Raw genomic sequence first — 288,358 nt, 5'->3', positions numbered from 1 at the left:
TCATACAGCCCTACACTTGCTACCCATGACTGACTTCGGCGGAGCAAAAAAGCTAGCCCACTTAGGCAACCATTCAGCTTATCCAGAAGTCTGATGACTGCAAAAACAGACACCAGATCGCCCCCCTCAAAACTAAACCAGCCATGCCACCTCAGGAACTATCTACATGTAAGAAGCTTATACAATTGGTGAGGAGTAGGCTAACAAACCAGTTCTCGGATCAAAATAGTACTAGCAGATAAGCTAAGCAGCCAAACAAAACTTTTAGGAAATGGTGTCAAAGCTACCCAAAATATTTCAACTGAAGGCTGACTTGACGCTACTGATTGGGAGTACGAGGCCTGTCAACTTAGGGCCTGGATTCAGCTGGCTATATTATTGAATTTTGATCTGTAGAATAACAATCCTAATGGGAGAGCTTGTGGTAGGAGTCTGTCGACCCTATAATCAGGCCACCAACTCATTTTGTCTCAACTCACGTCGGCACCCGTCTTGAAATCGAGTCAGAAGCGAGGGGGAGCCTACACCGCCCTGGGGCTATGTTAAGGTTACTTCTTTCTTAAATAATGTTTTTAAAAATAGCTAATCATTCTTTTTTATAATTATTCCAACCTTTTTAATTATTTTGTTGTTGTTTGTTACTCTCAGCATTTTTATTACTAGTTATTGAGCCAAATTGAAACCAAATTAGATCAAAAATACACTGTATTATAAATTAAGCTGTAATTGGCAGATAACAGCCCTAAAAGCTTTAATTAGTGTTATTAGTGTAAGATGTGAACATACCACTTAGACCATCAGATCTGTTTATTAAATGCTCCTAGGCTCCTCATTGTGACATAATAACCCAGTAAAGGTATTTGGGAAGTTCTCACTTACCACCGAGACCTTTATCGGAAGAGCTGGCTGGAAACTTTAGCGCACCATGAGGTTGACACATAGTGGCTCCACCGGTCAAATTGCAGGTTATCTCCAGCTCATCGTAGTAGGACTCTGTAGACAGTTGTAGTGAAACATTAAGATGGCTTGAAGCGTTTCCTTTGCTTTCGAATTGACTTGTAATTTTTAAAATCTGTGGAGGCTTCGGAGCTAAAAACATAGCAAAAATATCATCAGCTTTTATCCAAATTTAAAATACTGAAATGTTCGGTCATTTTCAGAAGACAAGTAGCAGTTAATGTTAATTATTTGTTCTTTATAATTATTATAATGAAGTATTATAATAAGTATTATAAATTATATATGTTACTTAAATATTTTCAAGGTATATGTTTTATATATGTTGTTATTGTGTACGTTGTATATATTTTTATTATATATGTTATATATATGTTGTCGCTACATATGTTATATATGTTGTTGTTGTATATGTTATATATATGTTGTTATTGTATATGTTATATATATGTTGTTATTGTATATTTTATATAAATGTTAATGTATATGTTGTATATATGCTGTTATTGTGTATGTTATGTATATGTAAGTTTTTCTATTATATATGTTGCTATTGTTATTATATGTTTTACAAAATTTTCTGGTTTTCTAGAAGTGAGATTTAGGCAGCAACTGCAGGTCAAATTTTATAAAAACACTTCTCTTTTACGTGTTGAGGCTGCTTGTACTACTAATTGCTACTAATATATATTGTTTGCTAACTTTCTTGCTTGCTGAATGATGATGCTAAAGTTGCCTGAGTCTTTTGTAAATTTTTTTCAGTTTTCACAATTTTAGTTCTCCTATTTTTATCGTTTTTTTGTTTTTCTTGTGAAGGGTTGCCATCAGAAATGGTGTTTCTATTGCTAAAGGGTTCATTAGAACTATTTGCTGATTATTTCTAATCTGGAGAAAGTCTGGTTAGATAGACTTCCTTACATCCCCAATGATCCTTGGGTGAGTCAAACAACAAACCTTTTGTTCATCATAATATTATTTCTATAGTTATAAATAATTTGTTGGCCTTTCAAGTTTTCTTCAAGTTGTCTAGTAATACAATGTTTTTGGCAATATTATGCTGAATTAATTTGATGTAAAACTACTTTTTATATCTGACTACATGAAGTATGGTTGACGACAGTCACAAGATTTTTTTATCTATACAATATGCACACCCCTTTTTCTGTACCAGAGTGGTAAAAACTTCTGATAAGCAAGTTTTTAATAAATTTGTCTACATCTTTATTAACCTTTTGCTGGCCATTTTTTCATTTCTCCAAAATGTACAACGGCTCAGACTCGACGAAACTTAGCAGCCATTGAATAAGCATAATATGCTTACAAAATATTTACAAAGGTAATTATACACACAGTATATATTTGTTTAGATTGTCAATAAATCAGTTGTAGACCATAATGACAATTATTTTATTAATAGTGGTAAAAGAAATGGATAATGGTAATATAGCACCCATTTAATTGCAATGTTTAAAAACTTTTCAAGTATTTATTAACACTTTTTCAACTTTGTAACAGTTTTCATAACCGAGTTTTCAACACAAAATACAACTATATAAAATATTATAAGAAAACTCTATAATGCCGGTAATTGTTTTTCTGTCTAATAGAACAAGGTGTTTTAGAAAAATCAAAGAAAACTCAAAACAAAATCTGAAACCGTTCACGACTATTGTAAGAGCTGTCAGGATGGTAAGGCTAACCGGATGTGACATGCGGGATAAGCGGAACATTCATTGGGTGTTAAGGCACTCGTTTACACTGCTTTCAATTTATCTTAACACTTCTAGCATCAATATAAGATGACTAGAATTTATGCAATACAAACTGAAACTCAGAAAGTTGTAGTTTTATTCAAAAAACAAGTTTTTTGCATTTGTCATAATCTGGTTTGCTATAAAACCACCAAAAAGTGGTATTTTTAAACATTTTCTGTTGTTGAAAAGTTATATTGACACATTCTTAATTTTGGCAAATAGATCACGTGATGAAAGCAAAATCCAAAACAATATTTTGTGTTTTTGAATAAAAATAAGGTGATTATGTAGTGTTTGGGGCAACAAGTAATATGCCTGCTCGCATTTGTGTGCTCATGCGTGAAGGACGCCGGCCGCCTTACAGCCCAGTCTAACAGCCATCAGCACTGAGACCGACCTCAGCCTTACCCTGTCAGCAACAGACGGTGTGGCTTAGTCAGGTCAAAATCGAAGTGGCTCCTCGCTGCTTCGAAGTGGCTCCTCGCTCGAGCAAGTGAACGAACGATCTTTTAAATAACCTCTTGCAAGCTATATAATTTAGAATGAAAGCCCAAGCATTGCCAGCCTTGATGCTAGTGAAGAACGGAAATGAACATTTCTATGAACATATATAAATATATGAACATATTTTCTGAACATGTCATGTACACACATTTGCTTGCTATAGTTTCATGATGAAGAAGCACACTTATGTCTAGCCTTTGTCACTTTATTAAATCAATTTATATAATATAGATTTTATTAGCAACTTTATTGAGCAATCATTACCAAACTTTTAATTATTCTGTTAATCAAATAAAATGTACTAGATAAATCTACACTTTTGCAAACTGAAAACTATGTCGAAAAGCATTGATATGTCTTACTTCTCATAATATTTTGAGCAGCAGACGTGTGCGTAGATGAGATTCGTTTTCCAAGCAATGACAGTCTAGATTGAATCTGGTAGGTTGCTCCAAATGGTATGTTAACTGGACAATGAACTACAAACTTGTGATTAACAAATCGCACTTCAGTTTCTCCTACAACATACATCGTGTCAAATTTAATATTAGTAATGCGTTCAACATAAATTTGTGATTTTAAAGTAGCATACAATTTCTTTGACATGTAATACATTCTTTCGTCAACAAGTATATAAAACAAATAATAATAATTAAATGATAAAGTACATGCTTTTTGATGTACTTGTTTTTTCTTTAATGTTGAAAGCTGTCTTTGATATCAAATGAAATCTTGTAGTAGTTTTATTTATTGTATTACATATGTTTTGCTGTCAGTGCATAGGTTTCTGCTTGTTTTGAGCTCACCTTATTTATTCTAGGCAAAAATGACCACACTATAAAATTTAAGCTGATGAACGCATCATATCATTGGCCTTGACTTTCGAATCAAACTAGGGAAATGAAACAAAGTAGGAAGTTTTTCATTTTCATCAATCTTAATATTTACCTTTCAGTGAATACAAACGTGTTTATTGAATGTGTGAGTCATATCATGGTTAAACCACAAAAGCTCAGTTATGTCTTATGGTACCACAAACATTCAGTTTTTCAAGAACTTATAATTCAACTGGAATTATTTTAGTTTGAGTGGGAATGAATGGTGAAACTAGAGATAGTGTTTCTAATGAATTGTGAATGACTGTTGTGTGGTTTTGAGACATTCAACAGAGTGAATTGTATAGCCTGGCGAGTGTTTTGCATCTTATAAGTAGTGGGAACTCGAGTGTTTTGGATAATATTAAACCTTATCACTTTAGTGCTTATCCCTCAGAAGCTAAAAGCATTGCTGTGCTTTCAGCATCTTTTTTCGCTGAATAATATTCAAAAGTTTTTGTTTTATTGTTTTGGTGGCTACAGAAAAACTTCTTTAGACATCACAATGAACAAAAGAACAATGTGGTTTGAAAAGAAGAGTAAAACAGTTTCTTGTTTGAACTAATATACATTGCTTTGTTTTTTTTTGTATGGGACGGAAAGTCGCTCTGTACATCTACTGCCAAGTTAAGTGATTAATGTTACACTCAGAAAGTAATAAAATAAGGATAAATTCTGTTTCAAAAAGAAAAAGTGTGTTACTAATGGCTTAAAGAAAGCGCTTTGGGCAATTTGCAGGACCCTGATTGGGCATGACTACAATGAGTAGGTAAATACTGCCGGTAAATGTTATGGTAAAAAGTTTGAAGTATCAACTGAATAAAAAATGAGTGTTCATGGTTTTCCCTGTATATTGGTCTTATGAGCTTTTTGGTGTAGGAGGTGTATTATCACTCAATTCTAACTAACTTAAAGAAAAATGGGACTTGTTTTATATGTAGGCATCCCTCGCCCACCTATGTTTTAGGAACTTTGGCTAAGGACACCAAATTGGCTTTAGCAAGCAACGCCCCTTACGCAGGCCTATTATGTAGTTTTTCTAGCTTATTGAGTCCCCAAGTATACATATACTAGTGTGAATTGGAGAGCATTATTCTTTCTGCTTCTAGTCAGTGAAGACGTGGTTAGAGAATACATAGGTTTTGATAAACACAATACAGGCATTCTTGCAAAATTGTTAAAAAGCAACACTAAGTCTTCAAACTTGCACTGAGAAAAATACTTTTTATTCAAATATATAGAGTATTCACATGCACCTAAAGCCACGCACAGTATACATGTAAAAGCTCTCTATTATGAGAGCTAAAATATTAAATTGTAAAGTTTTGTGTTCCGGCAAGTACTTGGTAATGAAAATGTTTTTGGCACACACCAAGACTCGTATGCCTCTTAGCGATATAAATAAATATTTATTAAATATAAAAAGGAACTAATAATTAATTAATGACTGTCTGTTTGACCTAACTGTAATTGATAGAATTCTTGATCAAGCCTACCAGATATAAGACGCTAAACTCAAGTAATGGAAAATGTGATGTAAGTCAATATAATTCCTCTTATTCTGACTTTGACCTTACTATCAGGCATATGACAGAGAAAGTATTAGAAGCCCGTCATCTTCAACTCTGTTAATATTTACCTATTAGTAAATACACACTGTTTTATGTTGTATAAACTGCAATTGGTACAAATTTTACAGCGTTTGTGGAACTTTTTCTTGTGTCAATGGGATGTGAGTAAATTGACTAGTCACTTAGAAGTTATCAGCCCTTTGAAGTGTTGTGAATTTTGCCACTAAAATATTTACCTTATAATAAAACGTATGCTTTAAGTGAATCAAGATTGATAAATGTGAACTTAATATACTGCAAAGTCTAAGAAAACTACAGCTGTAAAAGCTTGAAAAGTTCATCGAAATATTAACAAATATTCCTTCAAGTTTTGAAAAAAAAACATCATTTTCTTTAGACTTATGTTAATCTATATATATTTTTTTTTCGATGTTGATATGTGTATTCGTCGGTTTGAATGTCTATATTTAGCTATTATTTTATCATTGTGCCCACACGTTATGAATCCCCAGTTAAGAAATTTCAATCTAAGGCGTTATCATAGTTGATATATCGTAACCACACGCTAATGATTTTAGCAAAGCGCCCAAACGTTACAAAGCCCTGGCTAAGAAATATTTTGGGACCCATGTATATGCAGCATGATGCTTCTTCGTCTTTATTTTGTTAGAGCCAATTTATCTGCAAACTGAAAATTTTGAAGATTTCTGTAGGCTTACTGATTATATACTTGTTATTAGGAGACATCAGTCGCCATGCCCTGTTCAGCATTTTAAGTTACGGTAAAACGGTTTCGCAGATATAAAATCGTGTAATGATAAGATTTCAGCTAACTGTCATATTTATTGATACAATGAGCCCATGATTTACTACGCCCTTATAAAACATGATGCTTTCCACCAAACCGTATTAACAAACAGTTCTCTCGAAATAAATAATTGGTGACTGTTGTAGCGCTTTTAATTTATTATAACAATTTTCATTTTGTATTGATTGTGTCACTACTAAATAAACTGTTTCGTAGTTTAAATAATCATTATTTATTTTACATCTACATTTAGTTCTCAATTTACTCATTCCAGCTGCTCAGAATACTTTTTCCCAGCTACACTGTTTCCTTGAATCTCATTTGGTACTTTGTGTTCCACATTCATCATTTTATTTATTTACGGCTTTCACGTTATTTCTTTTAGCTCTGTTTAAAGCATTTTTGATTAGATGAATATTTTTTCAATTTGTTATTTAATGTTTATTTTAATAGCAATGTAATATATAAACAAGCGCAATTTCCTTTCCTCAACAGATGAATAGTGAGTTGTTACACACGTGTTTCACAAAAGTTGCTATCAGTGCTCGCATTTTGTTTCAACTTACACATCTCTCCATTTAAACCTAGCCAATTAGTAATTCATGATTAATTTCGCATTTTAAGGCCAACATTTGTAAAATAACTACAAGATTATATGTTAGATTATCTGCAAGATTTACTGGACTATCATGTAAGATTAGAAGTATCAGTTGTTCCTCCCTCTCTTATATTTACATTTATATATACAGATTTACATTCTTTTATTACATGCACAAATACTACTATGAGAATATATTGAGTACAAGGAATACTATGAGAAGATTTTTAAAGTTTGTTTTGCCATTGTTATTAATTCAATTTGCAGTTTTCAAACATAAGTTTAATATTGTGTTTTAAGTTTGAACATTATCCGTTTTCCTATCACATTTTACAATAGATATCTGTAAGGTTACCTGTAAAATTTACTGGACTATCATGTAAGATTAGAAGTAGCAGTTGTTCTTCAATCTTTGATATTTACATTTATATACACAGAGTAGCGTGCTACTCGGTGTTTCTCGGGTAATAAACAAGTTTTTGGTCAAAAAATTGATTTGTTTGTAAGATATAACAACATTTGCCATTCTAACTTTTAGACTTCATATCATGAGGAAAATGTTTCGCGCAGGTCAAATAAATTAAAAAAAATAAAATGACTATAAAAATGTTTAGATGTAAGTGTGAAATAATTAGCAAGTTATAACTAAATCAAGTTGGTTTTTACACGATTACAATAAAAGATGATTTGGTAATGATACAATTAATACAAATTGAAAAAACAAGATAATAATGTTGAATATTTTGAATTAATAACAACAATTCTTGCATAGAAGTGTGTGTGTATAAAGAAGGTTAATGTTCTATCAGAGACTATTCATCAAACATTTTCTCATGATATGCAGTTTGAAAGTTAGAATGGCAAATTTTTCTATATGTTAATTACAAATCAATTTTATGACCATATACTTTTTTGATTACCCGGGAAATCTCTGGTAGCACAGCTAGTTCATCAGTATTTGTGATTTCTAATATCATTGGGTTTTGTGAACAACCAACAAACAACCAACCAAGGGTTACTCGAAGAGTATAATTCTTTTCCATCATTTGTTATTTTGTTTGTTGTTTTTGATGATCTGACTGCCAGGATGTTTAAGATTAAAATTGGCAAAACTTGATCGCAGTTAAAATGCTCAGATGAACAACACTTCTCTAAAAACGACTTCTGAGTCAATCGTCACGCTTCCTGTTTGTTCCTCTCATTATGCCATCAATTGATGCTTTTAAACTTTGTGCTATGCATTTTTATTGGCATTTATTATACTTGTAATTTGCTCATAATTGCTGAAATAACACTTTAAATGCATCTTCAGATACATTGCTATACAATGACAGGTGTTTGAAATGATTTAAAAATATAATAATTAGAAACAGTTTTATTGTTTTTCCGTAAACGCTGCATAAACATAAAAGTACCAGATGCTGAATAGACTATATGTTTATCATTTATACACAATATGCATAACTACAGGCGTGAATTTTTTAGAGTCCTATCATCTTTTTTCCAAGACCTGCCTCAGAACCAAGTTTTGTCGCTTAATTTGGAAACATCCTGGCTGTCAAACGCTTAAAACAACACAAATATATTAAATGATAAAAAATGTCTATAAGCTTAGAAAATTCTTTGTAAATGAAGTGCAAGTGACCCTTTGAGTCTCATTCTACATTTTTAAAAAACTGCTAAAATTTTTGCTACTCACCGTAGATCATCACTTCTTCTAACGAAACTCTAACAAAAGAATTTCCAGCAATTCTGACATGTCTAAACTTTATTGATGGCTTAAAATCTTCTAATGCAGGATTCCTGTTTGGTTCAGTACTTCTTCTAACTAGACTCCAGCTGTTTATACTATCAAAAAGTCGATCCAGTGGGTAATTTTGCAAGCTTGTGAGATACAAAAATTGGACAGCGGCGTTACCTAAAAAACCAATAGTGGGCACAAAGATTATTTGTTCTGATAAATTAGAGTTCCTAAAAGTAACAGAATATGATTAACAGGCTAAATTACTTTTAACCAACACCACTGGTCCTAGATTATTGATGAGTCATTCTACATATATACTGTACGTATATACACATACATATGCAGATATAATATACATGTACATATATACACATACTAGCTGTACTACCCAGCATTTCAATGAACAATAAAGAGTCTTTGGAAAGGTTTATTTGTATTTAACATATATCAATATTTGCCATTCTAACTTTTAAACTTTATATCATGAGATAAGTGTTTTGTGTAGTTGAAATAAATTAAAATAGAAAATAAACAACTGCAAAGGTTTTCAAACTTTGTCAAACAACTGTAACTTTTAAACTTCGTATCATGGAGTAAATATATATATATATATATATATATATATATATATATATATATATATATATATATATATTTACATATTTACATATTTATATATATGTAAATATATATATATTTACATATATATATATATTTATATATATAACATAACATATATATATTTATTTATATATATATTATAATTATATATATTTTATTTTTTATATATATAAATATATATATATACATATATATATTTTACTTTTTATGTATATAAATATATATATGTATATATATACATATATACATTGAAATGTATATATATGTAATATATGTATAAAATGTACTATGTAATGTAATAACATGTAGCTTATGTGTAATACCTGTAATATATAAACGTATATATATAAATAATATATATATATGTAACTACACATATATATATATATATTTATATATATGTATATATATTTATATATATATGTAACTATACATATATATACTTTTTTATGTATGATTTTTGTATATATATATTTATGTATATACAAGTACATGAAATACGTCAAAATGTATAGCTCATATATGAAATGTTTTCCTATCGTGAAAATAGTTCAAAATATACCTTTGATTGGATTATAGTAGATTTTCAATCTCCGAACGTTGTGCGTTGCTAAAAGATCAACTTGCCACCAACTGCCAGTATCTAACTTTATCAACCCTGAGTCACAATGGTCCGATGTTATGCCATCTGTGAGATCTCTAAATTGAAATTCATCATCTCTTTGGTAAGATGGCTTTCCCATGGCAATGTTGGAAAAACCTACAAATGTCGTCACAATTATTGCTTGTAGCAGCTGTCTGATTATAAACATTAATATACAAATACATTAGATCTTCGCTCAACCTGATATGCATTTGTCTAATAACTCAATAAAAATATTCATAGTTGATACTTCAGATGAAACTTCGATTTGAGCACTTCCATCTAATTGAACGCCACCTCTATTTGCCACCACTTTTCTACTTTTTTGATTATTTTGAACCCTTTATATCAGTGGTCAGTAGAACTCTGTTCACAAAATGGCACTAATTAGTGATGCGGTTACACCAATAAAAATCAATTCTTTCATTGCTGTTGTACTAGTTGCCATTATTTTAGTGACAGTGTACTTGAGAAGATCAATCGTCACAATCAGTTTGTGTATTACCCTCTGATTCAATGTCACCTAGGTTGAAATGCAACCTGCTTGAGTCTGAGCGTTTCAAAAAATATCCCATTCAAATGCTTATATCTCTGTATAGGGCTAATCTACAATAAAAAATTACATTAAATTAATTTAAATTATAGCTAATGTTTTAGCCTTACATTGGTTTTAAATCTATTTGACTTCAATGGTGCAATCCCATTTTAAGATGAAAAATAAATAGTAAAGTTTTGTGCGAACCGATTTACTGCGAGTCTGCTTTATGTTACAAGCTGACAAAAGTTAATTTTATCTATTATTAGTTTTATGCTACAAACTTTATGGTAAAAAATAAAAAAAAATTGTTATTTTCAATGAATTATTTTATTTTTTGACATTTAAGCTAATAAGTTAATATATCTAATATTGGTTTAATTTTTATAACTGAACAATTCTAATTGACTCACGGCATGAAATGTTCATCACTTTTTGGTACTCAATACTTCTCAATGTTATTTCAACAGACTCGTAGTCAAGCTCACTTCCTGTGATATTAATAACAACAACAGGTCTGTCTTTAACAAGGACTAGTGCAGTGTACAAGGATCTGCTCAGATCTGAAACAAAGAATATTTAGAGACCATAGAATCATTGTAAAAGTAATAACCCTTTGGTGTCATAGTCAACTCCCCAAACACCTATTATTAATAATATTAGTATTATCTTTATCAGTTTTATGATACTCAAGCTGATGTTATTTCCTGTCATTGACCTATTTCTATTAAGCTGGGATGAACAGAACCTCTCTGAAGATGTTATGCTATCCTGAAACCCTGTCTGTTGCACCAATGAGTATTTCTTAGCATCAACTCTCAGTATTACCATTTGATCAGCAACCTGATGATTGGCGACCAAAACTCCTACTAGGAGAATAGCTTTGGCTGTTGTTACCCCTTAAGTTACCTCCAGTACCAGAACATGATGTTTTGTAAAATTTTTCGTTCTTTTGCTGTTACTCAAAAATCATCAAAAACAGCAATATCAACAGTAGGTGCTTTGGACATTAGTTTATCTATGACTACGTTGTCAGAGTTCCAAAGGCTTATGGCCCCCAGGATTGTATTGTAATGTTGCAATCATTTTCTAGCACTCATTTATTCCGATTGTCAAAGGAGTTTTTATTTTCTTGAAATTCATGGGTATCAAACAGTTGTCTATTAATATTTTATATTCTCTCTGTACTTCTTATATTTACTGAGCAGGTGCACTATCATCTCATTCTGCTTAACAGACATCCTTCACTTTTTGATGCCGGTTTCCTTTATGATCTTCAGCCTAAAATTTATAATTTTATCTATTTTTATTATTCCTATTATAATTATTAAAAGCACAGAAAATTATATTTATTGTACATGTATGGTGAAGATTCAAGTGTGTTTGTAGAAGCTTGATGCACTGAATTTGCAGTATGCAACCTTACACTCTACTTTTGGTGTGGTGTAATAACCAGCAAGATTAGAAAGAAAAACATTCCTAGTTCTAAATTGCTACTTCACTCAGAAAACTCTATAAAGTATACCAGAATGCATGTCCACGTATTTATTATAGTAAGTTTAAATGATAATATAATTTATCTAGTGAAACAACTGTGCTTCATTAGCTCAAACACTGAATTACTACCATGGGCCAGTGGTTTTGTTCATACAAAAAGCACTGATGGCAATAAGAAGAGCTTTCAACAATGATTGATTTTGTTCTACATCTGTCCAAAGTCTGTAGGCCCACTTTACAAGTCTCCAGTACCTGTTTCAGATATGCATCACACTTTAAACTTTGCCACGAGCTTACATAGATGTACCTGTTATACTCTATGCCAGGTCTTATCTATTTCAAATCAGGTCTATTTTAGATCACCTGTGGTTTTCATTTACTACCAACTTCTGGCAATCATATTCATTTCCCAATAAAGTATTGGGTTATCAATATAAAGCACCAAAACTAGATTTCAACTTTTTAGAACTAATGTTCTTGTTTCTTACCGCACAATTACTTCCTACAGGTGTTTGAAGTCTCATTAATTTAAATACTACACTACAGGGGTGCTTGCAATTAAAATACAGCTTATAAAACATGTTGTCTCTCATTACCTTAAAGTGTGTCAAGTGTTTATCAAATGTATTATGCCATTATAAGCTACATTACACTACATTACAATACAATGGTTACAGCAAATATATGACATCAGACAATAAACCCAGCATTTGGTACTAATTCATTATCAAAACTAATGAATCAATTGTATATTCATAGAATTATTAGTGTAATTCACTAACCTCATATTCTTTATGCAACAAAACTTGTTTTTATCAGCCTGATTTGTGTTAGCCACCTTGCAAAACTTGACAAACTACCAATTTTATAACAAAAGTAAGAAATGTGTAGTATCAACTGAAATTTTAACATCAAACTGCTAATTTTTTGTACTTGAAATTCTGCAACAAGCTGAATTATTATAACAATCAGAACATACTGGTTAAGTTATCATTTCTGCAGATGTGTGATATCTGTGGGTGTGGCAATGGTATTTCATGATCTTCATGACATTCAGAGCTTAGACCTGAGCTGTTGAGTCTTTGAGTTTGCCAAGCAACCTAAAGAGGCATAGAAGGTTTTATGATTGGTCAAAAACTGAACTATGAAAATCTAAGTGTGATTTAAAAGTAAACTCGATAAGTTACAAAAATTTGAAAAATAAACTAGTTAATAGATGCCAAAAAATCACCCGAAATGAGTATGATAGGGGGTAGCAAAAATATTGGTAACAATTAATATTTTTTGCAAGATGTTAGGCACAAACATATGTGGTTAAGAGAAAGAGGCCTAAACATGCAAATAACATTAAAGATAATGCGTGTAAGTTGGGTTCAGCAGTTTTTGAAACTGTCTAAGCAACTATAATCATTGCTATCTGAACATCCTTCTTGCTGTGCAACTTATTCTAGTAACTTCTGTTGCTGTCAGTCAGCCATCTGTACAATTGGTGTTATGTTTATACCCTTGATGTTTCATTTATAAGTATCAGTTTTTGGTTATTTTTGTTAGTCAATCAAGTATTCTTGAGTAAAATTACTATCATAATCGGGTTACCAAATCCTTAATATGCATTTACAACCATGAACATGGCATCTTAAGTTAAAAGCTGAAAGGCTTGTTATTATGTCTCATTGTCTGATACTAGATCGGCAGAATAACAATGCCCTTACGATATAACGCACAATGGTAGGAGGAGTTTATTACTTATGCTGGATATATAAAGACTAGCTAATCAACCCAAAAGCTTTTTACACTGGTGGCAGTAGTGGGATTTGCTCAATACCTGTTCTCACACTAATCCAGGTGCCCTTTGCATAAACTTCCCTGTTCTGCTTTAATAAGAGCAGTCAGAAAAAAGCCAAAGAAATAAAGTACGCATGACCTGAGGTTCCACCGTCCAGTGGTTGTGTAATAGCTGAGCCATGGTGTCTGCCAAACTAAACAGCATGATACCACAAATTGTTGGTAATTTTTTGCACAGCCTTCTCCAATAGTGGCACCTGTTAGTGGTACTCACAAAACCTTTATCCAATAAAACTATTACTTTGTGTTCTACCACCAAATAAAAAGCCATGTTTTTCTAAAAACTATTTTTTAAAAACAGTTTAAAAGCAAATTTGTCTTTTGATTTAAAAAATAATGGATACGTTGTCAAAGTAGCTCTATCAAAACCGATTCAGCTAATATATTGAGGTTATTGACAAATGAATACTTGTCATGTCATACTTCATAACAAGGCAGTGTGGTTTTTCCCAAAACCTTTGTAGCATTTCCTCCAGATGAAGGTTGACAAGTATTGTAGAGATAGCGGAAAGTAAATATCATAAAAGGAGGGCTAGTCATATACTCATCTAATCTGGTTTCACAATAGACTCCTGTCTTGTGGCAGTTTCTCATAGCTCCTGCGATCTCATTCCAAGCTTCCGAATTGTTTCGCCTGTTTTGCTGATTGAAGGCAGCAAAACTGTAACGAATAAATCATCTTTTGATTCCTTTATATCAATTGAGAAAAGTTTAAAGTGTGTGCGTGTGCGTGCGTGTGTGTGCTGCACGCGCGCATTGGATCCGATGTGAAACCGCAATATACATCTGTGGAAAATAGTGGCAATTTTAAAATATATTTTCAAACCGCTCTTTAGGTTGATTGTGTCTTACATGTTTTTAGGGAAGCTCTATGTAACAGAATAAATAAAAAGGCTACAAACTCTATAAACATGGTATCAGATAAAAACTATATATTTTAGTAATTTTGCCTTGCAAATGTTTATTGCGTTATTTAGGCATAAAACCTGAATTTATATGTGAAAGTGGATTTTGTAGTATAACTGTTTTAGTTCATTGAGCAGTCAGCCTAATCTATTGAATTTAAAATATAAATAGTTTTCGGTAGTTTCAGTTGCTAGTCAAAGCAGTGCTAAGATTTTAGTTGGGTTTAATTATTAGTTACAGTGATGTTAGATAAACTGTTTCAAGCTTTTATGCAGTGAAAGTTTGCTGAGGAATGTCACACAGAAGTCAGAGCACACTATTAATAGTGCAAGTTTGATGCATTAAAAACCTGAATTATAAGTCAGCTACATGTATATAAAGCAGTGAGATACAGACTGTAGGCTATAAAGATCTTGCAACTGAACTATACATCATTTCAAATTTTATAAATTCTTGAGTTTCAATACTTAGAAAAACAAAAGCTTCCCATTATTTCCAATAAAAGTTAGCTATGCAGATCCATAGAATGCCAAAACATCGATTATGTGTCACCAACAGGTTGGCAAAGAGCCAGATCACTAAAAACAAACTGATACTTAACTAGATATACATGTAGAATCAACACATACTGCATGTTAATGGCTGCAATAATGGAATTTATAATCTCAATTCAATTTTATTCATTTTCAATGGGTACTACAAGTTGTTGCGTTTAAAATTAATGCTTGAATGATCAAAGCAATAGCGCATCACATAACAACTATATATACATCGTATATGTATCTATACATGAGAATAATCCTACGAGTAACCAATATATGAAAATCATTAGTATAAATTTGACACATGTATAAGACATTTCTAATAACTGCTTTTGGTAATTAAGGTAAAACTTGTATATTTCTATAGTTAGATTTATTTCATGAATCTCAAGTATTCTTGTACTTGTCGTTTATTGTTAATGTATGGTATTTCTCTTTGAGCAAAATATATTCCAACATATAGCTGCTCAAGCAATATCACTATGAAAAATTGTTGATAAATATTTCAAAACAAATATTGTGACCATAATTCACTAGTATTTCTGGAAAATCTAGCACATGTCATGGTATCATTTTCTAGTGCAATCGCCTGTAGCCAGGCTTCAAGTCAATTATTTTATCAGGCTTTTTGACAATTCTCCTTTTACTTGCATTGTCTTTTCCATTCATGTTTAGCTACAGGTTTAATGCTTTTAATAATTACCACAAAAAATGGTTATTTTTTCCCCTTTTTTTTCCTACACAGTAATCGACTAAACGCCAAAAAGCTTAAAGTTGGGAGCCTTATTAGTCTTGTAAAGCTTCCATTAACTTCTACAACATTGCTTTGGTTTGCCAGCTGCTAAAATTGGTTTTAGTGTGTCTTTATAACTATGAAAGTATAGACTTACATGTAGTTGCAGTGAGAAGTATTATTCTGAATAGAAACACCAGCTGAGATAGAAAGGATTAGAAACATACATATGTAACTGAATCTAGTGCATCCACCATCCATGTTTTTTATACCAAAATTACTGTTAGCATTTGAAATGCTGAATATGCTTGGAATGTAAATGGTAAACAATGTAGTTTTATATCATTGAACACATTCAGCATGCATTTTATTTATGTACGTGCAGGTGAACAAAAAATTTTTTCACTTTTTTATAACTGGAATTTTCATAGAATTCTTTTGAGCACAATTTATTCCTATTCTGTTTTATTTATCACTTTTCTTAGAAGTTATGAGACAGCTCCTACTATAGGTATTGCCTTTCACTTTTAAATGATTGGACAAACTAATATACATATATATATATATATATGTTTATATATATAAATATATATACATATATATATATGTATATATATATATATAAATATATATATATAAATATATAAATATATTGATTGCGAAGTTTGCATACTAGGTCAGCCTGTTGTGGTTCAATGAATCTTTCAATTTGAGTCATATAGATATCCACTTCCAGTACTCGGTTCAATAATGCAGTGACAACATCCATCTGATGTATACTCATTTTGCGCTGTAGAGCATATGCCAACAGCGTATGTATAGATGTGAATTTGACAACTGGTGCAAATGTTTCTTCATTATCTATTTCAGCTTTTTGTGCATATCATTGGACGACTAAACGCCCCTTAAACTTATCTACAGTCCCATCAGCAGCAAGTTTGGCTTTAAACACCCATTTAGAACCCATTGGCTTTCTACCTGGAGGTAATGGTACAACGTCCCATGTATCATTTTCTATTAGAGATTGGTATTCAGAATTAGCAGCAGATAGCCACTCCTTAGCCTCAGAACTCCCTCTTGCTTGTTCAAATGTTTGTGGTTTAATAATTTGATAAGCTTGATATGTGGTATGAGAAATTTGTGATGTTTGATCCGCATATTCGTCTATGCCGTAACGTACAGGGGTTCTTCGTACACAATTAGTTTGCCTCGGCTCTTCAACGATTTCATATATAGTGTCCTTGTTAGCTTCTTGGAGTGAAGGCACAACAAAGTCTCCAGGGGCTATTGGTACATTACTTGATGATATCTTTATCTGACTCCCAAAGTCTGACTCATTAAATACGACATCACATCTAACGATAACCTTTCTAGTTTGCTCGTTGAACAATTTATCAGTTTTCGATGGGATACTGTATCCAATAAAGCGTAATTTCTCCGCTTTAATATCTAACTTTTGCCTCTTTTGATCTGGGATATGGGCATAGGCTGCACATCCAAACACTCATAAACGCCTAACATCTGGTTTCCGTCCATATCATTTTTTGTAAAGAGTTATGTTGTCATTGTGTAATCTAATGGGAAAACGATTCCTAACATATACCGCTGTAGCAGCTGCTTCAGCCCAATATTCTTTTGAAAGTTTTGCATGAGACATCATAGTTCGATCAGATTCATCAAGTGTATGATTGAGCCTTTCTGACACACTATTTTGTTCTGGAGAGTAAGCTGAAGTTACTTCGTGACGATTTCTTAGTGTCTTTAAATAGCTATTGAACTCGTTTGACATATACTCGCCCCCACCATCAGACCTAGGAGTACCTATCTTTTCCCCTGAAAAGTTTCTAACTAGAACTTCAAATTCCTTAAATTTGTCAAGCACTTCAGACTTATAACGTAAAAAACACACTGCAGAATATCAACAAAAATCATCAATGAATGATACAAAATATTTACTGCCACCAATCGATTCAGTTTCAAAAGAGCACACATCTGAATGAATTAATTCTAATCTACGTTTAGACCGGATACCTCTAACTGAGTGAAATGGTTTTTGAGTCATTTTTCCTTCCACACAGCTCTCACAGAAAGAAATACTGCCACTTGGAATTTTGGTCCTCATTAACACATTGTTATAATTCAACCTAACTAGAGTTGTTTCACTTGCATGAGCAAAGCGTTTATGCCAGGTGCCGATAGCTGTGGCTGCAATTTCGTCTGCATTTCTGCATACTGGCCCACAATCCAGATAATAAAGTTTCTTCCTCATAGTACCCATAGCGCGTACTCCTTTCTGTTCATTCTTTAACCAACATCTACCTTTACCAAACTGGAATATTTTTTCCTTATTCGGTGGCTGTTCTTACTGAAAATAAGCTTCCAGTTAAACTTGGCACGTGTAAGGTGTCATAGATAATATCCGTCCTACGAACTCTGTGCCCTAGGTTGAGCATTACATGAACATTACCAACACCTATGGCGTCAACTAAGTGCCCATCACCCAGGCTGACTTTCCCTGAGGTATCCAAGGTATGGTACTCACGAAACAACTCGCGGTGAGGTGTCATGTGACAAGATGCACTTGAGTCTATAATCCATGGTGAATTTTGTGTTGATGTAGAGTTTTTTACAACGAATGCAAAGTCATTGTTACTATTATCCGTTAATACTTGATTTGCTGTGGCTGCTGTAATTTATCTTGATTGTCTGGACAGTAACGACAAATATGTGTTCGCTTTTGGCAGCAAAAACATACCACAGGCTGTTTTGGTCTGCTGTAATGTTTTTTTTGTGTGACCAGAGCAGCATCCGGTGGGTATTTTAAATTGATTCCATCATTTTGCCTTTTAGTCATTTTTGCTCTTCATTTTACAAGGATTGTTGTACAAATTCTAAGTTTAAATCATCTTTTCGAGCCTCAAGCGCTGTTACTATATTACTATAGCTGTCAGGAAGGCTGTCTAGCAGTGTGACCACTTGATCCTCTTTATCAACAGCTGCATTGATTGCTGCAAGTCTATCAGTTAAGTCCTTCATATGTTTAAGGTGATGTTCTATATGGCTACCTTCTTTTATGAAACTTCGAAAAGATTGCTTTTTTAAAAAACAGTTTGTTCGCCAAGGTATTTCGCTCAAAATGTGCTTGCAATTTATCTCATGCAGATATTGCATCTGCACATTCTGTTATAAGATACAGTACATTGTCATGAACCATTAAACGGGTTCATGTGCTAGTAAGTTCGTCATCATAACTGCGAAGCTAAAGATGATCAGAGCAGCCAATTGAAATTTAGCTATCAACTGATCTGTGGTGACCATGGAGGCTTTATAGGCTTTATTGTTTTGTTCTTCCTTTTTCCCTGTCTGCTGTACACTTTTGAGTCCCCTACCTCCATCTTTCCTATCGAGATACAATCTAGTAGTATCAGACTTTGGGTGGAGTGCTCCATGCATGGTCGGCAGTTTCCGAGTTGCTATATCTGTTCCTTTGATGGCTTCCTCAGTCCACTTTATTATGCCTGCTGGATATCTTATTACTAGAAGTGCGTAGGTATTTATTGCCATGACTTGATTCCTGGCATAGAGCTGGCTCCGTAGGCCCTGCCGAACGCGTTCTTGTATTCAGTAATATGCTTGGTGACATAGTTTGGCATTGTGGTTGTTGTTGCTTTGCATAATCCCCAAGTACTTGTAGCCTTCTTCTATACATACATTTGATGGTACCTGTTCCTGTACTCTGTACAATTCATTCTGGTGGGGTAGTTGACCAGGAGATCATGCAGAAGTCAGACATCTTCCCCCTAGCATCGATGAGTTTGGCGTCTCTCCAGTGCTTTGATGTGGGGTCGCCCATATAGCCCGTATGATTTGGAGCACTAGATGATCTCATTTCTGATGTTTTTATTCAGCCAGCATAGCCCTCAAGGCATTTCTCAACGTCTGGTTTAATTTCTACACCATCGAATTTCTCCGTGAATGATAGGGAGAGCAACGAGTTTTCTTGCAGTTCCACAGTTCAAACAAGGCCCTGAATAGAGCCAACTCAATCTGTGTCTCTCGGTTCGCGTGTATTATTTCAGGGATCCAAAAGTAGCTGAACACTCGCTCATGTAGAACCTTAGCTACTGTTGAAGCCTGCCCATCGCGGATTGGAATGTCGTCATACCATATGGTGAAGTGGTATGCTAAGACCAAAATCTGGGTGTTACCTTCAGTAGTTTCTGGCAAGAGTCTACATAAATCTACTGCTATAACCTGCCATGGTCTTCCAACCCCCAGTTTGTTTTGAGAACCAGAGTGTCGGTGGTGTGCTGGATTTGCTTTCTGACAGGCAACACTCCCATTCACCCACTTCTTGACATAACTCACCTTGCCAGGCCAAAATCAATTTTGGCGCATTATGGCCAGGATGTTATCAAAACCAAGATGGGCAGCTTTGTGCGCGGTCTGTGCTACCTCTTTTTGCTTAACACGGGGCATATTACCCTTGAGACTCGTCTACCTTGATAAGGCAACCCCATGTACAACACACCAAATTCACCTATTTAAAGGTGCCTCCATAATTTAATCAGCTTTTCTGCCTGCCATCTTAGGTACTGGCCTGAAGGAGGTTTCTGTTCCCGGGCCCTTTGATACACATCATACACATCTCTAATGTGCTCATCCAATTCCTGAGCCTTGGCCATCTCAATTTTGCATCCCGCTGGATGAGTGGATACCGCATCTATGCATACTGGCTACACTTGAGATGCTTCGGAAGCAAGGTAGCGTTGGCATTGCTTGCAATCTTGGCAGATCTGCCGACTTAGTCCGTCTGCATTGTTATGTTTCAGCTCTTTGCGGCGCTTCAAGGTAAATTCAAACTCTGAAAGTATTTCGAACTATCGGGCTAGCTGAGCTGATGGAATTGAAGCTAGGAGTAACCACGGCAAGCTGGCATGGTCGGTGCATATCCCAAATTTCTGTCCATATAGTTGTGGGCAGAAATGTTTTAGGGCCTTCATGATAGCCATTAGCTCAAGCCGCATCACGCAATAGCTCGCTTCTTCCGGTGAGTGCAGCTTAGACTAGTACGCAATCACGCTCTCTCTTGGCCATCTTGTTCTTGTGACAAGACTGCTCCGGAAGCCACTTGGCTAGCGCCTGTATCTAGAATGAAAGGTTTTGAGTAGTCCAGATGGGCCAGCACTGGCGCAGTTATCAGATAACTTTTACAAGTCTGAAAGGCATTCTGACACTTGTTGTCCCAGCAGAATCCAGCACAGGTTGAGCACAACTGGCTGAGAGGCCGAGACTGTTCAGCATAGTTTGCAATGAACCTGCGGTAATACCCACAAGTGCCCAAAGAGGCTCTGACATCAGAGTTATGCTTGGGCAAGGGCTATTCACTGACAGCTTTAACTTTGGTCGCATCTGTTTCCACCCCATCGGTGCTAACCACATGCCCCAGGTAATGCACCCTCTCCCCAAAAGGCGTGTTTTTAGATTGTATCAGCTTTAGTCCGGCCACCTTGAGTATTTAAAAGACTTCTTCTAAGCGTTCTAGGTAAATGTCAAAATAAGCAGAGAACACAATTATGTTGTCTAGGTAGATCAACAGTGTGTGCCAGTGCAAGCCCGTAGAACTGTTTCCATTAACCGTTTAAAGGTAGATGGTGCTGAGGTAAGGCCAAAATAAAGGACTTGCCACTCCCGAATGCCTGATCTGGTAGTAAAAGCGGCAGCTTCCTTGGCAGAATTTTCTAGCTCAACTTGCCAATAGCCACTGGCAAGATCTAGAGTACTGAACCACTTGCTACCATCTAAGGCATTCAAGCTATCATCAGTTTTAAAAAGGGGGTATACATCCTTGGGAGTGAGTTTGTTCAGCTTGCGGTAGCCTACACAGAAACGCCAGCTGCCGTCTATTTTTTTTCACCAACACAACTGGAGAGCTCCAAGCGTCATGGTCTTCCTTGACTAGGCCATGTTCCTTGAGCTTTTGCAGTTGCGTCTCTATTTTTGCCTCTTGAACAGGGCCATGCCGGCAAGGCCTTTGTTTGATGGGTCGTGCATCTCTAACCAAAATAATGGTATGCTGGACAACAGCTGTACTTCCAAGATCATATTTGCCTGTACTGAAAATTGACTGGTTTTTATGCAGTAACCCGTTGCCCTTTTTACATGGTCATTGTCCAACCTATGACACCAATGTCGAAAAGCATTCTCAAGGTTTTCCGGAAGTGTTCTGTTGGTCATCTCCATGTTTAGGTTATCTTCTACCGCCTCGACCGTGGAACAGCTTGCAATGACCTATCCCGACTTCAGCTCTAGTTCGGCATCTGAATAGTTTATTATGTGTATACAGACATCTTGATTTTTAGGTTGTTGTTTGGACGAGGCTACTACTAGCCCTGGCAACCCTCCAGTGTGTACTATACATGCTGCCCCATGCCTACAAGAGCGATTCAACCAAGCTTGAACTAGCTTCCTACTCTGGGGTGGCTTAGATGTAGTGTACTTGGCCTAGAGCTTGACCTGCAAGGGCTCTTCATTGGCACTACAGCAGTCGATCATCTATCCTTGGCAGACTAGTTGATTGTTCTTGAAATCAATCTGACAGTTAAAGTTCATGAAAAAATCAAAACCCAGCAGGATATGGTTCTCTATTTGGGCAATGATCAATTTCGTTACAAATACTCTATTGCCTATTTTCAATGTGACTTTCGTTGTCCCTTCTAATGGCATTCGTTGGCCATCTGCAAGCACAACCTGGCCTTCAACTGAGAGGGGTTGGGTGAAGGAAGATGGGGTAGCTGTTGTAGGACTTTTTAGGAATTATGGATCAGGAACAACCATTATCAAGAAGACGCGTAACTTTTGTCTTTCCTAACTGAGCTCGAACATAACATGATGTGGCCTCGAAACGTTGACAGAAACTAACTAGTAGGTAACCCCTTAAGGTTGGTTCAGTTCGTCCGGGTATGACTTCTGAACTGATTCGTTTGCCATCTTCTTTTGCTTGCAGTCACAAAAAATATGTCCTAAACTCTGGAAATTGTAGCAGCGTATGTCCTTGATGGTTCGAGGCTTTCTGTGGGCTGCCAGTCCATTTAACAGCTCACGCTGAGTGGTTGCCAACTGCTTTTGTGATTCCACCATTTTCTAGGTTATTTCCATTTGCATGGAAGTTAATTTATCCAGCATTTTCTTCTGAGAGTTGCGAAACTCTTTAGTCTGCAGCTCTATTTGCTTTTCCAGCTCTTGAATGTCCTCTGTTTTTAATCGGTGAATCCTTACACCCTCAGTCGTCATTGAGCAATATTTATGGATGAGATCTACTGCCTCTGCAAGAGAACTTAGTGGTGACAACCGAAAAGTTCATGCCAATTGTGACATTGTTGACACTGCACACGAAACTTCCTGTTTCGCTTGCTGATCCTGTTGATCGGTCGCTAAATTCGGGTATGCCTTTTTAACTAATGTCATTACTTTTTTCACAAATTTATGAATGCTTTCTTTAGGTTTTAATTTCAACTCCGCAAAAGAGTATTTGCCTTATCTGTAGCGAGTCCATATACTGCAATTGTATCTTATCGTACACTTTCTCACATGAGTTGCCAGTAGTTCCCATTGTAGCAGGGCCCTTTAGGGATACCCACAAACGTAGCCTTTTCTCAGCAAAACTCAATATGTTATGGTTAGCAATGGCTTCATAGCTAGTAATGAATGTGTCTACATTTTCCGCTCCATCAAATGTGGGTGCGGGGATGGGATGATGTGGTGGGACAGCTGCTTTAGTGTGCCGTGGCCATATTTCCTCCTCATCACCACTGTAGTTTTCTCGACACCCCCTTTCCTTTTCTTCCCTCTCTTTCTCTAACCTTTCTTTTATAACCTTGTCTGTCCTCGGGTGCGTGCAGAGAATCTGGGCTTGTCTAAATTGCTCAAGCAGAGACTATCCCACTGTTGCCACCAGAAAAGTAAATTTTACCAAACAAATATAAATGACTCCCCACTCAAGAGCGAGTTTACACAAACTTGATAAACAGACTCGTGGGTGAGCCAATAAACAGACTCAATGTTGAGCCGTTAAACAGACTCGGAGGCGAGCCGATGAACAGACTCGATAATGAGTCGATAAACAGACGCATTGGTGAGCCAATAAACAGACTCGAGGGTGAGCTGATAAACAGACTAAATGGTGAGCCGATAAACAGACTCATGGGTGAGCCGATAAACAGACTCATGGGTGAGCCAACAAACAGACTCGTGGGTGAGCCGATAAACTGACTCGAAGGTGATCTAATAAACAGACTCGATGGTGCCTTTTCCCAACCGTTACACCCTAGTAAGCCAATCACAATAATTCTTGACGTTTGATCAATAGCACTTATAGTGAATGCAGCTATGATACGCTGGCTAATGTCACAATGCTAAAGTCAGAAACAGTGACTGGGAAAACCAAGCAGAGCTATTGTTAAGAACGCAGTATCTTTATTGGTGTTATACATGTAACTCACAGTACCAAGCAGTAACACAACAGCAATGAAAAAACTGAAAGGTTATATAGCAAACCAAGGGAAAAATCTACAGATGATTGGCTGCACAATAATTAGGTCAACTTTTGCCAAAATAAAATATTCCGATTACAAAAACGATAATATTTGTCACTAACTAACCATGCTATATGAGTATTAATAATGTTCTGAGTATTTATATAGTAACATGCAAATCTTAAAACAATATGAGATTAAAGGGTTAACATAAAAATTTGCTAACATACAACATACATATAATATTATACTTCAACGAACATGTATTAAGCGAGTGGATTATAAATGGCTGATCAGATTTGAATAAACGACGATAAATTCAGAGAGCTCTATTACGCACGCTAGCAGTCTAAAAATATGAGTACTGACCGATAGTCACTTTATTAGTTCTCCTCTCCCATCTCAGCTCTCCTCGGGGCCACCATTATATTTAAAAAGCACTGTCCCACGATGACAGTAGTGGGAATTCCGTGTCATAATTACCGCCAACCTTTTTATTACAAATGTCTTGTATCCTCTATCAATTGTGGCCAAGTCACCCCTGAATTCGTTTTCACTTGGTGCCTTCTGTAATTAAGTATTTGTCCAATGCTTAATAATGTGCTAGGGTTGAGTCATCTCGTCAAAACATCAGCTAGCAGTACTGGGTGTTGACTCTTTGGTCCTCTCAGGTAAGCCACATATAATCATTTGGAATATATAAGAAGATTTCGGAAGATATATAATAATAATATATTCTTAGTTGTTCTTAGATATCTAGCTGTATATAAGCTATAACATCAAGCTGTAAAGTATATTCTTCTTTTTGTAACCTTTCATTATTATTTACTTTTCCTTTAATTTTCGTTGACATATGTATAGAGCTTAGCTCTTTAAGCTACTCCCGATCATACTGTGCCCCATCATCATAAATGTAATGTCATTCACTTCTTTATGGTAATGTCTCAGAGATCACACCTTCTGCTTGTCCTTGTCATATTTTCAAGTGAGTTTTCTTATCCATAACTTTTGCTTCCTGGTTGTATTCTGTTACGACATTTCAGATATATGACCACGCTTTAAATGGGTGCATTAAATTTAGGTATTGGGTTGAGAAAGTTTGGTCGCTATATTTCCTGCCCATATTTGGTCATGATATACAGCATCTACTTCCTATGTTGAATGTCATATCTGTTGCTCGCCAATTGTAATAATTATTGCCTATTTGTAGACTCAGCTGTTTTATCTCCTACATAGAGCCTTTAGATATGGAGCAACTTATCTCTTCAGGTAGGTTCAGTATTAAATGTGAATGCGATCTGGTGTGATCTGCTGTATAGCAGCGCATGGGTTGATCTGTATACTCATTAGCTTTTCCAATTAGGGTGTCAACCAAAATAATTATGGCTGCTAGAGCAAGCAGTTCTCTCTATGTTTCCATGACATGCACTAAGCACATCAGGTTTACAGTTGTCCGCAAGTTGCGTTGACGTGCCAATTAAGTTTTCTATGGATGTTCACATGGTGTGGATTGACTGCGGCGCATTGCTGTAAAAAGGTAAGGATTTGTACGACATAATTTAACAATTAGCGATGCAGTCAGCTATGCCCGTGTTAGCAATGCAAAAATGTGAAACTCGTTCGAGAAACAACCACGGAAGCATTGAAATGTTTAAAATTAAATAGCTGGTGCAGTATTTTAATGCGCATTATTTGCAAGTGTTGTTTCTATTATTCGCAAGCAAGATGAATTCCATAAAGTTTGGTGAGTCGCAAAACTCGCTTAGCTTGCGGATTTATGCCGTTTCCACGGTGCGGTTAACTTGCGGATTGGCTCAGATTTTCGAATCATGTACGTCATGGGAACATAGTGACTGTTGCTTCTATAGCGGTTGTGAGTCTTTCTGTCTTTTTTCAAATGCAAAATTGACTTTTGCTGTTGTGTGGCAACTATTGAAACTGAAAAGAACTGTTTTTATTGCTTGCTGGCGCTTTCTATGCTTGTTTTTTATTTGACTTGTTGTTTGCTGTACTGTTTCAATTTTTGTTGTGACAATTTTTTCAGTCTGGTTGCTCTAAATGTTGATGAGGATTTGTCTTCCCTTTTCCAGATGCTGCATTTATAGATCTTTCCTCTGAATGAGCTGTTGGTGTAAATAGGTCTTAGGTTGAAATGTTCACCATTCCGATCATATTGTGAATTCTTGTCTCTCACGCCAGTAGTGATCTTTTTGGGCTGTGAGTATCCGATTCTGTCACCATGATTGCTACCGAAGCACTCTTGAAATGTCAGTATTTCTATGGTTCTTCAAATCTATGACCTGAGGGATAATGTGCTTGGTTGTTTCTATAGCTGCCATAAAATGGTCTACCCATTGACCTGTTCCATTTTCCGTCTCTCCTGTTTGGGTTGGATGTCACATTGCTACTATAATTTCTAACTCATTGGAAGAAGTTACTACCATTATTATTATGCCCACGTCTGCTCTCAGCTACTACCTAAGCTTCTTCAACTTCAGATTTTCCAGACTCTGCTTTTTAAATTTCAGGCTTTCTTTTATTGCTTCCAGCTGGTCATCTTGTTTTATATCACAATTCACTATGCTAGCGTTTGCATATGCTGACTCATTAAGCAAAGTAGCATTTGTCTTTTCCATCTTCCGCGCTGGTTTGAAAGCGCTATCAGCTGTATAGATGCTAGGGTTGTTTAGCAAGCCCTTCTTGAAAGTCACTGGCTGACCTCAGACAAATAATGATAGGGGATATTTCGTCTAACGCATCAGCATTCATTGTGGGAAACAGTCTTTTAGTCATAGTGGTGATGCTTGCATAATATTTGCCAATACTTTCAGACTCTTGCTTTACTCCATTGTTTAGGTCTACTTAGTTTGCTGTTACATCTGTTACCACAAATTCCTCAGCGACTATAGTTATGAGCTTGCCATAATTCTCTTTGATGTTTAACTTCCTTCTTATTATATTATGATAAGTGATGAGGACGCATTCTGTAAGATACAATAAAAGTATTTTTTAACAAATTTTTTCATGGAATACTCAGGATTTGGCAGTTCAACTCATAACTGTCTGTTTACTCACTGAATGTGATTTCTGCTGAGGGTTCATTTGAGAACTTCTCTACCTTTGATAGTTTTTAGCTACATTTATTATGTTTGTAATTTGTTTGTCTGCCAACTCCATAGCATGCTTTGCAGGTAGTCTATGCATTCGTTTCGCAGGCAGTCTTTGTGTTTGTTTATCTCTGCCATAACCAAGGTCAGAGCTGTCAGATTCAAAATAAGACAACCATGGCTCTTTTAATGGCTAGCTGCTTTTCTATATTCTTTTCTAGTTTGATGTATTTTGCCAACGAGGTATTGATTTACGCATTTCTTTCCCCGGCTTAGCTTTTCTTCTCAGTTGCATCTGTGACTGGCCATGTTTGATTTGAATAGCTCAGTCCTTGTCTCATTTTTCACTTCTGGCCAATGCTGCAGCGTAATCTTTCCTCCTTCAACTCTTGCTGTCTTTGCTCTTTCAGCCGTGCTAACAACTCTCGCTAATTTTTTTCATATTTAGCTGTGTATAACTTAGGTAGGAATTGTCTCTCCTCTTGATCTGATTCTCTGTCATATTCTTTGTACTTTTCTGTTATGTGATATTGCCTTGCTTTGAGTGTGCCTTTCCTTGGTGTTATATTGCCTCGATAAATTGTATCACATTGCTGTATCTTTCTTGTATTCTGTGGAAGCTGTTCTTCTTCATATTGTTTTGCTTTCGCTTCTCTGTAATACTTGTTATTCATTGGTGGTTCTCAGTTGTGTGGTGTGTGAAATCATGTTCAGGATTATTTGTTCTGCTGCTCCATATTTCAAAATGGTTTTGTTGGGTGTTGTGCTCTTGCTTGCTAGGCTCTATGCTTCTGCCTGTTCAACTATCCTCGTCTTAGCTCTTCTCACTAACTATGGTCACATCCTCACTAAATGGTATATGAGTTGCTGGTTAGGTGGTTTGTTAGTGCTTTTCTTTTCTGTTATTTCGTAGCTCATTTTTAGCCTTTGCATTATACCTTGCCAAAATGTTTGTTGCCAAAGGTTTCTGCTTTGGTGGAAGTGTTAGCTCTATTTTCCTGTAGTTGGATACTAGGGACAATTCATGCCTTGCAACTGGTATTTCATCACCATATGTGTATATATGGAAAGGTGGTGAGAATAAGTGAGCATGATGCCCGAGCTCCAATGATTGATGTGTGTTTTGAAGCTATGATGTTTGGCTCCTTGATCTTCACCCTCCAGGGTATCACATGTCAATCTATTTAATCAGCCATTGTATCTTGCTCACGCTGGTGCCTTATTTATAGCTGTAGTGCCAAACTATGCTTGAATGATTGAGCCAAAATTGCTTGCTTTCTGCTTTTCTCATCACCATATTCATCACTATTTTCTGTGGCAGATGGTCTGGCAATAGGTGCCATTCGTAAGTTGAAGCAAAGGGATCTGCCTTTATGTACTGACCTTTGTGCTCTTCCCAAGTAACAAACGTCTTATTGCTCACAACCATCCTATTGTGTATCTCCAACTGACATTGAGTGCCAGCGTTCTCGGGAAGCTCTTCCGGCCCTGGTTGCTGTGGTGAGTTCTTTGTAATTATCTTGATGCTTTTTGGCTTTCATCAGCTCTCTTTACTTCTGATTCATCTATGCTTTGCTCTTTTGCTTCTTGTCTCTCATACTGGTGGTGAAATTTTGGGTTGTTGGCATCTGGTTCAGTCTTCATGATTGCTACAGAGGCACTTTTAAAAAGTCAGTATTTTCATTGTTCTTCCAAGGATTGTCAAATCTTTGACCTGAGGAATTTTGTGTGTGGTTGTTTCTATTATAGTTGCCATGAAGTTTTCTACCCATTGGCCTGTTCAATTTTCTGTCTCTCCTGTTTGGGTTGGTTGTCACATTGTTGCCATAATTTATATTTTATTGGAACCAGTTGTTATTATTATGCCTGCGTCTACTCTCTGCTACTCTCTCAGCTTCTCTTAGTTCAATATTTTTCAGACTTTGCACTATAACTTTTAGTTGCTTTTTCTGTTTTATGTCAAAGTTTCCTGCATTAACGTTTGCATATGCTTACTACTTAAGCAAAATAGCATTCGTCTTTTCCATCTTCTGTGCTGCTTTGAAGGCCCTATCAGCTTTCCTTGACCTATTAACTATAGGCTACTAAACTGGGCAATGCGAAGCCATGGTTTCATACATAAATAGCCACATTTTTTGTGACCCAACATCATTGATTTGTTCCCTTTCACCGAGTCAGGCAAATGAGTCATCATTGTGTACATCAAAACAATGAAGAGGCATTTTTGTTGCTACATGTAATTTGACTTAACTACTAAAGTACAAAAGATATTTGTTCCAAATTTTAAATACAAAGCTTGTACACTATGCACTTTCTACCCAGTTTATGTGACGTTTTGTTAGCTTGTTAGCAAGTCTTAGCTAGGTATTTTCCTGGATGTTATAAAGGTTTTCAATGTAGGTAGAGTCTACCTCGCTTTCTGGGGATTTAATTCTCCACACAGTTCCCAGCGCATTCCTTGCTAACTGCAGTATGTGTACCGGGTCCAATGTAACACACACCTTGTGGTCCATCATTGGGTGTAGAAAATATGGCTTTTCTGGAAATTGTGCACATAGTTTTTTCAGAGTGGTGATGTGTGCTTCTGCGTCATCACAAGTTATGTTTATAATCCTGATTCTATGTTCAGCGGTAAGGCGTAGACACAGCTGCATCAGTTGAGACTGTAAATCGCTGTCAATCTAGTCTACATAAAAGCAGCCGGTTGGATGTCGTACATCGCCATCACTGGAACAAGAAGAAATACCAGTGACTCGCTGGCTAACTTAGTTCTGTCTCCAATGGTAACATGGCCTTGCACAGAGTCTGTTGACTTCTCCAGACTAAGCTGCTTTTGGATTGCCATACTATCCATTACGAGACTCTATACATTGATTGCACATGTCTCTTTACTAATTTTTTCAATGACATCTGTTAGAAAGCCAGGATCACACTCTACAGACTCAAGCCAGCATCTTAGAGTTTGTTCGTCAGGACATTTGAACAATGTTCTAAGATAGGCATATGCTTTTGGAAAATAGAAGTACATGGTGATTGCAACTTCGTTGATTTTTGGACTGTAGACCATCTTGGTTTTTGCATTTTTGTTTTTTGTTTCATTTTCTGTTATCTCTTGCAAGCAACCGTCTATTGAATCAAGCTTAGCGCTTTGGATTTTATTTTCTTTTTGCAGTAACGCAAGCAAATTCTTCTGAATACATGTGGTGTTTTGTAGCCTTTGAAGCTTGCGATTAAGCATGTTGACTTTTTTTAAAAGATTTGTTATATGTATCTCTGGTGCAATCTTTGGTCTACCTCATGCACTCTAATGTAGAGGGTTGACAATGACCTCTTCAGATTGCTTGGCAGCAGTTGGCTCTTCAGAGCAAAGTGAAGATTTTATGGCTTGCTCCTCTCAGTCTGGTATAGATAATGTAGATGGTGTTGGTCGGCATAGCAGTCATCTATGCTTTGGTTGAGTCAGTGGTAGGCCTAAGTACTTTGGCAGAGAATCAAATATCTTTGGTACATCTTTTGGCGTTGGTATGGCAGCCATCTTCATACCAGGAGGTCTATGATAGGAGACTATTGTGAAATGATCACCACAGAGTACGGAGTATTTAGAAGGCTCCCAGTCCTTACGTTTCATGGCGTCTATCCACTTGTTACATCTGTCCAGATGTTGTTTTCCATTGGAGATGTGTGGAAACTGAGTTTACTGTATTTTGCTGGAGTACTAGAACACCTAAATGCACAGCAAAATTTCTACTCTTCTGGCCCTGCAAAATAATCAGTAAAAGATTACAATTTGATGAGACCATCATGAAGTAAAACTCTTTCTGGTTGGTTTTAGTTACACCCTTAAATATAGCACAGCCACCACCGTACTCATTTACTAGCCTATGTCCACCTGTCATGGTGATGATAAACTTTATGAAATAGGCAACACTTTGTCTACTACGCACTTGGCAGCTCTTTGTGCGAAACGATTTCTCAAATTGTAGTGCAAGCAATGAACTTTAAAAGAACATTTTGAACCAACTTTAGAAGAACCCTTATTTGTATGCATATCTCAAAAAAATCCTTAAGATTCCTTGTTCTATATATCTAGATACCTCTCACAACCACACTTGAAAGCAATTGGAGCAAAGTTTACTTTTGAATCCCTTCCAGTGCTAGTAGTAATTATGGCCTAGACTAAGTTAAGTGAACAAAAAAATGACCGTGCTTAGCAAAGAATGTGACTGTTTAAGTAGAACACAATATTGAGCTGTAATGCATTAGATTGCCCAGTCTAGTATAGTTAATAGATCTATGATCAGCTGTATTGATGCTAGTGTTGCTTAGCAAGCCCTTTTTGAAAGTCAATGGCTGGCCTCAAATGATGATAGTATTACCTATATTTTGCACATAATATTTCTAGGAAATTAGCTAACATCTTCGAGGCAATATCATGGATAAAATATTTGTTGAATATTACATAAAATTTTCCAAAAATGATTGAAATGTTGTGTGAGATCATTTTCTGATCACTTCAGCAATGTATTTCTCACAACCTTACTGGAACATTAAGATAGTGTCTACACTTTATCTTGCAACAAAGTTTCAAGGAAATGTTTTTGAGATTTGTTAGAACATCCCTGGAATGTTCTAGGAATATAAAATTGTTAATTTGGTGAATAACTGTCATATATATGTGAGTATCTTAAAAACAAAGTAAGTATAGCTGGGTAGTTGAATGTTTATGTTACAGCGAGTCATACCATTGTCTGAGTACTATTTCTCTCAATATAATAATCATGTTACCATAGCTGAATGATGCTGATACACTGTCATTAAACTAAGGTTATGATGAGTTATGATGATTCGGTTAATTTATTTTTCTCTGCGATGTAGAACACGCTACTTTCCCATTCTTGCATTGCAAAATATTTTTTTGCTATGCTAAATCAACAAAACTTTTCTCAAAATTAAAATTGGCCAGTTGGTGTGCTGATTATGTTGAAAGGACAAATATGCCAATAAGATGTTTGCCAAAATTTGTCTAACAACAAATGAAAGAAATACGATGCTCGATCTCGCTCAGTTCGGCATTATTCGTTATTAGTTACTAAGAAAGTGAAACCGGAAACATATAGATGATAATATTTCAGCCATGAAAAATTTGAAGTTTAATAGCATAGTTAAAAAACTTATTTTAAATTTAGTTCAGGTATGTGTTTAGTAAGCTAAATTGATTTGAGTTCAAAAATTGATGTTATACTCCCGCTTTGAAAGTAAAAGCTCCCTACAATACATACTGCACATAGTACACTATAATGTTATGTTTTATGGCTCATCATAGCCACTAAATACACTACAGTTACTGTTGTTAACTATAATTACTAAGGTTAACATACATTTACTATTTGATACTAGTTTGTAATATGTACTGTACATACATAGAATTTGGGTGATTTTTAAAAGAGGGTGTTTGCATTAGATATACATATACTAAGTGTTTCTACACTACTCTATACAAAACTTACGCCTTATGATGCCAACACTAGAATGAGTTACAAAATTGAAGTCGTTTAGTGAGGGTTCAACTGTGTTGAACTTTTACATGTAGTAGATGGTATTTATGCTAATTAAGTTGAGAATATAATATATTAGTTGTACGAATATCTTCCGTTTAGACCAGATTACTTGTATTAAATCGCATTGATATAGGCCTAATGGTGGCCCCTAAACCATTTTGAATACTTTTTATTGTAATACATCTTATTTGGTCGAGTCATATATTAGACTCGTGAAGAAAGATTTTCCAACAAGCCAAAATCAGATTTTTTGAAGTAGTAGCCATAATTTAAAACTTCAAGACACTTGAAATTCTTCTTAAACTTACTGTACATGTAAGCACACACCTTTGTACATGTGGCGTACTTGTATAGTATGAAAAGGCATTGTATATAAAACACTCAAACCTGTTAGCGATAAACTAGAATTGAACAGAAAATCATGGCTGAGTAAAAAAACAAGGTGGCAAAGTTAACGATGAACAACCTTGAGTGGATCAGTGTCAAGTTAGCCAAAGTATTAAAAGGTAGAGGGCCAAATTATATTTAATAATAACAAAGCAGTGTAGAACTTATTCTTGGAAAACATTCTATTTTTTATAACTGATATATACTAGGCTGCTACTATGACAATTTCATGTTAATATACTGTGTGCTCTGTATTCATACCTTAGACATAAGACTGAGACTGTATCGCTATGCCTATCCTAATCAGAACCACTGAAGTTTTATACACTGAAACTACAATATTTAGAGCAGTGAAGCTGCTGTTAAAACATCCAATTTTACTTATCAGCTATCATCATCTATTATAGCAGCTGCACTATACACCTGCCTACATAACTATTGCTCACTAGCATCCTGAGAAAACTACTCTATAGGGTCAAATCAGTTTGTGATGTTTTCCTACCATAGTTTATGTGGGTGTTCTAAAAATACCGGCATACTTACCTTGGCTTACAAGCCTACCTGATATTTGATTTATATATATTCAACAGATGCTGATACAGATCGCCAATTGTCAGTATAAAGAGCAAAAAAATAAATTCTAAAACATTAGTCACTGGTCGTCTGGAAGCTTGGAAATGAAGTATTAATGATGGAGACCTAACAAATCCCATGTAAATAGCGTCTTACATACTTTTCTACTTTTCTTCTCTAATTAAACCTTAACTGTCATGTACAACTTTTATCGTTTTTATTAAGTAAATCAGACACGCTGATTCCAATTTTGTACTCAAAATAAATATTGGTCTACTAACTTTCAAAGTCCCAAAAGTTTTTTACAGCGTTTCAATATCCGTCTCAAAACAACACGATCGGCACAACCAGGTCCACCCATAGATATGTGACGTATCCTATTTTTTTAGAAACGGAAATTTAAAATGTTTAGTCCGATTTAGAACGATAGAGATGGGTGTCATTATTAACTGTTATTATTATCAACCTATTATTATCTACATGTAAATCCAGCCTAAAAAATAATCTCAGTATTTTTTGAAAGGTAGATAACCTATTTAAAATGGCTCGTAGCATGTTACAGAATGTTTAATAGGCCGAACGCTGAGAAAAATGAGCTCAAAAAAGTTTGATAACAATGCTAGCCTGTGACAAAATCAGGTTTTTCGAGCTTTTAAATTGTTTCAAAGTGTTTAATATTTTATCAACCTTTCACAAAAGACTGAAAAGATTTTGAAGGCTAAATTTAGATAATAATTGGTTTTGAGACACCCATCTCTATTATTCTTAATCGGACTGAACATCTCTAACTTCCGTTCCTAAAAAAGCTAGCATGTGTCACACATTTATGGGCGGAGCTTGTTTTGCCGATTGTGTTGTTTTCGAAACCAATATTAAAACGCTGTAAAAATCCTTCATGACTTTGAAGGTTAGTGGACCAACCTTTATTTTCAGTACAAAATCGGAACGAGCGTGTCTGATTTACTTTAAAAAATTATATTGGTTGTTCGTGACTGTTATGGTTTAAATCTATGAACAATTCAGTGTTCACTTTGAAGATGTTTTGACTGTAAAAAAATAGCCAAATTTTGTTGCTGTAGTTTTGATAGAGAAAGTCTCGCGTTATTGCTCAGCATCAACTCGCTAGGCAAGTTCCAGCGCAGGTTGACGCCATGCATGTGATATTGCAATACATATTGTCTAGTGTGTTTGAGCTTTTAGATTCCTTTTAAGCAGATCTGTGCAAAGTTCCACTGATCTGTTAGGCTTCGTAGTAGCAGCCAGCCAGGCACCGACACCGAGCGGTCCGACTGGAAGGTCAAGAAGTAATGGCATGTATTATTTCAAGAGAGAAATTTCATAAGAAAGTTCTTTGTCAAGGCCGAAATTTGGTGTTTGATTATTATTTTGATCATTGTATTGACAATGATGTTTACAATATTAAATAATATATATAATTTCCTTTTTCTAATTTTTTGTTAAAACAATAATGATGAACAAGTGCACTCTCTTTTTTTTGAGTAAAATTACTTAATGGTTCTATGGTTCTACGGGTGATGATTAGACCCTGAACCTCGATTTCACTTTTTCCCGAAACAAACTTGGAGCGTAAACAAAGTGGCACCTCTGCCCCAGAAAACTCAGACTATTGATATAAAACAAAATTGAACAAACAAATCCATCAATGAAAATAAGCACTACTACATGTATATTTTTCCTTGAAATTGTGTTTAGAAAATTCCACACTATTGCCAATAATGAGCCCAAGTATAAATGCTCACAACAAGTAGTGTTAGGACTACGAAGCCTAGAACTGTCCATGGATAGTTACTTTACAATTGATGATAACACATGAGTGTTTTACTTTCAAGTGTCTGTGCACTCTATTTTCTTCAAAGCATCAAAATAACAATTATCCGGTCATTACTAACTTGACCTAGCAAAAATAACAATATTCATCTATCATTTCAAACCCGACAAATTGTAAGTCAAGCGACTGCATAACCGCTAGCTTGACAAGTGGGTACTGCAATAGCACGGTCCCTGAAGTTGTTATAAACAAAATAAGTCTGCTCATCTACACTTGACTTAGCTTAACAGATCTCATTATGATTTACCTACGAGAACCGAATCATGTACAAGCGTACAGCCATAAGCAGGAGGCATAACCTACTGCTAAACAAAGATGGTAACAGGAGCCTACCTAAATCATTGCGGCAGAGCTGTATGAGCACTCATTTCATCGTCTGTCATACGTGCATGCTTATGGAAACTTGTTTACCTATACATATAAATCTCAAAGTCTGTCGTTGGCTGTTGTCTTCTGTTTGGATGTCTGTCTGTCCAGTTATTGCTATTAAAATCTTGGAATGAAAAGCTCACTGCTTGCTGGATTTGAACTCACGGTAATAATCCAATTGTATAACCGCCAGTCTATGAAGGCGCTTACAATTCATAGCTCTTACTATATACTGTATACAACCTTTTTTCAATTGCGCACTCTAAATGGTGTATTAATTGAAATTCTATGAACTCTATTAAATTCATGAAACACGAATATTTTTCGTCATTGCCATATTAGAGCTAATTTGTTTTCCGCAAACCAATTTCAACAATAATTTCTCTCGAAATAATTATTTGTCGATTATATCTCAGTTCTGAGTCATTCGTTATGGTAAAAAAGAGTTTGCAACCAGATAAGTGATAAAATTTTAGTCAAAAGTTTTCTAAAATGCATACTAAAACTTGCTTCAAGTATGTTTTTAGTAAGCTAAATTTATATAAGTTAGATTCAGTGTTTATGTTACTCGTCTGTCTAGAAGGTAAGAACTATGCAAGTACATGTAGTACATTGTAATGCTACTTTTTTGCAGATCATACTCACGAAATGCACTAAAGCTATTGTAGCTAACTATATTTACTATGGTTACCATATTGTTTTATTACCACTTTTAATGATGGTGATTTTAATTAAATTTAACAGACAGTGATTGCATTACATAATTAATATGGGTTTCTATACCACTCTACGACTACACAATATTTTCAGCTAATGATGTCAACACTGAAAGGAACTAAAAATGCTTCATTGTAATCGTGGTAAAACAGACTATATTTAACCATTACTTTCTAATGATTTCACATCTACATCTAAACACCTCTACAGTTTTATTTTTCTTCCAAATTTATTTCAACAAAACCATTATACCATGATATGAAATTTTAAAATTGCAGTTGTTTGAAAAAGTGCCGAAGTTTTACAATTGTTTTTTTTCTCTTAACTCATTTGAACTTACAAAAAACACTTCACTTTATATGACATTTAAAAGTTAGAATCGTAAATTTTTTGTATTTCTATGTTTTGTTCGCAAAGTTTGTGTATGGGTATGTGTGTGTAGTTCCATCTACAGCTATTAAAATCTTGAAATGAAAATTCTGCGTTCCGATGGATTTGAGCTCACAACAACTACATCCACAAGTTTATTACCCAGGCACTCTACCACTGAGCTACACAAGGCCTCTTGATCATTGATGTTATCATATTCAGTATTTAAATTTTGTGTGCACACATCAAGTATTTCGGCACTGCCCCCACGTGTTATAATGTCCCTGTTAAGAAATATTTTTTGTAAGGTTCAATTGCTATATTTAGGGTCAAGACCATTTCTTCTCACGCGGACAATTATATTATCTCCGTAGGAAGAGCCTTGACATTCTCTCTTCTTTTGGTCAGACAAAGACAGTACGATATTTCATTTTTACATTTACACCAGTATCAAGAGGTACCAGTATTGTCGTATTCAAAATTTTGAAGGACAGCTTCTGGTGGAACAGTAATCGTTTTTATACACACACACTTCTGTGAAAATTTTGTTATTATTAATTCAACATATTCAGAATTTTTATTTTGTTTTCTCAGTTCACATTAATTGTATCATTACCGAATCATCTTATATTTTAATCGTACCAAAACCGAATTAATTTAACTATTACTTGCTAACAATTTCACATTTACATTTAAACATTTCTATAGTTGTTTTATTTTTTTCTATTTATTTGACATTTGACTCAAGCATTTTCCTTATGTTGTGAAGTTTGAAAGTTACAGTTGTTTGACAGGGTTTGAAAACCTTTACAGCTGTTTTTATTTTCTCTTAAATTATTTCAACTACACTAAACACTTTTCTCATGAATTGTAGTTTGAAAGTTAGAATGTCAAATGTTGTTATATGTTAAATGCAAACCAATGTTTTGTGCAATGACTTTTTTATTACTTGTGCCATGCCGGGCATTCATCTAGTATATATATGAATTTCAAAGTCTGTGTGTAGTTCAGTATGTCCAGCTATAGCTATTAACATATTGTACTGTAGAGGTAGAACAAGACACGAGACATCTCGAGTATTGACCTGTGTCGTCTCGTATCGGTCTCGTCTCGACCTAACTATTACCAAACTCGAGACAGGAAATAGAACTAAAGCGCCAGCGTATGGCTGTTAAATAGCTTTTGCGGTAACAAAAACTTCATATATTTTAATGGATTGTGAGCAACTGCCTTTAGTTATACCAGGTTCATTACTACCTGTTGTTATTGATTATTTTGGCTGCCGAGTCTAATCATGTAGACCGGACAACGGCCCTGTTAAAATATTGTAGTCCGGCTCTGTCTCCTTAAAACAGATACCGTGTCGTATCCAATTATCCTCTGGATAATCCGATTTAATAAATAAGTCTGTTGCACATAAAATATATGTATTTTATCGTATCGTGTCCAAACACCATTTGCCCTTCGTAAAATTCAGGCCTCTTTTTTATCCTACCAAATGCGAGTAAAACCTGCCTGTACACGGAGAAACGAACTAATGGTCGGGGCGACCATAGTCCATGTTTGGGTAACAATGGCATTATCGTTAGTTCAATATAAGAAGATATACAGTAACGCATATAATTTCATGAGTACAGTTTAAATATAATTCACATACTGCAGTTAATACACAAACAAAACTTAAAACAAATATACATGTACAAAGCAATATGTTTATAATAATTATTATCAATCAAGCTCAAAATTCTTAAAAATATATAACTTTGCTATTTTAGAGCTGTTTGTGTCATTTTTGTTAACAAAAATACATGCATATCGCAATTAAAATGTTGTATTTGATTCGTGTACACCAGGTAAAAATTCAATTTGAAAAGAGGTTTATCAATTTTATATATTAAGTACGCTAGTCCTTGTGTAGTGAAGTCATCAGCAAATGCACATTATTTTACTGTCCCTTACTTTACTGAATATTTACAAGACAGTGTCTTGAGTCTCGTTCCTCCTCTACACACAATAGCCACTAATATAGTATTAAAACTCTGTGGTACTGAAGATTCTGTACTACAGAAGATTTGATCTCGGAGCCTTCCGTGCACCCCCAAAATGCTACACCAATTTAACGAGATTGATGGACTCTTTAAACTATATTTGTCACTACGCAGGTGAAAATATGCTACTGAATTCCGTTACGACGCAATATAATTATATGTATTAGTGAGAGCCGTAAATAACTAGCCTACCTAACCTGTTCGCTACCAAGCGCCTCGGCTGAAAAATCGTCAGCACACCGAGCTAATAACTAAGGCGATTTGAGCCTTCAACATGACTGCATCAAACTGCAGTAGCTTACATCAGCGTTGTGGTAGATACATAAATTAACATGTGTCAAAAATCTGGGAGATTTCTCTACAAGCTGATATTTTTTATGTAGATAGCTTGCAAATACTTTACAGCACAAGTTCCAATTTGTTGAACCTATGAATTTTTTATTTTTTATGCCAATTTCCATTACATATTTTATTAATAAATGTATATTACAATGTTGTTTAAGTAATACTTGCATGGATTTTCAAGTTTCCAACAATTTGCAAAAAATTGGTTGTCTAACCGCAATAAAAGTGGAGTTATGAGCTTTGATACATTGCGGGTGCATCCAATAAGCAGTGCAAAATAGATGCCCACCATGTTCGCTGAAACTTTGCTATGACTTACATGCAAATTGGCATTGAGCTATAAACAGTTATGCATTATAAAGCTAAAATATTTATCTAAACGCCGCCATTAATTTCTTGCAAATGTCCTGTGATTATTTCAGTCAAAATTCCGATTAGTTGAAGTTTTTACCTTTTATTATAAAATTTCAAAAACAAAAACATTTTTAGAAGCAATACCTTCGTGAAAATACTTCAAAAGAAGTAATTGCATAGATTTTTATGTTTGCCACAGTTTGCGGAAAAATTGGTGGCGCAAGTGCATATAGCAAGTGGAGTTAAGAGCGTCGGTGCATTGCTGGTTCACATCTTCAGAATGTTCATAACACCATGTCGTCTGAGCAGTGCAAGACGGTTGCCCGATATGGCTGCTTATACTCTGTTATAACTTACCTGCGAATTGGAAAAAGCTACTAATAAATATGCATTGGAGCGCTGAGAAATTTTTCTACAGACAGATCTTTTCCTCCAGCCAACTTATGAAGACTTTACTTCCTGAGTTCTAGGTATTTGTAGTTATGATTTTTTCCATCAAATTTTTATGCATTTCTTGAAGCTATTATAGTTTCATGCAACAATGATTTATATAAACTCATAGCACAGATTCATAGTTTTCACCTGTTTGCAGTAAAAATTGACTGATTGTGCACAAGAAAAATTGAGATGCAAACCCGTATCCACACATTTGGTTAAACAGCAAAAGACAAGAAACAACATTTATTATGAGCGGAAACCGCAATTCATTGACTGCTAGATTGCAAAAAATATGGGAACTGAACTCTTTGATAAGGTGGGTGCTCTAAAAAGGTCAGTAGGAATACCGATGTGCAACAAATCTTAGCTAATAAAATTTCAGTGAATGGATGTACAAAAGCTAGCAATACAAAACAATGAAGCGTTTGTAGAAACTAAAATAAAAATTTACCAATGTTGTTGGCGACTCCTCTGCCAGTTTCTCCAGCTTGTTTTTACTCATCACTAATGAACGCAGTCAACTTGTGCATATAGCCAAAGACGGCATCACAGAGAGCAAATACCTTTTTCCAAGTCTAAATCTTTTAGATGGAATATACTGTCTGAAGCTGAGCCGTCCTTTTCAATCCAGCAAGTTTTCATCTATAAATATAAATATGCCGGGCAGCAAAACAGAAGATAACCAGTTGCATATCATGGCAAATGCATTTCCTAGCTTGAACAATATATTGTGAGCAAGGTCTTCAGAATTTTCATTGGAATGCAAAATGTTTAAAACCATTTAAATTTGCTTTTTAAAATCATTTTACTAAAAATTGGTATAGATAATAAAGGATTGGTGGAGTGGACCAGTAGAACAACAGAGTAGGCTTTTTGAAAATACCCATTAGCAAAGTTAAATCAAAAACTTGCCAAATATCTTTATCGTCAACAGGCTTCCGGGCATCGCCATGTTTTTGGAGGCCATATCTACTTGTTCCGTTAACTATAAAATTCATGATGGCCAATGTTACAAAGAGCTTGAAATATTCAAAAATACTTAGCTGACAAATAATTGAAACTTTTATTTCTACCAAGCTTTTATCAAAATGTAATTACTTTGGTTTTAAGTCAGCTCGTCTTTGAAATCTGTCATTATCAGCTGTTTCACTGCCAGCTGTTGTACTCTCAATTTTTTAATCAGAGTCACTCGGCTGACCTCTTTTTTTACCTACATCATCTCCCCATTTTTTCTGACCTGAAATCTATTTCAGTTCTAAACCAGCCGATGTCTTCCTCCAAACAAATCTTTTTGGCAGAGCTCGACTATATGCGTGCATTCATGTTGAATAGCTTTCAGAAAAAAAAGATCAAATAGTTGTCATGTGCACTTGTTGCACATGCATGAAAGGCAGTATTTTTAGCTTCCCATTAGTAGTGCAAAGCCAATCGTAGTTGCTCGAGTGAATAACTTAAAATTATTATGCAAATTCTTAAATAAATAAAGCGACATAAGAGCGATTATTATCTTCTAATCTAAACAAAAGAATTGAATAAGAAAAACTATAGCTTATTAAAAGATGTAAATATGTCACAGATTCTGAGTGCTGTATATAGTATCATAAACAATGTTATAGCATGACAATAGCTATTGCGCAATACGCTGATGAGTCATGATCATAAATTTAGAAGCATTGTTCTATTACTAGATTTTTCCTGAATGGATTCTCTGGAAGTTTCTAGAATAATTGTAAGGAGGTATAAATAGCCTGACTGCAGCAGTTCATGAGAATTCAGAATTCAGTTTACAGTGTGCATGTCTACAAGTCAGCAATAAAGGATTATATCATACTCTCACAGCAATCTTCTGCATATTATTTTATAGACAATATATTACTTATACATAGTTAGCCGCAATATTACACCCGGACGTCTTAACTCTTAGCCTTGTGCAGACATCAGGATACAATCACAACACCAGATATCTCGAACCTGTCACATTGCATCACCACTTTGTGACAGAATACATATAGCTATTTTTGATATGAGAGCTCTTCCATAGTGAAATAAAAAGCACAGCACTCTAAAATAGTAAAATTTGAACAAATAAAGCTACCGAGGCTTTGGATGATCTCATAAGGAAATCATTTCTGTTGAAATTCATAATCAGTTATTTAGAAGCTCAACTATATAGCTCAACTACTCAGATCCAAACTAGTCATCTCTTTACAGCCTACCCTTCACTCATGCTTATCATCAAGCACATGCAGCAACCTGTCAGATATATGATGGTTGACCCCAACGTTTTTGCTTTTAACCATTATCTGACATTGATAAGGCTTGAGTGTTTTATCATTTATGTAAATGAATAAGTTGCTGATCGTGGCACGATTTGATTGATAGGTATTGCAACATTAGTAGCAACACAATTTACACCAACATGTGATGGAGTGATGTAACACCATGGATGTGTTTTTATCAATAGTTTAATGATTGTTGTCCAACTCTACTATTTTTCTGGAAGACCTGTATAGCAAATGGCATGACTGTAAGATGAGAATATTAAATTCAGTTTTGCAAGAGCCAGCACTATATCCAGATTTTGCAGGAAAAACTACCAGATTTGTGACTTTAGCTTACAAAAACTAGAATTTGATTTGATTGTAAACACTTATAATACTTGGCCCACTGGTTGGTTTTTAACATTTACTAGTTTCCGAGTGTAGCCTATATCGGTTTTCAAATGAAATTTACTCCAATTATCTTTGAGTATATCCTACGTATAGCTTGAAGAGAGGTGTCATCTGACTATCACTTTGTATATTAAAAATTTGGTTTAAAAGCAGGTTTGGTCTGATTTTTTCCTATTATATCCTACATATGATTTTAAAAGAGGTGTTGTCTGATTGTAGTATTTGTAGGGTTCTGATTAGTATTTCTAGGGTTTTAAGAAAGAGGGACCTTGTTATCGTCAAGTATAACCTAATATATTATACGCACAATTTTAGGAGAGGTGTGGTCCTTATTGTCACTTAATGAGTCATATTTACAGTTGTAAAATATGTATGGGCTGATTATCACCAGATCTATCTATATATATGTAGATATCAAAGTATATGTGTCGGCGATTCAACTATTCAATCAGTGTGTCTAGCTATAGCTATTAAAATGTTGGGATGAAAAGCTCGCTTTGTGCTGGATTTGAACTTACAGCGGTTACATTAGTGGGTAACCACGAAGGAACACAGTCCTTAAAACTCTATTGCCGTTATTATATATCATACACCGTGTTCTCAATTGTTCACGCTAAAAGACGTATTAGTTGATACGTTCCACCTAGAGGTTTTAATGCCCCTATTTGAAAATACAAACAATTTATGTTTTATTTTCACAGTTTGTATTATTTGTATCAATACCAAATAATCTGTTTTGTAGTTTACATACTTGCTATTTATTTCACGTTTACATTTATTTGTTGTTCTAAGTTCCTTTATCTGCTCAGAAGTCTTTTTTTAGCTACTTTACGTTTTCCTTGCTTTCGATTATAGCCCATTAATTCATAGGGTTTTTGGCGCTTGCCTTGCGTGCCACAATCATTAAATAGGAACAAAATTTGCTTTTTTTTGTATAGATTACTTTTTGCATTGGTTTCCTTTTTAAAAGTTTTTAAAGTCATCCACTTTTTAATTTTGTAATTTTCAAAATTTCTGTTGCAGTTTCAGATGTGTGACTAATATGGCACAATTTCAGACATTAATTTCCATTTTTTCCAATTGGCATTTGTTAGAAATTGCAAAACTAAAAACTTCTCATGTAGAAACTTTCAAATAGGTTTTGCTTCCGAATTCTCTCTTCATTCAGTCAGACAGAGTACCATTGCTATACCATGAAATAAATTTTGCACAAAGTTGGAATACATGCCAATCTTTCATGGCTTCATGTTAAATGCTGCAGCAAGCTTTATGCGTAAAGCTATACCAGAAGAAAAATCTGTGAAACCTTACATGAGGAAAAATGCATGCCCAAAAAAATGCTTAAATTCATATAGCCAACAAGACTATTGTAATCAGTATAGATCTGTAGTAGGCACTAAAGATCTATACTGATTACAATAAATCTGTTGTAGGCACTGCAGTCAGTGCAGTTTGAATTATACAGAAATAAATGGAGTAAACATAAATAGCACAGTTCACTGAAATAAGCAAACACCTTGATTTTAAAGTTAGTATTTCAAATGTGGACATCGCATAGGTGGATTAAAAATAATTTTAAAATTACCCGTTCAACATTGGGTATCCGGCTAGTATGTTCTATAAGTGCCTTTAAAAGTGTTGTGGATCATTTATCCAAATTATTAATTTATTAATAAGCCTGTGATAGTGGTCATTGGGGCAATGATGAAGAGGCTATTTTTGATTTGCTGAGAAATGCCAATCAAGCAAATAATGGCTCGCTTTTAAATTTCAGAGTTTTTTGGCATGTAAACAATCACTGTGTATCTGATTTTTGATTATTCAAAATATCAGCCAGATTGATTATGTTTCAATTTGTCTCAGGTTTCATATTTACAGCTCATTTTTTAGAGATGGCACTTTAGCTTTGTTTAGTCAGTTCAACCACTTGGAGAAAAGTTTCCAGACTACTGTCTGATTCTTTCAAAGCCCTTCTACTTCATTGACACTTCTTCATAACACTATCTCTCAGCAGGGTCATCAACAGCTCAGGGTGAGTAGTAATAATTAATTCTACTAATTTTCTGTTAGTTTTAGTTATACACAGAACTAAATCTTTCCAGTCTAAACTAAACCCTTTCCAGTCTAATTATGAATGCATCAACTGTCCTGCTATGACTAATTAATCTTTTAAGCAATGTCGGTATCAAGACAATTGTACATTAAAATCGTGATTGCACGGTTTAGTAATGTCCGATTCTGTTCTAGTTTTTGGCATTAGAAAGCTGATATATTTTTCTACCAAAGCAAAGTGCATGTTCAGTTTTATTTTCTTCTGAACTCTGTATAGCATCCTGAATATGACATGAGACTTTGTATAAAGCTTCATGTATGCCAAGTTTGATGAGTATGACATGCTTCTTAAAAATTTAATATCACAATGAAACTTTGTGAGATAATGCTTGAATATGTTCTAAATAACGTCACAAAAATCACAGCAAAATATATTTTAAATCAAAAGATACAACAAAATTAGTACAAACACTTCAAACGAACCATTAGCAGAGTTATCACTTCTTTTCAGACATTATTGACAGCAGAATGTTAAAAGATTAAAATTAGTAATTCAACTTATTGACTTATTTTCAGAGTTACAATTAATGCATTTCAGCAAACACATTCATTGCAAATCATTTTCAGTATGCCAGGGTACTATGGCTGTGCTATGTACACATCCATGTCTTGATTGCTATCATGATTTTCCTGTGGTATTGAGGCTGTTGGTCCATGGTCAGTTAATCCTAACCTTGCTACATCCTCTCCTACTGCAATGATGAATGTGAGGGATCATTGTATTTAGTGTTTCCTACATGCATAGTGTTTCCTGCATGCAACTGATTCTACTAATACCGCTGCAACTACTAATCCTACTTCTATGAGCAGGATTGTTAATTCTACAACATAAAAAATTCTGGAGTCATTTTATGGCAAAATAATCATATACATGTACATTGAGTAAATCATCAGCCTAACTGTAACTGGCTATATTGCAAATTATACAATTTATTTCGCTTGATTGACAGTTGTTGCATTACTATGGAAACAAGAATATAAAAACATTTTGGTCAGCTAAATTTTTCTTTTATTTCCACTAGTTACTAAGAATTGTACTCCCCTTGCTCTTATAGATGATCATCAAATGTGTCTTGATCTTCATATCAATCATCATCTAATTAGTTTCATTAGCAGAGCTAACGTAGTAGCAACGCAAGAGGCAATAAAAAACGGCTTTTCGTAATTACCGATAGCAAACAAAATGGCAGCCAACTTCTGGTAGCCTAGCACTTTTTAATATGTGGATAAAAATAACATAGTGCCCAGCAAACACTTAGAACCTAAGGAGATCTATTCCTAAAATGTCCAAGCATTACATAAAATTACTATTTTACCTATGAGATTACAGGACAGTCAGTAGAATATGTCTAAACCGCACCCACTTGGAACCCCGGTTATTCCGGGATAAGGGTGAAGAGAGCATAACTGCTTTCTGGAATATCCGGGGTGAAATGCGAAAGGGTTAAGTGTATCGACTAACAAACTTATGGCGTTTAAGGTATGAAGTTTTATCTGTAATTACATGAATAACTATTGTCATTTACATGAGGCTTGGTGAAAGGTTTTACTAATTTTGTCCATTTCCAAGATTTGGTATTAGGAACAGGTATGAAGTTTCATTGTTTTTGCACTTATATTTATTCTCATTTCGGTCATTTTTGTGAGGTCATGTATATTTTTACTAAATTTGTTCCTTTCTAAGATAGAGTGTCAGGAACACTCAGTAGCAGCTCATATGACAGAGGTAATGGTAGATTGGGATTACTATATACAATGAGAGGGGGAAAAAGTAACCTTGAAAGCACTTTCCCACACTCATCTAAGTTAGCAGAATCATTTTCATTATTGAAAATATTTACTAAGTTCATTGAGCTTATACTCAGCTCGCTCATTTTTGAATATTTTAGATAAAGAAAAAAAGACCTAGTACCTAATGGATGTGATCTTTTACATAGAATGGTTAGCTAGAACTTACAAAAAGAAGGCAGAACAGTCTGGCAATTGGAGACACTATCTACAGGTAAGTTTACAATATTTCATATCAACTAAAGTAAAATGTGAAGATGTATACAATGAGACTGAATACAGTGGGATGGTGAATCATAAAATACTTCTTAGCAGAGAGTGTTAATTCACACAGCTAGTTTTAGCACTAGCTAAATGTTGTAAAATAACAGTAAAACAAAGTAATATCAATAAAGAAAGATAAATGTAATAACACTAAAATAATATACAGGTAATCAAGTTGAGAGTGATTTGAGTGACTGTGCTGAAAACAGAAGTCAGATTTGAGTTCTACCTCAAGTTATGAAATACAATAATCCCACGACCAAACGAGCGGAGTGAAGTGTGGGAGTTTGTATGATAAATGCATGTGCACACAACTTACGAAAAATATTCATCAACAATGAGCCAAACCCTCGTCAAGAAATTTCATCAACAAATTTAAGCATCGTTATGTAAAGTCTTTAAAGTATAATAACGATACAAAACACATTTAAACCTATTTAAATATGTTACCAAGTCTTTGTAAACCGTCGGTATTATCTTAAAACTTACCCATCTGATCGGATTATACACAAATAGACAGATTAATTTCAACGAAAATCGCCACAAAACACTTGAAAAACTTGGTTTAATAAAAGTTAAGACCGAAAATTGAAACGCCGAGGGACAGATAATAGAACGATGAAGTTTTGCGCAATTCACGAAAAAATAACGTGCACTTTTCACCAGTCTATAGCATTGTCGAATTGCCGAAGGTTTTGGCAATTAACATAGGAGTACAGAAATCGTTTCATTTTTGCCGATTTCAATTTCATTTTCATTTGCCGTCACATTTGAATACTTTCCCATTCTAACTGATGTCTAACGCAGTATAAGTAAAGGCATGACGATGATATTTTTTCCAACGGTTCTAATGAGATTATTGCAATAATTAATTACAAGTTTGGATGACTACAGGACAATGACTACGCAGTACAGATTTTCTAAAATCTATATAAATATCACAACTTCGTGATATTGTTAGCTATGCCGTTTTGAAATGTAAACAAAATTGTGCATCGGTTTTTTATTATTACTATATAAATAATATTGGTTATTCTAATAATATCAGTGCATTTTACTTCTAATATTGGCCAATATTGCATTTCTTTTTTGCAGGAGGAGAGATATAAACATATAATATTTTCCTTTCATTATTGCTATTTGTTGTATATGATAACACCCAGTACATTACAGCTACCATTGTAGCTATCCTATTTGACTGCTAATACTGCATTTTTCAACCATCAGTACCCTTTTTTTTTCCAATATCACTTTGGTCGTGGGCTGTATGACAGTGGAATTTCTAGTCTTATTATTTTGCTAATAATTGTTTACAATCTTTAGGCTCACGGGCTAGCTAACTTCTGCCTCACTCAAGACTCAACTCCAGCAAGACGTAGACTTGTATATGAAATAGAAAAAAGCTGGTACAAAGGAAACCACCCTCTTAGCTATGATCAGCATCAACAGTTAATCAATGAGCACAAAAAACTTCTGACAAATTACAGAAATGAGACTAGAGATAACTTTGCTGGTTTAGGCAGCTTAGTCGAGGCTCTAAACACTGGTGAGCTATTGAGTGAAGAAAGTTTGACAAATGCTGAAGAATTCTGTCAAAAACTATTTCAAGCAAGTAGAACGTGTACTGATGGACTTATCAAAGTGTCGAGAATAATTCTCCAAGATAGTGTTGCAATAGTAAAACAAGGAGGAAAATATCCGCCATGCCAATTTGCACTGATAGGGCTTGGATCAATTGCCAAAGGAGAAGCAACTCCCTACTCGGATTTAGAATATGCCCTCATTGTAGAGAAAGAATCAGACTACTTTGAAAAACTAGCTGTTGACACCTACTTTAGAATTGGGAATCTGGGCGAGAGTCCAATTAAAGGATTTGATATCGAAGAACTCAAAGGCTATGAGTATCTTGATAGTCAAATGACACAATTCACAACTGGCTACAGAATAGACGGAATAACTAAAAATTCTGGAAATATTCCAACAGGTAATGGCAGAAAGGGAGGTCACACTCTGACCCTCACAGTTGACAGCTTGATAGACCTGTACCAAAAAGAAGCTGAGGCTAAATTTGATGGATTTCCAGGAGACAAATCAGACATGTTCTCTTCTACTGTAATCATTCTCTCCAATGGAGAAACACATGATAGTAGCCAACTCTTTGATCAGTTTACTACAGCAAGAAAACATTATGAAAATTCTGTGTTGAATGGAAAGAAAGTTGTTCAACAAAAACGCCTCAATTCATTTCGAATGGATATTCAAAAATTTTCATTTGTGCCAGACTTCGTCAAGTTTTGGCCTCCAGATAATCTGAATGTCAGGGTGAAAGAGAAGATTTTCCGTTACCCAACTCTACTAGCAAATAACATGAAGATGTGTCTAGGACTACACTCTAAACGCTCATGGGAGATATGGAAAGAAATGCAGCAGCTTGGCATTTTGTCAACAGAGAATCAAAAGTACCTAAATATTATTTTAGCAACTGCCATTTACTTACGAACTTCTGCTTATCTCAAGTCAAACTCTCAGACAAATGATGTGCAAATTGACAAGTACCATAAAGGAAGACAAGACACAGTGTACACAGTTCCTACACACTTGTTTGTACTTATGGGCTACTTACTTGTACAAATCAAACAATTTGTTTGCTCAGCAATGTCCCGAGTAACAACACTCGCTGACCTTGCTTTGCTACCAGAAAGAATAACAGTTGCGCTTGAGAATCATTGGTTGCTAGCTGAAGTACTTTACTTTACGGGGCAGTATGAATCAGCTAAAAAGGCAGTCAGTAAATCTATAGACCAACCACTCGACAACGACAGCGATGATGCGCTGTGGGAAATTATTAGTCAAACCACACTACAAACAAGCGAGCCACTCGACAGCAAAGGTATTCGACAAAAACGAGCTGAACTTTGTGCCTACCTCCTATACTACACGGAAAACTATAAATCAGCGTTTCGTTTCTTCAGTTATTTCATCTTTACACGAGAAGGGCAGCATGTTATTTGGAAGCTGTTGACAGCTCATTGCAGTAAAGAAATAGGAGATTACATAAAAGCTCAAGAACTACTTAGAGATGTGAGTATTTATGTTTTGGTACAAATTTCTCATCACAAAAAACATATTAAGTTTATGGAGATTTTAAAGTTTCAAGATCAATTTGTGAGATGTTTTCCATCCTGAAAAAATGACTTTCATTCATGACATTTTGTTACTGAGGGTTTGTTTGTTTTGAATTTGTTATTTATAATTCAATCTATGGAATGTTTTAGTTTTTTTTATTGTTCAAGAAAGATATTTACCTCAGAACGGTTGATTGATTAAAAGATTGCCAAAAAGTAATGTTGATAGCACAAATCAATAAATTTTGCTAAAAATTTCTTTATGCATAAAAACATGTTTCCAAAAATAAATGATAAATTAAAAAGCATTGAAGTGAACTAAAATTGTAGTGCCAGTACATATCTTTAAAGATTTCATGGTTGCGTATTCTTTGTGTAGCTACCACTCTTTAACACAGACAATCGCCAACTTATGCTATTCTTTGGTTGACCATAAACAACACTGAGAGAAACCCATGTCGACTTTTCCTCTATCTTTTATACACCCTTGACGTGTGAGAAACATTTTAAAAACATTTCAAATACTCTGTTCAGAGCTGTTTTTGTTTGTTTGTCATTCTCTGGCTACCTCTCACTGCTGCTTTCTTAGTTTGTCTATGTTGAAGGTAAACAATTATAAACATATACCCACAATTATGTCTTCTTTTGTTTTAGCTTTAGCTACAGTGCATCACATTAGTAAACAGCAGCAATGTTTACTTTATACAGGATGAAGCGTGGAAGGAACATGATGTGTCATTTGCTAAATTAGTGTATAGTAAGAGTAAGCCTATAGGCATTCTTTTACAAAAAATAAACAAAAAAGGCATTTCACCCGACCAGTTGTTACAATCGTTTCAAAACTGGACATATGAGAAATAGAATAGGTTGACTCAGTACTTTTAATATTAAGATGGATGTCTTAGGTACCAAAGTCAGTCCTGACTTTTGTACCTAAGATATGGGAAATATTTTATTTCAATGGACCTTTGATTTGTTTAGTAGTAGAAGTAGCAATGAATCTGATGATTTGGGTGGCAACTGTGATTTTGTTGTAACTAATGTTTTTTATGGAAAGCTGAGCAGAAAAATATATTTCATGGAAAATTTCAAATTTTTTAAATTTTTAGTTATGAAAAATATGAAAATTTTATTGTCACTATTTAGCAGAGATGGTTACTCGAGTTATCATGTTTGTTTGGGCAAGCATCAAAGCTCATTTCACTAATGAGTTGAAAAGAATTGATTTTCTGGTATCATTTACTTACTGTAGAATTGTATTGACTCACAGCATCCTACTAGTAATAATTGAATTGACTCAAGTATTTACTGTCACCATAGAAGAGTTAAGTCAAACTCTATTTTCAATAAGCAAAATAACTCGAATTAAAATGCAACGATCCTTCCTTTTGTAAATACTGCATTAAAGAGAAATCTATCACCAACACGATGACCTCAGTAACACAAATGGTTACTTGATGTGCCTTAAAGCGAAGACATCCTTGCAGTCCCATGTTGCCACCCGCACTTGCTTTGTAAGACTTCTATATCACTGTGTATATTTTGTTGATCAATAATATATACTATGCACTAGCTTTCTGGTTTGTTCGCGCTCTGACAATAAGCTTATTTATAAGCTTTATAGTTGCTGGAGAATATCGTTCATTCTTTATGAAAGGTAGGAAAGCCTTTATAACGACTTGCCTTTGTATCTATACAAAGGCAATGATCACATATTGCAGTGGTATTGGATCTACCCAGAACTTAGTGACAATAAATTTGGAAAATTATGTTATCATTATGCTAAAAACAAATCAGTTCCATAGTTTTTCCTTTACTCACAAAACATAGTATACAACAGTTACTGTAGTTTAAATTTTTTAAATTTCCATATAAGGAGGAATAAAATAATTATTGTAAGCAGTGATCTAAACTGTTTTTGATAGTAAAATCTTTCAACATTTGATCAATGATATTTTTGGCTGCTAAATTTTTATATTAGATAACATGTTTCTGTGTTTTGGTCAAACTGCAAAGCAATAGCATTTTTTGTAGCCAGTTTCATCATACTACTAAAATATTAAACATTCCTTTTGTTTTTTCAAATGCATTGATACTTGTGCACATTTATTTTTGCTAATTCTAAAAAACTTTAAATTGGAGTTATATGAGAGAAACTCTAATTTAACAGCAATAATGCGCTAGGTAGGGATGTATTAGTTCATCTAAGTAATTGTATAGTTGATATTTGCTATAAAATCAGTCAATAGACTGAGTTAATGCGGGTAGCTAAACTAGCGATTGTGCGTTATTGTTTTTTTCATGTACTTTCACAGTTTAATATTGGTAAAAATTGCTAGAGAATTAATTTTGTCTCGGTACAGGAAAATATTTCCCTAACTTTTTAATAATCTACATACAGCCTTTTTACCTGTGATACCATATTTTTTCAGTTCCACACTAGTACCCTGAAAGTCTAGTGTGTGAGTCAGTGATCGTCAGGTGTGACAATAAATCACATAGAATAACTATGTACACAGTTAATCTTAAACACAAGAAGACAGTTGATCAGCGCAGGTGCCAGAGTTTCAGTCTAATAACCTGAATTTTGTGGGATTGAAACCAGCCTATAATAATCTTTTATCTCAAACTGTGATCATTACTTTGACAAGCAAACAAAAGCATCAAGAGTTGTGACTTTTTTATAGGAAACATTACTAAAGAGTGTATGTGGCGTGCAGCGAGCTCAGATGCTACTATTTTATTAAATAGTTAATATTATAGTATACCGAAATTGCCTAATCTGAGTAACTTAGTGCGGGTATTTTTCATAGCACTCCACTTCATGAAAGTTATAAATTGTTATATTGGTGACATGCTATGTTATAATACATTTTCTTAAGACTAAAAACATGTTAAATTATACAATGGTTGATAATGAGTTTCCTAGTAAAGACATCTGATATCTGTCTCAGGCTGAGAAGGACATAGAGTTATCAGATACCAAAGACTTGTTCAAGGAGACTGATGGCAACAACAGAGATACATCAGAGGCATACAAAAACAGTGGTTCTGTGTACTTTGGTCTGAGTGAATACGACAAGGCATTTCAATATCATACAAAAGCATTCAAGATGGACCAAAACATGTATGGTGAAAATGGACATCCTGATCTTGCTTTAGACTGCAATAACCTTGGTGCAGTATACAACTTACTAGGTGACTATGGAAAAGCACTACAATATCACACCAAGTCATTGGATATGTTGAAAGCTATGTATGGTGCTGAGACTAACCATACTGGTATTGTTACAGTATACAACAACATAGGTTCAGTATACAATTTACTAAGTGACTATGGACAAGCACTAGAATATTACACCAAATCATTGGATATGTTGAAAGCTATGTATGGTGCTGAGACTAACCATACTGATATTGTTACAGCATACAACAACATAGGTTTAGTATACTACTCACTAGGTGACTATGGAAAAGCACTAGAATATCACAACAAGTCAATGGATATGCATAGAGCCATATATGGTGCTGATACTAACCATATTAATATTGCTAAATCATACAACAACCTAGGTTCAGTATACAACTCACTAGGTGACTATGGACAAGCACTAGAATATTACACCAAGTCATTGAATATGCGTGAAGCTATATATGGTGCTGATACTAACCATACTGTTATTGCTACAGCATACAACAACTTAGGTTCGGTATACTACTCACTAGGTGACCATGAGCAAGCGCTTGGCTGGTACACCAAGTCACTGGATATGCTTCACACAATATACTGTGAAAAGCCAGACCATCCTCACATACAGCTTCTTCAAGCCACAATCCTTGGCTGCATAAATGAAAAATGTACTCAGTAGCTATTTCATGAGTAAAATTTTGGGTAAAAGGTGATAACTTTAATACCTCTGCGAGTGCCAGATTATTCTTTTTGATATTATGTTTTGGGTATAATGTTTATCATGGGACATTCAGTTTGTCCTTCTGTATTAATTGTGACAGAAACCTGTTTTATTATATCCTCTGTATTTTCCAACTTGTAATTCGTGTTTAATTGTGCAAGTCCTTAGCGTATGTCTTATTTTCTAACACATAAATCATGGTTAATTATCCAATTCCTTAAAGTGTTTTCTTCTGTTTGAATTTTATTTCAATTTTATGTACTTTATCATAATATACAATAATACTACGCATACTATATATTTATAATGTATAGTATGATATATATAATGATATCGTCAGCTCTTGGTGAGTTATATTGATTGCTGGTAGTTGATAATTAAGGTGAGGTCGAAAGCTGGTCAAAATGATTCTACTAGTAGGCAAGTTAAATATTACTACAGAGTAGAATGCAGCTCAACTTTTTACTGTAAAATCTCTCCAGAATGGGAGTTGGGATTTAAATTGCCTCTGTAGGGATTTTGGTTTAATACCTACTCCCGACAGAGTGCATTCCCACTCCTTATAATGTGGGGAATCAACTCTATTTTGCAATCTGAAGTTTGAGTTTTAAGCATGTTTAATATAGAGCAGTAACTACATGAGTTAAACCAGCTGAATCATAGCCTTTTGTTCTTCAGTTATCATCAAGCATCAGGTCTAACAAATCAATAACTGATACCGTGAGATGCATTCCGCTATTACAGCTCGTGCTTTGAGCCCTAAACTTTACCAGTATTTTTTTTCAAGTGACCAATTACAATATTGATGTCTCTCTCCTCCACATATATACAGTGAAACATGGATAACTCGCCCTCGGATATAGCGAACACATGGTTAACTCGACTGGATTTGCTTGGTCCGTTCCCACGCAATGATAAATGGCTCTACATAACTCGAACTCAACACTGTTATAACAAACTGTTTTTTGCCCAACGGCTACCGAAACGGTTGCTATTGCTTTAGAAAATCCCTTTATTCCAAGCCATAGAGGTAAACCTCAACTTTTCGTAATTCATAAGCGTCGTTATTACCTCCATCGGCAAAACATTTTTGTCAACGAATTTTCTAAAGGTTTGGTAAAAATTGATTTATCCTGCTATACGATGAATAGCACGGGCTAGCCGGGTCACGCGCGCAAGGATTTTCGCCATGCACATACAAAACAAAAACAGCATGTCGTTTTTGTTTTGTATTTGCGTGGCGAAAATCCCTGAGTGCGTGACCCGGCTAGCCCGTGATGAATAGTTTTCCGCCGTTGATTCCGTGTTGAATCAACATCGGAATGTTGAATGTTTAAAACGTCTTAAAATTGTTGTAATTAAACGTATACGTTGTTTTAGCTAAAAAAAACTATTCATCGTTTGACCTAAACACAGAATACGTGTGTACATTCAATAAGTATCCATTCAAAAAGCGTGAGTGATATACAATGTACCGTAAAACCTCGCAAAACTTTTAATTGAACTGCCTCGGAGTGTTGCTCTTAACGAATCCCAGGTAAAGTAAGTAATCTTTGCATAAACTTCAAGAAAAATCGGCAAAATTGATCGTGGGTAAAACGCTCAAAAGAAAAAGATGTCTTTTCTTTTGAGCATTTCAGCAATGATCAAGTTTTGCCAATGTCAATCTAAAAAACGTCCTAGCAATAACATCACCTCAAACAACAAACCAATCTCAAGTGATAGAAAAATCTCTATACTTTTTGATAAAAACGTTTTAAGCTTTACATTAGAAGCATTTAATTTGAAACAAGCGATTTGTGGTTTTGATTTATATTATAGTTTGTATATGTACATGTATCTACTAATAAATAAGTAAATACATGGACTTGTGATAGTGCTCTGATAACTTGAACGCTCTGATAATTCGAACACTTTTGCTCGGTCCCTTGAAGCTTGAGTTATCCGAGTTTCACTGTGTGTATATATATATATATATATATATATATATATATATATATATATACAGGACAGATAGTGCAGTTGGTAAGGTATTGGGTCCGTGATCATTAGGTCCTCGGTTCAAACCCCAACAACTGCACTTTTTTGGTGGTCCTTAGTCAAGACCCTTGCTTGTATAACGTCTACAACCTCTATAATGAGGGCAATAACGTCGCCCGGTCAAACAAGGTCCGCGCTGCCTGTAGCTGAACCAGAACAAGGCAGTGAAAAATGGGCTACTGGTTCAAAACGGATGAAATGGACTCGGACTGATAACACGGACCTCATGCAGTGCTACTTTATGAGTGAACCTCAAAAGTGGGGCTATATGGGAAGGATGCGGCAACTGTGAAACTGATAAACATGCGCCCTGAATTGCCACTAACCGCTAAGCAACTTGTAGCTCAGAGGAGTAACATAATCAAGCGACACCTCATATCGGAACTTGAGGTAGATGAAATTAGGTAACAGTTCACCCAAGTAACCTCAACCAATGAGTAGTGCATATCAACACACACTGTCACGCATACAGGATCATGTGTTGACTCACGGGTTGAAGAAGACCCGTGAGTCAACACGAGTCACTTGGACCTTGACCCAAGGGTGAGAGAGCTTGCGGAAAATGTCATCAACAAGATGTCAGCTGCTATTGATTATGGAAGCAGGGTACCACTACGAAGAGTTAGCAAGGCCATACCTAAGAAGCTGTTAGAAGACATTAACATGGCACTGGAGTCGATCTCAACTGGATCAATCAGTGAGACTAATGCCTTAATCTACAGTACAGCAACCGTCATCTTGGAGGAGATGGATATTAAGCCAATGCCAACAAGGCTTCATTCCATCCTGGCAGCTGAGGCTACCAAATAAAATCAAGGACTTGCGCAAGAAAGTTAGTAGGCTCAGTGAGAGATCTAACCACAATTTGGAGCGTCCAAAAAGGGAAGCCACAATAGAAGCTCTAGAATATGCCAAACAGCAGCCAGTAGCACTATCGGCCCGACTGAAGCGGTACACCAAAGAGCGGGATAACAAGAGAATGAACAAACTGTTCATCAATAATCTATCTAGAGTGTATTCCCAGTTCAAAGGTGAACTGCAGAGGCCAATGTCTGAGCCTCTCCGATCTAGCACTTCAAAGTTCTGGAAGGACATCTGGGAGAAAGAGACTACTCATAACACCACTGCAAATTGGCTGAAGGGGCTTAAAGAGAACCATCAACACACTGTGGCTCAGTAAGGACTCACCATCAGCAAAGAGGACATCAAGTGCAGAGTGCAGCGTATGAAGAACTGGGCAGCACCTGGCCATGACATGATTCAAGCCTTCTGGTTAAAGAAATTGACACCACTTCACACTAGAATGGCTAAGCAGATGGAATGTCTAATAGAACAAGGTGACCATCCAGAATGGCTGGCCAAAGGACGAACTGTACTTCTGATAAAAGATCCAAAGCAGGGGCCGATTCCCAAAAACTATCGACCAATAACGTGCTTGCCCACCACTTGGAAACTGCTCTCAGGATTAGTTGCAGACAAACTGGAAGAGCACATGAGTCACTATATGACCAGTGCTCAGAAAGGAATTGGGCGCAACACCCGAGGAGCTAAACATCAGTTACTGGTGGATCGGACGGTCTGTCAAGACAGCAGGAGAAGGCAAATCAATCTTGCCATGGCTTGGATTGACTACAAAAAGGCCTATGACTCAATTCTCCATAGTTGGATACTTGAGTGCCTCAGTATGTACAATGTTCATCCTGCTCTTGTGGCATTCATCAAGATGTCAATGACCAAATGGAAGACGGAACTGGAGGCTAATGGCAAAAAGCTGGCGAGTGTAAAAATTAAGCGAGGCATCTATCAACGTGACTCCTTATCACCGCTGCTCTTCTGCATATGCCTAAACCCTCTAAGCAATATACTGGAGGAAACTCAATATGGGTACCAGTTTAAGAGTGGCACCAAGATAAACCACCTCTTCTACATGGATGACATCAAGCTGTACGCTAATAAAGAAAGGGACATTGATTCGTTAATACACCTCACTCAGGTATACAGCAAGGACATCGGAATGACCTTCGGTATTGAGAAATGTAGAAGGCTAATTCTTAAAAAGGCCATTCTATGCTCACAGATGGCCTAAGAATGCCAAATGGTACCATCAAAGATATAAAAGAAGGGTACAAGTACTTGGGGATTATGCAAAGCAACATCAACCACGAAACCGAGGTACGTCACAAAGCCATTACCGAATACAAAAAACGCCTTCGGCAGGTCTTACGGAGCCAGCTCAATGCCAAGAACCAAATCATGGCAATAAATATCTACGCACTGCCAGTAATAAGATATTCAGCAGGCATAATTAAGTGGACTGAGGAAGCCATCAAAGAAACAGATATAGCAACTCGTAAACTGCTGACCTTGCATGGAGCACTCCATCCAAAATCTAATACTACTAGATTGTATCTTGATAGGAAAGATGGCGGTAGAGGACTCAAAAGTGTACAGCAGACAGTGAAAGAGGAGGAGCAAAGCATCAAAGCATATGCAGCCTCCATGGCCATCTCAGATAAGTTGCTAGCTAAATTTCAATCGGCTGCTCTTACAACGGACCTACGCCCTGATGATGAGGAAATTGACTGGCACACGAAACCTCTTCATGGTGCTTACCACCAACAAATATCTAAGGTTGGCGATCTTCACTAGACATATATGTGGCTGAACAAAAGAAACCTAACGGCCAATACAGAATCGCTAATCAAGGCAGCCCAGGAGCAAGTGCTCCCAACAAGGCAACTCCAAACGAAAATCTATCACACTAGAGACGATCCTAGATGCAGACTGTGCAAAGATGCACCTGAGACCATCCAACATATTATCAGTGGATGCAGGCAGCTAGCAGAGAACGCATACACTGAGCGGCATAATCATGTCGCAGGTATTGTGTATAGAAGTTTATGTGATGAGTATGGCTTTAATAAACCACAACACTGGTGGGAAGCTCCTGGTAAGGTGAATGAAAATGACCGCGCTAAGATCCTCTGGGACTTCTACATCCAAACTGACAAGCATGTCCTAGCAAACCAACCAGATATAGTGGTGGTAGAAAAGGAGAACAAGAGGGCTACTATACTAGATATAGCAGTACCCAATGACTACAATATAGCCAGCAAAGAAAAAGAAAAGGTAGAGAAATATCTCCCTCTTGGAAAAGAAATTGAAAAATGCTGGAATGTAAGAACAACTGTAATCCCAGTAGTCATTGGGGCACTGGGCGCAATAACGCCGGCGCATAAAATGTGGCTTGCCCAAATACCAACAACAATCAACTCAGGTGAGTTGCAGAAAAGTGCGCTATTGGGAACAGCTAAGATCTTAAGGCGAGTGCTCAAACTCCCAGGTCTCTGGTAGGAGACCCGAGTTGGAGCAGAATTTACCACCCATACGGGGTATCCGGGGTGAGGAAACAATTTTTTATATATATATATATATATAAAAAATTGTATACATGTATATACATATATATATATATATATATATATATATATATATATATATATATATATATATATATATATATATATATATATATATATATATATATATATATATATATATATATATATATATATATATATATATATGTATATACATGTATATTGAAATTTATTCTACTTAAAACTAAAATCAGAGTGCTCAACATAGGATGGAGCAGTATAAATTGGAAAATTAAATAGTTCACTTATCTTTTCAGCTACTGACATCTTCCTGCTGTTGCATTCTTCAGGCTGTGAACTTCAACTGGAACAAGATGGTGACTTTTCAAACATCCCACTCTTTCACGTGATTGGTGGATTTTGTCGCACTCTGATTAGCTTATTACTAAAATTGCAGAGAAGATAACTCTTAGAATGATGGCAAAATGAGGCAATTTCTGATCTTTTATTAAGGATTGACATGTCAGGTTTTTTAATAATGTAATATTTTTCAGAAATACATAAATTGCACTTTTTCCTTAAGTTACTGTAGGATTTAGCGTGTTTTAGTATAGTCCAGTCAAGTTTGAAGTCAATGTCTCGGTCTTTTAGTGCCCATATGTGTTTGCTCAGTTCTGTAGCATTTCTTTTTTGAGCTATTTTTTATACTGCTTTTATGGTTACGGTATTTAGTTTTAAAGTCGATTTCACAAAGTCCTACGTAGGTTTCAGCAGTGTTGCTGTCTAGTCTTGTCACTTGTGCTTGGTACATTATGCTCTTCTGAAGGCAGTTTTGGTAAAGCGGACAGTCTGATTTTGTTCTGCAGTTGCATTTATTGGTTTTGGTAGTTGGCGGATTTGAAAGTAGCTTTTTGTTATGGTATTCTATTTTGTTTTTAATGTTAGGCATAGTAGAGTAGCTCAATTTCAGGGTATTTTTGTTAAATATTTTATGTAGAGGATTTGTCTTTCAGAAGCACTTGTTGATCAAAGTCAGGAATATTTTTCCTATGTTAGTTTTTACACTTGAGTTAAAAGGTGGGTTATACCAAGTTATGGTTTGTTGTCTAGTTTGTCTTTTTCTTTTGTTAGTTGAAGTTGTATTTTCAAAGGTAAGTTTATAGTCGTATCCACTGTTTTTTTCAAAGCTGTCTAGTATGGTTGTACCGCTTTGTCAAAAATCTGTTTGCTAGAAGAAAGTCTGTTCAGTCTTTTATTAATGTTAAAGGGTAAGGTTTTAATTATGCAAGAAAGGTGGTTGCTCAGTCTATGTACATATAAAATAGTGTTGTTAGGTTTAGCGTATGGGTCGTATGAGCCTTTGGCTAAGTCAAGAGTCACGTCTAAAAAGTTGACAATTTTCATGTTAGCTTCGATTGTTATTTTCAAATTGTTTGCTTTAAATATATTGCAAACTGTCTTTTTTATATTTTCAACATGTTTAAGGGTGTCATTGCATATTGCCAGTCCATCATCACGGTAGAGTTCAGTATTACTTTTTAGTTTATCTGGTAGTAGAGATAAAATGTAAGTTCCCAGGAGTTCACAAGTCTTGGTCTTGTCAAAACTACCCATCGTCATGTCAAACATGTTGGCAGAGTACTTTTTAATCCCGGTGGCATTTTTATGGCTGAGATAAGAATTTTTTGTGTGCATTATTTTATTTCATTCATCATTGCTGATTTTGGTGTATTTTGAGGGAAAAGTTAGTGCTTTTTGTAAGAGTTCTGGTGGTTTAGATGGGTAGAATTTGCAAACGTCGAAAGTAATGAAGGAGTGTTTGTGTTTATTTTTAATTTCTTTAAACCAGCTGGTAACTTCTGTAGTGTTTCGCCATAAAGCTGCTTTTGTTTTAGATCGCACTGAATAGGTTACATTAGCTAGTATTTGTTTACTTATTTTCCCAATTTCGGTCTTCGTTGGGTTTATAAGTCTGTAAGGGGGTTGTTGGGAAAATTGGGTTCATGTTCTTTCACTGTTATGAATGCCTCTTTTGTCGCAGTCTGTTCAATTCTGTCATCAAGATGTAGTTTGCGTGCAATTTGTTGGTCATTCAATCCTATTGATTCACTTTTGTCAGTTATAGTTTTTTGTAATTTTTGGTAATGTTGTCTAGTAGAGTTTTTTTTGTAAAATTCAGGTGTTAGTTTTGTAGTAATTAGTGGTTTTGTCAGTTTTGACAAGTATGTTGTTGTCTATTTGTATTGCTTTTAAATCGTTCTTCAGTTTCTTCTGAAAATGGTTTGTAGTGCTTTGAATTTCTATATTTTGTAAAACTTTAATAAGTTCTAATTCAAACTGTGTCATTTCTTTTACGGTTGGTGGCGTCTTGCATGATTTAAATTCAAAACTTTCGCAGGAGTTTGCTTTTGCGTTAGGATTTAAGTAAAAAACAGCTCTGAAAAACCATGGATACAACCATATACAGTCAAACATGGATAACTCGAACTTCAAGGGACCGAGCAAAAGTGTTCGAATTATCAGAGCGTTCAAGTTATCAGAGCACTGTCACAAGTCCATGTATTTACTTATTTATTAGTAGATACATGTACATATGCAAACTATAATATAAATCAAAAGCACAAATGGCTTGTTTCAAATTAAATGCTTCTAATGTAAAGTTTAAAACGTTTTTATCAAAAAGTATAGAGATTTTTCTATCACTTGAGATTGGTTTGTTGTTTGAGGTGATGTTATTGCCAGGACGTTTTTTTTAGATTGACATTGGCAAAACTTGATCGTTGTTGAAATGCTCAAAAGAAAAGACATCTTTTTCTTTTGAGCGTTTTACCCACGATCAATTTTGCCGATTTTTCTTGAAGTTTATGCAACTTCAAGAAAAAGTTACCAAAGAAAAATCCCTTACTTTACCTGGGATTCGTTAAGAGCAACACTCCGAGGCAGTTCAATTAAAAGTTTTACGAGGTTTAACGGTACATTGTATATCACTCACGCTTTTTGAATGGATACTTATTGAATGTACACACGTATTCTGTGTTTAGGTCAAACGATGAATAGTTTTTTTTAGCTAAGACAACGTATACGTTTAATAAAAACATTTTTTAAGACGTTTTAAACATTCAACATTCCGACGTTGATTCAACACGGAATCAACGTCGAAAAACTATTCGTCACGGGCTAGTCGGGTCACGCACTCAAGGATTTTCGCCACACACATACAAAACAACATGCTGTTTTTGTTTTGTATGTGCGTGGCGAAAATCCTTGCGCGCGTGACCCGGCAAGCCCATGCTATTAATCGTATAGCAGTATAAATCAAATTTGACCAAACCTTTAGAAAAGTCGTTGACAAAATTATTTTGCCGATGGTGGTAATAACAACACTTATGAATTACGAAAAGATGAGGTTTACCTCTATGGCTTTGAATAAAGTAATTTTCTAAAGCGATAACAACCGTTTCGGTAGCCGTTGGGCAAAAAAACAGTTCGAATTAACAGTGTTGAGTTCGATTTATCTATAGCAATTTATCATTACGTGGGAACGGACCAAAGAAACCGTTCGAATTAACCATGTGTTCGAGCTATCCGTGGACGAGTTATCCATGTTTGACTGTACTTACTTTTGAAAATACAACTTCAACTAGCAAAAAAAAGACAAACTAGACAACAAACCATAACTTGGTATAACCCACCTTTTAACTCAAGTGTAAAAACTAACATAGGAAAAAGATTCCTGACTTTGATCAACAAGTGCTTCAGAAAGAAAAATCCTCTACATAAAATATTTAACAAAAGTACCCTGAAGTTGAGCTACTCTACTATGCCTAACATTAAAAACAAAGTAGAATACCATAACAAAAAGCTACTTTCAAATCCGCCAACTACCAAAACCAATAAATGCAACTGCAGAACAAAATCAGACTGTCCGCTTTACCAAAACTGCCTTCAGAAGAGCATGATGTACCAAGCACAAGTGACAAGACTAGACAGCAACACTGCTGAGACCTACGTAGAACTTTGTGAAACCGACTTTAAAACTAGATACTGTAACCATAAAAGCAGTATAAATGATAGCTCAAAGAGAAATGCTACAGAACTGAGCAAATACATATGGGCACTAAAAGACTGAGACATTGACTTCAAACTAGACTGAACTATACTAAAACACGCTAAATCCTACAGTAACTTAAGGAAAAAGTGCAATTTATGTATTTCTGAAAAATATTACATTATTAAAAAACCTGACATATCAACCCTTAATAAAAGAACAGAAATTGCCTCATCAGTCCTCATTCTAAGAGTTATCTTCTCTGCAATTTTAGTAACAAGTTAATCAGATCGCGACAAACTCCACCAATCACATGAAAGAGTGGGATGTTTGAAAAGTCACCATCTTGTTCCAGTTGAAGTTTACAGCCTGAAGAATGCAACAGCAGGAAAATGTCAGTTGCTGAAAATCTAAGTGAACTATTTAATTTTCCAATTTATATATATATATATATATATATATATATATAAATATATATATGTATATATATATAAATATATATATGTATATATATATCCCACGACCAAACGAGCGGAGCGAACGTTTGAGAGTTTTTATGATAAATGCATGTGCACACAACTTACGAAAATTATTCATCAACAACGTCGCAAACCCTCGTTTTGAAATCTCATCAACAAATTTAACTATCGTTTTTTAAAGTCGTTTAAGCATAATAACAATACAATACACATATAAACTTATTCAAATATATTACCAAGTCTTTGAAAAGTGTCGACAGTATCTTAAAACTTACCCATCTAAACGGATTATACACAAATAGACAGATTAATTTGGCCAAAAATCGTTATTAAAACTGGCCAAGCCTTACTTTTATTAAAATTAAGACCGGCAAACGAAACGCCGAACGACAGAGAATCAAACCATTAAGTCGTGCGCATTTCACGAAAAAATAACGTGCACATTTCACCAGTCTATAGCATTGTCAAATTGCCGAAGGTTTCGGTAATTAACGTAGAAGTACAGAAATCGTTTCTTTTTTGCCGATTTCAAAGTAACTGACATTTTGGAAACTTTTGAGTACTTGGTATTCTAACTGATGTCCAAAGCAATGAAACTAAAGGAAATGACGATGATATCTTTTTCTAACGATTCTTATGAGATTATTACAATATTTAATTATAAGTTTGGAAGACTATTGAAGTGTAATAGTCACACTAACAACATCGATGATTGGCACTATGTTACTGTTTATTATCTTTTCTAATTAGTTTTGTTAAATAGATTTTCTAAAAATCTATATAAATATCACAACTTCTAGATATTGTTAACTATGACGTTTTGAAATGTAAAAAAAGTTGTGTATTGGTTTTCTATTATTACTGTATTACTATATTAAATATTATATTGGTTATTCTAACAATATCAGTGCATTTACTTCCAATATTGGCCAATATTGCATTTCTCCTATTGCAAGGGGAAAAATATAAACATATAATCTTTCCCTTTCATTATTGCTGTTTGTTGTATATAATAACACCTGCACCCAGTACATTACAGCTACCATTGCAGTTATCCTATTGCACAGCAGTGCCATTTGACTGCTAATATTGCATTTCTCAACCATCAGTACCCTTTCGTTTTTCTAATATCACTTTGGTCGTGGGGTGTATGACAGGGGAAATTTTAGTATATATTATATATATATTATATATATTATATATGTATCGAAGTATGTCCATGTGTCGTATGTCTGTCTGCATTCCGGCTATATCTACATGTATTATTAGAATAGCCTAGCTGGGCAACAATGCTGATGCAATGCTATTGCCTACCGGCATTTGAAGCTTACTAACTTGGTTAGGGGAATTTTTCATTGGCAATTTGCCAGGCTACTTGGCAATGGCCTGCCACTTGCTGGAGAGTTGCCTTTCAGCAAATGGTAAACAAATCTCATCACTTCTCATTGTTTATAAGCTGATTTTTAATACCCGTGTAACGCCGGAAGGCAAAGCTAGTCTTTAATATATTTTAATCAGTTTACGCTCATACTCAAAAACTGTGCACGCACCAACTTCCATGTCAAATCTCATTTGATTAGCATTGAGAATTTTTTCTTACTAACTCTGAGCTGGACTAATGAGGCTTCAATAGCCAAAACAGTACTGTTTGTAACACGAGTATATATAATAATAAAAAAGTATTCCACAACAAAAACATGGAGATAACTTGAGACATAAAAGCACCTGTCTAACTGTATCGCAACAGAACAAATTACTGTAATTTGTGCCTATTATAACAGTCTTACATAATATTCAAACAAAGCTAGCAGAGCTAAATTATGTATACAATATGCAGTATATATAATAACTAGAGTGTTGAATTATGTTTAAGTTACAAAACATCTTTTACCAACCAGGAAAAAGATACATATCTTTTTTCTGGTTGGTGTTTCCCTATGAAGTCGCGACAAGTTTGCTTCGTGCTTTTGCACTTTTCAGGTGACTGGTGATGTATAGCTAGGGAAATTGCCTTTCTTTGTGTTACTTGTGTTGTTCGTAGCTTTACCTCTGCCTGAATCGTATTGGCTTAGAAGGCACTTATCAGGGCGCATGCATGTGTTGTTGATTTCACCTATTTTTTTAAGGTTGCCGTTTCAGGCCTGCGAATGATGTACATGTAGTATTTTTTAGTAATGCGCAGATGAAATTTTTTTTATAGATTTGAATAGGGTTTATCTTTTTTGCATAATTCTTCATTTAACGATGTGATTGTGTCAAAAAGGTTGATTGAATGATATTAAGATCAATAAAAGGCTAAAAGATTAGCTACAATTTAATGTCCTTTGTGTCTTTGTAAACTAACCCTGTCCACAGATGTAAGTCTTTAAAGGAGGTCAATTTTTAAAATGCTTAGATTTGAGCGGGTGCTTCATTTGTGGTGTGTACATTGATACATTTGAAAAAATTTCACAAGCGATAGATAGGTATAAGATCTCTACTTTAGCCAATCATCATCACAAAATTTTTATATAGGTCGTAATATATGTTATCGCTATTAAAATGCGTTGTCTAAGATCTAAAAGTCAGAGATTTTACTCAATTACCAGATTGCACATAAACATCAATGTTCACTGACTCGATTAACATTGTTAATTTAATGAATTACTGAATCGGCACGTTTTATTGACGAACAACAGAATAATAACAATGCTTCTAGTTCCTGAAATAGTGACTCATAGTTTTATGAGCATCAGGTAGTTAAAGCTTGAGGCAGACAGACCTTAGAGCAATCAGGCTTTATTCTTATAGCTAGTATTGTTAGTCCTAAGCTTCCAGATTTGTTTGTTGAGTTTTGTGCCGCTTTGTTTGTCACTGTTTGAAAAAAAAAATTAACTATCGAAGCTAGAAAAAGTCAGTAAACTTCCTCTAATTAACTCTTGACCTCAACGCAAACACCTACTTACCCTACCCCAAACCTAGCAGCACAATGCTTTATGGTAACAAAAAAGGTAACCACGCGCCTACTGTAATAAAAAACTAACCTCACTAAATTACCTAAAGACTAACTACACTCTCCATTATTTAGCATGAATTTCACACAGCAGCGCAACCTTATTAGAAAGCACTCAACAACTGTAGGTATAGCCACATACTCAAACACAAGCACATCTCAACTTGACCAAAAACTTGCAGGAGACCACAACAGCGATATATTACTTAGTACAACCCACTTGTTAATGTAGAGTACAAATTAACATAAGCAGAAAGTTTATAAGCATTATATATATACATTCTTTTTTTCTACACACCCAATGTACAGAGTATTTAACAGACACGCACTAAAACTTATCTACTCGTGCATGCCAAACATAAAACAGCATGTAGACTCACATAATAGATGCTTGCTAAACAACCAGCAGAGCACAACTACAAGTAGGAACTGCAATTGCAGAGTAAGAAATTACTGCCTACTGGATAGAAACTGAATAACTGCAAACATTATACTAGGCCATAATGACTAGAGAAGACACAGGCACTGATAGCACCTACATATGACTATACACCACTGACTTCAAATTTATATATAGAAACCACAATGCCTCATTCATACACAGTGACAAAGAAAGCAGCACAAAACTAAGCAGACACATCTGAAAGCTTATGACTAACAGTACTAGCTATGAGATGAAATAGCACTTTATGCAGAAAGCTAAAGCCTATTCAAACCTAACAAAAATACTTTATTATTTGCAGGCCAGAAACAGCCACCTTAAACAAAAGATGTAGAATCAACAACACATGCGAAAGCTCCAAGAAATGCATGTATATGTATGTATATGTATATATATGAATGTATATGAATGTATTATGTATATATATATGTATATGAATATATATGCATATGAATTTAATATTAGTTATACTAATTGAACGCCCGGCAGTGCTCAGGTAATAAAAAACCTTTCACAAAAAATTATTTTTATTTGTTGTATAACCCTAGTTACCCTTTCAAACTTATATCATTCTATCTTTACAAATGTAAAGGTTTTCAAACTTTGTCAAACAACCATAACTTTCAAACTTCATATCATATAAAAATAATAATTTGCACAGGTCAAGTAAATTAAGAAGCAAAATAAAACACCTATAAAAGTGTTAAAATGTAAAGGTGAAATAATTAGCAAGTCAAAGATAAATTACTGTAAAACCTCTAATTGAACCCCACCTCTATTTGAACGCCACCTTCATTTGACCACCACTTACACATTATTTGATCTTTTCAAACCCATATTATCAACAGATCAGTAGAAAAGTGTCCACAATATCGTATTAATAATGAAAGGTTTTTTATCAATAACAGTTAATTCTCTCATTGTCCAATTCTAAAGTTTTTCATTTTTTTTCGTTAAAACTTTGAAAGCAATGCCGTAGCAATAACCAATCCCGGTCTCAGGCTAGTAGTAGCTCTCTGTTTAACGGGGTCTTTCTACTTTGAAGTAGCCTACATATATAAGAACCGGCTTAAATTTACGATGGTAGATGAACTTTTAAAGTATCGCTATAGAAATAATTACTGTTTCAGGCTAATAGTGGTTCTTTGTTTAACAAGGTGCTAATGCTTCGAAGTACATGTACATATATAAAAAAACCTTTTAAATTTATGACTGTAAATTGAACTTTGAAAGCAACGCCATAGAAATAACAACTAACTTTCTCAGGGTAATAGTAGTTCCAAGCGTAACGCGGTCCTAATACTTTGATGAACAAGCATATAAAAACCAGTTTGCAAAATTTGGATCATAGGTTATACGTTTAGCGAGCAAATTTTTAGCACTGCATCAGCGCTAAATGCAGTGCATGAAACTTTTGCTCTGCCAAGTAATTGTTTGGATGCTAATATCGACTGGTTTAGCAGGGCAGAAAACAGTTGAAGCCAGAAGATACTGTGGAAGGTAATCGGCAACTAACAATGTTTGTTCCATCAAAAGCAACAATAAGAACGCAGCTATTCGAGCAAACAATGGAAATATTTTTTGTTGTTTCAAAACGTTAATTTTTGTTTCTGTGTGTAATATAAGTGTGGTTTGTTTATGTCACTTGTTCATGAATATATATTTGTATCATTTGATAGATTATTGTTGTATAACTTACAAATATGTAGATTTGTAGCATGTTATTTAATAGCATTTTGCGGCTATATATATCTTAAACTCACAATGGATCGCTGCTCATAACTCCACTTCTATTCCACATAAAAATATAGTTTTGGCTGCAAACTGTAGCAAATATATCAGTGAGTGCAATGAGTTTTTATGTAAGATTTTTAAATATAGATATAGAATAAAAATATGTTTTCAACTTTATAACCTTATGTTATCAACTTTATAAATGAAATGAAAAATGGAAATGCCAACAAACTGCAAAGAAAGACACAGTCTATAATATCCACGCCTGTAAATTGCGATCAATAGATATTAACTAGTACATTTCTCGGTTTCTTGATGCGTTATTATCAAAAGATCTCTGACGGAGGTAAGTTAGCATATTTATTGCATTCAAAATGTTTAATATCGGTCCACTGAAAAAGAGAATGAAATATAGGCGACATTTATTTGCTTCTCCCACAATAAGGCTGAGTTTATCTTTCAAAAATTCTGACGTGCTATTTGAAATATAGGCCGCCAGCTTCTATTTTAACGCAAGCTCCAATTAACCACCACCATAGAGGGAGGGTTGAAACATAGCGCGCCATGGCATTTAATTAGATGTTTTACAGTAAGTCTGTTTTCCTACGATTACAATAAAAGGTGATCAGGTAATGATACAATTAATAAAAACTAAAAAATATAGAACTCTAGAATATTTTGCATTAATGATAAGATTTTACATAGAAATAGTGTGTGTAAAAAAAGGTTACTGTTTGAGCGCAAGCTATCTATCAAAACTTTGAATACGACGATACTGATACCTCTCGATACTGGAACAAATGTAAAACCGAGTCATCGGGCTGTCTTTGTTTGAAGGAACAAAGAAAGAGCGTAGAGACTAATCTTACTCAAGATAATACAATTGCTCATGCAAAATGAATTAGCCTTTACCAATTTGGCAGTTAAACTTTACAAAAACTAGAACTAGATGTTTACAAAAGCACAAAAAACACCAGTTCCCTGAGTAACAGTTCTTTAAAATTTTTGTGAAGGTACACTTGTCACCACCAGCTTTAATGGATGAGAGGCGTCCTAGGTTTTTAGGGCTACACTTCTTGTACTGAAAATAGACCGAAGTTGTCTTCAATAATCACTGTCAGTCACAGAAATGGATTTGCTGTCAGTTTATCAGAGCTTTTTATCGCTGTTTACATAAATTACCTGCCAGTCTATGAATGCTGAGCCAGATGCTTCAAACCAAACCTAGTGAAGTTTCGTTTGACCGTGTTGATTTATGAACAAATGAAAATGCAGTTAGTAATCCTATTTACACAATCATCGTCACCTCGTCAACGTCACCTAGAGTGATAAATGGTCGTCTCGTCTGTCACTTTTCAATTATCTCAGTCGTCAGGTTGTCAAAATCGTCATAAAACATGGTAGGACTCCCTATATTTCACAAAGAGATTTAGTCTATTATATTACAAACAAGCTACTTATTTGTAACTTTATAGAGGTTTGTCATTATATGTAACACACAGATACAAATTGGATAATTATAGACACAGACCAATATATTATTAAAATGTTCTTGCTATGGGTGAACAGACAACTCCAATATAATTCTTTATTAACAAATAAACCATGGTCAATTATAATTGGTTGTTACTTATTTTACTAAGGTTCAAGTTTACTAGTTTAAAACAACAAATTCAACATTTTATAATTTTTTATAGTCATAAGTTGAAATAAGTGGCTTTTTTGGCATTAGAATACACTTTTTCAACATCAGCTATTTGGACTCATTACTTATGGTTCTTGAGAGTTTATCAAACAAATATTTTACATGCTCGTTTCAAACCGCAGACGATATGATTGGATTTCAGTGGTAGACATGCTACGCCTAATATCAACATTGTCACCTACCAACAGATTAGCACTACTGACCGTCTAATGGTTGTGATTGTTTTCTTCTTTAGCATCTTTTGAAGTCCAAATTTAATATTGAAGTGTCAACAAAAATAAGCTTTTTTAACCATTTAGGCTCTGCAAGCTATAAAATCTAAAGCCTCTGCACCTGAGATAGTAAGAAACATGTGAAAAGGGAAACACAAAAATATATTACTGTCATTGTTAGTGCACAGGCTTGCAGGCTTTACGATGTTATTTACATTGTTTAGCATAAAAAATAGTTATTAAAGAACTCTCTCATTTTGTACCAGCACTGGATTTCTATTTTAAACATTTTAGTGATTAATAAATATTGAATTTAATAGGGTCTGTGGATGAGAGCGTTTTATTGCATTTTGGTTTACAATTGAATCTCAAACTAAAAATATTGCTTTCAATAAACTGCTTTAAAGGTTGACTTGCAAGAAAATTCACATAACAGTTATTTGGTATCAAAAGATTCACCATGTCTTACTCTGTTGTGTTGTAAGTGCCAAATATGTGGAAATGTGATTACAAGTTCTTAAAAACTCAAAAACGAAAAGCCGCCATAGATTGGAATCTCTTTATTTCGATGACGTAGCCACGAAATTTGGTTATCGTCTTGTGTATGTTCTCACGTGAATTGAAAGGCCAATACAAAGCTCAACATAAAACTTATCGTAGTACTAGTTTATGACAGAAACTTCGAGTTTCACCGAAGACCCCCGTATCAAATATACATGCTCACTACTTTACAATTTTTTTTCGGCATTATTCAATCGTCAAGTCGTAATCTGATCATGTGACCCAAAACTTCACAAATAATTTCTGCAGGACTTTTCGATTATCACAGGTGACTAACAGGCTCGTCATGATTATCAGAAAATGATATGTACTCCTTCGAGCTAAGGTTAAAAAGTTTAACAATTTTTTACGGTAAGTTATAAGATATCAGTGCTAAAAGTGACAGCATTACAATGACGATAAAATAGACGCGTAAGAACAATAGACATAGTTTTATTGAATGCGCGAAGTGTATTTGTGAAAATATTTCGACGAATAAGGTTGCAAGAAAGTGTAAACAGAAACCATCTGTCACAACTACATCACATTTGAGCCGTTTTGGAAAAGAAATCCAAACTACGGAGGTCTCGTGTAGCTGCGATTTTCTGTTCGTTTTTGAGCTTTTAAGAGCTTGTAATCACCTTTCCACATATTTTGCACCTACAACACAACAGAGTAAGACATGGTGAATCTATTCATATCAAATAACGGTAATGTGAATTTTGTTGCAAGTCAACCTTTAAAAACAAAAATATATTAGTATAAAAAGTTTGTATATATTGTTGTTGATAAAAATAATAGGTAAACACTGACTGACTGGTGCAATATAATAAGAGTAATAGACTTTTTGAGATTTTCAAAACTTTTTGAAACTGTTCAAACCATGCGGTTACAGTTACTGCATGTTTATCAGCAAAGGAAGACAATTTGAAAGAATTGTGCTACTTTTAGTTTAAAAGTGCCTTCAATGATTTACAATAAGCTTTGGAATTATTTTATCATAAATTGTTATTACAATATCAAACTAGCAAGCATTTATCAGCAAGGCCTGTATGCGCAAAGAAGCAAACTTGTGATTTTGCTAAAACAATAACAATTATGCACAGAAAACCCTAGATAGCCATCTTAGCAGTATTTAGTCTTTTTAAGAACTATAACTGCTGCTTAGTTAGCCAAAATCTTTATCGTTGACCTTAATACATGTAACTCAGTTTGAATTGGTGCAAGTAGTAACTGCTTATCATATAAAAATAATATATATATATATATATATATATATATATATATATATATATATATATATATATATATATCAGGTAATCGTAACCTGAGGGTGCACTGTATTTACAACAGCTGTAAATACAGAGCACCCTCAGGTTTTGATTACCTGATATATGACTTTTCACTTTACAATGTGAAACATTATGATTTTCACACCTCACCATATGAGTCTTATTTCTCCATACAGACTCAATAAAGTTTTCGCTCGGGTTAAAATCTGGCAGTCTGTGTGCTTATTTCGTACATCAAAATAAGAAATACGTCGAGATGTTGTTTGCGGAAAACATTTGCACAACAGCTGAAAGGAACACGATACCCAAATTATCTGTCAGTTCAGCAATTATCATGGATAAAACGGCAATATTTCTCTTTATAATCCAGTAACGAAGTTTGAGTGGCATTTCTTTTAAACAGAACGTCAGACAACTTCCTTTAACCTGCTAACAAAATCAACTTCATTACAAAAACAGCACTGTTCTGGCTTTCTTGCCAAATTAGGTTGAAAAAGGTTATAATGGGATTGGTTAAAATTTAAAAATATAATGAAAGCGGAGCAAGAAACTAATAATTAATAAAACCTTACTAATAAAAGTTTAAAATTCAGCAAAATAGTTGAAAAAATAAATACAAAAATTTAAATTCAAGTGTGTATTTAGTAAGCTAAACTCATTTAAAGTTGGTTCAAAGTTTATGTTAAGTGTACGTCTGTCTTGAAGATAAGAACTGTCTCTGGTATTTACTGCACATTGCAACGTGAAATTTTAATGCAGATCATAGTTAATAAATACACTAAATATACGAAAGTTACTGTCGGTAACTATAGTTATGTAGGTTAACAAACTATTTTGTTACTAATTTTTAATATGCACAGTAGTTACTTGTCAACGAGTTTTGATGATTTTTGCCAGATGATGTTTGCATTATATAATTACTATGGATTTTATCCCATTCTATACGGCTTTTTGACAATACGATGCCATCCCTGAAACAGATAAAAATCATATCCTGAAGGTGCACTGTACATCATGTCTTTGAGAGCCGGTTAACGGAAAACACAAAACATTTAGTTCATAACTATGAGGTGCTCATTATGGCGCCTTACAGTGCCTCGCCTTGCGCGTTCACAACTCGAGTTGTACAACTCGAGTTGTGAACACGCAACGCGACTTTTCAAAAGTAAGGTGCAATATATCGGTATTACGGTAGCATAACCGTAGATCTAGTTATATTAACAATGGTACATCAATAGGCACCCGTTAGCTAATAGAAATTAAACTGTATGTACTGTAAAACTAGAGCTAATAGCGAATTATTAGAATTATACTGTGCCGAGTTTGCAACTCGAGTTGTACAACTCGAGTTGTACAACTCGAGTTATATTTACAAACTCGAGTTGTACAACTCGAGTTGTGCAACTCGAGTTGTACAACTCGAGTTGCAAACTCGGCACAGTATAATTCTAATAATTCGCTATTAGCTTTAGTTTTACGGTACATACATATAGTCTGGTGGCCACATGGCATTTTTGTGTCGTTTTTTTGCCAAGGTGGCACGACAATGGGGTATAACGAATCTTAGATTTAATGGATAGAATGAAACATCTCCTAACTTTTTTATTACACCTACCGGAATTATTCTTGTCAAGCAGTGATTATTTGCCATTAAAAGATGGGTAGAAATGCATAAATGAAATTTCCCTTGCGCCATGCGCAATTAGCCAAATCAGCTAGGTAAACATAAATCTATGCATTTGTTTAATACGGGGCGTATTTGCATTCACCGATAACATTTGTGCCCTTAGTCTGTTTCCGCTGTTCCGTGTTAGAAACTGCTGTATACGTCGGTTAGTAGTAGTGCAAATTTAGTATCTTCTATTTAAATTGATTACCACAGCTAGCTATTATCAGTTACATAATTCATTATAATCAAGTTTTACATGTTAAGAAGTCAACAAAGTTTTACTAACGGAAAAAAGTGATAATCCAAAGTTTTTATGAGATGTAGAGCATCATCTACAAACAGTCAGATCGCAGCTCGCAGTGTTAGTCGTATGTAAATGCCACACTGAATGCTTGAGGAAGATTGCTAGTGAGTCGAAATAACAAAGAGCTTCTCAAGTTGCAAAGAATCTCAAACCCCTGAAAAAAATAAGGTGAGATGATTGCAAACTCATTTACTTAATATTTATGAATAATTAATCAAAGATTAAATGCATTACTTTATTGAAAATCTTGCGTTTCCTTCACTGTGTACTGTAGTCAGTTGGATCAATGAGTGATAGGTGTTGATTATAATGAATCAAACTCTCAAGTCAAACTTCTCAGTCCAGATTTTACATATTGGTTACAAACTATACAATAAACTAATCTCTGTCGTAGGTATTGTTGCTGTGTCTTCAGACACTCACTGTTTCATACACTCAATAGCTTAACTCAATTTGTTTAATTTTTAGGCTAAAACGGTAGCACTACATAACATTATAAGCTACTTTCATTACTTATACTTACTTATACTAGAATACCTAGATTGGGTATTTTTTTTAATAAACCAGTAATACTGGACTATTTGTAATATAGAATGCCTCTGCTGATTTTTATTAAGACTTAGCTCGCCTATTTACAAAATTGGAGACTGTATTGCTCTTTGAAACGTCAAACCAATATCAACACAAAGTGTAGTACCTTTATGCAAATGTATGATTGTTATTTAACTGATGGTTTGGTTAGTTTTAAGTTATTATATTGTGTCATGCAGAACTTATCAGTACTGTATTATTGTGTTATTACACTATATTCTATTGTATTGTATTATAATAGCTGTATTATGTTGTATTGAACTGATTTGAATTGTGCTATAGGACTGATATGTTGCATTATGTTGTGTCATATTATATATATTAACACATATTTTGTTGTATTTTAATCAATTGTATTATATTGTATTGTTATAGCACTCACATATCAATTATTACCTTACAGAAGTATGCGATGTATGAGTTAACTAATTATTGTTGTGGTTAAAGCTAAAGGGGCACATTGCGTACACGTTCAAATCAGTATTGTAGCTCTTCCTATTTTCAAGTTTTAAATTTATTGCTACATGCTTTGATAGATCGTTTTTCGGGTAGGTTATGATCGATAAATATTGCACCATAAATGTATGTCAGCTCTTATATGTCTATATGATCATTTTGTATTTTGAACTCATTGTCTCTAATGGATGCGATTCTTTACATTGTAGTCGGCCGCCAGGGACTTGATATGACAAACATTTCTCGCCATCACCTTAGCCACTGATCTGCCAGAAACCCTCTTCATACTCGTTACATTGATGCCTGTACAACTACTGATTGACAGGCTATACTGTATACCTCATTGGGTACACTGGTTGTGACGCAGACTAACTAACAAATCTAATGTAAACTTAATTTTTTAAATGAAATTATTATTATTAAAATTATTTCTTTTTTATTTAACTGACATCAATTTGCGAAATTTCTCGCTTAGCTTTAGATTTATTGTACTGGTAGCATGTTAAAACCATACAGTATTTTGAAACCATGTATGGTTGAAATGTTGAATGCAACCAGTATGATGGAATGTGTGGTGCAGTATGTTCGATGACAACCAACTTTCTGGATGATTAATTAATATCATGTCTTTGTATGGGTATCTTAGTACTTATGATGACTAGTATGAAGACTATGAAGACTTATGAAGACTAGTATGATTATTATATAGCATGTTTACCAAAGTACATAGTCTGTTTATCATGATACATCAAAAACTGTTAATTGTTTCTAGAAAGCATATTGCAAAAGTATTCAATAAAACTATTACATAATTATAATCTTATAGCTCATCATCACCGTCTAATTGATTACCATCCTCAATCTCGTCAGTCATTTCATTACTGCACTCTACACAGCCGCATAGACTTGCAAAATTTTTTTTTGCATGAGCAACTGGTCCATTGGACAAGCTGCCTAGGAATAGCTCTCTGCTCATCAGGAAAGCATTGCCCAAAAATCTCATCATCATCTTTACTCCAGACATGGTTTGTGGGATCTGGGGGCACCATTAATGGTTGAATTTTCCACTGCTGTATTGCTGCTTAGTAATTGACCCTCATTAAATGCCGACGGAGAGAACCCTTTTGGTGGAAGGTTTTTTTCATAAGATGTCCTTGATGAGAACAACCTGTATCTGGCGTCGGCTTCACTTGTAGAATCAGACTTGCCATAAAGATGCAGTGTTGAACGTGTTAGTGCGTTGAACAACCTTTTATCTAATATAATGTAGTAGTTGATTATATTGAATTATGTAATCCATGACAGCTAGCTTTGGAAATCGGTATAATTAGTAAATTAAAGTTTTTGATCATTACTCCAAACGCCGGCGGTCGCTCGATGAGACAGGAAACTGACAACAAACCTAATTGATATCGGGGTAATTTAATACCCCCGTACTACAACATGAGGTAAATGTTGGTCTACGGCTCTGATTAGCTGGTCCGACTGACTGCACACGGCGTAAGAAAAAATTTATTTTTGTATAACTACTCACCATTAATGGCAAATTACTCTTAGCTTATCAACTAAAATAGCGGTAGGAAACTAAATTAGTAATGAATAAATTAGAAACATGTTAAAAGTGTCAAGTTACCATAGACCCCATCTTCTGCACCTGTTGACACGATAATGCCCTGTGGCCACCAGACTAATAGTTTAATTTCTATTAGCTAACGGGTGCCTATTGATATACCATTGTTAATATAACCAGATCTACGGTTATTCTACCGTAATACCACTATATTGCACCTTACTTTTGAAAAGTCGTGTTGCGCGTTCACAACTCGAGTTGTGCAACTCGAGTTGACCAACTCGAGTTGTGAACGCGCAAGGCGAGGCACTGTAAGGCGCCATAGCTCATTGATATTTGCAGAGTTGTGCTTTCATTGACCTGTTCTATTAATCAAAAAAAGTCAAACCCTGTTATCTCTAAATTCTCTTTAAGAAAAACCCTATTGTTATGTGTATAAGTGAAAAAGTTTCATTGTTTTATTGGACTTGAAAAAAGTTAACATTTTAGCACTCTGTTTATGGTAATAAAACCTGATTTGCAGCAGCATTACAAAAGCTCTTACGTACCTTTCTATTGATAAAGTGTTTACTTTTAGTTTAACGATCAACCAAACAATTTACTTTCTATCGTGTGATAATTATTAGCATCATTCATACTATTGGATGTGTTATAAAATATTTGCATGTTATTAGAAACCCTATATTGTAAACTTGTAATTTAGTAGCATCAGGTATGTATGACTTTAGAAATGGTTTCTACATAAAATTTACATTTAAGTTCACACAGATAAGCATGAAATAGGGAGTTCAGTCTTTTTTTGTTACCTTAAAATGGTCTAATCTAGCCTCCATAAAAAGCACGTAACAAGTCAAACTTTGACAGGTTTTTGATGAATACGTGAAGTGCCTTGAAGTTGTCTGAAACCGCTCAGCCAGAAAATTTCAGACATCAAAAGAAACGAAGTCAAAAAATTTTTCTGCTCTTCAAAACATCTGTGCTGTTTTTTTGTCTAAAGTGTGCCAGTAGATCAAAATCTCTATTAATCTATAAACTGTTGTCTAACCATCTAAAAAGTGTTCAACTGTAAACATAATGGATACTAAAACTAATGATTTGTTGTGGGAAGGCAATAAGGATATTTCCTCATCATCAGGAGAGCAGAAAAATTTGTTCTGCTCTTCAAAACATCTGTGCTGTTTTTTTGTCTAAAGTGTGCCAGTAGGTCAAAATCTCTATTAATCTATAGACTGTTGTCTAACCATCTAAAAAGTGTTCAACTGTAAACATAATGGATACTAAAACTAATGATTTGTTGTGGGAAGGCAATAAGGATATTTCCTCATCATCAGGAGAGATCAACAAAACACACAAAAAACTTGATTCTCAGTTATGAAGGGCTCGTAAATATATGCAAAGTTGGGCTCTTATTGACCTGTTCTACGTTCATAAAAAGCAACGCCCTATTACCTTTATATTACGTTTTAGCCAGGCTCTGTAGTCATGTGTAGGCATGAGAGAGTTTAATTCTATTAGAGGTAATATAATTAATTTAGTTTAATTTTAGTAGTATAGAATCAGGTATGTCAAATTTTTGCTGCTGTTCATAACATGGTTGCTGTATTTTTGTCTAAAGTGTTCTTGTAGGTAAAAAACTATTCTTCGTTTTCTCTGAGGTCATCAATTTGTCGTCACATGCGCTCGCTCGTAAAAACATTGTCATATTTGTAGACAAATGATCGTCATTCTTGTTCACTTTACACTATTGAATAGTTATTTTGGTGCTATTTCAATATTGTATCGAGACTCGCTGGGAAAGAGGGTTTGACGTCGCTATACAAATATACATGCAACAGCGTCGTTCACAAAAGTTAATTGCAGAAGCATCGTGTTTTCAATGGTAAAAGTTCTCTACAAATATGGCAGACCACAATAAAATGACTTCACGAAAAACGAGAGATTAATGGAAATACCGTTGTCTAATTATATAAAAAATGTTAAATTATCAATATAATAGACGCAACCGAAGATGATATGTTATGAGAAGAAAATGAGTATATTCCTCATCATCAGTAGAAGATGACATTATCACAATAGATGATTATTATAAACTTTATTTACTAAAAGATGATCTAACAGACTTCCTAAACTAAACATAAAACATAAACTAGGTAAACAGAATTTCCAGCACAATTGTTGGACCTGTTTGAGTGTTTTTCAACCCCATGCCAAAAAGAGTAATAAAATACAAAAAATAATATGAAAGATTTGGTTAGTTCTAAACATATAGCCATCACCTACACCGCATAAAATTTAATCAATTATTTGGTAGTTTTATAATAGCTTTATAATGTAAGTCGTTCTAACTTATATAGTTTCTTACAAATGTATGAACTGTTATAAAACTACAACATGGACATAGAAGCAAAGGTTAGTATAGAAGTATTTAAATAGACTTTTGTAGTTCGCAATGTCACAGCCTTGTTAAATAGAAGACAATCTATAAAACTAGTCCACAAGTTTTTTAGCCTCGAATTTTTGCTGTTGCCTAATGGCCACAACGTTGCCAAGATGACGAGTGTTCTTATCACGATATCGTCTGTTGCATAACCATTTGCTTATTTTTTTAGCCGGCCAGCCAGTGGCTTTTACCAGGTATGATAATTCAGATGATGTTGGGTATGGAGCTGTAAAGTTCTCTTCGTACCAGTTCTCTAAAATTGTTGTGGAAGTACACTTGTCACCAGCAGCTCTAGTGGATGATTCGTTTGACTTTCTTGTTGTCTGTAATTATAAATAAAATTGGCAAATATTTAATTACACCAACCGATGATAGGTTCATTTATCCATAAAAATTGTTGCTTAAAGTTAAGAGTTGTGGCTTCCTGACTAGATATGTGTGATTTAATATGCACTCCCTTTTATAGTATTTAACTATTAACGACAGGCCTACATTCTTCAAACTATTAATAGCATACCCATACTCTTTATAGTGACCACCTCTGTTTCAGTTAATGAAAATGTCAATTATAGCTGTTTTACGATTAGATTTGGGGTTAGAGTTGTAACCATTAACTTATAATATAGCGCAATCTCAGTTTGAAATATACACATTTTTCAATACATTTCTAACCCAGTCTAAGTTAAAATCTCTCATGTAAGATATCAACATGGCAACAGCTTGATTAATAGCACTTTATCCAAAGAATGAATGACTCTGATTAAACATATGCAAGCATTTAGAATATTTTATACATAACAGGTCTGAAAAAATTAAACAAGTCTAAAATGAATGATCACAACTTACATAGGCGTATTTAATTTCTGGTGGCTTTTCTAAATGTATAGTGCTAAGATTTTCAACTGCCTGAAATGGAAAAAATAATATAAATAAACCCAGATGTATTACATATTACAACAAGAGGCAATACATCTTCAGGCAAATCTAACACTGGTTGACAGTGTTGAAAATAGATTTTCGGAAGAAAGTCAAGGTGATGCTAGAAGAAGCATAAAGACTAGGATAGTATAACAGAGCTCACTGCTGTTAATCTATCACCTACCTACCATTATAAGTTACCTGATATTGAATAACATTCATCTTTATCCTAATTTAATCTCTGACCATCTCTAACAGCCTTTGATTAATACATACTGTAAAACCTCTATTTGAACGCCAATTATGCTCTATTTTTCAATCATTACTCTTTATGCTCATTGTATTAAAAGTAACATTCAAATAAAGAGAAGCACTGAATTTTTTAACTAGTTCATTTAAAATTATTAGAAAATACATTTCACTCTTTTACGGGCAGTGATGCTAATCTAGCTTATATTTGCAGTCTCCTTTGAGCAGATTGACATTAATGACGACAGCCTCAGCATATTAGCTAAACTGTTTTTCATATACTTCCAAGTATTAAACCAAATTAAAAATAAACTATTTCGATTATAAAGTATTAGCAAGTTACAGTTGTTAATTGCTTCAATGGCTCCAGTTGTTCCAAACTTAAATATTTTAGTGACTTTGTTTTAGTGTGTAGTTCTAATTGTCGATCAATCTCCTCAGGTACGTTGTCACTAAAATCATGGCAACTCGTACAGCAACAACAAACGCTCTAATGTTTATTGATGTCACTATTAGTACCATTTGTAAATACTTTTCTACTAATCACTTTCTATTGCGGGTTCGTAAAGATCGAAGCATGTCAATGTGGCAAAAATTAGAGGTGGCTTTCAATTAAAAAGAGAGGCTGTATTTTAAACCGTTTTTCTATGGTGCCATTCTATTAGAGGTGGCAATAAAATGAAGTTGGCATTAAACTAGATGTTTTATGATAATTACAATATAATAACTTACTCTTAGAACAGAACTAGCTGAAGTCCAGTTAAATTGACCAATATCTGACTTTACCAAACTAACAGCAATGCTGCCAGTCATGTGACCTCTCTGATTGATTGGTAAGATGTTTTCGTTGGGTAAATGTGACTCACACTCATCTGTATAGGGATTGTATATGACGGTAGGTACAAGGAATAGTTTGACTTTGATCTCTTTTTCTGAATAGATCGAGGCTACAGCACAGGAATGGTAAAAAAGGGGAGACGAGAATCTAGGATGAATTGTGCCAACACCTCTGATAGTCGATGTAAACTCATGAAGCTGCTGGTTCAGTTCCTACAAAGACAATAATCGGTTCTGATTCAGATGGTTGAGAATAGCAAATAAATTATACTTACCGTGTAGGTTACAGAGAAAGAAAAAACTGTTTGAGTTTGGAAGCTGTATCCTCTTTAACTCATATTAATTAACAAAGTTCAAGAAAAGAGTTCCATCAAAAATTTCAATCAGGCATCGCCTCGTGTAAGTTTTGTCAACAGCACAAGTGGATTATTAGTTGTGCCAACACCAGCAATGGCCTTTTTGTGATTTAATTAATTTTCTACTGAACTCTGCTAGTCTTCTTACATAAACTAGTCAATTCTTAGTTCAACAATTTATAACTTATCAATCAGTAACTTTTACTTATTAACAAATCAATGTCTAACATTATAAAGTATATTTTACACTAACTTATAACAGTAGAAACTGAGCTACAAGTTTCACAAAAATAAATAGCGCAATAAAAATGTAACTAATGTGTAAAACTCACTAAAAGCTGCAAACAATTGTATTCTCATCTTTCATTCCTAAATCTATTTGAGTAACAGTGCAATAGATCTTTTTTACATACCCTAATTACTTTAAAAATCTTTAAATTTAGAAATCTGATTAAATTTTGTAAGGGATTAAACATAGAGCATTGCTTTATATTTAAAAAATTTATAGTCTTAACAAACATGTTAAACATTTTTTCCTTATATGTATGGTTCCAACTGGTAAAGGTTATTAGGAAACAACAATATTTACTTACACATCCATTGTCCATACCAATGTCTCCATTTGTCTCCATATTGATTAAGAAATCTTAAACTTTGCAGCTATGTCTCTACCAACCAAATGCACCAATGTCTCCAGCAACCATATTTTATATCACAACTAACTTAGTAATTACAGGATAATTATTACATTTGTTCATTTAACATCAACATTAAAGTTTTATCAAAAGAGACAACTTCTAGAGTTGCTTTTAGTAAAGTTACTAGATTCCTTTTATGGAGGATTTGAATGCAGCTACCATTTTTCAAAGCGTTAGATATTGCTCTCACCTTTTGTTATGCTAAATGTTAGATGTTGTTTATATCTATTGTTGCTTATATCTTGTTTATATCTTTGAACAATATCTATCAATAGCTCATTTTTTCAATAAATACATACAATACATTGTTAACAAGTAGGATTACAACTAATTTGGCAATTATGACATAATTATTTCTTTTGTTTATTCAATTTCAACACCAAAGTCCTATCAAAGACAAACAACTGCAGGAGTTTCCTTTGGTGAGATTACTGCATTTAACATATAGAATATGGGAACACTGATGTCATCCTTCAAACTGCCAGATATGTTTTCATCTTTTGTTGCCTTATATAATTAATTTGTTTATATCTTTTTGAACTATACTTATCAATAGATAATGTCTACAATAAATACATGCAATATATTATTATGTAGTATGATAACAATAAGATAAAATTACTGAGTGATCTTATGACTTGATTTTATCTTAAATTAAAAAATTTTGTTTAATCTAAAGGGTTAGTTTATAATCATTGATAGATAATTACTAAATTACATAGAATATAACACAGATGTTTAGTTTGACAATAAGATAAAAGGACTGATTGATCTTGTGATGTAGTTCAGGCTGTAGTATCTCTGCAGCCAGTTAAGTTGTCGTCACAACTAATTTACTAAAACCTACATCATCGCTATAAGGCTATGCCGTATACTTTTAACAGCCTGCTAAAATCATCAAGGAAACATTTCGGTAAAAGAGTTTTGAGACCAAAATACTAAAAACCAGTGTTATTTAATGGTAAATCAACAAATTCAAAGTTATTTAGTTTTGTATTGGAAGTATTACAAGAAGGAGTAAATGCTCAGAGAATATCAAGAACTTATGTGATTTATTCACAGCATTTCTAGAAAAAAGCAACCCTAAGTCAGAGGCTTTGTTCATTTCATGCATGCATGTAGCTCGAACAGACAGTAGTGTTCCACCGTATAAATTGAAATTATCACACTACCACACTAAAAGCAGACAAATTCTACTAGAGAAAACTTACGCACACACCGCTGCCATAACATAAGTTGATGAAAAAGTTTGATTCAGCTGGCATTTTCTAAACAGCCAAGATAGGTGTACATTTAATATTATGTATCATTTTTTATAATCTGATTCAAAATTATGGTGGGATTTTCATTTCAAACAAAGTTGGTGCCTTTAAAAATTCAAATAAACTTTATGTATTAATTAGAAACAGTTCAATTTCTAGCTATATGAACTCCAATTGTTCTGTTTTAGCCACTAGCTTACAGCTCTCCATACATTAGCCTTTGTCTGGCCGCCATATCTTTGTTTCAATACGTTTTTACAACATCAACCCCTAGTAGCATGTGTAACCAGTTAGGAAAAGGTCCAGTAGCCTGTAGTTTCGAGATATGGTTTGCCAATCTTCCTTTTTATCTATCTTCAGCTGTAACACTGAAAATCTCTACACATTTTTCAAAGACAGTTGCTGGGCAGACAACTTGAACCTTCTCTGGAGTTATTTTTAACAATGAGCCTATAGTTTATGACCAACATTGCGGTCAAGGACAAACATAAAACTTTGCCCTTATACAGTCACTTGGCCTTTAATGCTGACTAAAACTTTAGAAAAATTGAGTTTACGATAGTCTAATACTTGTCACAGAAACAAATTTTCTCATTAATATAATTAAGGGTGGGCTGTCATTCTATCTAATTTTTCAGCTGTGGATAGGTGTACGCAATTTATGGCAATCAATAGAGGAAACATACGGTACTGCTTTTGAAAAGCTCAAATGTCAAACAAGCTTAGCAACGGTTGAATATTTAACTTGTTTTCATTAAATATATTTAGATATTATATAAAAAGCGCATCGAAAGTCTTCCACTGTTAGTTTTACTAAAAGTATGAAAACAGCTTAACTGTCTATTTTTTTCTTATTTACCTTTAAATGAAGTAATGCATATTCAGCAAATAAAACTTTGTTGTTACCAGCAATTCAGCAAGAAGGAAATCGAAGGAGACAAACCTATATGTAAGTTGAATTTAACAATAGGTAAGTTACTACTCTAAGAAGTTATTAAATTTCTGGTCTCACATTTTGAAATCACTAAATGGCGACTTTATGGGAAATGCAAAATAAAAACGTTCGTCAAATTTATAAAATACTTTTACGCATGGCAGATAATAATGCACATTAAAAGAAAAAAGCAATTAAAATATTTAAGTAAATTGTTTTAGTTGTGCTACTTGATATGGACAATTATGATCAGAGTCTAAATGCCCTCAATACTGTTGAACTAAATGTGTTATCAGATATTTGATGTTTAAAAAACTCAGATCGCATCTCAAATCTGTCTGACCATCTATTAAATTCTTACTTTCTTAAAAATCAATTAAATCTTGCACCAAACACCAACACCTTGTTAATTCATATAGCTGAACAGCGTTATGCCAAAGAGTTTCTTTAAAAACAAATAATTTTACTTTTCTATTCTTTATTTTATTTTTGTCTCAGGGTCTGTTTTACTTTTATTACACATAACAATACATAATAATACATATAATAATATATGGTTCAATCAAATGCAGCTGACCTAATTCTATTTAGTTAAAGTAAGTTCACTTGCAGAGTTGGTAACCAAGTGCGTGTTTGAATTAGGTCAAGCCATAGCTTTTCAAAACACTCGGCTAATTCTAGCAAGGGGGGCTGCTCATACTCCCGCAGCCGCAGCCACATTTCTTCATTCCTTTCATCATGGCTTATGGTTCTAAATGTTTGTATCTCTGATATACAGCAGCTTACATAAGATATGTGGTCACTGCAACTTCAGGTCGTGAACCCTACATTGTGAAGGATATGCTATATCGCGGCTGCAATTGAAGGCCATAGATATCCTTTTGTTTATGTCCAGGCGTGATCGCTTGTGACGTTTTCATATAAACAAGGCATACATGACTCTGTGCGCTGCAAGAAATAACAGATTTTATATTGAAAAGTGACTGAAGACCATGCTGTTATGTCTGCATCAACTACTCCGTCAACTTTGGATTGGCGCCTCTTTATGACAGGAGGTTTAGCCAATAGTTGTGGACAAACAGGTGAGATAACTTTGCTAAGAGTATTATAAGGCAGTTAATATAAAAATTTCATAGAAACCTGGTCTGTTTCAACATTCAGCAGTTTTGATAAAAATATCAGCTAAAAACTTGGAAGCATTTCTGTGGCTTTGTATTACCTAGTTGATGTCTTGTCAGTTCTGTTGTGGTTTGGGAAAGACGGTATAGATAATAACTTGGTGTTGTCAGGAGAGTCTAAGAACTGGTAGGCTTGTTTCAGCTATAAATATAAAGTTTTTTCAACAATGTTTTTATGTTTTATCAGCTATACTATTGCTTTTTAAGTAAACTTTTCAAAAATTTCAAATGTTGGGTGATAGTAAAAAGTTAGTAGTAAATAAAGAGGTTAGTAGCAAAAACCCATCTAACCAAATATTGCTACAAATACAAACTGTCTGAAAGTTTGAATGGCTACAACTACGCCCTACACTAAAAATTATTTTAGTGTAGGGCCACAGGCTAAAAACATTTTCGATTTTTTTATATCAAGCCAAACTCTACATCTGTGTCATTGATATTAAAACTTCTACACAGTTTTTAAGGAGAAGGCAATACGCAGGTTTATGCGGTATGCCATTTTGATTTAACCCATGAATTCAGTGCATAACTAGTAGTAACGCACATGTTTCCCTTTTGCATATTGATTAATATATATTGGCCTGCTCACAAGTTGAAGTTGCATTGCAAGCACCACCACTGCTCAATGGGTGGACCTTCTATTAGTGCTGCTAATAACATGTTTGTATCATATATAACCTTTTATCGCCATTAGTAATCATCAACAAAATGCTTTCATTACACGCCAAAAAGACAAATTATTAAACCAACTTTTATTATTAGCCAACTAGTTTTAGCTGGTAAAGCTGGTAATCTAAGACTACATTTATTGCTGAGAAGACTGGAATGTGAATTGCAAGTTGTAATAGCAGAAAATTTATAAACTGAAACATTCGATGGTCAATCTAGTAATTTAGTACCTCAAAGTAGAAGATGGTGTTTGTCATGTGTGGGGAAGGGTAAACACAGATAATATGGGCATAGTTTAGGCAGGATTTATAAAGACTGTGCAGGATGACTCATAAGGCTTATCAGCTGTGACTCGTCTTCAATTCAAAGTGTTTTGTAGCAGCGATAAGCTACTCTCAGCTGAACTGAGTAACTCATACATATACATGAAAATGTACATGTACATGTACATGTACATGAAAATGTACATGTACATGTACATGTACATGTACATGTACATGTAAATGTATTGTATATGTAAATGTATATGTAAATGTAAATGTATATATTGTACATGTAAATGTATTGTATATGTAAATGTAAATGTAAATGTATATGTAAATGTAAATGTATATATTGTATATGTAAATGACTCCTGCCATTTATGCATGGTACCCCATTAAAGATTTTACTAATTTTTGTGAATTAACATAGATCGAACCCTTGGGGCAACTCCAAAGTAGAAACAGTATATCAAGTGTGTTGCTGCAGTTGCCCACCCTATCGATGTCATAAAAGTCAGACTACAGCTGGACAATGAACTTACATCTGATTCTGAAGCACCCAGAAAGTACAAAGGCATGTTTAGAGGGGTGAGAACTCTGGTACTAGAGGAAGGTTTCATGGCCATATGGAAAGGGTGAGTAGGAAAAACTTGCAGTACCTTTGAGGATGCTGTTTTGAACAGAGATCGAATGCTGGCTACACTTACCAGCAGTCTCAAGGCATGACCACGTGTGACGATTTTATCGTTGGTTCTGACCAAAATCACGAAATGAATGGAAAACACGAGATTATTTGACTGAAATTCATAGAATTGTCAGAGCCGTGCACCCACACCGAAATTGTTGGTGAAACACTTTTGATTGGCTAAACAAATTATTAGCGAGCACAATTCTAGCAGCTTTTGCAATTTATATAGTCCAAGACACATAACGTGACACACAAGAAAAATACTTACCCGATTTGCCATAGTAAGTACGATGCAACTGACTTGATTGTGCCAAAGATGGCAGCTCTTTTTACAATGGCACTTTTGCTGCTAAAAAAAAGTTATTATTAAAAAAGAAACTATTTGTAGCCATGCTGTCCGAACGACACAAACCAACAATAGCGCAATTTAGGCAGTTATATCATATGTACTATGCTGAGTTGCACTCGTATTTTTATTGTGTGTCATAATAAATGTCTTGGACTATATAAATTGCAAAAGCTGCTAGAATCATGTTCGCTAATAGTTTGTTAAGTCAATTAAAACAATTTCGGTGTGCATGCACAACTCCGACCACTCTGTGAATTTTGGCCAAACAATTTTGTGTTCTTCGTTCATTTTGGGATTTTAGTCAGAACCAATGATAAGATTGTCACGTGTGGCCGTACCTTTAAACAGTCAAATTTATCTGATGAATTGTAAACAAATTAAAAGGTCTAATAACTTTTAACTTCAGATTTTGGTTGGTTTTAGTTTGGACAAAGGAAACATAGATTGAGCCTTTAAACGGTATTTGGCTCAGCTCAAACAAATTTACAGAGTTTTTGTTCTCAGACAGCCAAAAAAAGATAGCGCAGCAACTTTTTCTATAGAAGGTTCAGAAAGTAACTATCAGCCAAATCAAGGATAAAGAGAAGATTTAGTCTTATTTATTATGAAGAGGTATTGATAAAGGTTTTTGGCATATGATCATGTTCTTAAAAGTTTGATGCCATTGTTCTTTTACAGTACCAGGTTTTTATTCTGTTCTTTCATTGGCTAGGTTAGATAGAAAATAATATACCTTCATTTGCTTGATACCTCGCTTGTAGGTTTTAAAGCAACTGCCATAGGTGGGAGACATTTTTTTAAATAGGTACAATAAATAACATTTTTAGTCCAGTTTTACCGCTAGCGACCTACAATCTGCTGTAGTCACCATTATAATAGATTGCATAAATAGTCACCAGTTCTCTAGTCACTAGACACCAATAGATGTCCTAAATATTCATTCCATTTTGGCCATCGGGCACCACAAATACAACATAAATCACTCTGTTGCTAAATGTCCTGTAAGCCTACATGTTATAATTATAGTAATTAGTAACTGCTAATAGCAAAAATATAAAGCTCATGAAAAATGATCTGGAAATGTATGTTTCTAGATAAAAAAATCGTGTCTGCAACTCAGCAATTAGTTACTCAGTATGTATTGATTTTAATGCTATTACTAGCTGATTCTTTGGGAAACAGAATATACCGACATAATGCTTATAAATACGGCGCTATTGCGAGATACGATTGGTCAATTCTACATTTTAAGTTCTAGGCCATTAATGACAGCCATCAAAAACAAGCAAACACAATATGAAGCCATGTACTCATATAGTGTCACAGACGGAGAACAAATACGCTTTTAAAGCCATTCTTCGTTTTGCAGCAAACTGGTTTTGTCAGCGTGAAAGCAACTTCAATAAGTCTTTGTGGTGTAAATCCACATTTAGACATCTAGATTTAGTATCTTCAGACATGACAATAGCTTGACCTAAATAACAGTTGCTAGTCTAGTTTCAGTGCTAGTGACTTTACCTCTGCTCAAGTCAGTTATATGTCATCAGATATCACGTTAACTTAGACTTCTAGACTGTATTGTCAGACTTGCGTTTGTGTAATCTATTAACTTATGAAATCAAATTACATGTAATTGCTGTTTGAGTGACAGAATACTGAGTTAACTTCTCAATATGTTTTAAACTCTATGACATAATCATAGCATTATTTTGATGATTATCGTATTAAATTAAATCCTCCAGTCTTCTTTGTGAACCTGATACTGTAGATGGAAGGCAGCAATGGTAAGAGAGATGTCATTTGGTGGGCTAAGGTTTATGTTTTATGAGCCAATCAAATACCAGTTAGGAGGAATTGACAAGTCCGACACATCTTTGCTGGTCAAGATTCCTGCAGGATGTGCTGCAGGTAAGTTGTTAGGCCATATCAAATGTGCTGTAGGTAAGTTGTTAGGCCGTATCAAATATGCTGCAGGTAAGTTGTTAGGCCTTACTGAATGTGCTGCAGGTAAGTTGTTAGGCCTTATCAAATGTGTTGCAGGGAAGTTGTTAGGCTGTATCAAATGGGCTGCAGGTAAGTTGTTAGACTTAGTTTTAAACCTAGTCTTTAGTTTCGAGTACTAACAAAGTAGGCACTTACTATCAGATTCACAGAAGTTGTCATATTATTACATATTAAGGGGGAGGCAATTCTAAGGAATTGAATAATGCATTTAATCTTCACATGGTAACCGCTGATCTTTCAGACAATTTGTTTATAATTTTTAATTATGCCAAAAACTGCAACACTCCCATTCACTTCACACCACTAATACATGTATACAAACAGCTTTTCCCTAAATAATATCTGTCCTAAAAAAACCTTCAGAAATTCTCAAGTCATTATAGAATAATTGAAAATGCGCAAACATAGTATTGTTTGAATTGCATTACGAATATATAATTTGAAAATGTAAAACACATTTGTCAACTTCTTATGGCAGATGAGTTTTAAGTTATTTCTTTAGACGAGGGTTTGCAAAAGTTCAACATAGAGCTACCTGCAAAAAACTACCTTCTCATCCATAAACCCATAAGATCTGCTTTCGTAAAATTTTTCATTTAAAAATAGATTAAGCAAAAATCTAAATAAATCTAAAAGTTAATTTATAAATTGTTATAGTAAAATGTAGTTTTAAAATGCTGTCTGTTCTTTTTAGTTGCTTCAAAAACCTCCCAATGTGAATTATATATCAAGTTGGTTGATCACACAAAGCAAAAACTTCGTTTCGTATCCAATATTTAAAAAAGAGCTCCGCAACAATAAATACAATTCTGACAGAGACAATCTAATGCATGTTACCCAAACTGTTACTAGAAAAATTGAGCTTTATGGTTCTCTATTCAATTCACCAAGTGCTCATCTTCAGGAGGAATAAGCGCTGCAATAGTCACTCCGACAGATGTGGTGAAAACTCGACTTCAAGCACAAGTGACTGGAGCTCCTCTGAGGCATTCAGGTTGTCTCGCTGCCTTTGGAGATATTTATCGTAGCGGAGGGTTAAAGGAACTGTATACAGGTTGCGGCCCAAACACCCTCCGAGCAACTCTAGGAACTTGTGCGCAGGTGGGCTCTGTGCAATATACTCGATCATATATTTAAAATTCCGATATCAAATAATTTTGTTATGTTAAACAATGAAAGAATTCATATCAATTAAAACATAAGGTTTTTTTATCTGCCAAGGTTATTTTTTTAAATGAAAGAATGTGTAATTATAAAAAATGTAGTTATAAAAATTATCATAAGTGAGAGATTTAATTTTATTAGAGCATGAGCAAATCGCAAGAGTGACTCAGTGTAAGTTGTCAACATACTTGTAATTAAGGGTGTAAATTGTGAGTAACTTATAACATTGTTTTAAATTGTACTATATTAACCTGTTTAAAAGATAAGATTCATTACTAAATGTGACAAACAGTGGATTATTGTTGATATTAGTACACTTGCAGGCCTGTGCGCCATTACAGATTATGTTGAGTAAAAGCTATATGTACAAATGTACAATATGGTTTAGTGGTGGTGCTCTTGGCATTGAATCCGTGGACCTAAATGTTAGCTGTCAATTCCAGTGCAGTACTATCTTCTTTCCTAATGCTCTTAGCATGGTTTTGAACAGACAAGCATATGAACGAGTAAACAGACACAGCTCCTATTATAGTAACTAGAAATTCCATTGTCATACAGCCCACGACCAAAGAGATGGCCAGAGATATTGGCAAAAAAAGAAAGGGTACTGATGGTTGAGAAATGCAATATTAGCAGTCAAATGGCCCTGCAGTGCAATAGGATAACTGCAATGGTAGCTGTAATGTACTGGGTGTGGGTGTTATTATATACATGTACAACAAACAGCAATAATGAATGGAAAAGATGTTTATATTTTCCCCCTGCAATAGGAGAAATGCAATATTGGCCAATATTAGAAGTAAAATGCACTGATATTCTTAGAATAATTAATGTTATTAATATAGTAATAATAGAAAACCAATGCACAATTTTGTTTACATTTCAAAACGTCATAGGTAGCAATATCGAGAAGTTGTGGTATTTATATAGATTTTTAGAAAATTTATTTAAAAAGTGTTTGGTCATGACAAACAACAATAATGAAAGCAAAATATTACATGTTTATATTTCTCCCCTGCAATAGGAGAAATGCAATATTGGCCAATATTATAAGTAAAATGCACTAATATTTTTAAAATAACCAATATTGTTAATATAGTAATACAGCAATAATAGAAAACCTATGAGCGTTCACGTGTCTGGAAGATTTCTGCTAACTGCAGCAAAATAAAAGCTGTTATAAAAGTGTTATAAAGCTGTAGGCCTAATCTACTGTAATGTATGTAATTCAACAACAATAAAGAAATATGTTTATTATAACTCTGAAATGCAAAATTAGAAGTAAAATGGCAAGCTACTTACTGTGTACTATACACAGTTTGAAAGTTGGTTGCGTTGAATGTAAAATGGTTTGGATTAGCGATCTTTAACAGAAAGCAAGTAGGAGCATTCACGCGTCTAAAACTGTAGCAAAATAAAAAATGTTCTCGTCATGAAGGGGCGTTGTAGTTTGGCCCTAGCTTGTACATAAGTTGTAAAGAATTTTGGCTAACGTTTTAAATAATGAAACCTTCGCTGATTGGACAAAAAACACAGGCTGATAAACTGTGTACCACAATTTCGTACATGTAAATCGGTCTACGCCTCAAACGGTCTACGTTTATTACAGAAACCTTCAAATAAATTCGATTACAAGTAAAAAATGCCATAGACTGATGAAATGAGCACGGTTTTCTCGTCAAATGCGCACTGCTAAATAGTGCTACTATCTGTCGCACAGCTTTATTGGCGTTTCAATTTTCGGTCTTAACTTTTATTAAACCGAGCTTTTCAAGCGTTTTGTAGCAATTTTTGTCCAAATTAATCTGTTTATTTGTGTATAATCCGATCAGATGGGGAAGTCTAAAGATAATACCGACGGTTTACAAAAACTCGGTAACATATTCAAATAGGTTTAAATGTGTTTTGTTTCCCTATTATACTTTAACGGCTTTACAAAACGATGCTTAAATTTGTTGATGAAATTTCTAGCCAAGGGTTCGTCTCATTGTTGATGAATAATTTTCGTAAGTTGTGTGCACATGCATTTATCATAAAAACTCCCACACTTCGCTCCGCTCGTTTGCTCATGGGAATATTATAGCCTATTATGGTATTATTGTAGTACAAGGTATTAATAACCATTTTAAAAGTCATTGTTTGGGCTGCAGTTTGAAAATATTTTTGTATTACTAGGGTTTACAGCAGTATTTCTGTAGATAAATAAATCTATGAAAATGTCACAATTCTATACTTACAGTTAGAGTACCTACTCTTTCCCGCTTGCAGCATAAGAAAACTAGTGAAACCAGACGGATTTATCAAACACGATTTATTCTTGTGAGGGGGTAGAGGTAATGTAACCGAATCTTGTGAGGTTTACGCCATTTGTCATTTTTCTGTAAATCCAGGAAGATTTTCAAGAAAATGGTAAATGTTGATGGAGAAGAAAGCTTTAGCTAAAACACTGTTAACAAATTGACAAAATTGGTTAGAAAAACAGGAAAAGTTTTGATGACCAATAGAGATTCGTTATACCTAGTGATATAAAACCTTTTACAGTCAGCATTTAATGAGAAAATTCAGTCTAAAAGAACCATAACACAAAGTTGGTGTCAAAACTATTCATGAGGACCTGGCTTACTCTAAAGTCACCTGTGGCTGGCTTCCTGAACAGCTGAAAAAAGAGCTCAGACAGAAGAGGGTTGAGTTTGGTCAACAGAACATTTTTTTGCATGAAAGAGGAGGTCATGAGCATTATCTGACTTTTACTTTTTTGGGTCTGTTACAGAGTTTCTGAGACTAACCCATTTCAATAATGATAACGCGGTTATGATTTCTGTAAGCAAGTTTTTGAAAAAAGCAATATAAAGATATCTATGCAGAAGAAGTTCAAGAGCTGGTACCTCGATGGCAAAAGTGCAGAGAGACTATGCTGAAATATTCTTTAACTTTTACTTATAATAGAACTATTTTTCTAAACCAGTTCACTTTATTCAATGAATAGCCCGCACACTACCACTGTGAAGTTTGTTTCGCGACTCAACATGGCGCATAAGTTGTGGTTTAGCTTAGTTTAAAAATTCTGGGTTTGACAGGTACCTACCGTATAAGTCAAACCACATTCGCTGGTCTAAATCGTTTGATCAGAATAATTCCGTTGGCATCAGAGGCATACAATCTGTAGCTGGAGAAATTGCATTCAAAAACTCCATCGGCATAGACGCCTATATTTTTGGTGCCGTCGAAAATACAACAATCGATAAAAAATAGCTCTATTGATGACTACACAGCACAAAAAACAACACTTCACCATCGTATTGGCCCACCTCACCAATAGAACAAAGTCGCCACCTCGAATATTACGTGTTTATAGCAATTCATTGCCGCAAAACAAATTGCTGTCAGGAAACGGGATTCATGTACAAGAAAAAGAGTGGACGGACAGTAGTGATTGGATTTTCAAAGTGTTGGTTTGTAGGCAAATAATACGAAAAAAAGTATTAAATTAACAAAAAACATGTTATTGCAGAAGAGAATCTTAGCGATTACCATAGAGTTATCTCCCCCTAGAGTGATAACTACCCTAGCGTTTCCGGTGCCATTAAGGAACGTTTAGGCCACGCCCATTTTTTGTGCTAGTCACTCGTAGTGATTGACAGAACAATAACATCAGCCATGAGAATGATCATTAATTTGCACAGTTAAGATAGTAATTAATGCTCATACTAAAGAAATGATGATTATAGTTTATTACTCTGATATATGCTTATTATTTAAAGCGATTCAATACCTACCAGGGATCGCTAAACATATTATGGAAATGTTTACTTTTTCCTATCCATTTCCAACAATGATATGCGACCCCCCAGCCCCATACAGTAATGATATACAGCCAATGATATACAGCCCCCCTGTATATCATTGTTTCCATAAACATAAATATTTCCATAATTTTAGGGAGATGGATATGGAAATTTTATTTTAGAAATATGGAAATGTTATTGAAATGGAAATAATATGGAAATGTTATTGAAATGGAAGTAATATGGAAATGGAAATAATATAGAAATGAAGTAGGGAAATGTTATGGAAATAATATGGAAATGAATTATGGAAATGTTATGGAAATGGAATTATATGGAAATGAATTATGGAAATTTTATGGAAATGGAAATAATATGAAAATGAATTATGGAAATGTTATGAAAATGGCAATACTATGGAAATGAAATAGGGAAATGTTATGGAAATAATAAGTAAATGAATTATGGAAATGTTATGGAAATGGAAATAATAAGTAAATGAATTATGGAAATGGAAATAATATGGAAATGAATTATGGAAATTTTATGGAAATGGAATTAATATGGAAATAAATTATGGAAATTTTATGGAATTGATATGGAAATGAATTATGGAAATGGAAATTGTGACATACATGTAATCCCTGATATCTACTTGACTTGCAAAGGCACTGAATAGATAGTGTTAAGTAAGTGAGTTAATGCAATCAGTTACTCATAGATAAGATAGATAGTCATACTGAGGTTGTATTGCATTGGTGTGGTGGGAAGCTAATCGACTGCCATCAACTATGAGCTGTACTACCCGAGTTGCCCGAGTAATAAAAAAGTCTGGACAGAAAATTTATTTTTATATAACATTTACCATTCTAAGTTTTAAATTTCATATCATGAGAAAATATTTTTAAGCAGTTCAAATGAATTAAGAGGAAAAAGAAAACAACTGTAACGGTTTTCAAGCTTTTTTAAACAACTACAACTTTTAAATTTCATATCATGAAAGAAGTGTTTTGTTAAAATAAATTAGGAAAAAAAAACTGTAAATGTGTTTAAATGTAAAATAATTAGCAAGTAATGGCTAAATATAATCTGTTTAGCTATGATTACAATGAAAAATTATTTAATAAATAAGGTAATAAAAGAGTCTATTTTATTTTTATATAATTATAATTTAGTATAATTAAGTACGTTATAATTTATTTTTATTTAACATATAACAACATTTGCCACTTTAACTTTCAAACTACGTATTATGAGAAGTGTTTTGTGTAATGGAAATAAATGAAGAGAAGAGAGGAAATAAGAACAACTGTAAATGTTTTTAAGCTTTTTCAAACAACTACAACTTTTAAATTTCATATCATGAAAGAAGTTTTTTGTTGATATGAATTAGGAAGAAAAATGAAACTGCAAATGTGTTTAAATGTAAATGTGAAATAATTAGCAAGTGATGGCTAAATATAATCTGTTTAGCTATGATTACAATAAAAAATTATTTAATAAATAAAGTAGTAAAAAAGTCTTTTTTATTTTTAAATAATTACAATTTAGTATAATTAGGTATAATTTATTTTTATCTAACATATAGCAACATTTGCCACTCTAACTTTCAAACATTTTGCTTGCTTACATCAAGCAAAGATGTCCACTAACTAGTGGACATCTTTGCTTTAAGCTAGTCTATGTGTTTGATTGATACGTATTGAAATCTAATATTACATGCAAGGGCTGTTTGTGAACTGTGGTGTCAATGAATCACTCTATCACCATACAGTGTCAATACTTTCAGTTGATGGCAGTCGATTAGCTTCCCATCACACCAATGTAATACAACTCCAGTATGATTATCTATCTTATCTATGAGTAACTAATGATATACAGGCCCCCATGTGTGGGGGCTGTATATCGTTGGAGTAACTGATTGCATTAACTCACTTACTTAACACTATCTATTCAGTGCCTTTGCAATGCATGTAGGTATTGAATCGCTTTAAATGATAAGCATATATTAAAGTAATAAACTATAATCATCATTTCTTTAATAAGAGCAATAATTACTATCTTAACTGTGGAAATTCATGATCATTCTCATGGCTGATGTTATCGTTCTGTCAATCACTGCGAGTGACTAGCACAAAAAATGGGCGTGGCCTAAACGCTCCTTGTTGGCACCGGAAACGCTTGTGTTGTTGATGGCAGTTATCACTCTAGGGGGAGATAACTCTATGGCGATGACAGCCTAAAAGGTCAAAAATGGGACTTTGCATTTGATCCATGTAGTTTTGAGTAGGATTACTTGTGTTTTACTAATTATACATAAACTCCTATATGTCATATCATGTAATTTTGATTTGCAATGGGTAGTTGAATTTGAGTTTTTCTAAAATTCATTTCATGACAAAGTTTCAACACTGTATAAGTCGAGGATGGATTTTTACAGCTTGAGTTTTGGTGTCAATTTTTGACTTATACGACAGAGTCTATGGTATGTAGTACATTGTAGTCAAGTTCCTGCTCTGGTATAATTTATATTTACAATAATGTCAGAAACTAAACATGAAAGCAACTATTTTAAAGTTATCTGTTTTGTACTACTGCTGTATATTTGTAGATAGCTTCATATGATCACACTAAACATACACTGCTAAACGCTGACCTAATGGCTGAAGGAGTCTCTTTACATATTGTGTCATCCACGATTGCTGGACTAGTAAACGCTATTGTAACTACGCCTGTTGATCTTGCTCGTATTAGAATAATGAACCAGCCAGCAGGTAAGGTAATGTACAAAGCGAAATTAAAACAGGTGAAAGTACATTCTGCTAAATACGACTCGTTTTAGACTCATAGTTAGTTTCTAAGTAAATTATCAAGCTGTGGGGTTTATTTTAGACACACCATTGCAGCATGTCGTACTTGGGCTATAAAAAGGTTTGAAAAAAAGAACTCTGACGACTAGCTCAGATCTTAAATGTTCAAAAAACAGAAATATTCACTATATCAAATGTTACTTGATTGGATTGATTTTAATAAAATTATTATTATTATTATAAAGCAAATGTATATAAAATAAAAATTAAATTGAAGGAGTCTTTATCATGTAGTTACAGCCACCAAGCATAAAAAACAAAATATCATTTATGACGGCACCCTCAGTTTTTGCTGCGTTATCAAACTTGTATTTTACATAGAACAGGAACCAATGGGGCCCTTTTTATCACAGGTTTTTCCAGTGAAGTAACAATATAATTTGGTGTATATGTGCTAGATCTCTTCAAGATTTTTATATATGTTATCAGATATTGTATTAAAGAAATAATACACTTTTAGTCTATCATACAAATTATATACTACCTATAAACTATACAAAAACCAAAGAATAACCTATGATATCCCTCTGGCTTTCTAATAATTTGTATCCTACATTTTACAGCTGCCGAGGAACGACGATACAGATCTATTCTAGATGTCTTGATCAAGACTGCCAGAACTGAAGGCTTGATGAGCTTGTACAAGGGATTTATTCCAGTCTGGGCTAGGATTGCTCCTCATACCATCGTTACATTTGCTGTCTTTGAGCAGCTGAGACGCTACACAGGAATTGATCCAGTCTAGTTTCAATTCTTTAGAAGTTAGGTTGGTTTCAATTTTAGTCAACATAATGCTTTTTAGGAATATATTGTTGCTAATTTTTAAATTTTATTTAAAGCGGTGTAAATCTAGCTTACAATCTTGCTGAGGCTTAAAAAATGTGCAGGTTAAATCACATCAATCTTTTTGTTTTTAACCATGAATTTTTCTACTTTTCAACACTTATTTGCCATTGAGTAGTTTGATAAATACATCAACCTTTCTGATAGCTAGCTTTTAGCTAGATACACTATCTCAAGAACAAATAAAGTGCATAATAGAAGTGTTATAGATTCCAATCTTAAACACTGAAAATAAAGTTAAAACATATAAAACAAATACTGTGTTTGAGGAATGATGAGATTGAACAGATAAAATTGATTGTAGGTTATAGTGGCCTAATTGCTGATCAATGTAGGCGCGCTGCCTGCGCGCCAGCACTATTACAATTACTGATGTTACAATGTAGTAAATGTTAGTAAAGAAAATTGCATACGTAAAAATAATGTAACTTAGTGGTAAAATGTGCAATATCAATTTTCTAGTGAAGTTTTGAGAACTTCGGGCTACTGATTAATTAATGTTAACAACTTATCAGCGTAGGGCTCTTGGCTTCGATGGAGCAGCAAGATGAAGATTCAGGTCAACATGTTGTGGTCGTACAAGTCTTTGCTTTCCAGATATTATTTCTTGGATTAATGATTCGAGTGGTTGTTCGTAATCCACCAGCAGGGGTTTATTGTTAGTTAGCTGTGGTTTGTAGGGGTTTTTTAGTTTCGAATTTGACTCTGTATATCTTCTACTCTAACGGTGGATATAATGCCAATTGTTGGATCAAAGGTGTGCGCAGATGTAATCCAGTTGGTCTGGTGTAATGTGAGGCAAGAACTTCGCTGTTGGAATGCAGTGAAAGTTCCAACTGATGTCTAGAGAGCTATCAGAGAACACTGGAAGTTTAGATAGGCATTGCCTGACCAGATTTATTGCCTCAGCATAATTATCAGGTGTAAATTTACACTGTGAACTGGCATTGGTTATAGCCAGTGGGTTTCCGTCAGTAGTAGATTTGGCCGAATGAGTGACTGGCGCGATCAAAGTTAGACATCAAAAGACCTTTTGTGTGGGTTGATTGTGTGTGTTTTAGGTGCGTATGTCATCTAATTATTAGAGTTTCTGTTAGGAATGAAGGCATGGGTAGCAAGAGTAACTGGGTAATATGTGCTGTGATAACTGAGAATCCTGCGGTGGTTCTTTAAAGGTGAGGCGAATAAGAAAATGCATCAGTAAGTTTCGCTCTTCTTACTCTTTTATCACTTGTCCAAATACTTGGGCAGTTGCTCGCTGAGCCTCAATTTTAGCCCTGGTCTCATTTGCGTAAGACAATGTTTTTGGTTTGCGAATTTCAATTTCAAATTCTTCTGCTTTCTTTTCTGCCTGCAGTGCTACCAATTTTGCTGCAACAGCTCAGCTTTAGCTTTTCTTTGTCTTAATTTAAGCGATTGGTGGAATTTGTTTTTGATGTTTTTGATGAGCCTCATTACACAGAGCTGTGGTGTGTATGATAAAATGCAACAAACTTTAGTGCAAGCATAATAGGCTTATTCTTAAGGTTACTATCAGTGTGTGTGTAGGCTACTCATCTTGTTTGTTGTTCTTTTCACGCCGTGGTTGAATGGTATCCATTCTTGGTTTAGTGGCAAGCGGGAGAGTTCCAACTGATTCAGTTAGCATTCAGTTGTTTTCAATCACTTTATCAACTCTTTTTAAGATGCGTTTGTCAACAAAAATATCAGTGTTGTCTTGTTTTATACTGCTAATCACTATGTTTCCATGACCCGTAGGATGCGCAAATTTGAGCCAATCTACAAGTTAATCGCATCATGGAAACGGTATCAATCTGCAAGCTAAGTGAATTTTGCGATTCGCAAAACTTTATCGAATCCATCATGCTTGCGAAAAATGAAAACAGCACTTACAAATTATGAGCATTAAAATGCCGCGTCAGCTATTCAATTTTAAACATGTTCAATACTACCGCTGTTCTTTCTCGATCAAATTCTATGTGTTTGCATCGCAAACATGTGTGCCGATAGCTGAGTCGCTAATTCAGTTGTTTTTAATCACTTATAGCGTACAATTCTTTATCTTTTTTCAACCAGTCCTCGGAGTCAATCCGCATCACCTGAATGTCCATAGAAACACTTAATTCGCACGGTAACACAATGTGCGCACAACTCCAAATCTTTATTATGTGCATGATGGGCATCATGGAAACATAATTATACTGTCCTGTTATATTTGTAAGCCTTCTAATAGCTCAACACGCATGCGGTCTAGACTTGAGTACTCTAGTGGCACTTCCTTCTAATTTAGTCTAGTTTTAAATGGCTTGTGGACTAAACTTAAATCCCCAATAAGTTGAGTCAGTTCCTTGAGAAGTGGTTTTGCCTTGATGCGCTTAGATGGTCTCATCGGTTTATTGTTAGCAGTAACAGCAGCCATGGCATCAGTTAATATAAGTAGAGATACATAAATAATATATAGTAGATATGAGACCTCAGCTAGATGAGCCTAAGTGCGCTCAACAATCAAGTTGCCTCAGTGCTGGCACACAGGCAGACTTTGATGATCAAGGACTGCTTCATGTTTCACTTGTAACACAAGAATCATCATACCATCATTGGCATGTCGCATGTTTCTGGCAAATGTTGCACCAAATATAGAAGTACCTTTATAAAGAAATACAGTATGTGACCTTGTTATCATAAGCTGACACTCTATGATTGTTCAAGTATCACAGTAGTTTCAATGTGCGTGACAGCAAGCTTGACAATTGAAAAAATGCTTATCATATAAAGAGTTGTTACCTCTTTTTCAAAACAAAAAGAAGATAACCTTCGGTTGTTTAGGTTATCACAAATAATTGACATTAGTTGTTCATGATGAAAACATGACCTGTTTTCAACAATCTTTCTTAAATTTACAAAAAATAAATTCACTCAAGTGACAAACTTTTCTGACAGTATTGCAGAATGGCAGCATGTGTGCTGTATGAATAGCTGCGTAATTTGTTTGAACATTGTGCTACTAAATTGTGCTGTATAATGTTAGTGCGGTCTATGTTTTGTAAAGTCAGGTATGAGTGAAACTTCCACTAGTAATTCTACCATTATCACTTTGTAAGTAATCCACAAAAATGCTCCACACCATAAATGACATCGTATATCATATTGGCAAACTACATGTAGGTTCAGAGTATGCTTCTTGCGCTGCTCATGTTTTTAAGCCAATCAATACGCTAGCCTTTGGCAAAGCACTAGTTATGAAAAGCTACAAAATGTACTCACTGAAAAAATCCTAATGCTTTTAAATCCTATTAGTTTCAAACTATTTAGTAACATAGCATGCAGCTTTGCAAAACCTAACGACTTAAAATTTGAATTTTTTAATTCACATATGAGAAACTTGCGAAAAGTTTTTAAGTGGCATTTAAATTTTGTCAAGTTATTTAATGACATGATAAATAATAGCAAGGTAGTTAGTTAAGGCCGTACTAGAGCACTCTCGTATCAAGAAAAGATAAAAGTTTTATGAAAAAGGTGTTTGATAGCTATTTTTTATAGATGTTCATCATCAGAAGATAGACCTTCCAGCTTTAGTTAATAAATATATTAAAAATAAACCAACACAAAGTTTTAGCCAATTATAACAAAAATCATTGCTATTTTTTCATCATTTGCAATTGTTTTTGATGTTTACAGTGATTAGACTGCCAGGATGTTTGAAGACTGAAGTCGACAAAATTAAATCATGGTAAAAAGGCTCAGATTCAAGAAAGTGCAACTATGACACATATAGTTGCAAAGGCACAAACAAAATAGAGGCCACTGCAACTTTAACGCAATAGTTAATATTAATAACAAGAGACACAGGCAGCTGAGCAACACCAGTGACATCATGTCAGTACTTTTTTTAGTGTTTAACTACGATTAAGTTTTATCAATTTTAATCTTAAAATATTCTGATAGTCAAATTACTTCCAACATCAAAAATAATTTAAAATGATAAAAAATATCGTTAATTTCTGATAAAATGTAATAAAATTTTGTTTAAGTTCATTTTTAAAACCTACGAATCATTGATCTGAAGGTTACCTAATATTGAATATATACTACTTATCTGGTTATCAGATAGTTAACATGCATTCTCACTTAGTTGATCATGACCACGGTTAGAGCTTATAAAGACAATATAAAATCAGTAAATTAGTGCATAGCTGCATTATATCGAAAGTCAACTCTGTTCAAAACAAAAAAAATTTAACATATAATTATGTTAGGTACTTCTTGTTAGATATAATTTAAACTCATATGTCATACGAATAGCTTATTAATGCTACTTTACTTAATATCATGATAATAAACTTGAGCTTAGCTTTTCATGTAAATATTTTAATGAACATATGTATAATGTTCATTGAAAGTGAGAGTGCCTATCATATCTGCTAAGTCAGAGTTATCTGTTCAATAAACAATATGAGACAACTCTTACTTGCAGCTGTTGTGTTTACTACAATTATAGGTTTTTTCAAACAATGTCAAGCTGGTCTGTCAGCCTACCAATACCAATTTAGTTATTTGTCATTATAAAATGAATAATAACCTTTTCAAGAAACAAACCGTAACACCTATTCAAAATAAGAAACCGATCTGTCATATCAGCTTATCTTTTTGCAACTGAAGATGAAGAGTAAATGAGGGTTGTCAAAAGCAGCGGTTGCTATGACGACTGGTTGAACTGTAGCAACAAGTCTTATGCAATCAGCAACAGTTTACTGTTTGACAATAATAGTTTATGTAACTTACTCAGCTAAAATATGTTACTAAAACTAAAATAAGCACAATTATGAACCAGCTGCTAGCAGCAGCCCTGTTTTGTTATTGAACTTTGCTGAAGCACCTTACATTTTAAATGCAAAAATGAAAATCACTAATCAAGGAATGCTTTGCACAACCAAAGTCAGCATGCATCCAACTGTTTTAGGTGGCTTTTCCTTAACCTAAATGGTATAGAGTGCTTTGTTGTGTACATGTACTGCACCAGACACTCGCCAATAAGGAAAACTGAAAATTGTATATTGAGAAGCTTCAATATTGAAACAACAAACTTGACCTGCCAGTGTATTTACTAGCTCTTTCAAACCAGTGAACAGCAATGAAAAGACAGGCTCGGATATTGGAATAAAATATTACTTGGTACAGGACATTTATGAGAAGACGACTTCCAACCATTCAACCCCAGAATTTTTTTACTACTGGGAGTCTTAGAGCAATTAGAATAAATCTATTTTATGTGGGTACCACACTTGCTCTATTATGTTGTGCCTCAATGCTGAAAAATATTCAGCATATTATATTATAAAAAAGGAATAATAATATGGTTTGAAATTTACATTAATTATAAATACAGTTATGTTTGAATTATTTTGGCTTACCATAATGTTAAGTTGTACATGACATATTGCTCAATGTACGAGTAATCATGTCTAACTTTTGACTTGTATCTAGTCAATAGATAGTTTGGTTGTACCACATATATAAATCATTCTTGTTCATTAAATTACCTGTTATTCCTAGTTTCTGACTTTAGTATTTAGTTGTACAATATATACAAGTCATTCCTGTTCAAAAATACCTTTTTTATTGCTTCTCTTTGAAATGCATCAACTAAACTTGAAATAATTGTCAGTACATTTTTAGCGAATTGCTACTCAAATTTCTTTAAGATATGAATTAACATATTATTGTATCAAAATAAATAAATATATTGCTTATAATTCTATAATAGCTACACCTCTGACTATATTTAGAGTACTCGAAGCATAGCTTAGCCTAAAGATCTGAACAGCTCTATGCAACTACACTAAGTATTTTGACACCAGCTATTAATTATCATCAATTTACATAACAGATTGGCATTTGCTAGCAGGTCCTTGAAATGGCAGATTAGTGACCAGAGATGCCATCAGTTAATATGCATAGCGCTTCCTTTCATTCAAATGACTCACTGATGATGATTGACAACACACAATGATATACTGTACAATCTAGTGTCACACAGCAAAACCCCACTTTATTCATTGGACGTTAATAACAAGATGACCGCTTTCTAGTATGGCAACTAATGGGAGTCATTTATAGGAAGATTGCTGAATACATATCAGCAGTTCAAATTAGCATACAGTTTAAGATAGCAAATATTCTGAATAACTAAAAGTTCAGATAGTTAGTTTTTGTGTCTAAACTTTCCATCTGTTTGCCAAAGTATTTGCTTCTATCAAATCCGTTGAAAACTACTTTAAGAAATTTAGACATGCAGATGTAAAACAGCTTTGACAGCAGTTTTTTGGAACTTCGCTTTTAATAGGCTATTTTGATATACATATATATTATACATGTATATATACATTATATATAATATATATCCCCTTTAAAAAACTGGTCTGAATTGAGTTAAACTAAGTTGTAGATAGCTTCTTTTCTCTGCTCTATTTGAGCTAATTTCTACATACATAGTATTACTAAGTTGAACTTAAAATGAACTCTGATCTTCACTAGAGTTTTTCAATCCATATGACTTGAGCATATATATATCCATACAAACATAAAAAGCAAAGGGTTGCAAATTTATATTCCCAATATTGATGTTGATATGCACAAAAACGTACAAATAAACGAAGAGAAGTATTAAAATTAAAATGTGGTATCCATATCAGAAACCCAGCAAAATCCACAATTGTATATCGATTGAACAGGCTGTCTGATATTAATGTAGGTTTGCTGAAAGCATACCGCCTTTAGAGTAATAAATACAAAAGCTAATGAAAGAGTTAACCCTATTTCCATGTAAACTCAAATAAGAATTGATGCGATGGTATCCATATGGCAGCCTCGTATTAATGTACAGAATTCTTCTATTAGAGACATCTGGCTCAGAACTGATGTTGACTTACAATCAGTAACTACAAAACAAATAAAATATTATATTTTTGTTAAACATAAGCAGAGTTATATTTAGGTAAACCTTCTGTAACAATCTGTGGTAATACATGTATATCCTACTTCGTCATTGTGTGTATGTGTATGTTAATGCGTATAAATGCTTCCACAGTTTTTGCCTGACTTTATCCAAACTCATGCTTGTGCCTTCCACCAGGTTGCTAAAATATTTGTTTTCAAAAATCTATTTGGTTCCTGAAAACCAGCCTCTTGAACACCCACCTGCTGGCTATTTGATTAAAACTAAAAGAAACTCCGACCATCATCAGGCCTACTGCTAGTAACTTATAAGAAAGGTTTAGAATTGCTATCTAATAAAATCACAATTGAGAAATAAAAAATTGTTCAAAGGTGCTATTATGCTAGCTTATATTAATTTATTAGGCTGAGAAAAACAGTTTAGTTTCTATAAAATGTTCTAAAGTGTATGTTCACCAGACTGAAGTCTTAACATTAACTTAACATTTATCAAACTAATAAATGTTTTTGCATTTCTATAACATTTTAGCTTTTGACATTTTGGTTTGTTGACTGCAACATTCTCTAGTTATAAGTTGATAACTAGATGTACTATAGAGCAGCGATTGACAAGCGCACTTGTTTATAAGACCTACTATGACAATAATATAATCTGACATTAAATAGTTTCATAAACTGGTAATGAGGTCATCTGAGATGCTCGCAACTTGAAATGTGAGTTCCAAGAAAAGCTAAAATGATATCTATCATAAATTTTCAAAAAAACTTTAAAGTTTAAAAAAACTTCAAGTAAAATATTGAGTCATGTTATTTTATATATTTTGAGATTTTTTGCATACATGTATGTATTTCATAGTGGAAAAAAATCATTTAAGATATATTTCTGGTGAAAACTCGATGATACTCAGATGTAGTTTTTTTAAAGTCAAAGCTTCTGCTGGCACAAATAAGCTTTGTCATAACATGGCAATAAAAAATGTATGTAGCTATTATGCAATAAGCTTCTTAAGTTGAAATAATCAGAGATTTACTAAACTTGTATAAGGTTTGATGGAACTTGTAGAAGTTTTCACACAAAACTGTTCAATCCTTTTGAAAAGTTGATCAGTTTCTCTAAACTAATGACTGTTAGTAGTAGTGCTACATAGACATTTTTGATGACATTTGAACCATCAACACAGCTTATCACAATGGTTCTGAGATGGTTCTTATCAGTGTGTGCAGTGATAATAATTATTGGATGTCCCTAATTAATGCCGAACACTTTATGCACAGTTGTGATCATATTTGCACCAACAAATTGAGTCATTCTCAAAAAAGGAGACGACTAAAATTCTATAGAAATCAACTAAATTTCAGAGAGCTCGATGAAATTTGTTTGAACAACTTGACAGAATTGTTTTAATCTTTTCAATTTTAATCTTCTAACCGATTCAAACATTGAATTTTTTAAGCTCTAATACTGCTGTCATGTGATGTCAGCTAAACTTCTCTAAAGTATTTAGGGTTAAATAAATTATGTATTACTTACCTAAAACGCCCAAATCTGTTGTATCGATTATGGCGATTTGACCTGTGGTTCTGGCTGTACCTGTTGCTTTGTCTGTAGCCAAGGCTAAAAATAGAAGAATAACAGCATAGCACACAAAGCTAAATAAAAACATCCCTTTACATGCATATTGCTAGGTTACCATTGTTACGCTTCCGTTGTTAAAATAATTAATATGCCAAAATTTTATTCAGTTGTGAAAGGCTATGGTTAATTTTGTTAGACTGTTTAATTGTTTATATGTGAAAAGGAGCATTGCTTAAACACTTCTGAGTAGTAAATAATGTCTGGCACACATGTACACACTAAATAGCACGGTTTTTTGAGAAAAATTTGCTGGTATTAAACAATAAGACACAAAACATTTAGTGAGGCAAACCATCTGTGTTCTGTAATTTGTTATGAATAAGCAAATGTTGTAGGCAGAAAATAGCTGAACGATAAAAATGATTTAATAAATTATGTTATTTTTATTTTAAAATATCTGCCTTAATTTAAATGGCAGTAGAGATAAAAGGGGCATGCATTACTAAAGGCTACCACCAGTGCTGAACAAACAGGAAATCATATTATCAGTTAGTTTAAAAAAATAGGAAACTTTAATTTTACATTTTATACACATTTCAGTAACAAAAGCCAATGACGGAGTTCAGCATATCAGTTGATTAAAGTATTTGTACTCGCTTTAATTTTTGTCTTACTAAAGAAACATTTTTAATTTGAAATCTCTCCTCGTTGCGCAGTGGAAACAAAAGTTCCTTAATCAGTCTTAAGTTTTAATTGTGACTGTAACACCTCAGCACTAATATTATACAGAAATGCATGTGCTTAGTTTCCAATTATTTAAATAAAACGCTACCTTGTAGTCCTAGTAATGATGTTCTATAAATACACTCTGTGAACTGAGATTGCATTGTTGGTATTATGACTTAATATCTGTGCTCAGTGACTGTTTCTAAATATCTCTGAATTCTCCAGAGCTGCTCATCTGTCAGAAGACAATGGTTATGCTACTACTAATAAAATTGATGAGCTGCTTTTCTTACTCTGCCTGGCTTAAGCTTGACAGCCTTGAACAGGTTAGCTTTATAGATAAAACGTTTTTAAAAGTTAATCAACTGACAGCTTGCATGATATCAATATACTTATCTGAGCTCTACGGAGTACAATGCTTTTGCAAATGACTTATCCCAGATCGGTGCAATTGTAGAGCTATTTCCATTTCTGTTTTAGTATAAAATAAATGTTGCAAAGGAAATAAAATAGATAACTGCTACTACAATATTCCTTAATCCATAACAAAATGATAATCAGTTGATGAGAGTTTGAGAGTCAGCACATAACATTGAGTACTGGCATTCCTCCATCAGCTGACTAATGGGGTGAACATCATCAACCCAAACAGGAAATAATTATAAATACTATCTTTAGATTGCGAAAGACTGTTTGCAGTTATGTTATTTTTTTTTAACACTCAGTCAGCAAACACCAAAGATAAAAATATTTGTGAGAATGTGTTATTAGCCCCAACTTATTGATTCCATCATTGTTACTATTAGATGATATTAGCTGAAATACAGTATTTAACTTGAAAAATAATTAACAAGGTTTCTGCACTACATGAAGCCTGAATGCTATGACAAGAGGTAATTAATAGCTACCTACTTTGATCGTCTGTGAGGTCTGTATCGGTTGAATCGACTGTAGCCTCCAAAATAATTGTATGAAGATTGGTAGGCAGCGGCCAAATGAGTAGCCAGAGAAAGAACACAAATAATGAGTAACACCTTCATTTCATGGCCTTTGTAAGTAGACTTCTGTTTTCACCTAAATAACAGTGAGTATTTAGGAGTGTTCAGCTGTGTACATGTGGCGCAAATTAATTGAAGAAAGTTTGGATTCATTTTTTTGCATGGTAAGTTATGCAGTTTCCATCATTTAAAACCAGACTTGTACATCAATAGAACAATTACAAAAATAACTTTATTTAACAGTGGTAGAGAAACTGCTCTGTGAACTAGATAGTACTCGTGCTAAAAAACTGCCATGTCAATTATGTAAAACTAAGGGTAAAGGAAATGATGTAATAACTAGAAAGTTCTATAAAGAACTGTACAATTCCACAGCGTGCCAGTGAACAGACAAGTTAGCACTACAATGGTAAGGGTAATTATGAGTTAGCTTAAAAACTTTTTGCGCTCTTTGTTATATATGGCACAAACCCGTTTTTTCATGATCTTAAACCTTACATACTATGTAAATGTAAGAAGCAATTTTGCAACCACTCTCCTACTGAAGGTATTCTCAAGAACTGCAATCTGTTTACTAAGCACCCATTTCATCTTATCACATACCCATGCTTCCATCTTATATACACTAAAGTGCAGGCCAGCTACATATTAAAATGTTTTTATTATTTCATACACACCAATTTTATTTTATATATATACATGTCTACATATATTTAAAAAGCATTTCATACCTGAAATATAAAATTAGTATATCTTGGATTTTTGTTATAATTTGCAAATACTCTTATGTTACATGAAAAACATACTAAAAACAAAGATTTCACTTGATATTTAATAATATGCATGTGTAAAACATCCTTGGCTTTTCATTTATGTAAATATTGCTAATGTTATGAATAAATACTTAACAAACTATTAATTAATAACAAATAACATGTTTACTTTAAGCGGCCCATAATTTCGATCACTAATGGGTGCTTAAAACATTGGCTAAAATGACCTTGCTTATCCCATGAAAAAAAATTGAACAAACAATGTTTGTAATTGTCTCCTCTGATTGATGCCCACTTAGCATTTTTCTTTACGACATTCTTTTTATGCCTATCAACTGAGCTATTTTTCAAATTTATTTGGACTCTTGTTACATTTTCATTATTCAGCAATGTTATGCTTCATTCTAAGCAGCCCGAAACGGGTTTTTTGTCTTTTTCCTTGTTTGAGTGCTATGATAAACTAAGGAAAAAATATTTAAAAATAGTTGTAAAAAGTCTATGTTCAAGTGTTATTTTGGTTTACAGTTTTTGTAAAAAGTTTACATTTCAAAATTCATCATTGCCAAAATATTGCTTGTAAACAAAAAAAAACACCAGAAGAGCTAACAATGATAACTTTTGATAACCATCCACGCTTGATTGTAATTATTGATTGGGTAATTGATCAATATCAAAAAAGACAGATTTTTATTTTTATACTTTGTTTATTCATTCGTAAAGACTTTGTCTCTCTTGACTGGCGTACAAGTGGCTACTAACTGTTACTTTTTCTGGTGCTCCTAATTCTTCGCTGTCATTGTCTTATCGATGTTGAATTATATTGACATATGTTACAGCTACAAAAATCACATCTTACAAATTGATTTTATAACTATCTGTACCGTGCCAGTTTTTGTTGTCTATTTTTTAATATTTGCCTACAAGAAGGCGCTTCCAAGAGAACCTGTGTAAACTGAATTTGTTGGTCACATTTGAGTGCTTAATCATGTCTTACCGTAGCTGAACAGCAGATATTCTATGGCCTGACTAGTGAAATAGGTGCTTCTACAGTATTGTTGCTGTTACTGCTGCCAGAAATCACCATTACATTATAGTCAAACTTCGGATTTGCAACCAAAATATGTTTGAAAAAGCTGTTCAACAGTTAATTTGTTTGATGTCAAAACCTGTTTTTTCTGTTATAATTAATGTAAATAATTTTATTCAGTCCCAAATCCAAAAAACAAATTTCTTATAGCAGTTTTCAATATGTTAGTCTATAAACTGTGAGCAGACGTAATAAGAGAGCTGGTAACGTGTAAAATACGATAATCGTCTCATGAAAAGACTATACTAGGTGTAGAAATATACTGCACTACTGCATCTGTAGCAACTCATGCTCAGCCTTTTTTGATCAGCTTCTAATTTACTGTAGATGATGAAGAAAATGCGTAAAATTATAATGTGACTTATTTTAACAAAATGATCCTACCTGATATCATGCGAGAAAAACATAAATGTTTAACTGTTAGGAATGTTAACATGGACAAGGTATTAGAGATTACTAGCCTAGGTTAAAGTTATGATCTAACAAACCTTTGTATCTTAAGATCAGGAGAAATGAAAAAGTGCAGTGAAAACATTTCTTGTTTTTTATTTGTACAAATCGTAACATAAACAAAAACGCATAGTAAATTATTGAAAGCTAGGTAAGCTACGTTTTTTTGGTCTGGTCAATAGCTAAAATTTTGCTTTAAGTTGGTGGCATGAAAATCTCAGGTTTTCTGCTCAAAGTCTGATTTAATCGATAACAGAAAGATTTGGAAGCCGAGGTATGACTGTATTTGCAAATTTGGATTGGAAAAATGATCAACAATTTGAATGACTCAAAAAGTCCAAACTTATATAGTTCCTGCAACACAAGTTTTAGTAAGAAACAATAACAAAGGGAACTTACAGTTCAGATGTAAAAACAAAGTAACAATTCAGCCATAACCATTCAAGCATTTATAAAAAGTTATACTTTTCACACTTTTGTTTGCTAGCAACTCTTTTAATACTTCTTCTTCTACTAATGCAAGGAATTCTCAACAAATAAAACTTTATGTATGGAATGCAAGTATTTCTATCAGCTATGCTACAACTGGCATCACTAGAAAAAAACTTCTGCCAAAAGTCTATAGTTCAATTAGTGCTACAAATAGTTCAAACAACAGTAAATCAAGATACTTTTAGACAATTTTTCAGAATAATAAGTATATTGTGAGACTCACTGTTATATTGCTGGTAGTGACACTTAGACTTGGACTGAAGACAATGGCAAATAATGAAGAGATATATATGCACATAAGTTAGGGTGTAACAGCCTGCAAGTTGCCTCTACCTCATAGCCTGTTAGACTGCTTTATTAGCTGGGAATACAGACTCGCCCAGAGTAACGGAGACAAGTGACAGATTGTCAATAAGATTCTGGTTGTGCAATAAGCTAGAAGGCTCTAGAATTAATGGTAAACTCTGTCAGATGCATGTATCATGATCGGTCAGTCAATTTTCTCACAGCGATTGATTGCTTCCTATTAGGATTGACTTGAGCACTTCAACCACTTCACTCTTCATTAAATACAAATAGAGTTTCAATCAATATTCTACTTTAACCAAAAGAATCTGACAAAACCAATTGGCTTTAGTAAAGTGACAAGGTGTGGAGAGCTCATTATAGATGGCGACAAGGTGTAATCTATTTGTAACAATAACCAGATACTTAAAGCATTTGCTAGACTGGAAAATCAACTTACTACTAAGTTTATGAAATTATAAACTTACTTATTTACTCCAAATCTTTTCATCTGATCTATTCATGAGAGAAAACATTGGAACAACTGCTTCTGCTACAATTTTACCGTAGACAAATGCCCAAAAACAACTGTACCAAGACAATTGCCTTCATATTACAACAGCTTCTATAGAAAATGTTTCTCCTGTATAACAACCCCTCTATTAAGTAAATGAGGTAAAGTACAGAAATACCTGTTTTATTTAATAAATTTATGCAAAACAGTCTTTCAGCACAATAGAATGCTCACTAACTTAATGTTAAAACTTAAATGGTTGCTCTAAAATTTATAGCATCAATTAAAATAGTATCATTAATTACTATAGAATTTGAAGTTTTACTCTATATGTCTCAAAATGTCTATCACATACTTGTCTTCAACATCTTTTTCAAAGCTTGCCAATCTTGAATTCCAATCATGATGTTTTTTGGTTGGTACATCAGAGGTATCATTAATTAAACTTGTTATTTAAGGAAAAGGCAGTTGTTTCATGGGCGTAGTTATTTCAAGGGCAATTATCAAAGAGCAATTGTTCAGAAGTAATTTCACCTGAAGCAGCTACCGTAGAACAATAAAAAAGACAAGAAGTCTCATTATCACGTCAAGCTAAATGGGTGGCGAAGAGCATTAATAGAAAATGAACAAACAGCTGATAAAAATCTGCACACTTTTAGCAAACATCGCCTTTCTTTAGCTTATGTCAAAAAGTTAAATAAGTCAGCTTGGATGCAATGGTATGTTGTCAGACAATGCAACAAATTTTTATAGTCAATACATACGGAGTTAAGTATCAGCTGAGGAGCTTGGTGCAGTTCAAACTACGGGTAAAAAACGTCGCAGTAAAGATATAATAACTTCAAAACTTACTATATCAAATCACTGTGTTCTTCTAATCAGTTCAAACACACCATTACATCTAGAGTGGTGAACCAATAGGAGCTAAATGGTAATACAAGGATTAGTGCAAGCTTTCAGATAGATCTAAAAAAACTCTTGCGTATTAACAAAACGCTCTTTGACACATCCATTTTTATTCATAACCAACAGAAACTGCCACAGCCACACATGGAGTTAAGATTTCAAAAACACCTCTTTTTTAAAAACCATCAGCCCAAATTTTATAAAAGTTATAAAAGCTATTGCCACATTAATATTACTGAACAAACATGATAGCCAAGTCATGAATGTCTCGGTAAGATAAAAACTATAACTTGAAACTTTTGGACTTTGCTAATACTTGCAGTCTGTTATAACCTACTATTTTTAATATATTTTTCTATGAGCCATTATCTACTCAATAGAGAGACTACTGGGTTACCTGCATATTATTGAAAGCTCATTGTGGAAGGCAATTCCAAATTTATGAGTACTCACATCAACAACTTTTGTTTCTATGTACCTAAAACAGCTGTTTGCTGAAAAACAGAAGGAACTCTGAATGAATGCTAAAATATTTTCATTGAGAACCAACGTTTTTGCCACAAGGTCAGCTCATCTTAATTAATAAAGGAGATGTCGTATTTTTGCTTAGGTTGATATGATAAATTTATACAACTAATACTTTTACAAATACTCTAAAGTTAGCAAATCTAAAAGCTGCTGAGGGTACAGCCTCTGCATCTAGACTTTGTGACTGTGACAGGAGTTTCAGAATGCTGAATTAAGGTTTACACGTTTCATATTTCTGTAGTGCTGATGATGTTTTAGCAAATGTTAGGTTGTTTATAAAGCTGTGGTTGTTACTGCTGCCGACCAAATCAGTTAAAGGTAGCTTAAAGGTTGACTTGCAACAAAATTCACATTACAGTTCTTTGGTATCAAAAGATTTACCATGTTTTACTTTGTTGTGTTGTAGGTGCCAATTATGTGGAAATGTGATTACAAGCTCTTAAAATCTCCATAACAAAAAGCCGCCGAAGATTTGAATCTGTCTATTTCTCTGACGTCGTCATTACATTTGGTTATTGTCTTGTCATGTGATGTTCTCATGTAAATTGAAAAGCCAATAAAAAGCTCAGTATAAACTTATCATAGTATACTAGTTTATGACAAACACTTCGGGTTTTACTGAAGACCCCGTATCAAATATAAATGCTCGCTACTTTACAGTTTTGTTTCGGCTTGATTTAATCATCAAGTCGTAATCTGATCATGTGACCCAATACTTCACAAATAATTTTTGCAGCACTTTTTGATTATCACATGTGACCAACAGGTTCGTCATGATTTTCAGACAATGATATGTACTTCTTCGAGCTAAGGTTAAAAAACTAAACGAATTTTTCTGGTAAGTTATAAGATATCAGTGCTAAAAGTGACAAAATTACAAAGACGACAAAACAGACGCGTAAGAACAATAGACATGGTTTTATTGAAGGTGTGAAGTATATTTATGAAGATATTTTGACGAATGAGGTTGCATGAAAGTGTAAACAGAAACCATCTACCACAACTACGTCCCATTTGAGCCGTTTTGGAAAGAGAATCCAAACTACGGCGGTCTCGTGTGGCTGCGATTAACTGTTTGTTTTTTGTTTTTAAGAGCTTGTTTTCACATTCCTACATATTTGGCACTTACAACACAACAGAGTAAAACATGGTGAATCTTTTGATACCAAGTAACTGTAATGTGGATTTTGTTGCAAGTCAATCGTAGCTTATAGCCTGATTGAAACACTTTAAAAAAATTATGTTTTAGAGTTATGTTACTTGATATGTACAGTTATGACCGTCTTCTAAATACACTTAATGCTGAAGAGCTGCATATGTTTTTAGATAGTTACTGTTTAAAATACTCAAATCGTATCTCTAATCTGTCTGACCATCCATTACATACCTACTTCTCAAGAAAAACCTCTACATCTTATACAAGACACCAGCATTTTGCCAATTCACATTCTAGAACCTTGTTATGCTGAAAGAATTGTTTCTTCTGATACGAATGATTTTACTTTGCCATTTTTTAATATTTTGTTTCATGACATAATTTGCTTTGAACAGCATTGACCTGTGATAATAAAATTTACACCTATTCAAGCTTTTTCTAAATGAAAAAAATGGAGTTGTTATGACCCTTTATTAAAGTTGTCTGTGTGTCCAGCTCTTCGAGGCAAGAGCAGTAAGATGTCCTATTGTCAAGTACTTGATTAACTTGTATATGGTAAAGCTTTGTATGTAAAGTTACTGTATTATTGGTAAATTGGCACATTGTAAAAACTACTCAAGTCTTCCAATCACTAATTCAATGTGCATTATTGAAAAGTCCATGGGAAATCAACTCTGTTTGAGATGCCTGACGTTAATGGTTTCTACATTTGGCTAAATTGGTTATACATATACATTTATTTCAGAACACCCTGTTTAATCTGATATTTTTTATTTATTTGCTTCCTCTATGAAATGAAGTTAAATTCATTCCACCCAGACTTTTTAACCTAGACTCTGGTATTCCAGTGTTACAATTTGCAACTCATTATTTAGCTTTGGTTGCCATCCATCAACAGGAAATTATATTGGTTTAGATTAATTTGTTAATCATTAGGGGGATGAGACACAGTATTCATCTTGGAAAAATATTTGAAAAATGAGCACATACTTTCCTAATTTAACATATTTAGCAAGATTTATTGTTTACTAGAAGTTACTATAAAATGGAAAACTAGAGTGAGAGTCTCTAGTTTTATTAACTGTATTTCAGAGTTAGAAAACTGGCGAGTTGACAAGCCTTATCTTTAATGCTGCTTTCTTCTCTGTTGCTTACTTGGTTAAAAAGTTTATGATAAATCTGTACAGTAGAAGTAGAGAATTAGGTTCCCTATTTCTTATTTTTATTGCTTTTTCATAATTTAGGTCTACTTTCAATACGTCTTACAATCAACATGAAGTTCTTGGTAATCCTTGTTATTCTCTGCATTGTTCTCCACAAGACAAAAGCTACTTTCTATGGTGGTGCAGGATTTGTTCGATTTGAATATATACACAACACCCGTGTCTTTATTACAAATAACTACACATCGTTAACTCATCGCTAACAATGTTATATTCTGTATTTAATGAAAAAGTATAATATAATATCGGTTGTTTTTGCTAAAAAGTGATTTATATTGTAAATAGAGCTATAATAATCTTCAGTACACCAAATTCTAATTAATAAGGTAATAAAATATTTTATATATTATTTCTTTTTCTTTTCATTACAAACAACTATTTATTGTTAGCTCATTGCTGATTATTTTATACGATATACTTGATAAAGTAACACATTGTTTTAGGGTTGGTTTTAACAGGTTTGGTTACAATCTGTTCAGCAGATTCGAATACGGTTCGGAAGATTAAGAGGAGGATTTTGTCGTTGATATGTTTATGATTTGGTCTTTGTAAGTATCTGAGTATGGTAAGTATCAACAATAATCGCTCAAATCGTAAAATGTTTTTCACATCATGTTTAAAGCTACGAACAAATCTCAGTTTTCGTAAAATAATAATTGTGTTTTCAAATGTATTTTTATATCCAAATATGGTCTAAAATCTGATTAAAAAATTACTTGATATGAAAATTTAAAAGAAATACTCAATATATATCTGAATGATGCTTTTAAAACGTCAAACTTTGTTTTAAGGAATTGACTGCTAAGAATTGATTAATTTACTGTATAAACTTTTATCCATATATTGTTATATTATATTGTTATACTATATTGTTATGTTATATTGTTATATTATATTGTTATATTATATTGTTATATTATATTGTTATATTATACTGTTATATTATATTGTTATATTATATTGTTATATTATACTGTTATACTATATTGTTATATTATATTGTTATACTATATTGTTATATTATATTGTTATACTATGTTGTTATATTATACTGTTATATTATATTGTTATATTATACTGTTATACTATATTGTTATATTATATTGTTATACTATATTGTTATATTATATTGTTATATTATACTGTTATATTATATCGTTATATTATACTGTTATATTATATTGTTATATTATACTGTTATATTATATTATTATATTATTATATTATACTGTTATACTATATTGTTATATTATATTGTTATATAAAGTATAGTATATTAAGTATAGTATAACAAAATATTATATTGTTATATTATACTGTTCTATAAAGTAACTAATGTAGTTCAGCAAAAAAGCTATATATATGATTTTATTATTACAGACTAATCTGTAAGGAGATCGATCGCAATACAGGAACCGGACTCATTTAACCATTCATCTTACCTCGACTGGCGCTGATCAAAGATGCCAGACAACAGGTCCTCAGACAACGTACTTTCTATGTAAATATGCTGCTTGCTGAAATTGTTGTTTTTGTTTGAACAGTGAAACTGTTACCTTCTGCTTCGTCATTCTAAATATACAGTTTCTACAGTATTCTGATGATCATCTTAATACTTTATCTGATTTTAATAAGTTTTTAGGATATTAAAATAATGTTCAGTTGTCGTATTCACTGACATTCGAATGAGTAAAAAACTTTCTGCACGAAAAACATGGCATATCAACAAAAATAGTTTTACAAGGGTAAAACATTCATTTAAAAAAATGATGACTGCCAAGTTTCAAAACATGAACTTTTTTATAAAATAAAAGCTATGCTTGTGTGTCAGAAAAAAATAACACCTCACATACGATTCGAATTTGCATGTTGATGTTTGGCAGGCAGGGACACGACAAATTGCACCACACAACTACCTTGCTGCTCAGGGCAATAATTGTGCAAATAGCACCTGATGATCGATCTCTTACGGCAGACGGAACTGTCAGGGTACCAGATTGAACAATAAAAAATCCATAAAATTACTGTAGAGTATAATTGGTAAATTGTGTTCAGACGGGCTCATAAAATGAATTTAAAAAAGAATAAAGTGTACACAAGCTGGTTGCTAGCATCTGCCAGTAGTTTGCTTTTTCAAAACTGTTTATTGAATTTTATATTTTGCCATATCTAAAGCGGATCACCAAAATTTTTACAACTCATAAGGTTCTTTGTACTTGCAGGTTGTCCATAACCTTGGCCTTGGCAAACATTTTTTTTTTGTTTTTTCCATTTCAAATGAAAAGCATCACTAACTCAGATGTGTAAAAACAAATGGTTTAAAATTGCTATTATTGAGCTTTACAAAATTTGCACTGGTATTAATATAAAATATAGGTTCTGCATCAAACGGCTAAAATGTTTGTGCTTATAAATATGTCATAGATTTTTTTCCTTGTCAACCTATAACATACAAATCGGTTTTTTAGTGTTTTTGAATACCAGCAACAACTTTCAACAACAGTAATCTGTGAGAAATAACAATTCATCAGGGTTATAACGTGTAATAAAGACTTTTGTCCTCATATAGTCCACCAGCTAACTTGACACCAAGACCGCTTGTATTCCAATGACACAACAACAGGTATGACAACCAATTAGGTAACAAATGACATAACCACTAGGTAATAAACACAGAGACAGCAATCCATGAGCTAGCAATACTTGTACACAGAAATGAGTAATAGTATTGCATGCAGTACACAAGAGTAATGATATAGGCTTATAAAATAAAACATGCGCGCAGAGGTTACTATATATACATAGAATACATAACGAAACTAATAAAATTCACACTTTTATAGACTTATCATTGATTTAAACTCGGTGTTGAATTAGTTCATTGTTCTTTCATGTAAATGAATTTGGTGTCTAGTTAAACATAAAAAGTTAGTGATATTTTTTGCAGTGTGTTCTCTTGTGGAAAACTTTAAAACAGACTAAGGTCTATTATTATGGCTGGGAAGACAGACTAACAAGACTATCGACAGAAGTACTAACGGCTTGCTACTAAAATTGCGAGGATATTTTTTGCGTTCTAATGGAAAAATTTGGTAGCAAGACATTAAAATGTCATGACCAAAATTCAAACCTTGGTTTCCACAGCCACAATGCAAAGGACTAACCAATAATTGCTTTTGGAAAGTCGGAGATAACTTTAGTAATTTAATGTAAAGTTTTTGTTATCAAATTAATAGAACGCCATGTCCAGGTTTCGAACCTGGGTTCTCAGAGCCAAAACATTAGGTATTAACCTCAGTACTATCATGGCTTACTTTCAAATTTGCTGGGATGTTTTTGTATTCGATTGTGAAACTTTTGTCAGCAAAACAAAACCAAAAAATAATTCTAATAAAAAACAAAATTAATAAATAATTGCTTTTGGAAAGTCGGAGATAACTTTAGTAATTTAATGTAAAATTTTTGTTATCAAATTGATAGAATGCCATGACCAGGTTTTGAACCTGGGTTCACAGAGCCAAAACTTAGGTATTAACCTCAATACTATCATGGCTTACTTTCTAATTTGCTGGGACGTTTTTGTATTCGATTGTAAAATTTTTGTTAGCAAAACCAAAAAAATGCCAAGGACAAGGATGACCAGGATTCGAACCTGAGTTTTAACAGCCACAAGGTGAAGTACTAACCACTATACTACAATGAGTTGCTTTAAATTTCAATGGAATGCTTTTTGTATTCCAATGTGAAGACACTGTTAGCAAGAAAATAAAATGCTTTGAACAGGATTTAAATATGGGTATTCATGGCTGCGATATAAAATACTCACCACTATATTATCAAGGGTAGTTTTAAATTTACTAGAATGCTTTTACTGTTTTAATAGAAAATTTTTGTTATAGAAACTAAAAGATGCCATGAGCATGATTCAAACCTGGGTTTTCACGGCCACAACACGAAGCTCCACTCACTATACAATCATGGATTGCTTTTAAATTTACTGGGATGCATTTAGTGTATTACAAATGCAAAGTGTTTTTAGCAAGACAATGAAATGCCAAGACCAGGATTTGAACCCGTGTTTTCACGGCCACAACGTGAAGTACTAACCACTACACTATCATGGCTTGTTTTATATTCACTGGGATAGTTTTTGTACTCTAATGTAATTTAATGTTAGCGAGACAATAAAATGCCAGGATTCGAACCCGGTTTTTCATGGTTGCATAATGAAATACTAACCACAATTATATTATCATAGTTTTAAATTTGATCGGAGGCTTTTTTTGCTTTAATAGAAAAGTATTGTCATAAAAATAATAAAATGCCATGACCAGGATTTGAACCTGGGTTTTCACGGCCACAACGTGAAGTACTAACCACTATACTATCATGGCTTGCTTAATATTTTACTGGAACTCTTTTTGTATTCCAGTATGAAGATTAGGTTATCACGACAATGAACTGCTTTGACTAGAATTTGAATCTGGGTTTTCAAGGCTGCAACATAAAATACTAACAATTATAGGATCATGGCTCACTTTCTATCTTGCTGGGAAGTTTTTTGTTTTCTGATCTAGAAGATTTGTTAGCAGAACACTATATGCCATGACTAGGAGTCGAACCTGAGTTTTCTCGGTCACAACAAAAAGTAGTAACCGATCTTCTATAAAGGCATGCTTTCAAATGTGTCAGGATGCGTTTTGTATTACAAATGCGGAGTTTTTTTCGCAAGATTATAAAATGCCATGACAATGATTCGAACCTGGGTTTTCACAACCACAACGTGAAGTACTAACCACTATACTATCATGGTTTGTTTTTAAATTTACTGGGATGAATTTGTATTCCAATGTAAATTTTTTTTTAGCAAGACAATAAAATGCCATGACCAGGATTCGAACCTTGGTTTTCACGACATCTACGAGAAAAACTAACCGCTATATTATCATGGCTTGTTTTTTATTTACTGGGATTGTTTTTGTATTCCAATGTGAATTATTTGTTAGCGAGACAATAACATGCCATGAACAGGATTCGAACCTGGCTTTTCATGGTTAGATAATGAAGTACTAACCACTATTATATTATCATAGTTTTAAAATTGCTCGAAGGTTTTTTTTCTTTAATGGAAAAGAAATGTCATGAAAATAACGAAATGCAATGACCAGGATTTGAACCTGGGTTTTCACGGCCACAAGGTGAAGTACTGACCACTATATTATACTATCATTGTTTACTTTCAAATTTACTGGGATGTTTTTGTATTCCAGTGTAAAGTTTTTTTTAGCAAGACGATTAAATACCATGACCAGGATTCAAACCCGGCTGTTCATGGTTGCAACATGAAATACTAACCACTATTATATTATCATAGTTTTAATTTTGCTCGGAGGTTTTTTTGCTTTAATGGAAAAGAATTGTCATAAAAATAATGAAATGCCATGACCAGGAGTCGGAACTGGGTTTTCATGACCACAACGTGAAGTACTAACCACTATACTATCATGGCTTGCTTTCAATTCTGCTGGGATGCTTTTTCAATTTAGCTGAAAAAACTTTGTCATAAAAATATTAAAATGCCATGACCAGGATTTGAACCTGGGTTTTCACGGCCACAACGTGAAGAATTAACTACTATACTATCATGGCTTGCCTTCAATTCTGCTGGGATGCTTTTTCGATTTGGCTGGAAAAACTTTGTCATAAAAATATTAAAATGCCATGACCAGGATTCAAACCTGGGTTTTCACGGCCACAACGTGAAGTACTAACCACTATACTATCATGGCTTGCTTTAAATTTTACTGGAATGCTTTTTGTATTCCAGTGTAAAGATTCCGTTATCATGACAATAAACTGCTTTGATCAAAATTTGAATATGGGTTTTCATGGTTGCAACATAAAATACTAACCATTATACTATCATGGCTCAGTTTTAAATTTGTTTATGAGCTTTTTGTTTTTCGATGTAAAAGCTTTGTTAGCAAGTCATTAACTGCCATGAACAGGATTCGAACCTGGGTTTTCATGACCACAACGTAAAGTACTAACCATTATACTATCACAGCTTGCATTAAAATTTACTGGAATGCTTTTTGTATTTCAGTGTAAACATTCTGTTATCACGACAATAAACTGCTTTGACTAGAATTTGAATCTGGGTTTTCAAGGCTGCAACATAAAATACTAACCAACATATTATCATGGCTCACTTTTCTCTTGCTAGGAAGTTTTTTGTCTTCTGATCTAGAAGTTTTGTTAGCAGAACATTAGATGCCATGACTAGGAGTCGAACCTGAGTTTTTTCGGTCACAACAAAAAGTAGTAACCGCTCTACTCTAAAGGCATGCTTTCAAATGTGTCGGGATGCTTTTTGTATTACAAATGCGGAGTTTTGTTTCGCAAGATTATAAAATGCCATGACAATGATTCGAGCCTAGGTTTTCACAACCACAACGTGAAGTACTAACCGCTATACTATCATAGTTTGTTTTTAAATTTACTTGGATGTTTTTTGTATTTTATTGTAATTCTTTCATTCGCAAGACAATGACATACCATGACCAAAACTAAAACGCGGGTTTCATGGCAACAACATGATATAGTGCCACTGCGCTATCATTGCATGCTTTTAAACTAACCGGTGTATCTTTTGTAATCTATTGTAAAGACTTTCTTACTAAAATTATAAAGTCTTTTGACCAGGATTCAAACCTGGGTTTTCACAGCCCCAACGAGAAAGAATAAACGCTATAATATCATGGCTTGCTTTCAAATTTGCTGGGATGCTTTTTTTAAGGGAACAGAAAAACTTTGTCATAATAATAATAAAATGCCATGACCAGGATTCGAACCTGGATTTTCACGGCCACAAGGTGAAGTACTAAGTGTTACAATAATGATCACGGCTTGCTTAAAATACTTACTGGGCTGCCGTTTGCATTCCAATGTGAAGTTTTTTTTGCAAGACAAAGAAAGGCTAAGACCAGAATTCGGAGCTGGGTTTTTCTCGGCTGCAACATGTAATAATAACCACTATTCTATCATTGCGTACTTTCAAATTCACTGGGATGTTTTTGGTATTCCAATGTAAATATTATGTTAACAAACAATAAAATGCTTTGACAAGGATTCGAATCTGAATTTTTATGGCTGCAAAATAAAATACTAACCACTATATTATAATGGCTCACTTTCAAGCTTGGAAATATGTTTCTTGTTTTCCAATGTAAAAACTTTTTTAGCAGGACATTAACTGCCATGACCCGGATTTGAACCTGGGTTTTCACGGCCACAACATAAAAGACTAATTAATATAATAATTATCGTGGCTTGCTTTTAAATTCACTGGGTTGCTTTTTCTAAATGATTGGAAAGATCTTGTCATAAAACTAATAAAATGCAAAGAATGAAATTCAAACGTGGGTTTGAACAGCAACAACATGAAGTAATAACCACTATACTATAATTGCTAGCTTTCAAACATTCTGGGATGCTTTTTCTAATTGATGGGAAAAGCTTTGTCGTAAAAACAATAAAGTCACAAGACCAGGATTTGAACCCGGTTTTCACGACCTCAACGTGAAGGACTAACCACGATACTATCATGGTTTGCTATAAATGATACTGGAATTCTTGTTGTAGTCCCATGTGAATATTTTGTTAGCAAGACAATAAATTGCTTTGACTAGTATTTAAATCTGAGTTTTCATGGTTGCAACATAAAATACTAACCATTATACTATCATGGCTCAGTTTCAAACTCGCTTAGGAGTTTTTTTGTTTTCCGATGTAAAAGCTTTGATAGCAAGACATTAAATGCCATGACCAGAATTCAAACCTGGGTTTTCATGACCACAACGTGAAGTACTAACCACTATACTATCGTGGCTTGCTTTAAATTATACTGGAATGCTTTTTGTATTCCAGTGTAACGATTCTGTTATCACGACAATAAATTGCTTTGAGTAGAATTTGAATCTGGGTTTTCAAGGCTGCAACATAAAATACTAACCACTATATTATCATGGCTCACTTTCCAACTTGCTGGGAAGTTTTTTGTTTTCTGATCTATAATTTTTTTTATCAGAACATTAGATGCAATGACTAGGAGTCGAACCTGAGTTTTCTCAGTCACAACAAAAAGTAACAACCGCTCTACTTTTAAGGCATGCTTTCAAATGTCTCGGGATGCTTTTTGTATTTCAAATGCGGAGTTTATTTTGCAAGATTTTAAAATGCCATGACCAGGATTCGAACCTGGCTTTTCACAACATCAATGTGAAGTATTAACCACTATATTGTCGTGGCTTGTTTTTTATTTACTGGGATTGTTTTTGTATTCCAATGTGAACTTTTTGTTAGCGAGACATTAAAATGCCATGACCAGGATTCGAACCCGGCTTTTCATGGTTGCGTAATGAAATACTAACCACTATTATATTGTCATAGTTTTGAAATTGCTCGGAGGCTTTTTTTACTTTAATGGAAAAGTATTGTCATAAAAATAACAAAATGCCATGATCAGGATTCGGAACTGGGTTTAATCGGCCACAACAAGAAGTACCAACCACTATACTATAATTGCTTGCTTTCAATTCTGCTGGGATGCTTTTTCTATTTGGCTGGAAAAGCTTTGTCATAATAATAATAAAATGCCATGACCAGGATTCGAACCCGTCTTTTCATGGTTGCGTAATGAAATACTAACCACAATTATATTATCATAGTTTTAAATATGATCGGAGACATTTTTTGCTTTACTGGAAAAGTATTGTCATAAAAATAATAAAATGCCATGACTAGGTATCGAACCTGGGTTTTCACGGCCACAACGTGAATTACTAACCACTATACTATCATGGCTTGCTTTCATTTCTGCTGGGATGCTTTTTCGATTTGGCTGTAAAAACTTTGTTATAAAAATATTAAAATGCCATGGCCAGGATTCAAACCTGGGTTTTCACGGCCACAACGTGAAGTACTAACCACTATACTATCATGGCTTGCTTAATAATTTACTGGAACTCTTTTTGTATTCCAGTGTGAAGAATCTGTTAGCACAACAATAAACTGCTTTGACCAAAATTTGAATATGGGTTTTCATTGCTGCAACATAAAATACTAACAATTATACTATCATGGCTCAGTTTTAAACTTGCTTAGGAGTTTTTTGCTTTCCGATGTAAAAGTTTTGTTAGCAAAACATTAAATGCCATGACCAGGACTCGGGACTGGGTTTTCATGGCCACAACATGAAGTACTAACCACTATACTATCATGGCTTGTTTTCAATTCTGCTGGGATGCTTTTTCGATTTGGCTGGAAAAACTTTTATTGTCATAAAAATATTAAAATGCCATGGCCAGGATTCAAACCTGGGTTTTCACAGCCACAACGTGAAGTACTAACCACTATACTATCATGGCTTGCTTAATAATTTACTGGAACTCTTTTTGTATTCCAGTGTGAAGAATCTGTTAGCACAACAATAAACTGCTTTGACCAAAATTTGAATATGGGTTTTCATTGCTGCAACATAAAATACTAACAATTATACTATCATGGCTCAGTTTTAAACTTGCTTAAAAGTTTTTTGCTTTCCGATGTAAAAGTTTTGTTAGCAAAACATTAAATGCCATGACCAGGATTCGAACCTAGGTTTTCACGACCACAACGTGAAGTACTAACCACTATTATACTATCACTGTTTACTTTCAAATTTACTGGGATGTTTTTGTATCCCAATGTGAAATATTTTTTAGCAAGGCAATAAAATGCCATGACCAAGATTCGAACCTTGGTTTTCACGACATCAACGTGAAGTACTAACCGCTATATTATCATGGCTTGTTTTTTATTTACTGGGACTGTTTTTGTATTCCAATGTGAACTTTTTGTTAGCGAGACAATAAAATGCCATGACAAGGATTCGAACCCGGCTTTTCATGGTTGCGTAATGAAATACTAACCACTATTATATTGTCATAGTTTTGAAATTGCTCGGAGGTTTTTTTTGCTTTAATGGAAAAGAATTGTCATAAAAATAATGAAATGCCATGACCAGGATTCCGGACTGGGTTTTCACAGCCACAACATGAAGTACTAACCACTATACTATCATGGCTTGCTTTCAATTCTGCTGGGATGCTTTTTCGATTTGGCTGCAAAAACTTTTATTGTCATAAAAATATTAAAATGCCACGACCAGGATTCGAACCTGGGTTTTCACGGCCACAACGTGAAGTACTAACCACTATACTATCATGGCTTGCTTTAAATTTTACTGGAATGCTTTTTGTATTCCAGTGTAACGATTCCGTTATCACGACAATAAATTGCTTTGACTAGTATTTGAATCTGGGTTTTCAAGGCTGCAACATAAAATACTAACAATTATAGGATCATGGTTCAGTTTCCATCTTGCTGAGAAGTTTTTTGTTTTCTGATCTAGAAGTTTTTTTATCAGAACATTAGATGCCATGACCAGGATTCAAACCCGGCTGTTCATGGTTGCAACATGAAATACTAACCACTATTATATTATCATAGTTTTAATTTTGCTCAGCGGTTTTTTTTGCTTTAATGGAAAAGAATTCTCATAAAAATAACAAAATGCCATAACCAGGAATCGGAACTGGGTTTTAACGGCCACAACAAGAAGTACCAACCACTATACTATAATGGCTTGCTTTCAATTCTGCTGGGATGCTTTTTCGATTTGGCTGGAAAAACTTTGTCATAAAAATGTTAAAATGCAATGACCAGGATTTGAACCTGGGTTTTCACGGCCACAACGTGAAGGACTAACCTATATAATATCATGACTTGCTATCAAGCCTGCTGGGATGCTTTTTCTAATTGATTGCAAAAATTTTGTCATGAAAATAATAAACTGCCATGACCAAAATACGAATCTGGGTTTTCACGGCCACAACGTCAAGTACTAACCACTATACTATCATGGCTTGCTTTAAATTTTACTGGAATGCTTTTTGTATTCCAGTGTAACGATTCCGTTATCACGACAATAAATTGCTTTGACTAGTATTTGAATCTGGGTTTTCAAGGCTGCAACATAAAATACTAACAATTATAGGATCATGGTTCAGTTTCCATCTTGCTGGGAAGTTTTTTGTTTTCTGATCTAGAAGTTTTTTTATCAGAACATTAGATGCAATGACTAGGAGTCGAACCTGAGTTTTCTCAGTCACAACAAAAAGTAGCAACCGCTCTACTCCAAAGGCATGCTTTCAAATGTCTCGGGATGCTTTTTGTATTACAAATGTGGAGTTTATTTTCCAAGATTTTAAAATGCCATGACCAGGATTCGAACCTGGCTTTTCACAACATCAATGTGAAGTATTAACCGCTATATTATCGTGGCTTGTTTTTTATTTACTGGGATTGTTTTTGCATTCCAATGTGAACTTTTTGTTAGCGAGACATTAAAATGCCATGACCAAGATTCGAACCCGGCTTTTCATGGTTGCGTAATGAAATACTAACCACTATTATATTGTCATAGTTTTGAAATTGCTCGGAGGTTTTTTTCTTTAATGGAAAAGAAATGTCATGAAAATAATGAAATGATATGACCAGGGTTCAAACCTGGGTTTTCACGGCCACAACGTGAAGTTCTGACCACTTTTATACTATCATTGCTTACTTTCAAATTTACTGGGATGTTTTTGTATTCCAATGTAAAGTATTTTTTAGCAAGACAATAAAATGCCATGAACAGAATTCAAACCCGGCTTTTCATGGTTGCGTAATGAAATACTAACCACTATTATATTGTCATAGTTTTGAACTTGCTTGGAGGCTTTTTTTGCTTTAATGGAAAATAATTGTCATAAAAATAATGAAATGCCATGGCAAGGAGTCGGAACTGGGTTTTCACGGCCACAACGTGAAGTACTAACCACTATAATATCATGGCTTGCTTTCAATTCTGCTGGGATGCTTTTTCGATTTGGCTGGAAAAACTTTTATTGTCATAAAAATATTAAAATGCCATGACCAGGATTCGAACCTGGGTTTTCACGGCCACAACATGAAGTACCAACCACTATACTATAATGGCTTGCTTTCAATTCTGCTGGGATGCTTTTTCTATTTGGCTGGAAAAGCTTTGTCATAAAAATAATAAAATGCCATGACCAGCATTCGAACCTGGGTTTTCACGGCCACAACGTGAAGTACTAACTACTATACTATCATGGCTTGCTTAATAATATACTGGAACTCTTTTTGTATTCCAGTGTGAAGAATCTGTTAGCACGACAATAAACTGCTTTGACCAAAATTTGAATATGGGTTTTCATGGCTGCAACATAAAATACTAACAATTATACTATCATGGCTCAGTTTCAAACTTGCTTAGGAGTTTTTTGCTTTCCGATGTAAAAGTTTTGTTAGCAAAACATTAAATGCCATGACCAGGACTCGGGACTGGGTTTTCATGGCCACAACATGAAGTACTAACCACTATACTATTATGGCTTGCTTTCTGTTCTGCTGGGATGCTTTTTCGATTTGGCTGGAAAAACTTTTATTGTCATAAAAATATTAAAATGCCATGACCAGGATTCGAACCTGGGTTTTCACGGCCACAACGTGAAGTACTAATCACTATACTATCATGGCTTGCTTAATAATTTACTGGAACTCTTTTTGTATTCCAGTGTTAAGAATCTGTTAGCACGACAATGAACTGCTTTGACTAGAATTTGAATCTGGGTTTTCATGTCTGCAACATAAAATACTAACCACTATATTATCATGGCTCACTTTCCTACTTGCTGGGAAGTTTTTTGTTTTCCGATCTAGAAGGTTTGTTAGCAGAAATTTAGATGCCATGACTATGAGTCGAACTTGAGTTTTCTCGGTCACAACAAAAAGTAATAACCGCTTTACTCTAAAGGCATGCTTTCAAATGTGTCGGGATGCTTTTAGTATTACATATGGGAGTTTTTTACGCGAAATTGTAAAATGCCATGACCAAGATTCGAACCTGGGTTTCCACGGCCACAACGTGACGTACTAACCACTATTATACAACCACTGTTTACTTTCAAATTTACTGGGATGTTTTTCTATTCCAGTGTAAATTTTTTTTAGCAAGACAATAAAATACCATGACCAGGATTCGAACCTTGGTTTTCACGACATCAACGTGAAGTACTAACCGCTATGTTATCATGGCTTATTTTTTATTAACTGGGATTGTTTCTGTATTCCAAAGTCAATTTTTTGTTAGCGAGACAATAAAATGCCATGACCAGGATTCAAACCCGGCTGTTCATGGTTGCATAATGAAATACTAACCACTATTATATTGTCATAGTTTTGAAATTGCTCGGAGGCTTTTTTGCTTTAATTGAAAAGAATTGTCATAAAAATAACGAAATGGCATGACCAGGATTCGGGACTGGATTTTAATGGCCACAACATGAAGTACTAACCACTATACTCTCATGGCTTGTTTTCAATTCTGCTGGGATGCTTTTTCGATTTGGCTGCAAAAACTTTTATTGTCATAAAAATATTAAAATGCCATGACCAGGATTCGAACCCAGCTTTTCATGGTTGCGTAATGAAATACTAACCACTATACTATAATGGCTTGCTTTCAATTCTGCTGGGATGCTTTTTCTATTTGGCTGGAAAAGCTTTGTCATAAAAATAATAAAATGCCATGACCAGGATTCGAACTTGGGTTTTCACTGCCACAACGTGAAGTACTAACCACTATACTATCATGGCTTGCTTAATAATTTACTGGAAATCTTTTTGTATTCCAGTGTGAAGAATCTGTTAGCACGACAATAAACTGCTTTGACCAAAATTTGAATATGGGTTTTCATGGCTGCAACATAAAATACTAACAATTATACTATCATGGCTCAGTTTCAAACTTGCGTAGGAGTTTTTTGCTTTCCGATGTAAAAGTTTTGTTAGCAAAACATTAAATGCCATGACCAGGACTCGGGACTGGGTTTTCATGGCCACAACATGAAGTACTAACCACTATACTATCATGGCTTGCTTTCTGTTCTGCTGGGATGCTTTTTCGATTTGGCTGGAAAAACTTTTATTGTCATAAAAATATTAAAATGCCATGACCAGGATTCGAACCTGGGTTTTCACGGCCACAATGTGAAGTACTAATCACTATACTATCATGGCTTGCTTAATAATTTACTGGAACTCTTTTTGTATTCCAGTGTTAAGGATCTGTTAGCACGACAATGAACTGCTTTGACTAGAATTTGAATCTGGTTTTTCATGTCTGCAACATAAAATGCTAACCACTATATTATCATGGCTCACTTTCCTACTTGCTGGGAAGTTTTTTGTTTTCTGATGTAGAAGGTTTGTTAGCAGAAATTTAGATGCCATGACTAGGAGTCGAACTTGAGTTTTCTCGGTCACAACAAAAAGTAATAACCGCTTTACTCTAAAGGCCTGCTTTCAAATGTCTCGGGATGCTTTTTGTATTACAAATGTGGAGTTTATTTTCCAAGATTTTAAAATGCCATGACCAGGATTCGAACCTGGCTTTTCACAACATCAATGTGAAGTATTAACCGCTATATTATCGTGGCTTGTTTTCTATTTACTGGGATTGTTTTTGTATTCCAATGTGAACTTTTTGTTAGCGAGACATTAAAATGCCATGACCAGGATTCGAACCCGGCTTTCCATGGTTGCGTGATGAAATACTATCCACTATTATATTGTCATAGTTTTGAAATTGCTCGGAGGCTTTTTTTGCTTTAATGGAAAAGTATTGTCATAAAAATAACAAAATGCCATGACTAGGTATCGAACCTGGGTTTTCACGGTCGCGACGTGAAGTACTAACCACTATACTATCATGGCTTGCTTTCATTTCTGCTGGGATGCTTTTTCGATTTGGCTGTAAAAACTTTGTTATAAAAATATTAAAATGCCATGACCAGGATTCGAACCTGGGTTTTCACGGCCTCCACGTGACGTACTAACCACTATTATACAACCACTGTTTACTTTCAAAATTACTGGGATGTTTTTCTGTTCCATTGTAAATTTTTTTTTAACAAGACAATAAAATACCATGACCAGGATTCGAACCTTGGTTTTCACAACATCAACGTGAAGTACTAACCGCTATATTGTCATGGCTTGTTTTTCATTTACCGGGATTGTTTTTGTATTCCAATGTGAACTTTTTGTTAGCGAGACAATAAAATGCCATGCTTTTTGTATTACATATGCGGAGTTTTTTACGCAAAATTATAACATGCCATGAACAGGATTCGAACCAAGTTTTCACGGCCAAAACGTGAAGTACTGACCACTATTATACTATCATTGTTTACTTTCAAATTTACTGGGATGTTTTTGTATTCCAATGTAATTTTTTTTTATCAAGACAATTAAATGCCATGACCAGAAATCAAACCCGGCTGTTCATGGTTGCAACATGAAATACTAACCACTATTAAATTATCATAGTTTTAATTTTGCTCGGAGGTTTTTTTTGCTTTAATGGAAAATAATTGTCATAAAAATAATGAAATGCCATGACCAGGAGTCGGAACTGGGTTTTAACGGCCACAACGTGAAGTACTAACCACTATATTATCATGGCTTGCTTTCAATTCTGCTGGGATGCTTTTTCTATTTGGCTGGAAAAGCTTTGTCATAAAAATAATAAAATGCCATGACCAGGATTCGAACCTGGGTTTTCACGGCCACAACGTGAAGTACTAACCACTATACTATCATGGCTTGCTTAATAATTTACTGGAAATCTTTTTGTATTCCAGTGTGAAGAATCTGTTAGCACGACAATAAACTGCTTTGACCAAAATTTGAATATAGGTTTTCATGGCTGCAACATAAAATACTAACAATTATACTATCATGGCTCAGTTTCAAACTTGCGTAGGAGTTTTTTGCTTTCCGATGTAAAAGTTTTGTTAGCAAAACATTAAATGCCATGACCAGGACTCGGGACTGGGTTTTCATGGCCACAACATGAAGTACTAACCACTATACTATCATGGCTTGCTTTCTGTTCTGCTGGGATGCTTTTTCGATTTGGCTGGAAAAACTTTTATTGTCATAAAAATATTAAAATGCCATGACCAGGATTCGAACCTGGGTTTTCACGGCCACAATGTGAAGTACTAATCACTATACTATCATGGCTTGCTTAATAATTTACTGGAACTCTTTTTGTATTTCAGTGTTAAGGATCTGTTAGCACGACAATGAACTGCTTTGACTAGAATTTGAATCTGGTTTTTCATGTCTGCAACATAAAATACTAACCACTATATTATCATGGCTCACTTTCCTACTTGCTGGGAAGTTTTTTGTTTTCTGATGTAGAAGGTTTGTTAGCAGAAATTTAGATGCCATGACTAGGAGTCGAACTTGAGTTTTCTCGGTCACAACAAAAAGTAATAACTGCTTTACTCTAAAGGCCTGCTTTCAAATGTCTCGGGATGCTTTTTGTATTACAAATGTGGAGTTTATTTTCCAAGATTTTAAAATGCCATGACCAGAATTCGAATCTGGCTTTTTACAACATCAATGTGAAGTATTAACCGCTATATTATCGTGGCTTGTTTTTTATTTACTGGGATTGTTTTTGTATTCCAATGTGAACTTTTTGTTAGCGAGACATTAAAATGCCATGACCAGGATTCGAACCCGGCTTTTCATGGTTGCGTAATGAAATACTAACCACTATTATATTGTCATAGTTTTGAAATTGCTCGGAGGTTTTTTTTCTTTAATGGAAAAGAAATGTCATGAAAATAATGAAATGATATGACCAGGGTTCAAACCTGGGTTTTCACGGCCACAACGTGAAGTTCTGACCACTATTATACTATCATTGCTTACTTTCAAATTTACTGGGATGTTTTTGTATTCCAGTGTAAAGTTTTTTTTAGCAAGACAATAAAATGCCATGACCAGAATTCAATCCCGGCTGTTCATGGTTGCAACATGAAATACTAACCACTATTATATTATCATAGTTTTAATTTTGCTCAGAGGTTTTTTTTGCTTTAATGGAAAATAATTGTCATAAAAATAATGAAATGCCATGACCAGGAATCGGAACTGGGTTTTAACGGCCACAACATGAAGTACTAACCACTATACTATCATGGCTTGCTTTCAATTCTGCTGGGATGCTTTTTCGATTTGGCTGGAAAAACTTTGTCATAAAAATGTTAAAATGCAATGACCAGGATTTGAACCTGGGTTTTCACGGCCACAACGTGAAGGACTAACCTATATAATATCATGACTTGCTATCAAGCCTGCTGGGATGCTTTTTCTAATTGATTGCAAAAATTTTGTCATGAAAATAATAAACTGCCATGACCAAGATACGAACCTGGGTTTTCACGGCCACAACGTCAAGTACTAACCACTATACTATCATGGCTTGCTTTAAATTTTACCGGAATGCTTTTTGTATTCCAATGTAACGATTCCGTTATCACGACAATAAATTGCTTTGACTAGAATTTGAATCTGGGTTTTCAAGGCTGCAACATAAAATACTAACAATTATAGGATCATGGCTCACTTTCCATCTTGCTGGGAAGTTTTTTGTTTTCTGATCTAGAAATTTTTTTATCAGAACATTAGATGCAATGACTAGGAGTCGAACCTGAGTTTTCTCAGTCACAACAAAAAGTAGCAACCGCTCTACTCCAAAGGCATGCTTTCAAATGTCTCGGGATGCTTTTTGTATTACAAATGTGGAGTTTATTTTCCAAGATTTTAAAATGCCATGACCAGGATTCGAACCTGGCTTTTCACAACATCAATGTGAAGTATTAACCGCTATATTATCGTGGCTTGTTTTCTATTTACTGGGATTGTTTTTGTATTCCAATGTGAACTTTTTGTTAGCGAGACATTAAAATGCCATGACCAGGATTCGAACCCAGCTTTTCATGGTTGCGTAATGAAATACTAACCACTATTATATTGTCATAGTTTTGAAATCGCTCGGAGGCTTTTTTTGCTTTAATGGAAAAGTATTGTAATAAAAATAACAAAATGCCATGACTAGGTATCGAACCTGGGTTTTCACGGTCGCAACGTGAAGCACTAACCACTATACTATAATGGCTTGCTTTCAATTCTGCTGGGATGCCTTTTCTATTTGGCTGGAAAAGCTTTGTCATAAAAATAATAAAATGCCATGACCAGGATTCGAACCCGGCTTTTCATGGTTGCATAATGAAATACTAACCACAATTATATTATCATAGTTTTAAATTTGATCGGAGACTTTTTTTGCTTTAATGGAAAAGTAATGTCATAAAAATAATAAAATGCCATGACTAGGTATCGAACCTGGGTTTTCACGGTCGCAACGTGAATTACTAACCACTATACTATCATGGCTTGCTTTCATTTCTGCTGGGATGCTTTTTCGATTTGGCTGTAAAAACTTTGTTATAAAAGTATTAAAATGCCATGACCAAGATTCGAACCTGGGTTTTCACGGCCTCCACGTGACGTACTAACCACTATTATACAACCACTGTTTACTTTCAAAATTACTGGGATGTTTTTCTATTCCAATGTAAATTTTTTTTTAGCAAGACAATAAAATACCATGACCAGGATTCGAACCTTGGTTTTCACAACATCAACGTGAAGTACTAACCGCTATATTGTCATGGCTTGTTTTTCATTTAACGGGATTGTTTTTGTATTCCAATGTGAACTTTTTGTTAGCGAGACAATAAAATGCCATGCTTTTTGTATTACATATGCGGAGTTTTTTACGCAAAATTATAACATGCCATGAACAGGATTCGAACCAAGTTTTCACGGCCAAAACGTGAAGTACTGACCACTATTATACTATCATTGTTTACTTTCAAATTTACTGGGATGTTTTTGTATTCCAATGTAAAGTTTTTTTAGCAAGACAATTAAATGCCATGAACAGAATTCAAACCCGGCTGTTCATGGTTGCAACATGAAATACTAACCACTATTATATTATCATAGTTTTAATTTTGCTCGGAGGTTTTTTTGCTTTAATGGAAAAGAAATGTCATGAAAATAACGAAATGCAATGACCAGGATTCGGAACTGGGTTTTCACGGCCACAACGTGAAGTACTAACCACTATATTATAATGGCTTGCTTTCAATTCTGCTGGGATGCTTTTTCGATTTGGCTGGAAAAACTTTTATTGTCATAAAAATATTAAAATGCCATGACCAGGATTCGAACCTGGGTTTTCACGGCCACAACGTGAAGTACTAACCACTATACTATCATGGCTTGCTTTCAATTCTGCTTGGATGCTTTTTCTATTTGGCTGGAAAAGCTTTGTCATAAAAATGCCATGACCAGGATTCGAACCTGGGTTTTCACGGCCACAACGTGAAGTACTAACCACTATACTATCATGGCTTGCTTTCAATTCTGCTGGGATGCTTTTTCTATTTGGCTGGAAAAGCTTTGTCATAAAAATAATAAAATGCCATGACCAGGATTCGAACCTGGGTTTTCACGGCCACAACATGAAGTACCAACCACTATACTATAATGGCTTGCTTTCAATTCTGCTGGGATGCATTTTCTATTTGGCTGGAAAAGCTTTGTCATAAAAATAATAAAATGCCATGACCAGGATTCGAACCTGGGTTTTCACGGCCACAACGTGAAGTACTAACCACTATACTATCATGGCTTGCTTAATAATTTACTGGAAATCTTTCTGTATTCCAGTGTGAAGAATCTGTTAGCACGACAAAAAACTGCTTTGACCAAAATTTGAATATGGGTTTTCATGGCTGCAACATAAAATACTAACAATTATACTATCATGGCTCAGTTTCAAACTTGCGTAGGAGTATTTTGCTTTCCGATGTAAAAGTTTTGTTAGCAAAACATTAAATGCCATGACCAGGACTCGGGACTGGGTTTTCATGGCCACAACATGAAGTACTAACCACTATACTATCATGGCTTGCTTTCTGTTCTGCTGGGATGCTTTTTCGATTTGGCTGGAAAAACTTTTATTGTCATAAAAATATTAAAATGCCATGACCAGGATTCGAACCTGGGTTTTCACGGCCACAACGTGAAGTACTAATCACTATACTATCATGGCTTGCTTAATAATTTACTGGAACTCTTTTTGTATTCCAGTGTTAAGGATCTGTTAGCACGACAATGAACTGCTTTGACTAGAATTTGAATCTGGGTTTTCATGTCTGCAACATAAAATACTAGCCACTATATTATCATGGCTCACTTTCCTACTTGCTGGGAAGTTTTTTGTTTTCTGATCTAGAAGGTTTGTTAGCAGAAATTTAGATGCCATGACTAGGAGTCGAACTTGAGTTTTCTCGGTCACAACAAAAAGTAATAACCGCTTTACTCTAAAGGCATGCTTTCAAATGTGTCGGGATGCTTTTAGTATTACATATGGGAGTTTTTTACGCGAAATTATAAAATACCATGACCAGGATTCGAAACTGGGTTTCCATGGCCACAACGTGACGTACTAACCACTATTATACAACCACTGTTTACTTTCAAATTTACTGGGATGTTTTTCTATTTCAATGTAAATTTTTTTTAGCAAGACAATAGAATACCATGACCAGGATTCGACCCTTGGTTTTCACGACGTGAAGTACTAACCGCTATGTTATCATGGCTTATTTTTTATTTACTGGGATTGTTTCTGTATTCCAAAGTCATTTTTTTGTTAGCGAAACAATAAAACGCCATGAACAGGATTCGAACCCGGCTTCTCATGGTTGGATAATGAATTACTACCCACTACTATATTATCATAGTTTTAAAATTGCTCGGAGGTTTTTTTTCTTTAATGGAAAAGAAATGCCATGAAAATAATGAAATGCAATGACCAGAATTCGAACCTGGGTTTTCACGGCCACAACGTGACGTTCTGACCACTATTATACTATCATTGCTTACTTTCAAATTTACTGGGATGTTTTTGTATTCCAATGTAAAGTTTTTTTAGCAAGACAATTAAATACCATGACCAGAATTCAAACCCGGATGTTCATGGTTGCAACATGAAATACTAACCACTATTATATTATCATAGTTTTAATTTTGCTCGGAGGTTTTTTTGCTTTAATTGAAAAGAATTGTCATAAAAATAACGAAATGGCATGACCAGGATTCGGGACTGGATTTTAATGGCCACAACATGAAGTACTAACCACTATACTATCATGGCTTGTTTTCAATTCTGCTGGGATGCTTTTTCGATTTGGCTGAAAAAACGTTGTCATAAAAATATGAAAATACCACGACCAGGATTCGAACCTGGGTTTTCACGGCCACAACGTGAAGTGCTAACCACTATACTGTCATGGCTTGCTTTCAATTCTGCTGGGATGCTTGTTCGATTTAGCTGGAAAAACTTTGTCATAAAAATATTAAAATGCCATGACCAGGATTCGAACCTGGGTTTTCACGGCCACAACGTGAAGTACTAACCCCTATACTATCATGGCTTGCTTTAAATTTTTCTGGAAGGCTTTTTGTATTCCAGTGTAAATATTCCGTTATCATGACAATAAATTGCTTTGACTAGAATTTGAATCTGGGTTTTCATGGCTGCAACATAAAATACTAACCACTATATTATCATGGCTCACTTTTCAACATGCTGGGAAGTTTTTTGTTTTCTGATCTAGAAATTTTGTTAGCAGAACATTAGATGCAATGTCTAGGAGTCGAACCTGAGTTTTCTCAGTCACAACAAAAAGTAGCAACCGCTCTACTCTAAAGGCATGCTTTCAAATGTCTCGGGATGCTTTTTGTATTACAGATGTAGAGTTTATTTTCCAAGATTTTAAAATGCCATGACCAGGATTCGAACCTGGCTTTTCACAACATCAATGTGTAGTATTAACCGCTATATTATCGGGGCTTGTTTTTCATTTACTGGGATTGTTTTTGTATTCCAATGTGAACTTTTTGTTAGCGAGACATTAAAATGCCATGACCAGGATTCGAACCCGGCTTTTCATGGTTGCGTAATGAAATACTAACCACTATTATATTGTCATAGTTTTGAAATTGCTCGGAGGTTTTTTTTCTTTAATGGAAAAGAAATGTCATGAAAATAATGAAATGATATGACCAGGGTTCAAACCTTGGTTTTCACGGCCACAACGTGAAGTTCTGACCACTATTATACTATCATTGCTTACTTTCAAATTTACTGGGATGTTTTTGTATTCCAATGTAAAGTATTTTTTAGCAAGACAATAAAATGCCATGACCAAGATTCGAACCTGGCTGTTCATGGTTGCAACATGAAATACTAACCACTATTATATTATCATAGTTTTAATTTTGCTCAGAGGTTTTTTTTGCTTTAATGGAAAAGAATTGTCATAAAAATAATGAAATGCCATGACCAGGAATCGGAACTGGGTTTTAACGGCCACAACATGAAGTACTAACCACTATACTATCATGGCTTGCTTTCAATTCTGCTGGGATGCTTTTTCGATTTGGCTGGAAAAACTTTGTCATAAAAATGTTAAATGCAATGACCAGGATTTGAACCTGGGTTTTCACGGCCACAACTACTTTTTTTATTTTATTTACTGGGATTGTTTTTTGTATTCCAATGTGAACTTTTTGTTAGCGAGACATTAAAATGCCATGACCAGGATTCGAACCCGGCTTTTCATGGTTGCGTAATGAAATACTAACCACTATTATATTGTCATAGTTTTGAAATTGCTCGGAGGTTTTTTTTCTTTAATGGAAAAGAAATGTCATGAAAATAATGAAATGATATGACCAGGGTTCAAACCTGGGTTTTCATGGCCACAACGTGAAGTTCTGACCACTATTATACTATCATGGCTTGCTTTCAATTCCGCTGGGATGCTTTTTCTATTTGGCTGGAAAAGCTTTGTCATAAAAATAATAAAATGCCATGACCAGGTTTCGAACCTGGGTTTTCACGGCCACATTATGAAGTACCAACCACTATACTATAATGGCTTGCTTTCAATTCTGTTGGGATGCTTTTTCTATTTGGCTGGAAAAGCTTTGTCATAAAAATAATAAAATTCCATGACCAGGATTCGAACCTGGGTTTTCACGGCCACAACGTGAAGTACTAACCACTATACTATCATGGCTTGCTTAATAATTTACTGGAACTCTTTTTGTATTCCAGTGTGAAGAATCTGTTAGCACGACAATAAACTGCTTTGACCAAAATTTGAATATGCGTTTTCGTGGCTGCAACATAAAATACTAACAATTATACTATCATGGCTCAGTTTCAAACTTGCGTAGGAGTTTTTTGCTTTCCGATGTAAAAGTTTTGTTAGCAAAACATTAAATGCCATGACCAAGACTCGGGACTGGGTTTTCACGGTCGCAACGTGAAGTACTAACCACTATACTATAATGGCTTGCTTTCAATTCTGCTGGGATGCTTTTTCTATTTGGCTGGAAAAGCTTTGTCATAAAAATAATAAAATGCCATGACCAGGATTCGAACCCGGCTTTTCATGGTTGCGTAATGAAATACTAACCACAATTATATTATCATAGTTTTAAATTTGATCGGAGACTTTTTTTGCTTTAATGGAAAAGTAATGTCATAAAAATAATAAAATGCCATGACTAGGTATCGAACCTGGGTTTTCACGGTCGCAACGTGAAGTACTAACCACTATACTATCATGGCTTGCTTTCATTTCTGCTGGGATGCTTTTTCGATTTGGCTGTAAAAACTTTGTTATAAAAATATTAAAATGCCATGACCAGGATTCGAACCTGGGTATTCACGGCCACAACGTGAAGTACTAACCACTATTATACTATCACTGTTTACTTTCAAATTTACTGGGATGTTTTTGTATTCCAATGTAAAAGATTTTTAGAAAGACAATAAAATGCCATGACCAGGATTCGAACCTTGGTTTTCACAACATCAACGTGAAGTACTAACCGCTATATTGTCATGGCTTTTTTTTTTATTTACTGGGATTGTTTTTGTATTCAAATGTGAACTTTTTGTTAGCGAGACGATAAAATGCCATGCTTTTTGTATTACATATGCGGAGTTTTTTACGCAAAATTATAACATGCCATGACCAGGATTCGAACCTAAGTTTTCAGGGCCAAAACGTGAAGTACTGACCACTATTATACTATCATTGTTTACTTTCAAATTCACTGGGATGTTTTTGTATTCCAATGTAAAGTTTTTTTAGCAAGACAATTAAATGCCATGACCAGGATTCAAACCCGGCTGTTCATGGTTGCAACATGAAATACTAACCACTATTATATTATCATAGTTTTAATTTTGCTCGGAGGTTTTTTTTGCTTTAATGGAAAATAATTGTCATAAAAATAATGAAATGCCATGACCAGGAGTCGGAACTGGGTTTTCACGGCCACAACGTGAAGTACTAACCACTATACGATCATGGCTTGCTTTCAATTCTGCTGGGATGCTTTTTCGATTTGGCTGCAAAAACTTTTATTGTCATAAAAATATTAAAATGCCATGACCAGGATTCGAACCTGGGTTTTAACGGCCACAACGTGGAGTACTAACCACTATACTATCATGGCTTGCTTTCAATTCTGTTGGGATGCTTTTTCTATTTGGCTGGAAAAGCTTTGTCATAAAAATAATAAAATGCCATGACAAGGATTCGAACCTGGGTTTTCACGGCCACAACATGAAGTACTAACCACTATACTATCATGGCTTGCTTTCATTTCTGCTGGGATGCTTTTTGTATTCCAGTGTAAAGATTTTGTTATCACGACAATGAACTGCTTTGACTAGAATTTGAATCTGAGTTTTCATGGCTGCAACATAAAATACTAACAATTATAGGATCATGGCTCACTTTCCATCTTGCTGGAAAGTTTTTTGTTTTCTGATCTAGAAGTTTTTTATCAGAACATTAGATGCAATGACTAGGAGTCGAACCTGAGTTTTATCAGTCACAACAAAAAGTAGCAACCGCTCTACTCTAAAGGCATGCTTTCAAATTTCTCGGGGTGCTTTTTGTATTACAAATGTAGAGTTTATTTTCCAAGATTTTAAAATGCCATGACCAGGATTCGAACCTGACTTTTCACAACATCAGAGGTGAAGTATTAACCGCTATATTATCGTGGCTTGTTTTTTATCTACTGGGATTGTTTTTGTATTCCAATGTGAACTTTTTGTTAGCGAGACATTAAAATGCCATGACCAGGATTCGAACCCGGCTTTTCATGGTTGCGTAATGAAATACTAACCACTATTATATTACCACAGAGGTTTTTTTTCTTTAATGGAAAAGAAATGTCATGAAAATAATGAAATGATATGACCAGGGTTCAAACCTGGGTTTTCACGGCCACAACGTGAAGTTCTGACCACTATTATACTATCATTGCTTACTTTCAAATTTACTGGGATGTTTTTGTATTCCAATGTAAAAAAAATTTTAGCAAGACAATAAAATGCCATGAACAGAATTCAAACCCGGCTTTTCATGGTTGCAACATGAAATACTAACCACTATTATATTATCATAGTTTTGATTTTGCTCAGAGGTTTTTTTTTGCTTTAATGGAAAATAATTGTCATAAAAATAATGAAATGATATGACCAGGGTTCAAACCTGGGTTTTCACGGCCACAACGTGAAGTTCTGACCACTATTATACTATCATTGCTTACTTTCAAATTTACTGGGATGTTTTTGTATTCCAATGTAAAAAAATTTTTAGCAAGACAATAAAATGCCATGAACAGAATTCAAACCCGGCTGTTCATGGTTGCAACATGAAATACTAACCACTCTTAAATTATCATAGTTTTAACTTTGCTCAGAGGTTTTTTTTGCTTTAATGGAAAAGAATTGTCATAAAAATAATGAAATGCCATAACCAGGAATCGAACCTGGGTTTTAACGGCCACAACGTGGAGTACTAACCACTATACTATCATGGCTTGCTTTCAATTCTGCTGGGATGCTTTTTCGATTTGGCTGAAAAAACTTTTATTGTCATAAAAGTATTAAAATGCAATGACCAGGATTTGAACCTGGGTTTTCACGACCACAACATGAAGTACTAACCACTATACTATCATGGCTTGCTTTCAATTCTGCTGGGATGCTTTTTCGATTTGGCTGCAAAACATTTTGTTAGCGAACCCGGCTGTTCATGGTTGCGTAATGAAATACTAACCACTATTATATTGTCATACTTTTGAAATTGCTCGGAGGCTTTTTTTGCTTTAATGGAAAAGTATTGTCATAAAAGTAACAAAATGCCATGATCAGGATTCGGAACTGGGTTTTGTCGGCCGCAACGTGAAGTACTAACCACTATACTATCATGGCTTGCTTTCAATTCTGCTGGGATGCTTTTTCGATTTGGCTGGAAAAACTTTTATTGTCATAAAAGTATTAAAATGCCATGACCAGGATTCGAACATGGGTTTTCACAACCACAACGTATAGCCATGAACCACTATACTATCATGGCTTGCTTAATAATATACTGGAACTCTTTTTGTATTCCAGTGTGAAGAATCTGTTAGCACGACAATAAACTGCTTTGACCAAGATTTGAATCTGGGTTTTCATGGCTGCAACATAAAATACTAACAATTATACTATCATGGCTCAGTTTTAAACTTGCTTAGGAGTTTTTTGCTTTCCGATGTAAAAGTTTTGTTAGCAAAACATTAAATGCCATGACCAGGACTCGGGACTGGGTTTTCATGGCCACAACATGAAGTACTAACCACTATACTATCATGGCTTGCTTTCAATTCTGCTGGGATGCTTTTTCGATTTGGCTGCAAAAACTTTTATTGTTAGCACGACAATAAACTGCTTTGACCAAGATTTGAATCTGGGTTTTCATGGCTGCAACATAAAATACTAACAATTATACTATCATGGCTCAGTTTTAAACTTGCTTAGGAGTTTTTTGCTTTCCGATGTAAAAGTTTTGTTAGCAAAACATTAAATGCAATGACCAGGATTCAAACCTGGGTTTTCACGGCCACAACGTGAAGTACTAACCACTATACTATCACGGCTTGCTTAATATTATACTGGAATGCTTTTTGTATTCCAGTGTAAAGATTTTGTTATCACGACAATGAACTGCCTTGACTAGAATTTGAATCTGGGTTTTCATGGCTGCAACATAAAATACTAACCACTATATTATCATGGCTCACTTTCCAACTTGCTGGCAAGTTTTTTGTTTTCTGATCTAGAAGGTTTGTTAGCAGAACATTAGATGCCATGACTAGGAGTCGAACCTGAGTTTTCTCGGTCACAACAAAAAGTAGTAACCGCTGTACTCTAAAGGCATGCTTTCAAATGTGTCGGGATGCTTTTAGCATTACATATGGGAGTTTTTTACGCGAAATTATAAAATGCCATGACCAGGATTCGAACCTAGGTTTTCACGACATCAACGTGAAGTACTAACTGCTATTTTATCATGGCTTATTTTTTATTTACTGGGATTGTTTCTGTATTCCAAAGTGAATTTTTTGTTAGCGAAACAATAAAATGCCATGAACAGGATTCGAACCTTGGTTTTCACGACATCAACGTGAAGTACTAACTGCTATTTTATCATGGCTTATTTTTTATTTACTGGGATTGTTTCTGTATTCCAAAGTGAATTTTTTGTTAGCGAGACAATAAAATGCCATGAACAGGATTCGAACCCGGCTTTTCATGGTTGGATCATGAAGTACTAACCACTACTATATTCTCATAGTTTTGAAATTGCTCGGAGGTTTTTTTTCTTTAATGGAAAAGAAATGTCATGAAAACAATGAAATGCAATGACCAGGATTCGAACCTGGGTTTTCACGGCCACAACGTGACGTTCTGACCACTATTATACTATCATTGCTTACTTTCAAATTTACTGGGATGTTTTTGTATTCCAATGTAAAGTATTTTTTAGCAAGACAATAAAATGCCATGACCAGAATTCAAACCCGGCTTTTCATGGTTGCAACATGAAATACTAACCACTATTAAATTATCATAGTTTTAACTTTGCTCAGAGGTTTTTTTTGCTTTAATGGAAAAGAATTGTCATAAAAATAATGAAATGCCATAACCAGGAATCGGAACTGGGTTTTAACGGCAACAACATGAAGTACTAACCACTATACTATCATGACTTGCTTTCAATTCTGCTGGGATGCTTTTTCGATTTGGCTGGAAAAAATTTGTCATAAAAGTAATAAAATGCCATGACCAGGATTCGAACCTGGGTTTTCACGGCCACAACGTGAAGTACTAACCACTATACTATCATGGCTTGCTTTCAATTCTGCTGGGATTTTTTTTCGATTTGGCTGGAAAAACTTTGTCATAAAAGTAATAAAATGCCATGACCAGGATTCAAACCTGGGTTTTCACGGCCACAACGTGAAGTACTAACCACTATACTATCTTGGCTTGCTTTCAATTCTGCTGGGATGCTTTTTCGATTTGGCTGGAAAAAATTTGTCATAAAAGTAATAAAATGCCATGACCAGGATTCGAACCTGGGTTTTCACGGCCACAACGTGAAGTACTAACCACTATACTATCTTGGCTTGCTTAAAATATTACTGGAATGCTTTGTGTATTCCAGTGTAAAGATTCCGTTATCACGACAATAAATTGCTTTGACTAGAATTTGAATCTGGGTTTTCATGGCTGCAACATAAAATACTAACCACTATATTATCATGGCTCACTTTCCAACTTGCCTGGAAGTTTTTTGTTTTCTGATCTATAAGTTATTTTATCAGAACATTAGATGCAACGACTAGGAGTCGAACCTGAGTTTTCTCAGTCACAACAAAAAGTAACAACCGCTCTACTTTTAAGGCATGCTTTCAAATGTCTCGGGATGCTTTTTGTATTTCAAATGCGGAGTTTATTTTGCAAGATTTTAAAATGCCATGACCAGGATTCGAACCTGGCTTTTCACAACATCAATGTGAAGTATTAACCGCTATATTATCGTGGCTTGTTTTTTATTTACTGGGATTGTTTTTGTATTCCAATGTGAACTTTTTGTTAGCGAGACATTAAAATGCCATGACCAGGATTCGAACCCGGCTTTTCATGGTTGCGTAATGAAATACTAACCACTATTATATTGTCATAGTTTTGAAATTGCTCGGAGGCTTTTTTTGCTTTAATGGAAAAGTATTGTCATAAAAATAACAAAATGCCATGATCAGGATTCGGAACTGGGTTTTTGTCGGCCACAACAAGAAGTACCAACCACTATACTATAATGGCTTGCTTTCAATTCTGCTGGGATGCTTTTTCTATTTGGCTGGAAAGGCTTTGTCATAAAAATAATAAAATGCCATGACCAGGATTCGAACCCGGCATTTCATGGTTGCATAATGAAATACTAACCACAATTATATTATCATAGTTTTAAATTTGATCGGAGACTTTTTTTGCTTTACTGGAAAAGTATTGTCATAAAAATAATAAAATGCCATGACTAGGTATCGAACCTGGGTTTTCACGGCCACAACGTGAATTACTAACCACTATACTATCATGGCTTGCTTTCATTTCTGCTGGGATGCTTTTTCGATTTGGCTGTAAAAACTTTGTTATAAAAATATTAAAATGCTATGACCAGGATTCAAACCTGGGTTTTCACGGCCACGACGTGAAGTACTAACCACTATACTATCATGGCTTGCTTTCAATTCTGCTGAGATGCTTTTTCGATTTGGCTGGAAAAACTTTTATTGTCATAAAAATATTAAAATGCCATGACCAGGATTCGAACCTGGGTTTTCACGGCCACAACGTGAAGTACTAACTACTATACTATCATGGCTTGCTTAATAATTTACTGGAACTCTTTTTGTATTCCAGTGTGAAGAATCTGTTAGCACAACAATATACTGCTTTGACCAAAATTTGAATATGGGTTTTCATGGCTGCAACATAAAATACTAACAATTATACTATCATGGCTCAGTTTTAAACTTGCTTAGGAGTTTTTTTCTTTCCGATGTAAAAGTTTTGTTAGCAAAACATTAAATGCCATGACCAGGGTTCGAACCTAGGTTTTCACGACCACAACGTGAAGTACTAATCACTATTATACTATCACTGTTTACTTTCAAATTTACTGGGATGTTTTTGTATTCCAATGTAAAAAAATTTTTAGCAAGACAATAAAATGCCATGACCAAGATTCGAACCTTGGTTTTCACGACATCAACGTGAAGTACTAACCGCTATATTATCATGGCTTGTTCTTTATTTACTGGGATTGTTTTTGTATTCCAATGTGAACTTTTTGTTAGCGAGACAACAAAATGCCATGACAATGATTCGAACCCGGCTTTCCATGGTTGCATAATGAAACACTAACCACTATTATATTATCATAGTTTTGAAATTGCTCGGAGGTTTTTTTTGCTTTAATGGAAAAGAATTGTCATAAAAATAATGAAATGCCATGACCAGGATTCCGGACTGGGTTTTCACGGCCACAACATGAAGTACTAACCACTATACTATCATGGCTTGCTTTCAATTCTGCTGGGATGCTTTTTCGATTTGGCTGCAAAAACTTTTATTGTCATAAAAATATTAAAATGCCACGACCAGGATTCGAACCTGGGTTTTCACGGCCACAACGTGAAGTACTAACCACTATACTATCATGGCTTGCTTTCAATTCTGCTGGGATGCTTTTTCGATTTGGCTGCAAAAACTTTTATTGTCATAAAAATATTAAAATGCCACGACCAGGATTCGAACCTGGGTTTTCACGGCCACAACGTGAAGTACTAACCACTATACTATCATGGCTTGCTTAACATTTTACTGGAATGCTTTTTGTATTCCAGTGTAAAGATTTTGTTATCACGACAATGAACTGCTTTGACTAGAATTTGAATCTGAGTTTTCATGGCTGCAACATAAAATACTAACAATTATAGGATCATGGCTCACTTTCCATCTTGCTGGAAAGTTTTTTGTTTTCTGATCTAGAAGTTTTTTATCAGAACATTAGATGCAATGACTAGGAGTCGAACCTGAGTTTTCTCAGTCACAACAAAAAGTAGCAACCGCTCTACTCTAAAGGCATGCTTTCAAATGTCTCGGGGTGCTTTTTGTATTACAAATGTAGAGTTTATTTTCCAAGAATTTAAAATGCCATGTCCAGGATTCGAACCTGGCTTTTCACAACATCAGAGGTGAAGTATTAACCGCTATATTATCCTGGCTTGTTTTTTATTTACTGGGATTGTTTTTGTATTCCAATGTGAACTTTTTGTTAGCGAGACATTAAAATGCCATGACCAGGATTCGAACCCGGCTTTTCATGGTTGCGTAATGAAATACTAACCACTATTATATTACCACAGAGGTTTTTTTTCTTTAATGGAAAAGAAATGTCATGAAAATAATGAAATGATATGACCAGGGTTCAAACCTGGGTTTTCACGGCCACAACGTGAAGTTCTGACCACTATTATATTATCATTGCTTACTTTCAAATTTACTGGGATGTTTTTGTATTCCAGTGTCAAGTTTTTTTAGCAAGACGATTAAATACCATGACCAGGATTCAAACCCGGCTGTTCATGGTTGCAACATGAAATACTAACCACTATTATATTATCATAGTTTTAATTTTGCTCACAGGTTTTTTTGCTTTAATGGAAAAGAATTGTCATAAAAATAATGAAATGCCACGACCAGGAATCGGAACTGGGTTTTAACGGCCACAACATGAAGTACTAACCACTATACTATCATGGCTTGCTTTCAATTCTGCTGGGATGCTTTTTCGATTTGGCTGGAAAAACTTTGTCATAAAAATGTTAAAATGCAATGACCAGGATTTGAACCTGGGTTTTCACGACCACAACATGAAGTACTAACCACTATACTATCATGGCTTGCTTTCAATTCTGCTGGGATGCTTTTTCGATTTGGCTGCAAAACATTTTGTTAGCGAACCAGGCTTTTCATGGTTGCGTAATGAAATACTAACCACTATTATATTGTCATAGTTTTGAAATTGCTCGGAGGCTTTTTTTTGCTTTAATGGAAAAGTATTGTCATAAAAGTAACAAAATGCCATGATCAGGATTCGGAACTGGGTTTTGTCGGCCGCAACGTGAAGTACTAACCACTATACTATCATGGCTTGCTTTCAATTCTGCTGGGATGCTTTTTCGATTTGGCTGGAAAAACTTTTATTGTCATAAAAGTATTAAAATGCCATGACCAGGATTCGAACCTGGGTTTTCACGGCCACAACGTATAGCCATGAACCACTATACTATCATGGCTTGCTTAATAATATACTGGAACTCTTTTTGTATTCCAGTGTGAAGAATCTGTTAGCACGACAATAAACTGCTTTGACCAAGATTTGAATCTGGGTTTTCATGGCTGCAACATAAAATACTAACAATTATACTATCATGGCTCAGTTTTAAACTTGCTTAGGAGTTTTTTGCTTTCCGATGTAAAAGTTTTGTTAGCAAAACATTAAATGCCATGACCAGGATTTGAACCTGGGTTTTCACGACCACAAGGTGAAGTACTAACCACTATACTATCACGGCTTGCTTAATATTATACTGGAATGCTTTTTTGTATTCCAGTGTAAAGATTTTGTTATCACGACAATGAACTGCCTTGACTAGAATTTGAATCTGGGTTTTCATGGCTGCATCATAAAATACTAACCACTATATTATCATGGCTCACTTTCCAACTTGCTGGCAAGTTTTTTGTTTTCTGATCTAGAAGGTTTGTTAGCAGAACATTAGATGCCATGACTAGGAGTCGAACCTGAGTTTTCTCGGTCACAACAAAAAGTAGTAACCGCTGTACTCTAAAGGCATGCTTTCAAATGTGTCGGGATGCTTTTAGTATTACATATGGGAGTTTTTTACGCGAAATTATAAAATGCCATGACCAGGATTCGAACCTAGGTTTTCACGGCCACAACGTGACGTACTAACCACTATTATACAACCACTGTTTACTTTCAAATTTACTGGGATGTTTTTCTATTCCAATGTAAATTTTTTTTAGCGAGACAATAAAATACCATGACCAGGATTCGAACCTTGGTTTTCACGACATCAACGTGAACTACTAACTGCTATATTATCATGACTTATTTTTTATTTACTGGGATTGTTTTTGTATTCCAATGTGAACTCTTTGTTAGCGAGACATTAAAATGCCATGACCAGGATTCGAACCCGGCTTTTCATGGTTGCGTAATGAAATACTATCCACTATTATATTGTCATAGTTTTGAAATTGCTCGGAGGCTTTTTTTGCTTTAATGGAAAAGTATTGTCATAAAAATAACAAAATGCCATGATCAGGATTCGGAACTGGGTTTTGTCGGCCGCAACGTGAAGTACTAACCACTATACTATCATGGCTTGCTTTCAATTCCGCTGGGATGCTTTTTCGATTTGGCTGGAAAAACTTTTATTGTCATAAAAGTTTTAAAATGCCATGACCAGGATTCGAACCTGGGTTTTCACGGCCACAACGTATAGCCATGAACCACTATACTATCATGGCTTGCTTAATAATTTACTGGAACTATTTTTGTATTCCAGTGTGAAGAATCTGTTAGCACGACAATAAACTGCTTGGACCAAAATTTGAATATGGGTTTTCATGGCTGCAACATAAAATACTAACAATTATACTATCATGGCTCAGTTTTAAACTTGCTTAGGAGTTTTTTGCTTTTCGATGTAAAAGTTTTGTTAGCAAAACATTAAATGCCATGACCAGGACTCGGGACTGGGTTTTCATGGCCACAACGTGAAGTACTAACCACTATACTATCATGGCTTGCTTTCAATTCTGCTGGCATGCTTTTTCGATTTGGCTGCAAAAACTTTTATTGTCATAAAAATATTAAAATGCCATGACTAGGATTCGAACCTGGGTTTTCACGGCCACAACGTGAAGTACTAACCACTATACTATCATGGCTTGCTTAATATTATACTGGAATGCTTTTTGTATTCGAGTGTAAAGATTTTGTTATCACGACAATGAACTGCCTTGACTAGAATTTGAATCTGGGTTTTCATGGCTGCAACATAAAATACTAACCACTATATTATCATGGCTCACTTTCCAACTTGCTGGGAAGTTTTTTGTTTTCTGATCTAGAAGGTTTGTTAGCAGAACATTAGATGCCATGACTAGGAGTCGAACCTGAGTTTTCTCGGTCACAACAAAAAGTAGTAACCGCTGTACTCTAAAGGCATGCTTTCAAATGTGTCGGGATGCTTTTAGTATTACATATGGGAGTTTTTTACGCGAAATTATAAAATGCCATGACCAGGATTCGAACCTAGGTTTTCACGGCCACAACGTGACGTACTAACCACTATTATACAACCACTGTTTACTTTCAAATTTACTGGGATGTTTTTCTATTCCAATGTAAATTTTTTTTAGCAAGACAATAAAATACCATGACCAGGATTCGAACCTTGGTTTTCACGACATCAACGTGAAGTACTAACTGCTATATTATCATGGCTTATTTTTTATTTACTGGGATTGTTTCTGTATTCCAAAGTGAATTTTTTGTTAGCGAGACAATAAAATGCCATGAACAGGATTCGAACCCGGCTTTTCATGGTTGGATCATGAAGTACTAACCACTACTATATTCTCATAGTTTTGAAATTGCTCGGAGGTTTTTTTTCTTTAATGGAAAAGAAATGTCATGAAAACAATGAAATGCAATGACCAGGATTCGAACCTGGGTTTTCACGGCCACAACGTGACGTTCTGACCACTATTATACTATCATTGCTTACTTTCAAATTTACTGGGATGTTTTTGAATTCCAATGTAAAGTATTTTTTAGCAAGACAATAAAATGCCATGACCAGAATTCAAACCCGGCTTTTCATGGTTGCAACATGAAATACTAACCACTATTAAATTATCATAGTTTTAACTTTGCTCAGAGGTTTTTTTTGCTTTAATGGAAAAGAATTGTCATAAAAATAATGAAATGCCATAACCAGGAATCGGAAATGGGTTTTAACGGCAACAACATGAAGTACTAACCACTATACTATCATGGCTTGCTTTCAATTCTGCTGGGATGCTTTTTCGATTTGGCTGGAAAACATTTGTCATAAAAGTAATAAAATGCCATGACCAGGATTCGAACCTGGGTTTTCACGGCCACAACGTGAAGTACTAACCACTATACTATCATGGCTTGCTTTCAATTCTGCTGGGATTTTTTTTCGATTTGGCTGGAAAAACTTTGTCATAAAAATATTAAAATGCCATGACCAGGATTCGAACCTGGGTTTTCACGGCCACAACGTGAAGTACTAACCACTATACTATCATGGCTTGCTTGAAATATTACTGGAATGCTTTTTGTATTCCAGTGTAAAGATTCCGTTATCACGACAATAAATTGCTTTGACTAGAATTTGAATCTGGGTTTTCATGGCTGCAACATAAAATACTAACCACTATATTATCATGGCTCACTTTCCAACTTGCCTGGAAGTTTTTTGTTTTCTGATCTATAAGTTATTTTATCAGAACATTAGATGCAATGACTAGGAGTCGAACCTGAGTTTTCTCAGTCACAACAAAAAGTAACAAACGCTCTACTTTTAAGGCATGCTTTCAAATGTCTCGGGATGCTTTTTGTATTTCAAATGCGGAGTTTATTTTGCAAGATTTTAAAATGCCATGACCAGGATTCGAACCCGGCTTTTCATGGTTGCGTAATGAAATACTAACCACTATTATATTGTCATAGTTTTGAAATTGCTCGGAGGTTTTTTTTCTTTAATGGAAAAGAAATGTCATGAAAATAATGAAATGATATGACCAGGGTTCAAACCTGGGTTTTCACGGCCACAACGTGAAGTTCTGACCACTATTATACTATCATTGCTTACTTTCAAATTTACTGGGATGTTTTTGTATTCCAGTGTAAAGTTTTTTTTAGCAAGACAATAAAATGCCATGACCAGAATTCAAACCCGGCTTTTCATGGTTGCAACATGAAATACTAACCACTATTATATTATCATATTTTTAATTTTGCTCAGAGGTTTTTTTTGCTTTAATGGAAAATAATTGTCATAAAAATAATGAAATGCCATGACCAGGAATTGGAACTGGGTTTTAACGGCCACAACATGAAGTACTAACCACTATACTATCATGGCTTGCTTTCAATTCTGCTGGGATGCTTTTTCGATTTGGCTGGAAAAACTTTGTTATAAAAATATTAAAATGCCATGACCAGGATTTGAACCTGGGTTTTCACGACCACAACATGAAGTACTAACCACTATACTATCATGGCTTGCTTTCAATTCTGCTGGGATGCTTTTTCGATTTGGCTGGAAAAACTTTGTCATAAAAATGTTAAAATGCAATGACCAGGATTTGAACCTGGGTTTTCACGGCCACAACCCGAAGGACTAACCTATATAATATCATGACTTGCTATCAAGCCTGCTGGGATGCTTTTTCTAATTGATTGCAAAAATTTTGTCATGAAAATAATAAACTGCCATGACCAAGATACGAACCTGGGTTTTCACGGCCACAACGTCAAGTACTAACCACTATACTATCATGGCTTGCTTTAAATTTTACTGGAATGCTTTTTGTATTCCAGTGTAACGATTCCGTTATCACGACAATAAATTGCTTTGACTAGAATTTGAATCTGGGTTTTAAAGGCTGCAACATAAAATACTAACAATTATAGGATCATGGCTCACTTTCCATCTTGCTGGGAAGTTTTTTGTTTTCTGATCTAGAAAATTTTTTATCAGAACATTAGATGCAATGACTAGGAGTCAAACCTGAGTTTTCTCAGTCACAACAAAAAGTAGCAACCGCTCTACTCCAAAGGCATGCTTTCAAATGTCTCGGGATGCTTTTTGTATTACAAATGTGGAGTTTATTTTCCAAGATTTTAAAATGCCATGACCAGGATTCGAACCTGGCTTTTCACAACATCAATGTGAAGTATTAACCGCTATATTATCGTGGCTTGTTTTCTATTTACTGGGATTGTTTTTGTATTCCAATGTGAACTTTTTGTTAGCGAGACATTAAAATGCCATGACCAGGATTCGAACCCAGCTTTTCATGGTTGCGTAATGAAATACTAACCACTATTATATTGTCATAGTTTTGAAATCGCTCGGAGGCTTTTTTGCTTTAATGGAAAAGTATTGTCATAAAAATAACAAAATGCCATGACTAGCTATCGAACCTGGGTTTTCACGGTCGCAACGTGAAGTACTAACCACTATACTATAATGGCTTGCTTTCAATTCTGCTGGGATGCTTTTTCGATTTGGCTGGAAAAACTTTTATTGTCATAAAAATATTAAAATGCCATGACCAGGATTCGAACCTGGGTTTTCACGGCCACAACGTCAAGTACTAACCACTATACTATCATGGCTTGCTTTAAATTTTACTGGAATGCTTTTTGTATTCCAGTGTAACGATTCCGTTATCACGACAATAAATTGCTTTGACTAGAATTTGAATCTGGGTTTTAAAGGCTGCAACATAAAATACTAACAATTATAGGATCATGGCTCACTTTCCATCTTGCTGGGAAGTTTTTTGTTTTCTGATCTAGAAAATTTTTTATCAGAACATTAGATGCAATGACTAGGAGTCAAACCTGAGTTTTCTCAGTCACAACAAAAAGTAGCGACCGCTCTACTCCAAAGGCATGCTTTCAAATGTCTCGGGATGCTTTTTGTATTACAAATGTGGAGTTTATTTTCCAAGATTTTAAAATGCCATGACCAGGATTCGAACCTGGCTTTTCACAACATCAATGTGAAGTATTAACCGCTATATTATCGTGGCTTGTTTTCTATTTACTGGGATTGTTTTTGTATTCCAATGTGAACTTTTTGTTAGCGAGACATTAAAATGCCATGACCAGGATTCGAACCCAGCTTTTCATGGTTGCGTAATGAAATACTAACCACTATTATATTGTCATAGTTTTGAAATCGCTCGGAGGCTTTTTTGCTTTAATGGAAAAGTATTGTCATAAAAATAACAAAATGCCATGACTAGCTATCGAACCTGGGTTTTCACGGTCGCAACGTGAAGTACTAACCACTATACTATAATGGCTTGCTTTCAATTCTGCTGGGATGCCTTTTCTATTTGGCTGGAAAAGCTTTGTCATAAAAATAATAAAATGCCATGGCCAGGATTCGAACCCGGCTTTTCATGGTTGCATAATGAAATACTAACCACCATTATATTATCATAGTTTTAAATTTGATCGGAGACTTTTTTTGCTTTAATGGAAAAGTAATGTCATAAAAATAATAAAATGCCATGACTAGGTATCGAACCTGGGTTTTCACGGTCGCAACGTGAAGTACTAACCACTATACTATCATGGCTTGCTTTCATTTCTGCTGGGATGCTTTTTTGATTTGGCTGTAAAAACTTTGTTATAAAAGTATTAAAATGCCATGACCAAGATTCGAACCTGGGTTTTCACGGCCTCCACGTGACGTACTAACCACTATTATACAACCACTGTTTACTTTCAAAATTACTGGGATGTTTTTCTATTCCAATGTAAATTTTTTTTTAGCAAGACAATAAAATACCATGACCAGGATTCGAACCTTGGTTTTCACAACATCAACGTGAAGTACTAACCGCTATATTGTCATGGCTTGTTTTTCATTTAACGGGATTGTTTTTGTATTCCAATGTGAACTTTTTGTTAGCGAGACAATAAAATGCCATGCTTTTTGTATTACATATGCGGAGTTTTTTACGCAAAATTATAACATGCCATGAACAGGATTCGAACCAAGTTTTCACGGCCAAAACGTGAAGTACTGACCACTATTATACTATCATTGTTTACTTTCAAATTTACTGGGATGTTTTTGTATTCCAATGTAAAGTTTTTTTAGCAAGACAATTAAATGCCATGAACAGAATTCAAACCCGGCTGTTCATGGTTGCAACATGAAATACTAACCACTATTATATTATCATAGTTTTAATTTTGCTCGGAGGTTTTTTGCTTTAATGGAAAAGAAATGTCATGAAAATAACGAAATGCAATGACCAGGATTCGGAACTGGGTTTTCACGGCCACAACGTGAAGTACTAACCACTATATTATAATGGCTTGCTTTCAATTCTGCTGGGATGCTTTTTCGATTTGGCTGGATAAACTTTTATTGTCATAAAAATATTAAAATGCCATGACCAGGATTCGAACCTGGGTTTTCACGGCCACAACGTCAAGTACTAACCACTATACTATCATGGCTTGCTTTCAATTCTGCTTGGATGCTTTTTCTATTTGGCTGGAAAAGCTTTGTCATAAAAATGCCATGACCAGGATTCGAACCTGGGTTTTCACGGCCACAACGTGAAGTACTAACCACTATACTATCATGGCTTGCTTTCAATTATGCTTGGATGCTTTTTCTATTTGGCTGGAAAAGCTTTGTCATAAAAATAATAAAATGCCATGACCAGGATTCGAACCTGGGTTTTCACGGCCACAACATGAAGTACCAACCACTATACTATAATGGCTTGCTTTCAATTCTGCTGGGATGCATTTTCTATTTGGCTGGAAAAGCTTTGTCATAAAAATAATAAAATGCCATGACCAGGATTCAAACCTGGGTTTTCACGGCCACAACGTGAAGTACTAACCACTATACTATCATGGCTTGCTTAATAATTTACTGGAAATCTTTCTGTATTCCAGTGTGAAGAATCTGTTAGCACGACAAAAAACTGCTTTGACCAAAATTTGAATATGGGTTTTCATGGCTGCAACATAAAATACTAACAATTATACTATCATGGCTCAGTTTCAAACTTGCGTAGGAGTATTTTGCTTTCCGATGTAAAAGTTTTGTTAGCAAAACATTAAATGCCATGACCAGGACTCGGGACTGGGTTTTCATGGCCACAACATGAAGTACTAACCACTATACTATCATGGCTTGCTTTCTGTTCTGCTGGGATGCTTTTTCGATTTGGCTGGAAAAACTTTTATTGTCATAAAAATATTAAAATGCCATGACCAGGATTCGAACCTGGGTTTTCACGGCCACAACGTGAAGTACTAATCACTATACTATCATGGCTTGCTTAATAATTTACTGGAACTCTTTTTGTATTCCAGTGTTAAGGATCTGTTAGCACGACAATGAACTGCTTTGACTAGAATTTGAATCTGGGTTTTCATGTCTGCAACATAAAGTACTAGCCACTAAATTATCATGGCTCACTTTCCTACTTGCTGGAAAGTTTTTTGTTTTCTGATGTAGAAGGTTTGTTAGCAGAAATTTAGATGCCATGACTAGGAGTCGAACTTGAGTTTTCTCGGTCACAACAAAAAGTAATAACCGCTTTACTCTAAAGGCATGCTTTCAAATGTGTCGGGATGCTTTTAGTATTACATATGGGAGTTTTTTACGCGAAATTATAAAATACCATGACCAGGATTCGAAACTGGGTTTCCATGGCCACAACGTGACGTACTAACCACTATTATACAACCACTGTTTACTTTCAAATTTACTGGGATGTTTTTCTATTTCAATGTAAATTTTTTTTAGCAAGACAATAAAATACCATGACCAGGATTCGACCCTTGGTTTTCACGACGTGAAGTACTAACCGCTATGTTATCATGGCTTATTTTTTATTTACTGGGATTGTTTCTGTATTCCAAAGTCATTTTTTTGTTAGCGAAACAATAAAACGCCATGAACAGGATTCGAACCCGGCTTCTCATGGTTGGATAATGAATTACTACCCACTACTATATTATCATAGTTTTAAAATTGCTCGGAGGTTTTTTTTCTTTAATGGAAAAGAAATGCCATGAAAATAATGAAATGCAATGACCAGAATTCGAACCTGGGTTTTCACGGCCACAACGTGACGTTCTGACCACTATTATACTATCATTGCTTACTTTCAAATTTACTGGGATGTTTTTGTATTCCAATGTAAAGTTTTTTTAGCAAGACAATTAAATACCATGACCAGAATTCAAACCCGGATGTTCATGGTTGCAACATGAAATACTAACCACTATTATATTATCATAGTTTTAATTTTGCTCGGATGTTTTTTTGCTTTAATTGAAAAGAATTGTCATAAAAATAACGAAATGGCATGACCAGGATTCGGGACTGGATTTTAATGGTCACAACATGAAGTACTAACCACTATACTATCATGACTTGCTTTCAATTCTGCTGGGATGCTTTTTCGATTTGGCTGAAAAAACGTTGTCATAAAAATATGAAAATACCACGACCAGGATTCGAACCTGGGTTTTCACGGCCACAACGTGAAGTGCTAACCACTATACTGTCATGGCTTGCTTTCAATTCTGCTGGGATGCTTGTTCGATTTAACTGGAAAAACTTTGTCATAAAAATATTAAAATGCCATGACCAGGATTCGAACCTGGGTTTTCACGGCCACAACGTGAAGTACTAACCCCTATACTATCATGGCTTGCTTTAAATTTTTCTGGAAGGCTTTTTGTATTCCAGTGTAAATATTCCGTTATCATGACAATAAATTGCTTTGACTAGAATTTGAATCTGGGTTTTCATGGCTGCAACATAAAATACTAACCACTATATTATCATGGCTCACTTTTCAACATGCTGGGAAGTTTTTTGTTTTCTGATCTAGAAATTTTGTTAGCAGAACATTAGATGCAATGTCTAGGAGTCGAACCTGAGTTTTCTCAGTCACAACAAAAAGTAGCAACCGCTCTACTCTAAAGGCATGCTTTCAAATGTCTCGGGATGCTTTTTGTATTACAGATGTAGAGTTTATTTTCCAAGATTTTAAAATGCCATGACCAGGATTCGAACCTGGCTTTTCACAACATCAATGTGAAGTATTAACCGCTATATTATCGGGGCTTGTTTTTCATTTACTGGGATTGTTTTTGTATTCCAATGTGAACTTTTTGTTAGCGAGACATTAAAATGCCATGACCAGGATTCGAACCCGGCTTTTCATGGTTGCGTAATGAAATACTAACCACTATTATATTGTCATAGTTTTGAAATTGCTCGGAGGTTTTTTTTCTTTAATGGAAAAGAAATGTCATGAAAATAATGAAATGATATGACCAGGGTTCAAACCTTGGTTTTCACGGCCACAACGTGAAGTTCTGACCACTATTATACTATCATTGCTTACTTTCAAATTTACTGGGATGTTTTTGTATTCCAATGTAAAGTATTTTTTAGCAAGACAATAAAATGCCATGACCAGGATTCGAACCTGGCTGTTCATGGTTGCAACATGAAATACTAACCACTATTATATTATCATAGTTTTAATTTTGCTCAGAGGTTTTTTTTGCTTTAATGGAAAAGAATTGTCATAAAAATAATTAAATGCCATGACCAGGAATCGGAACTGGGTTTTAACGGCCACAACATGAAGTACTAACCACTATACTATCATGACTTGCTTTCAATTCTGCTGGGATGCTTTTTCGATTTGGCTGGAAAAACTTTGTCATAAAAATGTTAAATGCAATGACCAGGATTTGAACCTGGGTTTTCACGGCCACAACTACTTTTTTTATTTTATTTACTGGGATTGTTTTTTGTATTCCAATGTGAACTTTTTGTTAGCGAGACATTAAAATGCCATGACCAGGATTCGAACCCGGCTTTTCATGGTTGCGTAATGAAATACTAACCACTATTATATTGTCATAGTTTTGAAATTGCTCGGAGGTTTTTTTCTTTAATGGAAAAGAAATGTCATGAAAATAATGAAATGATATGACCAGGGTTCAAACCTGGGTTTTCATGGCCACAACGTGAAGTTCTGACCACTATTATACTATCATGGCTTGCTTTCAATTCTGCTGGGATGCTTTTTCTATTTGGCTGGAAAAGCTTTGTCATAAAAATAATAAAATGCCATGACCAGGATTCGAACCTGGGTTTTCACGGCCACATCATGAAGTACCAACCACTATACTATAATGGCTTGCTTTCAATTCTGTTGGGATGCTTTTTCTATTTGGCTGGAAAAGCTTTGTCATAAAAATAATAAAATTCCATGACCAGGATTCGAACCTGGGTTTTCACGGCCACAACGTGAAGTACTAACCACTATACTATCATGGCTTGCTTAATAATTTACTGGAACTCTTTTTGTATTCCAGTGTGAAGAATCTGTTAGCACGACAATAAACTGCTTTGACCAAAATTTGAATATGCGTTTTCATGGCTGCAACATAAAATACTAACAATTATACTATCATGGCTCAGTTTCAAACTTGCGTAGGAGTTTTTTGCTTTCCGATGTAAAAGTTTTGTTAGCAAAACATTAAATGCCATAACCAAGACTCGGGACTGGGTTTTCACGGTCGCAACGTGAAGTACTAACCACTATACTATAATGGCTTGCTTTCAATTCTGCTGGGATGCTTTTTCTATTTGGCTGGAAAAGCTTTGTCATAAAAATAATAAAATGCCATGACCAGGATTCGAACCCGGCTTTTCATGGTTGCGTAATGAAATACTAACCACAATTATATTATCATAGTTTTAAATTTGATCGGAGACTTTTTTTGCTTTAATGGAAAAGTAATGTCATAAAAATAATAAAATGCCATGACTAGGTATCGAACCTGGGTTTTCACGGTCGCAACGTGAAGTACTAACCACTATACTATCATGGCTTGCTTTCATTTCTGCTGGGATGCTTTTTCGATTTGGCTGTAAAAACTTTGTTATAAAAATATTAAAATGCCGTGACCAGGATTCAAACCTGGGTTTTCACGGCCACAACGTGAAGTACTAACCACTATTATACTATCACTGTTTACTTTCAAATTTACTGGGATGTTTTTGTATTCCAATGTAAAAGATTTTTAGAAAGACAATAAAATGCCATGACCAGGATTCGAACCTTGGTTTTCACAACATCAACGTGAAGTACTAACCGCTATATTGTCATGGCTTTTTTTTTTATTTACTGGGATTGTTTTTGTATTCAAATGTGAACTTTTTGTTAGCGAGACAATAAAATGCCATGCTTTTTGTATTACATATGCGGAGTTTTTTACGCAAAATTATAACATGCCATGACCAGGATTCGAACCTAAGTTTTCAGGGCCAAAACGTGAAGTACTGACCACTATTATACTATCATTGTTTACTTTCAAATTCACTGGGATGTTTTTGTATTCCAATGTAAAGTTTTTTTAGCAAGACAATTAAATGCCATGACCAGGATTCAAACCCGGCTGTTCATGGTTGCAACATGAAATACTAACCACTATTATATTATCATAGTTTTAATTTTGCTCGGAGGTTTTTTTTGCTTTAATGGAAAATAATTGTCATAAAAATAATGAAATGCCATGACCAGGAGTCGGAACTGGGTTTTCACGGCCACAACGTGAAGTACTAACCACTATACGATCATGGCTTGCTTTCAATTCTGCTGGGATGCTTTTTCGATTTGGCTGCAAAAACTTTTATTGTCATAAAAATATTAAAATGCCATGACCAGGATTCGAACCTGGGTTTTAACGGCCACAACGTGGAGTACTAACCACTATACTATCATGGCTTGCTTTCAATTCTGCTGGGATGCTTTTTCTATTTGGCTGGAAAAGCTTTGTCATAAAAATAATAAAATGCCATGACAAGGATTCGAACCTGGGTTTTCACGGCCACAACATGAAGTACTAACCACTATACTATCATGGCTTGCTTTCATTTCTGCTGGGATGCTTTTTGTATTCCAGTGTAAAGATTTTGTTATCACGACAATGAACTGCTTTGACTAGAATTTGAATCTGAGTTTTCATGGCTGCAACATAAAATACTAACAATTATAGGATCATGGCTCACTTTCCATCTTGCTGGAAAGTTTTTTGTTTTCTGATCTAGAAGTTTTTTATCAGAACATTAGATGCAATGACTAGGAGTCGAACCTGAGTTTTATCAGTCACAACAAAAAGTAGCAACCGCTCTACTCTAAAGGCATGCTTTCAAATTTCTCGGGGTGCTTTTTGTATTACAAATGTAGAGTTTATTTTCCAAGATTTTAAAATGCCATGACCAGGATTCGAACCTGACTTTTCACAACATCAGAGGTGAAGTATTAACCGCTATATTATCGTGGCTTGTTTTTTATTTACTGGGATTGTTTTTGTATTCCAATGTGAACTTTTTGTTAGCGAGACATTAAAATGCCATGACCAGGATTCGAACACGGCTTTTCATGGTTGCGTAATGAAATACTAACCACTATTATATTACCACAGAGGTTTTTTTTCTTTAATGGAAAAGAAATGTCATGAAAATAATGAAATGATATGACCAGGGTTCAAACCTGGGTTTTCACGGCCACAACGTGAAGTTCTGACCACTATTATACTATCATTGCTTACTTTCAAATTTACTGGGATGTTTTTGTATTCCAATGTAAAAAAAATTTTAGCAAGACAATAAAATGCCATGAACAGAATTCAAACCCGGCTTTTCATGGTTGCAACATGAAATACTAACCACTATTATATTATCATAGTTTTGATTTTGCTCAGAGGTTTTTTTTTGCTTTAATGGAAAATAATTGTCATAAAAATAATGAAATGATATGACCAGGGTTCAAACCTGGGTTTTCACGGCCACAACGTGAAGTTCTGACCACTATTATACTATCATTGCTTACTTTCAAATTTACTGGGATGTTTTTGTAATCCAATGTAAAAAAATTTTTAGCAAGACAATAAAATGCCATGAACAGAATTCAAACCCGGCTGTTCATGGTTGCAACATGAAATACTAACCACTCTTAAATTATCATAGTTTTAACTTTGCTCAGAGGTTTTTTTTGCTTTAATGGAAAAGAATTGTCATAAAAATAATGAAATGCCATGACCAGAGTTCGAACCTGGATTTTCACGGCCACAACGTGAAGTACTAACCACTATACTATCATGGCTTGCTTTCAATTCTGCTGGGATGCTTTTTCTATTTGGCTGGAAAAACTTTGTCATAAAAATATTAAAATGCAATGACCAGGATTTGAACCTGGGTTTTCACGACCACAACATGAAGTACTAACCACTATACTATCATGGCTTGCTTTCAATTCTGCTGGGATGCTTTTTCGATTTGGCTGCAAAACATTTTGTTAGCGAACCCGGCTGTTCATGGTTGCGTAATGAAATACTAACCACTATTATATTGTCATACTTTTGAAATTGCTCGGAGGCTTTTTTTGCTTTAATGGAAAAGTATTGTCATAAAAGTAACAAAATGCCATGATCAGGATTCGGAACTGGGTTTTGTCGGCCGCAACGTGAAGTACTAACCACTATACTATCATGGCTTGCTTTCAATTCTGCTGGGATGCTTTTTCGATTTGGCTGGAAAAACTTTTATTGTCATAAAAGTATTAAAATGCCATGACCAGGATTCGAACATGGGTTTTCACAACCACAACGTATAGCCATGAACCACTATACTATCATGGCTTGCTTAATAATATACTGGAACTCTTTTTGTATTCCAGTGTGAAGAATCTGTTAGCACGACAATAAACTGCTTTGACCAAGATTTGAATCTGGGTTTTCATGGCTGCAACATAAAATGCTAACAATTATACTATCATGGCTCAGTTTTAAACTTGCTTAGGAGTTTTTTGCTTTCCGATGTAAAAGTTTTGTTAGCAAAACATTAAATGCCATGACCAGGACTCGGGACTGGGTTTTCATGGCCACAACATGAAGTACTAACCACTATACTATCATGGCTTGCTTTCAATTCTGCTGGGATGCTTTTTCGATTTGGCTGCAAAAACTTTTATTGTTAGCACGACAATAAACTGCTTTGACCAAGATTTGAATCTGGGTTTTCATGGCTGCAACATAAAATACTAACAATTATACTATCATGGCTCAGTTTTAAACTTGCTTAGGAGTTTTTTGCTTTCCGATGTAAAAGTTTTGTTAGCAAAACATTAAATGCAATGACCAGGATTCAAACCTGGGTTTTCACGGCCACAACGTGAAGTACTAACCACTATACTATCACGGCTTGCTTAATATTATACTGGAATGCTTTTTGTATTCCAGTGTAAAGATTTTGTTATCACGACAATGAACTGCCTTGACTAGAATTTGAATCTGGGTTTTCATGGCTGCAACATAAAATACTAACCACTATATTATCATGGCTCACTTTCCAACTTGCTGGCAAGTTTTTTGTTTTCTGATCTAGAAGGTTTGTTAGCAGAACATTAGATGCCATGACTAGGAGTCGAACCTGAGTTTTCTCGGTCACAACAAAAAGTAGTAACCGCTGTACTCTAAAGGCATGCTTTCAAATGTGTCGGGATGCTTTTAGCATTACATATGGGAGTTTTTTACGCGAAATTATAAAATGCCATGACCAGGATTCGAACCTAGGTTTTCACGGCCACAACGTGACGTACTAACCACTATTATACAACCACTGTTTACTTTCAAATTTACTGGGATGTTTTTCTATTCCAATGTAAATTTTTTTTAGCAAGACAATAAAATACCATGACCAGGATTCGAACCTTGGTTTTCACGACATCAACGTGAAGTACCAACTGCTATTTTATCATGGCTTATTTTTTATTTACTGGGATTGTTTCTGTATTCCAAAGTGAATTTTTTGTTAGCGAGACAATAAAATGCCATGAACAGGATTCGAACCCGGCTTTTCATGGTTGGATCATGAAGTACTAACCACTACTATATTCTCATAGTTTTGAAATTGCTCGGAGGTTTTTTTTCTTTAATGGAAAAGAAATGTCATGAAAACAATGAAATGCAATGACCAGGATTCGAACCTGGGTTTTCACGGCCACAACGTGACGTTCTGACCACTATTATACTATCATTGCTTACTTTCAAATTTACTGGGATGTTTTTGTATTCCAATGTAAAGTCTTTTTTAGCAAGACAATAAAATGCCATGACCAGAATTCAAACCCGGCTTTTCATGGTTGCAACATGAAATACTAACCACTATTAAATTATCATAGTTTTAACTTTGCTCAGAGGTTTTTTTTGCTTTAATGGAAAAGAATTGTCATAAAAATAATGAAATGCCATAACCAGGAATCGGAACTGGGTTTTAACGGCAACAACATGAAGTACTAACCACTATACTATCATGACTTGCTTTCAATTCTGCTGGGATGCTTTTTCGATTTGGCTGGAAAAAATTTGTCATAAAAGTAATAAAATGCCATGACCAGGATTCGAACCTGGGTTTTCACGGCCACAACGTGAAGTACTAACCACTATACTATCATGGCTTGCTTTCAATTCTGCTGGGATTTTTTTTCAATTTGGCTGGAAAAACTTTGTCATAAAAATATTAAAATGCCATGACCAGGATTCGAACCTGGGTTTTCACGGCCACAACGTGAAGTACTAACCACTATACTATCTTGGCTTGCTTAAAATATTACTGGAATGCTTTGTGTATTCCAGTGTAAAGATTCCGTTATCACGACAATAAATTGCTTTGACTAGAATTTGAATCTGGGTTTTCATGGCTGCAACATAAAATACTAACCACTATATTATCATGGCTCGCTTTCCAACTTGCCTGGAAGTTTTTTGTTTTCTGATCTATAAGTTATTTTATCAGAACATTAGATGCAACGACTAGGAGTCGAACCTGAGTTTTCTCAGTCACAACAAAAAGTAACAACCGCTCTACTTTTAAGGCATGCTTTCAAATGTCTCGGGATGCTTTTTGTATTTCAAATGCGGAGTTTATTTTGCAAGATTTTAAAATGCCATGACCAGGATTCGAACCTGGCTTTTCACAACATCAATGTGAAGTATTAACCGCTATATTATCGTGGCTTGTTTTTTATTTACTGGGATTGTTTTTGTATTCCAATGTGAACTTTTTGTTAGCGAGACATTAAAATGCCATGACCAGGATTCGAACCCGGCTTTTCATGGTTGCGTAATGAAATACTAACCACTATTATATTGTCATAGTTTTGAAATTGCTCGGAGGCTTTTTTTGCTTTAATGGAAAAGTATTGTCATAAAAATAACAAAATGCCATGATCAGGATTCGGAACTGGGTTTTTGTCGGCCACAACAAGAAGTACCAACCACTATACTATAATGGCTTGCTTTCAATTCTGCTGGGATGCTTTTTCTATTTGGCTGGAAAAGCTTTGTCATAAAAATAATAAAATGCCATGACCAGGATTCGAACCCGGCATTTCATGGTTGCATAATGAAATACTAACCACAATTATATTATCATAGTTTTAAATTTGATCGGAGACTTTTTTTGCTTTACTGGAAAAGTATTGTCATAAAAATAATAAAATGCCATGACTAGCTATCGAACCTGGGTTTTCACGGCCACAACGTGAATTACTAACCACTATACTATCATGGCTTGCTTTCATTTCTGCTGGGATGCTTTTTCGATTTGGCTGTAAAAACTTTGTTATAAAAATATTAAAATGCCATGACCAGGATTCAAACCTGGGTTTTCACGGCCACAACGTGAAGTACTAACCACTATACTATCATGGCTTGCTTTCAATTCTGCTGAGATGCTTTTTCGATTTGGCTGGAAAAACTTTTATTGTCATAAAAATATTAAAATGCCATGACCAGGATTCGAACCTGGGTTTTCACGGCCACAACGTGAAGTACTAACTACTATACTATCATGGCTTGCTTAATAATTTACTGGAACTCTTTTTGTATTCCAGTGTGAAGAATCTGTTAGCACAACAATAAACTGCTTTGACCAAAATTTGAATATGGGTTTTCATTGCTGCAACATAAAATACTAACAATTATACTATCATGGCTCAGTTTTAAACTTGCTTAGGAGTTTTTTGCTTTCCGATGTAAAAGTTTTGTTAGCAAAACATTAAATGCCATGACTAGGAGTCGAACCTGAGTTTTCTCGGTCACAACAAAAAGTAGTAACCGCTGTACTCTAAAGGCATGCTTTCAAATGTGTCGGGATGCTTTTAGTATTACATATGGGAGTTTTTTACGCGAAATTATAAAATGCCATGACCAGGATTCGAACCTAGGTTTTCACGGCCACAACGTGACGTACTAACCACTATTATACAACCACTGTTTACTTTCAAATTTACTGGGATGTTTTTCTATTCCAATGTAAATTTTTTTTAGCAAGACAATAAAATACCATGACCAGGATTCGAACCTTGGTTTTCACGACATCAACGTGAAGTACTAACTGCTATATTATCATGGCTTATTTTTTATTTACTGGGATTGTTTCTGTATTCCAAAGTGAATTTTTTGTTAGCGAAACAATAAAATGCCATGAACAGGATTCGAACCCGGCTTTTCATGGTTGGATCATGAAGTACTAACCACTACTAAATTCTCATAGTTTTGAAATTGCTCGGAGGTTTTTTTTCTTTAATGGAAAAGAAATGTCATGAAAACAATGAAATGCAATGACCAGGATTCGAACCTGGGTTTTCACGGCCACAACGTGAAGTACTAACGACTATACTATCATGGCTTGCTTGAAATATTACTGGAATGCTTTTTGTATTCCAGTGTAAAGATTCCGTTATCACGACAATAAATTGCTTTGACTAGAATTTGAATCTGGGTTTTCATGGCTGCAACATAAAATACTAACCACTATATTATCATGGCTCACTTTCCAACTTGCCTGGAAGTTTTTTGTTTTCTGATCTATAAGTTATTTTATCAGAACATTAGATGCAATGACTAGGAGTCGAACCTGAGTTTTCTCAGTCACAACAAAAAGTAACAACCGCTCTACTTTTAAGGCATGCTTTCAAATGTCTCGGGATGCTTTTTGTATTTCAAATGCGGAGTTTATTTTGCAAGATTTTAAAATGCCATGACCAGGATTCGAACCCGGCTTTTCATGGTTGCGTAATGAAATACTAACCACTATTATATTGTCATAGTTTTGAAATTGCTCGGAGGTTTTTTTTCTTTAATGGAAAAGAAATGTCATGAAAATAATGAAATGATATGACCAGGGTTCAAACCTGGGTTTTCACGGCCACAACGTGAAGTTCTGACCACTATTATACTATCATTGCTTACTTTCAAATTTACTGGGATGTTTTTGTATTCCAGTGTAAAGTTTTTTTTAGCAAGACAATAAAATGCCATGACCAGAATTCAAACCCGGCTGTTCATGGTTGCAACATGAAATACTAACCACTATTATATTATCATAGTTTTAATTTTGCTCAGAGGTTTTTTTTGCTTTAATGGAAAATAATTGTCATAAAAATAATGAAATGCCATGACCAGGAATCGGAACTGGGTTTTAACGGCCACAACATGAAGTACTAACCACTATACTATCATGGCTTGCTTTCAATTCTGCTGGGATGCTTTTTCGATTTGGCTGCAAAACATTTTGTTAGCGAACCAGGCTTTTCATGGTTGCGTAATGAAATACTAACCACTATTATATTGTCATAGTTTTGAAATTGCTCGGAGGCTTTTTTTTGCTTTAATGGAAAAGTATTGTCATAAAAGTAACAAAATGCCATGATCAGGATTCGGAACTGGGTTTTGTCGGCCGCAACGTGAAGTACTAACCACTATACTATCATGGCTTGCTTTCAATTCTGCTGGGATGCTTTTTCGATTTGGCTGGAAAAACTTTTATTGTCATAAAAGTATTAAAATGCCATGACCAGGATTCGAACCTGGGTTTTCACGGCCACAACGTATAGCCATGAACCACTATACTATCATGGCTTGCTTAATAATATACTGGAACTCTTTTTGTATTCCAGTGTGAAGAATCTGTTAGCACGACAATAAACTGCTTTGACCAAGATTTGAATCTGGGTTTTCATGGCTGCAACATAAAATACTAACAATTATACTATCATGGCTCAGTTTTAAACTTGCTTAGGAGTTTTTTGCTTTCCGATGTAAAAGTTTTGTTAGCAAAACATTAAATGCCATGACCAGGATTTGAACCTGGGTTTTCACGACCACAAGGTGAAGTACTAACCACTATACTATCACGGCTTGCTTAATATTATACTGGAATGCTTTTTTGTATTCCAGTGTAAAGATTTTGTTATCACGACAATGAACTGCCTTGACTAGAATTTGAATCTGGGTTTTCATGGCTGCATCATAAAATACTAACCACTATATTATCATGGCTCACTTTCCAACTTGCTGGCAAGTTTTTTGTTTTCTGATCTAGAAGGTTTGTTAGCAGAACATTAGATGCCATGACTAGGAGTCGAACCTGAGTTTTCTCGGTCACAACAAAAAGTAGTAACCGCTGTACTCTAAAGGCATGCTTTCAAATGTGTCGGGATGCTTTTAGTATTACATATGGGAGTTTTTTACGCGAAATTATAAAATGCCATGACCAGGATTCGAACCTAGGTTTTCACGGCCACAACGTGACGTACTAACCACTATTATACAACCACTGTTTACTTTCAAATTTACTGGGATGTTTTTCTATTCCAATGTAAATTTTTTTTAGCGAGACAATAAAATACCATGACCAGGATTCGAACCTTGGTTTTCACGACATCAACGTGAACTACTAACTGCTATATTATCATGACTTATTTTTTATTTACTGGGATTGTTTTTGTATTCCAATGTGAACTCTTTGTTAGCGAGACATTAAAATGCCATGACCAGGATTCGAACCCGGCTTTTCATGGTTGCGTAATGAAATACTATCCACTATTATATTGTCATAGTTTTGAAATTGCTCGGAGGCTTTTTTTGCTTTAATGGAAAAGTATTGTCATAAAAATAACAAAATGCCATGATCAGGATTCGGAACTGGGTTTTGTCGGCCGCAACGTGAAGTACTAACCACTATACTATCATGGCTTGCTTTCAATTCCGCTGGGATGCTTTTTCGATTTGGCTGGAAAAACTTTTATTGTCATAAAAGTTTTAAAATGCCATGACCAGGATTCGAACCTGGGTTTTCACGGCCACAACGTATAGCCATGAACCACTATACTATCATGGCTTGCTTAATAATTTACTGGAACTATTTTTGTATTCCAGTGTGAAGAATCTGTTAGCACGACAATAAACTGCTTGGACCAAAATTTGAATATGGGTTTTCATGGCTGCAACATAAAATACTAACAATTATACTATCATGGCTCAGTTTTAAACTTGCTTAGGAGTTTTTTGCTTTTCGATGTAAAAGTTTTGTTAGCAAAACATTAAATGCCATGACCAGGACTCGGGTCTGGGTTTTCATGGCCACAACGTGAAGTACTAACCACTATACTATCATGGCTTGCTTTCAATTCTGCTGGCATGCTTTTTCGATTTGGCTGCAAAAACTTTTATTGTCATAAAAATATTAAAATGCCATGACTAGGATTCGAACCTGGGTTTTCACGGCCACAACGTGAAGTACTAACCACTATACTATCATGGCTTGCTTAATATTATACTGGAATGCTTTTTGTATTCGAGTGTAAAGATTTTGTTATCACGACAATGAACTGCCTTGACTAGAATTTGAATCTGGGTTTTCATGGCTGCAACATAAAATACTAACCACTATATTATCATGGCTCACTTTCCAACTTGCTGGGAAGTTTTTTGTTTTCTGATCTAGAAGGTTTGTTAGCAGAACATTAGATGCCATGACTAGGAGTCGAACCTGAGTTTTCTCGGTCACAACAAAAAGTAGTAACCGCTGTACTCTAAAGGCATGCTTTCAAATGTGTCGGGATGCTTTTAGTATTACATATGGGAGTTTTTTACGCGAAATTATAAAATGCCATGACCAGGATTCGAACCTAGGTTTTCACGGCCACAACGTGACGTACTAACCACTATTATACAACCACTGTTTACTTTCAAATTTACTGGGATGTTTTTCTATTCCAATGTAAATTTTTTTTAGCAAGACAATAAAATACCATGACCAGGATTCGAACCTTGGTTTTCACGACATCAACGTGAAGTACTAACTGCTATATTATCATGGCTTATTTTTTATTTACTGGGATTGTTTCTGTATTCCAAAGTGAATTTTTTGTTAGCGAGACAATAAAATGCCATGAACAGGATTCGAACCCGGCTTTTCATGGTTGGATCATGAAGTACTAACCACTACTATATTCTCATAGTTTTGAAATTGCTCGGAGGTTTTTTTTCTTTAATGGAAAAGAAATGTCATGAAAACAATGAAATGCAATGACCAGGATTCGAACCTGGGTTTTCACGGCCACAACGTGACGTTCTGACCACTATTATACTATCATTGCTTACTTTCAAATTTACTGGGATGTTTTTGAATTCCAATGTAAAGTATTTTTTAGCAAGACAATAAAATGCCATGACCAGAATTCAAACCCGGCTTTTCATGGTTGCAACATGAAATACTAACCACTATTAAATTATCATAGTTTTAACTTTGCTCAGAGGTTTTTTTTGCTTTAATGGAAAAGAATTGTCATAAAAATAATGAAATGCCATAACCAGGAATCGGAAATGGGTTTTAACGGCAACAACATGAAGTACTAACCACTATACTATCATGGCTTGCTTTCAATTCTGCTGGGATGCTTTTTCGATTTGGCTGGAAAACATTTGTCATAAAAGTAATAAAATGCCATGACCAGGATTCGAACCTGGGTTTTCACGGCCACAACGTGAAGTACTAACCACTATACTATCATGGCTTGCTTTCAATTCTGCTGGGATTTTTTTTCGATTTGGCTGGAAAAACTTTGTCATAAAAATATTAAAATGCCATGACCAGGATTCGAACCTGGGTTTTCACGGCCACAACGTGAAGTACTAACCACTATACTATCATGGCTTGCTTGAAATATTACTGGAATGCTTTTTGTATTCCAGTGTAAAGATTCCGTTATCACGACAATAAATTGCTTTGACTAGAATTTGAATCTGGGTTTTCATGGCTGCAACATAAAATACTAACCACTATATTATCATGGCTCACTTTCCAACTTGCCTGGAAGTTTTTTGTTTTCTGATCTATAAGTTATTTTATCAGAACATTAGATGCAATGACTAGGAGTCGAACCTGAGTTTTCTCAGTCACAACAAAAAGTAACAAACGCTCTACTTTTAAGGCATGCTTTCAAATGTCTCGGGATGCTTTTTGTATTTCAAATGCGGAGTTTATTTTGCAAGATTTTAAAATGCCATGACCAGGATTCGAACCCGGCTTTTCATGGTTGCGTAATGAAATACTAACCACTATTATATTGTCATAGTTTTGAAATTGCTCGGAGGTTTTTTTTCTTTAATGGAAAAGAAATGTCATGAAAATAATGAAATGATATGACCAGGGTTCAAACCTGGGTTTTCACGGCCACAACGTGAAGTTCTGACCACTATTATACTATCATTGCTTACTTTCAAATTTACTGGGATGTTTTTGTATTCCAGTGTAAAGTTTTTTTTAGCAAGACAATAAAATGCCATGACCAGAATTCAAACCCGGCTTTTCATGGTTGCAACATGAAATACTAACCACTATTATATTATCATATTTTTAATTTTGCTCAGAGGTTTTTTTTGCTTTAATGGAAAATAATTGTCATAAAAATAATGAAATGCCATGACCAGGAATTGGAACTGGGTTTTAACGGCCACAACATGAAGTACTAACCACTATACTATCATGGCTTGCTTTCAATTCTGCTGGGATGCTTTTTCGATTTGGCTGGAAAAACTTTGTTATAAAAATCTTAAAATGCCATGACCAGGATTTGAACCTGGGTTTTCACGACCACAACATGAAGTACTAACCACTATACTATCATGGCTTGCTTTCAATTCTGCTGGGATGCTTTTTCGATTTGGCTGGAAAAACTTTGTCATAAAAATGTTAAAATGCAATGACCAGGATTTGAACCTGGGTTTTCACGGCCACAACCCGAAGGACTAACCTATATAATATCATGACTTGCTATCAAGCCTGCTGGGATGCTTTTTCTAATTGATTGCAAAAATTTTGTCATGAAAATAATAAACTGCCATGACCAAGATACGAACCTGGGTTTTCACGGCCACAACGTCAAGTACTAACCACTATACTATCATGGCTTGCTTTAAATTTTACTGGAATGCTTTTTGTATTCCAGTGTAACGATTCCGTTATCACGACAATAAATTGCTTTGACTAGAATTTGAATCTGGGTTTTAAAGGCTGCAACATAAAATACTAACAATTATAGGATCATGGCTCACTTTCCATCTTGCTGGGAAGTTTTTTGTTTTCTGATCTAGAAAATTTTTTATCAGAACATTAGATGCAATGACTAGGAGTCAAACCTGAGTTTTCTCAGTCACAACAAAAAGTAGCAACCGCTCTACTCCAAAGGCATGCTTTCAAATGTCTCGGGATGCTTTTTGTATTACAAATGTGGAGTTTATTTTCCAAGATTTTAAAATGCCATGACCAGGATTCGAACCTGGCTTTTCACAACATCAATGTGAAGTATTAACCGCTATATTATCGTGGCTTGTTTTCTATTTACTGGGATTGTTTTTGTATTCCAATGTGAACTTTTTGTTAGCGAGACATTAAAATGCCATGACCAGGATTCGAACCCAGCTTTTCATGGTTGCGTAATGAAATACTAACCACTATTATATTGTCATAGTTTTGAAATCGCTCGGAGGCTTTTTTGCTTTAATGGAAAAGTATTGTCATAAAAATAACAAAATGCCATGACTAGCTATCGAACCTGGGTTTTCACGGTCGCAACGTGAAGTACTAACCACTATACTATAATGGCTTGCTTTCAATTCTGCTGGGATGCTTTTTCGATTTGGCTGGAAAAACTTTTATTGTCATAAAAATATTAAAATGCCATGACCAGGATTCGAACCTGGGTTTTCACGGCCACAACGTCAAGTACTAACCACTATACTATCATGGCTTGCTTTAAATTTTACTGGAATGCTTTTTGTATTCCAGTGTAACGATTCCGTTATCACGACAATAAATTGCTTTGACTAGAATTTGAATCTGGGTTTTAAAGGCTGCAACATAAAATACTAACAATTATAGGATCATGGCTCACTTTCCATCTTGCTGGGAAGTTTTTTGTTTTCTGATCTAGAAAATTTTTTATCAGAACATTAGATGCAATGACTAGGAGTCAAACCTGAGTTTTCTCAGTCACAACAAAAAGTAGCAACCGCTCTACTCCAAAGGCATGCTTTCAAATGTCTCGGGATGCTTTTTGTATTACAAATGTGGAGTTTATTTTCCAAGATTTTAAAATGCCATGACCAGGATTCGAACCTGGCTTTTCACAACATCAATGTGAAGTATTAACCGCTATATTATCGTGGCTTGTTTTCTATTTACTGGGATTGTTTTTGTATTCCAATGTGAACTTTTTGTTAGCGAGACATTAAAATGCCATGACCAGGATTCGAACCCAGCTTTTCATGGTTGCGTAATGAAATACTAACCACTATTATATTGTCATAGTTTTGAAATCGCTCGGAGGCTTTTTTGCTTTAATGGAAAAGTATTGTCATAAAAATAACAAAATGCCATGACTAGCTATCGAACCTGGGTTTTCACGGTCGCAACGTGAAGTACTAACCACTATACTATAATGGCTTGCTTTCAATTCTGCTGGGATGCCTTTTCTATTTGGCTGGAAAAGCTTTGTCATAAAAATAATAAAATGCCATGGCCAGGATTCGAACCCGGCTTTTCATGGTTGCATAATGAAATACTAACCACCATTATATTATCATAGTTTTAAATTTGATCGGAGACTTTTTTTGCTTTAATGGAAAAGTAATGTCATAAAAATAATAAAATGCCATGACTAGGTATCGAACCTGGGTTTTCACGGTCGCAACGTGAAGTACTAACCACTATACTATCATGGCTTGCTTTCATTTCTGCTGGGATGCTTTTTTGATTTGGCTGTAAAAACTTTGTTATAAAAGTATTAAAATGCCATGACCAAGATTCGAACCTGGGTTTTCACGGCCTCCACGTGACGTACTAACCACTATTATACAACCACTGTTTACTTTCAAAATTACTGGGATGTTTTTCTATTCCAATGTAAATTTTTTTTTAGCAAGACAATAAAATACCATGACCAGGATTCGAACCTTGGTTTTCACAACATCAACGTGAAGTACTAACCGCTATATTGTCATGGCTTGTTTTTCATTTAACGGGATTGTTTTTGTATTCCAATGTGAACTTTTTGTTAGCGAGACAATAAAATGCCATGCTTTTTGTATTACATATGCGGAGTTTTTTACGCAAAATTATAACATGCCATGAACAGGATTCGAACCAAGTTTTCACGGCCAAAACGTGAAGTACTGACCACTATTATACTATCATTGTTTACTTTCAAATTTACTGGGATGTTTTTGTATTCCAATGTAAAGTTTTTTTAGCAAGACAATTAAATGCCATGAACAGAATTCAAACCCGGCTGTTCATGGTTGCAACATGAAATACTAACCACTATTATATTATCATAGTTTTAATTTTGCTCGGAGGTTTTTTGCTTTAATGGAAAAGAAATGTCATGAAAATAACGAAATGCAATGACCAGGATTCGGAACTGGGTTTTCACGGCCACAACGTGAAGTACTAACCACTATATTATAATGGCTTGCTTTCAATTCTGCTGGGATGCTTTTTCGATTTGGCTGGATAAACTTTTATTGTCATAAAAATATTAAAATGCCATGACCAGGATTCGAACCTGGGTTTTCACGGCCACAACGTCAAGTACTAACCACTATACTATCATGGCTTGCTTTCAATTCTGCTTGGATGCTTTTTCTATTTGGCTGGAAAAGCTTTGTCATAAAAATGCCATGACCAGGATTCGAACCTGGGTTTTCACGGCCACAACGTGAAGTACTAACCACTATACTATCATGGCTTGCTTTCAATTATGCTTGGATGCTTTTTCTATTTGGCTGGAAAAGCTTTGTCATAAAAATAATAAAATGCCATGACCAGGATTCGAACCTGGGTTTTCACGGCCACAACATGAAGTACCAACCACTATACTATAATGGCTTGCTTTCAATTCTGCTGGGATGCATTTTCTATTTGGCTGGAAAAGCTTTGTCATAAAAATAATAAAATGCCATGACCAGGATTCAAACCTGGGTTTTCACGGCCACAACGTGAAGTACTAACCACTATACTATCATGGCTTGCTTAATAATTTACTGGAAATCTTTCTGTATTCCAGTGTGAAGAATCTGTTAGCACGACAAAAAACTGCTTTGACCAAAATTTGAATATGGGTTTTCATGGCTGCAACATAAAATACTAACAATTATACTATCATGGCTCAGTTTCAAACTTGCGTAGGAGTATTTTGCTTTCCGATGTAAAAGTTTTGTTAGCAAAACATTAAATGCCATGACCAGGACTCGGGACTGGGTTTTCATGGCCACAACATGAAGTACTAACCACTATACTATCATGGCTTGCTTTCTGTTCTGCTGGGATGCTTTTTCGATTTGGCTGGAAAAACTTTTATTGTCATAAAAATATTAAAATGCCATGACCAGGATTCGAACCTGGGTTTTCACGGCCACAACGTGAAGTACTAATCACTATACTATCATGGCTTGCTTAATAATTTACTGGAACTCTTTTTGTATTCCAGTGTTAAGGATCTGTTAGCACGACAATGAACTGCTTTGACTAGAATTTGAATCTGGGTTTTCATGTCTGCAACATAAAGTACTAGCCACTAAATTATCATGGCTCACTTTCCTACTTGCTGGAAAGTTTTTTGTTTTCTGATGTAGAAGGTTTGTTAGCAGAAATTTAGATGCCATGACTAGGAGTCGAACTTGAGTTTTCTCGGTCACAACAAAAAGTAATAACCGCTTTACTCTAAAGGCATGCTTTCAAATGTGTCGGGATGCTTTTAGTATTACATATGGGAGTTTTTTACGCGAAATTATAAAATACCATGACCAGGATTCGAAACTGGGTTTCCATGGCCACAACGTGACGTACTAACCACTATTATACAACCACTGTTTACTTTCAAATTTACTGGGATGTTTTTCTATTTCAATGTAAATTTTTTTTAGCAAGACAATAAAATACCATGACCAGGATTCGACCCTTGGTTTTCACGACGTGAAGTACTAACCGCTATGTTATCATGGCTTATTTTTTATTTACTGGGATTGTTTCTGTATTCCAAAGTCATTTTTTTGTTAGCGAAACAATAAAACGCCATGAACAGGATTCGAACCCGGCTTCTCATGGTTGGATAATGAATTACTACCCACTACTATATTATCATAGTTTTAAAATTGCTCGGAGGTTTTTTTTCTTTAATGGAAAAGAAATGCCATGAAAATAATGAAATGCAATGACCAGAATTCGAACCTGGGTTTTCACGGCCACAACGTGACGTTCTGACCACTATTATACTATCATTGCTTACTTTCAAATTTACTGGGATGTTTTTGTATTCCAATGTAAAGTTTTTTTAGCAAGACAATTAAATACCATGACCAGAATTCAAACCCGGATGTTCATGGTTGCAACATGAAATACTAACCACTATTATATTATCATAGTTTTAATTTTGCTCGGATGTTTTTTTGCTTTAATTGAAAAGAATTGTCATAAAAATAACGAAATGGCATGACCAGGATTCGGGACTGGATTTTAATGGTCACAACATGAAGTACTAACCACTATACTATCATGACTTGCTTTCAATTCTGCTGGGATGCTTTTTCGATTTGGCTGAAAAAACGTTGTCATAAAAATATGAAAATACCACGACCAGGATTCGAACCTGGGTTTTCACGGCCACAACGTGAAGTGCTAACCACTATACTGTCATGGCTTGCTTTCAATTCTGCTGGGATGCTTGTTCGATTTAACTGGAAAAACTTTGTCATAAAAATATTAAAATGCCATGACCAGGATTCGAACCTGGGTTTTCACGGCCACAACGTGAAGTACTAACCCCTATACTATCATGGCTTGCTTTAAATTTTTCTGGAAGGCTTTTTGTATTCCAGTGTAAATATTCCGTTATCATGACAATAAATTGCTTTGACTAGAATTTGAATCTGGGTTTTCATGGCTGCAACATAAAATACTAACCACTATATTATCATGGCTCACTTTTCAACATGCTGGGAAGTTTTTTGTTTTCTGATCTAGAAATTTTGTTAGCAGAACATTAGATGCAATGTCTAGGAGTCGAACCTGAGTTTTCTCAGTCACAACAAAAAGTAGCAACCGCTCTACTCTAAAGGCATGCTTTCAAATGTCTCGGGATGCTTTTTGTATTACAGATGTAGAGTTTATTTTCCAAGATTTTAAAATGCCATGACCAGGATTCGAACCTGGCTTTTCACAACATCAATGTGAAGTATTAACCGCTATATTATCGGGGCTTGTTTTTCATTTACTGGGATTGTTTTTGTATTCCAATGTGAACTTTTTGTTAGCGAGACATTAAAATGCCATGACCAGGATTCGAACCCGGCTTTTCATGGTTGCGTAATGAAATACTAACCACTATTATATTGTCATAGTTTTGAAATTGCTCGGAGGTTTTTTTTCTTTAATGGAAAAGAAATGTCATGAAAATAATGAAATGATATGACCAGGGTTCAAACCTTGGTTTTCACGGCCACAACGTGAAGTTCTGACCACTATTATACTATCATTGCTTACTTTCAAATTTACTGGGATGTTTTTGTATTCCAATGTAAAGTATTTTTTAGCAAGACAATAAAATGCCATGACCAGGATTCGAACCTGGCTGTTCATGGTTGCAACATGAAATACTAACCACTATTATATTATCATAGTTTTAATTTTGCTCAGAGGTTTTTTTTGCTTTAATGGAAAAGAATTGTCATAAAAATAATTAAATGCCATGACCAGGAATCGGAACTGGGTTTTAACGGCCACAACATGAAGTACTAACCACTATACTATCATGACTTGCTTTCAATTCTGCTGGGATGCTTTTTCGATTTGGCTGGAAAAACTTTGTCATAAAAATGTTAAATGCAATGACCAGGATTTGAACCTGGGTTTTCACGGCCACAACTACTTTTTTTATTTTATTTACTGGGATTGTTTTTTGTATTCCAATGTGAACTTTTTGTTAGCGAGACATTAAAATGCCATGACCAGGATTCGAACCCGGCTTTTCATGGTTGCGTAATGAAATACTAACCACTATTATATTGTCATAGTTTTGAAATTGCTCGGAGGTTTTTTTCTTTAATGGAAAAGAAATGTCATGAAAATAATGAAATAATATGACCAGGGTTCAAACCTGGGTTTTCATGGCCACAACGTGAAGTTCTGACCACTATTATACTATCATGGCTTGCTTTCAATTCTGCTGGGATGCTTTTTCTATTTGGCTGGAAAAGCTTTGTCATAAAAATAATAAAATGCCATGACCAGGATTCGAACCTGGGTTTTCACGGCCACATCATGAAGTACCAACCACTATACTATAATGGCTTGCTTTCAATTCTGTTGGGATGCTTTTTCTATTTGGCTGGAAAAGCTTTGTCATAAAAATAATAAAATTCCATGACCAGGATTCGAACCTGGGTTTTCACGGCCACAACGTGAAGTACTAACCACTATACTATCATGGCTTGCTTAATAATTTACTGGAACTCTTTTTGTATTCCAGTGTGAAGAATCTGTTAGCACGACAATAAACTGCTTTGACCAAAATTTGAATATGCGTTTTCATGGCTGCAACATAAAATACTAACAATTATACTATCATGGCTCAGTTTCAAACTTGCGTAGGAGTTTTTTGCTTTCCGATGTAAAAGTTTTGTTAGCAAAACATTAAATGCCATAACCAAGACTCGGGACTGGGTTTTCACGGTCGCAACGTGAAGTACTAACCACTATACTATAATGGCTTGCTTTCAATTCTGCTGGGATGCTTTTTCTATTTGGCTGGAAAAGCTTTGTCATAAAAATAATAAAATGCCATGACCAGGATTCGAACCCGGCTTTTCATGGTTGCGTAATGAAATACTAACCACAATTATATTATCATAGTTTTAAATTTGATCGGAGACTTTTTTTGCTTTAATGGAAAAGTAATGTCATAAAAATAATAAAATGCCATGACTAGGTATCGAACCTGGGTTTTCACGGTCGCAACGTGAAGTACTAACCACTATACTATCATGGCTTGCTTTCATTTCTGCTGGGATGCTTTTTCGATTTGGCTGTAAAAACTTTGTTATAAAAATATTAAAATGCCGTGACCAGGATTCAAACCTGGGTTTTCACGGCCACAACGTGAAGTACTAACCACTATTATACTATCACTGTTTACTTTCAAATTTACTGGGATGTTTTTGTATTCCAATGTAAAAGATTTTTAGAAAGACAATAAAATGCCATGACCAGGATTCGAACCTTGGTTTTCACAACATCAACGTGAAGTACTAACCGCTATATTGTCATGGCTTTTTTTTTTATTTACTGGGATTGTTTTTGTATTCAAATGTGAACTTTTTGTTAGCGAGACAATAAAATGCCATGCTTTTTGTATTACATATGCGGAGTTTTTTACGCAAAATTATAACATGCCATGACCAGGATTCGAACCTAAGTTTTCAGGGCCAAAACGTGAAGTACTGACCACTATTATACTATCATTGTTTACTTTCAAATTCACTGGGATGTTTTTGTATTCCAATGTAAAGTTTTTTTAGCAAGACAATTAAATGCCATGACCAGGATTCAAACCCGGCTGTTCATGGTTGCAACATGAAATACTAACCACTATTATATTATCATAGTTTTAATTTTGCTCGGAGGTTTTTTTTGCTTTAATGGAAAATAATTGTCATAAAAATAATGAAATGCCATGACCAGGAGTCGGAACTGGGTTTTCACGGCCACAACGTGAAGTACTAACCACTATACGATCATGGCTTGCTTTCAATTCTGCTGGGATGCTTTTTCGATTTGGCTGCAAAAACTTTTATTGTCATAAAAATATTAAAATGCCATGACCAGGATTCGAACCTGGGTTTTAACGGCCACAACGTGGAGTACTAACCACTATACTATCATGGCTTGCTTTCAATTCTGCTGGGATGCTTTTTCTATTTGGCTGGAAAAGCTTTGTCATAAAAATAATAAAATGCCATGACAAGGATTCGAACCTGGGTTTTCACGGCCACAACATGAAGTACTAACCACTATACTATCATGGCTTGCTTTCATTTCTGCTGGGATGCTTTTTGTATTCCAGTGTAAAGATTTTGTTATCACGACAATGAACTGCTTTGACTAGAATTTGAATCTGAGTTTTCATGGCTGCAACATAAAATACTAACAATTATAGGATCATGGCTCACTTTCCATCTTGCTGGAAAGTTTTTTGTTTTCTGATCTAGAAGTTTTTTATCAGAACATTAGATGCAATGACTAGGAGTCGAACCTGAGTTTTATCAGTCACAACAAAAAGTAGCAACCGCTCTACTCTAAAGGCATGCTTTCAAATTTCTCGGGGTGCTTTTTGTATTACAAATGTAGAGTTTATTTTCCAAGATTTTAAAATGCCATGACCAGGATTCGAACCTGACTTTTCACAACATCAGAGGTGAAGTATTAACCGCTATATTATCGTGGCTTGTTTTTTATTTACTGGGATTGTTTTTGTATTCCAATGTGAACTTTTTGTTAGCGAGACATTAAAATGCCATGACCAGGATTCGAACACGGCTTTTCATGGTTGCGTAATGAAATACTAACCACTATTATATTACCACAGAGGTTTTTTTTCTTTAATGGAAAAGAAATGTCATGAAAATAATGAAATGATATGACCAGGGTTCAAACCTGGGTTTTCACGGCCACAACGTGAAGTTCTGACCACTATTATACTATCATTGCTTACTTTCAAATTTACTGGGATGTTTTTGTATTCCAATGTAAAAAAAATTTTAGCAAGACAATAAAATGCCATGAACAGAATTCAAACCCGGCTTTTCATGGTTGCAACATGAAATACTAACCACTATTATATTATCATAGTTTTGATTTTGCTCAGAGGTTTTTTTTTGCTTTAATGGAAAATAATTGTCATAAAAATAATGAAATGATATGACCAGGGTTCAAACCTGGGTTTTCACGGCCACAACGTGAAGTTCTGACCACTATTATACTATCATTGCTTACTTTCAAATTTACTGGGATGTTTTTGTAATCCAATGTAAAAAAATTTTTAGCAAGACAATAAAATGCCATGAACAGAATTCAAACCCGGCTGTTCATGGTTGCAACATGAAATACTAACCACTCTTAAATTATCATAGTTTTAACTTTGCTCAGAGGTTTTTTTTGCTTTAATGGAAAAGAATTGTCATAAAAATAATGAAATGCCATGACCAGAGTTCGAACCTGGATTTTCACGGCCACAACGTGAAGTACTAACCACTATACTATCATGGCTTGCTTTCAATTCTGCTGGGATGCTTTTTCTATTTGGCTGGAAAAACTTTGTCATAAAAATATTAAAATGCAATGACCAGGATTTGAACCTGGGTTTTCACGACCACAACATGAAGTACTAACCACTATACTATCATGGCTTGCTTTCAATTCTGCTGGGATGCTTTTTCGATTTGGCTGCAAAACATTTTGTTAGCGAACCCGGCTGTTCATGGTTGCGTAATGAAATACTAACCACTATTATATTGTCATACTTTTGAAATTGCTCGGAGGCTTTTTTTGCTTTAATGGAAAAGTATTGTCATAAAAGTAACAAAATGCCATGATCAGGATTCGGAACTGGGTTTTGTCGGCCGCAACGTGAAGTACTAACCACTATACTATCATGGCTTGCTTTCAATTCTGCTGGGATGCTTTTTCGATTTGGCTGGAAAAACTTTTATTGTCATAAAAGTATTAAAATGCCATGACCAGGATTCGAACATGGGTTTTCACAACCACAACGTATAGCCATGAACCACTATACTATCATGGCTTGCTTAATAATATACTGGAACTCTTTTTGTATTCCAGTGTGAAGAATCTGTTAGCACGACAATAAACTGCTTTGACCAAGATTTGAATCTGGGTTTTCATGGCTGCAACATAAAATACTAACAATTATACTATCATGGCTCAGTTTTAAACTTGCTTAGGAGTTTTTTGCTTTCCGATGTAAAAGTTTTGTTAGCAAAACATTAAATGCCATGACCAGGACTCGGGACTGGGTTTTCATGGCCACAACATGAAGTACTAACCACTATACTATCATGGCTTGCTTTCAATTCTGCTGGGATGCTTTTTCGATTTGGCTGCAAAAACTTTTATTGTTAGCACGACAATAAACTGCTTTGACCAAGATTTGAATCTGGGTTTTCATGGCTGCAACATAAAATACTAACAATTATACTATCATGGCTCAGTTTTAAACTTGCTTAGGAGTTTTTTGCTTTCCGATGTAAAAGTTTTGTTAGCAAAACATTAAATGCAATGACCAGGATTCAAACCTGGGTTTTCACGGCCACAACGTGAAGTACTAACCACTATACTATCACGGCTTGCTTAATATTATACTGGAATGCTTTTTGTATTCCAGTGTAAAGATTTTGTTATCACGACAATGAACTGCCTTGACTAGAATTTGAATCTGGGTTTTCATGGCTGCAACATAAAATACTAACCACTATATTATCATGGCTCACTTTCCAACTTGCTGGCAAGTTTTTTGTTTTCTGATCTAGAAGGTTTGTTAGCAGAACATTAGATGCCATGACTAGGAGTCGAACCTGAGTTTTCTCGGTCACAACAAAAAGTAGTAACCGCTGTACTCTAAAGGCATGCTTTCAAATGTGTCGGGATGCTTTTAGCATTACATATGGGAGTTTTTTACGCGAAATTATAAAATGCCATGACCAGGATTCGAACCTAGGTTTTCACGGCCACAACGTGACGTACTAACCACTATTATACAACCACTGTTTACTTTCAAATTTACTGGGATGTTTTTCTATTCCAATGTAAATTTTTTTTAGCAAGACAATAAAATACCATGACCAGGATTCGAACCTTGGTTTTCACGACATCAACGTGAAGTACCAACTGCTATTTTATCATGGCTTATTTTTTATTTACTGGGATTGTTTCTGTATTCCAAAGTGAATTTTTTGTTAGCGAGACAATAAAATGCCATGAACAGGATTCGAACCCGGCTTTTCATGGTTGGATCATGAAGTACTAACCACTACTATATTCTCATAGTTTTGAAATTGCTCGGAGGTTTTTTTTCTTTAATGGAAAAGAAATGTCATGAAAACAATGAAATGCAATGACCAGGATTCGAACCTGGGTTTTCACGGCCACAACGTGACGTTCTGACCACTATTATACTATCATTGCTTACTTTCAAATTTACTGGGATGTTTTTGTATTCCAATGTAAAGTCTTTTTTAGCAAGACAATAAAATGCCATGACCAGAATTCAAACCCGGCTTTTCATGGTTGCAACATGAAATACTAACCACTATTAAATTATCATAGTTTTAACTTTGCTCAGAGGTTTTTTTTGCTTTAATGGAAAAGAATTGTCATAAAAATAATGAAATGCCATAACCAGGAATCGGAACTGGGTTTTAACGGCAACAACATGAAGTACTAACCACTATACTATCATGACTTGCTTTCAATTCTGCTGGGATGCTTTTTCGATTTGGCTGGAAAAAATTTGTCATAAAAGTAATAAAATGCCATGACCAGGATTCGAACCTGGGTTTTCACGGCCACAACGTGAAGTACTAACCACTATACTATCATGGCTTGCTTTCAATTCTGCTGGGATTTTTTTTCAATTTGGCTGGAAAAACTTTGTCATAAAAATATTAAAATGCCATGACCAGGATTCGAACCTGGGTTTTCACGGCCACAACGTGAAGTACTAACCACTATACTATCTTGGCTTGCTTAAAATATTACTGGAATGCTTTGTGTATTCCAGTGTAAAGATTCCGTTATCACGACAATAAATTGCTTTGACTAGAATTTGAATCTGGGTTTTCATGGCTGCAACATAAAATACTAACCACTATATTATCATGGCTCGCTTTCCAACTTGCCTGGAAGTTTTTTGTTTTCTGATCTATAAGTTATTTTATCAGAACATTAGATGCAACGACTAGGAGTCGAACCTGAGTTTTCTCAGTCACAACAAAAAGTAACAACCGCTCTACTTTTAAGGCATGCTTTCAAATGTCTCGGGATGCTTTTTGTATTTCAAATGCGGAGTTTATTTTGCAAGATTTTAAAATGCCATGACCAGGATTCGAACCTGGCTTTTCACAACATCAATGTGAAGTATTAACCGCTATATTATCGTGGCTTGTTTTTTATTTACTGGGATTGTTTTTGTATTCCAATGTGAACTTTTTGTTAGCGAGACATTAAAATGCCATGACCAGGATTCGAACCCGGCTTTTCATGGTTGCGTAATGAAATACTAACCACTATTATATTGTCATAGTTTTGAAATTGCTCGGAGGCTTTTTTTGCTTTAATGGAAAAGTATTGTCATAAAAATAACAAAATGCCATGATCAGGATTCGGAACTGGGTTTTTGTCGGCCACAACAAGAAGTACCAACCACTATACTATAATGGCTTGCTTTCAATTCTGCTGGGATGCTTTTTCTATTTGGCTGGAAAAGCTTTGTCATAAAAATAATAAAATGCCATGACCAGGATTCGAACCCGGCATTTCATGGTTGCATAATGAAATACTAACCACAATTATATTATCATAGTTTTAAATTTGATCGGAGACTTTTTTTGCTTTACTGGAAAAGTATTGTCATAAAAATAATAAAATGCCATGACTAGCTATCGAACCTGGGTTTTCACGGCCACAACGTGAATTACTAACCACTATACTATCATGGCTTGCTTTCATTTCTGCTGGGATGCTTTTTCGATTTGGCTGTAAAAACTTTGTTATAAAAATATTAAAATGCCATGACCAGGATTCAAACCTGGGTTTTCACGGCCACAACGTGAAGTACTAACCACTATACTATCATGGCTTGCTTTCAATTCTGCTGAGATGCTTTTTCGATTTGGCTGGAAAAACTTTTATTGTCATAAAAATATTAAAATGCCATGACCAGGATTCGAACCTGGGTTTTCACGGCCACAACGTGAAGTACTAACTACTATACTATCATGGCTTGCTTAATAATTTACTGGAACTCTTTTTGTATTCCAGTGTGAAGAATCTGTTAGCACAACAATAAACTGCTTTGACCAAAATTTGAATATGGGTTTTCATTGCTGCAACATAAAATACTAACAATTATACTATCATGGCTCAGTTTTAAACTTGCTTAGGAGTTTTTTGCTTTCCGATGTAAAAGTTTTGTTAGCAAAACATTAAATGCCATGACTAGGAGTCGAACCTGAGTTTTCTCGGTCACAACAAAAAGTAGTAACCGCTGTACTCTAAAGGCATGCTTTCAAATGTGTCGGGATGCTTTTAGTATTACATATGGGAGTTTTTTACGCGAAATTATAAAATGCCATGACCAGGATTCGAACCTAGGTTTTCACGGCCACAACGTGACGTACTAACCACTATTATACAACCACTGTTTACTTTCAAATTTACTGGGATGTTTTTCTATTCCAATGTAAATTTTTTTTAGCAAGACAATAAAATACCATGACCAGGATTCGAACCTTGGTTTTCACGACATCAACGTGAAGTACTAACTGCTATATTATCATGGCTTATTTTTTATTTACTGGGATTGTTTCTGTATTCCAAAGTGAATTTTTTGTTAGCGAAACAATAAAATGCCATGAACAGGATTCGAACCCGGCTTTTCATGGTTGGATCATGAAGTACTAACCACTACTAAATTCTCATAGTTTTGAAATTGCTCGGAGGTTTTTTTTCTTTAATGGAAAAGAAATGTCATGAAAACAATGAAATGCAATGACCAGGATTCGAACCTGGGTTTTCACGGCCACAACGTGAAGTACTAACGACTATACTATCATGGCTTGCTTGAAATATTACTGGAATGCTTTTTGTATTCCAGTGTAAAGATTCCGTTATCACGACAATAAATTGCTTTGACTAGAATTTGAATCTGGGTTTTCATGGCTGCAACATAAAATACTAACCACTATATTATCATGGCTCACTTTCCAACTTGCCTGGAAGTTTTTTGTTTTCTGATCTATAAGTTATTTTATCAGAACATTAGATGCAATGACTAGGAGTCGAACCTGAGTTTTCTCAGTCACAACAAAAAGTAACAACCGCTCTACTTTTAAGGCATGCTTTCAAATGTCTCGGGATGCTTTTTGTATTTCAAATGCGGAGTTTATTTTGCAAGATTTTAAAATGCCATGACCAGGATTCGAACCCGGCTTTTCATGGTTGCGTAATGAAATACTAACCACTATTATATTGTCATAGTTTTGAAATTGCTCGGAGGTTTTTTTTCTTTAATGGAAAAGAAATGTCATGAAAATAATGAAATGATATGACCAGGGTTCAAACCTGGGTTTTCACGGCCACAACGTGAAGTTCTGACCACTATTATACTATCATTGCTTACTTTCAAATTTACTGGGATGTTTTTGTATTCCAGTGTAAAGTTTTTTTTAGCAAGACAATAAAATGCCATGACCAGAATTCAAACCCGGCTGTTCATGGTTGCAACATGAAATACTAACCACTATTATATTATCATAGTTTTAATTTTGCTCAGAGGTTTTTTTTGCTTTAATGGAAAATAATTGTCATAAAAATAATGAAATGCCATGACCAGGAATCGGAACTGGGTTTTAACGGCCACAACATGAAGTACTAACCACTATACTATCATGGCTTGCTTTCAATTCTGCTGGGATGCTTTTTCGATTTGGCTGGAAAAACTTTGTCATAAAAATGTTAAAATGCAATGACCAGGATTTGAACCTGGGTTTTCACGGCCACAACGTGAAGGACTAACCTATATAATATCATGACTTGCTATCAAGCCTGCTGGGATGCTTTTTCTAATTGATTGCAAAAATTTTGTCATGAAAATAATAAACTGCCATGACCAAGATACGAACCTGGGTTTTCACGGCCACAACGTCAAGTACTAACCACTATACTATCATGGCTTGCTTTAAATTTTACTGGAATGCTTTTTGTATTCCAGTGTAACGATTCCGTTATCACGACAATAAATTGCTTTGACTAGAATTTGAATCTGGGTTTTAAAGGCTGCAACATAAAATACTAACAATTATAGGATCATGGCTCACTTTCCATCTTGCTGGGAAGTTTTTTGTTTTCTGATCTAGAAGGTTTGTTAGCAGAAATTTAGATGCCATGACTAGGAGTCGAACTTGAGTTTTCTCGGTCACAACAAAAAGTAATAACCGCTTTACTTTTAAGGCATGCTTTCAAATGTCTCGGGATGCTTTTTGTATTACAGATGTAGAGTTTATTTTCCAAGATTTTAAAATGCCATGACCAGGATTCGAACCTGGCTTTTCACAACATCAATGTGAAGTATTAACCGCTATATTATCGGGGCTTGTTTTTTATTTACTGGGATTGTTTTTGTATTCCAATGTGAACTTTTTGTTAGCGAGACATTAAAATGCCATGACCAGGATTCGAACCCGCCTTTTCATGGTTGCGTAATGAAATACTAACCACTATTATATTGTCATAGTTTTGAAATTGCTCGGAGGTTTTTTTCTTTAATGGAAAAGAAATGTCATGAAAATAATGAAATGATATGACCAGGGTTCAAACCTGGGTTTTCATGGCCACAACGTGAAGTTCTGACCACTATTATACTATCATGGCTTGCTTTCAATTCTGCTGGGATGCTTTTTCTATTTGGCTGGAAAAGCTTTGTCATAAAAATAATAAAATGCCATGACCAGGATTCGAACCTGGGTTTTCACGGCCACATCATGAAGTACCAACCACTATACTATAATGGCTTGCTTTCAATTCTGTTGGGATGCTTTTTCTATTTGGCTGGAAAAGCTTTGTCATAAAAATAATAAAATTCCATGACCAGGATTCGAACCTGGGTTTTCACGACCACAACGTGAAGTACTAACCACTATACTATCATGGCTTGCTTAATAATTTACTGGAACTCTTTTTGTATTCCAGTGTGAAGAATCTGTTAGCACGACAATAAACTGCTTTGACCAAAATTTGAATATGCGTTTTCATGGCTGCAACATAAAATACTAACAATTATACTATCATGGCTCAGTTTCAAACTTGCGTAGGAGTTTTTTGCTTTCCGATGTAAAAGTTTTGTTAGCAAAACATTAAATGCCATGACCAAGACTCGGGACTGGGTTTTCACGGTCGCAACGTGAAGTACTAACCACTATACTATAATGGCTTGCTTTCAATTCTGCTGGGATGCTTTTTCTATTTGGCTGGAAAAGCTTTGTCATAAAAATAATAAAATGCCATGACCAGGATTCGAACCCGGCTTTTCATGGTTGCGTAATGAAATACTAACCACAATTATATTATCATAGTTTTAAATTTGATCGGAGACTTTTTTTGCTTTAATGGAAAAGTAATGTCATAAAAATAATAAAATGCCATGACTAGGTATCGAACCTGGGTTTTCACGGTCGCAACGTGAAGTACTAACCACTATACTATCATGGCTTGCTTTCATTTCTGCTGGGATGCTTTTTCGATTTGGCTGTAAAAACTTTGTTATAAAAATATTAAAATGCCATGACCAGGATTCGAACCTGGGTTTTCACGGCCACAACGTGAAGTACTAACCACTATTATACTATCACTGTTTACATTCAAATTTACTGGGATGTTTTTGTATTCCAATGTAAAAGATTTTTAGAAAGACAATAAAATGCCATGACCAGGATTCGAACCTTGGTTTTCACAACATCAACGTGAAGTACTAACCGCTATATTGTCATGGCTTTTTTTTTATTTACTGGGATTGTTTTTGTATTCAAATGTGAACTTTTTGTTAGCGAGACAATAAAATGCCATGCTTTTTGTATTACATATGCGGAGTTTTTTACGCAAAATTATAACATGCCATGACCAGGATTCGAACCTAAGTTTTCAGGGCCAAAACGTGAAGTACTGACCACTATTATACTATCATTGTTTACTTTCAAATTCACTGGGATGTTTTTGTATTCCAATGTAAAGTTTTTTTAGCAAGACAATTAAATGCCATGACCAGGATTCAAACCCGGCTGTTCATGGTTGCAACATGAAATACTAACCACTATTATATTATCATAGTTTTAATTTTGCTCGGAGGTTTTTTTTGCTTTAATGGAAAATAATTGTCATAAAAATAATGAAATGCCATGACCAGGAGTCGGAACTGGGTTTTCACGGCCACAACGTGAAGTACTAACCACTATACTATCATGGCTTGCTTTCAATTCTGCTGGGATGCTTTTTCGATTTGGCTGCAAAAACTTTTATTGTCATAAAAATATTAAAATGCCATGACCAGGATTCGAACCTGGGTTTTAACGGCCACAACGTGGAGTACTAACCACTATACTATCATGGCTTGCTTTCAATTCTGCTGGGATGCTTTTTCTATTTGGCTGGAAAAGCTTTGTCATAAAAATAATAAAATGCCATGACAAGGATTCGAACCTGGGTTTTCACGGCCACAACATGAAGTACTAACCACTATACTATCATGGCTTGCTTTCATTTCTGCTGGGATGCTTTTTGTATTCCAGTGTAAAGATTTTGTTATCACGACAATGAACTGCTTTGACTAGAATTTGAATCTGAGTTTTCATGGCTGCAACATAAAATACTAACAATTATAGGATCATGGCTCACTTTCCATCTTGCTGGAAAGTTTTTTGTTTTCTGATCTAGAGGTTTTTTATCAGAACATTAGATGCAATGACTAGGAGTCCAACCTGAGTTTTATCAGTCACAACAAAAAGTAGCAACCGCTCTACTCTAAAGGCATGCTTTCAAATTTCTCGGGGTGCTTTTTGTATTACAAATGTAGAGTTTATTTTCCAAGATTTTAAAATGCCATGACCAGGATTCGAACCTGACTTTTCACAACATCAGAGGTGAAGTATTAACCGCTATATTATCGTGGCTTGTTTTTTATTTACTGGGATTGTTTTTGTATTCCAATGTGAACTTTTTGTTAGCGAGACATTAAAATGCCATGACCAGGATTCGAACCCGGCTTTTCATGGTTGCGTAATGAAATACTAACCACTATTATATTACCACAGAGGTTTTTTTTCTTTAATGGAAAAGAAATGTCATGAAAATAATGAAATGATATGACCAGGGTTCAAACCTGGGTTTTCACGGCCACAACGTGAAGTTCTGACCACTATTATACTATCATTGCTTACTTTCAAATTTACTGGGATGTTTTTGTATTCCAATGTAAAAAAAATTTTAGCAAGACAATAAAATGCCATGAACAGAATTCAAACCCGGCTTTTCATGGTTGCAACATGAAATACTAACCACTATTATATTATCATAGTTTTGATTTTGCTCAGAGGTTTTTTTTTGCTTTAATGGAAAATGATTGTCATAAAAATAATGAAATGATATGACCAGGGTTCAAACCTGGGTTTTCACGGCCACAACGTGAAGTTCTGACCACTATTATACTATCATTGCTTACTTTCAAATTTACTGGGATGTTTTTGTATTCCAATGTAAAAAAATTTTTAGCAAGACAATAAAATGCCATGAACAGAATTCAAACCCGGCTGTTCATGGTTGCAACATGAAATACTAACCACTCTTAAATTATCATAGTTTTAACTTTGCTCAGAGGTTTTTTTTGCTTTAATGGAAAAGAATTGTCATAAAAATAATGAAATGCCATGACCAGGATTCGGGACTGGGTTTTAACGGCCACAACGTGAATTACTAACCACTATACTATCATGGCTTGCTTTCAATTCTGCTGGGATGCTTTTTCGATTTGGCTGGAAAAACTTTGTCATAAAAATATTAAAATGCAATGACCAGGATTTGAACCTGGGTTTTCACGACCACAACATGAAGTACTAACCACTATACTATCATGGCTTGCTTTCAATTCTGCTGGGATGCTTTTTCTATTTGGCTGGAAAAACTTTTATTGTCATAAAAGTATTAAAATGCAATGACCAGGATTTGAACCTGGGTTTTCACGACCACAACATGAAGTACTAACCACTATACTATCATGGCTTGCTTTCAATTCTGCTGGGATGCTTTTTCGATTTGGCTGCAAAACATTTTGTTAGCGAACCCGGCTGTTCATGGTTGCGTAATGAAATACTAACCACTATTATATTGTCATACTTTTGAAATTGCTCGGAGGCTTTTTTTGCTTTAATGGAAAAGTATTGTCATAAAAGTAACAAAATGCCATGATCAGGATTCGGAACTGGGTTTTCACGGCCACAACGTGAAGTACTAACCACTATACTATCATGGCTTGCTTTCAATTCTGCTGGGATGCTTTTTCGATTTGGCTGCAAAAACTTTTATTGTCATAAAAATATTAAAATGCCACGACCAGGATTCGAACCTGGGTTTTCACGGCCACAACGTGAAGTACTAACCACTATACTATCATGGCTTGCTTAACATTTTACTGGAATGCTTTTTGTATTCCAGTGTAAAGATTTTGTTATCACGACAATGAACTGCTTTGACTAGAATTTGAATCTGAGTTTTCATGGCTGCAACATAAAATACTAACAATTATAGGATCATGGCGCACTTTCCATCTTGCTGGGAAGTTTTTTGTTTTTTGATCTAGAAGTTCTTTATCAGAACATTAGATGCAATGACTAGGAGTCGAACCTGAGTTTTATCAGTCACAACAAAAAGTAGCAACCGCTCTACTCTAAAGGCATGCTTTCAAATTTCTCGGGGTGCTTTTTGTATTACAAATGTAGAGTTTATTTTCCAAGATTTTAAAATGCCATGACCAGGATTCGAACCTGGCTTTTCACAACATCAGAGGTGAAGTATTAACCGCTATATTATCGTGGCTTGTTTTTTATTTACTGGGATTGTTTTTGCATTCCAATGTGAACTTTTTGTTAGCGAGACATTAAAATGCCATGACCAGGATTGGAACCCGGCTTTTCATGGTTGCGTAATGAAATACTAACCACTATTATATTACCACAGAGGTTTTTTTTCTTTAATGGAAAAGAAATGTCATGAAAATAATGAAATGATATGACCAGGGTTCAAACCTGGGTTTTCACGGCCACAACGTGAAGTTCTGACCACTATTATACTATCATTGCTTACTTTCAAATTTACTGGGATGTTTTTGTATTCTAATGTAAAGTATTTTTTAGCAAGACAATAAACTGCCATGACCAGAATTCAAACCCGGCTGTTCATGGTTGCAACATGAAATACTAACCACTATTATATTATCATAGTTTTAACTTCGCTCAGAGGTTTTTTTTGCTTTAATGGAAAAGAATTGTCATAAAAATAATGAAATGCCATGACCAGGGTTCGGAACTGGGTTTTTGTCGGCCACAACATGAAGTACTAACCACTATACTATCATGGCTTGCTTTCAATTCTGCTGGGATGCTTTTTCGATTTGGCTGGAAAAACTTTGTCATAAAAATGTTAAAATGCAATGACCAGGATTTGAACCTGGGTTTTCACGACCACAACATGAAGTACTAACCACTATACTATCATGGCTTGCTTTCAATTCTGCTGGGATGCTTTTTCGATTTGGCTGCAAAACTTTTATTGTCATAAAAATATTAAAATGCCATGACGAGGATTCGAACCTGGGTTTTCATGGCCACAACGTGAAGTACTAACCACTATACTATCATGGCTTGCTTAATATTTTACTGGAATGCTTTTTGTATTCCAGTGTAACGATTCCGTTATCACGACAATAAATTGCTTTGACTAGAATTTGAATCTGGGTTTTCAAGGCTGCAACATAAAATACTGACAGTTATAAGATCATGGCTCACTTTCCATCTTGCTGGGAAGTTTTTTGTTTTCTGATCTAGAAGTTTTTTTATCAGAACATTAGATGCAATGACTAGGAGTCGAACCTGAGTTTTCTCAGTCACAACAAAAAGTAGCAACCGCTCTACTCCAAAGGCATGCTTTCAAATGTCTCGGGATGCTTTTTGTATTTCAAATGCGGAGTTTATTTTGCAAGATTTTAAAATGCCATGACCAGGATTCGAACCTGGCTTTTCACAACATCAATGTGAAGTATTAACCGCTATATTGTCGTGGCTTGTTTTTTATTTACTGGGATTGTTTTTGTATTCCAATGTGAACTTTTTGTTAGCGAGACATTAAAATGCCATGACCAGGATTCGAACCCGGCTTTTCATGGTTGCGTAATGAAATACTAACCACTATTATATTGTCATAGTTTTGAAATTGCTCGGAGGCTTTTTTTGCTTTAATGGAAAAGTATTGTCATAAAAGTATTAAAATGCTATGACCAGGATTCGAACCTGGGTTTTCACGGCCACAACGTATAGCCATGAACCACTATACTATCATGGCTTGCTTAATAATATACTGGAACTCTTTTTGTATTCCAGTGTGAAGAATCTGTTAGCACGACAATAAACTGCTTTGACCAAGATTTGAATCTGGGTTTTCATGGCTGCAACATAAAATACTAACAATTATACTATCATGGCTCAGTTTTAAACTTGCTTAGGAGTTTTTTGCTTTCCGATGTAAAGGTTTTGTTAGCAAAACATTAAATGCCATGACCAGGACTCGGGACTGGGTTTTCATGGCCACAACATGAAGTACTAACCACTATACTATCATGGCTTGCTTTCAATTCTGCTGGGATGCTTTTTCGATTTGGCTGCAAAAACTTTTATTGTTAGCACGACAATAAACTGCTTTGACCAAGATTTGAATTTGGGTTTTCATGGCTGCAACATAAAATACTAACAATTATACTATCATGGCTCAGTTTTAAACTTGCGTAGGAGTTTTTTGCTTTCCGATGTAAAAGTTTTGTTAGCAAAACATTAAATGCCATGACCAGGATTCGAACCTGGGTTTTTACAGCCACAACGTGAAGTACTAACCACTATACTATCACGGCTTGCTTAATATTATACTGGAATGCTTTTTGTATTCCAGTGTAAAGATTTTGTTATCACGACAATGAACTGGCTTGACTAGAATTTGAATCTGGGTTTTCATGGCTGCAACATAAAATACTAACCACTATATTATCATGGCTCACTTTCCAACTTGCTTAGGAGTTTTTTGTCTTCTGATCTAGAAATTTGTTAGCATAACATTAGATGCCTCGACTAGGAGTCGAACCTGAGTTTTCTCGGTCACAACAAAAAGTAGTAACCGCTTTATTCTAAAGGAATGCTTTATAATGCGTCGGAATGCTTTTTGTATTACATATGCGGAGTTTTTTACGCAAAATTATAAATTGCCATGACCTGGATTCGAACCTTGGTTTTCACGACATCAACGTGAAGTACTGACCACTATAATTATACTATCATTGTTTACTTTCAAATTTGCTGGGATGTTTTTGTATTCCAATGTAAATTTTTTTTTAGCAAGACAATAAAATGCCGTGACCAGGATTCGAACCTTGGTTTTCACGACATCAACGTGAAGTACTAACCGCTATATTATCATGGCTTGTTTTCTATTTACTGGGATTGTTTTTGTATTCCAATGTGAATTATTTGTTAGCGAGACAATAACATGCCATGAACAGGATTCGAACCCGGCTTTCCACGGCCACAAGGTGAAGTACTAATTGTTACAATAATGGTCACGGCTTGCTTAAAATACTTACTGGGCTGTCGTTTGCATTCCAATGTGAAGTTTTTTTTGCAAGACAGTGAAAGGTTAAGACCAGAACTCGGAGCTGGGTTTTTCTCGGCTGCAACATGTAATAATAACCGTTATTCTATCATTGCGTTATTTCAAATTCACTGGGATGTTTTTTGTATTCCAATGTAAATATTCTGTTAGCAAAACAATAAAATGCTTTGACAAGGATTCGAATCTGAATCTTTATGGCTGCAAAATAAAATACTAACCACTATATTATAATGGCTCACTTTCAAGCTTGCTAATATGTTTCTTGTTTTCCAATGTAAAAACTTTTTAAGCAGGACATTAAATGCCATGACCCGGATTTGAACCTGGGTTTTCACGGCCACAACACAAAGGACTAATTAATATAATAATTATCATGGCTTGCTTTTAAATTCACTGAGTTGCTTTTTCTAAGTGATTGGAAAGATCTTGTCATAAAACTAATAAAATGCCATGAACGGAATTCGAACCTGGGTTTTCACAGCAACAACATGAAGTAATAACCACTATACTATAATTGCTAGCTTTCAAACTTTCTGGTATGCTATTTCTAATTGATGGGAAAAACTTTGTCGTACAAATAATAAAATCACAAGACCAGGAGTTGAACCTGGGTTTTCACGACCACAACATGAAGTACTAACCACTATACTATCATGTCTTGCTTTAAATGTTACTGGAATGCTTTTTGTATTCCGGTGTAAAGATTCCGTTATCATGACAATAAACTGCTTTGACTAGAATTTGAATCTGGGTTTTCATGGCTGCAACATAAAATACTAACAATTATACGATCATGGTTCACTTTCCAACTTGCTGGGAAGTTTTTTGTTTTCTGATCTAGAAGGTTTGTAAGCAGAACATTAGATGCCATGACTTGGAGTCAAACCTGAGTTTTCTCGGTCACAACAAAAAGTAGTAACCGCTTTATTCTAAAGGAATGCTTTATAATGTGTCGGGATACTTTTTGTATTACATATGCAGAGTTTTTTACGCAAAATTATAAATTGTCACGACCTGGATTCGAACCTTGGTTTTTACGACATCAACGTGAAGTACTGACCACTATAATTATACTATCATTGTTTACTTTCAAATTTACTGGGATGTTTTTGTATTCCAATGTAAAGTTTTTTTAGCAAGACAAAAAAATGCCATGACCAGGATTCAAACCCGGCTGTTCATGGTTGCAACATGAAATACTAACCACTATTATATTATCATAGTTTTAATTTTGTTCGGAGGTTTTTTTTGCTTTAATGGAAAATAATTGTCATAAAAATAATGAAATGCCATGACCAGGATGCGAACCTGGGTTTTCACGTCCACAGCGTGAAGTACTAATCACTATACTATCATGGCTTGCTTTCAATTCTGCTGGGATGCTTTTTCGATTTGGCTGGAAAAACATTGTCATAAAAATATTAAAATGCCATGACCAGGATTCGAACCTGGGTTTTCATGGCCACAACGTGAAGTACTAACCACTATACTATCATGGCTTGCCTGCAACTCTGCTGGGATGCTTTTTCGACTTCGCTGGAAAAACTTTGTCATAAAAATATTAAAATGCCATGATCAGGATTCGAACCTGGGTTTTCACGGCCACAACGTGAAGTACTAACCACTATACTATCATGGCTTGCTTTCAATTCTGCTGGAATTTTTTTTCGATTTGGCTGGAAAAACTTTGTCATAAAAATATTAAAATGCCATGACCAGGATTCGAACCTGGGTTTTCACGGCCACAACGTGAAGTACTAACCACTATTCTATCATGGCTTGCTTAAAATATTACTGGAATGCTTTTTGTATTCCAGTGTAAAGATTCCGTTATCACGACAATAAATTGCTTTGACTAGAATTTGAATCTGGGTTTTCATGGCTGCAACATAAAATACTAACCACTATATTATCATGGCTCACTTTCCAGCTTGCTTAGGACTTTTTTGCTTTCCGATGTAAAAGCTTTGATAGCAAGACATTAAATGCCATGACCAGAATTCGAACCTGGGTTTTCACGGCCAGAATGTGAAGTACTAACCATTATACTATCATGGCTTGCTTTAAATTTTACTGGAATGCTTTTTGTATTCTAGTGTAAAGATTCTGTCATCATGACAATAAATTGCTTTGACTAGAATTTGAATCTGGGTTTTCATGGCTGCAACATAAAATACAAACCATTATACTATCATGGATCAGTTTCAAACTTGCTGGGAAGTTTTTTGTTTTCTGATATAGAAGTTTTGTTAGCGAGACATTAGATGCCATGACCAGGATTCGACCCTGGGTTTTCACAGTCACAACAAGAAGTAGTAACTGCTCTACTCTAAAGGCATGCTTTCAAATGTGTTGGGATGCTTTTTGTCTTACAAGTGCGGAGTTTTTTTCTGCAAGATTATAAGTTGCCATGACAAAAATTCACACTTTGGTTTTCACTGCCACAACGTGAAGTAATACCCGCTATGCTTTTATAGCTTGCTTTCAAGTTTGCTGGGGTGCTTTTTCTACTTGATTGGAAAAGTTTTGCAACAAAAATAAAAAATGCCACGACCAGATTTCGAAACTGGGTTTTCACGGCCACAACGTGAAGTACTAACCATTATACTATCATGGCTTGCTTAAAATATTACTGGAATGCTTTTTGTATTCCAGTGTAAAGATTCCGTTATCACGACAATAAATTGCTTTGACTAGAATTTGAATCTGGGTTTTCATGGCTGCAACATAAAATACTAACCACTATATTATCATGGCTCACTTTCCAACTTGCTTAGGAGTTTTTGGTTTTCCGATGTAAAAGCTTTGATAGCAAGACATTAAAAGCCATGACCAGAATTCGAACCTGGGTTTTCACGACCACAACGTGAAGTACTAACCACTATACTATCATGGCTTGCTTTAAATTTTACTGGAATGCTTTTTGTATTCCAGTGTAAAGATTCGGTTATCATGACAATAAATTGCTTTGACTAGAATTTGAATCTGGGTTTTCATGGCTGCAACATAAAATACTAACAATTATACGATCATGGTTCACTTTCCAACTTGCTGGGAAGTTTTTTGTTTTTTGATCTAGAAGGTTTGTAAGCAGAACATTAGATGCCATGACTTGGAGTCAAACCTGAGTTTTCTCAGTCACAACAAAAAGTAGTAACCGCTTTATTCTAAAGGAATGCTTTATAATGTGTTGGAATGCTTTTTGTATTACATATGCGGAGTTTTTTACGCAAAATTATAAATTGCCATGACCTGGATTCGAACCTTGGTTTTCACGACATCAACGTGAAGTACTGACCACTATAATTATACTATCATTGTTTACTTTCAAATTTACTGGGAAGTTTTTGTATTCCAATGTAAAGTTTTTTTAGCAAGACAATTAACTGCCATGACCAGGATTCAAACCCGGCTGTTCATTGTTGCAACATGAAATACTAACCACTATTATATTATCATAGTTTTAATTTTGCTCGGAGGTTTTTTTTGGTTTAATGGAAAATAATTGTCATAAAAATAATGAAATGCCATGACCAGGATGCGAACCTGGGTTTTCACGTCCACAGCGTGAAGTACTAATCACTATACTATCATGGCTTGCTTTCAATTCTGCTGGGATGCTTTTTCGATTTGGCTGGAAAAACATTGTCATAAAAATATTAAAATGCCATGACCAGGACTCGAACCTGGGTTTTCACAATCACAACGTGAAGTACTAACCACTATACTATCATGGCTTGCCTGCAATTCTGCTGGGATGCTTTTTCGACTTGGCTGGAAAAACTTTGTCATAAAAATATTAAAATGCCATGACCAGGATTCGAACCTGGGTTTTCACGGCCACAACGTGAAGTACTAACCACTATACTATCATGGCTTGCTTTCAATTCTGCTGGGATTTTTTTTCGATTTGGCTGGAAAAACTTTGTCATAAAAATATTAAAATGCCATGACCAGGATTCGAACCTGGGTTTTCACGGCCACAACGTGAAGTACTAACCACTATACTATCATGGCTTGCTTAAAATATTACTGGAATGCTTTTTGTATTCCAGTGTAAAGATTCCGTTATCACGACAATAAATTGCTTTGACTAGAATTTGAATCTGGGTTTTCATGGCTGCAACATAAAATACTAACCACTATATTATCATGGCTCACTTTCCAACTTGCTGGCAAGTTTTTTGTCTTCTGATCTAGAAATTTTGTTAGCATAACATTAGATGCCATGACTAGGAGTCGAACCTGAGTTTTCTCGGTCACAACAAATAGTAGTAACCGCTCTACTCTAAAAGCATCCTTTCAAATGTGTCGGGATGCTCTTTGTATTACATATGCGGAGTTTTTTACTCAAAATTATAAAATGCCATGACCAGAATTCGAACCTGGGTTTTCACGGCCAGAACGTGAAGTACTAACCACTATACTATCATGGCTTGCTTTAAATTTTACTGGAATGCTTTTTGTATTCCAGTGTAAAGATTCGGCTATCATGACAATAAATTGCTTTGACTAGAATTTGAATCTGGGTTTTCATGGCTGCAACATAAAATACTAACCACTATATTATCATGGCTCACTTTCCAACTTGCTGGCAAGTTTTTTGTCTTCTGATCTAGAAATTTTGTTAGCATAACATTAGATGCCATGACTAGGAGTCGAACCTGAGTTTTCTCGGTCACAACAAATAGTAGTAACCGCTCTACTCTAAAAGCATCCTTTCAAATGTGTCGGGATGCTTTTTGTATTACATATGCGGAGTTTTTTACTCAAAATTATAAAATGCCATGACCAGAATTCGAACCTGGGTTTTCACGGCCAGAACGTGAATTACTAACCACTATACTATCATTGCTTGCTTTAAATTTTACTGGAATGCTTTTTGTATTCCAGTGTAAAGATTCGGTTATCATGACAATAAATTGCTTTGACTAGAATTTGAATCTGGGTTTTCATGGCTGCAACATAAAATACTAACCACTATATTATCATGGCTCACTTTCCAACTTGCTGGCAAGTTTTTTGTCTTCTGATCTAGAAATTTGTTAGCATAACATTAGATGCCATGACTAGGAGTCGAACCTGAGTTTTCTCGGTCACAACAAATAGTAGTAACCGCTCTACTCTAAAAGCATCCTTTCAAATGTGTCGGGATGCTTTTTGTATTACATATGCGGAGTTTTTTACTCATAATTATAAAATGCCATGACCAGGATTCGAACCTAGGTTTTCACGGCCACAACGTGAAGTACTAACCACTATTATACTATCACTGTTTACTTTCAAATTTGCTGGGATGTTTTTGTATTCCAATGTAAATTTTTTTTTAGCAAGACAATAAAATGCCGTGACCAGGATTCGAACCTTGGTTTTCACGACATCAACGTGAAGTACTAACCACTATATTATCATGGCTTGTTTTTTATTTACTGGGATTGTTTTTGTATTCCAATGTGAATTATTTGTTAGCGAGACAATAACATGCCATGAACAGGATTCGAACCCGGCTTTCCACGGCCACAAGGTGAAGTACTAATTGTTACAATAATGATCACGGCTTGCTTAAAATACTTACTGGGCTGTCGTTTGCATTCCAATGTGAAGTTTTTTTTTGCAAGACAGTGAAAGGTTAAGACCAGAACTCGGAGCTGGGTTTTTCTCGGCTGCAACATGTAATAATAACCGCTATTCTATCATTGCGTACTTTCAAATTCACTGGGATGTTTTTTGTATTCCAATGTAAATATTCTGTTAGCAAAGCAATAAAATGCTTTGACAAGCATTCGAATCTGAATCTTTATGGCTGCAAAATAAAATACTAACCACTATATTATAATGGCTCACTTTCAAGCTTGCTAATATGTTTCTTGTTTTCCAATGTAAAAACTTTTTAAGCAGGACATTAACTGCCATGACCCGGATTTGAACCTGGGTTTTCACGGCCACAACACAAAGGACTAATTAATATAATAATTATCATGGCTTGCTTTTAAATTCACTGAGTTGCTTTTTCTAAGTGATTGGAAAGATCTTGTCATAAAACTAATAAAATGCCATGAACGGAATTCGAACCTGGGTTTTCACAGCAACAACATGAAGTAATAACCACTATACTATAATTGCTAGCTTTCAAACTTTCTGGTATGCTATTTCTAATTGATGGGAAAAACTTTGTCGTAAAAATAATAAAATCACAAGACCAAGAGTTGAACCTGGGTTTTCACGACCACAACGTGAAGTACTAACCACTATACTATCATGGCTTGCTTTAAATGTTACTGGAATGCTTTTTGTATTCCGGTGTAAAGATTCCGTTATCATGACAATAAACTGCTTTGACTAGAATTTGAATCTGGGTTTTCATGGCTGCAACATAAAATACTCACAATTATACGATCATGGCTCACTTTCCAACTTGCTGGGAAGTTTTTTGTTTTCTGATCTAGAAGGTTTGTTAGCAGAACATTAGATGCCATGACTAGGAGTCGAACCTGAGTTTTCTCGGTCACAACAAAAAGTAGTAACCGCTCTACTCTAAAGGCATGCTTTCAAATGTGTCAGTATGCTTTTTGTATTGTAAATGCGGAGTTTATTTTCGCAAGATTTTAAAATGCCATGACCAGAATTCGAACCGGGGTTTTCACGACATCAACGTGAAGTACTAACCGCTATATTATCATTGCTTGTTTTTTATTTACTGGGATTGTTTTTGTATTCCAATGTGAATTTTTTGTTAGCGAGACATTAAAATGCCATGACCAGGACTCGAACTCAGCTTTTCATGGTTGCGTAATGAAATACTAACCACTATTATATTGTCATAGTTTTGAAATTGCTTGGAGGCTTTTTTTGCTTTAATGGAAAAGTATTGTCATAAAAATAACGAAATGCCATGACCAGGATTCGAACCTGAATTTTTACAGCGACAACAAGTAATAATAACCGCTATAATATAATGGGTTGAATTTAAATTTACTAGATTATAAGTTGCCATGACCAGAGTTCGAACCTGGTTATTCACAACAACAACATGAAGTACTAACCGCTACACGATCATGGTTTGTTTTTTATTCACTGGGATTGTTTTTGTATTCCGATGTGAATTTTTTGTTAGCGAGACAATGAAATGCCATGACCCGGATTCAAACATGGCGTTTCATGGCTAAAACATGAAATACTAACCAATATATTATCATGGTTTTAAATTTGCTCGGAGTCTTGTTATGTTGGAATGAAAAAATGTTGTCATATAAATAATAAAATGCCTTGACCAGGATTCAAATTTGTGTTTTCACAGCCACAACGTGAAGTACTAACCACTATACTATCATGGCTTGCCTTTCAAGTTTCTGGGATGCTTTTTCTAAATGATTGAAAAAATTTTGTCATAAAAATAATTTAATGCCATGACCAGGATTTGAACCTGTGTTTTCACGGCCACAACGTGAAGTATTAATCACTATACTATCATGGCTTGCTTTAAATTTTACAGGAATGCTTTTTGTATTCCAGTGTAAACATTCTGTTGTAACGATAATAAAATGCTTTGACTAGGATTTGAATCTGGGTTTTCATGGCTGCAACATAAAATACAAACCATTATACTATCATGGATCAGTTTCAAACTTGCTGGGAAGTTTTTTGTTTTCTGATATAGAAGTTTTGTTAGCGAGACATTAGATGCCATGACCAGGATTCGAACCTGGGTTTTCACAGTCACAACAAGAAGTAGTAACTGCTCTACTCTAAAGGCATGCTTTCAAATGTGTTGGGATGCTTTTTGTCTTACAAGTGCGGAGTTTTTTTCTGCAAGATTATAAGTTGCCATGACAAAAATTCACACTTTGGTTTTCACTGCCACAACGTGAAGTAATACCCGCTATGCTTTTATAGCTTGCTTTCAGGTTTGCTGGGGTGCTTTTTCTACTTGATTGGAAAAGTTTTGCAACAAAAATAAAAAATGCCATGACCAGATTTCGAAACTGGGTTTTCACGGCCACAACGAGAATTAGTAACCGCTATACTATGTTGGCATGCTTTTAATTGTGTTGGGATGCTTTTTCTATTTGATTGGAAAAGTTTTGCAACAAAAATAATAAAATGCCATGACCTGGATTCGAACCTGGGTTTTCACGGCCACAACATGATGTACTAATTAGTATAATCGTTGTCATGGCTTGCTTTTAATTTTAATTGGTTGCTTTTTCTAAGTGATTGGAAAAATTTTGTCATAAAACTAATAAAATCCATGACCAGAATTTGAACCTGAGTTTTAACAGCCACAAAGTGAAGTACTAACCATGATACTATCATGGCTTGCTTTCATTTTTGCTAGGATGCTTTTTCTATTTGACTCGAAAAGTTTTGTCATAAAAATAATAAAATGTCATGATCAGGATTCGAGCCTGGGTTTTCACGGCCACAACACGAAGCACTAACCACTATTCTACTATTACTAGCTGTGTTACCCGGCGTTGCTCGGCTGTTAAAAATGAGCTTATCAACAAAGGAAGTTAAAGACAGTTGCCTGCTACTTGCTATTAGCCTTGCACATTGCTAATTGGTAATTTGAGTAAGCTTATTAATAAGAGCTATCGCTTCTTATTACGTTACGCTCTCACTTTGAGTCGTGACGAAGAGTTGTATTGCATTTGCTTCCATATAGCGACATATATTGCTTAATGAATACATCAAGCTCTTGTAGCTGAATTGGCAAGACATCAGACTGGCGAAGCAGAGAGTCTGAGATCAGATCTTGGTGTAACCATTTTGCTGTTCCAAGATATTAATCAATAGATATAGTTTGACAAACATCAGGACAGACCAATTTTCAGAGAAAGATATATATAGATGAAGGCTAATCTTATTGCCGGAAAGTTGTCTGCTTCGGCCTGCAGTTGGCACGCACTAGCAACACTACATATTACCTCCACAAGTTCATGCTACCAACTCTTGTATGCAAGCTGTTAATATGATAATCCTCCGCTGTGACATTTTTTTAATAAATGCTTCCCTCAGAAAGTTTAACAGAACTAACATAAATAGTGGGGGAGCCAAGGTGTTTTTTGCTCATTGAAGAGAACTTTATGTCCCATATACCACTGGAAAGCTGAGAGTTCCCTGATTTTGAATCGGCAAGTAACTTTTCTGAAGCAGTGGCGTATAAAACGCTACAGGGTCGTAAACGGGGTAAAAGGGGGTTTGCATGCTTTTTCACTGTAGCGAATCTCAAAATGTTAGCATACATATTTTAGTAACTGTTGATTTAAATCTTCTCTTTTTTACATGTTATGCTGAACATATTGTTGCTTTTGTATCCCCAAGTTTTCAACTCTACATCACTGTATGATCAGGGGTTTTTCGGCAATATTCAAGGGCATGTCATATTTTTTAAACATTTTTGAGTTCGCACATCAGTTATTCCCTTTCAAATGTAAGTGAGCTTTTGATGATGATATATCACGATGATCAATGTGTTTATGTTCAGAATATTAATTTACTTCTTTCTGGACTTGATACTTCTGAGAAAATTGACGCGTTTTGTATGTTATATCTATTTCGGAGATATCCCCCAAATATGTATTATCTATGTTTTTGTGCTATCTGATGCATTCAAGAGTCATATCTAGATCAGTTTATAAAATTTGTACTGAGAAATGGCTTTTTAGCTAAATTATTGATAAAATACAAGAGCTAACAGAATAAAATAACTGCCTATTACCCATATAATCATAAAACAAGCACATCTTGTAGTTGCAGGATGATCTACTTATGCGCGACTGCACTTTTCCCGTTTTCCTTAGTTGTTCAATAAAGAGTGTTGCAGGTTCGTATGCATATATTTGTCTGTAAGGCTTGACTGACTAACAATAACTGATTGAGTACCAAGATACAAGAATTTATCATGCAGAAATAGCCGTTGTACAAACATTATTATCTGCCGCAAATGGTCCATTGTAAGCAGGTATATAAACATTGCAGCAATGTGGATGTAATAATAGCCCACAAAAATGACACTAATAAAAAACACATTCAAAGCTATACAATAGGGATAATGGGATTCCAATAAGGCATAATACAGGTGTCTGCAAAAACCCTTATATTATTACAAAACCTGTGACACCTCCTTTCCCATAAATTCAAGCAGTGAAGCAATGGTTATAATATGCGTGATTACTAATACACATATAGCAAGCTATTTAGAGGTTCATACGACAAGCAGGCAGCCCATTTTAATACAAAATATAGTTTTTAAATTTTCCAGGTTTCCGTAGAGTACGACCTGACCTAGATTGTGGCACTGTCACCACCCCAGAAGGCTCCAAAGTGCAGGGGGCTGCTGGCAAAGCTTGAGTTTGAATGTTAACATTCTGATTTGGCACAGAACTAGGAGTTGTGTGTGCATGTACCTTAGTTCCAGCTGCTGGCACAGCACTGGGCAGCGACTTGCTAAATATTTTAGTTGGATGTTCAACACTACCTAACCTGATATCCTTCCTGTTCCTACGAAATATCTGTCCACCCTCTACCTCAATTGCGTATGATCTCTCACCTACCACCTCTACAACTACCCCTGGGATCCATTTGCCTTGAGCAGTTTTGAAGTAAACCTGCTGGCCTAGTTTGATGGTTGTTTTGCTTGGTCCACTGTGCCTATCATGGTGGTATTTTGACTGACACTGCCGAGCTGCCAACTTTTTGCGCACATCAACCAAGTCATAGCCTATAACCTTGTAACTATCAACAGATTCTGGCATTCTTTCGCGCAGCTTACGGCCTTGCAACAACACAGCTGGAGAGGGCAACTCCTCACTGATAGGAGTATTTCTAAGTGCAGTTAAGCCTGGATACCAACTCTTGCCCTCAGCCTGACATTTAGTCATCATAGCTTTCACTGTGCCTACTACTCTCTCCACTTGCCCATTTCCTGAAGGATGGAGAGGTGAACTGGATTTGTGCTCAATGCTATTTCCCTTGCAGAATTCTGAAAATGCCCTAGAACTGAACTGTGGCCCATTGTCTGAAACAATTTGCGCAGGTGTGCCAAAATCACTAAATATTTGTTGCAGTGCCAAGATAACAGTTTTGCTTGACATGTTTCTAGCTAATTGCTTTATTATTGGCCACTTACTCAGATAGTCAACAGCTAGCAGATAGTCTGCTCCATTCAAGTGGAATATGTCAATACCTATTGCCTCGAATGGATAGTCTGGCACTGAGAATGGTATCAAAGGCTCTTTTTTCTCATTCCTCTCAGCCTGGCGACATGGTTTGCATGACATGCATTTCTCTTCTATCCTACGTCTCAAACCAGGCCAAAACACTGATTGTGAAGCCCGCTGCACAGTTTTTGTTGTACCCTGGTGAGCTGTGTGCAATGACTCCACAACCTCGTCGCGCAATGCAACAGGTATGATCAACCTTGAACCATAGAAAACCACACCATCAAGAGTAGACAAGTTGTGTCTCAAGTTCCAGTAAGGCATTGCCATTGCAGCGCAACTTTTCTTGCATGTAGGCCATCCATTTTCTACGTAGCGCTTAACCACTGCTAATTCCTTGTCACTACTTGTAGCGCGTTGATACTTGCTCATCACATCAGCTGATCTAATTACTACTTCACAAACAGACAATAATGGATCAACCTGTAGGTCATCATGGAGGTCAGTGCCCTCACGGCAAGCTCTAGACAGAGTATCTGCCAACACCATTTCTGCCCCTGGCTTGTACTTTAACTCGACAGTAAGTGGATACGATAACAACTGTAGGCGCATAGCAGCAAGTCTGGGAGACAAGCCATTGATATCTTTCTTCAGCAATCCAATGAGTGGAAGATGGTCAGTCTCTACCACTACTTTTTCACGTCCCCAACAATAATATTTGAACCTGCTGCAAGCAAAAACAATAGCCAAAAGCTCTTTTTCAATTTGGCTGTATCGCTGCTGACAATCAGTCAAAGACTTAGCTGCAAACTCTATTGGCCTCCCGTCCTGCATTAGAACGGCACCTAGGCTATGAGAAGAACTGTCTGCTGACAATACTATGGGCTTAGACTCATCATAAAATGCCAGTGTTGGTGCTGCACTTATGAGCTCTTTGATTTGGTTGAATGATTTCAATTGTGGGGATTCCCAAATGAATTGTGCATGTTTCTTGCTGATCTCTCTCAAGGGGTGTGTGTGTTCGGACAAGTTTGGAATGAATTTTGACAAGTAGCCAACAAATCCCAAAAACCTTTGCACTGCTTTCTTATCTTCTGGCACAGTCATGTTTTTTACTGCTTCGACTTTTGACTTACATGCTCGCACCCCCTCAGCAGTTAGATTGTGGCCCAAATATTGAATAGACTGTTTCAACAAGACACATTTTTCTGCATTCAATGTAATGCCTAGCCGCATACATCTCTCTAGCACTTTCCTAAGCCTTACGTTGTGCTCATCTACTGTTGCAGCATGTACAAGAATGTCATCAATGTAAATTTCCACCCCTTCAAGACCCGACAATGCATCTGCCATGCGCTGATGGAATAACTCAGGTGCATTGCTTACACCCATGGGTAGCCTTACATATCTATACTTGCCAAATGGAGTGACAAAGCTAGTCAATTTTGAGGAATCATGATCTAGTTGTATCTGATGGAACCCCTGCTTAGCGTCTAAAGTGCTAAAGTACTTGGACCCTGAGATCCTGGCAAATATTTCCGTGTTGGTGGGAATTGAACATTGAGTTCTAATTAATTGGCTATTCAAATACTGTGGGTCTAAGCATATTCTGATGTTACCATTCGGTTTATTCACTATTACCAATGGTGTCAGCCACTGTGAGGGCTCGTGATCACGAACTATGACACCAGAATTCTCAAGTTTTGTTAGCTCTGTTTTTAATTTCTGTCGCATGTGGTGAGGCACTTGTCGAGGGGGCACTGCTTTTGGTTCTGCCGTTTGTTTCAACTCTAATTTTGCTGGTTTCTCAAAACATCCCAAACCTTCAAAAACTGCAGGAAACTCTGATACCATGTCAGAAATAGCAATGGCATCAGGCTTGGAAGCTTGCGCAATTTTTGCTATGCTAGGTATTAGTCCAAGTGCTCTGACAGCAGGTAACCCTAGCAGAGTTGTGTCCCTAGTCTCAGTGATATAGAATGTTGTTTCTGTGCTTAAACCATTTTCAGGAATTTCAACACTCAACTCAGCCTTGCCAACAACTGGTATAGCCCGCCCCGAGAAACCCACTAATGTAGCTCCAGTTCTAACAACCCGTGTCAAGCCTAACTCTAAAAACATTTGTTTGGGCATCACACTAACTTGGGCACCTGTGTCAACCTGAACATCAATAGGCTTGCCATGAACCTTCACATTAATTAGCCACTTATTGTCTGACTGATTAGTACTTACTGGTCTAGCATGGTTAGTAGGACTATCTACAGCATGCACGTAGAAAGTTTCACTTACGTCTCCGTCGCACAGGCTTTCTTTGGAAGCTACCGAAAGTTCGTTTACACGTTTCTTGTGAGATGATGCGATGGAGCCCTGCTGTTTAGATTTGCATACCTTGGCAAAATGTCCCCGGCGTTTACAGTTCATGCATTCTTTGCCATATGCAGAGCATCTTCCTCGGTCGTGAGATGATCCGCAGTATTTACATCCATGAATATATTGAGGATTGTTACTGTGTCTGTTTATAGTCGTCGAGTTTCTTCCTGATGTCGTTGGGTGAGATTGCGTTTTGGCATGTGAATGATGTGATGTTCTTTTGTGAAAGCGAACGTGGGTAGTTAGTACAGTAGCTTTGTCGCCATTTATTTCCGCTTTTTGGTTCTCCAGAATTATTTCCTTAGTGCGAAGTTGTTGCTTGATTTCCTCGAGTGTAACGTCGGGATTGATCTGTAAATCTCGGGCTAGTGCTTTGTCTCTCATTCCGGCAAGTAAGCGAGTGCGCATCATGTCATTTCTCTGGTCGTCATTCCAGCTGCACTTAGAGGCTAGCTCATGTAAGTTTCTAATAAACTGTTCGTTGGTTTCTCCGGCAAGTTGAAGACGTGACCCAAAGAGAACAGCGTAGTGCAAGTGGTTGCTTCTAGGATTGAAGTAATTATCGAACCCTTCTAAAGTTCTGAGGTATAATGTTTCTTCTGCATTTTCGGCTTCAATTCCTGCTGCTTCGTCTGCTTCTCTAGGTGGTCTAATCTGGATTTGATCTGCTATAGCTTCAGCCTCTTCTCCCATGGCAAATATCAGCGTGTCAACTTGTCTCTGTGCTGATCTCTCGCATAGCCCTGAAGCGCTTCTGTATCTTTCGAAACGCTTCCTCCAGTCTGGCCAAGCCTTTTGAGAGCTGCTGAAATCTAGCTCCGCTGGTGGTTTCAATGAACTCATTTTGTTTGTGAAGTTTCTGTGAAGTCTATTTTCTTTGTTAAATCCTGCCTACGACGCCATGTTGCAGGTTCGTATGCATATATTTGTCTGTAAGGCTTGACTGACTAACAATAACTGATTGAGTACCAAGATACAAGAATTTATCATGCAGAAATAGCCGTTGTACAAACATTATTATCTGCCGCAAATGGTCCATTGTAAGCAGGTATATAAACATTGCAGCAATGTGGATGTAATAATAGCCCACAAAAATGACACTAATAAAAAACACATTCAAAGCTATACAATAGGGATAATGGGATTCCAATAAGGCATAATACAGGTGTCTGCAAAAACCCTTATATTATTACAAAACCTGTGACAAAGAGGTTGCGAAATGAAACCGGGTCATGTGTTTTATCACAGGTTACTTGTTGCAACTCGGGACCCATTACTTGACACGTTTATTGTACCTATTTTATACTATATTATAGATAATACAAATAGTAATGCAAATATAACCCCTAGAACTCTGCTGTTACCGACTTTGTCAAAAGTGTGGAAGACTCCTATTTTGTAGGATATGAATATGTTTATCTCTAAAGTTTTTTTTCTTACATGTAACTTATTGTGTACCACAAGCCTTGTAATGCCGCATGGCACATCGGTTGCATATGGCCGCAAGTGGTGTGGTGCGACTTTTGGTAGGTTCCTTACAAAACGTTTCTGGTGAGTTAGTAGTTGATTAATTAGCACTCAAGCTATATATGTATGCACTAGAACTATAGAAAACAATTGTCAGTTTGTCTTGAGTCAATGGAAAACATGTTTACAGCCAACCCTGAGTAAGTTTCTTTTTAAAAATATTTGTTTTTTGTCATAACTTCTTTCTCGCGATGACCAGTGGTGTCAGACGGATTGAGATATAAAGGTTTCACAAACTGTAGATCAACAAAATTTTTGGTAATTGTTTTTTGAGTAAAAGTACTAGTGTGGTGGCAGACGATAGCTGGACTCAGGGCTAAGGAGGGTCACATCATGACTGGTCAGCAGTATCATTGCTAAGAAGAAGGCTCAGCCCATGCAAGCCACATAGCCAAGTAGACGGAAGTGGTCTAGGATCAGACCATCAGCCAGTTTGCACTTCTGGTGCACCAGCTGACAAAGCAGGTCCAGCAGCTGCAAGAAGAGCAACATGGCCAAAAACACATGTGTCAAACTCAAGACCCGCTGACCACATCTGGCCCACGGACCACATCCAGCCCACCTTGTAATCAGATCTGGCCCGCAAGAGCATTTTACATCATTGTTATTCATGACCCATTAATATGAAGCGCTGATTACATAATACTGCACAGAACTATAGATCCCAAAATGCAGCGCTTCAGCTGCCTTGCTGCATGCTTCTCGGGTCAATTTAATTTGAAGTCTGTTTCAGAATAATATTCCTGTCTATTTTTATCCATATTTATGTTCCAAAAACATTTAGTTTTATTGTGCTCAATAAGTGTTTATCCTGTTCGACTCGTAACCTAGATTGTGTTTTGAATTTTGGCCCCGTGTACAATTGAGTTTGACACCCCTGACCTAAAAAAAGCTATGCCAATCCAGCCATTTCTGTGTTGAGGCTGTGGGAGCCAGAAGGACATTTGGAAGAACTTCCCCAGTAAAAAGAAAAAGGGGAAACTGCAAAAGGTCGCAACATTAGTACCGACCTTTAGTTGTACTAAGGCTCCCAAATGTTCAGGTCCTCGCAAAAAGGTGCTGCAGGAAGCTCGCTGGACACGCTGAGCCTGGCTGGAATCTAGTGAGGAAGGCTTCAAGGAATTATGGAAAAGCGATGCAAAGATTCTCTGCCATATCCACCCAGAACAAGGATGTGACACGACGACCTTTTGTCATGGCCTTAAAATTGAGAGGTGATGCAAAGGTCTATTGCCATATCTACCCAGAATGTGATGTGGAAATTTCTTGCTATAGCCACCCAAATTTATTACGAGGCCTGGAAAAGCTAGAGTCCAAATGCTTGAGCTGCAGCTCAACTGGGGAAGCACAACCAGAGTCTAAAAACTAGCCCCACTGAGCTTGGTTGAAAGAGGTGCGCTCCGACACTGGTCTGGAGAGACTGGGCCTGCAATTGGCCAGAAGCCTGCTTTTAAAGCTGTAGAGCTGCCCAATACCACACTCCATCACCGAACCTAACCTACACACTAAAGGTCTGCCTTGGCAGATGCTTGATTTTCCAGTTCGGTTAACTTTACCACTCATGGCGAGCGCGTTGATAAGCCGATCAGAGCACAGACTCCAGACTGATTCCACTGCACAATATACTTCCTTCTAGACAAACTAAAGGAGAAGTTTATCCAGTTTTGGATTGACACCAGATGCACTACTAGCATGCTCAGCAAGCAGGTTTGTAGGTTTCCTCGAGGCACGATAGACCTACTCAGAGCGACTGATAGCAACGATCTCCTGGCTGATAGAAAAATTGGTCCATTCTACAGTGTCATACAGTTGCCATTACAACTATTTTCAAATTTTGTATTAGAATATCCTTGGTCTTTGTATCCCATAATAAAGACTTCCTTGTTCTTTATTACAGGATATAGACCCAGGAGGTCTTTGTAATGAGCCACATTAGCAAAGATCCCATATTTAATACCATTCCTAACAGCTCACTAGTGTCCTATGGACTTTCAGCAGCCTCGGCTTTCCTTCGGTGGCAAGTGTTGACATGTGCAAATGTATAAATCTGTACAGTGTATGCATGCTCAACAGACAACTGCATAAAATGAGCATTTACCTTGCTCTGCTAATCTCTTCTTGATGAGCTCCCTTTACGTCGAACATGACTAGGCAAAGGATACTGTTACTTAGCAAGATGCAGGTGGTAAGAGACATAGTGGTGCCAGCTCCGACTGAAATGTTTGTTTTGTGTTGGGTCACCACACAGAATTACTGCTCATTGAAGTAAATAAAATTTTGGTTAGGATCTTTCACTAACTTCAAGCTTGAACTGGCCTGGGCCAAAGAGAAGCATAGTTACGCAGTGTCTGAAGCTCACAGACAAACCTCTGATGTTCCAAGCTGGAACACTGTTCGGCACGTATTTGAGATGTAGGACCACCAGGTGAATGAGAAACCACCTCTCTGCAGCTTGGTTTTCATGGCTCGGGGTGCGAAAGCGCTAGAGGCAGAAGTGCCAACCTAACTAAATGACCTGTTCTAAGCAGCGCAAAAAAAAACTTCACAAAGCCGGGACAAACTGAACAGTTATCAAAACTGTTAACTAGCTGTCAAGCAACATTTAGTATGGGAGAAAGAGATGTGGGTTGACCCTCTGATGTGGAGCATTCTATAGTATCAAAGAAGGAGCTCTGGCCAATATGTCAACCTTTCCATTAACTCGGACCAAAGAAGATGCTGGAGCAAAATGCCAGGTGCAAGAAATCCTCAGCAAAAAGTCCATTTAGCCAGCTGAAGGTGCCAAGAGCTCCCCAGTGGTGTTGGTCAAAAAGAAAGATAAAAGATTCTTATTGTGTGTTGACTATCACCAGCTGAACAGGGTCACAGAGCAAAAGGCTTACCTTCTTTTTTGGATGACCTGCATCCTAGCTAGAAGATGAAAGAGCCATCTGGCTTTAAAGAATTTGACATACCACCGAGTCGGCTGTCCCATAAAAGAGGCGAAGCCTGCTAATGTAGGAACAAGATCGTTCATGACCCAGCAAATAACTACTACTGTTAGTTTTATGATTATATGGATAACAGTCAGTTGTTTTATTCTGTTAGTTCTTGTATTTTATCAATAAATTAGCTAAATGCCATTTCTCTGTACAAGTCTTATAAACTGACCTAGATGTGGTTCTTGAATGCATCAGATAGCACAAAAACATAGATAATACATATTTGGGGATAACTCTGAAATAGACATAACATACAAAATGTGTCAATTTTCTCAGAAGTAATAAATCCAGAAAGATATAATTTAGTATTATGAACGCATTGATAATTGTGGCATATCATCTTCAGAAACTCACTTATGATTTAAAGGAAATCGCTGATGTGCAAACCCAAAAATGTTAAAAAAAATATGACATGCCCCTGAATATCGCCAAAAAACCCCTGATCATACTGTGAAATAGGGTTTAAAATTTGGGTATACCAAGTCAACAACATTTCTGGCATAACACGTAAAAAAAAGAAGATTTGCATTGACGGTTATTAAGGTATGTATGCTAACATTTTGATATACACTACAGCGAAAAAGCATACAAAACCCCCTTTTACCCCGTTTACGCTCCTGTAGCATTTTATACGCTACTGGTACGGAAAAGTTACTTGCAGATTCACAATCAGTGAATTCTCAGCTTTTCAATGGTACATGGGGCATAAAGTTCTCTTCAATGAGCAAAAACATACCTTGTCTCCCCACTAAAATATATTTTGTTAAGTTAAAACGACAACAACTATTAAATTCCCTCAAACTATGAGTTATAAGCGGAGGGACAAGTATAAATAAATAAACTGCTGTAATAGTGATGAACGAAAAGCAGAAGTAGATGTGCATGTTATATTTTATTGTATTACGTTATGCTATACTTATATTAAATTATTTAGTATTATATTATACCATAATATATATAATATACTATATAAAGTGATACACTTTCTCACTTACATATGACCTTTTTTTTAACCAAATATCAAAACATTTGAAAGTTTTGCTGAAAGTGTAGCCAACAAAACTAAAAATGCAACCTTTTTAGTTTACTCTCAATGTTCTTATATTAAAAATCAATCTCTTTTTGCTTGTGAGTGTTTGTCCATTGTCTGTTATCTACCAAGTTTACAGAGGTAACTCTGATTAGTAGGGGCTAACATAGAGTACATCCGGTTTATTCCAAGGGTCAAGTACAACAGTACAATAAGAACTACACTGTATAGTTGACCAGCACTTTACATGTAGATATGGTATTGCTAAAAAATATGAGTTCCCATAAAAGTTATCCCGCCATACCAAGGCTTATTTCAAAAAGCAAAACTCTCATGTTAGGCCCTTTCAACAATTACGGTTACAATTGATTTTTCTAAGTTTCTAGTACTATATTCCCTTCTAGGGAAGCTTCTTGTAAGGATCCGTAGACAGTCTGAGACAAAGACTACTAGCTAACCCTTCCTGCCCCCAGTCTGTTAGACTAAAGGAAGCATTAGGGAGTTTGTAGCAATCATTCTGTGTCTGTTTACAACTCATCTTGGTTAAAATGGTGAACTCAAATGTATATTTGTAGTTATTTGTATCATGTTGAATTGTTCTATTGTTTTTAAATAGCTAGTAGTTACTATTGTGAGATAATGTTTTAAACCTAACAAATGTGACATGTCGCAAGCAATCGGCAACCATAGCTAGCAACCGACAAACAGCCCACTGACAACCGGCAACTGACAACCGGCAACTGACAACCAGCAACTAACAACTGAAAACCAACAGCAGACAACCGGCAACTAAAAATCAGCAACTGACAACTGGAAACTAACAACAGACAACTGCAACTGACAACCGACAACTGACAACCAGCAACTGACAACTGGCACCCAGCATATAACAACTGGCCAACGACGATTGAAAACAGGCAACTACTAACGAGCAACTAGCAAACAACAACCGACAACTGACAACCAGCAACTGACAACCGCTAACCAACAACTGGCAGTCTGCAACCAGCAAACAACACCCAGCAGCCATCAACTTGCAACTGGCAGCAAGCAACACGCGTTAGGCAACAAGTAATACAAACAAAACACAGTAGACAATAAGCAATGGGCAAAATTGTGCTGCATGATAGCTCTAGCAGTCTAGCTGCAAAATAATAGTGCTAAATTTTAAAGAAATCTATTATTTTATTGCATTCAATCTGTAAACTACTATATATAAATTAACTTATACCAATTACTCTGGTGAAGGCTGGTGGCCTACATAAAAAATCCTAAGCAATATAATGCTTTTCGCAGCCTCCACAAAGGTGATTGACAAATGAGAGCTAGGAATATACAAGGGTGAGTACAACAAGTCATTCCTCATAAAAAATCAGAAGTTTGAGTAAAAAGGTGAAACAAGAGGATTCACTATTTTGAAAGAAATGTACAAAACTAGATTAAGTAAGTTTGATTAAAGAGGGTGTGCGAGTTACGGGTTATTTTGGTAAAAATTAGAAAAAGTTAGAACTTGTGCAAGTGAGATTCTGGGTGTTTTTGCCAGGACTTGCAGTAAGAGAAGATTGGAAGACACTCCGCATTGTATTATTCAGTAGCTCATTACTCTGTACTCAGCATATTTTAGTATTCCTAAATGGGTGTTGCTCGTACTCCTCATTGTCTCAAATTAGGATTGGAAAGAAACACACCCAAAAAATGCATGTTGCTATTTACAAGCATGTAACAGAAGATGAGCTAGCAAATGACACTTTGACTGATCACATTTTGATGAGATTAAGTGAGGCATTTCTATTACCAGTCTTAATGAGAGCAGACGATTCATCTATGAACAAATATTTGAGTAGCTCTGAGGAAACAGATACAAATACTTATCATCTACATGGTTGTTCATTTTTTATCTTTTGATAATCCAGGTTCTTGGCAAGGTGTCTCGAATTAATGTTCATAAAAATTCGAAGAGAAGTGTTTTTTTTCTGATTAAGGATCAACACTGGGTAACCGTTTGCTATGAGATGGTCCAAAGCAGCTAAGATAGATTTGATTGGTTGATTGATTAATCAGTCAATTAAATTACTTTCAAAGCTCTCTACAATTCAAAGGCATTTTGTCCTATGAAATATTTAAAAAGTTTAGATCACTGTATCATTAGTTTTATCCCTAACAACAAGCCAATCAGCTCATTGTTTTGTAGCAACAAGCCAATAAGCTTATTGGCTGTAGCTATTTTCAAATGATGATAAGCACCGCCTCCGGTGAGACAACTTCTCATCACTGAACAGATCACCTCTGTTGTTCACTATACACTTGAATGTTGTGTTCATTTGTGCTGTTAAGTTCCTTATAAATGTAGACAGTATATCTGGAAACATACAAAGTGTATTTAATTTTCAACCTTATCAAAGTTGGATCAAATGACTACATTTACTAACCAATCTAAACATGGATATCATGAAAACACTTGCACATACAGTAAATCTGATGCTAACTTCATATTCTAAAGATGAGCTGCTTATCTAGTTATAAAGATGAAAACCCCTAACTTTTTATCAGTGTCAATAAAAAGGAATTAATCTGTATAATGTTGTTCTTAAAGATAAAGAAAAGGATTAATTTCATCGTGTATATCCCTTGCTAAATGCACACAAGACTTCCTAAAACGGGGTCTGTAAGCTAATCTACAATAATTATGACGTATAATCACCAGCAAAAGGTCAAAGGCATAATATTAATGCAGAGAGTTGCCAAGCACTGCGTCAAAGTTTCAATATCTATAAACAACTGCTCATACTATGGGACCTGGTTAGATCGGGTACAGAGTGCTAAAAGGCATGCATGATGTGTACTAATATTTTAATATGGCTAACATGTGTAGCGCATTGGCCTCGGTAACATTGATCGGTTATGACGCCTCCTCAAGTGGCCAGTCAACCCATCTATTTAGTCTCTGAACGCCAATCTAGAAATGGGATGCTAACTGCTAGATATGAACTTATCTCATAAATGACAACAGTCTATTTTAAAGCTCTCTATTTATAAAAAGCTATTTTACCAACTTATATAATATAAGGTGGTAAATAGTTGTTTTATAATTGTAACTGTGGCTATCAAAAAGTAAATTTGGTAAATAAAAGTTCATTTTCTGCTATGAATGTAATTATACTTTAATTAGCGAACAATAAAAATTCAAACCACAACATAAAAAAGCTCTAGATGCAAATACAAAGGTGCCCTTTCACTTTTATCAATTTTAAACTGTTGAGAGTCGACAGTTTAAGAGTCGACTCTCAACAGAGTCGACTCTCAACAGAGTCGACTCTTAAGTGTCTTTAAACTGTTAAAGAGTTGACAAAAACTACTACTGACAAGATTTGCGATCAGCCACGAAGATATAACATGATGATGATAACTTCATCATTACTGCTATAAAAAAAGACTGAAAACTTTTTACTATATTTGGCTAAAACAAAGAGAGATTTCTGCATCTAGTGATGTGCAATATGTAGTAAATCCATAGGTTAAAACGGCTCTAGTAAGGGTGCCAAGATGAGCAGACGAGTTAATAAATGGGTGGTCTCATAATCTATGGCAGCACTACATAAGTGTTAATTGTTGAAAGAGGTATTCAAACTTCTTGTTTTGTACCTGTCTATCTACATTCTTGATAGCTACTTGTTTAACCATATTCTAAATTTTACAGACAAAGGTTTCTTGAATCAAAGTTACATACATTTAGATATTCAGTTACATATCTCTATATTTAGCTTATCTGAAAGCAAAATAATAGTTTAGAGAGCCGGTCTAAATTATTTGGCATTAACAATAGATCAGCCCCTCTTTTCTTTCTTCTAGCTAACTCAACTCAACAATCTATTTAGTCAAAAATTCAGTCCGATTGTTTTTTTATTTTGGCCGCTCCAGAGGCGGCGGTGTCTATTAAGGTTGGAGAACTATGACATCAATATTTTATAGCTGCTCTATCAATAGCTTGAGCCTGCATGCAACTCTACTAGAAACTCTATAAAATCAAGTATATGCTGATTGCTCTCAGTCGTTTTAAATTGACCTTGTTTTAAGCTGTGAAATCAAACCTGAAACAGTTTAATTGATGTTTAAAATGTTGAAACTAGTTCTTGAACTGTGTGGTAAAGAGGCTGAATGAGAAAGCTATTTACTAGCCATTTAGGAAGTAAGATATAATGTCCATCATACTTTGCATAGTGATTAGGCTTCTCTGGTCTCCACTAACAAAAGTGATAGAATTGATTAATGATGCAGGGTAGTTGAACCTCCTATTCGAGAGTTTGTTTTGTAAATATCTGCTTTAGCAATCTAGAAAAGCTATTAAGTAACTGACCACTTACGGTACTCTACATTCAGCAATTCTTATAGCTTGGTAAATTAAAAATAAAGTATTTAGCACTGATACTACATCCCACAGTTTGTATACTTCAGCAGTTGTCTCCTCAACACTTCATTAGTGCAATTAGTTTTTTTCTGTAACTATAGAGTACTAGCTTTTTTTCTCTGTAGACAAATATTGTTGGTGTATACATTTACATTTACTTCAGGTTGTGTTTTGCTTCCAACAAATTAAGCTTAGATAATACGTCTATCTACCTTCAATGGCAGACCCCTCATACGTCTTGTATGCGCTACCTATCTGTTATGGACATTTATGTTGGTACAGTACGCATTCAGAACATTACTTTAGAAAGCCAGTAAGATAGTAATAACAGGCCAAAAGAAGGTTCGCAAAACTGCTAGACTAATAGGTTAAAACAAATTAATCTGTAAAAGCAGGTAAATTAAGGTATGTCAAGAGTTAAACTATGATATGTGAAGAGGTAAATTATGATACGTGAAGAGTTAAACTAAGATACGTGAAGAGGTAAACTAAGATATGTGAACAGGTAAGATAAGATATGTGAGCTGGTAAACTACGATAATGGAAGAGGTAAACTAAGATATGCGAAGAGGTAAGCTACAGCAAGGTATGTGAAGAGGTAAACTAAAATAAGTGAAGAGGTAAACTAAGACATGTGAAGAGGTAAGTTACTGTAAGATATGTAAACAAGGTAAGATGTGCAAACAACTAAGATGTACAAACAGTTTAGCTGTGTGAATCGGAAGAGGATGCTATTAAAGCATTGGAGTATTACAGAGTAAGTAGATCTTTAACACTTTCTATATAGCCTATTTGCTGGTCTCATTGCACTAATAATGAGTGATTACATTAGCTTCATTAACTGGTTAGCTGGACCAAAAACGGAATAGTTGTTGAAGTTGTTGCCTTTCTACTTGGGTAGCACGGGGAATAGTTCATTCACTGGGATTCGTGACAGAACCAAACAGGTACTCTTGCAATTCTGTCTAAAAGCTTGATTAGAATTTTCAGTGTCTGACAAATTTTAAGGCAAACTATTTCTTTCATAAATCAGCATTGAGAGAGAATACAACTACAAATAAGAAATATTACTATCAGATAATTAGCGTGAGCTAGTGAAGGTAATGCATTCTGTCACAGGCATTAGTGTCAGCTGGCAGGAAAGTGAGCCATTGAGCGTGGTCAGTGGCTGGCAGGTTAAGGAAAGTATTTTTATGTTACAGAGTCCTGACATACGACATCAATACAAAGGCAGTGTGAGTTGTCACTCATCAATAACAAAAAAGGTGATAGCTCATGATAATAGGTGATTGTAATCGCTACTTAATAATAAACAGTGACAAATTATGTTAATATGAATATGATACACAATCACAAATAAATATTTACAACAGCAATAATACGATCAAGTCTAGGATTATAGCTGAACAGTGAGAATATCGATAAAAAAGGCAAGTCTATGAGTGTATGTAACGTGCGATGTTTATAGCTAAAATCGCCAATTGCGCTTCTGTTTGTGGGCTCATTAGTGTGCAATTTTGAAGTGCTATATGCATACTAGTCAAGGCTAGGATGAACGCCGAATCTCAGGGCGTTACCCTGTTTAGGACTCAAGGTCAACAACAACTGCACCAGAAGGAAAGTAGCTCAAGCCAACCATTTCACAAAGTTGGAAAGTAAGAGTGTGACGCCCATTCTCAAGGCAGAACACAATCTGCTGACTGTTGAAATTTCTTCAGCTTACACCTTCTCTCTTGATGAGATTAACTTACTCTCTATTGTTCTTCAAAATTTTCCCTGCTGGTCAAGAATCTTCTTGTGTGAAAAAAAAACAAATGATCCTAAGACCTATTTTATCGACAGTTAGATTGGCGGACGATTTTACACCAATTTCCAATTTGAGTAGACAATAGAATCACTTTCGCAGCGAGTCACGCATTGCCTTGTAAAGCAAATGAAATACATGTTTTTACGTGTTTGCTCGATTCTTGTGATAGCTTCAAATGCAAGTAATAATATTATTGATTGTACCCTTGAAGGGTTCTATTAACAGAATTATTACGTACAATAAATTATTATAGCAATGGATAATTAAAGAATCTTCTTCAACTATTATAGTGTTGTTATACTAATTGAAGCAGTTGATGTTAGCAAAATATCGCCTTTATTGTAGTTATCCAGTATTAGTGATAAACTGGGCAGTGCAAAATAATTGGTAAATGGGCTAAAAATGTTCACGAGAAACTTTGTAGGAAACAGTTAGCAAAATGCATATATCTACTAAGAATAAATATATCAGCAAAATTTACCTGGACAAGCAAATAAAAATGGCAAAATTTCCTACTCTCGTTTCAAAGTAGTCCTGATGTGAAGGAAAAACTTTGGTCTGACAACTCCCATAAAATCGTTCAGATAACAGCCACCAAAGTTATGTTTGCAAATCAGCCAGTGTGAGCGCAGCTTTAGAGTTGCATTCTACTTCATTAGTGCGATTACCTTAAAGGTTTACTTGCAACAAAATTCACATCACAGTTATTGGGTATCAAAAGATTCACCATGTTTTACTCTTCTGTGTTGTAGGTGCGAAACATGTAAAACCGTAATTACAAGCTCTTAAAAGTTCAAAAACGAACAGTTAATCACACCCATCACAAAAATGCCGTTGTTTGAAATCTCTTTATTTTGATGACGCTCTCAAACATTTTGGTTATTATTTTGACACGTGATGTTATCACGTGAATTGAAAGGCCAATAAAAGGCTCAATATAAAACGTTTCGTAGCACTAGTTTATGACAAATACTTTGGGCTCTACAGATAAGCCCGCATCAAATATAGATGCTCACTACTTTACAGTATTGTTTCAGCTTGGTCTAATCGTCTATTCATAATCTGATCATGTGACCCATACCTCCTGCCAAACAGTGCGAATAGTTTCTGCTGCATTTCTTGACTGTCACAGATTACCAAACAGGCCCATCATGTTTTTCAGACAATCATATGCATTCTTTCAAGATAAAGTTAAAAAAACTAAACGAAATTTTATGGTAGATTTTGAGATATCAGTGTTTAATGTGACAGCATTACAATGATCATGAAATAAATGCATAATGAAAATAAACATAGTTTTATTGAATGCGTGAAGTATATTTGTGAAAATATTTTGCATGAAAGTGTAAACAGAAGCCATCTTGTACAACTACATCCTATTTGAGCCGTTTTTGAAATAAATTCTAATCGTCTCGTTTGGCTGCGATTAACCGTTCGTTTCTTAGCTTTTAAGAGCTTGTAATAACATTTCCACATGTTTTGCACCTACAACACAGCAGAGTAAGACATAGTGAACTGTAATGTGACTTCTGTTGCAAGTCAACCTTTAATGCAGCAGTTCAGGAAATAAATTCTACAAACATAAATATATCAAGTATCTAATAGGGCCTACTGCTCAAAGCACTGGCTAAATGTTCACTCTATTTGCATAGGAAATTGATAATGGTCAACGTCTCAAACTATGGTGAAGTGTGAATAATTGAGTTATTTGTGTTGTGGATCACTACAACTAAAGGCATATATCAAATATTGTAATCAGTTTACTTGACTCGTAGTATATGCAGTTATTAATAAACCCTTTTTTTCTAGAGAAATGTAAATATATACAGCTGTTGATTATGGTTGGTTTGCAACATTTAGTTCTGAATTAATATAATTCAAAGACATCCGTTCAGTGGGAGCAAATGTATGATTCAAAATTACAACTAACTTTTTAGGAATGATTCAGTTTTATCTCAAACTCATTTGATGTCTTCACCATTTTTTGGTACTCAGCACTTGATAAACTAATCTAAAAGTTTAGATTTCTTTCGTGATCTCAATGTTTGACCGTTAGTCCAGCCATCTCTGTGAACGTTTGATAAATAATTGCCCTAATAGTCTATAGGCACTGGAAGTTTATATTTACGAGAATATGTAGAATCAAACAAAAAAACTAAAGTGGCTGCGTTTGCGTAATTGTGAAAAAAGGAGGAAGTTTCATATTTATGTGGATCTACTTCTCATCGGTATCACAGAATTATGAAACGTCCCTAGCTATAAAATGTACATGTTTGTATATAACACAATATAATATCTATTGGATTAAAGGATAAGTTACTGGCTATTATGGCCTTTGAAATTCAAGCACAGTGAATCTCAGGTTACGGCGCTCCTCTGTCACAGTTTTTTTGCTATATGATGTGGAACAGGATGTTTTTTGTCTGCTCTTCAGGGTATTTTTGTCACTAAGCGACATCAAAAAAACCTTTCTCAGAATTCAAAATTTGCGGTTTGTGTGCTGATTACATCGGAATCATGAGATGCTGATATGCCAATTGCCAAAATCCCTTCCAAAATGCTTGAAAGAAATACGATGCTTGCTTTTTTTCTGTTTTGATCTCTCTCAGATTTGGAAATGTTCTTAGAAATAATATGTTGTGCTTCTAAAGCTTCAAGTATGGTACATTTAAATGGTATCGTGAATTTACCTTTAAAACTATCTTACTGAGAATTCGACTAAAGCTCATAAATATCTTAAAGATGCAAATTTGCACCTTCCACCTTTAGATGTGGATCAAGAGCGGCAACATAACTGATTGGCTTCTTCTCACTTATGTATTAATTGGTCTTTAATAGCTGCCAAAATTGATTAACTGTTTCCTTTTTAATAAAATGAATGTTTTGGATTGGTTCATTTGATAGCTCAATTTCCAGAATGAAAAAAAGAATTTTCTAATGAATTACGCAAAATTTATTTCTGCTGTGTCACGCTTTCTAACCTCAATAGTCAGATTAGCAGAAAAATTTGGCACGATTCGTGACTTTTCCCAGTTCCACATTTTCTATTAAGCAGTATATTTGGGTCATGTGTCAGTGGTTTTATCAATATTACTTAATCAATTGCAACCAATACCTCTGCTAATGTCTCCAATTGCAATTAATTTTCTTCAAATTGACAAAGTAATTACGAGTTCCTCTGTCTGTCTGTTTACAGTTCTATTGAAAGATTAATCACCCGCTGAACATTGTATAAAAAGAAGCAAGCAAACCTCTATCATCAGTTTGATTGTCTCACTCACTCAGAAAACTTGCTAAGGTAAGTTGGGTAACCATTTTAGCGTCATTTGAGTTTATAAGCACATTGTTGCATTGACATTGGAAGTGCTATTTTTGTACAACTCGTATTTTACATGATTATTTTTATTAATCTAATATTTTGTTAATATTTAGTTTTAGACACAACACATTTTCAAGCAACATGAAGTTCTTGGTAATCCTTGTTGCTCTCTGCCTTGCTCTCCAACAGACTACAGCCACTTTCTATGGAGGCAGAGGATTTGGTCGCTATGGGTATGTACATTACGTTATTGTTTCTTTATAACAACAACTACTCTTTGTTAACTCGCTGTTAGTTATATTACATACTGAATAAAGTAACAAAATGTTTTAGGGTTGGGCGCAACAGATTTGGTTACAACCGGTTCAGCAGATTTGGATACGGAAGGTTTGGAGGATTCAGGAGAGGATTCCGCCGTGGATATGTTGGTCTTTGTAAGTAAATGTAACACTAACTGAGTTGTAAAGATCAACAATAATTGCTCAATGTCTCATACGCTTTTTATATTCACGTTTATCTTAACCAAGTTGCTATAAGTGTGAGTTTTTTAAAAGATTTCAAACATGTCGGAAACAACAAAGCTTTTCAGTAATAAATTCGTTGAATTCTATTAAATTGACCACAAATTAAATATTTGATCACAGGTATTCTGCTAATAAATGATCATACTTAATGTAATTTTATGCAAAAAAATAATGTGGTAGCTAAAATCCAAAGCATTTTCACTCAATCAGCCCACAATTAACCAAGCTCAAAGCTTTAATGGTATCAAACTATAAAATTTGGCTAATTGAAAAAGTGATTTTAAAGTGTTACATAAGGTCAGTAAGTTTGTTGAGAAGATAAGTACCCAAGTTTATAAGTAGCTAAGTAGTCCATAACTGCTAAGTTATCAAGTTGTTGGGTAACTAGGCTACTAAATAGTTAAGTAAGCCAAGTTGTCAAGTTGTAAAGCTAAGGCATTGAGTAATAAATTGTTAATCAGAATTTGACCTTTAAATATAAAATTTTATCAATTTAGAGGTTGAAAACAAAATATTGGAAACAATAAAAACATTTTATCAAAATTTTATCACAAACAAAAGTACAGTTAACAATGAAAAATTCTCTGGAAAGTATTTTTGACAATAAAACTAAGATTTAAAGCCCTTTATTTACCCAGTCTATTAATATGCTATTTCTTATCAATATTTATTTGAAGAAAGGAGTTTATTGCAGCTAACATGTGATCTATTTCTGACCTGTTGTAGACTGAAGTGGGAACCACTTAATACATGCCCGGACCCGCCGCCATCTCTGGAAGCATAACCTATGGACACTTGTCTGCAAAATGCTGACTTGAACTTTTTACCTGATGCTGACTTTTTTCATTGTTGATTTGTATTTGTATTTACAATTTGTTATTTTGTTATTCGTAAATACAAACACAAAATTTGTTATCATCAAGTCTGGTTGTTAAAAATAGCTCACTTGAAAACATTCAAAAGATTATTTCTGTTGCAAATTTTGGTAGACTCGCAGATGTTATCTGCAACAGAAAAGTATGCAGATAAAGAAACAGAGGAATTCACAAAATGATAACATGTAAGAAGCAATATCTACATCGATATCTAAACAATCGAAATTTGGTACTACAGCTACAGATGGTACTCCACCATCACATCATAATTAATTGATGTATAATAAAGTTATATACTATTTTTTCACAGTTTTAAAGTTTACTCTTCTATAAGATGCCATTGTCTTGTGTAGCAGTTAAAATACTAATCCTCTAATCGAAAAGCTGATCCTCTGAATTATATAACACCTACACACAATGATTTCTTATTAGTATTATTATATTATCATAAGTTAATATTTTCTTGCTAAACTTTTAGTAGAATTCTTTGAAGTTCTCTCAAACTTTTCACATTTTTGGTTTCTTTCCACTTCAAGTTTAGGAATTCTAAATATTTTAAGCAATTATGAATGCTAGTAGCCTTTGGTGATAAAAGATTTTTTTATTTAAAACAGATGAAGTATAGTTTTCAAAGACTAGTAAGTAAAACTTATAAAGGTCGCTCAAACTTTAGCAACAAGTAGGTTTCTATCTTTTTTTACAAGAAAATTAAAACCAGTCATTTTTAAAAATGCTTAAAGGTAGGTTAGTGTCGTAACGCTTGCCCTTGCAGTAGCCTATAAATGAGCTGAAGGTTGTTATTGTCTTGAATACTTCATTGGGTAAAAACATAAACAAGTTATAACTATAACCTACATAGTCACAGTAGCACAATAATTCTATGATGTTATTGTTGGTTGGCCTTTGCTAAAGTATATTTCTCTGCAAGTATATCTACTCTATAGCTTAATTTTGGAACATTTAGCGTGGAGATATTTATAATCAAATAGTGAATGTTTTATTACTGCATGTTTGAAAAATATTATTGCAGTGAACTTCTGCTTTATCTGCTATACTGTGAGCGTTTCTATTTAGAATTTTGATCGTATCTGAGCTTTCTTGAGTACAAGTAAAATTGAAATTGCTTTGATATTCACATGCATTTATATGCAATAAAATTGGATCAAAGATTTTCAAGCAAATTGTAGTTGTAAAACTGGCACATCATTGCAGGTGTTTCTGTAAAAACAGACAAATCACGAATATTCATTTTATTTTTTGAAAAGCTGAGGTGAAATCTGCAATAAATTGTTGTGAATTAAAAAGAAGAACACTTTAGCATTAGCTATACTAGATTGGTTTAATATGCACTTGAAAATGTGTTTTTCACCTGGAAAAATATTAAGCAAGACATTTATGTAACTTCAACAGCACCAGTAGCTATGCTGAAATTTTAATTCTAAGGCTATGTCATACCTTCAATTAAAACTGGCATACATTAGTAATATAAATTAAACATCTCTAAGCTAATAAATCAGTCATTTTTCATCAAAAATATAAAGTTTAATTGTGGATTTCAGAGCATAAAGTTGTCATATTTTATACAGCAAAGATTTGGTCACGCTAGCGTTGGTAAACAAACTTAATGGAAAACAAAACAAAATCACTAAAAATAGAATTCCAGCAATTTAAATGTGTCTTCATTTTGTCTTATGCTTCAAGAACAGATAAATTTAAACGGAAACAGTATTTATTGGCTAAAACTCTCAAGTATACAACATCATGCTACAAACGGTAAGTACACAAATAATATTATTCTAAATACATATTTTTGAACAACTAACTGTTGGTTATTAACATTAAAAGCAATAAATGATAACCAAGTCATGATTATGACTAGATATGAGTCTAGAGTTAAGGATAACACAAAAAATCAATCTTTTTTTTCTAAAGTGAATGGCGGGTGACTGAACTACTTACCGAACTTTTCGAACTATTACCCGCTACTTTTGTCTGATGATTTAAGCCATGCGGCTTATATAAGGGTGCGGATATTCTGTGGCTTTTTCTTTTACTGCTAGGGCGCATTAACCGAAATCTCCGGTTAGTGCGCCATTAGCAGTGAAAGAAAAAATGAAACAATGCTTAACGGTACTGTTCTGTGAGGCACTAGGTTAAAAAGTTTCGGCTAATACGGAACAGTGCCTAACGGCACTGTTCCGTTTTGAAACGCAAAGTTGCTGCCGTGTTAAAAAGCACCGTCCTGAGTTATGCGGCCTATACAAAGGTGCGGCTTATGTATTGTTTTATTATCCTTTTTTGGAAAATAAAGCAGATGCGGCTTATATAGGGGTGCGGTTTATAGTCCGAAAAGTACGATATTATCTTCTAACAAGGGTAGAGCAACTCCTTCACTAAGCCACTGTTCTCTGTGGCCTCATTTCTTGAATAGTCCTTAAGGTTAACCCATAAGGTTTATGCCTATAAGTGAAAATGTGACATGTGGCTCTGCAAAGCATTGAAAGATATTACAGTTATTTCAGGCAAAAGGTTAGCAAAGAAAAATAAACTAAAACATACCTATAGGTTTCCTCAAACTATCTCACAAGACAAAGTCACAAAACATGACTTATCTCCACCAAGGCTCACCAAAAACTAGTCAACAGTTCACCGTCCGCTTACAAAAGACGTTGCCTCTATTGCAATGAAGAGTGTCAGTGTGTGTGGGCTACAGATGTACGTTAGCCAGCAGAACAAGTGCACTATAATATCAGCCTTTGTTAGGAATTTCTATACAATATTCATAATTTTTTGAATATTTTAACAAATTTTTTGCATGAAATTTATATTTGTCAAATTTAAAGCTTAGTAAACTTTCAACTACCAAATTAATATTGTAGGCATGAGTTTTGTTGATGAGAGATATGTCATTAGTAGTCCTGGTAATTAAAGTATTTTTGCAAAATATGTACTAGCATATCTTTTATAGAGTGCCGCTGAAGTAATGTGAATTCATGGCTATATTTGTACCTGTCTCGCTTTCAACAACAAAATGGTTTCATGGCAGTTAATGAATAGAGCTGATAAACAGCTACTGTATGTGAGGCAATTCTTCGCAAGCTTACCTCAAGCAAAAGCTGTGGATGTTTGACAAAGCACAGTGGTACAACAATGGCAGTGTAACCTCAGTGACGAGAAAAATGCCCATAGCAACGAGCAATTTGAGGTTGAATGTAATTCTTGTCACCATCAGGAAATTTTTTGAGGTTGAACGTGTTAGACCACTAGGCTAAGGTTGCTAACTGCATCCATGGCCTAGTTATAGTTATACACCAGCTCTTACTCATCCGATTAGCGCCATGATACAACATCTCAGAGTATGGATGGATGTTATCAATATACTTGCTTAGAAGAATGTCACGATCAATGTTTATGAGAACTTGCCATTAGAGCATTAAATAATCATTAATAACAAATTAATGCTCTATTTTGAGGCACAGAATTAATTCTGTCGAAATTCACAAAAAATCGATTAGTCTTCAGAGAATGCTTGTCAACCATAAAGCAATGTGAAAAATTTCCTGTCGGATGTTTTGGTCTTTCTATCATTTTCTATTCTCTCAACTGTGGTAGCAAACTCTTGAGTTCAGTTGCCATAGAAAACCATTTGCAGGCACAGCAAGCCAACTAACAATTTTACGTTCCCAGAAAGTTTCAGAACTGTTCCAAAAAGTTCCAGAAACATTTCATCGCAAGTTTACATGTGTATCTAGCATAAAAAGTCAAAGATTTTGCAAGAGAATACTTACTACTATTAGATCTAGATTTGCCTGAAGCCCTTATAGTTGTAGGTTGGAAAAAAGGGTTGTTCCATAGGTAGTTCGAACTCTCAGCATTCAGTTTCCTGCAACGACACACTAACAACTGCACCAATTGCCGTTGCACATTAATTGTATTCATAGTTATTACACCTGATGATCATTCACGTCACACAGCCAGGTTTGCAACTAGTTTGAACAACAAAAGGTTATATTGCTTTGCTTATTGTAACTAAGATACTTTCATGTAGGACACTTTAAGTCCTGGTTCCAGGTGGACTATTGCAAAACTTAAAATGTCAAAATTATTGCGGTAGCCATTGTGACTGACAACATTTCGAGGACAGCTATTTTTCATGAAAAAAGAAGTCATTAACCAAAAAAGTCAGGTAGGAATTTTCTGACTCAAAGAAGAAGCCTGATTATTAGGTCTTGTCTGGTGCTATTGTCAAGCGTCTTTGCAATAATCACTATGGAATCTGTTAATAAGTATTTACAGGATTACAATCTGTAAAGACAGATGACTGTCTGTTATTAAATAATAACAGATAGTGTGTCAGCGAGCTGTTGTATATCTCTAGTTTGAGTAGAAGCAGAATCCTTACAAGTATAGGGCCACTTAAAACTTGTCGTGATCTCTCACAGTTTAACTTTTAAGCCTCAATGAGATTCATCGGTGATCAAAGCTTCTGATTTGAAAAAATTGTGTGTTATTCACCTTTAAAACATCCAGTTCTCAACCTATTTGCTGGCTCAAGCCATCACAAGAAAATATTTTATTCCATCAAACACAGCTTTTTCATTAGTCTCGTTAAGTATTTACAGTACAAATAGTTTTTGTACTGTGATTCTAAATGTGAAATTTAATAGAGAATTCTCAATTAAAGAGGAAAAGTATATAAATGTTTATAGTGTATATAAATTTATTATGTTCTGTTTAGAAGCGAGCACCAAAGAGCAGCAGAGGTACAAAGAAGCAAATGTCGTCAAATCTGGACAGACTAATTCAAACTTCTGCAGTGCTCACTATCAACTTCTGGTAAGGCCTTCGGTATGAACCACTCACCATAACAGCGTGGGCATAGTATGAACCACTCACCATAACAGCGTGGGCATGGTATGAACCACTCACCATAACAGCGTGGGCATGGTATGAACCATTCACCATAACAGCGTGGGCATGGTATGAACCACTCACCATAACAGCGTGGGCATGGTATGAACCACTCACCATAACAGCGTGGGCATGGTATGAACCACTCACCATAACAGCGTGGGCATGGTATGAACCACTCACCATAACAGCGTGGGCATGGTATGAACCATTCACCATAACAGCGTGGGCATGGTATGAACCACTCACCATAACAGCGTGGGCATGGTATGAACCACCCACCATAACAGCGTGGGCATGGTATGAACCATTCACCATAACAGCGTGGGCATGGTATGAACCACTCACCATAACAGCGTGGGCATGGTATGAACCACTCACCATAACAGCGTGGGCATGGTATGAACCATTCACCATAACAGCGTGGGCATGGTATGAACCACTCACCATAACAGCGTGGGCATGGTATGAACCACCCACCATAACAGCGTGGGCATGGTATGAACCACTCACCATAACAGCGTGGGCATGGTATGAACCACTCACCATAACAGCGTGGGCATGGTATGAACCACTCACCATAACAGCGTGGGCATGGTATGAACCACTCACCATAACAGCGTGGGCATGGTATGAACCATTCACCATAACAGCGTGGGCATGGTATGAACCACTCACCATAACAGCGTGGGCATGGTATGAACCACCCACCATAACAGCGTGGGCATGGTATGAACCACTCACCATAACAGCGTGGGCATGGTATGAACCACTCACCATAACAGCGTGGGCATGGTATGATGTTAACGTGATGCTTGGAAAATTGAAAAACCGTCTTTTATACTTTAACAAGTTTTATTGCAAGAGTTGCTAATAAGTTCACTGTTCGTTTTTTACATTAATATAGCTATTTATGGAGTAAAAGGGATTAAGCACAAAATTTTTAAAAATAATAAAAAATGTGTTTGGTCAAATTTACTTTTTTTTCGTTGACATGTATAAAGACATTAGTGTAATGCCTGGCATTTCCCGGGTAATAAAAAGGTTTTTGTCAAGAAATTATATTTTTATTTAACCTATAACAATAGTTATCATTCTAACTTTCAAGCTTAATATCATGAAAAAAGTGCTTTGTGCTGCTCAAATGAGTTAAGACAAAAAATAAAACAGTTGTTAAGGTTTTCAAACTTTTTCAAACAGCTGTAACTTTTTTATTTCATGTTATGAAAAAGTGTTTTGCGGAGTTGCAATATATTTTTCAAAAATTAAACAGCTGTAAACGTGTTTGAATGTAAACGCGAACTAATTAGCAAATAATAGCTAAATAAAGTCTGTTTTGCTATAATTACAATGAAAAATGATTTGGCATGAAATTATATGATTTTAATTCGTTTTAGCGATAGTATGTAAGGGCGTTATAGAATGCCATTGTAATTATCTAATAAAGCACCCTCTGGTAAGAATCATCAAAATTTTGTATATGTACTGTATGTATTAAAAGTTAGTAAGAAAATAATATGTAAACCTTAGTAACTGCAATTACAAATAGTAACTTTAGTATATTTAGTGGTTATGATTTGCAACAAAATGTAAACTTACAATGTACTACATGCAGTAAAAACCGTAGCGAGTTTTTGCTTTCAAGACAGACATATAACGCAGTTGTTGAATTTAACTTTGAATAAAATGTTGATGTTAAGTATATAAAACTATTAAAATTTTGCATACATACTGAACATATTAAAAATTGGTACAAAATAATACGGTAACATTAGTAATGGTAGTTACCTACAGTGACTATAGTGTATTAGGATCTGGTGGTATTAAGTGTATTAAGTCATTAAGATGTGCAATAAAGTGGAACATTACATTAATAACATTACATAATAACATGTAACATTACAATGTACTATGTGTAGTACATACTGTAGGGAGTTCTTACCTTCAAGGCATGTGTATAACATAAACGTTGAATTTAGCTTACTAAATATGTATATAAATTTTGGCATTTGTTTTTTGTCTTTTTGCACTTTCCATGTCCAGTTATTGCGATTAAATTCTAGCAATGCAGATCCGCTTGGTAAGTAGATTCAACTGAAAAACCAGATGCATTCGGCACACGGAACACGCGTTCAACCCCCTACTCTATGCGATTATCTTGCCCCACTATGGCCTAACCCTCATACTTGCTGCAGCTCTTAATCAAAGTTCCCACAACTTTGCATTAATTCATCTGAATGCACCTAGTTCGATTGTTGGAATGTGCTATCCTGTTTATCAATGCTTTAGCGATGTGATAGTCAAGTTTTTTAGCGACAAAACATTTTTCTGTGAGCTGCACTCGGTTTTCTAAAAGGCTGTTTTTAAAACGTATGCATCTTTTAGCTGGCTTACGTGTTTAACAGCTTTCATGTCACAATCCTTAAATACAAACGGATGTTTGCCTATTTTTCTTTATTTACAGTTTTTACTTACTTCTTTATTTATTTTCATTAAAACTTTTTTATAACTAGCTATATTTTACTAATTTCATTTAAAAAGTTGTCATTTGTATGCATATTTTCGTCTGTATGCATGTTATATGGGTATAGTACATTAAAAGGCAGAATTTCCTTTCATCAGCAGACGAGTGTTGAGTTCATACGCACCTTCATAACAAAAGCTTATTACAATATTTGCTTTGTGTATTATTTGACACATTTTTTCTTTCAAATTTTGCAAATCCATGATTCACCTTCTTTATTCACTTGGCTAGACAAAGAACATTGTTTACCCTTGTGTGCTTCAGTGATGTATTTAATTACGATACATTATTTTTATGTTGGTACCAGAATCGCTGCATTCAAAATTTTGATTAATAGCTTCTACAGCAACAGCAATTTTTTAACACACACTTCTATACACTCACTGTTAATATTAATTTAACATATTCATGACTTTTGTTTGGTTTTCTCAGGTTGTAATAATTGTATCAGTATCAAAAAATTTTATTACAATAATTGTAGTAGAACAGACTTTATCTAAATATTGCTTACTAATTATTTCACATTTATTGACCTTTACTGTCGTCTTACTTTTTCTGGAAATTTCTTTTTGACTGCACAAATTACACTTCTGATTGTATGAAGTTCTAATAGATTTATATTCTCATTTTCATAAAACAAACTTTGTGTGCAACAATCAAATTCTTTAAATATTACAAATCCTATAAAGTTTCAGTGGTTGATATGCCTACTGGGAAGCCTGCCACCCTAAAAGTGTGTGATGCATCATTTTTCTGCCTCATGGAAATTACAAGAGTGAGTTTCAACCAGCTCAAACAGAGTAGCCTACAAAAAATTCAAATCTATAAATTAACTACATGTAGGTGAATGCCCAGCATTGTACGGGTTATGAAAAAGGTATTTGCTCAAAAAATTTACTTTCAATCTACATATACAACATCTACAATTCTCAACTTTTAAATTAAGGTGTTAGGTAATTTTTTTGTATATTGTGTTTATTCCTGTGTACTGTGTTTATTTCTGTGTAATTCATACTGTACCGGCTGCAGTGCCTTCTACAGCTCTATACTGATTGCAATTATAGTATTCCTGCCCATGTGAGTCTAAACATTTGTCTTCTAACCAACAATTCCAGGATAATGCTACTTGAAGTGTTTAGCATGAAACTATGAAAGATTGGCATGTGTTATGAGTATGTGCCCAGTTTATTTCATAGTATAGCCAATTGGACAGTGTAATGTATTGGAATAATGCCTGTCTGCAGAACTGAAGGTTCCAAGTTCATTTCCAGCACCTTGTGTTCTTTTCTTTGGTGGATTTTAATCACAGCAGCTGAACACAGGATAACAGAAAACAAAAAACAAAAGGTAAATGCCTGTACTTAAAATTTAGAATAATAAATGCGATGTGTTAAATAAAAAATGATTTTCTGTGCAAAATCTCTTTGCACAGAAAATTGTGTATTGTATTTATTTCTGTGTAATTCATACTGTACTAACTGAAGTGCCAACTACAGCGCTATTCTGATTGCAATACTCTTGCTGCCCATGTGAGTTTGAGTATTTTTCTTCCGGTCAACAATTCTGGAATAATGCCAGCTGAAATATTTAGTTTGAAGTCATTAAAGATTAGAATGTTCAATGAGTATGTACATAAGTCATGTCATAGATGTAGATAAATGGTGTAGTGTATTGGATAAACATCATTCTGCAGAACTGAAGGTTCCAAGTTCAATCCCAGTAGTTAGTGGTTTTTCATTGTTACATTTTAATCGCTGTAGCTGGACACAGAATAACAGAAAACAAAAAATCAAAGGTAAATGCCTGTATTTAAAAATTAGAAGGATAAATGTGGTATGTTATGAATTTTCTCAGCAAAATCCTTCTGCAGTGCCTAAATTTAACTGTACTATTCTTATCACTATTTTGAACAACTATTGTAGATGTTATTATATTTAATAATCACTTAGATTAAAACAATAAGAAATATGTCTACAACAAATTGTTGCTTGCATCAACCATGCTGTGATGACTGTCATCTAGATGTTTTAGCATATGTTTGCTATTTCTCACACACTGGTAAAACTTAGCTTGCTTTAGTATACAAACATACTCAAACGCAATATGATTGGATCAAAGGTTTTTAAGCAAATTGTAGTCATAAAACTGGTACTTTTCGGGGGCTGTTTCTGTAGGAGCAGACAAATCATGAAGGTTCACTTTCTTTTAGAAAAGCTGAGGTAAACTCTACAATAAGATGTCGTGAATTGAAAAGAGAAACACTTTAGCATTAGCTACACTAAACTGGTTTAATATGCAAACAACTGCCTCAGCATGTGTTTTCTACCTGGAAATATGTTAAGGAAGGCAGTTATATGACTCGGGTAGCATATGTAAGCTGAGTCATTGATTCTAAGGCGCAACTTCAATTAAAACTGGCATACGTTAGTAACATGAATTGAACATCTCTAAGTTCAGAAATTGGTCAATGTTTTATCAAAAAATGTAAATTTTTATTTGCAGATTTTACAGTTTAAAGATTGTCATATTATATACAGCCAAGACTTGGTCGCATGGGCATTTGCAAACAAACCCAATGGAAAATTAAACAAAATCATTAAAAGCAGATTCGCCGAAAGTCAAACATCTCTTCGAATTTTTCTGCTGCTTTAAAAATAGAGAAATTTGAACAAAAAGGCTATTTATTGACTAAAACTGTCAAATTATCAGCATCAGAACCAAAACTGTAAGTAAACAACTAGTATTATATATCTGAGTACATATTGTAAAACTGTTAACTTTTTGTTATTAATAGTGAAAGCAATAAATATTAATCAATTAATGATTAGGACTGGGTATGAGTCTAAAATTTCTGCATGGAAAATACAAAAAGTCAATCCTTTTTACTCTATAATGATTGGCTGGTGCCTGAACTACTCACTGACATCTAACAAGGAGAGGGCAACTTCTTCATTAAAATACTCAGTTTTATTTGCTCAGTTCTTGAATAACACTTTTATTCCCACCACGTAAGCAAATATACGGCTCTTTCAGTATAAGTTATCTGGTTCCATTTTAAGTTTGGCTTAAAACCACTACAAGAAAACATATCTGTGTTTGCCAGAAAGTTAGTAACCTGATAACTAAATTACATGCAGCAATTTATGATAAATGGTGTAAGCAAGCAATAGATAAAAGCAACAACTTAAATACATGTATTTTTGACATTTTCTGAGGCTGAAAGTGTAGTTCCAGATTAATTAGTTTGCTGCCGTTTTAAAAATTCTTACAAGCTAAGAGTTATTTGTATTAACAACAGCTTTACTGCCAATTTCCAAAAGTTAGAAAAGGTAAAAAAGACAACGGCATTAGTTTAAACATTGCCTTGTAAACAATTGTTATTTCTGTGAAAAGTAATTAGCAAGTTTCTATTATCCATTAATACATCATACGGTATTTCTGCTTAAAGTTTTGCTTTTTTTCACAATTAAATATCAAATTTAAGATGGCAGTAGATGGATTATTAATAAATGCATCAATCAAGAGTTGTCTAATCTGCTTATAAAATAACTTTATTCTGCAGCTATATTATTGCACATGCTTTTATCTCTGTAATAAAGCATGGTTAGAGCTCAAGGGTTCATCACAAAATACACAGAGTGTAGTAAATACAATGGTTTCATTTGTAGAGTATTTTAGCAAAAAGTCACTTGAAATAACAAACTATTCATACCACCACTAGATTGCTTACTTATTACCAGCTTTTAATTGATTGGTTTCCATGCATTCTCAAAGCAACGACTTACTCATAAACAATTTTTCTCTGTCAAGTTAGAAAATAACCACACAAACATGCGTTGTGAACTTTTCACCTCTGTGAGAACCTTTTAGTTGACTGATCTGAGTCACTGTCTGAAAGAAAAAGTTGATATTCCAAAATGGTGACTTCGCTAAAAAGTTATCTAGTAATATTTATTCTTGGATTCATGGCCTTACAAAATACAGATATCGGTGAGTCAGCTCCATGATTAACACTAAGATAGCAACTATCACAGACATGACATATTTGCATGTATCAGTTATTTATATCATAACTGTGACACCGCCAAAACTAAAACAACTATGTTCACAAATTTTCCAATCTGATATTTATTAATCTACTATATAAACGGCAATCGTTGTCTGTGTGGTTGTGTGTCCGCCTTATAGAGCTGTCTTTCCTTTTATCGTCGTACGAATTTCAGTCGTACGAAGCCAACTGGATTAATATGTGTAGTAACAGTAAATAAGTTATAGAGCGGTCTTTCTTTTTCCATTCGGTCGTACGAAGCCAACTGAATTAATATGAGTACTAAATATCGTAATTTCGGACTATTAACCGCTACTTTTCTTTGACGATTTGACCCAAGCGGCTTATATAGAGGTGTGGCGATTCTGTTGTTTTTCTTTCACCGCTAGGGCGCATTAACCGAAATCCCCGGTTAGCACGCTTTTTAAACAGCAAAGTTTCTGCCGTGTTACAAAACACCTTTCTGAGTTATGCGGCCTATACAAAGGTGTCTATACAGCTATACAAATTTAATATTTATTAAATTAAATAAATTAATGAGTAGTTATTTACATGCAATTAATATTTACTGTCAACGTGTACCGAGAAGGTCACGTAAACGTTTGTTTCTTGGAGCCACTGGAAAAACGCAGTTCTCACCTACTAAATTTCCACATCAAAAAGGTAAGTGCTTCTTATACAATGTTGTATTGTCTATGAATTGCCACATCTCCACTACTTAATAACGTTGGATTTGCCACTGTTCGTAATAGTGGGACATGTTCATTTCCTTCAGCAGCTGAGTTACTAATTTTTTTCCAGCTACGAGTAGGCCTACTGTAACTTACTATTACAGAACTTGCACGTGTACTCCGAGGGTTGTGATACGCTATTGTGAAAAGAAAGAGAGCAGCTGCTATCGACTTACTGTCACCCTGCATCAGCCATGACCAGCTGTACGTCGCCTGCTCAAAAGTAGGCACAAGCCGAAAACTGTTTCTTCATACGCGGACAGAAAAACCAAAAATGTTTTCTATCCGCAAATGTTGCGTTGAACTAACATTGTGTTATTGTTTTATGTTCTTCATGTTCTGCTATACCACATGCAGCATTTTCTAACATATTTTTCAGTATATATATATTTTCATGCATTTGTTTTCCTTATTGAATCTCATACAAAGACTATCAAATTGGCGCTTTGTTTTATTATTGTAAGGTGCTAATGCTGTATCTGCCTTGACATCATACTGAATGTGCTGTTATACATATAAATTTTATTGACACAACCTCATTACTGTTTGTATATGCCATGTCCAAAAAACACAGGCTATAGACGAAAAACTGGTGAGCTATGATTAGTGTTTTAAGAATGTAGAAGTCTCCATTCAATAAATGCTGGCGATAGCAAAATATTTTGTATAATTTTTTAAAAGATGCAAAACTTTTCAATACTGCCAGTTTGAAGAACTTCAGTTTGCCTAGCAATGTCAATTTCATTATCAGTTCTCTGTACACAAATAGGGCAACTCCGATTTGAGTGGTTTGAGGCTGATGCATTGTAGACTAGCTGTAAAACGTATGGCAGATTTACATTGTTCTCCCCTACATTATTGACCTATATGACTGCATATGTGTATGCATAGTGTGATCAGGGCAAAAAAATTCAGTAAACTGCATATTTGGAGTTGGTTTACACTATGAAAGACAACTCTCAATAAAACTCTTGCTGTACATGAATCTGTTCCCGTGGACGGGTAATGCAGCTAGCAGTTTGGGGCCGTGGCGTCACTCGGGGATGCGCGGGAGATCTTTTTTGCCCCGAGTGCAGCGAGAGTATCAAGGTGCGGCTTTTCGGATGAGTTGGCGAGTGCGAGGCGATGGATTGCAAAGCGATTGAGTGCTAGGCGATTGATTGCGAGGTGATTGATTGCGAGGCGATTGATTTCGAGTGCGAGGCGATTGATTGCGAGTGCGAGGTGATTGATTGCGAGTGCGAGGTGATTGATTGCGAGGCGACTGATTGTGAGTGCAAGGCGAGTGTGTGGCGATTGATTGCGAGTGCGAGGCGATTATTTCGAGTGCGAGGCGATTGATTGCGAGTGCGAGGCGATTAATTGCAAAGCAATTGATTGCGAAGCGATTGAGTGCTAGGCGATTGATTGCGAGGTGATTGATTGCGAGGCGATTGATTGCAAGTGCGAGGCGATTGATTGCGAGGATATTGATTACGAGGCGATTGATTGCGAGGTGGTTGCGGGCCGATTGATTGCGAGGTGGTTGCGGGCCAATTGATTGCGAGGCGAGTGCAAGAGCGCAATGGTCAACTGTGAGGCGGGTAAAGACTGGTCAGCCAAGGCGGGTAGAAGCGGCATGGACGGGTATGACGGGCCAGGCCATAGACGAGTATGAATGGATGCATGAATCTAAACACATGAATCTAGAATATTTACTAGATTTTACACGCATCTAGCTGTAAAACACATTGTAGATTTCTATTATTTTCCCCAACATTATTGACATCATGAAATGTGTATGCATATTCAGGGTAACAATTTCGGTAGACTGCATATTTGGAGTTGTTTTACAGTATGAAAGACAGCTCTCAATAAACCTTATGCTGCATGGGAATCTGTTACTGTAGGCGGGTAATGCAGCTAGTGTGGTATACAATTAAAAACTAGCAAAGGTTCATGCATATGAGTAAAAAGGTGGCAATTGGGACAACAAAATATTGAAAGATATTACAGTTACCTCATGCAAAAGGCCAGCAAAAAGGAAATAAAATAAAACATACCTATTGGTTTCTTTAAACAAACTCACTAGACAAAGTCATAAAACACGACTCATTTTCACCGAGGCTCACTACAAACTGGGCAACAATCTAGCGTCTGCCTACAAAAGATGTTGCGTCTATCACAATGAAGAGTTTCAGTGTGTGTGGACTACAGTTGTACTTTAGCCAGCAGGTCAAGTGTACTAATAATAATATCAGCATATGTTTGTATATTCTCTAAAATGTTCTCAGTTTTCTCAAACTTTTAACAATTGTTTTGCATGAATATTATATTTGTCATATTTAAAGCTTAGTAACGTCAAAACTACTTGTCGGGGACCACCGAATTAATACTGTAGGAGTGAGTTCAGTAGATGAGCGATTTGCTATGAGTAACTTTGGTATTCAAAGTAGTATTGCAGCATATTTACTAGTAGATCTTTTATCGAGCGCTGAGTACGTTATGTAAGTTCATTGCTATATTTTTACCCGCCTCGCTTTCAACAAAATAATGGTGTCATGGCAGTTACTGAATATAGCTGATAAACAGCTATGTGAAGTGATCCTTCACATCTAAGATTATGTATGATGTTTGCTTAGCTTACTGCAAGCGGAAACTGTGTGTGTTTTAAAGAGCAGCGTTGTACAAACAACAGCAATGGAACCTCAGCAATGGAGAAATGTCTATTACAAAGAACAATTTAAAGTTGCATGTCATTCATGTCACAATCAGTGGACTTCGTCCGAGATTTGAACCCCAACCTATTGTTTGCAGGTCGAGCGTTCCTGACTACTAGGCTAAGGCTGCTGATTGCATCCATGGCCTAGTTATGGTTATCCCAGCTCTTACTCATCTGATTAACGCCATGATGCAATATTTCAGACTATGGATGGATGCTATCAAAATAGTTGCTTAGAAGAATGTCACGATCAAGTTTTACAATTACCTGTCATCAATTCATTCAAAAACCATTAATAACAATTAAACGCTTTATTTTGAAACACAGAATTGATTGTCTGAGTTCACAAAAATCGATTAATTTTCAGAGACTTCTTGCCGACCATACAGCAATGTGAAGAATTTCCTATTAGATATTTTGACCCTTCTATCAGTATTTATTCTCTCAACTGCAGTAGTAAACTCTCACGTTTGTAGCGGTGAACTAAGCCTCATTGCATGCCTATAGCTTAAGGATGAAACCTGTTGCTAAGCAACTAAGTGTGCTCGACATGAGACTCTTTTCGTAGGAAATTGCAGGCTTAACTACAACAAGATCCATATATAGCCTTAACAGCATCAACTACCTTCTGTACCTATTAGCTGCAATGCCTCAGATACCAAAGTAATAGATACCAAACATGGTGAAAATCACAAAAAATAGCTGCCAAGATTACAAAAAAATGTTTTGAGCTTATTTCCAGTTTAGTTGATTATTGTAATAACTAAACAGGTCTTAGGCATTGAAACTCAGTGTGAAGAGCTCAGGTGCAGAAAACCATGAAGTTTATTTCAAACATGAGAAATGCAGCTCAGGAATAAAGTATATATCAATTGCTTTCAACTTGAGACCACATATCAACCTGCTGTTCCATCAATGTAGCCTTTCACATCTTATGATGCACTTTGCTATAAGAAACCATTTACAAGCAGAGAAAATGTTTACATGTGTATCTAGCTTAGAAAGTCAAAAGTTTTACAAGGGAATCCTAACTACTGTTAGATCTACATTTGTCTGAAGCCATTATTAGAGGCTGGGAACAAGGATTGTTCCAAACGCAATTATAACTCTCAACGTTCAGTTTCATGCAGCAACATGCTAACAACTGAACCAATTGCCATTGCAGAATGATTATACGTATAGTTATTACACCTGATAATCTTTCACGGCACGCAGCCAGGTTTGCAACTAGTTTAAACAGCAGAAGGTTATATTACTTTGGTTATTGTAACTAAGAGACTTTCATGTAAGACACTTTTAGTCCTAGTTGCAGGTGTACTATTGCAAAACTTAAAATTTCAAAATTATTGTTGTAGTTATTGTGACTGACAACATTTCAAGGACAGCTATTTGTTGTGAAAAAAGAAGTCATTAACCAAAAAAGCCAGGTTGGAATTTTCTGATTCAAACAAGAAGCCTTGTTAGTTGGTCTAGTCTTTTGATCTTGTCAAGTGTTTTTACGAGAATGTCTATGAAATCTGTTGATAAGTATCTACAATATTACAACCTGTAAATACAGATGCCAGTCTGATATCAAATAAATACAGATAGTGTGTCAAGGAGCCGCTGTATAACTCTAGTGTGGGTGAAAACAGAATCATTACAAGTATAGGGCCACTTAAAGTTGTCATGATCTCTCCCAGTTTAACTTTTAGGCCTCAATGATATTCATCGGTGATCAAAGCTTCTGATTTCATTCAATTTTTAACCTATTTTGGCTCCAACCAGCAAAAGCAAAATCTATTGTTTCATCACACACAACTTTTTCATTAGCCTCTGTAAGTATTTACCGCGCGAATAATTTTTGTACTGCAAACCCAAATGTAAAATTTAATAGAGAATTCTCAGGTAAATAGGAAGGCTGATAAGCTTATAACTAGTTAAAGTGTACATAAATTTATTGCTTTCTGTTTAAATGCAAGTAGCAGGTGCCAAAGAGCAGCAGAGGTACCAAAGAGCAAATGTCGTCAAATCTGAACAGTCTGACTAATTCAAACTTCGGCAGTGCTCACTATCAATTTCTGGTAAGACCTTTGGTATGAACCACCAACTTCAACAGTGTGTGCATGATATAAAGTTAACATAGTATTTAAAAAATAAACCCAGTTGCTATACTTGTACAGGTTTTATTGCAAAAGTTGGTAATAATTTTTTTGTTCATTTTTTACAATAATATGGCTACTTATAGAGTAGAAGGGTTTAAAAAAATGATAAAAAATATGTTTAGTCAATATTTTCATGTGTAGATATACTTGTACCCTGGCAGTCAAATGTGCTGAAAAATAAATTGTCAGGTGTGCCGGTATAAGGTGCGCCACAGAGAATAAGTATATCAATGATAACTCTAACATGGTGAAGGTGAATGGTTGGTGCAGGTGGCAACATGGTGGGTGGTAAAAGGAATGCTTCAGGTCTGACTTTTGCACGATGCAATTTTTTCCACCTCTCAGCAAGGGTTTTGGAGAAACAGATGGGCACAGCTCTTATGATTGTAATGATCAGTACTGCGCAATGAAAAGGCTTATAGTACTACTTTATGTTTTTAAATATAGCTGCTTTGTTGGCTAAGCCACTCTTACCACTCTGTACCCTTTATCTATCTTTTTCAAGATTGCATTTGCTAATTATGCACTTCTTGTTAATATTAATATTATTTTACACACTTTTTTTTTTGATAAATTTTTTTAAAGTTTTTTCCCCATTACTCATTACCTATTTTTTTAATTTGTAATTTTCAAATGCGCTATTTCAATTTCAAATGTACCGTTACACTCCTATTTTCTGTTTTTTCAAAGGTTCGATCACTAAATCTGTAAAGGCTAAATACTTTCCAGGCAAAAAATTTTATTGTCTCAATTAGGAATTGCCTCTAAATTCTGTCTCTGTTTGGTAAGACAAACTATCAGGCAAAGACTGCCCGATATCTCATTTTCACCCTTGTACCAGTATCGAGAGGTACCAGTATCGCCGTATTAAAAGTTTTGATGAATAGCTTCTGCTGCAACAGTACCCTTTTTATACACACTTCTTTGCACTCATTGTTATTTTTAATTCAAGATATTCACATTATTTATTTTGTTTTCTCAGTTTGTAGTAATTATATCATTACCAAATCATTTTTTTCATTGTAATCGTAGTAAACTAGGCTTTATCTAGCCAATACTTGCTAATATTTTCACATTTAAACACCTATACACTTGCTTTATTTTTTCCTAATTTATTTGAACTGCACAAAACACTTTTCTCATGATGTAAAGCTTAAAAGTTAGATTGATAACTGTTGTTATATATTAGACAAAAATAAATTTTTTGTGCCAAGACATTGTTATCATCAGGGCAACAGCGAGCATTCATCTGGTAGATTTATGTAAGGAGTATGGAATAATCCTCTATTACCCAATTCTAGCAAATCTCTCTGAGCATTTAAAAGCCAATTTGCAAAGGATAATAGAATAGCAATTTGTTGGTATTAACATTAAAAATTGTGGTATGCTATTGACTATTGCTTCCACCTTGGTGCATCACCATGCATAATTCATACACCACTAAAACATATATTTTCAAACAAACTGGTTCATGTTTCTTCCTCAGACACAAGTCATAAATTTTCGGTTTCTACATTTTTATATATACAAAATACAAAAAACCTAAAAAAATTGGACTCTACTTTATTCTGTACTAGCCGAATGTTAAAATTAACCTTTGAAAAATATATCTATCGATTTTTCAAAGTTTGTCGCCGTATGTGTATTTGTAGGATCGATTTTCCGGCTATAGATCTTAAAATTTTGGAATTCGCCAGTCTGACGCCCTACCCACTAGACTACAGAAATAAAATTGCTAGCTGCCAATATAAGTCATTATATGAGAGCAAATACCTAACTGCTTTGCGTACGATGCGGGTCATAGCATAACGTCACGAGAAGCTGTTCGCTCACATTATTAAACTGGCTAATAGCAAAACTCTCACTGCTTTTCATTGTTTATAAGACAAAACACTTTTCTCATGATATGTAGTTTGAAAGTTAGAATGGCAAATGTTGTTATATGTTAAATACAAATCAATTTTCTGTTCAAAGACTTTTCTATTACCCGGGCAACGCTGGGTAGCACAACTAGTATATATATATATATATTTATTTATATATTTATATGCTAATGCTACAGACAGTACTGTTTCGGCTATTAAAGCCTCATCAGTGCAGCTCGGAGCAGACAAGAGACACAAATCCCATTATCAATGAGAATCAAATGCCATGAAACAACTACGTATGTTGCTTCACAAACTTTAAGAAAGTCAATGTGCATATATATATATATATATATATATATATATATATATATTTATATTTATATATATATATATTTATATACATAAAGTGGATGCTGCACAGCTCGTTACAGAGTGCTCAATGATAAATCAGAGCTAAATTATAAAATATGCATAAGTGGAACTTCACTCTATAAGTTAAACATTTTATTACTAATAGTTTCATGTGGTACAGTAAGTATCACACTCTTCAGATAAAATGTCTAAAGATAAAATGTCTATATATATATATTTATATATATACATTTATACAGTATATACATTTATACAGTATATATACATTTATATATATAAATTGTTTCCTCACCCCGGTTAACCCAAATGGGTGGCAATTTCTGCTCTAACTCGAGTCTCCTACCAGAGACCTGGGAGTTTGAGCACTCGCCTCAAGATCTTAGCTGTTCCCAATAGCGCACTTTTCTGCAACTCACCTGAGTTGATTGCTGTTAGTATCTGGGCAAGCCACATTTTATGCGCCGGTGTTATTGCGCCCAGTGACCCAATGACTACTGGAATTACAGTCATTCTTACATTCCAGCATTTTTCAATCTCTTCTCTAAGAGGGAGATATTTCTCTACCTTTTCTTTTTTTTGCTGGCTATATTGTAGTCATTGGGTACTGCTATATCTATTATAGTAGCCCTCTTGTTCTCCTTGTCAACCGCCACTATATCTGGTTGGCTTGCTAGGACATGTTTGTCAGTCCGGATGTAGAAGTCCCAGAGGATCTTAGCGCGGTCATTTTTATTGAACTTACCAGAAGCTTCCAACCAGTGTTGTGGTTTATTAAGGCCATACTCATCACATAGACTTCTATACACAACACCTGCAACATGATTATGCCGCTCAGTGTATAAGTTTCCTGCTAGCTGCTTGCATCCACTGATGATATGTTGGATGGTTTCAGGTGCATCTGAAATTTATATGAATTCATATATACTGTTATTTATATCTATATATTTATTTATATATGTATATATAAAGTGTTATGTGCAAAACAATGGTGTAGCTGCCGCTGAAAATTTTTTTTTTTAATAATCGTTTAATTTTAAAGCACTCAACTCATAACATGTATGTATATATATGTGTATAATAAAACTACATATAAAGCAATGGCATATTATAGCATGTAATATTTTTTTAGATAACAGCATCTCAAACAATGCAGACCAATGTGAACCAGAAGCACAGCATCACCCAAGAACGGTTAAGATGACAGCATTTCTAACCCTATATTTGGACAAGACCTTTACCTGAATTTTATCTGTAACTAAGTATTTAAAAACAGATAATATTATTTTTATTGAAACTTTTATGTTGGATCTTGAAGCTAAAAATATAGGACTTTGTTTCACAAGAAGTTACTTTGTGTAAAATATTTTATGCCTCGCATATCATTTCAGTTGACATATACATATATCACTCACAAACTTTTTTACCAGCTTTTTAAAATAAAACTCATAAAATAATTGGACAAACTCAACTAAGTTCTGCATCTTTTGCAATATGCAGATAATTTTTTCTAATTTATATAATAAGCTCTGTATTAACTTACTGTGCATTTCTAAAGTCAGTCAAATTAAAATACATATTTCTGTACAGCGAAACTCATAAATGCTGATACATACTGATGTGATATTCTGAGTGAAGTGAGTTCTCTGATACACAATATTTTTAAACTAATAAATTTAATATATATATATATATTATATATAATATATATATATTACATGATATAAATGTATATATATAGCGTGTGTGAAGTTAACCTTTAGCTAGTCTGGTTTATATTTTGTCACTATAATTGAACACAATGTAGTTAGTATTTTCTTAATTTAATTCCAACAGAGCAATAGGTGAGTATCTTTACGCAATTACAGTTAATATAGCTGATAGTTTACTAATGAGAGTTCAGCAAGATCAGTTTTAACTTTTAACAGTAAAAAACGACTAGAAGTAGTCATTTTTAAACAAAAAGCTGAATCAGGAATCTTATTGGTCACGATTTCGGTTTCCTTTAACTTGTCCGAGAAAAACTTTTTCGACTTCACATTTATACAAAACTCTGCATTAAAAATATTTAGCAGCTTTTCTTCAAACTTTAATGTCTAATTATTTTTTTAATAAATTTTTCTAGTTATGAAAGTAATCAATTATTGTTTAGCTGCATTTTAGTTTCTGTGTCAACTTCTGATATCTGTGCTATTGTATCAAGTTTTGAAGTTATATAAGATATTGCGAATTCTTACATAACCTATGAAACCTAATATTCAGCGCATTTTCTGGCCGTGTCATATACAACTTTTAAAGGTAATAGAATAGCAATCAGTTAATATTAGCATCTAAGAGTATTCGCTGATATCCATCCTACTTCCACTATATTGCATCATTATGCATAATTTATTCACCACGTCAATGCACGCATTTCCAAATGATCTGACAAGAGATCAGAAATTGTTCTTAAGCACCTGTAGTTTTGACATTTATCCGGTCAAAAATAAAAAAATCCGGACATTTCAGTCAAGCGTCTCATATGCCGGACATACAAGACACTTGACAGAGTAAACACTTGACTGACCATTTTGCATGGTTTTATAAAAGACTTTAGAATCCTGAATGCTTCATCTTTCAAGTTAATGAGGGTCCAAGTTGCCCAATCAATGTTGCTGATCATCCGTATTAGGAAATCCTTGACTACAAAACAATGTTGTAGAGATGGTTGTATGCCCTGCATATACATGTGTACAAGCCCTGTTTTGTATTACATGCTAGGTCTGTGCAGTAATTGTACGTCTGGCAGCAAGCAAGCTGGCGCTGTGTCTTATAAGCTTTGACTCACACCACTTTTGCAACTGCTTGTCTTCAAAACTTGTTGAAAAGCAAACGAAAAATTAAAATACACATACTTGAGACAATATTTATAATACAACACTCAAATTAATATAGCACTCAATCAATACAGTGAAACATAACTGTACACTAGTTAAATAGCCTAATGACCTTGCGTAAAAACTTTTCATTACACGGTAAGAATAGGGGGGCTCTGTATGGCTCTAAATCTCCTGAACACATCTGTCAACCGGCATGCACTGTGCCATCAACAGCAATGCTATGATTATTATATAATAGAGGATAAACATCCCTTCTAGTCTAAAGGTAAAACACGTGGAACCTTTTCACAAGCATTAGCCTTATATACATGTAATATTATATAATACAATATAATTTGTTATAATAAACACTTATATTACTTTATGGCAATAACGTAATATAAATATATAATATATTTACTACAATATAATAAAATATAGTATATAATAATATATTAGAGTATAATACAATTTCATATAGTGTAATATATAATTCAAAGTAATATATTAAATGTATATTATAATATAGCATATTTTGACTCATTTAAGAAAATGGGATCAGTCATGCTATACTTGCCACTGGCTAACACTTCTAGATGTGCCAATCAGCAAATAGAACCGTAACAACATGAATTTTAGAATGGCAATTATTATATTTTGACACTGATCGGCAAGCAGCAAATGACATTCTGCGCAGATGACTCATTCATCAACAATCAATGTTGACATTTTCTTAATTGTGTTTCCTAAAACCTTTAAATAATGTAAATACCTCTAATGGAAACTGGCCGGCAGACAAGTTGTTATTTCTATAGCATATACCATGAACTTGTTTGTTTGCCAGTTTTCTTATATACTCGATATAGCAATCATTGACACCTGTCTCCTGCGATCAACTGTCTCCGATAATATAGTTGATTGAATATTAATGCGTTTTCAACACTCACCAGTTTATCGAATATGTTGACAAATGAACGCACTTTATTTTGATAGATTGTTTGATGTTTTACTATAAAAGCTAACGCTATTTAAGCGCTCTTCAGTTCAACTTGCTAAACACTCAGACAAGAAACACTCAGTAAGTTTAATTAGTTAACAATACAAAATGTAAAAAGTTGTTTAGTTCATTGATAGATCTGTCTTTTTTGTATTTTATGCCGGTGTTTCCAGAAAGTTCGATTTGCTATTTCACCAGAATATGTACAAAACACTGTATTTTAATAAATATTTCACAAGTTAATTACAACATTATGCTAATTAAATTATTTTTTTGTAGCTGTCAAACTTACACACTACTCAAACCAACATGAAGTTTTTGGTAATCCTTGTTGCTCTCTGCCTTGCTCTCCACCAGACTACAGCCACTTTCTATGGAGGCAGAGGATTTGGGTAAGTACATTACTTTTCTGACTTCGTTTAGTAAGCTGACATGCTGACAGGCAGTGAGTCATGTGTGTAGTACTTACAATCATACAGAGTGAGATAATATGAGTTTGCTGTCGGAGAATATAGAAATTCACTTTTAACAACGTTTGAGCATTTATCAAATGGCATAAATTAAGTATAAGCAAACAGAGTGACGAAGGTATATAGATTAAATATTAGAACAGAAATTGTTTTAATATTAGCAGCCGCAAAAATAGCTATTTTTATAAAAAAAAACTAAAGCCTAATGAACATAAGAATAAAAACGTAATTCTATTTTATAAAAATAAATATATTGATAGATTTACCTTAATACTGTAATCTCAAAGGTACTTACATACCTACACGCATACATGTACACTTACTTGCACACATGTGTGTATACTTACTTGCACACATGTGTGTATACTTACTTGCACACATATACTCGCACATGTGTGTACATATATGTATAGGTATAAATTCATCAAAACCTAAAAGTCATATTTTATGTTTTAGATACGGATACAACCGATTTGGTTACAACCGATTCAGCGTCGGTTACGGCGGATTTGGAGGTTACAGAAGATTTGGAGGAGGATTTAGAAGAGGATTTGGTGGTTTATGTAAGTATAATAATAATATTATTATTATTATTATCAGAAACGTGCTCCAGTAGTATTCAATTATATGACAAGCCTTTGGTTCTTAGATAGGATCTGAGCTGACTATGAAACCAGTCAAATGAATGTCAAAGCTAAATTCCTGATTAACAATAATAATATTTTTATATACATTAGTACTTTATGGCTTAGTTTAAACTAATGCAATAAAAGAAACTAGCTAAAATCTAGGATAAAATATTTCTCAATACTATATGTTCAACACTCTCAGATCTAAAACCAATTATAGAGAACAAAATTTTAAAAGTCTTTCCAAAAACCTAACTGCAAAGTTGATGTTAAATATCCTAACAGACAGTTTACTGTTTAACTTTTAAATAACATATGTTTTTTTTTATTTTAGACTAAAGAAGGAGCTGTCCTGAAGTTGACTAGCGTCTAATTTCTGACTATTGATGGCATATTTCTGTCATCAATGAAACCTGCTGTTTTACCTGTTACCATTTTGTATTATTCATCAAACACTAGAATTTGTGTTTTTACAGTTGTTATTTGTTTGAAATATTAAATTCTTTGTTAATATTCTTGTTATTGTAAAATATAACTTGTCACAACTATATTAGTATTTATTCCTGATAAGATATGGCACTGTTACAGTTCGAGACATGAAGCTGTTGTCATATTCAGACTAAATCAAATGCTCCATTTGCTTCCACAGTGAATCAACAGTTGCAAAGCAAACAATCCTGCATTAGATAAAATTCAACAAACGCTTTTATTCTTTCCTTAAAGAGTTATCTTTTGAACACCTGCCAATTTTTTGGTCTACGCTGTCATAAGAAGAAAATAAAGTAGAATATTTATCACTAAAAGTATAAAAGTTTGCCATATTTTTGTTTTATTTTAAATGTGGGCAATTTTTTCTACACGTTCATGTCAAATGGCTCTAGCAAATTGTGGCATTAACAGCTTATTATGTCGGCATTACACATCATAGTCTTACATCCAACAAATAATTGTTTAAAGGTTGACTTGCAACAAAGTTTACATTACAGTTATTTGGTATCAAAAGATTCACTGTCTTACTCTATTGTGTTGTAGGTTCAAAATATGTGGAAATTTGATTACAAGCTCTTAAAAGCTCAAAAACTAACAGTTAATTGCAGTCATTACAAGAATGGCCGTAGGTTGGAATCCCTCTCAAAACGGCTCAAATGTGACATAGTTGAACACGATGGCTTCTGTTTACATTTTAAAGCAACCTTTTTCAAGCATTCTTAAACCAAGAAATTTTCACAAATATACTTCACGCATTCAATAAAACCATGTTTATTGTCCTTACACATCTGTTTCATCATTATTGTAATGCTGTCCCTTTGAGCACTGATATCTCAAAACCTAGCCTAGCTAAAAATCAGTTTAATTTTTTAACCTTAGCATGAAGGGGTGCATATCATCCTCTGATAAACACGAGGAGACTGTTGGTCATCTGTGATGGTCAAAAAATGCTGCAGAAACTTTGTATGCCATTTAACAGGAAATATAGTATGAGCCATACTATGTGATGTATTTTCACAAAAAATTTATATGTCCTCATGTAAAGACATTTTGCATATATGAAACTTTTTTCGTTGTGCAATGTCCTCATGTTCGAATATTTCGCAAATAAAAAGGGCTTTGCAACTGAAATCTAGATGATTGTGTCAACTTATAAATTATGTCTACTATGCAAATAAAACGTGTTCGAAAAAGATTGTTACAGCAAAAAGATCTTTCATTTGATCACTTGACACATCTAGTATAAATATATAATATAAAGTATAAAAAAGAAAGATAAAAAAATATATAAAGCAAAAATATAAAATATTTACAAATGTAAACAACAAACTGTAAAAAAGTGGCTTTTCTTGTATTTTATTCCATGCTGGAGTAAACTCACTTTGTGTGAAAGCTTTCAACGTATGGAGGGCACAATGCTTTATAACATGCTGGACATAAACATCTGCTTGCGCTAGAACACAGATGTGAACTGCAGAGACTGGCATATTTGCCTGTAGAATACAAATACAGTCACAACAAAAACATTGCTACTGACATTCCAGTTTGTAATTGTAGTGTCAACTTCAATAACCGCAATAAAGCAGCTCCCGCTATATTTTATTGTTTAATGATTAACAATGACTGTTAGTTTTATTTCATTGAAAATCAAACACTTCTCTGCTCCTTCTCTATAATTCGTTTGCCATATGTTACAACATCTTTTTATTTTTCTGATTTATGAGCAGTAGAAGGCAGTAAAAACTGTCAAAACTAATTGTCTGAGTTTAACGTTCTATTTTCTGAAGGAGCCAGAATACAACACCAGAGCAAAGGCTAAATACTTTTTGGGAAATGCTTTCCATCAAGTAATTCTTTTTTTTTTTAATGCTTGATCATGCCCAAAATGTGAATCATCACTTTTGGTTCAGGATTATATACTGCTTTAGTATAGTTTGTCTAGTAAATAGAATCATCTGCTCATCAGTGCTGTGGGCATTCCTCTGGATTGATAATTTTGATTTTATCCAAACTAGAATGAGCCTTAGCTTCCACGTACAACCTTTATTTGATGAAGAACATAAATTATTATTATATTATGATGTTTTCTCTCTACTTTAAAGCATCTGCAATATTTTACACGTGCATATATGAGATAGCTGATCAAAGCATTAGCTCAACGCTAGCTTTGCTAGTTGTTATATGGCCAAGAAACTAGTTCAACTGTAGCGTGATAAACCGTAAACACTATATAATGCTATATACGCTATAAATTGTCTGTATATAACTTAGGTATACTGTATGCACTTCATAATGTGTATATGTTTTATGAAATGACTGTATATGCTGTGTACTATGCACTACATACTGCATACAGTATACAATGGGTGTATATGCTATAAGGCAACTGTCTACACTATACTTTCTATACACTAGCTGATGTATATATGTTCTACGAAATGGCTGTGTACACTATATACTGTATATGCGATATAGTGGATATACATACTACAGAATGATTATATACATTGTATACTGTGTCCACTATACTTATACGAACTGTTCATATTAATTCACTAACTATCTATATCAATATACCGATCATCCAGGAGTTAAGTATAGACTACTCTATCAGCAATTTGTGTTGTTTTATTTCTAACTATTAACGATCTGTTTAATGTTACCTATTTTCTTCCTTATGTTATTTCTATCTTTGTTTCTGTTTTTTTAAACTGCTGACATGCGTTATAATGCTGAATCAATTACAGATAGTAGTCACCTAATATAAATAAGTGTTTATTAAAACCATTAAAATTAAACCATTAAATCAAACTGCATCCATTGATAGTTGAGTGGAGTGACTTACATCAGTGAACACGCCATTGCTGGTCTTTAACATCTGCAGCGTTTACTTTTCAAATGTGAGTCGTAAAAAATATACGTTTTTATTTAAAATATTTTGCAATGAATTTATCGTGATGACTGAACCATCTGATCCTAAATTCAACTACCCGATACCAGACAACAATTATTGCAATGCAAAAAGTGTGTAAAATGCTCATATGACAAAAACATTTCTCATTATGTTACAAATCTAAAACAAATCCTTCTGTCAGTTTACAAACACTGCATCTATCAGAAAAAATGAGACAGTAAAAATCTTCTCCTAACCCCAGGATTCAAGAAGCACTTTTTACTGACAATACTACAGTAGATCAATTATTGATACAGTGATCACTCTTTTTTGTAATTAATTGGGATGTTTCAGCAAAAAGTGAAAAGCTGTCAAATAAAAACTAATTTTTAAAGTATGAGTCATAATTTTAACACCGGAACAATTTAACTGCTTTTAATCTTATAGTATTTATCTCATGAAATTCATAGATAATAAGAAGATAAATTTAAGTTTCCCTGATTGACTTTCAGTTTATGTCTCAATTTCAGTTCTACCTATTTTAAGTCAGAGAATGCCTTAGTAATGCATTACTAAAGCATTAGTATGCATTACTAATGCATTAGTATGCATTACTAAGGCATTACTAATGCATTACTAATGCTTTACTAAAGAATTTTAAGGCATTCTAGTAAGAACTTCATCTGCTTTGAAAACAGGAAGCTGTGATGACTGCTGTCACAATAGTGCTCCTCGGGGATCTCACTGGGCCAGGGTATGAGAGAGATTTATGTTCTTTGTATATTTTTGTTTTCTGTAACATTTCGTTTTTGACTACCTTTAAATTCTTTAGTTTTCTTTACTCTGCAAAGTACCGAAGCTTTGAAAGCTGAAGAGCGCAAAAGCTGTGGCAAGAGATGACTTCATTTAGTTCAAAATACTGAACTAGTCATGATCCTTGCTGATATCTCAAAAAGTTTTAATCAACGATATAATTTTACCAGCAAGATTTGTCAAAGGTTACTCATTTTATTCCTGACACTCATCATTCATTAATGATACCCAGAGGCAGGTAGTAGTGCTCAAGATCGTGTGCCTCATAAATCAATAATTAATAATAATCACATTTTTTACAAAGCTTCTTAAATTTTGAACGAATTTAGTTTTTTCTCATGAAAATTGGCATGTACACTGTGTCAAAACTTGTTGTGTGTATTACAAAATTATTGCGTTTCACAACTTCCTCAAATTCTTGATGTAGCACTTACTGACACCTGTCTCCGATAATTTTATTTATTGAATAATAATTTGTCTTTAAAGCTGGCTAGTTTATTGCATTGGTTGTTTTTATAATATTTTAAGAAAATGAAATTATTTCATAATGAATAATTGTTTAAAGTTTTGCTATATAAGCTAGTGCATCAAAAGAGCTCTTCATTTCAACTTGCTAAAGACAAGCCATACTCTGTAAGGTTAGTTACATTAAATCAATTCATATAATCAACTGTTTCTTTTTATCAGAAATGTATTTTACCCTAGAAGCATTTTGAAGTGTAAAAAATATATCATTTTGTGTGTTTGATTAACTATTCTGTCACTCAAATTATTGTTGTAGCAGTCAAACTTACACACTACTCAAACCAACATGAAGTTCTTGGTAATCCTTGTTGCTCTCTGCCTTGCTCTCCACCAAACTACAGCAACTTTCTATGGCGGCAGAGGATTTAGGTAAGTACATTATTCTTCCGACTTCCTTTAGTAAGCTGACATGCTGACAAGCAGTCATGTGTGTAGTACTTACAATCATACAGAGTGAGATAATATGAGTTTGCTGTCAGAGAATGCAGAAATCTACTTTTAAAAACATTTGAGTATTTAACAAATGGCATAAATTAAGTATAAGCAAACAGAGTGATAAAGGTTTATAGATTAAATATCAGAACAGAAATTGTTTTTAATATTAGCAGCCGCAAAAATAGCTTTTTTTGTAAAAAAATAAAACCTAATGAACATAAGAATAAAAACATAATTCTATTTTATAAAAAATACATTTATTGATAGCTATGTAGATTTACCTTAATACTGTAATCTCAAAGGAAATTACATACCTACACACATACATTTACACTTACTTGCACACATATGTGTAAACTTACTTGCACACATATACTCACACATATATATACATATTATGTATAAGTATAAATTCATCAAAACCTAAAAGTCATATTTTATGTTTTAGATACGGATATAACCGATTTGGTTACAATCGATTCAGCGTCGGATACGGCGGATTTGGAGATTACAGAAGATTTGGAGGAGGATTTAGAAGAGGATTTGGTGGTTTATGTAAGTATAATAATAGTATTATTATTATTGTCAGAAACATGTTCCAGTAGTATTCAATTATATAATAAGCCTTTGGTTCTTAGATAGGATCTGAACTGACTATAAAACCAGTAAAATGAATGTGAAATCTAAATTCCTGACTAACAATAATAATATTTTTATATACATTGGTACATTATGGCTTAGTTTAAACTAATGCAATGAAAGAAACTAGCTAAAACTTAGGATAAAATATTTCTCAATACTATATTCAGACTATTTCTTCAATACTATGTTCAACACTTTCAGATCTAAAACTAATTATAGAGAACAAAGATTTAAAAGTCTTTCCAAAAACCTAGCCGCAAAGTTGATGTTAAATATCCTAACAGACAGTTTAGTGTTTAACTTTTAAATAACATATTTGTTTCTATTTTAGACTAAAGAAGAAGGAGCTGCCTTGAAGTTGACTAGCGTCTAATTCCTGACCATTGATGGCATATTTCTGTCATCAAAGAAACCTGCCGTTTTACCTGTTACCATTTTGTATTATTCATCAAACAATAGAGGTTTTGTTTTTACTGCTGCCATTTGTTTGAAATATTAAATTCTTTGTTAATATTTTTGTTATTGTAAAATATAATTTGTCACAACTATATTAGTATTTATTCCTGATAAAATATGGCACTGTTTATGACATGAGGCTGCTGCTATTTTTAGACTAAATCAAATGCTCCATTTGCTTCCACAGTGAATCAACAATTGCAAAGCAAACAATCTTGCATTAGATAAAATTCAACAAACATCTTTATTCTTTCCTTACAGAGTTATTTTGGGAACACCTGGCAATCTTTTGGTCTACGCTGTCATAAGAATAAATTAAAGTAGAATATTTATCACTAAAAGTATAAAAGTTTGCCATATTTTTGTTTTATTTTAAATGTGGGCAATTTTTTCTACACATTCATGTCAAATGGCTCTAGCAAATTGTGGTATTAACAGCTTCTTATGTCGGCATTACACATCATAGTCTTACATCCAAAAAATAATTGTTTATAGGTTGACTTGCAACAAAATTTACATTACAGTTATTTGGTATCAAAAGATTCACCATGTCTTACTCTGCTGTGTTGCAAGTTCAAAATATGTGGAAATTTGATTACAAGCTTTTAAAAGCTCAAAAACTAACAATTAATCGCAGCCATCACAAAAATGGCTGTAGGTTGGAAGCCCTCTCAAAACAGCTCAAATGTGAACAAATATGTTCAAATAGTTGAACACGATGGCTTCTGTTTACACTTTCAAGCAACCTCAATCGTCGAAAAATTTTCACAAATATACTTCATGCATTCAATGAAACTATGTTTATTGTCCTTACACATCTGTTTCATCATTATTGTAATGCTGTTCCTTTGAGCACTGATATCTCAAAACCTAGCTTAGCTAAAAATCAGTTTACTTTTTTAACCTTAGCATGAGGGGGTGCATATCATCCTCTGATAAACATGAGGAGCCTGTTGGTCATCTGTGTTAGTCAAAAAATGCTGCAGAAACTTCTCTTGCCACTTAACAGGAAATATAGTATAAGCCATACTATATGATGAATTTTCACAAAAGTCTTATATGTCCTCATGTAAAGACATTTTGCATATATCAAACTTTTTTTGTTGTGCAATTTCCTCATGTTTGAGTATTTCACAAATAAAAAGGGCTTTGCAACTGAAATCTAGATGATTGTGTCAACTTATGAATTATGTCTACTATGCAGATAAAACGTGTTCAAAAAAGATAGTTACAGCAAAAAGATCTCTCATTTGATCACTTGATATACCTAGTATAAAATATATAATATAAAATATAAAAAGGAAAAATAAAAAAATATATAAAGCAAAATATAAAATATTTACTAATGTAAACAGCAAACTGTAAAAAAATGGCGTTTCTTGTATTTTATTCCATGCTGGAGTAAACTCACTTTGTGTGAAAGCTTTCAATGTATGGAGGGCACAATGCTTTATAACATGCTGGACATAAACATCTGCTTGTGCTAGAACACAGATGTGAACTGCAGAGGCTAGCATATTTGCCTGTAGACTTTATAGGCTAGTGTCCTGCCAGGAGACTGAATCTCAAAAAATCTGCGATACTAGTTCTTGTGCACTGCATGTTAGATAAACTATTATTTCCTATTGATTATCATCCAGTCTTGATAGATCAGTGCTCTATACTCAAACCAAACAAGTCAAGCTAGGTCAAGCAAGTCTGTAGTCTTTGACACACTGAGAAATTCATCATCAATTCACCAATGTTGCATAATCATAAAATGAAAAAAGATGTTCATATATGAACTTTTTGTTGCGATACTCGACTGTTTTTTTATAAATCTCAACTGATCCAAGGTTCCAAAGTGCTGCTTAGAGTTTTGTTTCATCATATTACTTTGCTTTTTGACTCGATCCCAGCAAATACAGTCACAACAAAAACATCGCTACTGACATTCCAGTTTGTAATTGTAGTGTCAACTTCAATAACCGCAATAGAGCAGCTCCCGCTATCTTTTCTTGTTTACTGATTGACAATGACTGTTAGTCTTATTTCATTGAAAATCAAACACTTCTCTGCTCCTGCTGTATAATTCCTTTGCCATGTTACAACATCTTTTTATTTTTCTGATTTATGAGCAGTAGAAAGCAGTAAAAACTGTCAAAAGTAATTGTCTGAGTTTAACGTTCTATTTTCTGAAGGAGCCAGTGTACAACACCAGAACAAAGGCTAAATACTTTTTGGGAAATGCTTTCCATCAAGTAATTCTATTTGTTTTTAATGCTTGATCATGCCCAAAACATGAATCATCACTTTTGGTTCATGATTATATACTGCTTTAGTATAGTTTGTCTAGTAAATAGAATCATCTGCCCATCAGTGCTGTGGCATTCCTCTGGATTAATAATTTTGGTTTTATCCAAACTAGAATGAACCATAGTTTTCACATACAACTTTTATTTGGTGAAGAACATAAATTATTACTTATAGAGCGCATACATCAACTTATTGTCTCAAATCTGTTTACACCCCTATAGCGGCAGCAATACGCTACAACAACGTGATGTACTATGACTCCTCCTGGAAATGATGGTCTACATGGTTCAATGATTCCTTGAAGGGCATACAGGTTTTAAATACATTATCAGTATAGTTTACTGGACAACAACACTTTTGTACAGTGGTTCTATTCTTTCTGGTAATGCTGTTGATAAAACAGCCGATGCCATTGAGCCGTATGAATTGTTTTATCTGTAACACACTACCTCGGAAATGCAGCCACTACCTTAGCAGGTGCCAGATGCTATTAATGGCTACATTTTTTAATTTTGATAATATTACTTAAAATGTCAAACTAGACTCAAGATTTTGAGCTTAACATATAACTCTCAAACTCAAATCATCACTTTCTGGCTGTTGTCAGCCAATAGCATCAGAGTACAGATCCAAATTCTATAACCTTATTGGACTGAATTGTCTGCAGAGTAGACATGCTTCAACTAAGTCATGTGATCAGCCTGTGATGTTTTCTCTCTACTTTAGAGCATCTACAATATTTTACACGTGCAAATATGAAATAGCTGATCAAAGCATTAGCTCAACGTTAACTTTGCCATTTGTTATATGGCCAAGAAAGTAGTTCAAATGTAGTGTGATAAACCGTAAACACTATATAATGCTACATACGCTATAAAATGTCTGTATATAACATATACAGTATTGTGTGTACTTGATAATGCATATATGTTTCATGAAATAACTGTATATGTTGTATATTATGCTCTACATATACAATGCATACAGTATATAATGGGTGCATATGCTATAAGGACACTGTCTACACTATACTTTCTATACACTAGATAACGTATATATTTTCTATGAAATGGCTGTGTACACTATATACTGTATATACTATATAGTGGCTATACATACTACAGAATGATTATATACATTGTATACTGTGTCCACTATACTTATAATAGCTGTTCATATTAGTTTACTAACTATCTATATCAATATACTAATTACCCAGGAGTCACATATAAATTAGCCTATCAGCAATTTGTGTTGTTTTATCTCTAGCTAGTAGTTATTTGTTTAACATTAGCTATTTTCTTCACTCTGTTAAGCCAATTTTTTCCTGGTTTTTTTTAATTGGTGACATGTGTTATCATGCTGAAATCATTTACAGATAGTAGTCACCTAATATAAATAAGTGTATATTAAAACCATTAAATTTCAACCATTAAACCAAACTGCATCCATTGGTAGTTGAGTGGAGTGACTTACACCAGTGAACACACCATTACTGGTCTTTAACATCTGCAGCGTTTACCTTTCAAATGTGAGTTTTAAAAAATATAAGTTCTTATCTAAAATCTTTTGCAGTAAATTTATTTTGATGGCTAAACCTTCTGATCCTCAATACAACTACCAGATACCAGACAACAATTATTGCAATGCAAAAAATGTGTAAAATGCTCATTTGACAAAAACATTTCTCATTATGTTACAAATCTAAAACAAATCTTTCTGTCAGTTCACAAACACTGCATCTATCAGAAAAAATGAGACAGCAAAAATCTTCTCCTAACCCCAAGATTCAAGAAGCACTTTTTACTGACAATACTACAGTAGATCAATTATTGATACAATGATCACTCTTTTTTGTAATTAATTGGAATTTTCCAGCAAAAAGTGAAAAGCTGTAAAATAGAAACTAATTTTTAAAGTATGAGACATAATTTTAACACTGGAACAATTTAACTGCTTTTTAATCTTATAGTATTTATCTCATGAAATTCATAGATAATACGAAGATAAATTTAAGTTTCCCTGATTGACTTTCAGTTTATGTTTCAACTTCAGTTCCGCCTATTTTAAGTCAGAGAATGCCCTAGTAATGCATTAGTAAAGCATTAGTAATGCATTACTAAAGCATTAGTAATGTATTACTAATGCTTTAGTAATACTTTACTAATGCATTACTAATACTTTACTAATGAGTTTTAAGGCATTCTAGTAAGAACTTCATCTGCTTTGAAAACAGGAAGCTGTAATGACTGCTGTCATAATAGTGCTCCTCGGGAATCTCACGGGGCCAGAGTATGAGAGAGATTTATGTTCTTTTTATATTTTTGTTTTCTGTAACATTTCATTTTTGGCTACCTTTAAATTTTTTAGTTTTTTTTACTCTGCAAAGTACCGAAGCTCTGAAAGCTGAAGAGCGCAAAAGCTGTGGCAAGAGATGACTTCATTTAGTTCAAAATACTAAATTAGTCACGATCCTTGCTGATATCTCAAAAAGTTCTAATCAATGATATAATTTTACCAGCAAGATTTGTCTAAGGTTACTTATTTTATTCCTGACTCTCATCATTCATTAATGACACCCAGAGGCAGGTAGAAGTGCTCAAGATTGCGTGCCTCATGAATCAATAATTAATAATACTCACATATTTTACAAAGCTTCTTAAATTTTGAACCAATTTAGTTTTTTTCTTATGAAAATTGGCACGTACACTGTGTTAAAACTCGCTGTGTGTATTACAAAATTATTGCGTTTTACAACTTCCTCAAATTCTTGATGTAGGGTTTTCTGGCACCTGTCTCCGATAATTTTATTTATTGAATAATAATTTGTTTTTAAAGCTGGCCAGTTTATTTTGTTGGTTGTTTTCATAATATTTTAAGAAAATGAAATTGTTTCACAATGATTTATTGTTTAAAGTTTTGCTATACAAGCTAGTGTATTAAAAGAGCTCTTCTTTTCAACTTTCTAAAGACAAGCCATACTCTGTAAGGTTAGTTACATTAAATCAATTCATATAATCAACTGTTTCTTTTTATCAGAAATCTATTTTACCCTAGAAGCAATTTTGAAGTGTAAAAAATATATCATTTCATGAGTTTGATTAACTATTCTGACACTCAAATTATTGTTGTAGCAGTCAGACTTACACACTACTCGAACCAACATGAAGTTCTTGATAATCCTTGTTGCTCTCTGCCTTGCTCTCCACCAGACTACAGCAACTTTCTATGGAGGCAGAGGATTTGGGTAAGTAAATTACTTCTCTGACTTCATTTAGTAAGCTGACATGCTGACAGGCAGTCATGTGTGTAGTACTTACAATCATACAGAGTGAGATAATATGAGTTTGTTGTCGGAGAGGACAGAAATCCACTTTTAAAAACATTTGAGCATTTATCAAATGGTATAAATTAAGTATAAGCAAACAGAGTGATAAAGGTATATAGATTAAATATCAGAACAGAAATTGTTTGTAATGTTAGCAGCCCCCAAAATAGCTATTTTTGTAAAAAAAATAAAATTTAACGAACATAAGAATAAAAATGTAATTCTATTTTATAAAAATACATACCTACATTGATAGCATATGTAGATTTACCTTAATACTGTAACCTCAAAGGTATTTACATACCTCCACACATACATTTACACTTACTTGCACACATGTGTGTAAACTTACTTGCAAACATATACCCACACATATGTATACATATTAAGTATAAGTATAAATTCATCAAAATCTAAAAGTCATATTTTATGTTTTAGATACGGGTATAACCGATTTGGTTACAATCGATTCAGCGTCGGATACGGCGGATTTGGAGGTTACAGAAGATTTGGAGGAGGATTTAGAAGAGGATTTGGTGGTTTATGTAAGTATAATAATAGTATTATTATTATTGTCAGAAACATGCTCCAGTAGTATTCAATTATATCATAAGCCTTTGGTTCTTAGATAGGATCTGAGCTGACTATAAAACCAGTAAAATGAATGTGAAATCTAAATTCCTGACTAACAATAATAATATTTTTATATACATTGGTACTTTATGGCTTAGTTTAAACTAATGCAATAAAAGAAACTAGCTAAAACCTAGGATAAAATATTTCTCAATACTATACGTTCAACACTCTCAGATCTAAAACTAATTATAGAGAACAAAATTTTAAAAGTCTTTCTAAAAACCTAACTGCAAAGTTGATGTTAAATATCCTAACAGACAGTTTACTGTTTAACTTTTAAATAACATATTTGTTTCTATTTTAGACTAAAGAAGAAGGAGCTGCCCTGAAGTTGACTAGCGTCTAATTCCTTACCATTGATGGCATGTTTCTGTCATCAAAGAAACCTGCCGTTTTACCTGACACCATTTTGTATTATTCATCAAACACTAGAGTTTTTGTTTTTACAGCTGTTATTTGTTTGAAATATTAATTTCTTTGTTAATATTCTTGTTATTGTAAAATATAATTTGTCACAAAGATATTAATATTTATTCTTGATAAGATATGGCACTGTTACAGTTTATGACATGAGGCTGCTGTCATATTCAGACTAAATCAAATGCTCAGTTTGCTTTCACAGGAAATCACCAATTGCAAAGCAAACATTCCTGCATTAGATAAAATTCAACAAACGCTTTTGTCCTTTCTTTAAAAAGTTATCTTTGGAACACCTGGCAAATTGTTGGGCTATGTCGCCATAAGAATAATTTTAAAGTAGAATATCTATCACTGAAAGTATAAAAGTTTGCCATATTTTTGTCTTATTTTAAATGAAAGCAATTTCCTCTACACATTCATGTTACATGTACAGGGAACTAGAAAAACGTGGTATTACCAGCTTGTATGTCTGCATTACATGCCATAGTCTTGAATCCAAAAATATTTTTTTAAAGATTTTTCTTAAGAACCTACCTCTGTTACTCATTATCATCAAACCACCAACGTAGTCCAAAGTAGTTTTTATCGTTATTATTATTTTTGATAGAAGTGTCTGAGAGCAACAAGACTGTTGCTGAGAAACTTGATGGCAAGTTCTTAGACAAAACTGGTTAAAAAGTTTTGTGAGCTGATGGTTTGAGGTTTTCGAACATGTTGATGACAATATCAAAACTGTTAGAGAAAGGTAACTCCAGGTGAACTCACAATATACAAATGAACCAAAAAAAAATCTGTAGCAATTAGGCAAAGCTATAAGGAAAGAGAAGATTAATGCCAGTTAATGCTTTAATTAAATATAAAATGCATACATGCCTTTAATCGTTAGTACATAATGTCAGAAGCTCTAAAAATTAGAAATTTTTGCAGATAGGTTATGCTTGTCTTTTTCTAGCAGTATAAAAATCTCTTCAGTATAATAAAAAACAAAAATGTATGATTGGAAAATTTTGAATTTTAATACTTCAAAAAGTTGTTTTTTTAAAATTGTTGCAAAATGTTGTTTAATTATTGCTGCTTGTAAAAATACTTCTGCAGTTTTTTAAGAAAAGGCATCTGAGACAAGTTTTAAGATTTTTGGCATTTGTTTTTTATGCCAGTCTTCAAAAAACAGGAAAGTCCCATAAGATGAATAAGACTAGGTGTTATAACTAGTTCTAGAACACTCCTTTTCTTGCATGGTCAGTGAGTATGTACACACGCACTAGCTTTATGTTATTAGTACAAATGTGCCAGCGTTATCTAATCACTTCTATGTGGTAGCTTTATTATGCATTACTATTATATAACTCTCATGTTGAACATTTAAAGTACAGTTCACTATTGTCACTAATTATATGAAATACAGGTGCAATGAAAAACTTAACACTTGGCAAAAGCTATTATTTGATTTGTGAGTCACTTGTCCTGTCATTACTTGTGTCAATATGTGTTCTTACTTGTCATATGCTGTCAGTAATAGGATAATTTTAATTTTACAAGTCATGTTGCTGGCATTACAGCATAAATTGGAACCTTTTGAAACATCTGGCAAGATCAATTCTAATTTAATAAAAAATCTTTTTTGTTAGTTAAAATTTTTCAATTCAATTTTAAAGCAAAATGGCTCAACAATTATATTTTTTAGATCTAAGGAGAATTTTAGACTGTCTATTTTAGATTCTTTTTGGGTACAAATGCAAAATTCCTGTTGTTGAAGTGGGCATGCTATGAGTAATCACTGATAGCTACATATACCCTCAACCTTAGACTTATCGTGTCTACACAGGTAACCAACAATAAGCAATTGACTCTTTCATTACTCTATGAAATAGAGGATCACTCACTAATAAATCGAATAACATCAATTTTAGCATTCACCAAATACATCTGCTGCATAAAACATTTTTATAGACTTGACCTCATTGATTAAAGTTACTAAAGATTTCTCACATATCCTTCTGTCTCTATTTTAAAATTGTTGAACTGACCTGCTCATTTCAGCTGATCCATCTGCTCAGTAAAATCAATGAATGTAGAAACAATTTGTTATAAAAGTTCAGACTAGTAATATACATCCTTAGTTATGTTTAGTTGATTGACTTTGCAACAAATTGCAATGGCATCTACTAAAGCAGTACTTAAATTACTATATATATAATCTTATGAATTCTCATATAAAGACATTTTTGCATATATCAAACTTACTTTTTTTGTTGTGCAATGTCTTCATGTGTGAATATGTCAGAAAAAATAGGCTTTGCAACTAAAATCTAAAGTATTGGATAAAATTATATATTATGTCTATTATGCAAATAAAATGTGTTCAAGAAGCAATTTTTTGTAGCAAAAGGATTCTTCATTTGATTACTTTATATATCTATTATAAAACATTTACAAATGTGAAAATTAAACTGTACTAAAATTGCATTTCTTGCATTCTATCTCATGCCGGAAAAAACTCATTTTGTGTGAAAACTTTCAAAGTATTAAGGACACAATATTTTATTACATGCTAGAAAAAACATCTGTTTTTGCTAGAACACAGATGTAAGCTGCAGAGACTGGCATAGTTGCCTGTAGATTTCATAGGCTAGCATTGTTAACATTTGCATTTGTAGTTCTTGTGCGCTGCATGCTAGATAAGCTTCTTGTTTGGTATTGATTATTATCCAGGCTTAATAGGTTAGTGTTCTATACTCAAACCAAACAAATCAAGATGAGACAAGCTAGTCTGTAGTCTTTTCATCAAACAACTAAGAAATAATCAATATCACATTCATAAAATGAAAAAAGATGTTCACGTGTGAACTTTGTGTTGTAATACTCAAATGTTTATCATAAATCTCAACTGATCCAAGGTTCTAAAGCGCTGTTTAGATTTTTTTTTCATCATATTACTTTGCTTTTTGACTCGATCTCAGCAAATACCGTCACAACAAAAACATTGTTACTGACATTCCAGTTTGTAATTGTAGTGTCAACTTGATTGATAGCAATGAAGCAGCTCCTATATTTTATTTTTTATTGATTGATGATGAATTTGTTAGTTTTATTTCATTGAAAATAAAACTCTAATTTGCTCCTTTCGTACAATTCCTTTACAATGTTATAGTATCTTTTTATCTCTCGGACTCATGAGCAGTAGAAAGAGGGTAAAAACCTGTCAAAACTTGGTTTCTGAGTTTTACTTTCAAGTTTCTGAAGGAGCCAGAGTACAACACAAGAGCAAAGGCTAAATTATTTTTGAGAAGTACTTTCTACCAAGTTTTTAAAATTGTTTTTAGTGCTTGATCAGGCCCAATACTTGAGTCATCATTTGTAGTTTATGATGATATACTGCTCAGTATAGTTTGAACAGTGAATAGAAACATCTGCTCATCAGTCTTGTGGCATTCTTCTAGATTAATAATTTTAATTTTATTCAAACTAAAATAGGCCTAAGCTTTCACATACAACCTTTATTTGATGAAAAAGATATATTTCTACCCATGGAGTGGGTAATCATCAACATCAACTTATTGTCTCTAACCTGTTTATGCTGTTAGCTGCAGCACAAACTACAAATTTGCTACAACTACGTGATGTACTTTGATTCCTCTTGAAAATGATGGTTCACATGATTCACATGCTCCTTGAAGAGCATAAGGTTTTAAATACACCACCAGTATAGTTTAGCAGAGTAGTAACAGTTTTTACAGTGGTGCTGTGTTTTCAGGTATTGCTGGTGATGAAACCACCAATGTCGTTGAAATGTATGAATTGTTTTATCTGTAGCACATTACCTCAGAAATGCAGCCACTACTTCAGCAGGTGCCAGATGCACTTAGTGGCTGCATTTTCAATGATGATAATGTTACTAGAAATGTCAAACTGAACTCATAATGTTGAGCTGTTGAGATGTTTTCTTTTCATTTTAGAGCATCTATGGCATGTTATGCAGATAAACATGAAAGAGCTGATCAGAGCATTAGCTCAACCCTAACTTTGCCAGTTGTTATGTGGCCAATAAGCTACAACTGTAACATGATCAACCATATACATTATACAATGCTAAATACGCTAAAATTGTCTGTATATAACATATACTGTATGCACTTGATAATGCATATATGTTTTATGAAATAACTGTATATGTTGTATACTATGCACCATATAATGCATACAGCATATAATGAGTGCATATGCTACAGTATAAGGCAACTGTCTACACTATACTTTCTATGCAATAGATAATGTATATATGTTCTATGAAATGGCTGTGTACACTATATAATGTATGCACTATATAATGGATGTACATACTGCAGAATGATTATATACATTGTATACTGCGTCCACTATACTTCTACTAGCTGTTGCTATTAATTTACTAACTACCTATATCAAAGTACTGATCATCCAGGTGTCACATAAACTACCCTATCTTCAATTTGTGTTGTTTTATCTCTAGCTAGTAATGATCTGTTTAATGTTAGCTATTTTGTCACTCTGCTAGTTTTATCTTTGTTTTTGAATGTTTTTAAATTGGTGACACGCAGTATAATGCTTAAGTCATTTACAGATAGTAGTCACCTAAGATAAATAAGTGTTTATTAAAACCATTAAAATGAAACCATAAACCAAACTGCATCCATTGATAGATGAGTGGAGTGACTTACATCAGTGAACACACCATTGCTGGTTTTTAATATCTGCGCGTTTACCTTTAAAATTGTGAGTTGGTCTTAAAAAATATATGTTCTTATCTAAAATATTTTTTGACTTTATCTTGATAACTAAACCATCTGATCCTCAATACAACTACCCGATACCAGACAACAGTTATTGCAATTTACAAAATGTGTAAAATGCTCATTTGACAAAAACATTTCTCATTATGTTATCAATCTAAAATGAATTCTTCTGTCAGTTTACAGACACTGCATCTATCAGAAATACTGAAACAGCAAAAATCTTCTCCTAACCCTAAGATTCAAGAAACACTTGTTTACTGTCGATACTCCAGTAGATCAATTATTGATTAAGTGATCTCTTTTTTTTAATTAATTTGGATTGATTTATTTCAGCAAAAAGTGGAAAAAATGTAAAATAGAAACTAATTTTTAAAGTATGAGTCATAATTTTAACACCATAGTATTTAAATCTTTTTCTAAACTTATGGTATTTATAACATGCATTTCATAGATAATGAAAAGATGAACTTGGGTTTTATCATTTGACTTTGAGTGAATATTTCAACTTTAGTTCTACTTATTTTAAGTCAGAGAATGCCTTAGTATGCATTAGTAATGCATTGCCAATGCATTACTAATGCATTAGCAATGCCTTAGTAATGCATTGCTAGCGCATACTAAGGCATTATCTGACTTAAAATAGGTGGAACTGAAGTTGAAATACAAACTGAAAGTCAATCAAAGATTTGAACGCATTAGAATGCATTAGTAATGCATTACTAATGCATTAGTAATGCATTACTAATGCATTAGTAATGCATTACTAATGCATTAGTAATGCATTTATATCCTTTTTGTATTTTAGTTTTCTTTAATTTATCATTTTAACTAACTTCAAATTCTTCAGTTTTTTTAGTCTGCAAAGTACTAGAGCCCCAAAAGCTGAAAAGAACAAAGGCTGTGGCAAGGGATCACTGTGTTTAGATCAAAATACTGAATTAGTCATGAGTCTGGCTGATAACTCAAAAAGTTCTAATCAGTGATATAATTTTACCAGTATGATTTGTCAAAGAGTACTCATTTTATTCCTGACAGTCATTAGCAATCAATGACACCCTGAGGCAGGTAACAGTGTTCAAGAGCGCGTGCCTCATGAATCAATAATTAATAATAATCACATTTTTTAGAAAAGCTTCTTAACTTTTGAGCCAATTTAGCTTTTTCTCGTGAAAATTGGCACGTACACTGTGTTAAAACTTGTGTGTATTACAAAATTATTGCGTTTCACAACTTCCTCAAATTCTTGATGTAGGGTTTACTGACACCTGTCTCCGATAATTTTATTTATTGAATAATAATTTATCTTTAAAGCTGGCTAGTTTATTGCATTGGTTGTTTTTATAATATTTTAAGAAAACAAAATTATTTCGTAATGATTAATTGTTTAAAGTTTTGCTATATAAGCTAGTCTATTAAAAGAGATCTTCATTTCAACTTGCTAAACACAAGCCATACTCTGTAAGGTTAGTGACATTAAATCAATTCATATAATCAGTTCATATAATCAACTGTTTCTTTTTATCAGAAATCTATTTTACTTTAGAACCATTTTTGAAGTGTAAAAAATACATCATTTCGTGAGTTTGATTAACTATTCTGACACTCAAATTATTTTTTGTAGCAGTCAAACTTACACACTACTCGAACCAACATGAAGTTCTTGGTAATCCTTGTTGCTCTCTGCCTTGCTCTCCACCAGACTACAGCCACTTTCTATGGCGGCAGAGGATTTGGGTAAGTGCATTATTACTCTTTTAAGTATTATTTGTAAAATAGTAGCCAATTATTCTTAACACGAGTCAAGTACAGCATGCGGCAGATACAGAAGCATATTCGCTAGCTTAGACTTGTATTATTAAAGTATTTGTGAGAAATCATATTGTATTATGTTAGAAACTGATTTATATACTGCCAGCTTTTCTGGTATACACTTTATGATGTGAAATGCATGCAAAACCACTTAAAAATTGTTTTCACTTTTTGAGTGCTTGATAAATATTTCAATGAATTGTAATTGGAAAAATCTTTGTTAGATTTCAAACAATTCCCTTTTGAAGTAGCCTAGACTGCGGTCAAAACCAAGACCTAACAAAACTCATCGCTATACAGAGTGAGAGAATATATATTCTATGTCAAGAACAGGAAGCAGTTTTTAAACAAGTATTTTTAGCATTTATTAAATGATATACATGTTTGCAATATTTGTAGAAAGCATTGCAAAACTAAAAAGTATAACTTTTAAGTAAAACAACAAAATTTATGAGAAAAAAACCATCGTTGTCAAACATTTTAAAAAATTTTAATTTCAAAATTTTTTGAAAAACATTATTGTTAAACAACACACCAAAAATACAATTATGATGTAGATCTGATTTCACTAACTGGTTTTTACTGTGACATATTGGGTCACATGTACGTACATATATATCTTTACTTACAATCAAAGTTGTACACTTACTTGCACACTTATCTATGCGCTTGTCTTCACACATGTTCATTCATAAGCACATTATTTCTAAATATTGTAGAAATATTATCATGACTGTAGACTGTGTCTATATAAATTTTATAGATATGGGTATAACCGATTTGGCTACAACCGCTTCAGAGTTGGATACGGAGGATTTGGAGGTTACAGAAGATTTGGAGGAGGATTTGGAAGAGGATTCGGTGGTTTGTGTAAGTGTAAATACCATTGTAGTATGTACTCCATAAATACACAACTTTCTTACTACAAGTGTAAGAGATTTAAATAGAAAATGGTTGCTGAAACCTGTGGTGATCAATTAGCCAATCATCTTAGAGAAGACAAACTTTTTATAACCAAATTGGTTCAAGTTATAGAACGCTTATATTTATTGCAATACGAAGCGTTTGGAAAGTTTGCAAAAAGTTTTTGAAGCTGTTTGTGGTGCAAAGGTTTTACAGAAGGTATGAAACCTGTTCGTACACGTTTTGAGTACTTGATAGGTATTTGACCACTAAACAAAATTATATTTGTTCTTACAGATTAAAAGAATCCCAAAAGAAGAAACTCTACACCTGATGCTTGGTTTTCATCAGAAGAAAAGATTTATTTAGTTGTTACTTTCCCATTATTTTATTTTTATAGCTTGTTCCTTATAACATTTATTACTGTTCAAATCATTGTTGTCATTAAATAAAGTTTATTATCATAAACTTTAGTGTTTACCTTTAGCAAATCTCGGCTTACATGATGGTGCGGATATCATTCAATTTTTTTTAAAAACATTCTTCTGTTACCTGAAAGCAATCAAATATTGTAGTTCCTTCTTTTGTAAAATATATCCTAAAATATTTGGCAATTCTTGTGTTTACGCATAAACTTTAATGGTTTCATAACAATATTTTCCTTAATTGAAGTTTCACTCTAAAATAAGACAACTTACAGTGCACAAGTTGCAAATTACTAATTTATAGCCTTAAATCTTAAGAGAGGTTGTTTGTAAATATTTTTTAAGATTCTACTAATGTTGTGGTGGAGTAGCATGGGAATTATCTTTTTGGCACAAGTATCTTACATTAGCAAAATTGCTGCCAGATAAAATTTGGGGTGACAGTGAAATCTGAGTCTAGATACATTCAATAATTACTGAAGCTTTCCTGATGAAACTGCATCAATTAATGAGACAACATTGTTGACAGCGGTTGGCAAAGGAGACTTAAGCTAAAGTTCAAATAGGTTATCTGAACAGTAAAAATTTATTATCCAACGAAAAAGTAACCAATTTTTGTCAATGGCTTTGATCAGATACACTCTGAACCTTTTGAGCTCACTCAGGAAGCTGCTACAGACTCAGACAAATTTCTCTTTGCGCACTTTTGTCTCTAACAGAAAGTAAGTGTTTAACTCCTTTAAGAACTCAGAATAAAAGTTGTCAACACATACTCAGCTACTAAGGCGAGCGTAGATAAATCTAAAGTTAAGATTTTTATGCGATTTATTGAGCCATCAATATACATACTTGCATCAATTATAAGCCGTTATTTTTTACTGCCTTCCAACAAAATACCAGAATAATAATAATAATCACATCCAAAATTTAGTGGCGAGATTTTGGCACAGTTACCTTAAGGGTAAGTTTCAATTTGCGCAGCACATTGACCTTTTAACCTTAACAACTAGAGTCAAACTAGGTTCGATACAATTTAGTGCAAGTACACTAGAGAACATGCAGGATCTATTGATGGGTCAACAGTTTTACAGTTCTCACACTTGAGTGTGTCAAAAACATTAATGATGGATTCCTGCTTCACTCTGCAAACGAAACAGGAGAACTCATGACCTGTATCAATTATAAGAACATAAATAACCATGTGTTCGAAACATTCAAACAATTAGGAAAGGTTTTCTCTCCTAAAACTTCCTACAGCTCATTTGGCATATAACTACATTAACAGTTTCCTACAAATCTTGTTAACAGTTTTAATTTTTCTTCCATTTTATTTGGTCAAACTATCAAACCTTAACATAAAGTTGTTTTTTTCTTATTCAGTTTACTAAACTGATGCTCTAATCAACTAAGCTAATAGCCCACCTTCCTGAAGCTTCACAATAATTGTGCCAATCAGAGAATACAGATTATTTTGTGACAGAAAAGACAAACAGAAGGATGAACAGAATAATATATCTATTATTAATAATATATATATTATTAATAATATATAATATTAGTATAATATATAATAATAACAATATAGCCTAATATATATTCAAATATATTATTAATACATAATCTATAATATTCTTACACTAATATATGTAATAGTATAAACTTTTTAGATTGTATGGACGAGCAAAATACAGTTTACTATTATTAAAATCATTTATTCAACATACGATAGTTACAACATGCTGAGCAGATATCAAAGCAAATTATTGTAAAACATCTATTTGAACGCCACTTTGACATTCTTTGATTTTTATGAACTCCTTATATAGCAAGTGATCAGTAGAAAAGCGTTCACAAAATGCAGCTAATAATGACTTGAGTACATCAACAACAGTTAATTAATTCATTGTTTCGATCAGTATCGAAGTCCATTTTCCAACTCCAGAGTTTTACGGTCTTTTCTTTAAAACTTTGAAAGTAGCTCCTTAAAAATAACTATCAATTGAATCAGGCTAACAGAGGCTCCTTGTTTAATGCTGACTTGATACTTCAACATATATAAAAGACGGTTTAGCAGTTACAATAGAAACTGTACTACATGTTGAGACTAAAACTTGTGCTCAGCACATTTAGCCTGCAATCTGTACACGGGGCTAAAAGTTCCTCATTGTTTGCTCAAAAATTATTCTGAATACCGACGCGTAACAGTTTTGCTTTGCTAAAAAACTTGTTCGGATGCTATTATTGACTAGTTCAGCAGGGCAGAGAAAGAGTTGAGGTCAGAAAACACTGTGAATGGTTTTAAATAGCCAGAATAAAGCAAAATGGGTTCAAACAAAAGCCACAATCAAGACATAACTGACCAAGCAAACAATGCTAATATTTTTGTTTTAAAAATGTTAATTTTTGTTTCTGGGTGTATTTTTGATATGGTTTGTTTATTTCACTTATTCTTGAATACATATTTGTAGCATTTGATAGATTATTATTATATAATTTATAAAGTTGCAAGCTTATAGCATATAATTTGATAGCATCATAGTCGTTATCTAAACACCACGGCTTACAATGGATCGACTGTCATAACTTCTCTTCTATTGCTCATGAAGAGCCTGTTTTGGCTGGAAGCTGTAGCAATCATATCAATGAATGCAATGAGCTTTTATGCATCATTATAAAATATAGTGTAGATACAAAATAAAAATGGTTTTTAAAGGTAGAATGAAATGAAAAATTGAAAGCGTCAACAAATTGCAACACAGGCTATAAGATCATCATAGGTTAATTGCAAGCATCATATATCAACTGGTATAAAGATATTTTTCAGTTTAATAATGCATATTTATAGATTTACAACAAAATGGAAGGAAGTCATAGCAGATTTTTACATCTATAAGGCTTAATGTCACTCGACTCAAAGGAGAGTGCAAAATATAGGCAACAAGCATTCGTAAAATGGTTAAAATCTCAAAATTCTGATGAGTTATTCAAAAAATACAACGCCATCCTTTATTTGAATGTCACTTTCAATAAAATGCCACTATAGGAAAAGAGTTGAAAAATAGAGCAACATGGCATTCAAACGGAGGTTTCGCAGCAAATTCCTGTGCTAGTTGACCAGTTCATATCTTTGTTGTGGAACTTTACCACAGTCCCACAACTCATCCTTGACACTAAAATATGATCCAATTAATTGTTTGCTATGCTTCATCCATGCGTTATCAAATCTTCTATAAAAATATTTTGCATTTGTAACTGTTACTTATTTAAGACTTAGAAAAACCCATACTGAATGAATAATGACTTCGAAATGCCAAAACCAGAATGAAAATATGCCAATTCAGCATTTTTCCGTGGCCAGTTCACAGAAGCCTGAAAACGTGATTATTGCCTAAGTGAGATTAAAAGCAGGTAAAGTATCTCACCAGCATTGGTGTTATGCCAATTTAAGATTAGTGATTTCAAATGGGCATTAGGCCTATGTGAAATTTGACCATCCGCATTGTTGTGGTTACCGTGCAGTCGGGGATGCAGCAATGAAAAGGCTATATGAATAAAGTACCCACATCGTATGTTAGCTGCATACTCTATATTGCTACTAGATACACACAGGCCATATACATCACAGATTTACTGTAGCCATTGTATAAAATACTAGCTTTAGATGTTGTATACTGACTGCATAAAGTAAACACTGGCTATATACACAAAGTATACTGACTTTATACATCACATGCTGAAGTGGTGTACCGTAATTTGACTGTTCATATTATGTATTGATTTTATACACAATATACTGTATGCATGTACTATATATTAGCTGTACACACAATATAGTGGTTTTAAACACTATATATTGATTACACATAGCAAAGTGGTTGTAAACAGTAAATCATAAAAAGTGGCCTGTATCTTGCATGTTGACATTGTGACCTATATACTGATTATAAATATTATGAGTTTGTTCTAAGCACTACACCTTGTCTTTACACACTGTGTGCCAATTTTATCTGCCTTGTTTTACTGTTGTATGCCATATTTAGTTTGTTTTTACATTATTCTAAGTTCATATGTGGCATAAAACTAATAATGATTGCTATATACTGACTATATAACTACATACTGACTCTAAACACTATAATCTAAATTTATACACTATATACTTACTTTACACCGGATATAGAAATTTTATATATACTTTTTATACTTTATTTATAGTGCTAACATTTTGGTCACATATATCCATAATTGTAAAAACTAAAGTAAACAAGAATGAAATCAATTTATAAGTGCCTTATTCACAGGAGGTATGTATCTGTATAAGGCATGATCAAAAATGTCTCCTAAAATATTCAACAATGGTCAATGTAAATAGGCTTTTGCTCAAAAAAAACCTTTTTCAGGCAGCAGGTGTGTTTACTGACTACTAAAATTGACGTAAAACAGATTTATTGGAGAATTATTCTCTATTCCATAGAGTAAAGACAGCAGCAATTGCTTTGTTTGGTATACCTGTGTGTAGAAGATAATTCCAGGTTGAGTATATGTTGACATCAATGATTACTCATAGCATACTCTCTTCAATAACATAAAATTCACCTTCGTACTGCATGCAAAGTAATATGCATGCAATATTCCAAAACACTACTGAGACGCCAAAAGTACATTTCATGAACAATCGCTTTAAAATTCAATTTTAAGTTGTTAGCTGAAAAAAGCTTTATACTAAATTAGGCTTCACCTTGGTAGCTGTTTAAAAAGTTCCATTCCTTAAGTAGTGTCAGAAATATGACATGTAAAATTAGGATTATCTTAACAATGACAGCATATAACAGGTAATGACACTCACGGCTTTGTGGCTCATAAATGGATGATTAGCAATTGCCTAGTCTTATTTCTACGAATGCATTTTTTAGTTTTGAAGACTGACATGAACAAACAAGTGCCAGTGCTCGAGCATATATTATTTCTTATGTCCTCAGTTTATGAGAGTCCTAATATAGCAAGCATTGGCATGCGTCTAGAATGGTTTTATTTATGAGCTATTGAATGTTTTTTTAACTACTCTCTAGTTTATTTTATAAAATGTTTCTATGGAATTTTCCAGCAAATAAATGTGTTTCATGATGATTGATTGTCTGAAGTTTTGCTATATAAGAGAATTGTTTTGTCAGAGCTCTTCAGTTGAACTCAAAAAGCAGTCAGACAACAGACACGCTGTAGGTTAATTAACATTAAGATATTAAATATGATTTGTTCTAGAACGATTTTTAGGTTTTATATTTTGTTCATAGTATGTAAGCATAATTTGCCATTTCTTTAAAAAGTTTGGCAAAATATTATTGATCACAATTATTCCTTAAGAGAGAATTAGTTTGTTATTCTATATAAATCTTTCTTTTCAGACTTCAAGCTCACAAGATACTTAAATCAGCATGAAGGTCTTGGTAATTCTGATCGCTCTCTTCCTTGCTCTTTGTCAGATGGCAGCAGGTTTATATGGAGGCGTAGGATTTGGTCCTTTTGGGTAGGTTCATCATCTTTCTGTATATACATTTCTGATATTTCTGGTAAAGCTTAATTCAGCCAGAGATTAGCTGCTTTCAATATGTGTAGCGTATAGAGTACAGATATGGAGTATTAGTTACAGACTATAAAATGGCAATTCTTTTGTAAACAAATCTTCTTGCAAAAAGAGAACCAAAAAATCAGGAGAACTTTCAAATCTAAAGCTGCGTTTTAGTTCACATCCTGCTTATTGTTGTGTAATCTGTTTCAAATGTTAAAAACTTATTGTATCTGTAGAGAAAGTGTTTTTGCACAAAATAATGTAATTCAACGTAATTTGCAATTGTGCAATTTATATGGTAGCAATTTAAAGTTCTATGGCAAATTATCATTTATATGGTTGTGTATAAATATGATATATCTATATAGTTAACATGCCCAGCTACATGACAGTATAGAATGTAGAGTAAAATATAGATCATAGAGTATACTAAGAGTATAGAGGGCATGTAATATACAAAAAACTTTTACTTGTTATAACTTCTGTAGAGTCTTACGAATGATATGCAGAGAAGCATACCTACATGTAAGTGCATGGTTTAATAAAGCAAAGAGATTCGTCGGTAAAGCTAGTTAATTTTTAAACCTCTCTCTCTTGTCTTTGAAAATTGTGATTTCAAGAGGTTTTTGATAAAATTTGACTTACCCAGCTCATCAAGTTCATGATTATAGTATATGTTTGATTTTGTAGAATTATTCTGTCTTAATTTTTCATCTTAGGTCATACACCCATACCTTTACACCTCATACATATTTGCACTCTCATGCTGACATGTTATCTGTAAATATGATAATGCTAGTACTATTATTGTGAAATTAAATACTACATCTAATTATTTTAGATTGGGAAATGCCCGACTTGCTTACAATCGATTCAGACTTAGATACGGAGGACTTGGAGGTTTTGGAAGATTTGGAGGGAGATTTGCTAATTACTACTGTAAGTATAGATACTTATGATTACTTATGTACTCTAAATAGATATATAGCTAGATAAGTAGATGCCTAGATGGATGGACGGATAAATAGAAAAATAGATAGGTAGCTAGATAAATAAATGGATAAATAGATAGAGAGATAAATAGATAGATAGCGAGATAGACAGATAGATAGATATATATATATATATATATATAGATAGATAGATAAATGGATAAATAGATAAATATATAGATAGATAAATATATAGATAGATAAATAGATAGCTAGATAGATAAATAGATAGATAGACAGATAGATAGATAAATAGATAGATAGATAAATATATAGATAGATAAATTGATAGATAAATAGATAGATAGATAGATAAATTTATAGATAGATAAATAGATAGATAGATAAATAGATAGATAGATAAATATATAGATAGATAAATAGATAGATAGATAAATAGATAGATAGACAGATAGATAGATAGATAGATAGATAGATGGATAGATAAATAGATAGATAGATGAATATATAGATAGATAAATAGATAGATAGATAAATAGATAGATAGACAGATAGATAGATAGATTGATAGATAGATAAATAGATAGATAGACAGATAGATAGATAGTGAGATAGAGAGATAGAGAGATAGAGAGGTAGAGAGATAAAGAGATAGAGAGGTAGAGAGATAGAGAGATAGAGAGACAGAAAGATGGAGAGATGGAGAGATAGAGAGATAGAGAGATAGAGAGATAGAGAGATAGAGAGATAGAGAGAAAAAGAGATATAGAGGTAGAGAGATAGAGAGATAGAAAGATGGAGAGATGGAGAGATAGAGAGATAGAGAGATAGAGAGATAGAGAGCTAGAGAGATAGAGAGATAGAGAGATAGAGAGATAGAGAGATAGAGAGATAGAGAGGTAGAGAGATAGAGAGATAGAGAGATAAAGAGATAGAGAGGTAGAGAGATAAAGAGATAGAGAGGTAGAGAGATAAAGAGGTAGAGAGGTAGAGAGATAAAGAGATAGAGGGGTAGAGAGATAGAGAGATAGAGAGATAGAGAGATAGAGAGAAAGAGAGATAGAGAGATAGAGAGAGAGATAGAGAGATAGAGAGATAGAGAAGTAGAGAGAGAGATAGAGAGATAGAGAGATAGAGAGAGATAGAGAGATAGAGAGATAGAGAGAGAGATAGATAAATATATAGATAGATAAATAGATAGATAGATAAATAGACAGATAGATAAATAGATAGATAGATAGATAAATACATAGATACATAGATACATAGATAGATAGATTGATAGATAGATAGATAGATAGGTACATACATACATGTAAATAGATAAATATATAAATATTAACTTCATTTACGCTGCTCAACATTGTTTACAAAAAGTTAGATCATGATACAAAAAGCGAAAACCAAAAACCGTAAAGTAATTTATGTGTACTGAAAGAAAAAGCTCATTTTGCGTAACACTGTTCTATAATGTAAATCGGCAAGGTGTTTGTGTCTGGTATAAGGCATCAAGTTTTTTTAGAAAAGTAGTAATGTAACAGATAATCAGGTAGATTAAACATTTGATTGGAGTTATTAAAAATTTTTAATTGTATTCAAATTTATTTAATACTCGTTTAGGATACAACATATTCATAGATTTGCTCAAGCAATTGCAACAAGACATAACAGTCGAAACTCGTGGTTAGTAATCAACCAATCAGCTTCAACGAGACAAACTTTTTCAAATCAAGCGTGTTCAACAAACTTTAAATTTTAATATTTCTTCCAATACAAAGGATTTGTAAAGTCTGCCAAACCCAACAGGACAGTTGCTGTCAGACACCTTTGCAGATGGCATCAAAATGGGATCGTTAAGAAATATATATTCTTCTGTTGTAGACTAACAGAAAAAGAAGTAAATTACGACCAAAAATTCCTTCAACGCTGACCTCTGATGCCATTCATCATCACCACTATCATTATAAATAGTCATGTACTTAGTAATACTTTGTGTTAACTAGAAAACACTATCATGTTCATTTTTGACAGTTTTTGTAAATATTGCAATAAATGCTACTTTTCTTGTTATTATAAAAATATAATTTGTTAACAAAAATAATCTCCTTTTGCACATTCATATTTTACAAGACATGAGCTCACACTAACTCAAATTGACACAAACACATAAAATTGAACAAATAATGGGCGATTACGTTATGTAATTAAAATTATGTAATGCTCGACACAGCAGAACAAAAAACAATGCAGAGCATAGTCAAGTTTAAAACATAAGTGACCATAAATAGTAGTATTCATTCTGAATAAGGTTTAGTTTTCGCTGTTCGGTACAGCTCAGTAAACTTTGGCCATACTTACACTATTTCAAACTCTCTGTTGACTTTTACAGATACTTAGTAATTATATAGAATGAATTCCTGTATTAGTTTAAATGTTAAAGTTAATTTCATCATATTTTTAAAAAGATAGATTTAAGGCCTAGCAACTTCCTATATTAATGCCCATAGCCCTTATTTTATCACTAGTTTAATAATATTATTATTAATTATATAATAATATTAATAGTTGAATTACAAAATTATGTTGTGACAAACTTAAGTTATTGGTCACTGTTTATACACAGCACATGTTATTCACTAGCTTTGCTACAGCAGGTTACACGGTCATATCACAGATCATAGTCTCACATATAAACTTACAGTTTTAACTATCTTTGACGTATGCGCCACTGTTGGGCATCATTGTTGAGGGAGAAGCGTCTTTTGGCTGTGGGAGTTATCCTTGTAAAGAAAATTAATACTATAACATGAACTTTGAGGTGAGACTTGAAGTTTGCTCGGTAATGAAATCACATAGCTTCATCCGATTTTATGCCAGTAGTAATGCATGTGTTAACCAAGTGTTAACGCTGTATGGAGGAACTCAAGCTAAATACGACATGCATCACATTTAAAATTCCTGCAATGGTTCATGTAAAATGAAAAGATCTACAAACTACAATGTCTTGATCTTAAACTTAATCTTAAGTACATAGAAATTGCTCATCTGCTTTTTACAGCCAAGTACTATTATTATTAGCTCTAAAGAAATATTTGAAAACAAAAGCTTTTAGGTTGGCATTTTTTTTTGTAAACAAATCTTCATGCAAAAAGAGAACCAAAAAATCAGGAGAGCTTTCAAGTCTAAATCTGTGTTTTAGTTCATATCCTGTTTATTGTGTTTATTGTTGTCTAATCTTTTTCAAATTTCAAAATCTTCTTGTATCTGTGGAAAAAGTGTTTTTTTAACAGAATAATGTAATTAACTTTAATTTGCTATAGTGCAATTTATATCGTAGCAATTTAAAGTTCTATGGCAAACTATCATTTATATGGTTGTATATAAATATGATATATCCATATAGTTAATATGCCCAGCTATGTGAAACTTATCTAAAATAGAAAAACCTTAGTTAAAGTGTAAACCACGCATATCTGTAAGTTTTAAAGATCTTGTTGGACATTTTAAAACCAGCAGAATACAGCTTTGGATGATTATAATAAATATAGATGTATAGAAACTACGGAGTATCATTTTTTGTGCACTCAAGTGCAAGTCTTCCTTAACATTGAAACCACTTTTATTGAGCTCATCTAATTGATTTAACCCTTCTCTGTCTATTGTAACTATCTTTAACTTCTCACATGCTGTATAGTCAGCATATGAGAGTGCCTCAACCTTTAATAATGTAGATATTTTACACCCTTTTCTTAAGCAGTCCTTAATGTGGAATTGACAAATTTCATGTCAAAAGCAACCAATTATGACTAGTCACTTGATGCCCAAAAAGATTTGTGCACTATTGTTCAGAGCAGATGAACAAAGAACGAACAGCATTTATAATTTACATATAGAACAATTGTGCAAAAACTGACAGCAAAGGTTCTCAATTATCCTGTCAAATCAAACTAAATCATTGTTGAAGCAAATAAGTGACCATCCTCACTCGCTTCTTTTATGTTCATTATTAATAATATCAATTTTGCAGTAATTTGGTAAACATCTAAAAGTCAAAATATGCAATGATTTGTAAGTAAAGTTGTTTTTATTCAAGGTCAAATATATGGTTAATTTCACCAAGCATTATCAATTATATTGATTGTATTATTAAAATGTTCTGGACGTACCACTAGCACAAGATTTTCTCTCTAAAAATAGATCGAAGCATATTGAAGTACCTAAGAATACGGACTAACAATTTGGAAACAAAAGTGTAAAAATTTTTTCTAGGGCAAATGCAGAAGTGTGTATATTCTAACCAGTTACAAGATAAATAGGGACTGTTGCAGATGAGCTGCTTTTCAAGGCATAGCTAAAAATCTTATATACATTTTAGTCAGTAAAGCCTGGCTCACGCTATGTTGCCATATTTCGGCATTGTCCTTGTGGCATTCATCGTCAACTATGTGCATCAGGAACTGATAGCATCGTCGCAGCAATGCAAATGTGCCAGAAACTTTTGCATGGGTCAAACGTTTCTATTATTTCACTGATTGTCAATGATAGCCTGTACAATGTGCACAGTTTTGGTGATAGTAATTTGTTTATTATTTAATTGTTTAATTATTTTTTATGTTATGATAGTTGCTACTAAACTAGTTTTTGATTCCCGCACATTAAAACAAAAAGATTTCTTCGCAAAACAATTTTTTTTAATGAGAATTTTATGTTATGGAGTATTTGCTGACGCAAACACAAATGGGTTTGTGATAGTGTGAGCATTTTTATCACCTATGATAACCAAAGTATTGTGGAATCAACACTGAGATACAGCGACATAGTGTGAACCAGCCTTTAGAAGGCAACTGAAGCTGCAAATGACCTAAAATTTGGTTATTCTACATAATAGACTCTACGCAACAAAATGATGTTAACAGATAATAATTATGTTAACAATTAGTTTTAACATTTATGTTAAAATTATGTTTCATCTGGCCATTTTCTAGCAGGATCTTTCAAGTAACAACAACACATGCTTGACATACTTTCAACGATTTTTAAATTCCTAAAACTCTATAATTGTTCTCATGGCAGTAAAATTCCTAATAGTACAAAGTTTTTGTGACAGTTTCAATTAAATTACAACTAAATTCTCTCAAAGATAATCAGAGTAAAGGATTTATGATTTAAGGCTACATTGCTCAAAGATTTAAGGCTACATTGCTCAAAGATCAACCGTTAGTAAAGGTAAAAAAGCAAGGTTTGTGAAATTTTGTGTTGTTTCTAAAAATGTGCTACCGAACAGTTTGTTAGTGTTTAGTGTTGACATTAAAGTGTATAATATGTATATATGCCAACATTACTTTTCCTATAGCTGATTGATTATGGCAGCAATCTTTAAATATTTATTGTGAAGGAAGGCAAGGAAGTTGGGCTTGTAATGATTTACAGTCTGAAAGGAAAATTTTCAAATGGGAAACAAAATTCAATTAAAATGCAGAAACTAAGTTTATAATATGTCATTAAACAAAAAACCAAGCACCACAAAGGTCAGAGTATATGGCTATCAGCTTCTATTTTCTATTAAATGGATACTGTCACTTTAACAGTATGTATGTTTCCAGTAAGTGTATGCTATAAAGTTTAAACCTCTGTGATCTTGTTGTCTACAAGGATGATCCTAGCTTTTGTTGAATCTCTGATTCAAATAGTTCATTTATATTCCTTCAAAGTTCTGGGCTGTTTGTAAGGAGCCTAATTTAAACTATTTTGAGTTTTTTTTATTTAAATTCATGTTATCAATACACTTGACCTAGCAAGATTTTGCATCAGCCGATACACCATTTTTATTGATTTTTAGAGGAATGAAAACGTTTGTGAGATGGAAATCATTTTTGATGACCTGGTGAGTGTCAGAGCAAAATATTTATCTATGAATTCATCAAAATATACTACTTTATATAAAGTACTAGCTGTGCTACTTGGCATTGCCCGAGTATTAAAAATCTGCATATAAACAATGAGAAGTAATGATAGTTGCCTGCCACTTGCTATTAGCCTGGCAAATTGCCAATGGATAATTTGAGTAATTTAACTTACTAATAAAAGCTACCACTTCTCATGATGTCATGCCCTCACTTTGCGTCGTGACAGAGAGCGGTAGCTTATTTGCTCTCATACAGCAACATATATCTCCGAATGAATCCATGAAGCTGGTGTAGCTGAATTGGTAAGGCATCGAACTGGTGAACGGAAAAGTCTGAGATCAAATGTTCTGCGATACAAATTCTTTATTCCAAGATATTTATCAATAGCTATAGCTGGACAAACACAGACACATATACACAAACTTTGAGAAATATATACATGTATATATAATGAGGTGACATTAATTAGTATAGTCTCCTTTACTACAACCTAATATTTATATCATTCATGCCACCATGCAATATATTGCCTTTTGATATATTGCAACATACAGACATCAATTAACTCAGTGAACTTGTTACAACTCAGTACAACTTCACTAAAACTCAGTGCAACTCAGTACAACTCAGTTCAACTCAGTACAACTCATTGCAAGTCAGCACCACGTGGTGTTATTTAATAAAACTCAGTTCAACTCAGAACAATTCAGTGTGATTCAATACTGTTCATTATAACTTAGTACCACTCAGGGCAATTTAGTGGGCTCAGGACAAATCGGTACTGCCTATGTCAATAACTATGCTCACCTGTGCTGCCAAAAGCAGTTTTCAAAAATGCTAGTAATAGCAAAAGGTTGTCATGATAAATTATAATAAATTGAAAGTGCTTAGCCAATGGCACAGGATATTAAAAGCTACCATCCTTTAATTTGAACCCAAATGACTTGCAGAAATTTTTAAAGTATGCTTTGATGTAATCATTCAAGATACACATTGTTATCACAAACAATTCAATGCATTCTGTCTGATATGAGAACCAGACTATTTTCAAATTTTCACTTGCCATCTTTATTTATGAGCTAAATCTGCAATAGTCAATGAAACCCATGCAGACGCAGAAGTTTGAAACTGTCTACACTAGTAAATACCATGAACAAGTCATGTATTTCTAATTCAAATATATGTTGTAAGCTGGAAAGCTCGATGATTGTTTTAGCATTGCTGCAGGAGAAATTCAAATCCAAGATTGGAGACAGACCATGTTTTTTTACTAACGAATGTGTGCTGGAACTTGAGAATGTTTTTATTTTAAACAGACCTGAGACCTGTGGAGCAGCCTTCGGAGCAAAGAATTTTGGTTTTTAGTACCTGTAGAAACAAAAAGAATTTATTTGCAGATTAAGTAACAAAAATTTTATCAGCTATTTTTAACTTATGAAAATAACACTTGACGATGTCTATTGTAATTGTCTATGTCAATGGCGATGTCTATTGTAATTGTCTATGTCAATAGCGATGTCTGTTGTAATTGTCTATGTCAATAGCGATGTCTATTGTAATTGTCTATGTCAATAGCGATGTCTATTGTAATTGTCTATGTCAATGGCGATGTCTATTGTAATTTGATCATGACATTTTCTGATAATCTGCTAAACTGTTTTAATCACCAATAAGGCAAAAATTACTTAGTGGCTTGATGAGGGTTTACAAGTCTGCATCATCTGTAGGAACGACTCTAAAGGTCACTCTCACTTGTTAGACAGTGAATTATGTGTTTAATAGACCCAAATTTTTTATTTTAATAAAATAATTGTTTAGGCATCGCTCTGCTAGCTTATAGACAAGCTTTTAAAATTCTATAATACAGAACGTGATCAATAGCTAAATAATCAATATTGATCCCATTTACAAGAATAAAAATATGCAGCATGTATAAATATATGTATATATATATATTATATATATTATATATATTATATTATATCATATATGCATATGTATTATATATATTATTTTCATATATACATGTATATTATATATTGATTTTAGTCAAACGGCGCCTGAGGAGTGCATCACACGAAACAAATTTTTAACGCTTTTACTGATAGTTTAAGTTACTACTAATATTTTTCTCTATTATATATATATTATATATGTATATTATATATATAATATATATATGAGACAAATCTTATTAATAGCCTGTTCATCTTAAAAACGCTTGCACTATAAATCAATGTAAGTTAGTCCTTTCAGCATTTGTGTCAGCTGTAAGACTATTAGCAATCTTTACTATAATAAGAGCCGTGTCTATTCATCTGTTTGTCTGTTTTAAGCTACGCTAAAAGTACAAGCACACATGCAAAATTTTTTGGCCAAAATCCTGAAGTATACAAAAAATTCAGAAACGAAAAAATATTTGCTCAAAATTTACAGAATTGTCAAAGCTTTGCATGCACACTAAAATCATCAACATTACTCTTTCAATTGGCAGAACAAATTATTAGTGAGCGCAATTTTGCAGCTTTTACACTTGGTATAATCTGAGACACATATAACGGCATGCAAAAAAATACCAACGCAATTCAACATAGTAAATCCAATGCAACTGATTGGAGAAGAGTGTCATCTTTAGCGCATTGTTATTAGTTGCATCGTATTCCCTAAGCTGAATTGAGTTGGTTGCTATTTTTTGTGTGTCGTTATATGTGTCGGTGACTATGTCAATCGCAAAAGCTGCTAAAATCATGTTTCCTAAGAACTTGCTTTGCGGATTGAAAGCGGATTTTGGTGTGCATGCGTAGCTTTAAAAATTCTGTGAGCTTCGGTCGAATATTTTTGTACATTTAAAGATTTAAGTTGAAATATTAGGTACATGTGGTTTTAACTTAGAAGCCTAGACCTATTAACTATAGTATAGTTAATAGGTATATGGTTAGAAGTGTAAGGGAAACCACTGCTCCGCACAGGCATAAACAGGATTCTCAGCCAAGCACGCAACCACATGTGCCACTTAAAAGCCTTTGCATGTTTAAGAATAACTGTGCACATAGTTATTACACATGATGATCTCTCACGGCACAGGAGACTGACAGTATACTGATAGCAATAATGAAAACAACATTTTAAAAAGTGGCCAACTTTTATCTATCAACAGTTAGGTTAATCCTGTTAGATTGCTTATATTATATATATAATATATATATAATATATATGCATGTATATATTGTATATATAACAGTATAGTAAGTTATATGCAATACAGAAAACTGACATACTCACAGTTTGCTCCTTTACCTCCAACAGTTGTACACTGAGAAGTATTGACTGGAATATATGTTGATATATTTACCTCTAAAATCTGCTAAACTTTGGTGCTGTGAAGGGAAAAATGTGACCAAAAAACATTTTACTAATATCAACAAATGCACTTTATCGACCAGCTATAGGAATTCACAAGTTACCTCATAAGCTGTGAAGTTGTGTTTCACTTTAAAAGCCAAACGAGATATTTTGTGTGTTTACAAAATAACTTGAATGTAATATGTGCATGTACATCATCAATTAATTTTAGCTAGACACTACAAACATGAGTGGAGGGTGGCTCAGTTATTGATAACACTGTTAGTTTTCAAAGCGCTAGTTTTAAAGCTTAAAGTTCACTGATAGCATTTATATAAAGAGTGTCATCTGTAAATGTCTAGCACCAGTTGCAATAGAAAAGTTGAAAGCTCAATTCCTGCATTAGTCTAGACGTTTATTAGTTTTCGAGTACTAGATAAACTAGCTTGTTTCACCTTCAAACTAAAAAACAATTCATGTTCTTTAAATCTCGAAGGGCGTATCTGCCTATTCCCTTTAAAATAAATTATATAAATGCCATTAAAAACTTTTTTCCAAGGGTCTGAGGTTATAAACAGTAATTGAAAATTGTAAATTATTCAAACAATTTTAATGTCTGTCCTGAAGCGAACTGCTCAAATGATTGATGGAGTTTGTCTTAAACGTAACACTCCATTTTATTTACCACTTTATAACCGTGAGTACCCGCAGTCAGAGCGCTGGGCGTGCTTGTTTGTCACGGGTGTAGAAGTGATTTATAAAGATTACAATAAAGCTATAAATGAATTACTTATCGTTATAGTAGTAAGAAGGGAAATAGAAATTGTACCTTAAAAGACTACTGTGAGAAACTTTGCCGCTTCAAATTGACTGCTACAGAATGTTCAAAAATAACTCACGCGCGATATGCACTAGAAACCAATCTGCTTTGAATTAAAATGATTTGTTGCAGTCAATTGGCTAATAACAGATTGCTAATATTTTCATTAACTCATTTTTACCAGCATGTGACCACTTTTGTTTACGCAAGCTTTGGTTAACTGACAATTATTTTTAAAAAGAAAAAGTG

At 34.4% G+C, this 288,358-nt stretch overlaps 2 protein-coding genes, 7 long non-coding RNA genes and 86 other non-coding genes across 102 annotated transcripts; 7 read left to right on the top strand and 88 right to left on the bottom strand.

The window, feature by feature from the left end:
* Positions 1 to 80,594: 80,594 nt before the first annotated feature.
* On the bottom strand, positions 80,595 to 83,539 carry LOC137394246 (uncharacterized). The gene is made up of 3 exons (XM_068080968.1): positions 83,501 to 83,539; positions 82,447 to 82,764; positions 80,595 to 80,870 (listed from the first exon to the last, which is right to left on the bottom strand). Exons 1-3 carry the CDS (start codon positions 83,537 to 83,539, stop codon positions 80,595 to 80,597), a joined length of 633 nt encoding a protein of 210 aa, XP_067937069.1.
* Positions 83,540 to 86,801: 3,262 nt separating this feature from the next.
* Positions 86,802 to 99,516, top strand: LOC137394245 (mitochondrial substrate carrier family protein ucpB-like). The gene is made up of 7 exons (XM_068080967.1): positions 86,802 to 86,883; positions 88,399 to 88,546; positions 90,717 to 90,856; positions 90,956 to 91,021; positions 91,857 to 92,053; positions 98,513 to 98,675; positions 99,335 to 99,516. The coding sequence occupies exons 1-7, from the start codon at positions 86,802 to 86,804 to the stop codon at positions 99,514 to 99,516; spliced, it is 978 nt and encodes a 325-aa protein (XP_067937068.1).
* A 6,686-nt stretch (positions 99,517 to 106,202) lies between these two features.
* LOC137394757 (uncharacterized) lies at positions 106,203 to 113,044 on the bottom strand. Its single transcript, XR_010978369.1, has 4 exons — positions 112,894 to 113,044; positions 109,783 to 109,944; positions 108,100 to 108,183; positions 106,203 to 106,552 (listed from the first exon to the last, which is right to left on the bottom strand). It is a non-coding gene; the product is annotated as an uncharacterized lncRNA (long non-coding RNA).
* Positions 113,045 to 121,604: 8,560 nt separating this feature from the next.
* On the bottom strand, positions 121,605 to 121,676 carry Trnah-gug (transfer RNA histidin (anticodon GUG)). The gene has a single exon. It is a non-coding gene; the product is annotated as a tRNA-His (tRNA).
* A 1,323-nt stretch (positions 121,677 to 122,999) lies between these two features.
* On the bottom strand, positions 123,000 to 123,071 carry Trnah-gug (transfer RNA histidin (anticodon GUG)). Its single transcript has one exon. It is a non-coding gene; the product is annotated as a tRNA-His (tRNA).
* A 3,144-nt stretch (positions 123,072 to 126,215) lies between these two features.
* Positions 126,216 to 126,287, bottom strand: Trnah-gug (transfer RNA histidin (anticodon GUG)). Its single transcript has one exon. It is a non-coding gene; the product is annotated as a tRNA-His (tRNA).
* A 1,193-nt stretch (positions 126,288 to 127,480) lies between these two features.
* Positions 127,481 to 127,552, bottom strand: Trnah-gug (transfer RNA histidin (anticodon GUG)). The gene has a single exon. It is a non-coding gene; the product is annotated as a tRNA-His (tRNA).
* A 2,306-nt stretch (positions 127,553 to 129,858) lies between these two features.
* Positions 129,859 to 129,930, bottom strand: Trnah-gug (transfer RNA histidin (anticodon GUG)). Its single transcript has one exon. It is a non-coding gene; the product is annotated as a tRNA-His (tRNA).
* A 3,057-nt stretch (positions 129,931 to 132,987) lies between these two features.
* Positions 132,988 to 133,059, bottom strand: Trnah-gug (transfer RNA histidin (anticodon GUG)). The gene has a single exon. It is a non-coding gene; the product is annotated as a tRNA-His (tRNA).
* Positions 133,060 to 136,533: 3,474 nt separating this feature from the next.
* Trnah-gug (transfer RNA histidin (anticodon GUG)) lies at positions 136,534 to 136,605 on the bottom strand. The gene has a single exon. It is a non-coding gene; the product is annotated as a tRNA-His (tRNA).
* A 60-nt stretch (positions 136,606 to 136,665) lies between these two features.
* Positions 136,666 to 136,737, bottom strand: Trnah-gug (transfer RNA histidin (anticodon GUG)). The gene has a single exon. It is a non-coding gene; the product is annotated as a tRNA-His (tRNA).
* A 208-nt stretch (positions 136,738 to 136,945) lies between these two features.
* Trnah-gug (transfer RNA histidin (anticodon GUG)) lies at positions 136,946 to 137,017 on the bottom strand. The gene has a single exon. It is a non-coding gene; the product is annotated as a tRNA-His (tRNA).
* Positions 137,018 to 137,368: 351 nt separating this feature from the next.
* Trnah-gug (transfer RNA histidin (anticodon GUG)) lies at positions 137,369 to 137,440 on the bottom strand. Its single transcript has one exon. It is a non-coding gene; the product is annotated as a tRNA-His (tRNA).
* Positions 137,441 to 138,755: 1,315 nt separating this feature from the next.
* On the bottom strand, positions 138,756 to 138,827 carry Trnah-gug (transfer RNA histidin (anticodon GUG)). Its single transcript has one exon. It is a non-coding gene; the product is annotated as a tRNA-His (tRNA).
* Positions 138,828 to 140,405: 1,578 nt separating this feature from the next.
* Trnah-gug (transfer RNA histidin (anticodon GUG)) lies at positions 140,406 to 140,477 on the bottom strand. Its single transcript has one exon. It is a non-coding gene; the product is annotated as a tRNA-His (tRNA).
* A 485-nt stretch (positions 140,478 to 140,962) lies between these two features.
* Positions 140,963 to 141,034, bottom strand: Trnar-gcg (transfer RNA arginine (anticodon GCG)). Its single transcript has one exon. It is a non-coding gene; the product is annotated as a tRNA-Arg (tRNA).
* Positions 141,035 to 141,858: 824 nt separating this feature from the next.
* Positions 141,859 to 141,930, bottom strand: Trnah-gug (transfer RNA histidin (anticodon GUG)). Its single transcript has one exon. It is a non-coding gene; the product is annotated as a tRNA-His (tRNA).
* Positions 141,931 to 141,998: 68 nt separating this feature from the next.
* Positions 141,999 to 142,070, bottom strand: Trnah-gug (transfer RNA histidin (anticodon GUG)). Its single transcript has one exon. It is a non-coding gene; the product is annotated as a tRNA-His (tRNA).
* A 1,168-nt stretch (positions 142,071 to 143,238) lies between these two features.
* Trnah-gug (transfer RNA histidin (anticodon GUG)) lies at positions 143,239 to 143,310 on the bottom strand. Its single transcript has one exon. It is a non-coding gene; the product is annotated as a tRNA-His (tRNA).
* Positions 143,311 to 143,382: 72 nt separating this feature from the next.
* On the bottom strand, positions 143,383 to 143,454 carry Trnah-gug (transfer RNA histidin (anticodon GUG)). The gene has a single exon. It is a non-coding gene; the product is annotated as a tRNA-His (tRNA).
* Positions 143,455 to 145,592: 2,138 nt separating this feature from the next.
* On the bottom strand, positions 145,593 to 145,664 carry Trnah-gug (transfer RNA histidin (anticodon GUG)). The gene has a single exon. It is a non-coding gene; the product is annotated as a tRNA-His (tRNA).
* A 208-nt stretch (positions 145,665 to 145,872) lies between these two features.
* Trnah-gug (transfer RNA histidin (anticodon GUG)) lies at positions 145,873 to 145,944 on the bottom strand. Its single transcript has one exon. It is a non-coding gene; the product is annotated as a tRNA-His (tRNA).
* A 1,187-nt stretch (positions 145,945 to 147,131) lies between these two features.
* On the bottom strand, positions 147,132 to 147,203 carry Trnah-gug (transfer RNA histidin (anticodon GUG)). The gene has a single exon. It is a non-coding gene; the product is annotated as a tRNA-His (tRNA).
* A 770-nt stretch (positions 147,204 to 147,973) lies between these two features.
* Trnah-gug (transfer RNA histidin (anticodon GUG)) lies at positions 147,974 to 148,045 on the bottom strand. The gene has a single exon. It is a non-coding gene; the product is annotated as a tRNA-His (tRNA).
* A 72-nt stretch (positions 148,046 to 148,117) lies between these two features.
* Trnah-gug (transfer RNA histidin (anticodon GUG)) lies at positions 148,118 to 148,189 on the bottom strand. Its single transcript has one exon. It is a non-coding gene; the product is annotated as a tRNA-His (tRNA).
* A 1,025-nt stretch (positions 148,190 to 149,214) lies between these two features.
* Trnah-gug (transfer RNA histidin (anticodon GUG)) lies at positions 149,215 to 149,286 on the bottom strand. The gene has a single exon. It is a non-coding gene; the product is annotated as a tRNA-His (tRNA).
* A 603-nt stretch (positions 149,287 to 149,889) lies between these two features.
* Positions 149,890 to 149,961, bottom strand: Trnah-gug (transfer RNA histidin (anticodon GUG)). Its single transcript has one exon. It is a non-coding gene; the product is annotated as a tRNA-His (tRNA).
* A 1,333-nt stretch (positions 149,962 to 151,294) lies between these two features.
* Positions 151,295 to 151,366, bottom strand: Trnah-gug (transfer RNA histidin (anticodon GUG)). The gene has a single exon. It is a non-coding gene; the product is annotated as a tRNA-His (tRNA).
* A 1,183-nt stretch (positions 151,367 to 152,549) lies between these two features.
* Trnah-gug (transfer RNA histidin (anticodon GUG)) lies at positions 152,550 to 152,621 on the bottom strand. Its single transcript has one exon. It is a non-coding gene; the product is annotated as a tRNA-His (tRNA).
* A 68-nt stretch (positions 152,622 to 152,689) lies between these two features.
* Positions 152,690 to 152,761, bottom strand: Trnah-gug (transfer RNA histidin (anticodon GUG)). Its single transcript has one exon. It is a non-coding gene; the product is annotated as a tRNA-His (tRNA).
* A 904-nt stretch (positions 152,762 to 153,665) lies between these two features.
* On the bottom strand, positions 153,666 to 153,737 carry Trnah-gug (transfer RNA histidin (anticodon GUG)). The gene has a single exon. It is a non-coding gene; the product is annotated as a tRNA-His (tRNA).
* A 1,047-nt stretch (positions 153,738 to 154,784) lies between these two features.
* Trnah-gug (transfer RNA histidin (anticodon GUG)) lies at positions 154,785 to 154,856 on the bottom strand. The gene has a single exon. It is a non-coding gene; the product is annotated as a tRNA-His (tRNA).
* Positions 154,857 to 155,757: 901 nt separating this feature from the next.
* Trnar-gcg (transfer RNA arginine (anticodon GCG)) lies at positions 155,758 to 155,829 on the bottom strand. Its single transcript has one exon. It is a non-coding gene; the product is annotated as a tRNA-Arg (tRNA).
* An 821-nt stretch (positions 155,830 to 156,650) lies between these two features.
* On the bottom strand, positions 156,651 to 156,722 carry Trnah-gug (transfer RNA histidin (anticodon GUG)). The gene has a single exon. It is a non-coding gene; the product is annotated as a tRNA-His (tRNA).
* Positions 156,723 to 156,782: 60 nt separating this feature from the next.
* On the bottom strand, positions 156,783 to 156,854 carry Trnah-gug (transfer RNA histidin (anticodon GUG)). Its single transcript has one exon. It is a non-coding gene; the product is annotated as a tRNA-His (tRNA).
* A 208-nt stretch (positions 156,855 to 157,062) lies between these two features.
* On the bottom strand, positions 157,063 to 157,134 carry Trnah-gug (transfer RNA histidin (anticodon GUG)). Its single transcript has one exon. It is a non-coding gene; the product is annotated as a tRNA-His (tRNA).
* A 351-nt stretch (positions 157,135 to 157,485) lies between these two features.
* Trnah-gug (transfer RNA histidin (anticodon GUG)) lies at positions 157,486 to 157,557 on the bottom strand. Its single transcript has one exon. It is a non-coding gene; the product is annotated as a tRNA-His (tRNA).
* Positions 157,558 to 158,872: 1,315 nt separating this feature from the next.
* Trnah-gug (transfer RNA histidin (anticodon GUG)) lies at positions 158,873 to 158,944 on the bottom strand. The gene has a single exon. It is a non-coding gene; the product is annotated as a tRNA-His (tRNA).
* Positions 158,945 to 160,521: 1,577 nt separating this feature from the next.
* Positions 160,522 to 160,593, bottom strand: Trnah-gug (transfer RNA histidin (anticodon GUG)). Its single transcript has one exon. It is a non-coding gene; the product is annotated as a tRNA-His (tRNA).
* A 485-nt stretch (positions 160,594 to 161,078) lies between these two features.
* Positions 161,079 to 161,150, bottom strand: Trnar-gcg (transfer RNA arginine (anticodon GCG)). The gene has a single exon. It is a non-coding gene; the product is annotated as a tRNA-Arg (tRNA).
* Positions 161,151 to 161,974: 824 nt separating this feature from the next.
* Trnah-gug (transfer RNA histidin (anticodon GUG)) lies at positions 161,975 to 162,046 on the bottom strand. Its single transcript has one exon. It is a non-coding gene; the product is annotated as a tRNA-His (tRNA).
* A 68-nt stretch (positions 162,047 to 162,114) lies between these two features.
* Positions 162,115 to 162,186, bottom strand: Trnah-gug (transfer RNA histidin (anticodon GUG)). The gene has a single exon. It is a non-coding gene; the product is annotated as a tRNA-His (tRNA).
* A 1,168-nt stretch (positions 162,187 to 163,354) lies between these two features.
* Trnah-gug (transfer RNA histidin (anticodon GUG)) lies at positions 163,355 to 163,426 on the bottom strand. The gene has a single exon. It is a non-coding gene; the product is annotated as a tRNA-His (tRNA).
* Positions 163,427 to 163,494: 68 nt separating this feature from the next.
* Trnah-gug (transfer RNA histidin (anticodon GUG)) lies at positions 163,495 to 163,566 on the bottom strand. Its single transcript has one exon. It is a non-coding gene; the product is annotated as a tRNA-His (tRNA).
* Positions 163,567 to 165,706: 2,140 nt separating this feature from the next.
* Positions 165,707 to 165,778, bottom strand: Trnah-gug (transfer RNA histidin (anticodon GUG)). The gene has a single exon. It is a non-coding gene; the product is annotated as a tRNA-His (tRNA).
* Positions 165,779 to 165,846: 68 nt separating this feature from the next.
* Positions 165,847 to 165,918, bottom strand: Trnah-gug (transfer RNA histidin (anticodon GUG)). The gene has a single exon. It is a non-coding gene; the product is annotated as a tRNA-His (tRNA).
* Positions 165,919 to 166,961: 1,043 nt separating this feature from the next.
* On the bottom strand, positions 166,962 to 167,033 carry Trnah-gug (transfer RNA histidin (anticodon GUG)). The gene has a single exon. It is a non-coding gene; the product is annotated as a tRNA-His (tRNA).
* Positions 167,034 to 167,105: 72 nt separating this feature from the next.
* On the bottom strand, positions 167,106 to 167,177 carry Trnah-gug (transfer RNA histidin (anticodon GUG)). The gene has a single exon. It is a non-coding gene; the product is annotated as a tRNA-His (tRNA).
* A 2,274-nt stretch (positions 167,178 to 169,451) lies between these two features.
* Trnah-gug (transfer RNA histidin (anticodon GUG)) lies at positions 169,452 to 169,523 on the bottom strand. The gene has a single exon. It is a non-coding gene; the product is annotated as a tRNA-His (tRNA).
* Positions 169,524 to 170,856: 1,333 nt separating this feature from the next.
* Trnah-gug (transfer RNA histidin (anticodon GUG)) lies at positions 170,857 to 170,928 on the bottom strand. The gene has a single exon. It is a non-coding gene; the product is annotated as a tRNA-His (tRNA).
* A 1,183-nt stretch (positions 170,929 to 172,111) lies between these two features.
* Trnah-gug (transfer RNA histidin (anticodon GUG)) lies at positions 172,112 to 172,183 on the bottom strand. Its single transcript has one exon. It is a non-coding gene; the product is annotated as a tRNA-His (tRNA).
* Positions 172,184 to 172,251: 68 nt separating this feature from the next.
* Trnah-gug (transfer RNA histidin (anticodon GUG)) lies at positions 172,252 to 172,323 on the bottom strand. The gene has a single exon. It is a non-coding gene; the product is annotated as a tRNA-His (tRNA).
* Positions 172,324 to 173,227: 904 nt separating this feature from the next.
* Trnah-gug (transfer RNA histidin (anticodon GUG)) lies at positions 173,228 to 173,299 on the bottom strand. The gene has a single exon. It is a non-coding gene; the product is annotated as a tRNA-His (tRNA).
* Positions 173,300 to 174,346: 1,047 nt separating this feature from the next.
* Trnah-gug (transfer RNA histidin (anticodon GUG)) lies at positions 174,347 to 174,418 on the bottom strand. Its single transcript has one exon. It is a non-coding gene; the product is annotated as a tRNA-His (tRNA).
* Positions 174,419 to 175,319: 901 nt separating this feature from the next.
* On the bottom strand, positions 175,320 to 175,391 carry Trnar-gcg (transfer RNA arginine (anticodon GCG)). Its single transcript has one exon. It is a non-coding gene; the product is annotated as a tRNA-Arg (tRNA).
* An 821-nt stretch (positions 175,392 to 176,212) lies between these two features.
* Trnah-gug (transfer RNA histidin (anticodon GUG)) lies at positions 176,213 to 176,284 on the bottom strand. The gene has a single exon. It is a non-coding gene; the product is annotated as a tRNA-His (tRNA).
* A 60-nt stretch (positions 176,285 to 176,344) lies between these two features.
* Positions 176,345 to 176,416, bottom strand: Trnah-gug (transfer RNA histidin (anticodon GUG)). The gene has a single exon. It is a non-coding gene; the product is annotated as a tRNA-His (tRNA).
* A 208-nt stretch (positions 176,417 to 176,624) lies between these two features.
* Trnah-gug (transfer RNA histidin (anticodon GUG)) lies at positions 176,625 to 176,696 on the bottom strand. Its single transcript has one exon. It is a non-coding gene; the product is annotated as a tRNA-His (tRNA).
* Positions 176,697 to 177,047: 351 nt separating this feature from the next.
* Positions 177,048 to 177,119, bottom strand: Trnah-gug (transfer RNA histidin (anticodon GUG)). Its single transcript has one exon. It is a non-coding gene; the product is annotated as a tRNA-His (tRNA).
* A 1,315-nt stretch (positions 177,120 to 178,434) lies between these two features.
* On the bottom strand, positions 178,435 to 178,506 carry Trnah-gug (transfer RNA histidin (anticodon GUG)). Its single transcript has one exon. It is a non-coding gene; the product is annotated as a tRNA-His (tRNA).
* Positions 178,507 to 180,083: 1,577 nt separating this feature from the next.
* Positions 180,084 to 180,155, bottom strand: Trnah-gug (transfer RNA histidin (anticodon GUG)). Its single transcript has one exon. It is a non-coding gene; the product is annotated as a tRNA-His (tRNA).
* Positions 180,156 to 180,640: 485 nt separating this feature from the next.
* Trnar-gcg (transfer RNA arginine (anticodon GCG)) lies at positions 180,641 to 180,712 on the bottom strand. The gene has a single exon. It is a non-coding gene; the product is annotated as a tRNA-Arg (tRNA).
* Positions 180,713 to 181,536: 824 nt separating this feature from the next.
* Trnah-gug (transfer RNA histidin (anticodon GUG)) lies at positions 181,537 to 181,608 on the bottom strand. The gene has a single exon. It is a non-coding gene; the product is annotated as a tRNA-His (tRNA).
* A 68-nt stretch (positions 181,609 to 181,676) lies between these two features.
* On the bottom strand, positions 181,677 to 181,748 carry Trnah-gug (transfer RNA histidin (anticodon GUG)). Its single transcript has one exon. It is a non-coding gene; the product is annotated as a tRNA-His (tRNA).
* Positions 181,749 to 182,916: 1,168 nt separating this feature from the next.
* On the bottom strand, positions 182,917 to 182,988 carry Trnah-gug (transfer RNA histidin (anticodon GUG)). The gene has a single exon. It is a non-coding gene; the product is annotated as a tRNA-His (tRNA).
* A 68-nt stretch (positions 182,989 to 183,056) lies between these two features.
* Positions 183,057 to 183,128, bottom strand: Trnah-gug (transfer RNA histidin (anticodon GUG)). Its single transcript has one exon. It is a non-coding gene; the product is annotated as a tRNA-His (tRNA).
* Positions 183,129 to 185,268: 2,140 nt separating this feature from the next.
* On the bottom strand, positions 185,269 to 185,340 carry Trnah-gug (transfer RNA histidin (anticodon GUG)). The gene has a single exon. It is a non-coding gene; the product is annotated as a tRNA-His (tRNA).
* A 68-nt stretch (positions 185,341 to 185,408) lies between these two features.
* On the bottom strand, positions 185,409 to 185,480 carry Trnah-gug (transfer RNA histidin (anticodon GUG)). Its single transcript has one exon. It is a non-coding gene; the product is annotated as a tRNA-His (tRNA).
* Positions 185,481 to 186,523: 1,043 nt separating this feature from the next.
* Trnah-gug (transfer RNA histidin (anticodon GUG)) lies at positions 186,524 to 186,595 on the bottom strand. The gene has a single exon. It is a non-coding gene; the product is annotated as a tRNA-His (tRNA).
* A 72-nt stretch (positions 186,596 to 186,667) lies between these two features.
* Trnah-gug (transfer RNA histidin (anticodon GUG)) lies at positions 186,668 to 186,739 on the bottom strand. Its single transcript has one exon. It is a non-coding gene; the product is annotated as a tRNA-His (tRNA).
* Positions 186,740 to 189,595: 2,856 nt separating this feature from the next.
* Trnah-gug (transfer RNA histidin (anticodon GUG)) lies at positions 189,596 to 189,667 on the bottom strand. Its single transcript has one exon. It is a non-coding gene; the product is annotated as a tRNA-His (tRNA).
* Positions 189,668 to 190,152: 485 nt separating this feature from the next.
* On the bottom strand, positions 190,153 to 190,224 carry Trnar-gcg (transfer RNA arginine (anticodon GCG)). The gene has a single exon. It is a non-coding gene; the product is annotated as a tRNA-Arg (tRNA).
* Positions 190,225 to 191,047: 823 nt separating this feature from the next.
* On the bottom strand, positions 191,048 to 191,119 carry Trnah-gug (transfer RNA histidin (anticodon GUG)). The gene has a single exon. It is a non-coding gene; the product is annotated as a tRNA-His (tRNA).
* A 68-nt stretch (positions 191,120 to 191,187) lies between these two features.
* Trnah-gug (transfer RNA histidin (anticodon GUG)) lies at positions 191,188 to 191,259 on the bottom strand. The gene has a single exon. It is a non-coding gene; the product is annotated as a tRNA-His (tRNA).
* A 1,308-nt stretch (positions 191,260 to 192,567) lies between these two features.
* Positions 192,568 to 192,639, bottom strand: Trnah-gug (transfer RNA histidin (anticodon GUG)). Its single transcript has one exon. It is a non-coding gene; the product is annotated as a tRNA-His (tRNA).
* A 72-nt stretch (positions 192,640 to 192,711) lies between these two features.
* Trnah-gug (transfer RNA histidin (anticodon GUG)) lies at positions 192,712 to 192,783 on the bottom strand. The gene has a single exon. It is a non-coding gene; the product is annotated as a tRNA-His (tRNA).
* Positions 192,784 to 193,105: 322 nt separating this feature from the next.
* On the bottom strand, positions 193,106 to 193,177 carry Trnah-gug (transfer RNA histidin (anticodon GUG)). Its single transcript has one exon. It is a non-coding gene; the product is annotated as a tRNA-His (tRNA).
* A 1,028-nt stretch (positions 193,178 to 194,205) lies between these two features.
* On the bottom strand, positions 194,206 to 194,277 carry Trnah-gug (transfer RNA histidin (anticodon GUG)). The gene has a single exon. It is a non-coding gene; the product is annotated as a tRNA-His (tRNA).
* Positions 194,278 to 195,607: 1,330 nt separating this feature from the next.
* Positions 195,608 to 195,679, bottom strand: Trnah-gug (transfer RNA histidin (anticodon GUG)). Its single transcript has one exon. It is a non-coding gene; the product is annotated as a tRNA-His (tRNA).
* Positions 195,680 to 197,718: 2,039 nt separating this feature from the next.
* On the bottom strand, positions 197,719 to 197,790 carry Trnah-gug (transfer RNA histidin (anticodon GUG)). The gene has a single exon. It is a non-coding gene; the product is annotated as a tRNA-His (tRNA).
* Positions 197,791 to 197,858: 68 nt separating this feature from the next.
* Trnah-gug (transfer RNA histidin (anticodon GUG)) lies at positions 197,859 to 197,930 on the bottom strand. The gene has a single exon. It is a non-coding gene; the product is annotated as a tRNA-His (tRNA).
* A 68-nt stretch (positions 197,931 to 197,998) lies between these two features.
* Trnah-gug (transfer RNA histidin (anticodon GUG)) lies at positions 197,999 to 198,070 on the bottom strand. The gene has a single exon. It is a non-coding gene; the product is annotated as a tRNA-His (tRNA).
* Positions 198,071 to 198,138: 68 nt separating this feature from the next.
* Trnah-gug (transfer RNA histidin (anticodon GUG)) lies at positions 198,139 to 198,210 on the bottom strand. Its single transcript has one exon. It is a non-coding gene; the product is annotated as a tRNA-His (tRNA).
* Positions 198,211 to 199,255: 1,045 nt separating this feature from the next.
* Trnah-gug (transfer RNA histidin (anticodon GUG)) lies at positions 199,256 to 199,327 on the bottom strand. The gene has a single exon. It is a non-coding gene; the product is annotated as a tRNA-His (tRNA).
* A 629-nt stretch (positions 199,328 to 199,956) lies between these two features.
* On the bottom strand, positions 199,957 to 200,028 carry Trnah-gug (transfer RNA histidin (anticodon GUG)). Its single transcript has one exon. It is a non-coding gene; the product is annotated as a tRNA-His (tRNA).
* A 68-nt stretch (positions 200,029 to 200,096) lies between these two features.
* Positions 200,097 to 200,168, bottom strand: Trnah-gug (transfer RNA histidin (anticodon GUG)). Its single transcript has one exon. It is a non-coding gene; the product is annotated as a tRNA-His (tRNA).
* Positions 200,169 to 200,236: 68 nt separating this feature from the next.
* Trnah-gug (transfer RNA histidin (anticodon GUG)) lies at positions 200,237 to 200,308 on the bottom strand. Its single transcript has one exon. It is a non-coding gene; the product is annotated as a tRNA-His (tRNA).
* A 68-nt stretch (positions 200,309 to 200,376) lies between these two features.
* On the bottom strand, positions 200,377 to 200,448 carry Trnah-gug (transfer RNA histidin (anticodon GUG)). The gene has a single exon. It is a non-coding gene; the product is annotated as a tRNA-His (tRNA).
* A 347-nt stretch (positions 200,449 to 200,795) lies between these two features.
* Trnaq-cug (transfer RNA glutamine (anticodon CUG)) lies at positions 200,796 to 200,867 on the bottom strand. Its single transcript has one exon. It is a non-coding gene; the product is annotated as a tRNA-Gln (tRNA).
* Positions 200,868 to 224,962: 24,095 nt separating this feature from the next.
* LOC137394669 (uncharacterized) lies at positions 224,963 to 226,471 on the top strand. Its single transcript, XR_010978344.1, has 4 exons — positions 224,963 to 225,011; positions 225,146 to 225,265; positions 225,366 to 225,466; positions 226,283 to 226,471. It is a non-coding gene; the product is annotated as an uncharacterized lncRNA (long non-coding RNA).
* A 23,142-nt stretch (positions 226,472 to 249,613) lies between these two features.
* On the top strand, positions 249,614 to 251,229 carry LOC137394843 (uncharacterized). Its single transcript, XR_010978388.1, has 4 exons — positions 249,614 to 249,663; positions 249,862 to 249,974; positions 250,509 to 250,615; positions 251,016 to 251,229. It is a non-coding gene; the product is annotated as an uncharacterized lncRNA (long non-coding RNA).
* Positions 251,230 to 255,481: 4,252 nt separating this feature from the next.
* Positions 255,482 to 257,028, top strand: LOC137394559 (uncharacterized). 2 transcript variants are annotated; one of them, XR_010978330.1, is made up of 4 exons: positions 255,482 to 255,514; positions 255,658 to 255,770; positions 256,285 to 256,395; positions 256,817 to 257,028. It is a non-coding gene; the product is annotated as an uncharacterized lncRNA (long non-coding RNA). The 2 variants fall into 2 exon arrangements; XR_010978331.1 differs by having other exon boundaries at positions 255,486 to 255,509.
* Positions 257,029 to 262,194: 5,166 nt separating this feature from the next.
* Positions 262,195 to 263,716, top strand: LOC137394816 (uncharacterized). Of its 3 annotated transcripts, none has more exons than XR_010978378.1 (4): positions 262,195 to 262,214; positions 262,364 to 262,476; positions 262,996 to 263,106; positions 263,505 to 263,716. It is a non-coding gene; the product is annotated as an uncharacterized lncRNA (long non-coding RNA). The 3 variants fall into 3 exon arrangements; XR_010978380.1 differs by having other exon boundaries at positions 262,197 to 262,214; positions 262,367 to 262,476; XR_010978379.1 differs by having other exon boundaries at positions 262,199 to 262,219.
* A 6,087-nt stretch (positions 263,717 to 269,803) lies between these two features.
* On the top strand, positions 269,804 to 271,532 carry LOC137394560 (uncharacterized). 4 transcript variants are annotated; one of them, XR_010978332.1, is made up of 4 exons: positions 269,804 to 269,843; positions 270,007 to 270,119; positions 270,958 to 271,064; positions 271,395 to 271,532. It is a non-coding gene; the product is annotated as an uncharacterized lncRNA (long non-coding RNA). The 4 variants fall into 4 exon arrangements; XR_010978333.1 differs by having other exon boundaries at positions 269,814 to 269,848; XR_010978335.1 differs by having other exon boundaries at positions 269,830 to 269,843; positions 270,010 to 270,119.
* Positions 271,533 to 276,710: 5,178 nt separating this feature from the next.
* On the top strand, positions 276,711 to 280,142 carry LOC137394916 (uncharacterized). 2 transcript variants are annotated; one of them, XR_010978407.1, is made up of 4 exons: positions 276,711 to 276,738; positions 276,925 to 277,046; positions 277,930 to 278,027; positions 279,923 to 280,142. It is a non-coding gene; the product is annotated as an uncharacterized lncRNA (long non-coding RNA). The 2 variants fall into 2 exon arrangements; XR_010978408.1 differs by having other exon boundaries at positions 276,714 to 276,742.
* Positions 280,143 to 288,358: the final 8,216 nt, after the last annotated feature.

Source organism: Watersipora subatra, chromosome 4 (genome assembly GCF_963576615.1).
Source record: "Watersipora subatra chromosome 4, tzWatSuba1.1, whole genome shotgun sequence".
NCBI classification, from domain to species: domain Eukaryota; kingdom Metazoa; phylum Bryozoa; class Gymnolaemata; order Cheilostomatida; family Watersiporidae; genus Watersipora; species Watersipora subatra.
The sequence above is the reverse complement of the archived record's forward strand: the minus strand, read 5'-3'. Positions and strand labels throughout refer to the sequence as shown.

Excerpts from the sequence above, each read along its gene's own strand:
- LOC137394245 (XM_068080967.1), top strand. The coding sequence starts at position 86,802 with ATGTCTGCATCAACTACTCCGTCAACTTTGGATTGGCGCCTCTTTATG. Across the intron at positions 88,547-90,716 it reads TTCATGGCCATATGGAAAGG|ATGGAAGGCAGCAATGGTAA; the intron begins GTGAGTAGGAAA and ends CTGATACTGTAG. Across the intron at positions 90,857-90,955 it reads TCCTGCAGGATGTGCTGCAG|GTAAGTTGTTAGGCCTTATC; the intron begins GTAAGTTGTTAG and ends AATGTGCTGCAG.
- LOC137394246 (XM_068080968.1), bottom strand. The coding sequence starts at position 83,539 with ATGGAGACAAATGGAGACATTGGTATGGACAATGGATGT. Across the intron at positions 82,765-83,500 it reads TTGGTATGGACAATGGATGT|GAACTGAACCAGCAGCTTCA; the intron begins GTAAGTAAATAT and ends TTGTCTTTGTAG. Across the intron at positions 80,871-82,446 it reads CAGCTAGTTCTGTTCTAAGA|ACAACAAGAAAGTCAAACGA; the intron begins GTAAGTTATTAT and ends TTATAATTACAG.